Source organism: Camelus dromedarius, unplaced genomic scaffold (assembly GCF_036321535.1).
Source record: "Camelus dromedarius isolate mCamDro1 unplaced genomic scaffold, mCamDro1.pat HAP1_SCAFFOLD_114, whole genome shotgun sequence".
Taxonomy (NCBI): domain Eukaryota; kingdom Metazoa; phylum Chordata; class Mammalia; order Artiodactyla; family Camelidae; genus Camelus; species Camelus dromedarius.
In genome coordinates, this window is record NW_026989787.1 from 8,184,467 (window position 1) to 8,472,824 (window position 288,358).

Genomic DNA, 288,358 nt, shown 5'->3' on the forward strand with positions numbered 1-288,358 from the left:
GTTGTAAGGATGAAAGTTTTATAATTACTTCTAGCCATTCATTCCAATATCACATCCCTGTATTCTTTGTGAGGTTGGTAAATTTAAGATGTTCTGGGTTCCCTTATAAGTGAAGCTGCATATTCTTGCTTTCTAAGGGAAGGACTACATTTCTAAGGGTCTCTTTCATTTTGGCTGTGAGGGATCAGACAGCTTCATTGTTCAGATGATAGCTTCACATTCAGAGAAAAATAGGAAGGAAAAGAATAACTGGAAATCAAGCTATTTTCACAATATGGAAAATTTAGACACATTTCTAAAATCATGAAAAATCATACAGTAAAAAGTCATGACCATAAATCTTAAAAGAGCAATTCTAATGGGTTTCTAGACTGAATACATTATAATGCCTTTCTAGGAAATCATTAGTACATATCACTAAAAAATATTTCATATCTTAGGTTAACAGTTATAAGGGGGGAGACATATGGTACAATAAAAGAAAATGTCATGAGTGGTTTTTTTTTTTTTGAGAGTTTTAAATTTTATATCAGAAAAGAATATCTTATTGCCTCTCCAATTTTATCTCCTGCCATCAGACTTGGCCCAGGGAGGCCTCATTCAGACCATCCAGCAGCCCAGGATCCTTGGTACCTTGTGGTCCACATATTTGTCACCTGGGATACACTTTTCAGAATATCTCCTACATATCCTTGAGACATTAAGTCTCTTCTGGGATAACATAAATTAGGTTACCTTTGTAAAATCTATCACTTGGCATGTTGTTAAATAATTTAAAAAAAAAAAGTCCTGTGTTTGTGGTGAACATGAGGTTGTAATATTCTGCTGAATACAATCCTCACTGGTATATTTTTATAGTTGTATAATGGGTATATTTTTGCTGAATATCTTTCAGGTTAAGAAATATTATGTTGCTTTAATTTCCTTAAATCAAACCACTTGTATATTAACACCTCTTCCTTATGTGGTGAGAAATATTTATTCTATTCAGCCAAGTTACTCAATAGGGAGCAGTTTCCTCCTCACTGGCATTTTTACATTTGACCCTTGGGGACTTTCACTGGCTGGTAAGTTAGACAATGCTCTCCCCTACACACAGACTCCCTCCCTGACATGATCTATTCAGCACATCAATCTTAGGTATCTGCTATTTTTGAAAGCATCCAAACTAGTTGGCTAATGTCCTATCACTACTATCATTCACATAGACAGAATTGAGTTTGCCAGGCTCCAGGACAAAAGCCTATGCCTAATTTAAGTCCAACTATAGGCAATTGCAAAGGATTCACTTGAGGAAATTCACAGGGGAAAGCTGCTCAGCCCACCCAGACTCAGTGCCCAGCCAATGAATTGCAGTCTCAGAACCCAGGGACCCTAGTCATGCATGTCTTTATGCTAACCTCATTTCCTGGCCCAGGCCCTCCTCTTGGAGGCTTCATCATCAGTGTCTCACTGCAGAGGAGGCTCTCAGGCACCTCTGCCCTGATAACCTTATCAGGGACCCTTGAAAATATTTTTCTCTGTGGTATCCTAGCCCTTACCCTTTGGCTCCCCACAGACCTCAGATCCAACATGACAGGAGCATTTGGTTTGAGGGCTCCTTGGAAAGTAAGACAAATATTTTCATTGATCCACCTGACCATTGTCTTGGGCAATATCCTGGGGGAAAGTGAACCACCATGGGTGCTGGCACTTTCTCCTGTTTAACCTCTAACTGTGTCATATCAACAAGTGATAGAAGGCTTGACTGTTACATACATCTGGCCTTTTGTCTTGATCAACTACTTCAACATCTGACAGCTTATCTCTCTTTAGCTCAGCAGGCTCTGGGCAAGACCCAGAGATGGTGCACAGCAACAAATGCAGCATGTAGTAATAGAGCCAGAGCTTAGGAAAATACTCTATCAAAATCATCATTTGGGGCCATGCAGCTGTCTTTCAGTTATACTCTTTTTGCGTTTACACATTTTGGAATACTCTAATTCTAAAATTTGAATATTCAAATTAGTTTCTCACCATTGTCCGTTTAAGTCCAGAATAGCCACAATTCCCAGGACACAATGCTTCTCTGACTTTGAGGAGGAGGGTTACCTTGGTCTCTCACTCTTTGCTGTGTAGGATACAGTTGTAAGAATAAAACAGGAATTAACATGTATTAAACAATCCTGTCAAATCTGTGACAGGAAAATCTTCTTTCTGTGTTATCCTTCCAAGGCTTAATTTCTCCTGTATCTTAAGTCAATTGCTCTCTTTCTGGGTCACACCTGCTACATTGCTTCTGTTTCCTGTGTGTTAAATATTTATGCTAGTGGGTTTTTGACAGCATTCTCTCTTATGTTCTTCCCCTCCCCTCTACTCCTCTTCTCTTTCCTTATTTTTTGGGGTTTGTGTTTTACAATTGTACTTTGTTTGTTTGTTTGTTTGTTTGTTTATGCATGTATGCTTTCTGATGGAAAGGATAGTTCACCAACTTCTGGCCACTCTGCACTGTTACATAGTGTGAGAACTTAATGACAATACAATGGGGAAATGGAGAATGTGCACACAATCAGAAAAGTGAATCTTGTATCACTCTTGTTGTCATGCTTTATTCCTCTTGACACTATATTTTTTTATTCTGGAATTTGCCATACATCAGTGTTTCATGCAGATTGGGTGGGAGCGGTGCAGGGAAAAAGACACCATTTGTAACCTTGACTCATACAACATGGTTCCTTGACTCTGTTGAGAAATTCCAGATCCTGTTTTAAAATGTAAACATTTTTCCCTAAGGGAAAAACTAGATTTTGAAAGGAATAAAATCAGAAGAATATATGTCCTATGGAAAAACATGATTGGCAGCTTCAGGTTTAAAACAAGAAAGAAAAGAAAATAGTAGAACAAAATGTTTGGTTATCCATATTTTTTTCTAAAACTGAGTTTCATACTTGTTTCTATTTATTTACAATCCCCAAGTTTGAAATGGAGAATATAACTAGTCTCTTAATATATTAATTCTCAAACAGTATTTTAATATTTTAAAGAAGAAAATATTTTGAGTTTATTCCTTTAATAATCTTACAACAATTAATTTTTGAATGTCCTAAAAATAGCTTTAAATGCATCTGAAACTATATACATCAGATATGTTATTAGGATCTGATAGACAGCATAATATCAATAGATGAGAAAGATCATCTGCAACCCTTCTTGTCTTCCTTTATGAGTATGGAAATGAGATACTGTCAAATATCTCTTTTCAATTATCTATTTTCAAATATCCATTGTCAATTGCTCAAAGTTTTGACATTGTCTGGGGTTTTTTTGACTTGTAATAAATCACAATTGTCACAGATCCAAATTTTTTAAAAAGCAACTTCCTTAGAAAAAAGTGTTCCCAAATTTGTATTATAACCAAATAAACTGACTTTTTTATTTTCTTTGATGTAGGGCAGCTCTCAGAGGGTATTATGCCCCTTTGGAGAATTACTGAGGAACAACACTGATAGAAAGTGAATACTGTTTGGAAGAAATCTGTGAGAATCAGATTTGTAAGAGGACAATAAAACATGTTGTACTATTGCATTATTCAGTAACCGTTTGGTTAAAAGTGACATTGATTCAAACTAGTTTAAGCCATAAAAAATTACTTATCAGTCCATACTTTGAGAAGGATAGATACTGTGATAAGGGAAATAAGAATTATCATGGTTCTTAGTGAACTGAAAAAAAATTAATGAGAGATAGAAAGTGTGATATAAGCAAGGTTTTTATTAGTAAAGTAAAAAGGTACTAAAAGAGAGTACACTCCTGAGAATCGGGAGCAGGCCAACCGAGGGGAAAAATGCTTATTTCAGGTGAGAATGGATTCCAGGCTTCAAATATGTAACTAGCAACCTGTATCATTTTCTGCATCTCATTTCTGACTTCTTTCTGAGACACCCTCTCTTCATCATTATGAATGCTGCTCAGAGTTCCAGTTTAACAAACAACTTATTTTTCAGGACCTCACATGCAGAGATATCCTCCTTTCCAAATTCCACGTTGAAAACTCCACATATGTCTACTTCTACCACCCAGAAAAAAGAATCAATCAAGATAAATCAAATTAATCAAGCAATCAGGCAAGCAAGCAATCCCAATTCTGTCTTGCTTAGCTTAAACCACATAATCATCCTTAAACCAATTGCAATCTGTGGAAGATACATTCGAACTGAAATGTTGGTCTCTGTGTTTTGCAGTGACTGCTTCTTGACAAATTATCAAAACTTTTGTTGTGAAAATTCATTTTGCTGGTTGGTTCTGTGGGTCAGTGTTTCAGACAGGGAATGGAGGGGAAGCCTTGTCTGCTTCACTTGACATCTGCCAGGGCATCTCAGAGGCAGGGGTCTGAAGTAATCTGAAGTCTCTCTCATATGTCTGCAGGTTGAAGTTAGAGGGAGTTGGACAGCTTAGGGACAGAATAGACAGGAATCCTATGGCATCTCTTCCTTACTCCATGTGGTCTCATCACCTGACCTCAGTATGAAGCTTAGGGTAATCAGGCTTTTAATGTGTCAGCTCAGAAGTTCCAGAACAAGAGATCCAGGTGGAAGGAAGTTGTGTTTCCTTTTTCTTTGAGTCACAAGTTATACAATGTAACTTCTGACACATTATATTCATTAGAAATGAGTCAATAAACCAGTCCATATTCCAAAGACTCATATATCTTGTGAGAATTTGAGAACATGTTTGAAACAACCTCAATGTGCCTAATTTTGGGAATGGTAAATGACACATTTTGGTAGAAATTTCCACAAAGTAGAAGAATAGATAACCAAAAAAAGGGGGTGTATGTGTTTGTTACAACCATGTAAGAAATAAATACATAATAATCATAATCAGTTTTAGTTTTAAAGGTCCAATATGCTATAGATATTATCTTATTAATTATAATTTGCTGTTACAGTTGTAATAAAGTTAACAATTATTTATATCATCTCTGAATTATCATTAAGCCTTGTTCATTGTTAGACATTTTAATCAATCTTTCTATTTAAGAGTATTAATTTTCCTTTTTCTATCAATTGGTTAAAATAGATCTTTATTTATTTATTTTTTTTTAGGCAAAGTAAACAGGTTTAAATTATTCTTGATTCCTGTTTAATTTAAGTGGATTTTATCTTGAAAAGGAATATCTGATCATGAGCTTTTATTTTCAATATTAAACTATGGATGATGCTGTGAGTTTATTTTTTCTTCTATCATTTTGTGTTTCAAAAGAAAATGTGAGGAATATGAGTTTGTTTATTTGCTATTTTTAGTATGAAGCTAACCTTTATCTTTGACTTTTCTGTTATATATTTTATGGGATGAATTTCCTTCCTCTCTCCTCTGTGTTTACATGTAGGTGTCTTAAGAATTATATTACATGTAACATAGGGAGCATTTCATTGCACATGCAATGATTTTTAAACATTTTTATTTGTCTAGAAAACATATCCACACTACAATTTTGGCTACCACTTCTTCCCTTTTTGTTCTGTTCTATCAGTAATCACCAGTAATCTGCATTTTAGAATCACCAGTTTACAGCTTCTATAGATACTTGCATATTTTTTCTGTTAATTTTCATCTTGTCCTGTGAATTCAGGGAAACCTTTTCAAATTGTTCCCCATGTCACTTAATCAATAACATTCTTCTGAGAATTCAAAACAATTTCCCAAACATTTTCCAAATTATGGAACAGATCATTTTCAGAATTAATACCCTCCTTTAAGTGTTTTGTATTTTGTTCAATATATTTGATTCTGCACTATACTTTCATGGCTCACAAGTTGTTAGTAACTATGTTTTTCTTTTAATATCATTTGAATTGTAATCCCTCCAACATTGTTTATCAAGAGGTGGGTTATGTTAACTTGATCTCTATCCTTCTGACAGTGCCACACCATCTTGAATAATGTAATTTATAGAAAGTTTTGAAATTGGGAAATGTGAGTCTTCTACCTTTGTTTTTCTTTTCCATTTTTGTGGTATCCTGGACCCTTCAATTTCCATATAAATTTTACAGTCAGCTTATCAATTTCTGTGAAAAAGTTAGGTAGAATTTCAATAGGGAATTCACTGAATCTAAATCAGTCTGGGAACTACTGATCCCCCCAAAATATTCTTTGCCAATGTATGAATACAAGATTCCTTTCCACTTATGTAAGTTTATCTTAATTTCTTTAAAAGAGGTTTTACAGTTTTCAGTGTACAATTCTTATAGTTCTTTTGATAAATAGATTTTAAACATTTTATTCTTTTATATGCAAGATCATAAATGTATGAAATTTGTCCACTGCTATTGTATAGAATTACAACTAATATTTTATACTGATTTGATATCCAACAATCTTGCTAAACTCATTTGTTACTTGTAATTGTGTTTGAGTGTGTGTGAAATACTTTGTAATTTCTGTATCCACTCACATGTCATCTGTAAGTATATGGAAACATTTTTATATTTAGCAAGGCATAACTCTTATGTTTTCCTTTAGTTCATTAAAAATGATTTAATTTGATTCTTGGGAGATATTTGTAGAAGTTGATATAAAGTCTTTGTAAAGTGTATCCCACATCTAAGTTTTCTCATGGACAGTTTCTTTACTCTTTTTTCCCTATTGTGTAGCATAGTTTCGTGATTCTTTGCATGTCTCATAAATTTGTTTGTTTGTTTTTTTTTTTGAAAACTGAACATTTAAAGTAATATAATGTGGCAATTGTGGAAATAAGATTTTTGTTCTTACTGCTTTTTTTTTTTTTTTTGGTACATTTCCTGAACAAACCTGTAAAGTCTGTGTTCTATATCACTTGTCACCAAAACTACTTTTATTAGCTTAGCGGTCACCTAATAAGTGCACATATTTTACTTAAATGCGATGTTCCAATAAGTCTCCTGGATATTGCTGAGGGGTTTTATGTGCATGTTAGACACATCTTTAATGCTCCTTCAGTTTACACTATGCTTCATCTCTCACTTTGAAGTTTCAATATCAGCCAGAAGTGAGATATTAAGACCTTCTTAGTTCCTCCTGGGATTAAAAACTGCCCTATACATGACCTTCCACATTCTCAGGAATATATCAGAGCTATTTAAAACCCCCTATGGATGTCCTATTTTTCCAATTTTTCCTTTTAAGTCTTTTGGTCATCTTCCCATTTGCTCCAGGTGTTGTTATTGGCTCAAGCAGTTGTGGTACTAAACAATTATGGCTGATGGTTTTTAACACGTGTCCTGGGGTAAAAATTTCCACTCTACATGCTGACTCGTCATCAAATAGATAGCAGCTGTTGAATTTGTGTTTACAGGGGGCTGCCATGCCAAATAATAATAAAATATATCTGTAGGAATAAGGCTCTATGGGGTAGTCCAAATCTATTCTACCCATTGGACACCAACTTCAGAAGTGCTTTATATTTGTTTATATTTAAATAGATACATAAAAGTACTTAAAGAATATTATCCTATTAATGCAATGAACAGAGGGTAGCTATTTTAAGATTGTAAATGATATATAACTTTCTGTAAAAGTTAAATGTACTAGAAAATTTATATGGTTTTTTTGGTATTAGTTTCAGGTATGCAGCATAGTGATTCAGTATTTTTGCAGATTTTATTCCAGTATGTGTTATTATAAGATATTAGGTGTAATTCTCCATGTTATACAGTAAAACCTTATTGCTCATCTATTTTATATATTGTAATTTGCATTTGCTCATTCCATATTTTCTTAAGATTGACAATAAGACCAGGTCACCCACTATCACTACCCAAACCATCATAACTTCAGTGAAGTTTAAATTATAATTCCTGACAAATTATTTTTAGTAAATACTCAACATACATACACAAGAGCATCTATTTAATAATAGTTCAATCATTTCAAAAAAAAAAAAAAAAAGAACCTGGAAGACTTTTCCTACCTGAGAAGATGTCATATTTTAAAGAAACAAAACAATGTAGTATAAACATCACAGTAAACAAATCAGCTTCTTGGAATAAATTGGAAATTTTTAAAATAGAAATAAAACACATATGAATGAATCTATTCTGTGGTAAAAGTATCACAAAAATTGGACAAAGTGCAGCTTGTTTAAAGGAAGGTATTGGAAAAACTGAATCATGGAGAAAATTATAACTTTGGATCTCTACATATCAATATACACAAAGAACTATATGGGAATAGTAAAATTGTAAAGGTAATAGAATAAAACCAAGGAAACTATATTCACCATTGTGTTCAGTAAGGGATTTTAAAAAGCATTTGAAAGCACATATACAAGGCCAAAAATTAAAAATTCTGGTTCAGTATTGGTAAATTTAATATTGTTGTTCAATCAAAGGCACAACTGAAAAATAAGCTGAGATAATAGAGATATGAAGGTATTTGCAAAATTAGTATCTGAAAAATATTTCACATCTACACTATACATTTTATATCAACATAATAAAAAACAGTAGAGACCAAATGCGAAGAGGACAAAGCTCACTAATAAGCAAAGGAAAGAGGGGCCTCTGTACATGATAAGTCCTTTAGTGTATATTTTCAAGATGTTTATTACAGCATTCTATGTGGAAGCAAACAATTGGAACCATCCTTGTTACTGATTACTAAAAATAACAATGTAAATGTAGGATATGTGTAATACATACGATGCCATAATAGGTAGCAAATGTAGGATATGTGTAATACATATGATGCCATAATAGGTAGCAAAACAAATATGTATAAACTAGAGGCCCTCAGAGCATTTTGATGGATCTTAAAACATGAAGTTGAGCACAAACAAGAAGAAAAATAAAATGTCATTGTATTATCATTTCTCAATCACATTTATGCATGTAAACAATGAAGATATGCAAGAAAAATACATTATACTTAAAAGGATACATATATATTCAACATATGTGTGTAGACACATATATTCAATTATTCATGCCCAAAGCATTAGAATATCTCTGTTGGGGGAACTGGGGATATTGAAAGCATGTAGAAAGTAGAATGGGGAAATATGTACTTAATTCTTGTACTACAAGTCTGCAATAGTGAGAGGAAAAACAAAAATAGAGCTATTCTAACCTAATGGGTGAAACTTAAATCTTAACCTTTGATACACTGGTTTTATACTTTACCTCCTACAATCTCTTTTCACAATCAACCTATTATTTATATAATAAATAAATGTTAAGTTCCTGGATGCTGATGCCCAATATCTTGGATGTGTTTTCCTATAATATCAAGATAATACAGAAACCTAATTCATGGTGTTGTTTTAAAGATTACATGATTTAATATGTGAAAATATTTAGAACAATGTTTGAGACATATTAAATGCTCAGCAAAATTGCCTTCTTGAAATATTTGATTGTTTATATATATATAAAATAATTTAAAATAAATAAAAAAATGTATGCTATAATATGTACAATTTTTAGAATAAATGATATTGCAATGTTATTTCTTCATTATTAAGTGATTAGAAATCTGAATTCAGTATTGTTTCACTTACTTCTAAGGCTTATTGGTAGTCTCAATTTTGAACTTGGTCTTTGAAAAATTAAGAGATTTATAGTTAAATATAACTATATACATAATATATTTAATATATGAAATATTTGTAAATAAATGTATATATACTCATTTAAATAAAAAGGTAACTGTTTAGATCACAGAGCAGAAAACTTAAAAAGAGCCCTGGATTCTTTTGAATGTTAATTTCCACATTCACACATCCTCAGAAATTTTGCTTTCTGTGTATTCTGTGATGTTTTGGGCATTTTTTTCCTTTGTGAGTCACTTTCACCATTAGGACAGCTCATCTGATGAGTAAAATATATAATAGGAGTTCCTAAAATCCCTATGCTACTCCAACCAGTCCAATATTCTGTTGTTCTCAAGGAGTTAGACAAAGCTTCTTTCCTTACTGCCTTAGCTAAGTGTTCTCAATGTCACATGACACGGATTAGGTCCTGTGGTCATCTCAGAAACTGAATTCTGTGGCTAGGAGAATAGGAGTCCTTCACAGAGCTTAAGATTAATCATTCCCATCGAACTCAAGGAGAGAGTGGAATGGGAATGCCATTTCACAAAAGAAAAAACTGAGTGCTCTAGTTAGAATTCTAGGGAGTGAGTCTTAAGTAAAGAACCAACAAATAGAACCTTTAAAATGAATACACAGTAGTTCCATGCATTCCCTCTAGAGTCTTTTTTTTTTCTTTTTTTTTCTTATTATAAAGGATTATTCAAGATGTGTGTCTCCATTTAATCTGTTTTCCTCATGTTTTTAAAGACTTTCCCAATATATCTAAGTTCTTGGCTTCTCCTTATGACAACATTTCAGATATTAACAAAATCCATTGGTTTCATTTGTTCATATTGTTTGTGGAGTATTTAAAGGCTCTGCTGTAAAAGGCAAAAAAAGAAGAAGAAGCACATATATTTTCCTGAAAAAAAAATTGTCCTACAAAGGTATTCAATGTTGTATTTCTTTGTTATTCTTTAGCTTTAGTATGAACAAACCAAGTGCGTATATTTTGATGAAGTCTAACTGAAATTATCATGGTCAAGCTAAAGGATATAGGTTGGTTGCATCATCTAACTACATTTTCAGTTTTCCCTCAGTGCAAGCATAAAATCACAGATGCTGACAATCTGAAAAGGCCCATCAACATGATGCTGGAGATGTGCCTAGTGAGGGAGCCAGGAAAATTTCAGAGGATGTACTATGCTTTTCTTTAGAGACATGATATATATTTGAGAATGCTTCAGAGAATGTGTATAAAGAAAGAAATGAGTGTAGGGCTTTTCTCTCTCACCTATAGGTGTCAGATTGCAGAAAAAACACAAGCAAAAAACCTCACATTTGGGGGATTGAAAGATTGTTTAGATAAAATAAAACATAACAACATAAATAACCATAATAAATTTATCTCTGACCACTGAATGGCAAGGATTATATTTTATCCAAGGAAACTTGGATTTTTTTTCATGATTAGTCTAAGCTGCAAGTGAATATTTTACTTGATGTTGCAACGTGTAACATGAAAATCACTAACTCAGCTTGTTTTGCTCCTTTCACTAAGTATTTAATAAATAAAGAAGGTACAAAATTAGAGGAGCATTTCTCAGTACTGAAAATTTGCTGTTTGAAAATAAAAGTTAGAATATATTAAGGTACAGATTTTAAGCCTTAGGCCATAGTTTATAAAATTCAAGTGTTAGATACAAACCTTCTACATCCCAGAAACAACATTGTAAGGCAATAAAGTCCATCAGGAAATTTTCTAGAGAATCAAGCACAACAGGCTGGTACATATTGTTAGATTTCAAATAACAGAAGACTCCAAAACAACTTTCATTTAACTGCATGTATATTATTTGTATACAAGACATTTAGAGACAGGACATTATGAAACTGTATTTGTTGACATGCCAGTGACATCAACAAAGACCCAGTTCTTCTCATCTTTCTTCTCTGCCATTCTCAGAGTGTTTGATTTGTACAGCCCTCAGATGAGGCTAATGGCTGATGAACAGGAAGGAAGTTGCTGCATACTGATGTAGCCAAGGTGGGTAAATTCATCCTGCAGTAAGAATTTCTTTTTCTGAAGACAAAGTCAATGAATTTATCTAGAACAAAGTCCACAAGCTGGGATTAATAGCCCAGTGGCCTGCATTATCAAAAACTCATGAAAATGATCCCATAGTGCATTTCACAGCCAAATAAGCATATGAAAGACTGGGCTAGACTAAGAATTTCAATGAGATTTGTGTCCTGAATGGATGAATTTTTTTTTCCCCAGCATGGATTCCTACAGAATTGAGAATTTTCTTAACAAATCTGAATAAGAATATAAGCTTTCTCATCTAGTGTGATACTGGAGGCCATGAATTTGGTCATTCTTTGATTCTTATGTGTTCAATTCTGCTTTAACAGATATTTTGGTTGGCAAATTTTTGAAGCTGGCTTTACTTGTTTTTGTCTGGGAGTAATTTTTCAAATGTCAAATCTGTGAGTAAATTTTAATCTATTTTGCTGATAGAAAATTTTACTTATTTTATATGTCTTGATGATTTCATTAGAAATGTTGGAGACTAATCTTGTGGGGGGGGAAACACATCCGATTTCAATATGTTTAATCTTTACATGATACCATGTGAGCGTTTCTATTTTATGCATATGGACATTAATACATTAAAAATATTTTGCATCATTATGAACATTTTGATCAGCTGTTTTATCTTAAATTACTTTATAGAAAAAAATGAACTGTCATTGATGGCAGTACTATAGGATAGGTAATTATTGCTATTCATATAATTCATTAACAGGAAAAGATAACAAATTAGTTTAATGAGTCTCCCAGACATAAATTTGTTTCAATCTACAAACTCATTTATGGTTTTGTGGTATATCCAAATTAAATTGTCACTCTCTGATATTCTCAGAATTGTTCTTTCTTGTAAAGTAATAAACATAGAACATAGATCAAAATAATTTCTTTACTCAAGTGTTATAGCACTTCCAGGAAATTATTAACACTTCTGGCAAACCTTCTACTTATGATTTTAAAAAACAATATCATTTTCCATTCAATATGGTAAACTCAGACATCACTATATGATTATGTGCAGTAGAACCATGAACAGCCACTTATCTAAAGAATCTTATTTAAAATATTTCTAAATTATTTTATCCAAACAATTGCAGCTATCACTACATAAATGTACAAATGTTTAAAATAGTAAACTCTAGAGTAAACTGCGTGGATTGGAATTCTGGCTCAGGCATGTTCTAGATATAATCAAGTAACTTAAAGCCTTTATGCTTTAGTTTCTTATCTGTAAAACTAAGGATTAAATAGTACTTTCCAAATGAGTGATTGTGGCAATTGATACTACAATATAAGTAAAATGCTCATTGAAGGCATATTATTTTTAATTATTAAATATATTTTCTTATCTTGAATATATGAATATATGTGAAACATAGGATATATATTTGGTCTCTGCCACCAATTTCTGACACAGAGCTTCTAAATCTCTTGTAACTTCCTGGATGATGAGAATATCTTTTGTTCTAATGAGTAAATTCTTGGTGGGCTTTTGGATAGCTTCAGCATCAGAGCTGGTCACCAGACCAAGCCATTATCAGAAGTTTGGAACTTTCAGCCTCATCCCCTGTTCTCCAGGGAGGAGAGATAGGCCAAAAATTGAGTTAATAATCAGTGATTTCTACCTGTAACTCAGCACCTCCCTGTGTCTCAGGGCTGACAGCTTTTCCTTTTCTATGTGAAAAGAAGTGTTTCCTATGTTCTGTGCATTCTCTGAAAGGCAGAGAAGGGCTTCCTGTTTCCTTTTTTCTGGACCACTACTTATCATCTGCTTCTAAGCAAAGATAACTCATGCTATTTAAACTTGAAAAGATTCAGTTCTACTATCTTTAAGATGTTAATAAGAAAGAAAAAAAGAAAAAAGACAAAGATGGAGAGGACAAAAGAGAAATAAGCAAAGAGAAGAAAAGGAAGGAAAGGAAAGGAAAGGAAGGAAGGAAGAATGATATATGGAAAATGATAGGCAACAAAAATAACATTTAACATTTTTTCTTAGCTAAACTATAGAATATAGGATGCAACAGAAACATCAGAATTCTTTGATATGACCCTTTAACATCAGATGAGAAAACTGAAGAACTGCTGTGCTTGGTATCCTTGAGTTCATTCATCAGTGTTTATTTAGTGCTAATGAAAGTCAGGCTTTGGTCTAGATGCTAGAACACCGCAGTAAATAAAGAAAGTCTGGGGATTTTCTTAGCAGAATTAAGGTTCTTGTTCTGATTTCCCAATTCCTAATTACTCTGCCTACCTCATTTCACCCATGCCCTAATGAAAGTGACCTCACTGATGCCATGAGCCTGGTGTGTATTTTTGGAAGAAGTGGCTACATTTAGCATTTTAACATGCTAAGAATCTCTGGTCCTAAAAGTAATTATTTAAAACACCAAATTATTAATTAGAAAATTATTTCCATAACATGAATTCTACTGAATGTGTGCTGGCCTCACTAAAAAAAGAATAAATGACTTGTGGTTGGTAGATAAAAACAGCAAAGGGATCATTCTTAGAAAGTTACTTTATTCTTTGTTTATGTTTCCAGGCTTTTAGTGTGCCAGTTATTCTGGCAAACAAACAAGCAGCCCTTAAATATTGTTACAACACAGAAAACATGCTTAGGAAAAGATAAAGGCTATATTAGAGAGGATTTAAAAATACTTGGAAATATTGCATGTGCAAAACAGATAGAGGAGTTGCAGAAAATGCTACATTTTTACTTGTCTTGATTGGCATAGGTAGGGGAATGTAAATTGCTTGGGGTCCATCAAAACATGGCAGGTGACTCAAAATGCCCCATGTGACATTGTACAAGCTAGACAATTTGTCACTAGAAACCTCTTTTCATTTTTGGGTGTGTCTTTGGAATCATATTGTTGAGTTATCACATTTTATAGTGCATTCAGTATGCATTTATGTAAAAAATAAACATTATTCTGCAAAAAATGTTTTCTGAGAAGAGATAAAAAAAAGTTTAAGAGCTTTGTAGCAGGAAAGCATAAACTGAACAGTCCTATGTCAGGGAGGTCTACAACCTTCTCCTGGTTTTACCTTCTTTTCTTCTTTATCAAAGTCTCTGCCTTTTCTTTTCATTTTTACCCCCATGGGGAAATGTCTGTCTCTTTATCAAGGTCAAATTTAAATGTCAGCACATTGTGAGGCTGGTCTCACATCCAATTCTGTCTTTCTTTTATCAATCTCTTCCTTTTCTGCCATTCTGAATTCCTTCACATTTACTTCCTTTACAGTAGTTTAGAAAGATCAGTCCTGCATTGTTGATAGGATTAGAGTAATGAGATGAGGAGGCAGGAACACTAGTTAAAAATCTGACTGCGTAATCCAAGTAAGAATTGATGCTGACCTGATATAAAATAATGTGGTGGAGATGAATGGAAAACAATAAGACAGGTATTAGGAAATATAAAATAAAAATATGAAATTAAACAAAGTAAAGCACAAAACCAAAAAACAAAATAAAAGCAAAAACAGAAAACCAGATGAAATAAACTAATAAAAAAAAACCCTTGATTCATCAGACTAAAGAAAAACAGTAGAATAATTTGGGTGAATATATAATTTATCATCTGAATCAGGAAAGAGTTTAGGGTGAAAAGGAGCACTATTGATAATTAAATCAAACAAGAAACTTCTAACTAAAGCAGGCTGTGAAAACCTGGGCATCTGGTCACCCTGAGGATAATGGAATCATTGCTGAATTATACATTGAAATGTAATTAAATCCTAATCTTAATTAATCACTACTTTTCTGGGAAAATTTTTGAAAATTAGCTAAATGATTTGATGGTTAGTTTTATCTTGCCAAAATTGGTCTAGATGTACTGAAAATTGTGGGTGAAAAGGACTGAAATCTAAGCATCTAGCTATTTTTCTAAGATTGTATGAAAACAAAGAGGATAAAAGCTCCCCTTCCTCTCCCTTCCTTCCCCACCCATCCTCCAACTCCTGAACACAAATAAGCAAACCAGACCTCCTCTGAAGAAGCCAGGTGCTCACCATGGTCACATTGTCAACCCATAGGAAGATGTTACTCCTTGCTAACCAAACACACTCTTTAATCAAATCATTAATTTCCAAAGCTTCAACACCATGTTTTTACTGATGCTTTCAAAATGCGTATCTCCAATCTCAATATCTCTAATGAATGGAAGACAATATATTTAATGGGGTACTCACCTCAAATCTTTGAAAATTAGCATGTATTTTACACTTAAAAGATATCCCAATTCAGATACTAGATTTTCATCAATTACTTGATCTGTATTTGGATTTTATAAAATTTTCAATTCAGAAAGTAGAGTCACAAGCTAAGTTGATCCAAATACAAGGAAAATTTTTCAGTGAGTTGAGTAGCAGCTTTAAATTTAAGTTTAACTTCAGTAGATTAAATAAAATGTAAAATTTGGTCTCTGCTAAGTACCAGAGGCTACCATATAAAACAATGTAGGAAAAACAGGTGTCTCAAAGTTACAGATTCACAAATTGCATGTTTACCCTACCCTCAAATCTGCTTCTCTCCTAGGCTTCCTAACTACAGTACCTGACACTGTCATTTGCCTGTGGGCTAAGGTCAAAAAACTTGAAGTCAGACTTAACTCTAGGCTATTTCTACCCCTCATATCCAGAGTCCAGGAAATTGTGATACAAATGTAAAAAAAAAAAAAAAAAACAGACCACCATTCACCACCTCTGCTGTTAAAGCTCAAATATTTATTGATTCTTCTTCTTTCACTTTTAGTGCCTATATGGTATTTCCCAGGCTAACTAATCCTTTTCATCTGATTGTGCTACTTAGTTGCTCAGAGTTCCTCAAAATGTTTTCATTACTCATAAAAAACATACTGCAATCAAAAGTCTGACATGATCTGGTCATTTCTCACTCTGTTGACTCATCCGCCATCTGCAGATCATCCAAGGTGTTTTCTTGATTATGCCCTGACCACAGGAAGCACATCCCACAGTAAAGCTTTACCTTTGCAGACCCCTTTGAAGTTCCTTCTCATCTAGTTACTTGGCTAACTCCTTTATCTTCTCATTGAGGCTCTCCTATTATTTTTTTATTTCATTTCATTTTTTTAATTGAAGTATAGTCAGTTACAATGTATCAGTTTCTGGTGTACAGCATCATGTCCCAGTCATGCATATATACATACCTATATTCATTTTCATATTCTTTTCCATTAAAGGTTATTGCAAAATATTGACTATAGTTCCTTGTGCTATACAGAAGAAATTTGTTTTTAATCTATCTTTATATATAATTGTTAACATTTGCAAGTCTCAAACTTCCAAATATATCCCTTCCTAACCCATTTCCCCCAGTAATCATAAGATTGTTTACTATGTCTGAGAATCTGTTTCTGTTTTGTAGATGAGTCCATTAGTGCCCTCTTTTTCTTTTCTTTTCTTTTCTTTTTTTTTTTAGATTCCTCATATGAGTAATATTATATGGTATTTTTCTTTCTCTTTCTGGCTTACTTCAATTAGAATGACAACCTCCAGATCCATCCATGTTGCTGCAAATGGTATTAATTTATTCTTTTTTTTAATCACTGAGTAGCATTCCATTGTGTAAATATACCACAACTTCTTTATCTAGTCATCTATCAATGGACATTTAGGTTGCTTCCATGTCTTGGCTGTTGTATATATTGCTGCTATGTACATTGGGGTGCATGTATCTATTTCCTTAACTAAAAACTCTCTCATCTTTCACACATTCATGCTATTTTCTCTTAACAAGTTACACTCTAATTTGTTTTCAGAACTCTTCTTACATGGAGAACTGTCATAGCATAGTGATTAAGAGTACAGATTTTGGAGCCATATTTCCTCGGTTTTGCTTCTTAATAGTTATGTGACCTTGAGCAATTTTACCTACCACTCTGTGCTCTGGTTTCCATAACCCTAAAAATGAGGCTAATAATAGTACCTTGATAGTGATAATGTTACTTTATCTAAGGGGCTAAAAACAGTGCCTGGCACATGGAAAATACACAATGTTAGGTTATATATTTATTTGTTATTATTTATTTCTCACATTAGAGTGAAAGATACATGAGAAGGGGCAATTTGTCAGTTTATTTACACAATCTTCCTAGATCCTAGAAAAAATGCCTGGCCTATACATGAATAGAAAGACCAGAGTTAAAAAATATACATACAGATGCAAGAAGATATCAACAAATAATTATAATTAAATAAGATAGTGCCCAGAAGAAATATTCAAACTGGGGAATTGGGAGAAGAGAGGATTAAAAAGAAAATCTATCTGTACTGTTTTGAATTAAATTAAATTGTTCTTTTAGCTTCACTCTTGTTAGCTCATTTCTGCATCCATCCTTCATTTAATATTTTACATAGGTAAGGCTAACTTGCCTTGGCTTATCAACAGGGCAAATCATGTGATATCCAAGATGCTCCATTTGAATGCATGCCTTGTAATGCAATTAAGAGAGGACCATGTCAGTAAATAGGAACCTGGATTCATTTCTTGACTATACCACCACAAGAGATTGATACTGCTTTGTGTCTCTCATCTTAGTTTTATCATGAATGGAACTGGATTAAGTAGTTACTATTAACCTTCTAGCTTTCTAATTTGTTGCATTTTTGTGGTATGCTCTGACTTTTTCCTGAATGTTTTCTATCTTTGCCCTCTCTCTGTCCTCAATTGGATATCATGGTAAACAGAGCATAATTGCAAAGATAAAAATAAGGCACAAAATTATATGCTATACATGTGTACTCACTGATAGTTGAATGTTATGCTATTTGGATTAGCATGGGTAATAATTTCTTATCTTGCCCAACCAAATATGGTAATATGAATTGATGTCAATTGATAGGATAAAGCACATGAAAATGAAGCAGTAAAAGTAAGTGAAATAGAGAAAAGAAGGGTACCAGATAAAATTACAAGTGAACAAAATGAGGGCAAGCAGATTCTATAGCCATCATAATTTATATATTTCCTATGGCTTCAAATTCTTTCTGCTTTCACAAATTAACCAAAACTGCTTCCTAGTGGAATAAGAGAATGGAGAACATCAACAAATATGTGTAATCCTGAATCTGATTTCCAAGTGGGCATCTGATTCAGTGAAGATGTGTTGTCTTCAAGTTGCAGAAAATCTGAATAATTTTGGCTTCTACTGTAGGCACTTGTGTGTTTTCCTTTAATAGAAATTCTAGAAAAAGAGAATATCAAAAACGGTGTTCCAGTGATGGAATGATGGAATCCTTTTCAAGCATTCTGCTGAGTATTCGGGCTACTCCCCCATTCATCAGATGGTGCTGAGGTTTCAGTATCACATCCTCAGTTAACAACATCTGAAAGCAGCAAGGAAGGAGTGTGTAGAGGAGATCTTTCTTACTACTCTCCCTTTTCATCAGGAAGAAATAATGTTCCCTGAAACACCAAGTATTTTCTCTTATGTTCTCTTTGAAGACAATCCCTGACAAACTAAGCCAATTGGGCTGAATATTGGTCATTTCCTGAGTTTAAGGTGTCATCTGAAAACACTGATAACCTTATTAAGTTTATTTGTGGTTTTTAACAGAGAAGTGGGAAGGAAAGACAGGCTTTTGGGATCAAAGGGTGTTTGTTTATCTGTAGTTGTTCTTGCTTTTCACACGTCCTTTAATAGGTAATAGTTCTAAACAAGGTCTATATTATTTTTGGCCTTGTATAAAGTTGTGCTACATTTCTTTACCTTTTATTTTAATATGATTGGCCCCTCAGGCTGAATATCCCCACCGCCTTCCCAGGAGCAGGAGGTGAAAAGATGGAGTCCTTCTTTGGAGTTTTGCTGTAGGCTTTTGTATAAGTAAAGCTGATAAACACACATGGGAACATTCCTGGACCTACTATGTGGTGGTGCACTTAATGCTTTTTAGATTTGTAAGTATCATAACTGCTGACTTCCATTGATCTTCACAAAATGAAAAATAGAAATAAGTTGTGAACAAATCACTCATAAACTCTTTAGCCACAGTTGAATCAGTCATTTCCTTGTGATGGCATTTTGGGAAAAGAGGGTTACCAATAAAGCAAAGTCCCTACTGGGAGAGTTTCAACCACCAAAACAACAAAACAAGTGTTAGATATGACACTTTCTTCTTAAGAAGGTGCCCTTAACATTGGCCAGTATATGATTTTTGTGTGTTAGTGTCAGTGTATGTGTGTCTGCATGCGTGTGTATGGACTAAATTATTAAACACCAGGGCTGCTGTTAATTCTTAGAATTATTTGTATTACTAGGAATAAAGAAGTATTCCATAAGGGCAAAACATTTGCCATAATTTTTTGTGTCCTTTATTATAGTATTTTAATAATTTGTCAGAAAACTATATACCTATATATTTTTATTAATTATATAATTTATTGTAACTTCATAAACAGTAACTATATAATTTATTACAATAATATTTATAATAACATTAGAACAGTTTAAGGTGCTCAAATGTTTTATTATTTTGATATATAACAGAAATATATGAGAAATTATCATTTAATATATTAAAAAATCAAATAAGGATAAAAATTAAAATAAATTCTTAAATGCTAAGTAGTACAAACATTTCATGTTGTCATGGCAACCTAAATATCAGCGATCAACTGGAGCATCAGGCAGAATGGCAGACAGCTTTAATGCATTTGTTTTAGAATCTTTGCCTCCTGTAGTGATAGTTTATGCATTTAACTACAATTTCATTCATGTATTATCATCTAATGAGTAGTATAAATGACTGTCAATGAACCAGATATGTTACTGTAGAAAATATATTTTTAAAAGACATGAAATCAAAGTGAATATTGTACAAGTACCATAAATGCAGACTTCCTTCTCATCACACATTAATTACAATATTATTATTAAAATTCTCTCAGTACAATGATTTTCAAACAGAATAACATATATTCAGCTCTTAAAATCATCTTTATATGAGTGTCCTGTTTTCCTGTGGAGTTTCAAGTTAAGTGACCATTTCTTCCTCTTTTGCTGTTGTCAATCAGCCGCATATTCAAAACATAGAGCTTACACAGTCATTGTCAAATGAAGGGCCAATCCGAAGGAAAATAAAGAAAAATAATTATCATGGACATCCTTTGAAAGCAGAATCTAAATAGCCAAAACTAATGCCAAGTTAATGCAAGGGTTTTTTTTTATTTTTTCTCTCTCTCTCATTACTGCTGTGTTTCCTCTGAGAGTAAAATTCTTTTTAAAACTGCTATATAATTTTAGTTTTATTGAAAAGTCTCCAATTGATTCTAAATACATGAGAATTTACATCAACCTATCTGAGACTGGCCTTTGGGGGTAGGAAAATGGATATTTCTGCCTCTTGAGGTCTTCAGGGTTTTTACGAGTGACAAGATGACAAATGCTAATGTCATTGTCCTGGATGAGCATATTAGTGACTTGATATATGACATTCTGTTCTGAACCACTTGTTTGGGATATTGAGATTGAATGCTATTGCATCTATGTGATTGAAATTTTATTAAACTTTATTCTCCACCCCCCATATTCACAATCAAATAACAGGGGAAATATTAAATCCGTGGTTATAGACTATTTCATTATGTTTCATTGATGGATTTCAGACAAACACATAATCCTGATACTTATCACAATTAAGTCTCGATAAATGCTCTATCCTTGGTCACACTTTGGTGAAAAAATATCGAAGTATTTTGAGAGAATTCCTTAGTGTTTATGAATACTAGCTTTACAATTGGTAGCCTCCACTCCAGTGTTTGTGTTTTGGTGCCAGTCTAGCAGTTGTACATTCTTAAATAATGTCCTAGGATTTAAATTTCCTAATGTCCAAAATTACTAATTTTTTGGCTTCAATCACCAAATATGTACTGATGCATCTCTCATCTTTATTTCCAGATTAAAGAATCTTTGCATTCATCTTAATTTAATGTTAAAATAAATAGCAAGGTGAGTTTTTAGATTTACCAAATTCTCTGTAACTTACTTGTTACTATTTTAGTGGGTCATTTTAGGATAAAGAATAAGAGACTTTGTTCCATTCTAAAGAATGTGTTACTAACCCTTTAAAATAATAGAAAAAATTCAGTCTTTTCTCTTTAGAGCTTGAACTGAATGTAGGCATTAAGAAATAAAGAAATTGTGGTAACAATAGAAGTTACATATAGAAAAGTAAAGAAAATGATCACTTTTAATTCCTAATTTTAATGACTTTGATAATGATAATAACATAAAACTATAGTATAAAAGTCTAGATGTTCTAATAATTTAATGTATTTTATCCTTTAAAGCCTCCCCGATAATTCCATGAGCTAGGTTTCATTATTAAACCAATTTTACAATCAAGAAAACAGATATTAAGAATTTAAGTTACTTGTCCAAGATCACAGTACTTATAAATGACAAACTTAGTATTAGAGCCAAAGGAGACCCAGCTTTTTACACTAGGTTGATACTTCTTTCTCATAAATTTCAGACATCTTTGGTGTCCAAACATCACAAATTTCTCCCTGCTTCTTCTTAGTCTATACATTGCTTTTATCCTGCTAACTTTTGAATATATATGAACCAGAGTTTAGTTCTAAGATTTTATATTCTCACCTTGTACCTAGTTAACTTGTTAATGTAACTAGAGTAATTTACTTTACAAGGCAGCAATCTTTTGGAGATTAAGACATTTTTACTCCATATTATTCAGTGGCTGCTGGAGGCATATTGCCAATGATATTAAATCTTAAATGCGATTGAGCTCTGCAGTCATCACATAAGGTAATACAGGCAGACTTCCAAGTTTTCGTGCTGTTGGGTGTAAGCCTCCTGGGAACCATGTGATAGCTCTGCCCTGTTTGCCATCAGGTAGAATCTCATACAAATCAAACCCTTCTTGCATTTCATCCAAGAAAATTTGCAAAGACTTGTATACAAAAATTCTTCCCTTTAATGCATCAAGCTTGTAAATATCTTGTGAACTTGTTTGATGGCAAGTTGTTTTCCAAGGCAGGGCAAACTTCTTCAATGAGGAAAATTCATTTTTCAAAAAAAAAAAGCATAAAGCAATAAAAAAGATCAACTTATATCACCTTTAACAAATGGAAATATGGGACTTAAAGTTTTTCCTGAATGTTTTTCCTTTGATGAATGTGGTTAAATTGTATGTCACATATCTAAGGACAAAATGATGAGTTTTCATTCTTTGATTTACAAAGGCCTCTCATCTACTTCTGCTCTTCAACACACATGCCACTTTCCCCTTCATAGGACAGTAGGGAAGAGAGTTCTGGATTTAGAAATAAGAGATCATGGAGTAATAGTCTTATTTAAAAAAAAGATCAACAATCGCTTAGGTTCCTGCATATGGATATGTGTAATGCAGTCTTTCTTATACACATATATGTGTTTTAAAAATAAGATACCACGTGCATAGTTCACACATAAAAAAGGAAGTCCTCTATATAAGTTTACAAATATATATAATGGATATTTTGTATGTTTGCTTGTGGGTGTGTGGATGTGAAATTAAATAAATGTATTCATATACACATATATATATATACACATACATATATATACACATATACATATATATATTTATATACACACATATACATATATATATTCAGTGCTGTTCCAGAAGGTAGATTATTACCTACATTTTTCAGACATACTGGAGGTACAAATACACTAATAAACATTTTTAAAAGACATTAATCCATGCATAAAGTCTCTACCAGTTTAGCTATTTGCTTAGTTTCATCATTTATATTATAGTGGGCCTCATGATGTTAGATATGAATGCAATATGGTCTATTATGTCAGGCCCCAGGTTGTTAAACACTCCCAGTGAGCTGGTAACCTTTTCAGAAAATTGCATTGTCATAATACTTGTCAACCACAAGCAAATATTAAGAACTTACTTCTTCATTGTGCATTGCTAATTGCAGGACAATTAATTGAAGGGTTTTGTGACTTACGGAAGCAAAGTCCGTGATCTCTCTGGTATCATAGACACAGTTACATAACAGCCTTAGGAAATAGAGGTAGGAAATGTTAATTAAAAATGAATATTTGGATAAGTACTAGAACAATATAAAACAGACATCCAGGAAGCTTTTCATATAGAAACACCAGAGAAGAATGCCATTGAAGTTTGAAAGATTTGGAAAAAATTTGTACAGTGAGCTGGAAATTAGACATATGTTTTTAAAGGAGGAAGGGATATTGATTTGGAATTGGATCAAACATCTACCTTCTTTATGTGATTTAAAGGACTTTTCAAACATTTCTTCTTCAATGATTTGATGAACTTAACAACCACAAAACAAGTTTTCAGTAATTCCTGTTAATCCACTGAAGAACTTCATTCTAACTCAACTATCCACATATATATGAGTTTTATGTTGTTATTAGCTTGTACTAGCAACCATCACCCATAGCTGAATAAATAATTGTACAACTATTTTGATGTCACAATTTAAAATATTCTCACTCTTACATTTGAACCTCAATATAATGTGAGTTAAGGAGGACATGGTATATATTTTTTCAATTTTGCAGATGAGAAAAATGAGCATGGCATCTTGAATCAGATATACTTGATTTCAAATTCTGGCTTTATAACTTACCATCAATTTGCATTCCCATGCATTCTTCAGTATTTTTTAAATAAAATTGTTTTGAACAGTTAAATTAAATAGGGGAGGTAAAGCTGTTAGTACAGTCTAACAGATTAAGAAATGGTAGTTATTTTGTTTTAAATTTAAAACGAACATTTTCTCACTCTGTCAAGTTGAATGCTAAATCTCAATCATTGAGGTATTTTAGAATCTTTGTATACTAGACAGTGTATTCATAAATATTCATGCAATTTAACTTTTAAACCCTGAGCTGTATGTTTTGGCACATATTCTATTCCCTATGTAATGACAAAGACATGCGAGTCCCAGTCATTAAGTGGAGTTAGGTGAGGCAGAAAGGATAAATGACACTGATAAATAATTCCAGGCCATTTCTGTGAACCACAGATGTTTACATCAAGCTGATTAATATTTTCATAATTCACAATAGATTAATTTATTGTGGGTTGCCACCTCCAGCTCTTTTATAAATCAAATTATTAAAATTGTATTTAATAAATCATTTTCATTTTCTAAAAATATGTAAAAAATTTAGCTGTCATATTAACATATACTGTGAATCCACAAAGGAAGATTTTTTGAACTCTAACTCTCATAATACAGAAAGAGATTTAATATATTGAAATACAGACAGCCTTTGAAAACATTTGAACATCATTATTAGATAATAAGTTTAAGGCAGGTGTCATCTTTTCATCTTTATCAATCTGATCAAGTTTGTCCAAATATTGGTCAAAAGAAGAATCTGAGTCTATAATCTTATTCCTGTCTCCTGCCCTGACAAAGTTTTAGTTTAGTTTCTTTAGAGACCTCTGTTGGAGGTACATATTTCTTGTTAACAACCTTCTTTCATCTCTCTATACATTTTCTTCTCTCACATTTTATGATTATACTTTTCATATTATCTTTAAAATTATAAGCAGATTATTCAGAATGATTTTGTAATCAAGTAAGTTAATTATTCATACTTGACCCTAACTAGAAGCAAATCTATAAACTAAAAATGCTATTAAATAATTGATTTCCTGTCTTGTTTTAAGCGACCTGTTCAAACTGTGATTGTTAATTTTGCTGGAAATTTCAATTTAATCTCCTCTAAGATAGCATGAAGTTATTTTACTAGTTTCTTCTCTCCCCATCATGTTTTTAAAACAATTTTCTAAATGTATTATTGATGAACTTTACCTACCTATCTATCCATCTATCCCTTCCCTTCCTCAGGATTTAACTCATTTCTCATCTCCACCCTTCTGCTTATCTGTTGTGGACTGAATTGTGTCTTTCTAAAATTCATATGATGTCATATGATGTCCTAACCCCCAATGTGATTGTGTCCATACATAGGACACTTATGAGGTAATTAGTTAAATTAAGTCATTAGGGTAGGACCCTAATCCCACAGGACTTCTGTCTTTATCAAAAGAGGAAAAGATACAGGTTCTCTCTCCATGTACATACAAAAAAGGGGACATATGAAGACACAGAGAGCAGATCATCATCTACAAGGCAGAAAGAGAGGTCTCCCAGAGACCAACCTGTTGGCAACTATATATCAGACTGCCAGCCTCCAGAATGGTATGGAAATAAGTGTGCCTGTTGTTTAATCCACCCAGTCTGTGGTATCTTGTTATAACAGCCTGAGCAGTCTCAACCTAAGCAACCAATTTCTAACACCGTTTCAGATTTCTGTGTAAATATTACCTTTTCCAAAGCCCTTTCTATCACATCCATTTTCATCAACACCACATTACTAGACTTGCTGCATTTTTATATGTTCTAGCTAATACTGTTTTGGATTTCTGTCACCTGTGACTGATTTAGAAGCTTCTTCAGTTTAGAGACTGTTTCCCACCAATTAAATATCCTTAAGACCTATCACAGTGTGTGGTGAATGTTAGGCTACAAGAAATATTTGTTGAAGTGCATTTTTGGAGACATATCAGTACCTGGAAGGCTACCTATCATAAAGTTGTCAAACAATTGCACATGTTCAATTTAACTTGAATTGAAATTCTAAAGACCTTTTTTATGCGATAAAATCATGGGGTTCTTCCCTCCAGTGAAGTAAATTAGCTACCAACGAGAGTATTAATTATATTATGCTATATCAATTCAATATACATTCAAGTGGCCTCTAAAAATAATGATTATGAACTCTGTGTAGCATTGTGGAAACATTATAATAAAATGTATGTGAACTGCATGTAACATTATAGAAACATTATAATAAAATGGAAAAGACAGGAGGTGAAATTGCTCATGAACTATGATTCCAAGTGTTAACAGATTGAAACATGAGAATATTTAGAGAATAATAGTTATAACATGGTGTCAATATGAATATTTTCTCCATTTTCCAAATTTCTGTGTTGTTTTCTATTTTCACCATTAAAATATTAAATTTACTTAAAAACGCAAGGAAACATGTGAGTAGCATAGATAATACGTATTAGAAGAATATGTGTTAAAAAGTTGAATTAGCATGGCAGCTGGACTCGTGGGCATGGGCAAACTGGATGGGGTTAAATCTCATATTTAATGCTTACTAGCTTGATGATCTTGAAGACGTGATTTGCATGCTCTGAGACTTAATCTCCTTGTCCTTTGAATGAGAAATGATATTAACATAATGCCCACCAAAGAACTAAGACTGCTGGAGTATCAGGAGTGCTCTTAAACGCCAGCTAATAATTTCCAATATAGTGTAAACTCTGTGATTCTAGGGACCTGTGAATTCACTACTATAGATTAGTGCCTGGCATTTGGTAATTTTATAATACAACTTTATTTATAGATAAATGAATAAAAGGGTGAATGTAATGAAGCTAAAATATATAGAAAAGACTTCATAGAAAGTCTACTAATTTTGAAGAAAAGAAGAGCAGGACTTTATATACATATATGTGCATATATATCTATAATTTCATTATATGCCTGATGTCTAAGCAGATAACTATATAAACAAACACTTTTTGCTTCCTGAAGAGAATTAATCCAATTTTCCTTTAAGTTGTTTCCTGAGTAAGATAGTTTTTTTCATAAACTTCTTTAACCCATACCTTGTGATAATTTACTGTGTCTCTGTTCAGAATGATTTTCTTGTGATAGGTTAACTCAGGTTCTAGTAGAATCAGCCATGGTAAATATGTAAAATAAAATTACTGTAAGAAAGATGAATAACATTGGTAAGATCATTTAATATTGTTGGAAGAGAAAAAAAGCAGAAACTGCCTAAAACTTAGAATGCCCCTAGGAACAAGCTGCATTCCCTGCTTTCAAAATCCTTCTTGCTACTTCTGCTCAGTGATGGCACTGAAATTCACTGATGCCTCTGCACACAGTTTTCTTTTTTCAACCTCAGGTCATATCACATTTACAGTTTACTGTCTTAAAAACACATCTGGAATGCACCCAGTGTATTGATTATCTCTCATATTTAAATTGAAAAATATAATGGACTTGGAAGGGAATAAACCAAGTGGTGGCCAGCTTTCTCTATCACTTTTTCTGTGTGTAGCACAGCAGATATATCTAAACATTTTCAGGATAAAAGGAGATTCAAGTGAGCCACTCAGTGATGTCATAATAAACTTCCTCCCCACGCACACATAGGAGTGTAACACTGACTTACATGTGTTCCAGGAGATAAACCACTCACCCATTCTTTAGGAAATAATTATGAATGGAGTAAGTCAAAGTGTGTCTCCCTGTCCCCTCTCCAGCCCTTATTAATATATTCATACATCTATTGATTCAAAAGGTTAGTCATTCAAATATATATACTATGTATTCATCACACATTTTCTCTATACTAAAGGGCTGTGGAATTTTTGCATTCCAAGAACTTACATTCTAACTGGGAGAGAGACACTGTAAATGAAAAAAAATAAGTAAAGTAATTTCAGAATGCAAAAAATAAAAATGTAAAGAAGAAATAAGGGGGCAGAGGTATAGAGTGAGGATGTTTTCATGGCTATTTTAGAGCTAGTGTTCTGAATGTCTTCTCTTAGGGAGTTACATTTCAAGCTGGGGTGTGACAAATGGACACTCAGCCACAACAGGATATTGGGAGAAGAGAATGTCAGGCTTAATTTCCAAGGAGGATAGTGGCTTGAGGTTTCCAAAGAATTGAAGAAGAAAGGGAAGGAAGGAAGAGGGAGAGAGAGAGAGAAAGAGAGAAAAAGATGAGAAAATGTTAGTGGGATTGAAGAAAACCATGACAAGTTTTATGGGGTGGATGTGAAGGAATAATATGGGCTCAATTTGGCCATGAAAAAGTCTTAGGTATTCTTCTAATTTCAATTGATTTTCAGTGGAGCATTTTCTCTAAGGCAGTGATATTATCTATTAGATAATTTCTTAAAAAATTTACACACACACACACACACACACACACACACTACTCCAACAACTTTTGTCTTATGAAAAAGTTGTCTAGACACAGAGATAGGACACCATGTACTGAAAGATGTCCAAAGGAATCAATGTGAGAACTGAATTGTGAAAGCTTTGAGTTCCAGTCCAGATGAACAAGAGGAAAAAAGCACTTTTTAAGTATGTAAGTATTGGTGAATCAACTTTACACTAACATTTTTTAAACCCTTGATTTTGTCAAAAAACATAAATATCAGCAAGATGCAACTGAAGTTTTTTGACATCCCTAAAATTTTAAACAGTCTAGACGTGTTTGCTTAAAGGTTGAGCAAAAGTTGAGAGGTTGACTTCTCAAGTATCTGCATATATTTTATTTTCTACAAATATAAAAATTGTATAACAGAAACAGAATATGTTGGTGTATATTTGTAAAATATCTACCATTTATTGGACTATTACACTGTTCTGCACATATTTTAATTTTTCAAGAATTCAGATTTGAGGAGGAGGTTAGAGTTCAGTGGTAGAGTGCATGCCTAGCATGCACGAGGTCCTACGTTCAATCCCGGACCTCCATTATACAAACAAACAAACAGACCAAATTACCTTGGCCCCCACTCACCTCAAAAAAAGATTGTGTTAAAAAAAATTCAAAATTTACATTGACACTAACAGGGAACTATTATCATGTTCAATTTCCTGTTGAAGAAAATGAGTTTCAGGGAGGCTTCCCCAGCTCATTTCAGATGGCAAATGTCAGGGTAGGACTAGATCTGAGCTCAGGTCCACCGAATTATTCTGCTGTCCCACACAGTTTAAACCATGGCTTCTTTCAAAGCATGCTTGAGTATTCAGCAGTAGAATGTGGGTTTCTTTTACTGTGTGGCTTACTCTGAAAACAGTAAAAGCACATAAAATTATGAAAAAGAGGAAAGAAAACATATACATTGCTTTTTTGTAATTTTTTTAAACTACTCTATATCATTCTCCTCCTCATCCTCTTTTCTATTGTCCTTTCTTACTTAATGGCTTCAAACTTTCTTATGTCCCTTCTTCATGTCCTTTTTTGTACTGTGCTTTCTCTGTGGCATAAGCCTTTATTCTTAGATCTACAGTCTTATAGTACATTTGTGAATGTATCTTATCTTTTTAAGAGAAAAATATGTAATATATATATGATCATAGAATAGCAAACTTTATATGACTCCTAAATCTATAATTTTATACAAATATTTTTGTCATTTTTAAGCTTATAAGCAAAATCTCCATGTGAATAGTATGTTTGCAAATACACAGACACCAAATATAAAATGATATAATTTGGAATTTTTATATATTAAAAGCTATGGAAATAAGCCAGAAGCAAAGTGCTTATAATTGTTGTCATGGCAGAGAGAAATTTATGTAGTTTACATAGCCTCAGAGCATCTGTTATCTGAATATGAACCAAAAACACTCTTTAAAAATCCTGGGCACATTAATGGAATCATGATTTCCCCTAAAAGTAAATAAACCTATAGATTAATATTACAGGAAACTGTGTAAGAGGATATAGTAAAATATTTATTCAATGTTATTTAAAAAAATACTACTTCTGTTCTACCACGTGAAGACATCCAAGTATCAAGAATTTGAGTGGAAAGAACAAAGGAAGAAAAAGAAATAAGTAGAAAAAAGGCTTGCAGTCAATTTTCCTAGAAGCAGTACATTTTTCCTGGGCTTGGCACTTTATAAAATACAATTGTCTATGCCTGCTCTTCAAATAGAATCATTTATAAACATTGTGCAAATCTATATTATAAATTTCATAGCTCCTGCCAAAATTAAGGATATTTTCTTACTTTGAAAAACACCTCATTTAATTGTTTTAACTGCAAAATTAATGAAATTCAGAACATCTAAGAAAAATTACAAAACAAATGACTAACATATTTTATAGCACCTGCTATTCAAGAGATGGAATCTGCATCTCAGTTCTGTGAATCTGGGCCTGTCTATGACTTGCTTTGACCCAGAGAACCTGACAGAAGTAATGGTTATCTTTTTAAGTTGTTAAGTTTCCAGGTGTTTCTTTCATTCAACACAAAATAACTGATACAACACTGACCAACAGGAATTGGACAAAATTATTTCAATAAATTTTCCCTGACAAATTAAATATCATGTGATATCTAGATATTAAGTTCACTATTCATGCCCCCTGCCAGAATGTGGCTTTCTTCACCTGTCTAGAAATTCTAGAGACCCTGAGCTGCGGTTGCTTCTTTCTTAGAGAGGATGGATGAGAGTGGACTAGCCTGCTTATTGACCTTGTCCTCTGTCAGCCACATCTGAAGGTAGCTGCTCATCTAAAGGTGGGATTCTGCACTGTTCCTATTTATCATTTTCTCCAGAGCAGAAACAGTGGACCTATGGTTACATGTGATCACAGTCCATGGAAGGACACATCACCATGGTCTTTTAAATAGATATAAAATGTCAACAGGCCTGGCTTATTAACACATGCAGCTCCTTAATACAGGCTTAGGTAAAGATTGATCTTTGAGCTTCAAAAAAGAAACAAAGAGCTATTGGAGGTCATCAATGAGAGGATGTGACTTCAGCTGACTCATGAGCTGGACCCACCAATCAGAGCTCCTCAACCCCTCCACTGCCCTTTCCATGTACCTTCTGACCACCTTTCCCACAGCTGGAGCTGTTTTCAAGGACACAGCCTTGAGAGAGCAATGTATGATGGAGACCATCTGGAAAGTACATGTGACTGAATCCAGTAAAGGCCTCCAAATAAACTTTTAAGATTCTCGTGGGCAGGTTCAGAAGTCTATTTGTCTCACAGCCACCCAAGACAAACCTCATATGTAACTTCCCATGCTTATTAAACCTGCCACATACCAGTCTGGAGTGGTTTGCCTCTTTCTTCAGTCTCTCTTTGCACTCTATGTATGGGGTCCGTTTTTGAACCAACAAGAGCAGCTTAATTTCTCTAATGTGGCTATTGGCAGAAACCATAGATTGAATAAAGCACATCTGGTTACTACCTCCATCTACCTTAGAGGGTGGAGGAAGAGGGTAAAGGATAAAGGGCTCCTGAGTTGAGTCCATGATGTTTGTAGAGAGGAGATTGCTCACTGCTTGGTAGTGAGTTCTTGAGTGCAGTATCTCAGCTTTACTACTTCAGACAAAGGCAGTGATTTTCGTAGAGAATGGGTGACAGCTGCAGCACTGATTCCACCAGGTTTCCAAGGAAGAGAGGCTGAAGGATTATGCTTTTAAGTGGCTAGGTGTGTTGCTCAGAGTTTTTTATGTATTTATTTCTTTTTTTAAGCAGTAGGTCTCCACGTGGAGTAATTCTTCCCTGGGACATTTGGCAAGATCTGCAAAGATTTTTGATTGTCATTCTAGGAGTGCATTGCTATTGCAATCTCATCTAAGATGCTGCTAAATGTCATAAAATGTACAAGTCAGCATCCCTCCTCTCTCCCCCCACCACAGACACACACATAAGCACAATCCTGTCCAAAATGGCAATAATGCCAAAGTCCAGAAACCCTGGTCTGGAGGAGCCAGGCCTTCCTTCCCAGATCAGGAGCACGCAGGTAGTTTTTGCTCTCAGTCTTTCAAATTGTGTAATTAAATCCCAATGACACTACTATAATTGAAACAGAATGGTTGTGCTTAAATTTAAACTAATCTATTATAGCAAAATAATGTTATCCTATTTAAAATTTACAGGGAACAGATTTCAAATGATTTAGGGAAGAATCTGTTATTCAAAGGGAAACAATAGGCCCAGGTCCCCAGTGTGGGATTCCATGAAACAATTTACATAATACATTTACCATTTACTAAATGGTATTATTTATTATTATTATACAATTTTAGTTTTATAAAGAAGCTTTCATGTACCTTGTTATTAACAATAGCCCCAAATCACTGCTTAAAAAACTCACCTGTTACCCAAGTTGTAAATGAATCATTTCCTTGTGATGTCAGGGATCTTGGGGCCAATAAAAGGAATTTTTTTAGTGTATATCAGAGTACACTACAAAACAAATATCATTAAGCATATGAAAAGCTATATAATGCCCTTATTTTTTGAGAAGACTTAAAAGAAAACACTTATTTAATGAGATCCTCACACTGAACATTATACAAAGGTATGTGCAGCTTAATTAGGATTAAATTTAAGCCTTTTTTAAGTTTTAATTTAAATTATGCTTTTATGTTAACTTTTTAAAAATCTATTTACATGTATTTCTGAAATTTATTTGGATGGACATTTAGTTATATCATATTTACTCCTCTCAGTCTTTCTAAAATAGAATCTAAAATAGGTTGAAGGTTGTTTATCATCTGAAAGTTAAAACTCAAACTGTAGATGATTTTTAGCTCCTTACGCTGTTCATTATTTCCTCCATTGTGAACTGGCCAAATGCTGTAGTTATTTAGAAGTCTTTTCCATTGTCTCCTGGAGAGAGTGAAAAGAAAAAGAAATGGGATAGGAGAAATTAGCCTAATGCATTGACTTTAAGAAGAAATAAATGTGAAATCTGTTATTGTACACTTTTGCAGTTGGATAACTATTGTATGAAGTGACAGAAAACCAATTTTTATAAAAGTTTTATACCATTAAAAGTATACTTAATTTTTTTGAAATTCTTGTTTTTGCCTTTGTTACTTACAGATCAAAATTTAAAATGAGTGCTTTTTGTTATTTTTTCTTCTCCATGAAAGTCATTTTGATAATTAGTCCGTTTATTACTGTGTTCCTTGATTTTAAGTTATTTCTGCTTCTTCATTATCTTGATTACATTATCTTATACAGTGACCCAATAAACTGCTGTTAACCCTTTTATTTACTGATTGATAAGGCAGTGAATATAGTTAGCAGAAATTTTGTAAAAACTGAAGTGTCTCATATATGTGAAAAATTTAATTTTATTTTTCTTGAATCTATATCCTGACATTGATGTTGTCATTCAAAACTGCTTTAAGCATTACTTTCTAAATTCTTACATTTATTCAACAAATATTGAATACATATAACACATCAGAATATCCTTAGACAAAGGGATATAATGATTAAAACAAAATATGTTTGCCTCCACGAAGCTTGCATTATAGCATACTCAATCCTTCTGATTATGGTGTTTCTCTTGATTCTCAATATATACATTCATCTTTTTCACAAATATTTATGGTGTTCTTATGTGCTTGGCTTTGTTCTACATGTTTGGTACATAATGGTGAGATGATTACTATCTTCGTGGTTTTTAAATTAGAATGGGGAAATGAATATTATATAATAAAGGCAGACATGAATACAAAATAATGAGATTTTAAGTACTAAGAAAGAGACAAATGCTCTGTAAGAAAACAATCTGTGTAGCAGATTCTTGTATAGAATATGCAGCCCAGTATTGTCCTTAAAGAAGTAAGTCAACATGAGAGCTGAGTGAAGAGAAGGAAATAGCCATGCCCAAGAATTCAAATTCATGCTTTTCTGATAGAATATCATCACATTTAAGTACTGAGATGGGTAAAAGTCACAGTCTTCAGTACACCAGAGTCCAGTGCAACTGAAATTCAGTGAATAAAAGGAAAGAAAGATATTAGAAGATGCTGGGTGGTGGCCATGATGCTGAAGATCAAGAAGGTGTATTTTGGAAATAAAATTATCAGGAATTGGTGATATTTTTTATGTGAGGACTAAGGAATACAGAAGTATCAAGGATGACCCCTAAAATCTGAGCTTAAGCAGCAAAACAGGGGACATAGTTTATGGAAGGAGTGAGATGAGTTTGAAAAATGTGTTAGAGACACCTTTTCTGGCACTAAAGCAGAGATGTCAGGTGGAAAGCTGAGTATAGGTCAAACTTCAGAGGAGGTGATCAGATTGAAGTTAGAGGTACAATGAGAGGTGTCTTGGGCTGCAATTACAAGTCATAAAAACAGGTTCCCCAAAGAGTGTCTAGAGAAGATACTTCCAGTATAGATTCAATAGTAAGGTTTGAGTAGAGGAATAAAATCTTGGAGCATGCACTAGGAAATGGAGATACAGAAAAAATGGAACAAAGCTTTGACTTCCAGGGGATTAAGGTCAAGCTGAAGAGATATACATGTATCTGAATAGTTATATGATAAAGATATGTACTAGCTACTAATGGAGCACAATGGAGGAAACATTTAATTCTACTGAGGGTAGTTCAGAGGAGAGTTACAGAAGGATAATATGGAGCAATTCTGAAAAATCTTCAAAATAAATAACAAGCTAAAAGGACACAAGGAAGAACATTCTGAGCAAAGGATTTGAGATTAAAAAATTCAAAGCATTTGAACAATTGTAAATAGTTCAGCTTAATTACACGGTTATAGCTTGTTTCACAATTCAAGATTTAGGTTAACCTTCACTGATGTACCTTTCCACCTTTATTTTACATTCCTGTAGTAATTAACAAATCATATTGCTTTTGCCCTCTCATTGTCTGCATTAACATTTTCTCTCCTGACTTGTCTTTAATCTGCACACTAAAAAGAGGAGCATAATTCCTTTTTATAAGCAAATGCTCATGCAGTTCTATGCAAAGAGCAGATGGTCTACAAATGTATCATTTTCTAAACAACTTTATTCTTGTCCCTTTGTCCTTGGTGGAGATGGAGGTAAAACTTTTAAATAGTGTGAAAACCACAATAACAGTATCCAAAATATTACAACATATTCTATCCTATCTGTGATGCCCTGATGTAAGTAAAACAATTCTGTGATCTGAAATTAACCTGTAATTAAAGTGTTGAGAATCAATCAGTACAATTTAAGTTTCATTAAATTCAAACACTCTCAAAATTGAATCAATTTATTAAGCTTACTTATTTCCCAGTCCCCAAAAGACACAATAATACCAACATGTAACAAGTTCAGACATAAACAGCTTCACTGTTCCACTTACAGAATTGAGACTACAACTTCCCAATTAGAATAAGGTACACTCTAAATACACATTAAAAGCAAGACAAGACACTCTAAATTGAAGATCTGCTTGCTGTTGGTGAGAATGCCTTGAAGTATTGTTCTTGATCTATATGCAAAAGTATAGGGACACACACTTCTCAAAAGAGAATACAAAGTTCCATCTAACCAATCCATCTTGTGCAGATTTTCCCTTCATTCAGTGCAAGTTTAGAATGTATAAATTATTTTGATCAGAATTCAGCAATAAAATCTTAACTCAAAAACAAAAACAACAGAAGTGTCTTGTTCACACAATGCCTGTGTGTCTTTGAAAAAAGAAAACTACCTGGAAGCAGTCCTTTCTGTAGCTTTCTGTGAATTTTGATTAACAGATTCCCTCATCTAGACTTGGAGCAACTCTCTTAGAATCATAAATTGTGAAAATTAATTGCACATTAAAGGTTCTGGCACCCAAGAAACTTGAGTTTTCCAAATTATGTTTTTCAAGACATTTAACTAAATGCAACTATAGTGTAAGGAGAAGGTAGTTGTCAATATGAACACTTCAATAGAGTAGAAGTAGTCATGCTGAATTTTTTGCATTCAATTATTCATTCTATGTTATGTGATAACACATAATCTATCAATTATTTGTTAACTATCACAATTAAATTTGTCAGATTCTTTTGGTAAAACCACTACCAAAAATAGCAATGACTAAACATGCTTTTATAAGGATCAAGCAACCAATGCAGTTTAACACATGATCCATTAGAACCTCACATTTCAAAGCCTGGAGTTCTTTGACAGGTGGAAAAAATGTACACACTGTATACATTACAGAAGAGATCTTACAAACTTCTATCAATAAATATCCACAAAACTCTTGCATGTCACTGCTAAAATTCAATTTCACAATTCAGTTGAAAAAATTCCATTGGTTACATATCTCATTTAAGTGTTGGAACGAATACTCAGTGACTTCTAAGAAATGATGGACAATCTGAATTAAATAGCTAATTAAATTAAAATCAAAACTATAATAAGCTACATATTTGATAAAAGTAATCTATATGTGTGTTTATCACACTAATATAATGTAGAATAAGATGGCTATAATTGTGGATGACTAGATATACAGAGGTAGTAAAATGCTCCTGCTAGCTAGCAAATCTGATTATTAAAATCAGGACAGAATAAGAAGAAAGTAGGGAAGAGAGGGAGAGAGGAAGATGAGAGGGAGTGAAAGAGAAAAAGGAGGAAAGGAAGGAAGGATTTGTAGTCAAACTGTTACATGTCAGGCCCTAAAATAAATTATTTCCTTAATTCTCCAGCACTGGTTCTGTTATCCCCAGAATTTAGTTTAGCTTTTTTTTTTTTCCCAAGGTGAAAACATCAAGGTTTAGGAAGATTAAATAAACTTTCTGTGAACACATAAATAATGAAGGAAGAAACAGGATTTTAAACTATTGACTTTTTATTAAATCTGGACAACACAATTTACTTAAACATAGACTGATTAAACAAATATTTACTACTATTTGTTTTTATCATTTATGTACTTTCCTATAACTGATAATCACCAGCAAAAACTTTGGATGTAATGTCTCTTTATTTCACCATTGTAACAGGAGAAATAGAAAACATATTTTCTATACAAAACATTTGATTTTAAGATTTTTTTACTCAGCATGCTGAAGATAAATTCAATTAATGGTAGTTAAAATTAATCAGCAAGAAACTGAATGGGACAAAGGGCCTAATTGTTCCTTAAAACATTTATTTCACAGTCTGTTCTAGATGTCATTTTTTATGACATCTTGTTGGGACATCTCTTAATAATAAAAATAGTTACTTTTTTGAGATACACTTTTGAAAGGTTGTGATAATATAATACAAATAGAATAATACTGTTTTACTAAACTTGTGTAAATGCAAATTCCAAAACACAAGCATAAGTTCAGCTTTGTTTCTCAGTACAAAATTAAACTATACTAAATTAAACTATGCTAAAGGGAAGTGCTTGGCTAAGGGAGTTTGGCCATCTCAGTAAATAACCATCGTTTATGCAGTTTGCTCATTTCCCTGCAATGCTTTTGCATGTTAAATAAAAATTGATATGAGTGAAAGGATATGAAATCTCTACTAACAAAGTATAAAGAAAAAATAACACACTAACTTAAAATATACTTCAGCTACCTGTCATGAGCAAATTTTAAAAAGCCTTTAATGAAAAGAAGTGCAGTACTTGGCAATATCAGTACTTGCTTCTATAGATGATTCAGCTTATTTGAGTCTTAAAAAGGACTCAGATATATTCGTGTCTTCATATCTGAATGCTATGTGGTTTTCCTGTGGGATAAGGTGAATTATTTCCATTTAATAACTTTAGAAACAAAAGATAGGATATTTCCATATTAAATTTTAGATGTTGGTATTTAAAATAGCACCTTTGGCCATAGCTTGACCTCATATTTTGTTTCTTTATTTGATATTAATCTTGAGTCATCATTTGCAAAATTTTGTGCATCGTACTTCTTGTGAATAATTAAAATGGGTCAAATCAAGGAATTGTATTTGACTTCTTTAGGGCAGAAAACTGGGAGAAAAAAGTTAAGAAATTCTACCAATTTACCAGGGATTGCTCAGCAAGGCTGACTGCAGGAGACTTTCAACTGCTTACCCATGCAAGGGTTCATCAGTAAACTGGCAATTTCAACTGTCTGTATTTACAAGTTCCTGCTGTTCAACATCAATAAACTCACTGACTGAATTCATGCAATTCAGCCACACAGCCAAGCACTGACGGCAACTGCAAGGAATGCCTTTGAAAAATTGAGATCAAAGATTGAATACTTGCACTTTTAAGTGTAGATCCATTCACATTCTTTATGACTCTTTAGGGAAGCACAACAGTGGACAGTCATATAACTGCTATGCACTTACAGTTGGTGTTATTTGTTAAGAAAATGTATGGCAGTTTGAAGACCAGAAAAGGGATTGCCAAGATGACAGAGTAGAAGGACACATAGCTCACCCTGTCCCATGAACACAACAAAAATTATATACAAATACAGAACAATTCACACAGAATAACTCCTGAAATTTGACATAATTTCTCTTACTTTGGAAATACAAGGAAAGCCCCACAAAACCAGGTAGAGGAAAAAAAGAAAGAAAAAGGAAATTGGTGATTGATATGCTTCACAGAGAGAGAGCAGCATAGAAAGAAAAGTGCCCTCACCCCGGGAAGCTCCCTCTCCAGCAAAGAGATCCACAGGGACAGAACAGGAGCTTCAGAAGGTTAGAGGAGGCAGCAACAGCAGCTTAGCAGAAAGAACTAAGAGAAACCAGCAGTGAGAGTCACTGTGAACCCTAGCCTAAGATGCATGCCAGTGGGGACAGGCTGGGCTGAGCTGCTGGAACTCAGGCTTCCATGGATGAGCCTGGGGAGGGGACTGGGGTTGACTGCACACAGGCAGCCTCAGGAGCCTGGAGTGTGGTGCGGGCTGTGGCTAGAAGAGAGTGCAAATCAATCTGGGTCCCTCCATAGAAAGCACCATTGCATGTGGGATGAGGGGTGCATTGCAACCTTCATAGCTGCCATCTCCACTAGTGCACAGGGTATTGTTCTGCACCAATGTTGATGAGCATTCTTGTGAGAAGAGAGGTGGGGTTCAGTCACAGCCATCTTCTCAGCTTGCTCTGGAGGGGTACAACTGCTGGTGCTTGTCTTCTGGGCAAAGGAGGGGCTGAAACATGAACTGTTACCCAGGGACCCTGCAACATCACAGGCAAGACTGTCATTCTAGTCCCAGGCAGAGGTGGTTGATTTGCTCTCCTGGTGCATTTGTGGACCTGTGCCTCTAAGACAAATGAGTGGAGATTTGGTGCACATTGGGGATGGGTTTGGCATCAACCGTGGGTCTGTGTACCCTGCTTTTGATTTGTGGTTACCCTGTTTTTTAATTATGTTAGCCCATTAGTATATCTATTTCCTTTAGAATGGTAGTCATATAGGCTTTAACACATCCTATGACGAATGCAAAGAAAATTTACATTTGGTTTCACTGGGGAATTCTACCAAACATACAGAGAAGAACACATATTGATCCTTCTCAAACTCTTCCAAAAGATTGAAGAGGAGGAAATACTACCAAACTCATTCTACAAAGTCACCACCACCCCAATATCAAAACCAGGTAAATATACTACCAAAAAAGAAAACTATAGGCCAATATCATTGATAAACATAGATGCAAAAATCGCTCACAAAATATTAGCAAACAGACTCCAACAACACATAAAAAAGATCATACACAATGATCAATTTGGATTCATCCCAGGGATGGTTCAATATACACAAATCAAACAATGTGATACACCACATCAACAAAAGAAAGGACAAAAATCACATGATCATCTCAATAGATGCAGACAAAGCATTTGATAAAATTCAAAACTCATTTATGATAAAAATTCTTACCTAAGTGGGCATAGAAGGAACATATCTCAACATAATGAAAGCTATTTATAACGAACCCACAGCCAGCATATTACTCAACAGTGAAAAGGTGAAAACCTTCCCTCTAAAATCTGGAACAAGACAAAGATGCCCATTCTCATCACTTCTATTCAACAGAGTAGTGGAAGTCCTTGCCACAGCAATCAGACAAGGAAAAGAAATAAAAGGAATCTAAATTCAAAGAGAAGAAGTAAAATTGTCACTAAATGTGGATTACATGATACTATATATAGAAAACCTTAAAGGCTCCACACAAAACTAATAAATCTGATAAAAAAAATTTGGCAAGGTAGCAGGATACAAGATTAGCATTGACAATTCAGTTGCATTTCTTCACACTAACAATGAAATATCAGAAAAGGAAAATAAAGAAACAATCTCTTTTAAAATCTCATCCAATTAAAAAAAAATTCTTAGGAATAAATCTGACCAAGGAGGAGAAAGATTTGTATCAGGAGGACTACAAAACATTAATTAAGGAAATTAAAGATAACTCAAAGAAATAGAAAGATATACCATGGTCTTGGATTGGAGACATTAATATTGTTAAAATGACCACACTACCAAAAGCAATCATTAAAAAGTCCATGAATGATAAACGGAAGAGAGAGTGTGGAGAAAAGGGAGCCTTCACACACTGCTGGTGAGAATGTAGTTTGGTACAGCTATTATGGAAAACAATATAGAGATTCCTTAACAAAAACTAAAAATAAACTTACAATATTATGCAGCAATCCCACTCCTGGGCATATATCTGGAGATAACTCTACTTCAAAAAGATACATGCACCCCAATATTCATAGCAGCACTATATACAATAGCCAAGATATGGAAGCAGCCTAAGTGTCCATTGACAGATGGCTGGATAAAGAAACTGGAATATTTATACAATGGAATGCTACTCAGCCATAAAAAGAATAAAAGAATGTCATTTGCAGCAATATGGATGGACCTGGAGGTTATCATTCTAAGTGAAGTAAGCCAGAAAGAAAAAGAAAATTATATATGATATCACTCATATGTGGAATCTAAAACAAATTAAAAATAAAGACACAAATGAACTTCTTTACAAAGCAGAAATAGACTCACAGACATAGAAAAAAACTTATGGTTACTAGGGTGAAAGGAGGTGGGAATGAATAAATTAGGAGTTTGTAGATATATGTACTATTATATATTTAATATATAAGCAACAAGTTTCTTCTGTATAGCACAGGGAAGTATGTTCAGTATTTTGTAGTAACCTATAATGAAGAATAATATGAAAACAAATATATGTATGAATACATATATGACAGAAACATTATGCTGTGCACCAGAAATTGACACAACTTTGTAAACTGACTTTACTTCAATTGAAAGATAGAAAGAAAGAAAGAAAGAAAGAAAGAAAGAAAGAAAGAAAGAAAGAAAGAAAGAAAGAAACTAAAAAATTTAAAAAAGAAAAAGATGGCCAACAAAAATAATAAACAAAAAGAGGAAAATTGGATTGGATTGTTTCAAAGTACCCCTTTATCTTATTATTTATAATTTAGTCAGTCCTCTATTCAACCATATATCAGTTGGTTATTGCCCCTGACATTCACTGACCTACTTTCTGTCTCTATCATCCTACTTATTCTAAACATTTCATATAAATTGTATCCAATATGTGGCTTTTTGTGTATGACTCCTTTCACTTAGCATAATCAGAACTACATTCTTTTTATGGCCAAATAATATTGTATTCTATGGATGTACCATATTTTATTTACACAATTACTTGTTGATAGACTTTGGCTTGTTTCCATTTTGGGGCTATCATGAATACTGATGCTGTGAAAATTTGTGTACAAATTTTTGAATGTATTTTTAAAATTTTCTTGGGCATGACAGTGGAGTTGCTGGATCATATGATAATTCTTTCTTTAACTTTTTGAAGAACTAGTTGCCTTAAAAATTGGCTTCACCATTTTACATCTCCCCCGACTCCAAGCAATGTATGAATTTTCCAATTTCTTCACATTCTTTTCTGTTATTGCCTGTCTTTTTTTTTTTTAATGATAGCCATCCTGGTAGGTGTGAAGTGGTACCTCAAATTGTATTAACTTTCTTAGCATTTACAAACTAAGTGATATATGTGTAGATATGAAAGTAGATTCATAGGGACATAATTAGATACATGATAGAAAGAGGTATACAGGCATATCTCAAAGATATTGCATGTTCAATTCCAGACAACTATGATAAAGCACATATCACAGTAAAATGAGCCACATAATGTTTTTGGTTTCCAAGTGCATATAAAATTTATGTTATACTACAATGTAGTCTATTTAGCTTGCAATATTATTATATTTAAAAAAATACACATACCTCAATTAAAAATACTTTAAAAACTGTTAGCCATCATCTGAGCCTTCAGTGAGTCATAATTTTTTTACTTGTGAAGGGTCTTGCCTCGATGCTGACACATCAGGCTAACAGTTGCTGAAAGTCGAGATGTCTGGCAATTTCTTAAAATAACAATAAATAATAATTGATAGCAAAATATTGATTGATTCCTCTTTCACTTGAACACTTAGAGGCCATTGTAGGGTTATCAACTCATCTAATTTAAATATTATTGTGTCTCAGGGAATAGTGAGGCCCAAGGAAAGAAAGAGAGATGGGGGAACAGTCATGTCAATGGAGCAGTCAGAACACACACAGCATCTGTGAAGCTGGTTTTCATCTCATGTGAGTGGGGTTCATGGCACTCTGAAACAATTACAATAGTAACATCAAAGATCACAGGTCACCATAACAAATATAATAATAATGAAAAAGTTTGAAATACTGGGAAAATTACCAAAGTGTGACAGAGAGATACAATGTGCAAAAATGGCAGTGATAGACTTGCCAGAGACCAGGTTGCCACAAACTTTCAATTTGTAAAGAAAAACCTCAGTATCTGCAAAGTACAGTTAAGTGAAGCACAATAAAATAAGATATACCTGCATATAGAAACTGCCAAACAAATTATGCAAATTCATGATTTATTTTTCTGAGAAAAAGCATACTCACAAGGTCAGATACACTTTTGTGAGAGGAATGACCCTTTTGAAGTCACTGGCATTGACTGGTTTTTGAGGGATGAACACTATTCACACAGAGTGAGAAGAGAGAGAAAACTCTTCAAATAGAATATTTAAAGTAACATTTTGGGAAGGCAAAATGTACAGGGTATCATTGTGAAACATTGGGTAGATCTACTTTGCTTGAGCAGACAGTTTTACAAGAGAAGAAAATAAACCTGAAAAAATATATAACCATCACAACTAAAATAAGGCAACATAAATAATTAGAGTAATTACATACATTTAATATTTTGAAACAATGCAAGATGATGATAAGTTTAAGTGGCATCATGAGTGAAACATCATAATTAACATGATGTGCACTGAAATTTTCATAAGAGTTTCAGAAAGGGATAGTATTTGAATGGACATAGACACATCACAGGTTGGTCCAATACAGAAGGAACTATTGAGAATTAGATAAGAGATGGGCAAAGCTGTGCCTGCTATTCATTTCTCCCCACAAGCCTTGTGCTGTACCATGATATCCCACTGAATCTGGGCTTTCTGAGGACCCTAGAGCTAAGGTTGCTTCTGATCTCCATGTATTTCCATTCTTTTGAACCCAATTTGGCTACTAGTTACGTTATGTTTATATAAACGAAGTGTTTTATGTGAGGGTATTAATTAGCTATGTCAGCACTGGACTGCACCCTGCAGGTCTACAAGCCCTGTACTTGCCCAGCTTCAAGACCTGAGAAAGATCCCAGAGTCAGCAACAGAGATAATCAATAGTTTAATGATTAGGGTGATCTTACACATCTGAAGCAAAGTCCTGGAGCAACATCCTGCCATGTGTGGGAGCTGGAGGGCAGGACATGATGGCAGTCTTTGCTCCTGGTGGGGAAGAAGAGGTTACCAGTCATAGGGGAGTTGATGTCAGGTTGGCTCATTGGTTATGAGGCTAATCAGCACAGGGTCATGCCTCTCACCACCCCTTGGATAAGCATAGTGGTGAGTTCTGATCTAAATCTAGAACAGTCATTAGCTGGGGCCTGGGGTGAATATGAAGGAAGATCAGTCTTATGAGTTGTGTGTAGGTGAAGCAGGCACCAGTCAAGCAGGAGATGTATAGAGAGAAGCCATCTTGAGTTGCCTGACCATACAGCCATCATCAGAGGTACATGTTATTTATTGACTGAAAATAAAGAATCACGGAGTAGTGACATCAGAATTCCCATACTCTCTTAAGGTTATAATTGCTTGTTCTCACTGTATGGGCAGAACCCTTGCCCCCAGCTTTCTGTTGAAACTCAGGTTACAGGGAAGTGTCTTCCAGAATAATGTTCCTTGTATACAGGAGGTGGAACTGGAAATTAAGAGAATGGTTAGGATATCAGAAAACTAGACAAAATGATGACAAAGGGATGGATATCCATTCAGAGGAGAACATGAGAAAAGAGAGGGGAGAATGGCAATCTGATAGTGGACACTTAAAATAACCAACGTCAGAAAACAACCTTTGGGAGGACATTTTACTTTTCAACAGGAGGAGATCACCAAAAAGGAAATCATAAAGTTGGCTTGGAATGTGTGCCATCATCCTAAATAGTCTTAAGACGTGTGATGTGATATGTCGAGTTCTCTGGTGAGTGGAGTGATTAAGCTGTAATGACAGCTCCACAGGGCACAATGTCAGGAACCAGTCCCGATTGCTCTTCTGTTGAAGAAGGCAGTAGGGTGGAGGTGGTCTTCCATTTTCAAGTTCCTTCAATATGCTGGTCCTCAAGCCAGTGCATATGTATCTGGGGCAGCTGAAAAGAAGAAGGATGAAGAAGGACATTGAAACCCTTTAAAATTGTACTCAAAGAACAAGTGACACTTACTTTTATATGTGACTAACTACAATTTAGTCACTAAATCTAGCTACAAGTCATGCTGGGAAATGTTCCCAGATAAGTACAAGTATCATTTCTACCCAGGAAAGGAGCAGTGGACATTGAATTATAGATAACTGGCAGTCTGGCCCACATCTCCTTTAATAAAGAATCAGTGTAAATCCTCTTATAAACCTGTAGTTTTATGACTCTCAACCCTTGTCTCACAGAAAAGAAAAGTGAGTTTCAGAATCAAGAGTAGGAATTTGTGTCCTGCCTTCCTCTGCTCTAACGTCACTTGCTCTCTGTAAGTCAGCTGCTCATTCAGAGGAGAAAATATTTCTCAGATGCCAAAAGCAAAATTGATCTATTGTGAAAGAGTTGAAGTGTGTTCTAAAGAAACTTTAGACACTGCTCAGTCCTCGACACTGAAGGCCTTCAGGATGTTTTGTGATTGTTATAATTATTTTTGGTTCCTTTAAGTTTGTGCTTAGAGCATGGGACAGGTAGCTGTATTTCATTTTAAATATATTTGGATGATGCTATTCATTGAGTAAATGTTGGTCGGACTTAATGCATATCAAGATCTGTGCTAGTCCTGATAATTCCTTTAGAAGAGAACAAAATATAGATAAAATTGTGATGTGTTACAGAACCCCAGACACTCATAGTACAATGAGAAGATGACAAGTATTTCAACAACCAGCATGAACAACTTTACCACACATACACATGCCACATATAGAATATGTTATGTTATACATGCTACAACATGTATGCTACATATTATATTATACTATAGTGTATTATACTATACACTTTACTGTAGAGGTGAGTAATACATTCTTCCCATTTTCCAGGAGATATATCCTTAGTAATTTGCATTCAAAGAGAAAGTAGAAGAAGAAATGTTTCCACTTGTTTTGGGAAAGAGACAAGGTGTAAATATACTCAATCAATAGGACAAATTATTTGAGGGTACTTCCTTTTTTCATGTGTTCCTCAATACATGTACTTTCTTGCAGAAGTGTACTTGAGCATTTTGATCACTAACATATACATATCATGAAGATGCTGGGTGAAGATAAGTGTTTCAATAGGAAACTCCATAGCATACTCAACTGGAGAATTCTGCCACTGGCTAGAATGACAGATTCAGTGTAAATGTCTAAGCACAGCACTAAGACGATTTAAATTTCCCTTTTTGTATGTGAAACACTGAGGTCATGCTTCTTACATGCAGCATGCTTGTGGGGTAATTGGAGTAGGTGATCAGGGCAATCACACTACCTGTGGATGGCTGGAGGGGATGGTGGGCACAGAATGCTCTGGAATATGACACGATAGATTACTACTCCTCTTACAATGTGTACCCCCCCAAAATAAGCTACTTTTTAGTATTATATATATAATAGTATTATAGATATATATAATATATCTCCTTAGATATTTAGTTTAATTCAATTAAACTTTTGGACAAATTGTGCAGTGTTATAGTCTGTCAGAAAACCTGATGTTACAGGTAAATAGAATACAAATTTAACACATTTTAATTCCCTGTGTAGAAAAAATAGAACACTTTAACATGAGAAAATTCACAATTTCAAAATTTTCATATCAATCTTTAAAGGCCACTATCTGCTTTTAGCTTGGGGAAGCAAACAATGAGGGCTTTTGTGATTGAAACAACGTGGTTTCCCATTTTCTCTATGACATATTGTCATTACTCAAATCTAATTTAATCAATCCATCTTATTAGTGTTTTCTGATATTAAAAAGTATATAAAATTACATTTTATTGAATTATAAGTGTGAGTAAAATAGCTATTAATATTTCCTGTGGGTTGATGTCCATGCACCAGAATGCAATTGTACTATTTTATTAAATTCAAAAATGTTTCTGTTTTTGCTGCCATTTGGTTTGCACATTCTGTGTCTTGAGTGATGTTCATAAAGTTTTCTTAAGATTTGTTTCTGCCATTGCCACAATACAACACATTTTTATAGTAATACATTCCTTTCGTAATTTAAGACAAAAAGATGTAGTATTATGGAAATATGGTTATGTTTCTAACAATCCTTCCTATGCTCTGGCAATCAGAGGAAGTCAAATTCTGCATTTTCTAAATGTTTATAAAAGCTTTATAGCTACCACAAATAATTTTAATATGAGGGAACATAAGACAGAATAAAATGATGCTGACAATATAAAAAATAGTATACACATATAATATTTTGATAAAAAGTGCATTTAGACAACATAATAATATTTAATTTTCATAACATTCTGGTGCAGGAATGCTATTATCTACAATTGAAGAGAAGTGAGTCCGAGAGGTCAGTAAACATGTTCAAAGTTGCACAGTTTAGATTTCAGATTCAGAACCACACAGTGAATCTTGTGACTCCAAATCTCTTACTCGTTCTGCTAGACCATGTTACTTCCAGAAATAGATCCAGGCAGCCCAGATCTATCTCCACAGTTTACTTTCTCAAAAGAAATTTCAGGTAGGCCAAATTAAATAAAAAATTGAACATCTATTTTTTTTTCTCATATTTAATTCAAGATCAAACTCCCTCTTCTATATGTGTCTTTATATTTGACCTTCACTTCAAATCCAAGTGCCTTTTTAAATGAGTTTAAATTTATTGTCTCTAGCTTATCTTTTAAACTAAGTAAATAATTTTCAACATCAGCCTCTACTACCAATTGAAACTGGTTAGTAAAAATGACTTTCCTTGTGGTCATATTTATTAAATTTTGTTTTGATGGGGAGGTATTTATCTATCTATCTATCTATCTATCTATCTATCTATCTATCTATCTATCTTTATATCTATCTATTTATTATTTGTTTGTTTGTTTGTTTAAATGAAGATATTGGGGATTGAACCCAGGATCCTGTGTATACTAAGCATGCACTCTACCACTGAGCTAGAATTTTGTTATAGAATGAACTGTGTCCCTGTATAATTTGTATGCTGAAGTCTAAAACTTGGCTGCCTCAGAATGTGACCTTATATGGAATAGAGCTGTTGAAGGTGTGATTAGTGAAGATGAAATCATGGTGGGCTAGTGTGGGTCTGTAACCTAATACGAACGGAGTCCCTGTGAAAAGGGAATATTAGAGCATGGATACACATGGACACAGGGAGAATGCCACGTGGAAATGAAGGTAGAGATCAGGGCAATGCTTCTTCACACCAAGGAACGCTAAGGACTGCCAGAAAAGCACCAGAAACTAGGGGAGAAACCCTAAAAGGAATCAGCCCCACTAACACCTAGATCTCAGACTTTTAGCATCCTAATCAATAAATCGCTGCTTAAGCCATCTAGTTTGTGGTATTATACAGGCCTCATCGGTTAATACATAGCCTTTTCTTTTCTTTATCAAATCCAGTATTCTTGTCAGGCTCTTTCATCTTTATTATGTCTCTAAAAAATTTGGATTTATCATCCCCTATAATGCCTAAAATGCTGGTCTTCTTAAGGATCGTCCTTTATATACAGTTTTGGAATAATATCAAAAGCTGTGGTTTAAACTAGTACTCATTTATATACCAAAATTGCATATGTCTTCTAAAATCAGGCACAGACTACCCAACATATCTAAAACTGAATTCAGTACACTTGGTGCATTTCCCTATCTTCTTATCTCTTCCCCACTCTCTATTGCTGTAAGTAACTCCTTTGACTCAGTTACTCCAGCAAGAATCTTGAATGAAGGTCAATCTATATTTGCCAACTTCATGTCCTACTTTTAAATAGTACATAAGCCCATCAATTCTATATCCTTAATAATTCTTGAATAAATCCACCTTTTTATAACCCTTTACATTCTCTCCTGGTCAACTTCAGTACGTTCCTAACTAGCCTTTCTGACTTCTGCCTTGTGTACTTCCCCCAACTCATTGCTGTTCTGTTTAAAGACCCATTCTGTTCTGTAAGATATAATACAGTGTATTGTGACTTTTTAATTTTATTTTTCATTTAACTCAGGAATAATTGACAAATAAATTGAAATTGTGATTCTTTTTTTTATTTATTTATTTTTTATTTTTACCAGTGTTCAGCACAATTTTTCAGTTATTCATGGACATATACACACTCATTGTCACATTTTTTTCTCTGTGAGTTATCATAACATTTTGTGTATATTTCCCTGTGCTATACAGTGTTGTCTATTCTACAATTTTGAAATCCCAGTCTATCCCTTCCCACCCTCCACCCCCCTGGTAACCACAAGTCTGTATTCTCTGTCTGTGAGTCTATTTCTGTCCTTTACTTATGCTTTGTTTTTGTTTGTTTGTTTGTTTTTGTTTAAAGCATTACTGAAGAGAAAGAAAGAGGCTGGAGGAATAACTCTCCCAGACTTCAGACAATACTATAGAGCTACAGTCATCTAGACACATGATTTTGGTACCAAAACAGACATATAGACCAATGGAACAGAATAGAGAGCCCAGAAATGAACCCACAAACTTTTGGTCAACTCATCTTTGACAAAGGAGGCAAGAATATATATTGGAATAACGACAGTCTCTTCAGCAAATGGTGTTGGGAAAACTGGACAGCAGCATGTAAAACAATGAAGCTAGAACACTCCCTTACACCATATACAAAAATCAACTCAAAATGGATTAAAGACTTAAACATAAGACAAGATACAATAAACCTCCTAGAGGAAAACATAGGGAAATCATTATCTGACATACATTTAAAAAATTTTCTCCTAGAAGAAATAAAAGCAAGAATAAACAAATGGGACCTAATGAAACTTACAAGCTTCTGCACAGCAAAGGAAACCAAAAATAAAACAAGAAGAAAACCTATGGAATGGGAGAAAATTTTTGCAAGTGAAACCGACAAAGGCTTGATCTCCAGGATATATAAGCAGCTCACATGACTCAATAAGAAAAAAATAAACAACCCAATCCAAAAATGGGCAGAATACCTAGACAAGCAATTCTCGAAGGAAGACATACAAATGATCAATATGCACATGAAAAAATGCTCAATATCGGTAATTATCAGAGAAATGCAAATCAAAACTACAATGAGGTATCACCTCACACCAGTCAGAATGGCCGTCATTCAGAAATTGTGATTCTTAATACACATTAATGAGAATAACAGTTTTTAGATGTAGTTCATTTATGCAACACATCTTTCTATTTTTAGCATCTAGGTTTCTTTAACCTTAATGCATTTTGATTTCCATTCTTTGTAATGATGAAACATTGCAGATTTAAATAAATTTACATCAGTGTTTTTATTATCTGTTAAGTTTAAAACACCATAAACAAAGCCTCTTTTTTCCCTGTCTACTTCACCTTCAAACCTCCTGCCCCTCCCCGAAAACATGCATACACACACACACACACACACACACACACACACACACACAGATTCATCACTCTCTCTTTTTTTCTCAATTGTGTCAGCAACATGCCATGGATATAGCAAACATATTTCTTGGTTGGTCTTTTTGTGAGTCTGAATGAGGTTCTTATGCATCTGTAAGTGATTGATTAAAAAGAAATTTTTGATTTCATAGAAAAAGTGGTAAAATGCTTTGGAAAGTCTTTCAAAATAGCATTTCTAAACTTGAAGTGGAATTTTGACATTTTGGCATTTAACATTTTAAGTTTTATCCATTTATTAAGCAATTTAATGTGTTTTTGTCACCTGGCCTTTTCTGTCTTATTCATATATTTCCAGATGATACAAATTTCTTCCCCAAAGAAAGTTCATAATGGCAAGAATCTTAGTTATATTCTTGATTTTGTGTTCTGTAAGGTTTTATTGAACCATACAATTCTAATAGCATCTTTTTTCTTTTTTGGTGGAAATGGGAGAATAAAAAATCATTTGTATCAGTATAAGTCAAATACTACTTTCTTTCAATAATTAAATATTTTAAGTAAACTGACCTATTAACAGTTTAACTTTTTAATTTTTTCTTGTTCATTTCCCGCCATGAAAATCCCTAATTTTTAGCACAGTAAGCAAAATTTCCTTGGGTGACTAGATCTTAGAAATTGGAAAATGCATTTGCTCAGGCAATAAGGGCTTTATTATATCAACATATTTCTGCCATGCTTATAAAATCATTAAGCTGATACCTTTGGGAAGATTTTAATTAATTACAAAATGTCAATTAATTGATGGAGTAAAATGAACAAAGGTAACATGGAACAGATTTAGCAGTATACGAAAGAGTTGGATATCTTCAGTCTATGCTTGATAGAAAGTTCTAATTTCCCTATCTTGAGAACAAAGGACACTGGACTTAGACATCTGTTTCCAATTTTGCTGTTAAGGAGATTTGGGCCCAGGTAGGTCACTTAACTGATGGACATCTCTTTTCTCATAAATGAAAGGACAGGATCAGAGTAGGTAATTTCTAAAATTCTTTCCAGCTCTAATATTTTATTTTTTTGTCAAAATCTATCAGCCTTAGTGATACATGTTGTCAAAGACTAGAGATATAGAGAATGATGATGATGATAATGATGATTTTGATAATGTCTAATATTATTGAGTGTTATATGCCTGCATTTGATTCCCTAATTGTTCTAATAGGGGAATATTACTGCCTTCCATTTTATTAATGAGAAAATTGAGGAAAATATAATTTAACTAATATGACCAATATCATAAAGCCCTATGCGAAAGTCAATTATTTCAAATATTAAGCATTATGGAAAGAATATTATCAGTGTTCATCAGTATCCTTTCTGTGCACCAGCAAGACTACATTATTTATCCACTTGAAGATCATTAAGGTCATGTGATTAGCTTTGTCCAATGGCCATGAGTCAAATTTACATGTATAAGTTTTGGCAGAAAGCATGGAAAAACCAGCAATGGCTCTGCAGGTGCCTCTTTTTCTGAGATGCCCATCAGGAGGCAGTAAGCTCCATATGATGTTGCTTCAAGATGGTGGTACTTTCCTTGTATTCTGAATCACTGAGTTGCTGGTTGTGGGACAGTTCATCTTGCTTCTTATCTGGATACAGACTTTGCTAGAGTAAATTCTAAATCTTTGTTGTTTAATCCACTGAAATTTGGATTAAATCCACACACACACATATATGAGGACATTTAGCCTATATACAATTCAGGACATTTTCATCTTCAATGAAAGTTAAGGGCATGAAGCTTTGAAAGTTTTCCATGTTATCAATTATACCAGTATTTCCTGATATAATCAGCCACCTGGTAGTTAGCATTGGCTACCATGAAAACATTCTTAAGCATGAATCATTCTCTCCTGCTAGATTATCTCCTTTTTTCTCACTTCTATCTCTCTTGAAACCTCTTATTCCTTGCTCCCAACTTCATTTTTAGGAAATACATACCTTAACAACTCCTCTTTTTTTTTTTGGAAATATTCTTTCTTTCAAGATTGAGAAATAGTATGAAATATTTGATTTTCAATACTGACGTTTTATAGCAGTGTGATCTCATCGAAGTTATGTCTCAGTCAGATTCAATCTGAAAATGAAAACAAATATGAGTATTATGTGAAAAGGGGTTAGATATGTGATAGCACTTCCCCAAATTGTGTGTATTGCTGGGGTCATAAATTTCTAAAAGGGAGAATTGGAGGCTCATGGAAAAGACAATAACCAACCCTTTGAAGTAAAGCAGTTTGGGCTGCCCAAGTGGGTCTGCAAAGGAGACCTGGTGCAAAAGATTATGGAAAGCTGCTGTCTCCACATATCTGTTGGGTCTCAGTGGCTTCTGGTCAGCAAGATTTTCATTTGGGAAGATGATGTGGGTGTGGAGCCAAAGACAGCAAGAACTAGCTAGAATCCACATGTATCTCTTTGTTACTCGTACCTCTAAATTAACAGATTTCAGATGAGCTGCTTTATTTTCCCCTTCCAAAATTTGTAAAAAGAATTTCTTATTTGGGCCAGTTAACAAACTATCATACAGGATAGGGGATTCTTGTAAACTATTCTAGCCTAGCCAAGATGACAGTATAAAAAAATTGCTGCAAGTCAATTAATTTTCCTGTCCTTTAATTTCTTTATTTCTAAAATGTTTGATTTTGCTTCAGCAACTCAGTGTCATAGTTGTTGGAATCACATGTGAATATACACTGAAAATTACAATAATGATAAAAATTATTGTTGTTTCAAAGTAATTGTGACAACATATTTTAAAATGATTTGCCTAAACACATCAATCTGTGAAAATAAATATTTCATACATTTTAAAAATAGAAGCCTCTTGAAACAGTGTGGGCTTAACTTGTCTTGTGTATATCTGCTTGTTCTATAGTCTATGATTGTAGATTTCAAATTTTTACAGTGCAGTATGCACAATTTACATAAAAAATTCAATAATCATCTGTTAACTAAATCCTTACTTGTGACTTATAAGATAATACATTAATAATTTAATGTTCATGACACATACAGACAAAGAGGTGGATAGCTTACAAAATCTATTACATGGAATTCTGAAGTTCTTGTACTACCAAGAAAATTATAAATATAGATTTGAATTTTATGTAACTGCTGCTCTGATAAAATTAGTTGGAAGGAAATTCAGTGCTTTGAGTTTTAAATAGTTATGATTTTTAATACTTATTTACTTCAATTTTAGCTAATGAACAGTGGAGACCAACACACATTTAAGCTGGTAATTTCTACTTCTGGCCAGAAACACATAGGAACTGTGTATAAATAAATGCAAATTCCATTAATGTATAGATTTTTAAAGTTCTACTATATTTTTCTTGGAAATGAAGAGAACTTTCAAAATTATCTTTCTTAATCCTATCATTTGATAGATAAAAAAAGAAAATTACCCAGATAAAGTAAGAAAAATTATATAGATCATAAATAAACTTTTTGTATAAATTACTAAACTTTTCATGTGCCTGCTTTATTTTATTATTGCTTTTTGTAATACAACTGAATACTTACACCAACCACCAATTGGTATATATGTTACCAATTGTGCACATATTTCTATGATTCAGTCATATAAATGTTGATTATGGTTTGTTCCAAATTCATTTGGATTTGCAAACCTAATCATAACTAAAACAACTGAGGAATTAGAAATTCATTTTAAACAAAAATCAAAGGAGACCTTGCAAGATACTATCCCAATCAAACCTATGGCCCTATTGCAGAAAACAGATTTTAACAAATCTGGGCTAGGCCTTGTTATGTACATGGTATATAGACTGAGGTTCAAACCACAGTGCCTGATGTTGGGAGTATGTGGTCTTATTAAGATAGTGAAAGACATGTAGTCAGTAGTTACAGAGCAGTGCAAGTATTTGACAATGACTGTTTCATAGGAGAGGCAGTGAAGAATTCATTTCTGTGTTTTCATCAGAGACATAGAGTTCAAAACAATGACTTTGGTCCTAAACTTAGGAGATTTTATACTACAATAAATAGTAGTAAGGAGGATGTGTGGATACATTGTGTTGTGCATGTGGGGGCACACACACACATGCCTGTTGTGGGCAAAGGTATGTGTTATTGGCAGGGTTAGCTCGTTTAGCCAATACTAAAACAAGGGGTGGGACATAGATCCCAAGTGACTTTGTGATTTTTACTATTAATAATTCTAAAGAAAAACACTGGCAAAATAAGTAAAAATTACAGAGTTTTTCTAGTTTTTAAATCCAAAATCTGTTTATTTTTTCAAGCTACTGTTATTCTTAGTGAAGGGGAATAACAGTTCCTGCCTTTTACAGTGAAGGAATAAAGAGTATTCATGATGTGACTTTTCATTAAAATATGAAATTTTCCATCCTAAGGTCCTCAAAAATGAGTTATTCTACCCTGATCAGAAATGGTCCTCTGGGCATTGGCTCATATGGGATAATTTAATGGAATTTCACATTCTGTAATTGAGACTATATGTTCATCTAATGATGCCAAGCATATTTTTAAAACCCCTCAATGCTGAAGTTTCAGTCTCCTGCCATGATTGTTCATACCTCTCAGTTGATTAGTAATTCTAAATGACAATGCAAATCAAAGTGAATTTTCATATTGAGTTTACACCATTAGTGAAAATCTAATTAAATATCTAATAATTAATGCAACTCCTTCCAGGAGAGTTAATACATTAGAGAATGTCAATGGGGAATATCCAGTGGGAATATTACCTTCATTGTTGTGTTTCATATTGTGAATTGTGTGAATTATAGTGTATATTATATTTTATATGCATATTTTTTAAAAACTGTGTGGGCAAGACAATCCAGTTCTTGGTACAGTAATGTAACTTTCTTTTAGTTGGACATTATTATATTGATGTCTTACACCAGGTCACCCAGTCAGCTTAGCCAGTAAATATTTAGAGAGTGCCTAATACGTGACCAGCACTGTGTTAAATGTTAGTGATATAGAAAGTGTTAATATAGAGGCCTTTTTCTCAAAAGGCTCTTTTCTTAAATTACTAACCATTATAATTAACTTAAGCTTCTAATTTTCAGTGGGGAACTTTTGAGTGGAATTCAGAGAAGGTTATGGTGTGTATTAGAATATCCTTTGGCATTCTATTTCCACATGAGGAGTATTTATCTTCTCCTACTTTTGGGCTTGAACTTGTAACTTGCTTTGGTCCGTAGGCTATCAGCAGATATGATGTGATGCAAGCCAAGGCTTGAAATGTGCTTATGCACTGGGCTTTCTATCTTGTACTCTACCTCTACCATGAGGACATGCTGAGTAGACTGATTGGCCTCAAACAATTCAAAGGCACTTAAGATTAGACCTGAACTGAACCCATGTCCTGGAACTAAACCTAAGTGAGGGCATCAGAGTTCTCAGCAGAGCTGGCCCAGTGGGTCAGCAGTTTGAGGTAGAACCCCAGATGAACAATTAGTCAGTGCATAAGAATACTTAGCTTTATAAGCCTCTAAGCTTTGGGATGTTTTGTTGCAGACCCATAGCTGACAGACACAAATGAATCTGTGGTTTATAGTGATTGCAATAACAGATCTGTTTTTCTTTTTAGATCTTGTATTTAAAAATATTTACAAGAGTATAAATATGTGTTCTCTGTTTTAAGGAAACAGAGGCTTCGTCATTATTTAACTACAATTTAAGAACCAAGCAACAAAGGCAGAAACAGTGAAAACATCAATGGTATAAATGTAATAATATGAATGATTCTATTCTGCCAAATGTATCCATGACAATTTCTTAAGTGATCATCAATGTATAGGCAAATTATTCTCCTCAGAGGGCCCTGTAAGCTCCTTGTGTAGTTAACCAGCTTACATAAACATGGAAGACAGTGATGGAGTTGCTTCTTGATTTAAAAAAAAAGTTGTGTCAGCGTGTTTAGGTAATTTTTTAGAGTTGTGTTTGTGTTTCATCTGAGTTGGCTCAAAAAATGACAAATAGGCAACATAAATATAAAAACTCAAGGCCACTAAGAGAAAGAAATATGTGCTAGACTTAAAGCCATTAATATGCAATTGTTAACTCCTTAAAATAAAGCACACTCTTATTTTATATTATACACCTCTAGTCCTTAGAGCTATATCTTTCATGAAGTTGGTATATCATGTATGAGCAATAAATAGTATTATGTGACTCAATTATCACACATAAATATATTACTAATGAAAAGTTAAATGTTTAGGGACCTTTGTATTGTTAGTCCTTGTATAAGTTACTAAATTTACTAAAACAACCTTTTCATGTACATATGTACATTAATAATAGAAAGTCATCTGGCATAAATTAACTGTATTTTCAGTGATTATAGTCACACCTCAAAACTCTGGAAGCAGTTATTTGGTACACTTTGACATGGACCTTTTAAAAACTAGATTAAATTATTAGTAGCTGTAAAATCTCTGACAAGAAAATGCTTCTTTCAGCACATTATATATAAATATAAAATTGAAAGAAGGACGTACCCTCCTGTGAGAAAAGCAAATGTAAATATCCAGTTGTGTGGATTAGGTGAAGCAAGGCCCTAGCGTTCACTCTACATACTTTTATAGTGGGCGTTTTTTCACCGTGACTCTTTCACCTCAGGTTGACTAAATGTGACTTGTTCACAACTCAAAATTTAAATAGTTTGAGCTCATGTACGCCTTATGAAAAAAGCAAGATTCAGCATTGCATATTTAACTCTTAAAGTGTAAACTGTCTCATATTTACTATCACACAAAATAACAGAACAAAAATAGGTAAATACAGTAGAAAAATATAAATCTGTAGGCAAAATTGACCTGTAAAAATAAATGGGATTATTCCAACAATGCAAATTAGTTTGCCTGTATACAATAAATTAATGTAGTATGGCACATTAATAGATTACAAAACTACAAGGGGAAAAGCAATTGATCATTTCAGAAGATGCAGAGAAAATACGTGATTAAAGTCCAATACTGGTCCTAATAAAAAGCTCTTAGAAAACAAGAAATGAAAGAACTTCTTTATTCTGACAAAGAATACCTGAAAAAAAAAAAAAACAACAAAGTAAACTATTGTGATGAATACAAAAAAGGTAAAAACATTAACTTCAAAATTAGAAACAAGTTAACAATAACCTCTATGACCTCTTCCATTCATCATTGTAAGGGAGGTACTTAAGACCTTAGTAAGAAACAGAATCAAGTGTATTATTTACTAGAATCTGAATGAAGTAATCTAAACTGTTTATGTTAAAAAAACCAAAAAGATAGGTATAAAAAGAGTAGTTTTCAGAGACTAAGTATCAGGTGTATTTCTATGCGTAGAAACAAAATGTTTGAAATGCAATAAACACATACAATTTTAACCACAGAAAAATATGAAGAAAAGAAATTCACCAAATAAAAGTCTTGCATGCCATCCGAAAAAAAAATATGACTGTGTGGAAATGCATTAAAGATACAAAAGTAACTGGATAAATATAGCTTCTTCATGAATATGGAAAGCCAATATCTTAACCATATAAAATCTTACCAAAGTGATTCAGATTTAATCTCTATGATTAAATTCTGGCAGAGGTTTGAATGGTACTCAACAAACTTACTCTAAAATTTATATGGAAAAAGACACAGCCAATAATAGTCAAGTTATTCTTGAAGAAAATTAGGTGAGTGTAAATTCCAGCCATAAATATTAGCCAGTAACACTTAGCAGAAAAGATAGAAAAACACACAAATGTGAAACTTTAAGTTTAAACTTTAAACTTTAAGTACAAGAGATGTGGTGTTGGGGCAAGGAATAGCGACTTTATTTGGAAAGCTGGCAGACCGAGAGGATGGCTGACTAATGTCTTGGAGAACCATCCAGATCCAGTCACAATACAGGCTTCTTTTATACAAAACAAAAACAAAAACAAAAACAAAAAACAACAAAAACAAGGGAGGGTGTATGGTTGGTTGTTGCAAACTTCTTGCTGTAGAAATTCTTTGTTCTTACAGCTGTCCATGTGGGTCAGTTCATGGTGTCCCTGTAAACCTCCAACAAACAAGTGTTATTCTCTATTCTGCAGCTTCTTATCTTTATGTGAGGGCAGAGCTAGCAAGACTAAGCCTAGGAAACAGGGCACAGTGGTCAAAACAAAAGGAACAGATCTAATATAGAGTCAGATTTGTTCTCCTCTACTACATTAACTTCAGAAAATTATAATATCCTTATAAATTAAAGGTGTACACACACGAACTCCAGCAATTTTTTTCCTAAGTTACCTTCAACCTTCTGCATGTGTTCTGTGTTCACCAAGATAAATATACAAGTATGTTCATAACATCATTGCTTATAGTAATCAAACATTGTAAATAACTCAAATATCCACTTTTTGGAAAATGGATTAATGGAGTAATTTCTAAGTTGCATTCTAAAAATTTCAGTTTTATAAAAACTAATAATTCTAAATATAAAAATTGTAGTAAAGTGAATGTTTTGGGGGAAATTGAACAAAAATATAACATTTAATAAATATAAATGGCAACTTAAACTAAATGATATCATTTTATTGATATATATGTGTGTTCAAGAAATTATAAAGAAAAGCAGGAGAATGCATTTTAAAATCTCAGGATACCTCCATAGTGAAGAAAGAGAGGTAAATAGGATAAAAATAAAAGCACATTAGGGGCTTTAATAATAAAGTACATGCTTTAGTTAATTTCAAAAAGAAGGTTCATAAATTTCAGTTAGCCAGACAATTATCCACTTTTGTTGTTTAAATTTTATCTTATTTATTTTTGTGAAAATAGTACAACTTTAGCCTTATGAAATTTGTGGACACTTCCTTTCTGACTTACTACATAGTTACTTTTTGTCATTTTTATATGTACCTTTAAAAATATATATTCTGTGAGGTGTACAAATTGTTAGACAAAAGTTGGAAACTCTATAAGAAAATCCTCTCTATACTTTTTTTGTCTAATTAATCTAGAAAGTTTCAAGGGATTTCTTTGTTTTTATTACTGTAAATCCTCTCACTTTAATTTTGAGTTTCTCAATATCCCGACATTCTTTTTTATCAGTCTACCCTATATCTACATATATGAGAGGACCAAGACCCTGATGCCACAATCATTCTTCCCAGAGGAAGCCCATGTCCTGGGATCTGTAGGACCCAGCAGCATATATAAATATATATTTATCTACACTGGCACATTATAATCACTCATAATTACCTTTGGACTCACTTTTGGCGTTGAATACTCTATATGTCTGGACAAGTGTACAATGGTATTTATCCATTATTACAGTACCACACACAATTGTTTCACTGCCCTAAAAATCCTTTGTGCTTTACCTAATCAATCTTCCCTTTCTCATAACACTTAGCAATTTTTCATCTTTTTATTATCTCCATAGTATTGTTTTTTCCAGAATATCATGAGGTTGGAACCATATAATACATAGCCTTTGTAGATTGGCTTCTTTCACTTATCATTATACATTTAAGGATCTATATTATCTTTCTATGGCTTAATAGCTCATTTCTTTTCAGCACTGAATAATAATCCATTGTCTGATTGTACTATGGTTTATCCATTCTCCTACTGAAGGATATTTTTGTTGCTTCCATGTTTTGATAATTACAAACAAACCTGATGTAAATATCCTTGTGTAGGTTTTCATGTGGACATAGTTTTCAGCTCCTTTATGTAAACTGCAAAGAGTTGACTTGAAGGATTTTATGGTAAGAGCACATTTAGTTCTGTAAGAAACTGCCAAACTATCTTCCAAACTGTTTTAATCATTTTCTATTTCCATCAGCAATAAATAAGAGTTCCTGTTGCTCTACATCTTGGCAGGATGTTTGGTGTTGACAGTGTTCTAGATTTGGTTAGTCTAATAGGTATGTAGTAGTAACTTCTTGTTTTAATTTGTAGTTTCCTAATGACATATAATGCTGAACATATTTTCATATGTTTGCTTGCTATCTGTTATCTTCTTTGGTGAGGTGTCTGCTCAGGTAAATTGCTCATTTTTTAAATCAGGTTGTTTAATGTTCTATTGTTGAGCTTTTTAGAATTCTTTGTATATTTTGGCTAATAGTCTTTTATCAGATATATTTTTTGCAAATACATCCTCCCAATCTGTGGCATGTCTTATCATCCTTTTGACAATGTCTTTTGCAAAGAAAACAAATTGTGATTTTTTTAAAAGTTCAGCTTTGAAATTATTCCTTTCGTTGATCATGCCTTTGGTGCTTTATCAAAAAGAAAAGTGAACAAAGTCAAAATATGGACTAGATAATCCTTTAAATAACAGAACCAAATTTCCAAAGATGGAGCAAAATACCATAATGTACCTATAATATAAAAACCAGTTAAAATGACTAGTTTCTTGATATAAAGTAGAAAATACATAAAAATATATAATTAGAAAAAATTTAACTACAGAATAATAACTATCAGGAAAAAACAACAAACAGGTTGTTTTTTATATAATATTGGCAAAACTGGATTAAAGAAGACAGCTTCTTGAAATTTATGTTTTGTAGAAAAGTCATCCTGAATTTTATATTCTAGAAATAGCCAAAATATTATACAAGTATGAAATAAATGAAGTTATCTTCAGTGATATAAAGAATGAGGGGTTTAATGTCTGAAAAACACATCTGAAGGAAAAACAAAAGAAAGTCACACAAAAAAATGAAAATAAATGAACAAAGTTTTATGTGGAAAACAAAATAGACAGTCATAAATAAATTAGTCAGTAATACATATGGATAAGCCTAAATTGAGTCAATTTTCCTATTAAAAGACATTAAAATGCATAGATTCTCAGATATTTGGGGGGAATCTCTATGATATTTGCAAGAGGAACACTTAAACATGCTACAAAAATTATTGAAAATAAAATATGGAAAAAGAAACACCAGAAAGAAATACCTATTACTATAAAAATTAGTTATATCAGTTTTAGATTTAAGCAACATAAAAGAGCAAGGGTAAATATATTGGAAATGTCATGTTTTATTTCTCAGTTTGGGTGGTAGAGTAATGGATATATATTTTATAATCATAACCTGTATGTATCAAATGTTTCATAATTTAGAAATGCAAATAAAAAATATAATCAAATCTTACTGTAATGTAACAATTAAACATTTTTTTGCATGTAATTCCTGGGTATTAGTTATGTGTGTGTATGTTATATATATGAATGTTTTTGTCCTAGAATCAAATTATGCACACAATTTTGCTCTATGAACATTAGACATTCTATATTGAGAATCCCGTATGGTTTTAAAAGACTTTAAATATAATTAATAACAAAGTAAATTTTTATTTGTGAAAACCATAAGAAATATAATTACTCAGCTTTACTGATGCTGTTACATTGTTTTTAATGCTTCACACTGGCATTTTTCTATTAAAATAACCATTCTAATATCTCTTTATTTATGCATTTGAAACGACTTTAACTTTGTAATTAAATTCTCAAAAATCTTTAGTGAATAATATAGGTTATGAAATTTAGAGACAGAAAAAATATTACTCACAAGCCCATAATTAACTAAATTTAATCTTTGATATAGAGACTTCCAGAACGGAATCATTAAAAATATACTCAATATTGTAATCATAAATTTTGCACAGAAATTTTAAAATGTTTTACATATCCAAGAAGTCATTAACTTTGTTTTCCTTTTCTTCTTTTTCCCCACTACTTATACCTGATATGGATCAGTCTTGAAGGGATCATCAAGAGGACATGACTGCTGGAATGTGTTTCACTTGCCTTCTCTGAAGAAGCCCCACCAAGTACTCAGCCTTGTGACAGTAATGTGCTTGTTGCCAAGACTACCTGGACAGTATTTTAAGGCTTTTATATAAACTTTTAAGATTCTGGTGGGGTTGCGAGGAGACTCTTGTGGCTGCTCAAGACAAGTCTCATAAGTAAGTTATCTTGCTGAAAAGACCTGCCACCCACTAAACTGCAGTGCTCTGCTTCTTCCTATGGTCTCTCCTTCCCCTCTGTGTTGGACCAGTTCGTGGATCATCAAGCAGACTGGGCTGAAGTACATCCTCCAGCAATTCTCTCTGTGAAGATGTCTGGGTGTAAATTTTTTGGCATCCTTTTTATTTCTAGAAGTATATTTGGTTATCACTCTCACAACTGCTAATTTGTCCAGATGCATAGTTTTAAGCTTAGAGTGATTTATCTTCCATTCATCATGATGAAAATGTCTCTCCTTACGCAGATTCATTATCACGGTGGCCCAGTTTTTTTTTTTTTTATTTCAATTCGAAATTATATAGGCAGAGGTATCTTTTCATCAATTTTGACATCAATGTTTTGAACAATTTTAATATACATGCTGTTTACTGAAATAAAATTGTATAACGTAAGAGTTGTGGGTTAAGTTTTATTTGGGGCTAAATGAGGACTATAATCTAGGAGACAGCACCTCAGGTGGCTCTGAGGAACTTTTCTGAAGAGGCAGGGGGAAACTCAGTATTATATATGTAATTTTAGTAAAGGGGAGTATGTGCAGTCAAACACACATTGAGTTCTTTTGCCATTTATGAGGAGCAGACATCACTGTTAATGAATTTAGTGCTCTTCTAGATATAAGGAGATGCAAGAATTGGGGCTCATAAAATTTTCTCCTGAAAACATCTATCTGAATCTCTATTTTGTCAGTTTTCCCACAGCACAAAGTGCCCCATTCCTAATCTCCACCGTGAACTTTCAGGGAGTGTTGGAGGTCAGCGGCTACAGTGGCTCGTGATTGGTTACAGTACCAAGCAGAGGTAGATGGCAAATGGTATAAATGATTATTCTCCTTAACATTTTTATTTGAATTATTTTTGATTACTTTTTTCTCCATTATAATTTTATATTTTACTTGAAAATATAAAGACTTATGATTGATAAAAATTCACTGTTAAATCTTTTATTTGTAAATATTAGAAAAGAAAGTAATTTTTGCTATCTCAACTTTTTTATACATTTTCTTTTAATTGTATCTGTGTTATTAACAATATAATAATCAATAATGCAAATTGATATAAAGTAACATGCATTTACAAAATCAAACAAGTTAGACTGAAATACCATTTTAAGAATTATTTTTATTTATTGGCATTTATTTTGAAATATTTTCAAAATAGACGTGATCCTCACTTTGTCTACCTGTAGATTCAATACCCTTTAACATAGCATTTATATAATCTTGTCTTACTTCTTACATTTTAAAAAATGTATCCTTTTCTTAGTACTTACTATTATTTTTTTAGGATAAATATATAGTTACCATTCCTTCTGATTCTTTGAATGTCTTAGTATTACTTTGGCTTAACTACAAACATAACAACCTTAGTGGTAACACAATTATAGAATTATAATATTTTCCTCAAAGCTTTATAGCTATTTCCATAATATATTGTGGCTAGTCAGTCTTTAATAGAAGAAGACAAGGCTATTCTTTGTTTTCTCTAGAGAAGTAATTTTGTTTATATTTTTTTCTGGTCCACTTTTAAATTTAACATTTTGAAATAGATATAGATAAATATCTATTTTGCATTATAATTAAGCTTTAAACATGGTATATTCTTTTACTTATGTTGATATGCCTATTTCCCTGCCCTGGGAACAGATCTGGGTATCCAACAGTTTGGCACATTTTCTTGGTTGTTCTCTGATTGCTAAGAGTCAGGTCATACCCATACTTTAGCAACTGCACTGGATGACTGAATTTCTAATGTTATTTCCTTCTTTTGAGCTGCAGTTTCATTAAATTTATGTATTATTTATTGTAGAAGCAAATAAAAGCTTATATTTATAGGTAAATGGCATAAGTTTTAGTGGAATGTGGAGGTCACAATACACATGTTTAGTTGATATAGATCTTTACTCTAAATAATGATGAAATTTTTTGATGTTAAATTGCCTTCCTGCTTTCCTTCCCTCTTCTTTTCTTTCTTTTTGATTGGTATTTTTTGCTCTAAAGTTTATTTTTTTGGCAAAATCTTATTTGAATTGATACAGAGATGAAGGATACACACACACACATAAATGTCTATATAAACTCTACTAAATAAATAATCATAAAATCCCTGTTTCTCAAATCAATTCAAAATATTTTAAGAATGCTGCTTTCCTTGAATTAAACTTAATTCTTCTCCTCACTTATTTATTAAGCAGCATTCCTTTGTCATGCAGTGACTATAGCCTTGTTCTTCCTGTAAGTAATTGTGTTTTATAAATTTGTAAGCAACCAGAGTGATTTCAGAATTTGTTAAAGATTTACAAAAAATTGACATGATCTTAACCACATGCTGCTATTGCCAATATGCCCTTTAGAGTGATGTTTTTACTAAAAGCAATGTCTGACTCCTTCACATTCCTACAATAATGGCCTTATTATTATACTACAAAAGATGACATCTTCAAACAAAAAATGTCTAACTCTATAACAATATTCCATGAATTCACTTATTACACAATATTAACAAACTGCTTAAAGAATGAATCAAAACCATATAAGATATTATTTCTCATGTATTGGAAAAAAATTATACGATGAAGTAAATTAAATCTAGTAGTGTGAAAACATTCTAAGCCTTTCTAACGATAAAAACTTTAAACATAAAATATTCTACTTCAAAAATGCTTTCAGAGATGTTATAAATGGTGAGAGGATGTATATATCATATATAGTTTTCTGTTTATGAATTTGATTATATTATAGCAATGGAACAGTGTAATATTAAATTTTAATAAATGCATATCAATTGAAGATATAAATTAACCTCAAATTTGGTTTGTAAATAATTTTATATTTAGCTTTCAGTTTTTTTATGTGTTTTTATATAATTTCAGGAAAATAATTATCATATATAAATGTACACATCTGAGTCTTTATCTAATATGTCTCAATCTCAAGAGTTCTAAAACCCCTCAATTTCCTTCTTTCCTTCCTTCCTCTTTCCTTCTTTCCTTTCTTCTTTTCTCCCTTCTTTCCTATTCCTTTATTGGTAATTTGGGGTATAAAAGTTAATTGTTGGCAATATTTTATCAGAACTTTTAATGTGAATGAAGGATGAGAGATATATACATATATACACACACACATATAGTGATGATCCAACTTGGAATAAATATTCCCATATTTCTATGAAAAATTATGAATGCATTTAACTATAGTATGTTATTCCTTAACATTTTTCATAATATACAGTATATGTACTTACAACTTTATACTGTGAACTTAATTGTTTAATATCTACCTTCATGCATGGAAGAGTTTTTATGTTATTATAACGTATACTTTAATAATGTGATAAAGGAGAATGACATGGTGTTAAGAAATTATGTTAATGTAATGGGCTTTATGAATTCACAAATTAGCTGAGCACTGAGAGTGATTGGAATTAGATAGGCAAATCTCTTGAGGGGAGTAGGGCATTGATGTGTAAAAGATTATTTCTGAGAGTGAGAATAGCATGTGTATGGCCCTGTAGCATGAGGGAACATAGTAAGTACGAGGATTGTAAGACGTATATCTATGGTAATGATCATGAAGGTGAACAAGGAGTGATTTGAGGCAACTAACAAGGGTAAGGCCAAATATATAACAGTCAGCATATTACAGCAGGCTGTCCGGCGAGCCGGCCCTCCGCCCGCGCCGCGGGGTGGGCTTGCGCCCCGCGGGGGTCTCGGGCTCCCAGCCCACTGCCCCGCCTCCCCGCCACCCGCTAGGCGTCGTCCGGGGACGCCCCTTGCCGAGAGAGACCCTCAATCACAAGTCACCCCGCCCTCCCCACCCTCCTCGCCGTGCCACGCAACCCCGCCCCCGAACCGCCCTCCCGATCTCCGTGCAGTACCCCTCGCCCCTCGCCGGGAAGAAGTGACTCCAGCAGCCGTGGCGGCTCTTTGGGCCCAAGGGGCGGGCGCGGCAGCCATTGGCGGAGGCCGCTGCCTCCGGCTGTCAATCCCGCCGCCCGGCCCCGCCCCACCGGCGGAGCGTGGCAGGACGCAGGGCCGCGGGGGCTGTCGGGACGGCTCCAAGATGGCCGCGCGCTTGGGGTCCGCACCTGCTGGCGGCCTCGAGCCCCGTTAACTGCCACCGCTGCTGACCGGAGCCGCCAGTCGGCCTGGCGACTCCGTGGGCTGTCCCCGCGGGGCGGGAGGCCGCCATGGCGACCCTGGAAAAGCTGGCGAAGGCCTTCGAGTCCCTCAAGTCCTTCCAGCGGCCGCCGCCTCAGCCCCCTCAGCCGGCACCGCAGCCGCCGCCGCCTCACCCGGTGCCGCCGCCGCCTCAGCCCCCTCAGCCGGCACCGCAGCTGCCGCCGCCGCCGCCGCCTCAGCCCCCTCAGCCAGCACCGCAGCCGCCGCCGCCTCAGCCGGTACCGCCGCCGCCTCAGCCCCCTCAGCCGGCACCGCAGCCGCCGCCGCCTCAGCCCCCTCAGCCAGCACCGCAGCCGCCGTCGCCTCAGCCGGCACCGCAGCCGCCGCCGCCTGAGCCCCCTCAGCCGGCACCGCAGCCGCCGCCGCTTCAGCCGGTACCGCCGCCGCCGCCGCCTCAGCCGGCACCGCAGCCTCCACCGCCGCCGCCGCCGCCTCAGCCCCCTCAGCCGGCACCGCAGCTGCCGCCGCCTCAGCTCTCTCAGCCGGTACCGCCGCCGCCGCCGCCGCCTCAGCCGGCACCGCAGCCTCAACCGCCGCCGCCGCCTCAGCCCCCTAAGCCGGTACCACCGCCGCCGCCGCCGCCTCAGCCGGCACCGCAGCCTCAACCGCCGCCGCCGCCGCCTCAGCCCCCTCTGCCAGCACCGCAGCCGCCGCCGCTTCAGCCCCCTCAGCCGGCACCGCAGCTGCCGCCGTCTCAGCCCCCTCAGCCGGCACCGCAGCAGCCGCCGCCTCAGCCTGTACCGCCGCCGCCTCAGCCCCCTCAGCCGGCACCGCAGCCTCAACCGCCACCGCCGCCCGTCCACCGTGGGTCAGGAGCCGCTGCACAGACGGTGAGTCCCTGCGGGTCCCTCCCCAGCCCTGCGCGGGTCTCCGTCCCTCCCTCGGCCTCCCCCGAAGGCCCCGAGGCGGTCCGGGCCCCAGGCCTCTGCTTTCCCGGCTGCGAAACTCGGGAAGGAACGGGGCTGTGTTGTGATCCGAGGCCGCGCGTCCCGTTCGGCTTCCTCTGGGCCACTCCCCACCCCTCTCCTTCTCCGGGCCAGGTGTAACATTTTGTCTTCCCTTTTCAACTGAGGGTTTAAAACAGTGTTTCAGATAACTGTCAAAACGCTATGCATGCAAAACCCTAGGTTAACTTAAGGGAAGGAGTAGGAGAGAAGAGGGGAAGGAGCGAAGTTCACTGGTCACTTCTGTGGGGGTGGGTTAGATGGTCACAGTGGTGAACGCTTAACTGCTACATGGCCCCGTGCGCTTACCAGCATAGTCGTTACTGTTACTAACCCCGGACAGCACTGGTGTTAAGGAGGCATGACCACGGACCGTGTGCTCATTGAGCTTAATTTTACACAAACTAAGATTTCCACAGAATCAAGACAGGCAGTAAACGCCAGCTGCAGAGGACAGCTTGTGCAGGGTTGGGGAACAGCATGGCATGATCAGAACTTTAGTTTGACTGGCTTGAAATGTAGAGGGAAAGGGAAACTTCACACTGATGAATCAGAGAGGAGATAGCTGTTTTTATTAAACTAAAATGGTTAAATGAGCCTTGTTGGTTAATGATTTGCCTTAGCAATGTGAATTTGGATTCTGCAAGTATTGTATAAGTTCTGTAAGAAGCTTGTTTTAAAATTTCAAAACTCTTAAGATATTAGAAGTTCAGTTTTATTTTATAAGAATTTTTTAAAAAGTGTTTATTTAACTCAATTAGAACTGAGTTCCTTTAACATAGACTTTATTATCTCATGTATTAATACCCTCTAGAGGTACACAATGAAAAATGTGATTTATAAACAGACACATACAGACACAAGGAAAACAGAGTATGTAGCTTCAGTAACAGTTTAAGAGAAAAGTCAGAAACAGAAATTTTCCCTGGTCAAAATATCAAAAAAAGCATCTGGGGCTTATATCCTTTAATTGATTTGAGCTCTAAATGGACAAATACACAATTTTTTTTTTTTAAATTGCTAAGAACAAGATTCTTTTTCACGTTGAATAATGATTTTGGAGTTTAAATAAATACCAACAATAGAGCTATGAGGGAGGAAAAATATAAAATACTGATTTTTTTTTTTAATCTCACCGTAAGGTGCATTCTTAAATACATAGGAGAGAACTGTCATGATTTGCGCAACTCGCTTGCAAATAGTTCAACATTATTAACAATGATTGAATTTAGATGGTGGGCATATGGGAATTTATCATCCTATTAAACAGTTTTCTGTACTTCTGAGACTTAGAATAAAACATTGGAAGGAACCTGTTAGACATAATGCTCTATGTGAAGTAATTTGTTCCCTTTGTGAAATTCTAGGAAGGTTAAATTGCATGTTCATAACATCAAGAAAATCACAAGCATTTACGATGTAATCAGAACTACCTGAGGATCTGTGAAACTTGGTGAGTTGGTGGATTTTTTAAAATGTCTTAAAACATTTTGTTTTTACAAAGATTACAGGAGTAAGAGAAGATAAATTTTAATCAACTCAATATTTTTTTCCTGGTTGATGTGATATAATTAAATGTGGGGAAAAAAGGTAAATTCTAAAAGGAGATACTACCTTGATGGTTTTCTATGGAGGAAACTCAAGCAGGAGGAAGTTTAATTTAAAAACATAAATTACTGCTCTTTATAATACATTCTAAGTTGTCATTCTTTTGAATTCCTTCCTTTCCAAACAGGTGTGTTATTCTGGGAGATCATCAGGACTTCTGGGTATTTGGAGGTACTGACCTAACCAGTGGAACTGCTGATTTATAAGAAGTTGTCCAGAATTTTGGAAAACTGATTAGTAGAGGTAAATAATGTTTCCTTGGCAAGTGATGACAGAAAGTGACTTGAGTGAATTTTCCTTTGTTTTTAGGCAGATGTACCTAACCATGTATGTTAACAATGATTACAGGCTGGAGACCGAGAAGAACTACCATTTTTGCCAGCTGGGATGCAGAAAAATTTGGACTTCTGGGTTCCATAAATGGGCTGAGGTAACTAAGACAGAAAACGTATCTTCTTGGTCAACATGTATCTCAGGGTAATCACAGATGTGTTCCATTACCTGATATTGTTTTAATTTGGATAAATACTCAAGAAAATTTAAGAAATAGAGTTTGCTTTTGCTTTTACATCAGTTTGGTAAAACAGAACAACCTCTTAATTACTAAGTACAAACCAAGTTTTTCATTATTTTAAAAATATTTTAGTTTCTATTTGTATTTGTTTTGTGATAAGTAAGTAAAATCTGTAAGCTCAGAAAATAGTCAAACCTAGGAAGCTGCTTCTGACAAGTGAATTAGCTTATTGAAAATCTGATATGGATCCTTGGCATTAATTTTCAAGTTTTTACAGTTTCCTTGGATTTCTTCTACCTAGGAAAACAACATGCTCTTTTAAGATGACTATATTCTGATTATAGTCTCTCCTTTATGGATTCCGTACTAAATTGTAACCATAGGTATATTTTACCATTTACAAAAGTGCCTGATTGGGAAGTATAATACAATGATTTTGTAAATTGAATTACTCTAAAATTTCAAGGATTTATTTTTAATTCAATTATGATTAATTTTCATTTGTCACTGGCTCTTAATGCTTTATTTTAAAGTGTCTTTCATAGGCCCCCTTCTTTCGTCTTCTTCCCTTAGGCTCTCTGTCCAGTAACTCTAAGTACTTACATGTTCGTGGTAGGCTTGTGTGTTTTTTTTAAAGGCAGGTGCACCAAAAAGCACTTTCCTGTGACTATCCTCTGTTTTGTTCATCACTTATGAGTCCAAATTTTATAGAATTGATTTGAAGAATGTCATATCTTTCTTATCATTGTGTCTGGTTTTTAAAATGCTTTCCTTCTGACTCATTTCTGCATACTTTAAAATAATAATATGAATCAAATAAGTATGGGAATAAAATCACAGTTACTTGTATCACATTTGATTCCATTTATATTGCAAAGTCTTATTATTATGTTGGTGTTATGAACATGCATTTCATAATACACTTATTTAGATGAATCAGATCTTATTCATTAAGGTCATTTACTTTTAGAAATATGTAATTTCTTGTGAATACATGTATATAGAAATACATGTGTCTTTCTATAATTTAAGCAGCTTAGAATACAGATAAAATAAATCCAAGATACAAGATAATATGCCTTACATTAATTTAAATTCATGTGAGTTAAAAGACAATTTGAATATTGTTTCCCATTTTCTACTAGCTTCTTGATCATATTCAGCAGCACATTTACCTTTACATATATTTAAGGAATCTTTTTTATTTCTACTGTAGCTCTGTCATAATGGAAACTCTGCAGCAGAATCAGCTGTCATCTATCCCGTGTGGCCAAGTGCAGAGGTGAGAATTCTCATTTGTGGGATGACCACTCACAGCTTTAAATGTTTTTACTGTAACTGCTCTTATAAGGTAGCAAGCTAGAGAGAGAGAGAGAGAGAAACAGAGAGAAGAAAAGAGTTCTCTCTGCATATTCCCATGTGTGTGATGGCATTAGTCTTCTTCTGCTGTATTTTTCTAGAATGTGTGTGCGTGTGTGCATGTATGTGTGAGAGAGAAATGTCTTGTCTTTGTCCTAATAGCCACTCTTCTCTCCCTCTAGTTTTTTCTCTATCCTCCCCTCCTTTCTTTTTCTTTTTCATCAATATCTTCTCTTTCAAAAAATTCTTGATAAATCAAATTTCCAACTTCCTCACTTTTAATATGGTAAAGTTACTTGGATCCCCAACGTCAAGGGATCTCATACTTTAATGTCTGTAAGGATTACCAGGGACACCTTTTAAAAGTACAGATTTCCAGGCCTTACTTTGAGCAGTTCTCTTCCAGTAGATCCAGGGTGAGGCTGAGCATCTCTGAGCCTTCCCCCTTCATATTATGGTGCAGGGGATCAGGGGCAGTTTTCCTCTGGGTCTCCGTGCTGTTGCTATGAAAAGTGGCTACAGCATCACTAATATTTTTCTTGTTTTAATTGCATTAATATTATCAAGCAGTTAATAGCATTTTCTTAAAATTATGGTCAAAGGCATAGGCGTTTGATTTATAATGGTATCTGCAAACCACTCTTTTACTGAATTAATTTGTTTGTTTTGCTTGTATTTCCACAATTGTAAATGCTGTGAGTTAAGTGACTGCTTTGCTTCAACTACAGGAGAATGTGAAAACACTCCAGGAGAGAGAGGTTGCATATATCAATGCAGACTCATACACAAAAGGTAAATTTTATTTCAGATTGTCATTAAATAGTATACCAGTATTTAAGTCTATCAACTCCAACTCATAAACTAGGATTATCCTCTTTCTATGAGATGCCTCAATAATACCTCCATTTCTCCATTTTACCAGAGAGAACATTATTATGATTCAAATGAATCAATATGATTCATAACTAAGCTATTGATCCTAATTTCTTTAGAATATTTACCATTTGCCTATCTTGGATTACTACTTAAAACTTTAGTACTTTTGACATTCTTCCTGTGGAGCTATTTTTAAAAGTTGGGGTAAAATATTTCATACAGAAATAGTTCCTGTGTGTATTGGACCAACTCTGAAATAAGCACCCACTACAGACTTCCTTTTGACCCTGACATGTGGCATGTGCATCTGTAGGCTTTCATCATATTATGGTTATTTCTAGGTAAGTGTCACAGGACACATGTTAGTTACTGACATGCTCTAGTCTAAAGTCTTGATATTGAATTGAATGAATGAATAAAAACATGAGCATTATGGCCTTACCACTTCCTTTGCCAAAGACCCCTAGGTACTGCTGCCGTAATGAGCAATGGCCCTTACTGTTACTGCAGGAGCTGCGGCCTTAGCAGCAGAGTCCGCCTCTGCAGTCTCCTATCCCGAGTGTGTGCTGCAGCCTCTCTGGCTCCTGAAGAGTTATTTCCACCTTGTGTTTTAGTTTTAGCCAGACGGTTTGTCTGTCTGTCTATTTATTTACCTACCTATCTATCTATTCTAAAATCTTATTTATTTGTTTTTACTGAAGTACATTTGATTTATAATATTAGTTTCAGGTGTACAGCAAAGTTACACAGTTATATACATATACATATACATATACATATACATATACATTTTTAGATTCTTTTCCATTATAGGTTATAATAAGATACTGAATATAATTCCCTGTGCTATACAGTAGGTCCTTGTTGTTTATCTGTTTCATATATAATAGTGTATATCTGTTAGTCCTGAACTCCTAACATCTCTCTTCCCTTCCCCCTTTCCCCTTGGGTAACTATAGTTTCTTTTCTATGTCGTGAATGTATTTCTGGTTTGTAAATAAGTTCATTTGTATCATTTTTTTGTTTGTTTACATTCCACATATAAGTGATATAATTTGATATTTGCCTTTCTCTGTCTGACATACTTCACTGAATATGATAATCTGTAGGGTCCACCCTATTTTTAATTCTCCAGGAATGATGCCTTCAATTTGAAATCTGTTATATCTTGTTTATAATTAGAAAATAAAGTTAGAATTAAATACAGGTTTGAAGTCCATTTGGAGGTATTAAAATACTCTCATTTATTTTGCAGGCAATTATACTCTCCGAGTTGACTGTACACCCCTTCTTTTCCAGTTGGTATATAAACTGACAAAAGAGGTATGTAAGTAGATCTGTCATAATGTTTTTTGATGAGTGGATAAATCAATAACTTTTGTTTTCTAAATTACTAATATTTAAACTGGTGACAGACATAGCTGATTTGTATAAATAACAAATCAGAATGAGCTTTAATACACTACTTATGTGACATAACTATGAGAACAGTAGTGCTAGTCTCTGTTCTAATAATAGTTCCTAATAATTGTATACATTTGTTAAAATGTGCAGGGTCTATTGTTTCATGGGGCAGAGTCTCTTTGATATAACAGAAAGAATACTGAGCTGGGATGGGGAAGCCTTGGCTGTGAAGATTGCCTTGGCTATTCATTCATTCATTCATTCAGCAAGTATTTATTGTGTGGTTACTATGTATCAGGTCCTATGAAATGAATTCTAGCAGCTACAGTGATAAAAGCACAAGGTTTCTGAATCCAAATACTTTATAATCTAGAGAGGCCACAGACCTGTAAATGAGGACTCATACTTCACTTGAATATTGGATACTATATACAGTGGAGGACAGTTGTGGAAGAGAGAAGTTAAAACCCTGGGGTAGCTGGTGAGGTTGGAAAGCATTAGAAGGTGTTTACAGAAGGATTAGTGGTTAGGCTGTAAAATGGAAGGATGTGAAAGTGGGGAGAAGGTTTCTCCTCAGAGGACACAGGACCTAATAAAGACATGGATGTGTGAAAGAACATTTCCCGACCTCTGGGTAATGCAATATAACCTAAATGTAAGGTGTTGGTGAAAAAGCTGGTAAGAAACGGGGCCTGACACATAGGCCTAAATGTTCATAATTCTGGTGATGGAGAAATTAAAGAATCTTTAACAAGTTTGTACATTATCATTTTTATTCATTAGAAAAATTACTCTGTATCAGTGCAGTGAATAGGTTAAGCTGTAGTAAGTCTAAAAGCAAAATGTAAATAATTCCACATACTTATTTAGCACACAGGAATTTATAAATACTTGTTATTGATGTAAAAAGTACTCTGAAAATGCTAATGCACTCTAAATCTCTAAAAATTATGTGATCTACTCATTGAGAATATGTGTGCTTCATTTAAATAACCCCCCATTATAGAATTTAACTGTAGAAATGTTTCTTTCAAGTAGGTATCACTTAGATGACAGTGGGAAGTAGATGTCACATCTCTGTGGTCCTGTTTCCCAATCGCCCTTCATCTTGCCCTGTCCTTTTCACTGTTAGTGTCTTTAACATCTCATCCTCCCAAGTGAGCATCCTCCCATGCCCATCACAACTCCCACCATACTGGGAAGCTTAGGTCCTTGATCCTTTTATTGAAATGTCCCATAAAAACATCTTATCTAAAAACACGCTGTAAAGACAGCCCTTGTTGGGGAATCCTTCTCAGGAGATACATTTACACTCTGTCCTACAGAGGAGGCTCCTGCCTTTATAGGAGGGGTAGTAAGAATTTTAGGACCAAGAAGGAGAAGCTTAGGTCTATCCCCTTTGTACATTTATTTAATAAGTATTAAATGTGTAATTGGTTACCATAATGACAGGATAAATCAAACAGAGATTCTGCTATTAGTGTGTTACCTGTGTAGCCAGGAGAGACTATGATGAAGAATTTTCAAATCCAAGATAGAGATTAAAATCACCAAAGTGAATACAGATAAAAGTGTGGGAAGCAAAAAATAAATATCTTAGTTTATTATTTTACATGTTGGAATTAAACAGCCTGCTTAATGGGAAATTGCAAATTTTTTTCCAATTTTAAAGCCTCTTTTATGTTAATTTGAATTTAATTTGCATGCCACTTGTATTAGATACAATATATTTGTCTTTCAGAGTTTTTGTTTTAGGTAGTTTTTTAACAGTTTAACTGGGAAATTAAAATGTATCTTTAGAAGTTACATTATCAGGATGAACTAATTAATTGTCCAGAAGAGAAGAGTGAGATTTTATAATCTTTTTTGATTTGATTGTCAGTGGAGGAATCAGACATCATTCATCTGGAGAAATGCTGTTGGTTGCTGAGGGCTCAATCCCGAACTGGATGATTTGACTTAGAGACATTTGGCCCATTGGCTTCACCACCAATTTGTCCATCTCTAAGTGAAGGTGGGAATCCTTCTATTTTCTACAAATGTTCTTTGGTAAACACGTGAGCCTTGTTCCACCTTTGGAGCCTTGTGTAAGTCGGTTTACCTTTCTGCACCTGAATATTCTCATATATAAAATCAGTTTGACCAAGACAATCATTATGAAACTGTGCTCCAGTGCGGTGCCTCAGCATCTGGTGCAAGGTCAGGGTGGTGGACACTGAATAGGCAAAGCTCCAGCTTCCACACGTGACCTCACCTCTTCCTCAGCTGAGTAGTGTCTATTGTATTTCTTTTATATAGAAGAAGGTTCCACTGCTGTATCCTTCCCCCACCCTTAAAAAATTAAGAAACCACTGGACTAGACCATCTCTAAGGTCCCCACTTAGCTCTAAACTTTTCACTACTATATATATATATATATATATATATATATATATATATATATATATTAAATGAGGTTTACAAGGAGTAGTTGTGGCTGATAATCACAAAAACTGTATTTGAAATCTGAAAGCTTGGGTTCTGCTTCTGATTCAGACCTTTTTAAAAAAATTTCTTACTTTTAGCAAGTCATTTAACTACTTAGCTTCAATTTTCTGCTCTTTGAGGGCACAGAATTAGATTCTTGAAATAGACAGTCTGTATTCTTCAGGTTTCTAGTGTGTTTTAGTAATATTTGTTAGGGGAGCTAGAACAGACAGGGCTTCCACTTCAGCAGTGCAGTTATGTTTTTACCTTTTTAGAATTAGAGATTGAGAAATCATTTCATTTGAAAACAAAATGATTCCATTTATTTTTTATGAAAAGATTAAAAACCACAAGATTAGATTATAAATTGCCCTTTATTTCTGAAATTTAATATATTTATTTATACAGATTAAGTGGTACAATGAAGACTGCAGTACAGAATTTCTTTCTCTTATAATATAGTGTGTTAGTTTTCTTTGCTTCATGAAGGAGTTGTATGAAGCTTGTTAATAACAACACAGTATATCTTTGATAGAGTTCAACTTTTCTTCTTCTTTTTTCTTTTTTCTTCTTAGTCTTTCCAAATTAGGATAATTGTGGTCTCTGACTTTTTTCCAGTTAAATTTTTAAAATATATTTTAATTTTTTACATTCTACAATCACTTTTGACTTTTGGAATTAATATAAGATAGAGACAGGTAGGCAGACAAAACCAAACACTAAATGATAGTATTTTCTTCTAGGAAGTTAAATTTTGGTTATAATTATTCCAGGGGAAAAAAAAAACCTTCCTAAGACAGTGGAAACTACTGATAACTTTTAAAAACTAAGTCAGTTTATGCGAGTCATGCCTCCTTTCATAAGCATGTCATTATTAACAGGAAGTTTGTTGGCTGTGATTTATTCTGTGTTCCTATTTTACAGGTTTATTTAATGCTTTTGGTGAAAATCATGACAGCCACATAGATTTTAATGAGATATCCTGTGGGTTATCAGCTTGTTGCAGAGGACCTCTGGCTGAAAGACAGAAATGTAAGTGTGTTAAACATCACAAAATTTGGAAGCTATACAGAGAAAAAAATTAGCATCCATTCATGTAAAAAATCATCTGATTAAGGCTTGAATTTTCATCCCTTTGGCAAATAGCAATCTCTTGCTGAGGTTTTACTGAGGTCAGTGTAAAGGTTCAATCATCTATTCTTTTTTACTGTGGAGTAATTTAAGATCTTTGTTATTAATAATGGTTGATTTTCCAGATGAATGTACAATTCATGATAAATGAACTACATCATTCATGATGTGTTTGAAAATGTTAAGCATATAGAAAATACTTTCTGGTAGTCTATATAGAAAATTTGTCTTGCTTAACTTGAATTCCAACTTATTTTCTAGCACTGTGTATATTGATATTAGCAAAATTAAATTTATGATAAAACAATTTTATTAAATACTAAATTTATCTTTTAAACCTAGCTAAAATATTATAGTGTAATTTATAAGCATATTACATTAATAAATCTTAACCATTTTCGGTTAGGAAAATGCAGCAGTTTACATTTAATTGGAACCTAATTCTTATATATTCACTAGGGTCATTATCTCTGCATATTTCTAAAATACAGCTTCACAAATACTGCGTATTTTGGGTATGATACTTATTAGTTCAATATTCTTTAGTAATGTACTGTGATGTACTCAGTTAATTTAATAGCATAATTAATACATAATTATTACACACACGGGTGTGTGAAGTAGATAATTATTTAATCTTAAAAATTTAGATTTCTTTTATCTTCCCTGATAGTATACCATTACTCTAACCTGGCTTTGTGATAGATTATTTGTTCACATTAAAGTTCTGGTATTAAAGAGGCTGAAGTCTTTGTTTCTCAATTGAGGTTAATTATTGTCTTAAAATTTTTTTTAATTTATTTTTTGCCAGTGGACTAGTGGAAGTTAACCAACTAGACTAACTAGCAATTTTGCTGATATTGATGTTAATTAGCAAAGTGCTGATATTTCGGATTTTTAGCTTGTTGTATATAAACTTCATTGAAGATTTGAGATTGTTCTTAGGCAAAAATATTGGGTGCACATTAATTACACTGGAGAGGCAAAATCTTTATACAGTCATCTCTCATTATCTGCTGAGGATTGGTTCTGAGACCCCCTCAAATACCAAATCCATGGATGCTCAAGTCCTTATGTAAAATGGCATAGTGTTTGCATATAACCTATGCACATCCTCCTGTATACTTTCAATCATCTCTAGGTTACTTGTAATACCTAATACAATGTAATTATTTGTAAATACAATGTAAATGATATGTAAATAGTTGTCAGTGAATAGCAAATTCAAGTTTTGCTTTTGAGAACTTTCTGAGAAAATTTATATATATATATTTATATAATTTTTGACCTATTGTTTATACCTGTGAATGCAGAACCAATGGATACAGGGGGCTGACTGTACCAGCTTTTTGTTGATTCTTAATGTAGATGGAATATTTTCAACATTGTAAGAATCAACTCTGAAGTGATCAGTTTTAAATATTAGAAATTAATTTAAAAGCTTGAATTACCTTCTCAAAATCTGTGAGATATTGTATAGTAACTTGGCCCTTCTTTTTCAGTTTGCAAGAAATTTAACTTTAGATTTAGGTGAAGGATAGAGTTCTCTAAGCTGGCTAATGATATAAGGAGAGAGACTTGTGAAGTGTACAGGAATTCCTACAAGTTCAAAGGACTTTAATGACACAATCTCCTCCAAATAAGAACTTAATCCAGAATGTAATTGTTTGAGGAACTAAGTAATTTTACTAGGGCAGCTTGTAATAAAATGTATTATACTTCAGAATATGAAAGTAATTTCCCTCCATAAGAGTTTCTTTTCTTTAGTTTGCTTCAAGGTATTTGATGTTGACGGTGATGGAGTTCTCTCTAGGGTTGAACTGAGAGACACGTGGTTGCACATTTAGAGGTCTGGAAGGACAACTGCACCGATGATACCCTGGTAAAGTCTGATTGTATACATCTTCTTGAATGTAAACTTCCAACAGGAACATAGAGTGAAGAATTTTTTAAAACAGGTTGAGAAAAAGATTTCTTACTACTTCTAGGTTCTATATTATGCTACTCAAAATATTCATAGCCAAAGATGCAAAATTGGGAAGAGAATTTGCCTTAGAAAATTTAATAAGCTGAATGTATTATATTAAAAAAATGAAACCACTGGAAAATTGTCATAAATTTTTAAGGCAAACAAGCAATCTATTTCTGTAATTAAAAAAAGAAAAAAAAAGTTGACCGAAAATACTTTATACTTCAGCTACTGGCTAATAAAAATGATACCTTCTCTATCCTAACTACTGATTTGGGTTTCTGGTTTTAAAGAATTACATGTGGATGTATCCAACATTGTAGAAGACACATAGAATGCACATGACACCACAAAGGTGAGTCTAGCAGAGACTAATTTATTCTTTTCTAAAAATACATTATATTCTGAATTGCTATACATACCTTACGTATACATACTTGAATCTCTTCTACATCATCCCTGCTAAATGCTTATTTGGACCTGTGGTTACAATACCTCCAAGTTGTCCCTAAGGAAAGCCCATTCCACCTTTAAACAACTCCATTAAGTGTTATTTACATAAAAATATTATATTTTATAACCTAGGCATTTTATAAAAATTAAGTAGAGACAGCCCTTGACACCTGTAGTTTATAATCTTTACTTCTCCCATTTTAATACATTATAGTAAGACAAAGCTTATATTGAGCAAAAGAAGCCACAGAATAAAAGAAAACATTGTACAATTCAATTTATATGAAGTTCTAGAACAGAGACAACTCATGTTAATAATTGTTACAATAGTGATTTTGGAGATGGGTCATTTAACTGGGAAGGACCATAGGATATCTGGGATGATGGAAATTATTTTTTAATCTCAATCTGGGTGGTGTATATAGTTTTAAAAATTTTTTTTTCAATAATATTGGTGAGGGTCTGTTCTAAGTTTTTTAATAGCAGCCAGAATAAGTGTATAATAGCAGAAACAAGCATGTACTTTACAAAGAATAAAGCCTTGAATTTTTTTTAGTTTCACAACATTTATTAAAGATATTATAATAGGTTTGCCTTAATGTCTATGTATCCCTGTGAAACTGAAGATAATCCATATATGTGAGACACATATGAGTTAATTTGACCCTTTCTATTCAAATGTTGACATGTACCAAGTAGCAGATGGTAGGATGTAGACCATAGTGGTCTTATACAGGCTTAAAAAAATAAGTAACTTTTTTTTTCAATCACAAATCCAGAAGAAATCATCATAGTCTTATTAACTGACACTCAACAGAAATAAATAATAGAAATGAATTTTTCAGGGCTTGATCTTTGTTTGGCAACTCAGATAACCGTCTTCATTTACTTTTCTGCCCAAAACTAAGGTAGCCATTTCTATTTGGTATATATGAAAACAGAAACATAGGAAAGTTTCTGTTAGGAAATACCTTATGTAGAGATACAATTTCCATTGCCTTTTTTCTGGGTGTTTGATAAGTATGGAGGTTATCATCGCTGTCTATTTTTATGTAAGACCGTGTTTCTTCTTATGGCTGTACTTTTGAACATTAAAAAAAAAGATCATTTAGCTGCTCCATCTCCGTGTAACCATAATAATGAAATGGTAAAAATTTAGAATAGAATTTGGACCTTTCAACCAAACCTATTACCCATATTCACTGGTGAATAGACTGTGACAATATTACCCATTATTTTGTACCATTACATTGGTATTAATATACTTTTATGGAAGTTGCATCATGAAAGCCAATAATTACCATCATAGTGCTTTAAAATCTTTATTAAAATACATGGTATTATATATTGAATGAATACATGAATATCATTAATAATAAATATTAAATATCATTAAATAATAAATCATTAGATAATAAAAATATAATTAAGTAATAAAAGCTAAGGACATTATTATTCATCTAGGATTGTTAAGGTGATTGTTCAAAACATGAAGTAAGAAGCATTTGGTTATATTTTTGCCTGCCAAGAAATATTGTCTACTGTATATAAATGTAATTTTTGGTACACTTTGACACCAAAAAAAAAAAAAATACTGCTTTATTCAACTTGTGAAAGTAATGTTAAATTTTATTTTGAGGAAATGTTACTATAGATACTCATTTATTATATATATTTAGTTTTTTTAAATCTCTTAAGAAGTCTAATAATATTGCCAGATGTTTTAAAGAAGATCTTAGAAAATTGTTAGGGTCAAAGGGCATAATCCAGAGAGTTTGGAAAGATGCTTTCAAAGTTAGTAAATAGTCCTTTTTCTCTAACCAGAACCTTTTGTGGGTTCTGTTAGTAAACTTCACCTTGAACCAGAAGATACTGTGAGTTATTTCCCAGGTCTTACTGGAGGAAGAAGATTTTTGGTGATAAATTGCCCACGTTGTGACTGACTACTTCAGAGTTTGGTTACTTTTGAACTTATTCTTGCTGGCCTACTTTCAGATGAACACATAGCATCTACGTTAAATCATTAGTTTTCTTTCAGACAAATGACCATTGCAAGTTTAATAAAACAGATTTTATTCAAATAATATAAGAAGATGAAGACTTAAGATATTCTTAAATATTGTTTCTCTTTCAGAATGGCCATCTTAACTCTAGAGGAATATCATATCTGGAGTGTGAAAAATGTTCTTGCCAATGAGTTTTTGAATCTACTTTTCCAGGTATGTTTAAGGTAAATGACAGAGACCGAGGGCAGTGGTACCAGTAGTTCTACATCTTTTCCATTATGTAGTAGTTAGACAACTAGACTACAAAACCATATATTGTCAAAAGAACTGCATTAACCTGTACACCACCTGCAGATGGTAAGTTAGAGCGTGCATGCTTCTCAGAGTCACAATGTGCATGATAGGAAAGTAGAGTATAGCTGATAATGTTTATCTTAATAACTCATGATAGAGCAGATTGTAGACACATAGAAAAGAATTTAAAATGTAAAAGCCATTATAATTTGCTATTTTTCTTTACTTTTTTTTTTTTTTTTAAGACCCTTCCTAACAAGTAAGGCAGTGTGGACAGAGACATAGATCATAAGTCGGCAGCTGTAAATTTTTCACAAAGTATACAATCTTTCCAGTTAGGAGGTTATTTTAGATGCAAATCTGTTTCTTAATTTTCTTTTATTCTTTCTTTCTTTCTTTTTTTTTTTTTCTTTTATTTAATTTAATTCTTTAGAAGGTCCAAAAAAGATTGAAGGAGAAAGGAGGAAAAAAAGCTGTCAGGGGTGAACATGAAATCATAAAACTTGCCAGATTTTAACTATTTTCCAGTTAAAGTAGTTCTCTTTGCTCCAATTTAAAGAAACAACTTATAGTTTCCCATTTTTCATAGTTCTTCATAAATATATGTTGATTTAATAGTATTTTACAGGGTGTGAGTAGGGACAGACTGGAAGTTCAAGATTTGTAAATACTGACAGGTATATATAGAATAGATAAACAAGTTTATACTGTATAGCACAGGGAAATATATTCAAAATTTTGTAGTAGCTCATGGGGAAAAAATATGAAAACAAATACACGTATATTCGTAAAGTACTGAAAAATTGTGCTGTACACCAGAAATTGACACAACATTGTAAACAGACTATAACTCAGTAAAAAAATAAAAACAAGATAAAACTGTTAGAACACTATAAAAAAGTAGTATTTTAGATTTTTCTTATTTTATTCTCCTTTTCTTATAAAAGCACCCCTATGAAGATCAATAAGGCTTGATATCTTTATATCTATCATGATCCTCCATTGTAAATACAGAGTAACCTGCCTGTGACACAGCTATGTTAGAATAAATGAAAACTGAACTCTTCCTGACAGCTAATAATTAATGTATATTTAAAGCATATGAAATCTGATAAGTCTATGATACCCATTTAAATCAATCAGTTGCTCCACTGTCAGTTATCAGCCAGGATCTAAGTTGATGTCTTTATAAAATATAAATACATATAAAAATAATATAAACCTACTATAAACAGAAATGACTTGCTTAGTAATATGAAAATTGAGCAGCTATTTTTATCTCATTTAAAATGATGTCCTCAATTACTTTGTTATCATTAATTATATAAACATTTTGACCACTTAAGTTTGTGTCTGAGTCACCTTGCAGCTCTTACATAGCAAAGCATTTTGAACTTTTATATTGCCTTTCCTATTTTCTCATGTTTATCAGGGACTTGCATAGGCACTATTTTTTCTAGGACTCTATAAACAGATGTATGCCTGAGATTTTCTTTTGTGTCTGTGTTTCTAGCATTATATTACTGACAGATTTTTTTGTTGGTTATCAATCTAATTTTTTTTCTTGGTATATATAGTCCTTTCAGCCCTTTCAAATATATATGTAGTCAGTTTACAATGTGTCAATTTCTGGTGTACAGCACAATGCTTCAGTCATACATGAACATATATATATTAATTTTCATACTCTTTTTCACCATAAGTTACTACAAAACAGTATTGGATATAGTTCCTTGTGCTATACAGTATGAACTTGTTTATAAATTGGGAGTTTGAGATTTGCAGGTACTAAATATTAACATTACATTTTATGATGCTTACTTTATCCCATATTCAGACATGCTTTTAAAACTTAATTTTCACTTAATATATAAGTAATCAGACTTACTCTAAATTGTTTTATTTTCTGTCTGTTTCTAAAATAGAATTAGCTAGTAAATTCAGTGATAAAAGCTTGAATTATACTTTTATTTTATTTGCCAAGATCCCACTCCTGGCTGACCATTTTGGGTATTTAAGTATAAAGTAAGTAGATGTCAGTAGAATTAGGAAACCATTCCTGTGGTAATATTATTTTCAGTCCTTTCAAATAAACTCAGTGCCCAATATTTTGCAGAGGAAGCATTCTAAACATGATCAGGATCTTCTATCTTGTATGTTTGTCAGAAAGCGTCAAATGTTAAACAGTTTGATAAACAGAATAGTGCACCACACTGACCCCTACCTATATCCATGCTCTAATCCTGAAATCTGTGAATATGTTATTTTACATGGCAAAGGGGATTTTGCAGATGTATCAGGTTAAGGACTCTGAGACAGGGAGATTAGCCTGGATTATCTACATGGGCCTAGTCTAACAACAGGAGTCCTTAAAAATTGAAAATCTTTCCCAGCTGTGGTCAGAAAGATATGACTTTGGAAGAAGGATTAGAAAGCTGTAAAGCTGTTAGCTTTGAAGATAGAGGAAGGGCCATGGGTAAAGAAATGTGGGTGAACTCTAGAAGCTGGAAAAGACAAGGAAATATATTCTTCCTTTGACCTACAGAAGGGCATACAGCCCTGCTGACATCTTGATTTTTAGCCAAATGATACCTGTTCCTGACTTGACCTACAGAACCATAAAATAATAAGTTTGTGTTGCTTTAAGCTGCAAAATTTGTGATAATTTGTTACAGCAGTGATAAGAATAAATATAGGGGAGGTAATCCAACTTTATGGATTGGAGGGCTCAGCATTTTAAAGATGTCAGTTCCCCTTCAACTGATTCAAAGATTTATATGTGCACATCAAAATCCCCAACAGTTAATTGTTGTTACTGTTTTTTTGTAGAACTTGACAAGCTGATTCTAAATACATAGAGAAGCGTGAAGGGCCAACAATAGCCAAGATGATATTAAAGAACAATGTTAAAGGACTTATAAAACAATATTAAGTCTATGTGATAACTACCTAAAGTTAGACATATAGACAAATGGAACAGCATTGAATTAAACCCTGTACCATACATGAACAGTAACTTTAGATAGGTTATAAATCTAATATATTTGAAACATAAAGCAAAGCATCTGGGGGAGGGTAAAGCTCAGGTGGAATGTGTGCTTAGCATGCATAAGGTCTTGGGTTCAACTCCCAGTACCTCCATTAAAATAAATAACCTAATCCCCCACCAAAATAAAGCATCTAGAAAATAGTGTAGGAGATATTTTAATGACTTTGAAGTGGCAAAGAGTTCTTAAACCGGACAAAGCATGAAACATAAAAGAAGAGTTTTAAGTTGGACTTCAGTAAAATTAAGAATTATTTTTATCAAGAGATACCATTAAGAAAGTGAAAAGCTAAGCCACACGGTGGGAAAATATATTTGCTATACCTATATCCAACAAAAGACTTGTATCTAGGGCATATAAAGAACAAAAACCAGTGGAGAAAAAGGCAGAACCTCAATATTAAAATATGCAAAATAATTGAACAGGTGCTTCACACACACACAAAAAAATCCACATAAGCTATGAAAAGGGGCTGACCTCTTTAGTAATAATGGAAATACGTACTAAAACCACACTTGGAACACCATTAGACATCCACTAGAATAGTTAGTTGTTAAGTGATATGAAGCATTGGTGAGGGCAACAAGCAATGGGGACTCTTACACATGGCCAGTGGGAATATAAATTCTTACAAATACTTTGGAAATAGGCTTTTTGAATGAAAGTTATATATGTGTGTGTGTGTGTGTATATATGTACACACACACACATACACATACACACAGACCCACACCCTATTACCAAGGGTAAGCCATGTGTGTACCCTTCAGAAACTTCTACATCTGAGCACCAAAGGACATCCAGAAAATTCTCATAATCACTATTTGTTATACCCCCAAATAGAAAATGACCCAAACACTTGTCAACAATAAATACATAACCATAAGTGGTGGCACATGCATACAAGTTGTATACTTTAAAGCAATAAAAAATATACTAGTTTACAGAAAACACTAGTGGATGAATCTTACATAATGTTGAGTGGAAAGTACGGGACCAAAAATTTCAAAAGCAAAAAAACCAATCCATGGTGGCTGAATTTAGGATGGTGAGTCCATCAAAGGGGTGCCGTAGTAACTGGGAAGAAACCCAAAGTGGAACAGCAATGTCCTGTTTCTTGACTGGATGAAGGTTACATAGATGTGTTTACTTTGTGAAAAATCACTGAGCTGTATACTTAAGATGTGTTCACATTTAAGCATGTATACTATATTTGCATTTTTTAAAAAAAAGTTTGCTTCCAAAAAAAGATATCCAAAGCCCAAGTATTTATCAGTAGGAGAATGGATAAAACAAATGATAGTATATTCAAACAATGAAATACTACTCAACAATAAACAAGAACCAACTACTGATTGAAGGATGAACCTCAAAAGGCTAATTTATACATTTCATTGTTAGGTAAATTTTAACTCAAAAGGTAAACAAAACTGTAAACAGGCATGTGCCCTGGGGGGAGGGGTGCTGTAGCCTTTGTCTCCTCAGACCTGTGCCATTACTGGCACATCTCGCAAGAAGAGAGGCAGGGCTCAGCCACAGCTACCATCTCCTCCTGTGCATAGTGCCTGGGCGGGGGCGGGGCTGAGGCCTGAATCTGCACGTGGGGGCTCCACAACCTCCTAGGCAGGACTGAGACTTGTTTATAGCCCGAGGCAGAGAGGATCTTTCTACCCTGACACCTCAGAGAACTTGTGCTGCCAAGAGAAACAAGGAGCTCAGATTTGGCACAGAGCATAGGTGGGGCTGTTCCGCAGTCTTCCCCGAGCCCACCTACAGACCGCCTACCCGAGGCAGAGCAGGCAGCTGCACAGAGCAGCAGAGTGACCAGCACGAGGAGAGAGCAGGTGGGCAGCCACCCACCTTCCTGGCAGGAACACAGCACCTGACCACGGTGCTGGGACGGGGTGTGATCTGCCCACCTGCCTCCCCCTGATCACAGCATCTGACTGTGGCATCAGGAGGGGGAGTGACCTGCCCGCCCACCGGGTAAGAGCTCAGCTCCTGACCTAGTGTTAGGAGGGGACACAATCTGCTAGCCAACAGCCACTGAGAACAGCACAGATGAGGGCGCCAACAGAAGGCCTATGAAACAGCAAGCTGAGTTCGCGAAGCAGGGTGACGATACAAAGACCTGTCGATCAAATCATTAAGGGCACACCATCTCCAGGATAAGTAGGTAACTGATACTCCTTAAGCCACGGTGCCAGAGAGATATGAGCAATGTGAAGAAGCAGAGAAACCACTCCCAATTAAAAGATCATGAGAAATCCCCTGAAAGCATGATCAAGGAAATAGACATTGATGGCCTACTAGATCAAGGTTTCAAAAAAAGAGTGATCAAAGTACTGAAGGAACTAAAAAAAATAGTGTTTAGGGATATAAAATATGTCAAAAATGAAATAGAAACTATAGAGAAGAACCAAGTAGAATTAGTAAACTCATTGTCTGAGATGAGAGCTGACCTAAAGGCTGTGCAAAGCAGACTAGAAAATACAGAAGAACAAGTATGTGATCTAGAAGACAGGACAACAGGAAGCACCCAATCAGAACAGCTGAGAGAAAAACAAATAAAAAACAATGAAAACAATATACGGGACCTATGGGGTAATATAAAGTGTGCCAATCTATGCATAATAGGAGTTCCAGAAGGGGAAAAAGAACAAAGGGGATTGAAAAGGTATGGGAAGGACTCATGACTGAAAACTTCCCAAACCTAAAGAAGGAATCATATCCAAGCACAGGAGGCTCAGAGGGTCCCAAACAGGAAGAACCCAAACAGACCCACACCAAGGCACATCCTAATCAAGATAGCCAGAGTCAAGGATAAAGAAATGATCCTAAAGGAAACAAGAGAAAAACAGAGTGAGTTACAAGGGAACCCCCATAAGGTTTTCAGCTGATTTCTCTACACTATTTACAACAGCTAAGACATGGAAACGACCTAAAATGTCCATAAACAGATGACTGGATAAAGATGTGGGATATTTATATGATGGGATAGTATTCAGCCACGAAAACTGACAACATAACGCCATTTGCAGAGACATGGATGCTCCTGGAGAATGTTATTCTAGGTGGAGCAGAACAGAAAGAGAAAGAGGAATACCATATGAGATCACTCATGTGTGGAATCTTAAATATATGCAATGTCTTGTGGTAACTCACAGCAAAAAAAAAAGTGACAATGAATGTATGTACGTTCATGTATAAATGAAAAATTGTGCTCTACACTGGAATTTGTCATAACATTGTAAAATGACTATTACTCAATAAAAAATGTTTAAAAATAAGTAAAATAAAATATAACCTTTAAAATACTGTATAATGAGAGGTGTGATGTTCTAGTATCTGTTCTAAGAAGTACGTTAGACACACATAAGAATAACCAATGGTCAGAAAGATCACATGTTACCAGCTACCACCCCATGCAAATTAATGGCATTTAGGAGATATTCATATATGTGTGTACATATGTAAAATATGTATTAGTATATATGTAAATCAAATAAAATATAATCTAATATAAAATCATATCAGCAAAAGCACTGTGCTGACATAAGTATCTTGGTGTAAATAGATTACAATTTTTTATTGAGTTGTCATAATGGGAATATTGTGAACCAAGTGGCAGTTGTAAAAAAAAAGTCATCCAAAAAAAAAAAAATCCTGACTACATGAAAAGATGCACAGTTACTATAAGGCCTCTCCCCTTATTTACTATCAATGTGAGAAAGTCTCTTGGAATAAGTTAGGAGAATTAAAACTCTTAACAAGACACAAAAATGCACTCTCTGTTAAAGAAAATAAACCAAAAGAAAAAACAAATGAATGGACAATTAAGATCCTACAGATAAAAATACCAATTTTTATGGGAAATATAGCCTTAAAATAAAAAATGAGATTATATTCTAATTTCACCTTTTGAATAAAGATATACAAAATTTAGCTGAATACCTTCGTATTTTGCACTTACGAAGAAAAAATGTATTTGCAATGAAAAAACAGCCATTATCCTGCCTTTTGAGTATTCTAAAGTTTTAGGTTTGAATATATTTCATCTTAAATGGTCTTAAGCACTATGCAGTGGTTGGTGTTTTAAAAATACCACTGTGTGTGGAACTTCTAAAAGTGATTAAAAAAATTTATATTTTTGTAATAATTTAGTAACGGCCCGGATATTATTTTTAACAAGACTACTCACCATGGAATGGTGCAAGATTTTTTCGATGAGTTTATATTCACACATGTTGAAGATTGTCACTATATTATGAGAAAATGTCAACCATGGCAGTATTTTGACTTGAAAACGAGATAAGCTGAGAAGCATATTTTAAGTATAAAATAAATGATTGCATGCCTTTAAAGACAAGAAAGTAAAAGCACGATAAAGTCTGACTTTGACACACTTAAAATGTAAAAATTAACATAATGTGATTTACACACTTCTCTTTAACTCTTTCAGTACTTTCTCAGCCCCTTTCCCATTACACCTGCGTCCCCGCTCCTGACCCGCGGTGTACACACCCCCGATCACACGGGGGAGCGGGGACACTCACACCTGCATCCCCGCTCCTGACCCGCGGTGTACACACCCCTGATCACACTGGGGAGGTGGACCCGGGCGGTGAGGACCAGGGGCGCGGACACTCACCGGCTCCCTGCGGGCGAGGAGAATAGTCGAAGCGGGCCCGCCAGCGCACCCGTCCCCTCCTGCCCAGCCGGCCGCGGCCCCAGCTCGGTCAGGTCCACACACACCCCGGCAGGGAGCGGGCGCAGGCAGTGGGAAACCGGCGTAACTTCAGATAGCGGGCGGGGAGCGTCCTCCTCCCGCGGACACGCAGGCAGCGCTGTCCTGGAGCCTCCATGGCGCCGCCCGCTCAGTCCTGAGGAAAACAAGCTCCGCCCCCAGGGAAGATGCTGGCTGCTGACGCGGACTGCGTATGCGCACCGCCACCTAAGACACGCTGGCTTCGCGCGCCCCCTGCAGGTCCTCGAGGGCGGTGCAGTATACTCAGAACTCACTGTAGAACACATGACCCCTCCCAACCAGGATGCTAAATCCCTGGAAATCTCAGTGCCCTGGCCTCTTTGTTGATGGCACTGGCGATGCGCTCATCCAGCCATGCCTGCTCTCTTGCCTGGCACATGCCTCAGTCTTTGCAATCCCGCCTGAATCAGATTCTGTTCTGGAGGAAGGACAGGTGCAGAAGAATCTCAAAATTCCAGACTTAGAAGGTGATCAGGAACACAAACTCAACTCTGTCAACTCCCTGGGGTCCCCTGAGGAGTCTGATTTTCTCAGAACCATCTGCCCTGTGTCAGGAGCAGACCAAGCCTCAGGTAGCTTAGAGAGGCTATCATGCAGCACATGCTTTGGACGGTTCTCAGTTCTGACCTGCATGATTTTGAGACCCTTTTGTAGCTCCTAACACTGTTTTCTCATACCTATAGTGATGGTTATTGACGACTGAGTTAATCCTCTTAAAATGCTGAGGTGCTGTTGTTCCTTGGAAAACAGAATATTTTGAAGGGATCAACTTTTTATCACTTCCCCCTAATTAAGTATGTTTTTAAAATTAGAAATGTTTCAGGGAGCACTCAGGTCCTCCTCTTGCACCAGTTCCTGGTGTTGGCAGTTTCTGCTCTGAGCTCCAGATCCTGATCCTTCCGGTGGTCTATGGTGATGCCAGTGTGTGCATGCTCTTCCTTGTGCACCGGTGTGGAAAGGAGACAGCCCTTCCCCTACATGAGGCTGCAACATTCTGACACTCAAAGCAGGCACAATGAAGAATCAGCTAGAGCCCCCGGTACCAGCTGTCCCAGGTAGAAACATCACCTTCACCACAGTGTTCCTGTGCTCCTATCAGGCCTTCACTACTCCCAGCAGGCCATGCATGAGCAGTGTGACAGGTGACTGCCTGTCCCAGCACAGCATGGTGGTGATGATCCCACCTTATCTGTTTGTCTTTGGAGTGTCCCCACACCTCTCTGAGCTTCACTTTGCTCTTCTCACAGGCAGGGTTGTACAGGCATGAACCTCACAGTGTTATGATAGGTAGTCATGGTAGCTGCTCACCCAGTGGCAGGCTCTGCCGAGAAGGCTGCTGGGAGTGCTGTGTGTCTTCACACTTGTCCTTCACTCTCCCCAATGAAAACACTCTTGGCCTTATCCTTCCCTGGCCTGTGGCCTTTCTGTGTTTGCAAAAGAACATGGAAACAATCTGTTTGCAAAGAAGTTTTGAGGTTCTGTCCATCTGGTCCAGGAAATGCTGACTCTGCTAGATGTGCTGTTGGGTGGGCTCTCATGGGAGAGGCTTGGGCAGGACTTCCCTTAGCAATAAGCTGCCCCACCCAAGCCTTTCCATGATCCAGACTCCTGGGACCAGGGTGCAAATCCCCAGCTCCCCACTTGTCAACAATGTGACCTGGGCAACTTTCTCAAACCCAAGCTTTGTCCACCCAAGGTCATCAGAGATGGGGGATAACAGGATGTCCTGCACAGAGTGTCTGTGCAGATTAAGTGAGGTAGAACAGACAGAACAGTGGTGGGGCCTGGCCCATTGGTTGGCAGAAGGGAGCTCACCATGTGCAGCAATTTCCTCGGGTCACCCAGCAATCTGCCCAGAGGCTTAGCCACTCCATCACTATCATGTGTCTGAAGTCCACTTAACCACATGGGAGAGAAACAAACATATTCTGAGTGTAGCTGCCACAGGGAAAAGTGTATCTGAGCGGGGAGTAATACCAGAGGGTGATCAGGATGGTGGAAGATGCCCCCTGAGGTTGAGCAGACTGGAGCTGCCCTCCAGAGCCTGGGGTTAGTGAGGATGGGCTTGTAGAAATGCCTCTCTCCTTTAACCATCAATGCTAGGTCCTGTGGGTACTGAGTCCCACAATCGGTGTGCTGCTAGTGCCCTCAGCACAGAGAAAAACCCAGGGGTTCCCACAAGGCTTCGGCCATGTCCTCTGCTTCCTGAACTCCCATTCTGGTGACCCCACCTGGGATGCAGAGATGAGGTGAGGCAGGGGCTTTTGCTGTCAACACCACTGCTCTACCCTGGGAATCTGACACACAGTAGGTGCTCGGTAAGTCATTGTTGAATGAACAGCAATACTGGGCCAAGTTTCTGTGGGTGTCTGTGCCCCCAGATCAGGGACCCCTCAGGGCCAACCTCACAAGTGACATGAAAATAATAATGCCACCAGGAGCAATAACAGTTCCTCAGAATAAGTGGGCTTTTCCAAGCACTCTCCACCTGTTGCAAAGGCCTCCCTGCAGGGAAGTGGGCTGTCAGGGGCAACACTGCACTCTCCACTGTAACAAGAAGAAAGCCAAGGGCCACAGAGAGGAGTGCCTTTCCAGTGTCACTGCTCACTTTCCCACCTTTTGGGAGACTGGGAGGCTTTTCTACTACATTCTGGCTCTGAAGCCCCAATACTGTTTGGACATGCCTCCCTCCCTGGAGCAGGGAACCACTAAGTGACCTGTCACTTGTCACCAAGCAGACAGGCTCATTTCAGCTCATTGTGCCACCTGCAGGTTGTACTAGTAGCAGGATCCTCTGGGAGACATCACACTCTCCCAACCTGAAAACAGGTGAACAGCTCACAGGTTTCCTGGAGAGGATGGTCACATGGCCTTGATCTGGCCAATCAGCATTTTCCATCCTCCCTGGCCACTGTGATTGGCTCAGGGCTGGGCACCAGCCCAATCAGGCTCCACAGAGGTCAGGCCTAGTTACTGGAATCCTGGGAGCAGAGAAGTTCTATTTCAGTTGGGAGTTGAGGGGTGATGATGTCAGCCTGTGGCAGTTGGTGACTATCTTGCTCTCATAAAGGCAGAGCCATGTGAAGATGACACCAGTGGCAGAGCCCAGAGGTGGGGAAGGATGACTTCTGCTGATGTCACTGAGCACCAGGTACAGCCCTGCCTGAAGCAATCTCCCTGTGGATGTCTCAGTTAGGTAAGTCATTCTCTCCTGCCCTGTTTGCTTCTTTAAGCCACTTTGGTTTTCTGTCACTGGTTTTAAGAAAAAGTTTGACTATTCCTTCAAGCTGGCTAAATGGAGACCCTGGAACTGCAACAGTGTGGTGACAGGCAACAATGTGGCTAATAGACTCCAGAGGCCTCTGTTCAAACAGGGGATTGTAAATGACAAGGGAGAGTACACATGGCCTCAGTGAACAGATTTGCTAGTGGTAGCTCGCAGTTCCTGGATATTAGAGTGCATGCACTCAGCCAAGTCTCAGCTCTGCTCTCACACCTGCTAACTCATACATCTCCTCTCCCACCTGCCCGGCCTAGGGGGGCTGGACACCCCCGGGCACCTGAAACAGCCCAGGGCTTTGTGTTTTAATTTACACAGGTTGCCCCCACTTCTGAGGGTGAGGGTGACTGGGTTCCAGTTTACAGAGAAAACAGACTAGACGGTCTCACTGGTGAGCTGTGGGGGTGGGATCCCAATCTACCATCTGACCTATGACTTCAGAGTGGACAGCCTCCCCACAGCCAGGATGCTTGCTAAGCCTAGGGGCTCAGGAGTCCTGCTCCCTCCAGCACCCCTCCTGGAGGTGAGAGTGGGGGGTGGCTCTTCCCTATACAACATTCACCCCTGCAGGGGCACACGTGTGACCTCACAGTCTGTCATCCCTTCCTTATGACCTGGACCTCCTTGGCAGGGCATGAGAGGTGCCTTGATGTGTGAGAACTGCAGTTCATGGGTGCATACGTGGGCAGGTGCACCATGACTGAGAGGACAGCACCCCAATTTAAGCCCTCTCCATGCTCAGATGATTACATCCTGGAATTGAGGGGTTCCCAGGGGTCAGGTGGCCAATTCTGGCCTTAGGGGCAAATTCTTATCACACAGGGGGCTAATTTTTAAATTAAATTACACATTTACAATTCAATAGTCAAGCCCCCTTCTCAGCAGCCTTGTAGCCTCTCAGCTTTTACCCCTCGTTGTGACCATGTTCTTAGCTTCAAATTGAGTGCCATTATGGACATGAACATGTCCCTGTCATGTGTCACCTTCAGAGTAAGGGGCCACCCAAAACTCCCATCCCTTCCCCTTGTCGATACCTCCACACAGGGAGTAGGGCCCTTTCGATGCAGTTGTGCAAATGTGTGAGCTAAGGGTTTAGAATGACCAGGCTAGGAGGGGTCTGCCCCACATAGCAGGGCAGGTGGGTTGGCAGGGGGTGATGGTTCACTTGTAAAACTCAGCTGGTGTCAGGCAGCGACAACAGACTGGCAGCCAAGGGCTCAGCTGGTGCAGAGTAAGCGGATTAAATGTGTTCACCCAGACGCCTCGGGGATGGCAGCCCTAGAGTAAGACTACAAGTGAGGAAGGTGGAGGGTCCCCAGTGCCTGGACCTCCACCTTCTAAAAATCAGGACTGAGATGTGGCTTTGAAATCAGAACACTGGGGTTCAAAGCTTCCCCCACCACTTGGTCAATAATTCAAAGCAAATGAGCCTCAGTTTTCTCATGTGTAAAATCGGAACATTGAAGCCTCTCCCTCTGAGGGTGTGGAGGGAAGTAAATGCGGTGACAGCAGAGCACAGGAGATGTCTGGGCTGAGCCTGCACACAGGCAGGCCGTTGTTGCTGCCATGGCCACTGTCTTCCAGGGCAGGGTCTGCACACTCTCCCTGTGAAGGTCCAGACAGTAAACATTCTAGGCTTTGAGGGACCTACAGTCCCTGTCACAACTACCACCCTCTGCTGTTGGAGGACAAAGGCAGCTCCTGCAGTATGTAATCCAGGCTCGCACCCCCGCTTCCTGGGATAAGTATTCCTGAGATACAATTGTCACATAACTTTGTTGGCTTTAGGTGTGCAGCATAATGACTTGTTACATGTGCATATTGTGAAATGATCACTGCATTAAGTTTACTTGACGTCTGTCTTCAGTCTTCACCCATACTCACACACTATTTTCCTTGTGATCAGAAATTTTAAGAGGTACTCTCTTAACAACTATCAAATGCACAGCGCAGTATTGTTAACTACAGTCACCTTGCAGTACATTATGTCCCCAGGACTTGTTTATCTTCTAACTGGAAGTTTGTACATTTTGATTATCTTCCCGAATTTCAATCACCCCCTGACTCACCTCTGGCAACCACCAACCTGATCTCTGTTTCTATGGGTTTCGGTTTATTTTGTAGATTCCACATATAAATGAGATCATAGGTATTTGTCTTTCTCTGTCTTATTTATTTCACTTAGCATAATACCCTGAAGGTCCATCCAAGTTGTCACAAATCGCAGGATTTCATTTTTTTAATGTCTGAATAAGATTCCATTATATATACATATATATGTGTCACGTTTTCTGTATCCATTCATCTGTTGATGGACACTTAGGTTGTTTACATATCTTGGTTATTGTAAATAAAGATACAGTGAACGTGAGGGTGCAGTTGTCTCATTGACATAGTAATTTCATTTCCTTTGGATATATTCCCAGCAGTGGACTTGCTGGATCATACGGAAGTTCTAATTTTAAATTTTGGGGGAGTCTTCTTACTCTTTTCCAGAGTGATGGCACCAATTTACATTCCCACCAACATTGCAGAAGTTTCCCTTTTCTTCACACCACCACCATCACTTGTTATCTCTTGTATTTTGATGACACCCTCCCTGACACGTGGGAGGGGATATCTCATTGTGGTTTTGATTTGCATTTCCCTGATGGTGAGTGATGTTGAGCACCTTTTCATGTACCTGTTAGACATCTGTGTGCCTTCTTTGGAAAAATGTCTATTCAGTTCCTCTGCCCACTTTTTAAATCAGATTGCTTGTTTTTTTGCTGTTGAATTGTAAGAGTTATTTATATGTTTTTGGTGTTAACCCCTTATCAGATACATAGTATGAAAGTACTTTCTCCCCTTCTGTCTGTTACCCTAACCTCTGCTTTCTGGATGACAGGGGTCCAGGCACTTGGGAATCTCTGCTTCTCACATGTTTCCAATGTTGGGTGGGTGAGGGCTGTGTTGTGATAAAACTGTGCACAACCGTGGGTCACTACCCCTTCTTTTAGAAGCTGGGCTCTGAAGAGTGCAGTGTGGGCAGGGATGTTTCCCTGAAGTCATCATTTGGATGGTCATGTGCCCTGGAACTCACATCTTCTAGCCCGGATGTGATGGGGGAATTTGCAAAGGGAGGACCTTGCAGCTAAGAGACTGACCAGGTGTTCTTGTGTCTTGTTGGAAGCACCTGGAAAAAAAGTTGTGTGGAACAGGGACTCCTCCAGGTCACAAGGCTCAGTTCAGGCTTCTGGGATGCAGAGACCTGCTCTGAGCCACTCACTGAGGAGGGAAGGGCCTCAGGCAGGAGGGAGGGGTTGCTGGATTTCACTTGCCCTGTTTGTCAAGTATCAGCTCTGGTGATGTGTGGCACATGGGCTTAGCTTTGGGCATGTAAGAGGAGAGGTTCCTGCGGAAGGGCTGGCTTTTTCCTCTGATTGAGGTCCTACTGTGTGCCAAGCACAGCAGTCCTCTGAGTCAGAGCTGGAAAGCCAGGCACAGAGAGGTCAGGGAGTTTCCAGTTCACACAACATTAGGGGCATCATTAGGGTCTGATGCAGACCTGACGCCCAGCCTACATTCTCTCTCCTTTCCCAGGACCATCATGATCCCACATGTCAGCATCACCCAGAGAGGCCCAGGTATGGGCGCTGGGACCTTTCCTGCCTAACATGCCAAGAGCCTTAAGAGGGAGGACAAGACACTTCCTGAGTCCATGATGCCCAGAGGCTGCTCTCAGCGAGAGGCCCAGCACACACTCTTGGATGAATCCTAGCTCTGTCCTGAGTCACTCTGTCCTCCCTGCCTCAGTCCTTCTGCCCACATGGGGCTGGAAACAGCAGCCACTTCACAAAGGTCTAAGGAAACTCCAGGATCCTGGAAGCAGCGCCTTCACACAGGGAGCACGGTGGGGTCAGCCTCCATTGTCTCCTTAACTTTTCCTCACCTCTTTGCTGGATGAGGAGTCCTAGCGGGGCCCTGGCTTGTCCCAATTCTCACCCCAGATCAGGGTCCAGCAGGGGGTGGTGTCCAGGCTGGACTCTGTCCTCTGCCCCTTCTGGGCACCCTCATTCCTCACACCTTGGCTGCCTGGACACTGTCTTCCAGGGGCCACTCTGTGCCTCCCACACCTACCTAGCATCCACCCACCCTGGGTTACTCCATCGCCCTCTGGCCCTTGGACACACACCTCCGTGTTGAGTGGAAATCAGGTGACGGACATGCTGGGCCTCCTGGACAGTCTGGGGGAGCCCGATATCCCCATCCTGCCCACCGCCCCAAGAGCCCAAGTTGGGGAGAGGGTGTGTCTCCATTCATACTCTGATTTGCTCAGATTCTTAGCACCTACTTTGCTGGGTGGATATGGGGGCAGAGGGATGATGTAAAAGCAGGAGACCTGGACAGCAGAGCATGAGAAGGGGGCTAGCCCAGGCTGGTCTCATAACCCCCTTAGCCTTGGCTTTCTCATCTTTAAAGTGGGACAGACTATTGTGAGGTGAGCAGGATCCTGACCCATAGCCAGGCACTGACCTACACGCCTAAGAGATCACTGACTCCTCATGAAAATCTGTGGGGCAGGGACAGGCGTTATCACCCATTTCTGCAGAAGTAACTGAGGCACAGAGAGAACAGGGGAGGTGACCACCCCAGATTACAGAGCCCAGGCCATCTGTTTCCAGTGTCCAGGCTCATGGTCAGTGCCCACTCTGGGTTTCCTTCCTCCCTTCACCCTCCACTGGGACCCATGGCTGCAGCCTCATCTCAGTGTGATTGTTCATGGGGAGCAAGATGGGGGCTCTGAGGGCCCGTTTCTCTGAGCACTGCTTTCCCAGAAGGCTCAAGGGGTTGACTGTATTCACTACAGGACACCCAGGCCTGGGCCCAGGCCAGCCACACTGCAAGGCCTGAATCAATGATTGTTGAGTGAATACCTGAACCTCTGCATGTACCTGCATGTTGCTCCCATTTCCTCATCTCCACAGCTGGCTACCCGACCAACACCTCGTGTCATCAGGCCTCTGCCAGGGACAGTCAAGGGGACCAGAGCTGCTCATCTGGGGACAGGGAGCCTCAGGGGCCCTGTGTCTGTCCCAAGCATCTCCTGGGCCAATTCACAGGGAAGCCCAGCCAGCTTCCAGGAACAGCAATCAGGTCCCAATCCCAGGGGTGTAGAGTAGGTCTTGAGGGGTGTTTCCTGAGACTGACTTTGTGTATGAAGGGGTCCTGGGGGTCAGGCTGCTTTCAACCTCCATTCCAGGCCCACACCCCTGCTGGCAGCATTGAGCTAGTAATAAAGGACACAGGCCGTGGGGCCAAGGCTATAGCAGGGCTCTGCTCCCTCTCTGTGGCTCAGTGTCCTCATCTGTAACAGAGAACAAGTAACAGGGCCAAGGGAGGGCTCACTGAGACCCTCCTCTGTAGCTTTGGTTAGACACTGCCCTCTCTCTGCTCAGTGCCCTTCTCTGTAATAGAGAACTAGTAACATTTTTCTTAGCCCCTTTTGGCCCCATTTTTCTGAGTCTCTTTCCACATTGGGCCCAGGGCTTTCACAGAGATCACAGACTTGGGAGGTAATCAGAGTGTGGTCTCAGCCCTAGTGGTCCGAACTGAGGCCAGAGGAACTTCAGGAGGGGTGGGAATCCAGAAGTGCTTCATGGAGGAGGTGAGATCTGAGCTGTGTCCCCAAGGATGAGCTGTCATCCAGCTGAGGCCTGGCACTGAGCAGGACCCATGTACATGGTGAATGAGGGTGTGAATGAATGAATGGGCACCCCTCTAACAGAGAGTGAGGGGGGAAGTCCCCCAGGCCAAAGCAGGAAACACAGGGCACCCTGGGGGAGCAGAGGGCGGGGCTGCAGTGTGATGCCTGCCTCACCCTTTATGGGTGTCTTGCCCCCACTTTAGCCTGTGTTCTGGTGGATTGGGAGCCCTTGCCTCTCCTCTGCTACAGTATCCTGCTCTTCATTCCCAGCAACATCCGCCAGTGTCACCTCAGTGTCCCCAAGTGGACCTGGACCTGTCTTGTGGGAGATTGTGAAGAGGGATTTGGTGTGCAGCCCAAGACTGAAGTGGGAGGGAGAGGATAATAGGGACCTCCAGAGGGGATCATGGGCTGGGGGAAATCGGAGGGGTGGGGAAGGCAGAGACTCAGGGCTGAAGGATCCTGCTAGTGGTGGCTCCTTCTCAAGGGGCTTCACAGGGAGGAAGCATTCATGGGGTAAAGGCAGAGCTCAGTTTGGGGCTCGCTGACATGGAACAGCTCATCACAGAGACGTCCAGAGGAGCTGGATATAGGGAACAAAGGTGCCACTGATATCAGGGTCAGAGCCTGAGACCCAGATGAGGTGGGGTGGTGGTGCAGGGGAAGGGGGTGTGGATGTCAAGATGTTCATTCATTGGGGTCCTCAGGGTGGGGACCTTCATGTTCATTTCACAGCCACCTGATGCCTGACAGAGCTAGGCTTAGGGAGGTCACTGAGTAGACACGTGCTGACAACCTAGATTCTCCTGTTTTCACATAAAGTCCCTGGTGTGAAGCCAGGTGGCACTCTTTAGAGTCATACACCCTCAACCCTGGGCTCTCTGTGTGCCTAGAGCCCAGTGGCACCTTACCTCCCACTCCCCACTGCAGGACCCTTTGCACACCTGCATTTCCACAAGCTATAAAACATCTTCTCTTGCTGTGTGTTTACCCTATGAAAACTCATTGCCCCAGGAAGAGAGGCCTCACATCCTGCCCTTATTAAAGTGGTAAAGCCTGTTGTTCAGAGAAGCCCCTGACAGATCTCACAACCAACCAGGTACCTGTGCATGAATTGATCATGCAGCCCCCTCCTCCTTGTGTGAACAGCACCCCCCCAATAACAGACCCCACACACTCAACCTTGGCGCTCGTGTAGGCACCTCTTGCCTGTGTGGCCTGATGTTGCCTATAGCAGTGTCCCTATTAAACTTTCCTAGACCCTTCTCAGACGCTGGTAATTCTTTACCAACCGAAGTAACTAGCCCGCCATTGTGCCCACAACACCTGAAACAGAAATGGCTAAATTATGCAGATTGATGATGCAGTTTAATTTGCTTTAAAGGTGAAATCAAGGTTTACAAATAAAAGCAACATACGTACTCAAGGCAGGACTAAGAACTCACACGGATAACTAAGACCCTCCACGCGCATCCAACTGTGGCCTCAGGGCCTTTGCACTGGCTGCTCTTTCAGCCAGGATCTCTCTCCGCCTGCTTCTTGAACACCTCCAGGAATCTGCTCAAATGTCCTCCCTGACCTTATTTTTCTCCATGGAACATATCACCTCCGGACATTGTGTATATTATACTTAATTTTCTCTGTGTCCCCCACCAGGCTGTCTGCTGCATGAGAATGGACACCTGCCTGCTTCACTACCTGCTGTGCCCGGTATATGGAACCCGCCCAACACACAGTAGGACCTCAGCGAATGTGTGACGGGTGTGTGATCACTGTAGGCCACAGACAAAGGTCTTCCCAGCAGTGATGGTAAGAGTCATTCATTCTCTACTTACTGAGCCCTACTGTGCACTGGATACTGACCTGGGTGGGAGGCATGCAGTGGATGAGACACAGTGAGCACACACAGCATGTTAGGAGAGACACGTGCTCTGGAGAGCACACAGGGCTGGGGGAGTGCAGGAGTGGAGGAGAAGAGGGCCAGGTGGAGACAGTGGTGGCAGAAGAGACAGAGAGGTGGGGCCCAGGTCGTGCAGGGCTTGATGGCTCCTGTGAGGGCTTTTCCTCAGGGCAGCGGAACCATGGCTGGGCGTGGAGCAGGGGCCCGGTTCCTGAATGCTAAGCAGGAGATGGAGCAGGTGTCTGCTTTGGAGATGTGCGTGGAGGAGGCTGTCCCTGTAGACTGTGCAGGCAAGGAAGGCTCCTCTGAGGGGGTGACATCTGAGCTGAGCCCTTGTATGGACCATGTTTCCACCTTCTGTAGACTGGATGCTTTCGTCTGCCCTGCAGGCCTATGCAGGACACACCCTGTTCTCAGTCACCTGGGCTTGGCCTCCTGCCTCCATTATGGGCCTTCCCACCCCAGAATGAGTCCTTCTAGATCTAACGCACTACCCCTTCACTGGACTTGGACTCACACTGAGCCACTGTCCACCTGCCCAACTCACCCAGAGTCAAGTCCAGACACTTGGGGGAGCCCCTCCACCCCAGAGCCCATGAACTTACTCAAATGGCCAGTCCTCAGCCTGCTCACATGCCTCACCCTCCCCTCCTGCAGAAACCCTGTGACAGATCCTGTCCACAGCACCCTGCTCCTCCGATCCTGACCCCAGGCTTTCCCATGGGGTGTGACCCCGCATGGGTGCAGTCCCCTCCTCCAGTCTGGTGAGTAGAAACTACCTTTTCTTTTTTCTTTTGTTAATATATTTATTTTTTAATTTTTATTTTATTGAGTTATAGTCAGTTTGCATTGTTGTGTCAATTTCCAGCATAGAGCATAATTTTGTCAATTGTGTTTAATCTTTCAAGAAACCATCTCTTGGCTTGATTTTTTCAAATGTTTCTAATATCTCTATTTTATTTATTTCCTCCCTGATCTTTATTATTTCCTTCCTTCTGCTTACTTTTGTTATTTTTTGCTCTTCTTTTTCTAATTCTTTTAGGTGGTAAGTTTGATTGTTTATTGCAGTTTTTCCTCTTTTTTGAGGTAGACCTGATTCTCTCGCTATAAACTTCCCTCTAAGCACTGCCTTTTCTGGATCCCATAGGTTCTGTGTGGTTGTGTTTTCATCATCTTTTGTCTCACTGTGTTTTTTTATTTCTTCTTTGATTTCATCATCCACCCATTTTTTTTTAAGTTGTATGTTGTTTAATCTCCATGCTGTCATTTATTTCTCATTTATTTTTCTGTAGTTAATTTCTACTTTTATGGTATTGTGTTCAGAAAAAGTTGCTTCAAATATTTTCTATCTTCTTCAAATTGTTAATGCTTCTTTTGTGCCAAAGTATATGATCTATCCTAGAAAATGTGGTACGTGCGCTTGGGAAGAATGTATAATCTATTTTAGGGAAATATAATGTTCTGAAAATATTAACCAAGACAAATTGTTCTATTTTATCATTTAATTTCTATGTTGTCTTATTAATTTTATGTAAGGAAGATCTGTCCAGTGATGTTAATGGATAGTTAAAGTCTTCTACCATGACTGTATTCCGATCAAATTTTCCCTTTTTATCTGTTATGTATTTAGGTGCTCCTATGTTGGGTTCATATATGTTAATGAGTGTAATATCTTCATCTATGACTCCTTTAATCATTATAAAATGTCCTTCTTAATCTTTCTTTATAATCTTTGTTTTAAAGTCTGTTTTATTTGAAATCACTGTTGATATTCCTGCTTTCTTGTCATTTCCATTTTTGTGGAATATCTTTTTCAATCCTCTCACTTTCAATCTATGTGTGTCCTTCTCCCTAACGTGGGTCTCTTGTATACAGTGTATTGTAGATACTTGCTTTATTATCCACTCTGCACTCTATATCCTTTGATTAAAGCATTTAGTCCATTGACATTTATAATAATTATTGATAGATATGTGTTTATTATATTTTGAACTTTGTTTTGCAGTTGATTTTGTATTTCCTCTTTGTTCCTTTCATTTTCTTTTTGTGGTTTGATAATTTTCCTTTTTATTATCTTGGTGTCTTCTTAGTTTTGTGACTCTATTGTAACTTTTTGGCTTGTGGTTACCCTACTTTGTACATATATTAACCCATTACTGTATCTGTTTGTTTTAAACAGATAGTAATATAAGCTCAAACTCATCCTACCAAGAACAAAAGAGAGAGAGAGAGAGAGAGAGAGAGAAACCTGTATATTTTCTTGTTCGCCTCCCCCACCCTTAATGATTTAGATGTCCTCTTTTATGATTTCATGTTTATTCTGTTGTAATTCATTGTAGCAATCACCTTTCCAATCATGGTTTTCTCCTTTTTGTAGCATCCTGCTTCTTTTCTGTTTAGAGTAGGTCTTTCAATATTTCCTTTAGCATAGGTTTAGTGTTGCTAAATTCTTTTAGTTTTTGCTTGTCTGTGAAGTTCTTTATCTCTCCTTCTATTCTAAAGGATAGCCTTGCTGGATAAAGTATCGTAGGCTGCATCATTTTTTCATTCAGGACTTTGAATATTCCTTGCCCCTCCCTTCTGGCCTGTACTGTTTGTGTAGAGAAATCAGCTGAAAATCTTATGGGGGTTCCCTTGTATCTCATTCTTTGTTTTTCTCTTGCTGCCTTTAGAATCATTTCCTATTCTCAACCCTGGTCATCCTAATTGTAATATGTCTTGGTGTGGGTCTGTTTGGGACCTCCTTGTTTGGGACGCTCTGTGCTTCCTGTACTTGGATATCTGATTCCTTCTTTAGGTTTGGAAGTTTTCAGTCATGATTTCTTCAAATACCTTTTCAATCCCCTTTGTTCTTTCTTCTCCTTCTGGGACCCCCATTATGAGTAGGTTGGCATGCTTTATGTTATTCCATAGGTCCCTTATATTGCTTTCATTGGTTTTTATTTGTTTTCTCTCAGCTGTTCTGTTGTCCTGTCTTCTAAGTCACATATTCATTCCTCTCAATTATCTAGCCTACATTTTACAGCCTTTAGCTCAACTCTCATCTCAGCAAATGAGTTTTCCAATTTTCACTGGCTCCTCTTTAGAGTTTCAATTTCGTTTTTTGACATATTCTCTGTCTCTATAGACAATCTCTTTTAGTTTCTTCAGTACTTTGATCACTCCTTTCTTGAAATCATCTAGTAGACTATCAATGTCTATTTCATTGATTGTTCTTTCAGGGGATTTATCTTGTTCTTTTAATTGAGAGAGGTGGCTCTGCTTCTTCATCTTGCTTATATCTCTCTGGCACTATGGCTTATGGAGTATCAGTTATCTACTGTCGTCCTTTAGGAGTTTATTTATTTATATAAAGTGGATGCAGAAATAAAACTAAGCACAAAGAAATTAGTTTTAAAAGCAGTATAATCAATAACAGAAGAACATATTGAAACAAGATAACAATTGAGTTGGGATGAATTTTTAAAACATTAAAGGAAGAAAAATATTTGAGAACAGAGTATCATCATAACAGAAGAACAAAACAAAGATAAAAATGAAATTGGACAAATTGAAAGATAATAATATTAGTATTTTAAAAGAAAATTTTAAAAGGGATTAAAAATAGAAATATAAAAATTATTTAAGAATTAACATTTAAAAAGTAAAAGAAAATATAACAGAAAAAGAAGAGAGGATGTTCCCGTGGAGATTGTGTGCCCTTAATAATTTTATCAAGAGGTCTTTCTTAAATAAGTGTGGTTGCCAAGTCTTACTTCTGTGCCTTTTGTCTGTTATCCCTTTGGTTACGGATGTGGCTGTTAACCTGTTAACCAGAGCCTACCCTGGCTATTGAATGGGGACTCCTATTTGTTTTGTGGTTGTCACAGCTCCTGCCTCTGCCTTGTTTCATGAACTCAGCTCATTGGTTCCAGAGACCCTCTGGTCACACCCTTGGTCTGTGCTGCTCCCAGTGCCTGTAGGTAGACATGTCACATCTCCTCCCAATGCTGCATCTTGGTGCTGCTCTCCTGCATGATAGGTGGGCAGGGTGTGCCCCTTCCCAATGCGGTGTCCAGGTGCAGCAGTCCTGCACAGTAGTTGGGTTGGTTGCTCCCCTGTTCAGTGCTACTCCCCACTCCACATCTGTTCCACACTCTGTAGGTGGGCTTGAGGCAAATGGCCACACCAGCCCTAGTCCCTGCTCTTTGCCAGAACTCTGCTCCTTGTTCATTTGTCTTAGAGGTGCGAGTTCATAGACGCACCAGGACAGAACCTTCCTATATGTCTGGGGATGTAAACAAGTCTCAGTCCCACCTATGAGGCTGCAGAACTGCCAGGTACATATTCAGGTTTCAACCCTGCCTCTGCCTGGGTGGGTATGATGGCTGTGGCTGAGCCTCATCTCTCTTCTTCTGAGAAATCACCAGTTATGTTGCTGTGGGTCAGCAGAGACAAAGGACAATACTCCCCTTCCCTCAGGCAAGCCAGCAATGTTGCTTTGCTTTATTTTTTTCTTATTTTATGGGGGGCCCAGGCTGTTCTGATCTGTATACAATCCAAGCAGTTGTCCACAGCACACTGTAGTCCCCCAGGGTTACCTCTGTACAGTCAACCAGAGTCTGCCTGGATCCAGCAGCCTGTCCCTTCCCATCCCTGATTCACTTCTAGGTTTGGGGGTTGTTGACACACTTTGTGCCCATATAACTTAATTCTGTCAGTCAAGGGCGGTTCTGTACACATCTGAGCCTCAGAGGTTCCCTGTCCATCCTGCTGACCTCTCCATTGGAAAGGGGGATACCCAGTCAACCAGCACTATCCCTCCTTTGCTGCTCCCTCTTCAAAGGACCACCCCCAAGCCATTTTGCATTTTCTTCCTTCTTTTTTCCATTTCTCCTACCAGATTGGTGGCACATTTTGTCTTTTGAAGATGGCAATGTTTTATCAAAGTTCAGCAGATGTTCTGAGTGGATGGGTGTGTCTGTGAATGTCAGTCTTGGTGTATTTATTAGAGAGGATAAGATACAAGTATCCTTCTACTCAACTATCTTGGCCTTTCTCCAAGAATATGCACTCTTAATAATTTTGTCATAAGGTTGTTTTTAATTATGGGTGGTTGCCAAGTCTTCCTTCCATGCCTTTTGCCTGTTATCCCCTTTGTTGGTGGTGTAGCTGGTGTTCTGGTGGCCTGAGTCTGCCCTGGCTATTGAGCAGGAGCTCCTTTTTTTCCTGTGGTTGTCACACTCCTGCCCATATCCTGCTGTGAAAACTCCATTTGCTGGTTCCAGAGGCCCTCCAGTCGTGCTCCTGTTCTGTGTCCCAGCATCAGTTTGTGGGTGGTCTGCACCCCCACCAGATGCCTGGTCCCAGCACCACACTTGTGCAAGGTAGTTGGCAGGTAGCTCCCCTGCCGCATTAGGTCCATGCTTCATAGGTGGACTCAGAGAAAACAGCTGCACTAGCCGTCACCCCTGCTCTGTTCCAGAACACTGCTTCTTGTCCATTTGTCTTAGAAAAGCCAATTCAGAGAGGCATCGGTGTGTAATGGTCCCCTCTGCTTGGGACTGTAAACAAATCTCAGTCCCACCTATGAGGTTGTGGAGCCCCTAGGTAGGGATTCGGCTTTTGACCCCTCCTTCACCTGGGAACCATGAACCAGAAAATATGGTGGCTATGGCTGAGCCTTGACTCTCTTCTCCCAAGAAGTCTCCAATAATGGCACTGTGGGTCTGTGGACACAAAGGCTACGGATCCCCTTCCCCCCAGGGCACACCAGCAGTGTTGCTTTGCCTTTTTTTTTTTTTTGGATTTTATGGGGGACCCAGGCTGTTCTAATCTTTATACTCTCCCAGCCATGGAACACAGAACATTGTAGTCCCCCAAGGTTTCCTCTGTACAGTCAGCCCGAATCCTCTGCTCTACTCAGACAGCCTGTCCCATCCCACCTCTGCTGGTTCACGTCTAGGGCTGGGGATCATTGGGACTCTTTGTGCCCAATTAACTTAGTTCTGTCAGTCAAAGACTATTCTGTACAGATACGAGCCGCAGATGTTCCCTCTCCATCTTGCTGAAATCGCCATTGGAGTTGGGTAGACCCAGTGTATTAATGCTATTACTCCTTTGCAGCTCCCTCCTCATTGGAATGGTCCTGAACTATGTTCCTTTTTCTTCTTTTCTCCTACCAGATTTTATCTTTTGAAGAAGGCGATATTCTGTCAAAGTTCAGCAGGTGTTCTGGGTGGTGGGTGTGTCTGTGGATGTCACTCTTGGTGAATTTGTGGGAGAGGGTGAGCTCTGAGCATCTTTTTTACTCCACCATATTTCCTCCTCTTTCACTTTTTCTTTTGATTGGAACACTTAGTCCATTGACATTTATAGTAGTTATTTTATAGATGTGGTTTTATTGCCATTTTGAAATTTGTTTTCCAGTTGATTTGGTATTTCTTATTTGTTTCTTTCTTTTAATTTTTTTTTCATTTTTGTCATATGATAAATTTCTTTTCTATAAGCTTGGTTTCTTTTTGGGTTTTATGACTCTTTATATACTTCTGATTTGTGGTTATCTTGTCTTTCAAGTCTGGTAACCCCTTACTTCATCTGTTTGGTTTTAGTTGATAGTCATGTAGGCTCAAGTGCATTCTAAAAAGAAAGAAGACAAAAAGAAAGAAGAAAAAAAAAAAAAGAAACGGAACAAAATCTATATTCTCTTGCTCTCCTCTTTCACCTTTTATGATTTTGCTATTCTCTCTTTCTTTCTTGCTTTCTTTATTGACTTACTGACTTATTTATATCTTCATGTTTTCCCTTGCAATTCACTGTATTTATTGCATTTCCAATTATGGTTTCCTAATTTCTATAGCTTCCTGTTTATGTTTTATTTAGATTAGAACTTTCAATTTTTTTTTTTAGCATACATTTAGTACTGCTGACTTGTTTTAGTTTTGCTTGTCTGTGAAATTCTTTCTCTCTCTTTCTGTTCTAAAGGAGAGTCTTTCTAGATAGAATATCCTAGTTTGCAGCCTTTTCTCATTCAGGACTTTGAAAATATCTTGCCACTCCCTTCTGGCCAGAAGTTTTTATGTAGAGAAATCTGCTGAATGCTTATGGGGCTCCCTTGTAACTAACATTTTGTTTTTCTCTCACTGCCTTTAGAATATTTTCTTTATCTTTAACTTTAACCATTTCAATTATAATATGTCTTGGTGTAGGTCTGTTTGGTTTCTTCTTGTTTGGGACCCTCTGTGCCTCCTGTACTTGGATAATTCTTTCCTTCTTAAGGTTTGGAAAGTTTTCAGTCATGATTTCTTTAACTATATTTTCAATCCCCTTTTCTCTTTCTTCTCCTTCTGGGACCCACTATTATGCATAGGCTGGCGCACTTTATATTATCTTGCTTTAATTGGTTTTTATTGGCTTTTATATCTGCTGTATTGGGTTATTTCTTTTATCTTGTCTCCTAAGTCATTTATTCATTCCTCTGCATTATCTAGTCTGTTTTTGATTGCCTGTAGTTGAATTTTCTATTTTTAACTAGCTCTTCTTTATAGTTTAAATTTTCTTTTCAAAGTTTTCTGTCTCTATTGATAGTCTCTTTTAGTTCTTTCAGTGTGTTGATCATTCCCTTTTTGAAGTCTAGTAGACTATCAGTCTATTTTACTGTTTGTTCTTTCAGGGGATTTCTCTTGTTCTTTTAATTGAAAGTGGTTCCTCGGCTTCTTTATTTACTTATATTTCTCTGGCTCTATGTATTTCTTCTAGACCCGTTTCTGAGCTGTGGTGTGTAGTAGGCAGGGTGGGAGCACTTCAGTTTTGAAGAAAAATAAGCAGGAGATTTCCACTGGGGAGTTCCCTCTGTGGTGTTTTCTGTCACTTGTTATGCAGACTTACAAAGTACTATTTGTTGATGTTGGCTTTATCCCTGCTTTAGCTATGGGAATGTCAGCCACCTACTCTGGTGCCCCTCAGGTTCTGAGCCCCAGGAAACATCAGTGCAGATCCAGCAGTGTCAGTCCCTTGGACCTGCCTTAGCAAGTGTGTAGTCACACACATGAATTTGTGGTCCACTACAGGTTCAGCTCAAACCCCAATCCCGCATCCACATATGGAACCATACACCACCCCGTTGTAAATACCCTCACTGGCCACCCTTCTTGAGTCAGAACTCCACTCACTGCCTGTAAGTCCCAGAGGTGTGGATCCACAAAGTGACCAGAGGGAGCAAATCCACCCTCTCTGCCTGGGGCTGTAAACAAATCTCAGTCCCGCCTGTGAGATGTTGCAATGGCACAGGATATGGATTCAACATTCAGCTCTGCCTTTGTGCAGCAGTGTTGGCTATGACCAAGCCCCATTTCTCTTCTCATGAGAACACACCAACAATGGAGCCAAGTGGAGAAAGTGACTTTGGCCCAGCCATGCATCATTCCTCCCCCATTATACCAACATTGGTGCTTTTTTATGAGAGTTTCAGTCTGTTCTGTTCCACACACACACACACACACAGCCAGAGCTCACACTGCCCTCTAGTTTCCAGATGCTGCCTCTCTGCAGTGTGACCCAGCCCTCTCCCTGGGCTCTTCACTGACTCCAGTAGCCAGTCCTGGCTCATCCCTGCTAGTTCATGTCTAGGGCTGGTCATCACAGGGTCCCTCTGTGTCAGTATTCCCCAGTTCTGCCTGCCATGCAGTTGCCACTGTCTCCTCCAAACCTTGGAAGCTCTGCTTCTTTCCTAGCTGATCTCCCAGCTAGAGAGGTTGTGTCGAAGTGTGAGGGTGCCTTTCTTCCTATGCTACTTTTTCCCTGCAGGATCAGTACTGCACTGAATTTGTCTTTTTTCTTTTTATTCCTTACCATATTTTGTGAGAATCTTCCTGTATTTCAAAATGAGAGACACTGTGCCAGAGTTCAGGAGGTTTCTGTGCAATTCAATGTTTTTGTAGATGTAATTCTTTGTGTATTTGTGGGAGAGGTCAAGCTGTGAGTCTGTCTACTCTGTCACTTTGGCTCCTTCAAATTTTAAAATAGGGCTAGGTCTTTCTTAATTACTCTCAACAAGCTGTTGTAGTTTCCAGCGTACATGTCTTGTAATTTTTCCTTGCCTCTATTGGATGCTGATTCAGAACATACACAACCTTCTAGAGAAACCTGTCCCACCCTGCCATTTGCTGCCAACTAGCTGGCCTGTGTCTGAGTCACCAAAAGGTTTTGTTCTTTATCTGATTCTTCATTCTTTAGAATTTATCATTTTACTCTCATAAATGCTGATTGTACTTGTAACAAATACTTTAAAATAAAAATAATAAACTTTATGCTGTGGATTCAATATGAATGAATCTCAAGTAACATATGCTTTAAATACCTTAGAATTAGTAAAGCAATATAGATACATTATGAACACTTGAAATGTTGCCTAAAGGAAAAGTGCAGAGATTTGCAAATCCCACCCCCAGAAGTGACCGTCATGAATGGCTTGGTGAACATCTCTCAGTCTCTATCTCTCTTATTCTCTCTGCCTCTGTCTCTCACACACCACAAGATTCATTTAAGTCTATGATGATTTGACACATATGTAGTCATAGATGGCATCTGGGATGTAGATGATGGATTAACAAGCATCCAAGCTGAGGGCTTCCTTGACATCAGGTAAAGACCTAGCACTCATTTTTCCAGCTGCACAACAATCATTCCTCCATGTGAACCAGAACTGATGAATCCCACCCCCTCTCCATGAACATTAGTGTTGCTTCCAATCTCCTACTAGTTAAACCAGAACTGTGATGAACATCCTTGAAAAGACATCTTTGAAAAATTGTGCAAGAATTTTAGTATGATCAACACTAAGCATCAGCACTACTCGGAAAGGGGTGAACTTGTGGAACTGTAATTCACCCTGCATACTGTTCTCCCAGAGAGGAGTGTCTGCTCACTCTTCCCTCCAGGGGATCTACTGTGGCCTCTGCCTCCTTATGTTGTCACTAGAGCTGGTTGTCACCAGGCTAAAGTCCTGCCAGTGTGATGGTGACCAATGCTGTCTCCAAAGTGTGTACATCTGTGTGCATCCTCACTTGAGAGGTCAAGCACCTCTAATATACACTGGCCACCTGCATTTCCTCTTGTTGGAATTGCATGTGTTTGTTCTGTTTCTGTTTAGAACACAGTGTTTCAAGAAGTTTTTGGACCACAGTGATGTGAAACATTTCTCTGACTTTAGGTTATGAAAAATGATTATTCCAGGTTGTGGTTTGACTTTCATGGCTTTTGAATATTATTATTTTTTATTTTGTAGGTTATGTTTTGCCACAGGAAGAGCTAAGCATCTCCCTTCTGGCTCTGGTTTCACACATAGAATAGCAGTGCCTATCTTGAGATTATGCACATAGTTACTAAAATTTTTCATTTTGTACATCTCATGTTTAATCCACCTGGGTTTCCCTTTCAAATAACCAAAATGCTACTTCAAGTAAAAAAAAAAAAAAAACACCAGTCCCTTGTTAAAATATGAGAGCAGACACAAACAGCCACCTTTTGTATGATTTCATTGATAGGGAACATCCAGGGTAGGGAAAGACACACAGAGAGAAAGAGGATTAGGGCTTGTCAGGGGCTAGGGGAGGGAGAAAAGAGAATGTGTGGTTTGGATACAGGGTTTTATTATGAGGAAAGAAACAGTCTGAAACTAGACAGTGATGATGGTTACACAGCATTGTGAATGCACTTAATACTCCTGAATTGCACAATTTAAAATGGAAAAACATCTAAATTTTATTATTGTAAACTTAAAACATAAAAATAGATGATACTCTAAATGACATGAAAGAAAACAAGGAAATTACAGAAAAAAACAAACAAAAATGATTCCAGGAGAAGGGAAGTAAAGTTCGAGTCTGGGAGTGGGTTGATTCTGAGAATTAGATGACAGTGTTGGTGTTTGCAGAGGCATCTCAGCCCGTAGGGGTGGTGATGCCTGAATTGGCTCTGGGTCTCATAGAAGTGTGTGTGTAGGTGCAGGAGGAGCTACAAGATCAGGCTCAGGGTCTCCCTGCAGGACTGGTAATGTAACCTGGCTCTAGGTCTCCTGTAGGGCTAGTCTTACAGTCTCCCTGCAGAGCTGGTGGGATGTGACACGGTTCTGTGTTTTTTGCAGGTGCAGGTTCGGGTTCCCCTGCAGAGTTGGTAGAATGGGACCCAGTCCTGTGTCTCCTGCAGGATCCAGCTCAGGATCTCATGCAAGACCAGGCTCAGGGTCTCCTTGTAAGGCTTGTGGAATGGGACCGCATCCTTTTTCTCCTGCAGCAGCAGATTCATGGTGTCCCTGCAAGGTTTTGCAATTTCACCCTACTCTGTATCACCTGCAGGAGCAGGCTCAAACTGTCCCTGCTGGGTTATTGGAATATGACCCATCTCTGATTCTCTTGCAGAAGCAGGCTCAGGGTCCCTCTACAGGGCTAGTCAATTTTGTTCCAGTCCTAGGTCCCTTGCAGGTGCAGGATTGGGGTCTTCTTTCAGGGCTGGTGAAATGTGACTCAGCTGTTGGTCTCCTGCAGAAACAGGCAGAGTTTCTCCCTGCAAGCCTTGTGGAATGAGACCCAGTGCTGGGTCTCCTACAGGAGCATGCTCGGGGTCTCTAGGCAGGGCTAGTGGAATTGGACCTGGCTAATGGTCTCCCTGCAGTGCTGTTGGAATTGGTCCAATTCTTGGGTGTCTTGAAGGTGCAGGCTCTAAGTCTCCCTGCATTGCTGGTGAAATGTGAGCCAGTTGTGGTTCTCCTGAAGGAACAGTCTCAGGGTTTCCCTGCAGGGCTGGTGGATGGGACATAGTCCTGTGTCTCCTGGAGGAGCAGGCTCTGGGTCATTCTAGAGCTGTTGCAATATGACCAATCTCAGGTTCTCCTGTAGGAGTAGGCTCGGGGCCTTCCTGCAGGGCTAGTGGAATTGGACACGGCTCATGGTCTCCGTGCAGTGCCATTGGAATTGGTCCAAATCTTGGATCATTTGAAGGTGTAGGTTCTAAGTTTCCCTGCATTGCTCATGGAATGTGACCTGGCTCTGGGTCTTCTGCAGGAGCAGGCTGATAAATTACCTGTAGGGCTGGTGGAATGTGACATGGCTCTTAGTCTCCTGCCAGAGCTGATTCAGGGTCTTTCCACAGGGCTGGTAGAATTGGTCCAAGGCCTGGGTCTCCTGCATGTGAAGGCTCAGGTATCCCTGCAGGGCTTGTGGAATGTGACTGGGTTTCTGTTTCCTGCAGGGGCAGGTTCAGAGTCTCCTTGCAGTGTTGCTGGAATGGCACATGGCTCTGAATTTCCTGTAACAGCAGTCTTATGTTCTTCCTACAGGGCTAGTGGAATATGACTCAGACCTTGGTCACTTGCAGGAGCAGGCTAGTTTTCTCCCTGCTGGGATGGTGGAATCAGACCCTGTCCTGGGTCTTCTGCAGAAGCAGGCTCCAGGTCTTCCTGCAGGGCTGTTGGAACATGACCCCATCACTTGTTCTGCTTCAGGAATAGGCACATGGTCTCCTTGCAAGGATAGTGTAATTGGACCCAGCTCAGGGGTCACTACAGGGCTGATGGAATGTGACCTGGCTCTGTGGTTCCTGCAAGTGTAGGTTCTGTGTCTCCCTTCAGGGTTGGTTTAATGGGACCCATTCCTGGATCTCCTGTAGAAGTAGGCTCAGAGTCTCCCTGCAGGGCTGGTGTAATGGGACCCATCTCTGGGTCACCTGCCAGAACAGATTTGGACTCTACCTTCAGGCTGGAGGAATTGGGCCTGTTCTTGAATTTCCTGCAGGAACAGGCCTTGGGTCTTCCTGGAAGAATACTGTAATATGACCCATCTCTGGTTCTCTTGCAGGAGAGGCTCATGGTCTCCCTAGAAGGTTAGCAGAATTTGTCCCATTCCTTGTTCCAAGGCTCAGGGTATCCCTGCAAGTTTGGTGGAATGGGACCTAGTCCTGTGTCTCCTGCAGCAGCAGGTTCTGTTCTCTTTGCAGGGCTGGTGGAATGTGACTCCACTCTGTAGTATTTTTTGCAGATGCAGGCTTAGGGACCCCACCAGAACTGATGGCTCTTAGTCTCCTATGGGAGCAGGTGAGGGATTCCCTGCAGAGCTGGTGGAATTCGTCCCAGTCCTCGGTCTCTTGCAATTGCAGACTCAGTGTCTCCCTGCAGGGTTTGTGGAATATGACTTGGCTGTGGGTATCCTGCAGGAGCAAGCTCAGTTTTTCCTTGCAGGGTTGGTGGAATGAGATCTAGTTCTGGCTCTCCTACAAGAGGAAGCTGGGATTCTCCCTGGAAAGGCTGATGGAATTGGACTGGGATGTCTGTCTCCTGCAGGAGCAAGCCTAGGGATTACCTGCAGAGCTGGTAGAATGTCACACAACTCTTGTTCTTCTGCAGGAGCTGGCTCATGTTCTCTGTGAAGGGCTTGGTCTCCCCCAGGAGCAGGTTTGTAGTCTCACTACAGGGCTGGTGTTTTATGACCCACTCTGTTTTCTGCAGATGCAGTCTCAGTGTTTGCAGGTTTGGTGGAATGGGACGAAGTCCTGGGTTTCCTGGAGTAGCAGGCTTACAGTCTCCCTTCTGGGATATTGGAATGTGACCCAGTCATGTGTTTCCTGCTGAAGTGGCCTCAGGATATCCCTGCAGGGCTGTTGGAATTGTACCTCGCTCTGTATCACCTGCAGGATCAGGTTTGTGCTCTCCCAGCAAGGCTGGTGGATTTGGACCTATTCCTGGGTCTCCTGCAGGAGCAGGTTTTCAGTCTTCCTGCAGGGCTTCTGGAATATGACATATCTCTAATTTTCCTGCAGGATCAGGCTTGTGGGTCACCCAGCAAGGCTAGTGGAATTGGACCCACTTCAAGGTCTTAGTGCAGGGTTGATGGAATGGGACCCAGTCCTGGGTCTCCTGCAGGAATTGGCTTAGAGTCTCCCTGCAGGACTGGTGAAATTGGACCCATTCCTGAGTCTCCTGCAGGAGGAGGCCCTGCATCTTCCTGGAGGGATGGTGGAATATGACAGAGATCTGGTTCTCCTGCAGGAATAGGCTCAAGGTCTCCCTACAATTCTTGTGGAATTGGACACATTCCTGGATCCATTGCAAGTGATGGCTTGGGGTTCTTCCTACACAGCTGGTGGAATGTGATTTGGTTCTGAGTCTCCTGCAGGAGTAGGCTCAGGGCCTCCTTGAAAGATTGGTGAAATGGGACACAGTGCTGTGTCTCCTGCAGTAGCAGGCTCAGGTTCTCCCTACAGTGTTGGTAAAATTGGACCTGGCTCCAATTCAACTGCAGTAGCAGACTGAAGGTATACCTGCATGGCTGGTTTAGTGTGAAGGAACAGCAAGTCTTAATACATTGGCCCACTCCTGGGAAAAGTATAAACAGGGCTTGGTGCATGGTCTCTTGTATTGTCTGAAAAAGCCCCTTGAGATGTGTTGATTCTGATGACCTCTTCCAAGAACTTGAACACTTATAGAATCTCTGCCAACTCATCTTGTTTAGACTGAAGGAATCTGCCTTTCATCAGTTCTTGGAATAGAGATCAACACAAAATGAAAGAGGGAAGAAAAAATTACCAATCTATCTATTAAGAAATCAGCTGAAGACATTAGAAAGTTCTCTTGCAATGCACTTGTTTCTATTTTGGTGCATTTAGAATCATTTCTTTATTATCAACTTTGGCCATTTAAATTAGAATATATATTGTTGTAGGCCTACTAGGGTTCATTATGCTTGGACCCTCTGTGCTTCCTGTGTTAAGATAGCTGGTTCTATCTTTGGTTTAAGAAAATTTCAGTCTGATTTCTTCAAATATCTCTTCAAACCATTTGTCTTTCTTCTTTTCCATGTGGGATCCCTATGAGTCATAGACTGGTATGTTTTCTCTTATTCCAGGTTTCAGTTGCATTGCTTGTATTGGTTTTCACTTGCTTTTCTATGTCGTGTTCTGACTGAGTGATTGCGGTTATCCTGCTTTCGAAGTCACTTATTTGTTCCTCTGCATTATCTAGTCCGATTTGGACTGTCTTTAGCTTAGCTATTCTCACCGTTGAGTTTTCTGATTATATTTGGCTCATCTAAAGTGTTTCTCTTTCCATTTATACTAGCCTGCATTTGTATTCATTGACTCAAGATTTCCTTCAGTGTTTTTATGTCCTCCCTTTTCAAGTCATGTTCTAGTAAATTTTGGTGGTCTAATACATTGGATGTTCTTTCAGGAGACTCCTGTCTTTTGAAAATTTGGAATGGTTCTTTTAATTTTATTATATCTCTCTATCGCTATGGGTTAAGGATTATCAGTTATCTATTATAGACTTGAACAGCTTTTGTAAGTGAAATCATTTCTGTGCACATTTAGTATTAATGCTGTGAGGATTGTTTTTGGTATGTAATGATGCCATGCATTCCTTCTGTGTCTGTTGCCTGTTATATCTATGATTGCTAGTGTGGTTTTTGTTGTGGTGAATCAACCTATTCTAGTAAAGTTAGCAGAGTGTCATTTTGCTTAAATGCTTATCATAGCTCTGACAGTGCTGGGACTAGTAATTTTTGCTGGAATAGAGGCTTCCAAATGGTTTCTGGGCTGCCGGCTGGATATGTGGATAGGGAATTGTTCCAATACACTCTCATGAAAGTGCATTCATCCTTACTATTGCCACGGAAAAGTCAAAATTTTATAATGGGTTCCCTCAGGTTCTCTGCAAACAAAAACAAAAGTGGAAACAAATCTAATGACGTCACACATTAGAACCTGTTGAAGCGTGCAGTGCCACAGTTGGGTCCTTAGTGTAGTACTGGGTCAGCACCACAACTATTGTTGCATTAGCATGTGGTAGTCAAGTCTTATGGAAAGGCTTCAAATTCACATATTGTTCAGCAGATCTCTGCTCCAAGAACTCTTGCAATAAGGCATTGGAACTCAAAGGCAAGCATGGGGCATTTCAAAAACCTCTGCTTTGGACAATAAGAAATTTCAATCCTGCCTATGAAAGTTGCAGATCCTTGGGCTATAGAATCTGATTTCAACAATAAATTGCCCTGGATTCTAGAAACTAGATGAAGATGGCTCTGAATGAGACCCATTTCTCCTTTATGGAGAAAATGAGCAATTATACCGTGGATGTGGAAAGACTGTGACTAAGGCCCTGGGTTACTAAGCTAATCCACAACACATATGCCAGCAGATTTAATATTAAGAGAGGAACCAGGCAGATCTGTTCTCTAGATAGTACCAACCACAGCCCAAAACAATCTCCAAACCCCTGGGAATAAATTTGTGACATCAGCCACAGCCCTAACACACAGATTCCACAGGCACTCCTAGCTCAAAATTAACAGGTGGAGTATTGGTCTGGGAATGAATTGCAGAGAAATTTTGTGATTATTGCTTTCAGATATGTCAACCAAACGTCCACTATGCACTCTTTTAACCCTCAGCACATTTTCTTCCATCTCAAATGACCTGTCCACTTTAGAGTGTGCATTCCAGTAAAACACAGTTTCCCCTTTACTGCTCCCTCACCAAAGGTCAGGTCCTGCACTGATTTCCATTCTCTAATTTGCCTTCTACTCTTTCCAGGTTATGTGAGAATTCTTTCTGACTTTTGAAGTAAGAGATGTTTGGGCATTATTCAGGGTTCCTGAGCCAAGGGCTGGGAGAGTGTATGTTTATTTTGCTGTATACATGGGAGAGAGTGAGCAAAGTTTGCACTGGTACTCTGCCAGTTTGGCATGGATAAATTAACACAATTTAGTCATAACTCACAGACACTTGATTCTTGTTTAGCTATTTTTCTGTCTATCAATTGTGGGAGGATGTGTCCGAAAACTCCAGGTCTGACAATGTGTTCATACCTCATTGCAGACTTTCAAATAATAAACAGAATTAAATTACATATATGGGAAATGTATCAAAATAAATACAGTTTTAGAAACATACTATATCTAACTATAAGACAGAGTTGCCAAATTTAGGTACCAGCTTGAAATATCCAAATAAGAAAAATGCACAGAAAATATAAATTAGCAGCCAAAAGTCATGAAGGAGGCAGGTCAACAGTTTTCTCTTGGTGCCTCCAGCACTAACAGAAACAATGAAATAATTCTTAGAACCATTAACAACCACAACCCTAGGTTTCCATTGTGCATGTGGTGCCCTTTCCTAATAATGACACATACTGGTCAATGTTGGCGATTCAAGGGGAAAAATTATTATTTAGGAAACCACAAAGAAACCCAAACAATGTATTTTTACATAGGCTTGGTTTCAATAGCACTTAGAGATATTATAGATATGAGAACACTGCCGCAGCTTTGCTAGGCTATTGACAATCATGTGCTCTTCTATCAAAGATGAGAATGTTTAATCGACTAATTATGTTGAGAAAAGCAATTTAACCCAAAAAATACAGCAATCACATTATATCCTGCTCCTGGGACTTGACAAAAGGGAAAAGACGGTCCACAAAAGAAGTGTCACTACATATCTATCCCAACAATTACACTTCATTTCAATAACTGAATTATAATAGTTACAAATACTGTTTTGAAAAAATGAGGATAAATAAATATCCAAATTCAGGCAAAAAATTCACTCACTTACAAAACTCCCTTCACACCAAAGTAGATATAAGCCCAGCATTTGCTGAATCTAGGGGAAGATCATCATTTCAAGGTGTGAGCGTAGAATTCAATACCAATCTATTTTAGTCGAGAGTAGTTGACAATGGAGGAGTTCACTGTTGTGCACAGAATGTGAAGGAAGAGGAACTCTGATACAAGGAGGGGCTTGCTCAGCTCCTACTGGCTTCATTGCAACTCAAGTGCTGATTCTTTGAAATGGATACATGAGGGGAGGGGAGGGAAGAGCAAGTGCTTGGTACCAAGGGCCAACCCTGGGAAAAGGCTTACCTGTGCTTCGTGCTTGGTCGTCTGAGTGGTTTACAAATGCCCCTTGGGACGTGTGGATTCTCACGACCTCTTCCAAGAACATGAGCGCTTTTATCATCTCTGCCATCTCTTCTCTTTTAGACGTCAGTAATCTTGGACCCGTTCTTGGAGCAGAGAATTGAGTACCTTCCTAAAGTGCACGTTGACACTCCATATGTTTCTGCCAGTATCAGCGAGGTTCAATATGTCTCATGAATGTCTTTTGAGCCTGGTATTCTCTAGAGATGCCTCCATGCCAGTATTCTCCATTGTAGCAGAACAACTCTCATCAATCTGTTCGCATCTCACCTCAATTCGTGCAGCCAGCTTTTCTGCCAACTTCCTTCATGTCTCCTATAAAGTCAAATTCTAAAGGACAGGGCAAGTCTGAAAGTACCTCGGAGCCTCACCTGTAAGCTGATGACAGGCAGATCTTCCACTATCTGCCCTTTCAGATTCTGGAAACTGACCCGTGAACTCAGGCCATTGCGCAGCACGAGTATCTCGAACTTACACAGATTCCAGAAAAAGAGACTTAAGCCAAGCTCCATAGAGGGCGGTACCGCCTCCATGACACTGATCCACACACAGAATTCTGCCCAGTTACATTGGATCCACCAGCCACAACAATCCTGGTGGAACACACCAAGATTCCACCTGGAATCCAACCGGTAACTGTCATCCCCAATGGTTGCTGCATCTTGTCAGTGTTGGGGGAGGGGCTGCATCAGACGAGAGGTTCCAAAGGTAAATGTGATTCTCTCCATTAGCGTCCCATGATCAGTTTTTTCTTCCCTCTATCCTTTTGTATAGATCTGTATACACAGTACAAACGGAGGGAATTCTGTCCATGTTAAGTTTATGGATTCACACCTATTTAAACTTTCTAACAGTTCACAGTACACAGAGACCCACTATAAGAATCTTTTGTTTCTGTAATATCCATTCACCCACAATGCATATCCGTCTGTTGCTTTTCTGCTGAAATACACACTCTCTCAGAACATGGATCCATTTGTTTCATGGGGGCTGAAATTCCTAGAAGTGAAACCAATCCCAATGTGCACTTTCCTGTCTGTCTCTTTTGCTCTTAGTACAGTTTTGCAGAGCTACTTGTCTTTGTTATAGGTGTATGCCATTTATTCTCTAAGTAGGGTTGAATATGCCATTCATTGATCCTGTTGGAAGACTTGTAATCCTATATCACGGACTATGACTCCATCTTATTCAAATTCGGCATTTGGGTTAGGTCACGATATGCTCTTTTGAATCAATATTTATGAATATTAATGCACGCGTCTGTGTTCTGAATACATGTGTGTTGATTACATGCAAGCCTCGATACTGGGTCAATGCAGGCTGAATTATCCTTGACATCACTTTGAGTAATTTATTTTGAATTATCATGTTTCCTTTGGATAGATGTCAGCCAACCATACACTTTTTGTGTTTATTTGTTTGATTGTTTGCTTGTTGTTTGTTTTGCAAACACATTACGCCATGAATCTCTCCGTTTGCTTCAGAGTTATGTAAGCTGATTTACTTAGTATAGTGCTGAAAATCACCTATGATTTCCTGCTCCCCACTTCCAACTTCAGGATTTTGATTTCCTCATTGCCTTCTTGTTTATTCTTTGCAACTCATTGCTCTTCTTGCATTTCCAATAATGGTTTTCTTATTTACATTTCTACTTGCTACTTTTTGATTCAGGGTGGAATTCTCAATCTTCCTTTAAGGATAAGTTCCTAACTGCTGAATTCTTCTAAGTTTTGCCGGTCTGTGAAATGATCTAGATCTGCCTTTAATAGGAATGGCAGTCTTGTAGCATAGGCTACCATAGATTGCAGCTTTTTCTTATTCAGGATTTGGTCTATGTCCTGTCACTCCTTCTATCCTGCAATATTCCTCTCGAAATATAAGCTGAAACCCCTCTGGAGGTAGTGTTGTGACTAAGTTGTTTTCCTCTAGATGCATTTAAAATCACTCGGTTGATCATGAACTTTGTTGATTTGAATAATACTGCTGAATGTAGGTGTATTGGGTTTCCAACTACTTTGGTATGTGTACTTTCTGATTTCGTATACCTCATTCTTTCTTGTGTTTCAGCAAGTTACAGTCTGATTTTTCTACAAATATCTTTTCAGACTTTTTTTGTTAATCTTGCTTTTCCATCTGGGACTCTTAAGAATCTTACTCTTTCATGCTTTGTCTTACCCCAGGCTTCAACAGCAATGTTTGCATTGGGTTGCACTTCTTTTTCTATGTCTTCTTCTGATCGAAGGATTTCTGTTCCCCTGTCTTCACAGTCTTTCACGAGTCCGTCTGCATTATCAAGTCTGCTTTGGACTGACTTTAGCACTGATATTATCTCATCCTTGAGTTTCCTGATATTATTTGGCTCTTTTTTAGAGTTTCTCTTCCCCTTTCCTGGATAACTACCTTTTGTGATTCTGAGACACTGTTGTACTTCATGTTTTCCTCACCTCCATTTTCAATACATGCTCTGGTAGCGTTTTGCAGTCTAGATGTTTGAAAGCTTATTTTTTGGGCCTTCAAACTCTTTGGAACTGAAAATGGTACTTCCTGTTTCTTTTACTATACTTCTTTATCTCTACTGGTCAAGTAATATCAGGTATTTAATATAGATTTATAGGGCTTTGTTAAGTGAAAATTTTAGACCATTCGGTGTACAAAGTTCCATGATATTTCTGTGAGGACAATTTTCCCTAGGCATTGATGCCATGTCCTGTTCCTGTGTGTGTTGTCTGGTATACCTCTAATTGCTGCTGTTGCCTTTGTTGTGATGAACACACAATATTTTTTCAATTAGTAAAACTTCGTTTTATTGCACTTACCTCACAATTCTGAAAGTGCAGAGTACACTTCCTGTTCTGGAAATGAAGCTTAAAGGTTTTCAGCTCGGCATTCTGCTGTATGTCATATTGGAGTCTTTCCAAAACAGCAAACTGAGAGTGCGCTTGTGCTTTCTATTGCCATGGGAATGTTCTAACGTTACCAGTTCTTCCCAGAGCTCCTCTGTCTACAGAAACACCAGTGGAAACATATGTATGGATGTCATACATCAGGGCCTGCTGGAATGATCCCACAGACCGATCTTTGTGTCTTCTGGGCAGTACCATGTCAGTGCCATCCAAAATGTAGCATCTGCATTTGGGAGATAATGCTGAAGGAAATGCTTCAAATTCTCACGTTGTGGACTTTGACCACTCTTCCTTGATCCCTCATCCTTGGGTCATGGGTGCACAAATGCAACCACAGAGCTGTACCGAATTCTCTTCCTCAAACCAATCCATAATCCCTGTCCATGTTATGACTGTAGCAGATCCTAAAGCTTTTAATACTGATTTCAAACCCAAGGGCCACTGAATCCCTCAGACCAGATGCACGACATCTCTGATTGAGCCCCACATGTGCTCTATTGGCAAAATGCCAAATTGATCCTGGGCCTGCAAGATGTAGTGGATGTGGCCATGGCACATATCGAAAAACTCAACCTCACACGCCAAAGTGGTTGCTTTCTTAATGGGGTAACAGGTCGGTTTGCTCTCTTGATAGAACCCACCACAACCCACAATGCACTCCAGATCCCTGAGACTCAGCGTGTGCCATTATCTGTAGCTCTATACCTTATTTTCCGCTGCCTCTGCTGGCTCAAATTTGGCAGATCGGATCTTTGTCTCAGAATCAATTGTGGGGATATTTTGTGCTGATTTCTAGGAGTTATGTCAGCCAAGCATCTGCTGTGCACTCTTCTAACACTCAGCGCATTATCTACAATCCTATGTGTGCTGTCCGCTTGAGAGTGTGCATCCAAGTAAAACAGAGTTTCACCTTTGCTGCTCCATCAGCAGAGGTCAGATCCTGCACAGATTTCCATTCTCTACTTTGCCTTCTCCTGCTTCCAGGTTTTCTGAGGCCTCATCCTGTCTTTGGAAGTAACAGACCACACTTCGGAAAGTGTCCTGTGCCAAGGGCTGGGTGAGTGGATGTTTACATTGCTGTGTACATGGGTGGGAGTGAGCGCAGGTTGCACTGGTTCTCTGCCAACTGGGCATCGATAAAACAACACTTTACAGATATAATTCACAGAATTATGATGTTTGTTTAGCTCTGTTTAATATGCAGCCATGGTGGGAGGGTTTGTCCTTAGCCTCCAATTTTCACATTGTGTTGATAACTCAGTTGCAGTTTTTAAGAAGGTTAATAGAATTGATTTACATGTTTTGGGATTTATAAGAAAATGAAGGTAGATTTTGAAACATACCAAATCCACCTAGATGCCAGACCTGTCAATTTTGTAACATTATGTCAACTATAAGAAAAATATAGACGGTTATAAAGTAAAATCGCTGTCCAATATGTTGAAGGTGATATGTCAACTCTTTACTGTTGAAGCCTCCAACACCAACCAGAACCATGAAGTACCTATTGGAATCACGAAATAACCGAGAACCTGGGTTTCCCTTGTGCATGTGGTTCCCTTTACTCACAATGACACATACTGGCCAATGTTGGCATTTCAATGTGTAACATTCCTCTTTAGGAAAATACAAGAAAAACCAAACAAAATTATACATTTAGGCTTGATTCCAAAGCACCTAGAGGCATTTTAGCTATGAGAACCCTGCTGCAGCTATGCTAGGCAATTGAGAACCAGGTGTTCTTCTATCATTGATGAGAACGCTTAATCATCTGATCATATTGGGTAAATAAATTTCACACAACCAAGTGTGCACCACCATGATATCGTGCACCCGGGGCTTGTCTGAAGGGAAAGACGCCCCACATAACCTGTGTCTTTAATGTCTTTCACGACTTTTACAGTTCAGTTCACTATCTGACATAATATTTGACTATACTGCCTTGAAATACTGAGGCCTAATACATATTCAAGTTCAGTCAAAGATTCCCCTCACCTACCACACTCCCTTCACCCGAAAAAGACTTAACCACAGCATTTGCTGAATCTACGGGAAGGTCATCATTTCTTTGTGTGAGCTGAGTATTAAATTCCTATCTATTTTAGTTGAGAGTATTTGACCTTTAAGGAATTCACCATTCTTCACAGAGTGTGAAGTTGGAGGAACTCTGATTCTAGGAGGGGCTTGCTCTTCTCCTACTGGCTTCATTGCAGCTCAGGATCTGATTCTTTAAAATAGATGACTGAGTGGAGGGGTGGGAATTGCAAGTGCCTGATATCTATGCCCAAACCTGGGAAAAGGCTTACCTGGGCTTGGTGCATTTTGGTCTGAATGGTTTGTAAATGCCCCTTGGGACCTGTGGATTCTCATGACCTCTTCCAAGAACATGAGCGCTTTTATCATCTCTGCCATCTCTTCTCTTATAGACGTCAGGAATCTTGGACCCGTTCTTGAAGCAGGGAATTGAGTAACTTTCTCAAGTGCACGTTGACACTCCTTATATTTCTACCAGTATCACCGAGGTTCAGTAGGTCTCATGAAAGAATTTCAAGCCTGGAATTCTCTAGAGAAGCCTCCATGCCGGTATTCTCCATTGTAGCAGAACAACTCTCATCAATATGTTCGCATCTCAGCTCAATCCGTCCAGCCAGCTTTTCTGCCAGCTTCTCTTCGTGTCTCCCATAAAGTCGACGTCAACAGGACTGGGCAAGTCTGGAAGTAACTCTGAGCCTCACCAGTAAGCTGATGACAGGCAGATCTTCCACTGTCTGCCTTTCAGATTCTGGAAACTGACCCGTGAACTCAGGTCTTTGTGCAGAAGCAGTAACTCGAACTTGCACAGCTTCCCGAGCAAAAGACCAAAGCCAAGCTCCACAGAGGGCGGCAGACCCTCCATCACACTGATCCACCCATAGAATTCTGCCCAGGTACCTTGGTTCCACCAGCCACAACAAGCCTCGCGGTACACAGCAACATTCCATCTGGAATTCCATCCGGTAACTGCCATCCCCAATGGTTGCTGCATTTTTTCAGTGTTGGGGGAGGGGCTGCATTAGACTAGAGGTTCCTAAGGGAAATGTGATTCAATCCACTGGCGTCCAATCGTCCTTTTTTCTTCCCGCTTTCCTTTGGTCCAGACTGTATACACAGTACAAACGGAGGGAAGTGTGTCCATTTTTAGTTTATGTTTTCACACGTCTTGATACTTTCTAACAGTTCACAGTACACGGAGACCCACTAAATAAAGTCATGTTTGTGTAATGTCCATTCACCCAGAATACATATCCGTCTGTTGCTTTCTGCTGAAACATCCACACTCTCAGAACATGGATCCATTTGTTTCATGGGGGCTGAAATTCCTCGAAGTGAAACCAATCCCAATATGCCCTTTCAAGTCTTTCTCTATTGCTCTTAGTACAGCTTGGCAGAGCTACTTTTCTTTGCTATAGGCTTATGCCATTTCTTCTCTACGTAGGGTAGAATATGACATTCGTTCATTCTGTTGGAAGACTTGTAAGTCTATATCACGTTCTATGAACCAATCATATTCAAAACCGTCATTTGGTTTGGGTCACGATATGCAATTATGAATCAAATTTTATGAATATGAATGCACGCATCTGTTTTCTGAATACAAGTGTGTTGAGTACATGATAGCCACCATACTGGGTCGATGCGTGCTGAATGATCCTTGACATCACTTTGTGTAATTTGTATCGAATAATCATGGTTCTTTGGTATATGTCAGCCAACTGTAACCTTTTGGTGTTTGTTTGTTTGTTTGATTGTTTGTTTGTTTTGCAAACACATTAGGCCATGCATCTCTCCTTTTGCTTCAGACAGACAACCATATAAGCTGATTCATTTAAGATAGTGCTTAAAATCAACTTTGATTTCCAGCTACCGTCTCCCATCTTTAGGATTTTGATGTCCTCCTTGCATTCTTCTTGTTTCTTCATTGCAACTCATGCTCTTCTTGCATTTCCAATAGTGGTTTTCTTATTTCCATTTCATCTTGCTACTTTTCTACTCAGGGAAGGATTCTCAACTGGTGTTTTAGGATCAGATTCAAACTGCTGAATTCTTTTAAGATTTGCTGGTCAGTGAAATTCCCTAGATCTGCCGTTCTTAGAAACGGCAGTCATTTGGCATTGGCTACCCTAGATTGCAGCTTTTTCTCATTGAAGGTACGGCCTATGTCCTGGCACTCCTCCCTGTCCTGCAAAATTTCTGCCGAGATATGAGCTGAAACCCCACTGGAGGTTCTATTGTGAATAAGTTGCTTTCCTCGGGGTGCATTTTAGATCACTGGGATGATCATGAACTTTGTTTATTTGAATTCTACAGCTGCTTGTTGGTGTATTGGGATTTCACCTCCTTTGGACGCTGTGTACTTCCTGAATTCGTATAGATGATCCTTTCTTGGCTTTCACCATGTTTCATTGTGATTCTTCTACATACACCTTTTCAGAATTTTTTATTGTATTTCTTGCTTTTCATTTTGGGACACTTATGAATCCTATTCTTTCATGCTTTGTCTTACACCAGGTTTCAACAGTGATGTTTGCGTTTGTTTGCACTTGCTTTTCCATGTCTTTTTCTGATCGAGGGATTTCTTTTCCCGTGTTTTCACAGTCATTCACGAGTCACTCTGCATTATCTAGTCTGCTTAGGACTGACTTAAGCACAGTTATTATCTCATCCATTGAGTTTTCTGATATTATTTGGGTCTTCTCTAGAGTTTCCCTTCCCCTTTTCTGGTATTCTGCCTTTTGTGATTCTGAGACTCTGTTGTTCTACAGTGTTTTTCTCACCTCCGTTTTCAATGCTTGCTCTGGTAGAGTTTTGCATCTAGTTGCTTGAAAGCTTATAGTTTGGGACTTCAATATCTTTGGAACTGAAATGGTACTTCCTTTTTCTTTTACTATACTTCTTTTTCTCTATTGGTCAAGTAAAATCAGGTATCTAATATAGACTTATAAGGCTTGGTTAAGTGAAAACTTTAGAATCTTTGCTGTACGCAATTCCATGATATTTCTGTGAGGACAATTTTCCCAAGACATTGACGCCATGTCCTGTTCCTGTATGTGTTTTCTTGTATATCTCTAATTGATGGTGTTGCATTTGTTGGGATGAACACACCATACTGTTTCAGTTAGTAGAACCTCATTTTATTACACTTATCTCACAATTCTGAAAGGGCACAGGGCACTTCCTCTAGTGGAAATGAAGCTTCTATAGGTTTTCAGCTCTGCATTCTTCTGTATGTCATTTTGAAGTGTCTCCAAAACAGCCAACATAGAGTGCGCTTGTACTTTCTACTGCCATGGGAATGTCCCAATGTTACCAGTTCTTCCCAGAGCTTCTCTGTCTAGAGAAACACCAGTGGAAGCATATGTATGGATGTCATACTTCAGGGCCTGCTGGGATGATCCCGCAGACCGACTTATGTGTCCTCGGTGCAGTACCCTGTCAGTGCCATCCAAAATGTAGCATCTGCATTTGGGTGATAATGCTGTAAGAAATGCTTCATCTTCTCATGCTGTGGACTTTGACCACTATTCCTAGTTTTCTCATTCTTGAGTAATGGGTTCACGAAGGCAACCACAAAGCTGTTCCGCATCCTCTGCCTCAAACCAGACTGTAATCCAAATCCAGGTTATGAATATAGAAGATCCTAAATCTTTTAATACTGATTTCAAACCCAACGCCCCCTGGAACACACAGTCCAGATGCATGATACCTCTGATTGAGCCCCACACGTGCTCTATTGTCAAAATGTCAAATTGGACCCTGGTCCTGCAGATGCAGTGGATGTGGCCATAGGACATATCGATCAACTCAACCTCATGCGCCAGTGCGTTTGCTGTCTCACTGAGGTCACAGTTCTCTTTGCTCTCTAGAAAGTACCCACCAAAACCCACAACGCACTCTAGAACCCTGAGTTCTGCGAGAGCCATCATCCGTAGCCCTACCCCTCTTTTTCCGCTGCCTCTGCTAGCTCAGATTTGGCAGCTCGGATCTTGGTCTCAGATTCAATTGTGGGGATATTTTGAGCTGATTTTTTGAGGTCTGTCAGCCAAGAATCTGCTGTGCACTCTGCTAACACTCAGCGCATCACCTTCAATCCCATGCCTGCTGCCGGCTTGAGAGTGTGCTTCCAAGTAAAACAGAGTTTCTCCTTTGATGCTCCATTACCAGAGGTCAGATCCTGCACTGGTTTCCATTGTCTACTTTGCCTTTTCCTGCTTCCGGTTTTTCTGAGGCCTCATCCTGTCTTTGGAAGTAACAGACCACTCTTAGGCATGTGTCTTGTGCCAAGGGCTGGGTGAGTGTGTGTTTACAATTTTTTGTGTATGGTAGCTAGTGAGAGCAGTTTTCACTGGTTCTCTTCCTACTGGGCACCGACAAATCAACACTTTTCACAAATAATTCACAGAAATTTGATATTTGTTTCGCTCCATTTTCTTTACAGCCATGGTCGGAGGGATTGTCCGAAGACCCCAGCTTTGACATTATGTTGATAAAGCAGTTGCAGTCTTTAAGAAGGTTAATAGTATCGTTTTACGTGTTTTGGGATTTATATGAAAGTGAAGTTAGTTTTTGAAAATTACTAAATCAACCTAGAAGCCAGACTTGACAATTTCTGTAAGATTTTGTCAGCTCTAAGGAAAAACCAGACAGTCTCAATGTAAAATAGCAGTCCAAAAGTTTGAATGGGACATGCCAACTCTTTTCTCTTGAAGCCTCCAACAACAAAAGGAACCATGAAATACCTATTGGAACCATGATATAACCCCCAACCTGGGTTTTCCCTTGTGAACCTGGTGCCCTATACTCCCAATGACACATACTAGGCAATGTTGGCAATTCAAGGGGTAACATTCCTCTCTAGGTATATACAAGAAAATCTAAACAGAATATATAAATTTAGGCTTGATTCCAAAAGCACCTAGAGACATTTAACTATGAGAAACCTGCTGCAGCTATGCTAGGCTATTGAGAACAAGGTGCTCTTCTATCAGTGCTGAGAAGTCTTAATCATCCGATCATGTTGGGGAAAGCAATTTAACACAACCAAGACTGCACATCCAAGATATAGTGCACCCGGGGCTTGACGGAAGTGAATGACTGTCCACATAACCTGTGTCTTTAATGTGTTTGGCGAATTTTACAGTTCAGTTCAGTATCTGACTTCTAATATTTTCCTGTACTGTCTTGAATATCTGAGGCCTAATACATATTCAAGTTCATTCAAAGATTCCCCTCACTTCCCACACTACTTACAGCCAAAGAATACATAACCCCAACATTTCCTGAATCTAGGGGAAGGTCATCATTTCTTTGTGTGAGCTAAGTATTCAATTCCTATATATTATAGTCGAGAGAATTTGACCTTTTAGGTTTTCACTGTTGTTCACCAGGTGTGAAGGAGGAGGAACTCTGATTCTAGTAGGGGCTTGTTCTCCTCCTTCTGGATTCATTGCAGCTCAGGTTCTGATGATTTGAAATGGATGCCTGAGTGGAGTGGAGGGAAGAGCATGTGATTGATAGCTAGGCACAAACCTGGGAATAGGCTTACCTGGGCTTGGTGCATTTTGTTCTGAATGATTCGTAAATGCCCCTTGGGATGTGTGGATTCTCACGACCTCTTCCAAGAACATGAGCGCTTTTATCATCTCTGCCATTTCTTCTCTTTTAGACGTCAGGAATTTTGGACCCGTTCTTGGAGCAGAGAATCGAGTAACTTTCTCAAGGGCACGTTGATTCTCCGTATGTTTCTGCCAGTATCACCGAGGTTAAGTAGGTCTCATGAATGTCTTTCGAGCCTGGTATGCTCTAGAGATGTCTCCATGCCGATATTCTCCACTGTAGCAGAACAACTCTCATCAATGTGTTCGCACATCTCCTCAATCTATGTAGCCATTTTTTCTGCCAGCTTCTCTTCGTGTCTCCCATAAAGTCGACGTCAACAGGACTGGGCAAGTCTGAAAATACATCGGAGCCTCAACAGTAAGCTGATGACAGGCAGATCTTCCACTGTCTGCCCTTTCAGATTCTGGAAACTGACCCATGAACTCAGGTCTTTGGGCAGCAAGAGTTTCTCGAACTTACTCAGCTTCCCGAACAAAAACCTAAGCCAATCTCCACATAGGGCAGCAGAACCACCATCAAACTGATCCACCCACAGAATTCTGCCCAGTTACCTTTAATCCACCAGCCGCAACAAGCTTCGTGGTACACACCAACATTCCACTTGGAATCCATCCGGTAACTGCCATCCCCAGTGGTTGATGCATCAAGTCATTGTTGGGGGTGATGCTGCATTAGACGAGAGTTTCCTAAGGGAAATGTGATTCTATCCACAAGGGTCCCATGGTCCTTTTCTCTTCCCACTTTTGTTTCGTTCAGTTCTGTATAAACAGTGCAAACGGAGGGAAGAGTGTCCATGATCAGTTTATGGATTCACACCTATTTATAGTTTCTAACAATTCACAGTACACAGAAACCCACTCAAGGAAACTCATGTTTGTGTAATATCCATTCACCCAGATTACATATCCATCTGTTCCTATCTGCTGAAACACCCACACTATCAGAATATGGATCCATTTGTTTCATGGGTGCTGAAATTCCTAGAAAAGAAACGAATCCCAACGTGCACTTTCCTGTCTGTCTCTTTTGCTCTTAGTACAGTTTTGCAGAGCTACTTGTCTTTGTTATAGGCTTATGCCATTTCTTCTATACGTAGGGTAGAATAAGGCATTTGTTCATTCTGTTGGAAGACTTGTAAGTCTATATACCGTTCTATGACACACTCTTATTCAAAACCGTCATTTGTGTTGGCTCACGATATGCACTTCTGGATCAGTATCTATGAATAGTAATGCACGCGTCTGTTTTCTGAATACAAGTGTGTTGAGTACATGCTAACAGCGATAATAGGTCGATGCGTGCTGAATGATCCTAGACATCACTTTGAGTATTTTGTCTTGAATAATCATGGTTGTTTGGTATATGTCAGCCAACTGTAACCTATTGGTGTTTGTTTGTTTGTCTGATTGTTTGTTTTGCAAACACATTAAGCCATGCATCTCTCCTTTTGCTTCAGATAGTCATGTAAGCTGATTCACTTAAGACACTGCTTAAAATCACCTATGTTTTCCTGCTACCCTCTCCCATCTTTAGGATTTTGATGTCCTCCTTGCCTTTTTCTTCTTACTTCTTTGCAACTCAGGCTCTTCTTGCATTTGCAATAATGGTTTTGTTATTTCCGTTTCATCTTGCTACTTTTCTTTTCAGGGTAGGATTCTCAATTTTTGTTTTAGGATCAGTCTCAAACTGCTGAATTCTTTTAATGTTGGCCTGTCAGTGAATTTGCCTAGCTCTACCGTTGTTATAAACGGCGGTCATTTGGCATAGGCTACCCTAGATTGCAGCTTTTTCTCATTCAGGTTATGGTCTATGTCCTGGCACTCCTCCCCGTGCTGCAAAATTTCTGCCGAGATATCAGCTGAAACCCATCTGGAGGTTCTGTTGTGACTAAGTTGCTTTCCTCAAGGTGCATTTTACATCACTGGGATGATCATGAACTTTGTTTACTTGAATTCTACAGCAGCTTGTTGGTCTATTTGTATTCCACCTCTTTTGGACATTGTGTGCTTCCTGAATTCGTATAGATGATACTTTCTTGGCTCTCAGCAAGTTTCATTCTGATTTTTCTACAAATTCCTTTTCAGAATTTATAATTTATCTTTTTCTTTTCCATTTGGGAATCCTATGAGTCCTATTCTTACCTGCTTTTTCTTAACCCAGGATTCAACAGTGATGTTAGCGTTGGTTTGCCCTTGCTTTTCTCTGTCTTTTTTTGATGGAGGGATTTCTGTTCCCCTGTCCTCACAGTCATTCACGAGTCACTCTGCATTATCTAGTCTGCTTAGGACTGACTTAAGCACAGTTATTATCTCATCCATTGAGTTTTCTGATATTATTTGGGTCTTCTCTAGAGTTTCCCTTCCCCTTTTCTGGTATTCTGCCTTTTGTGATTCTGAGACTCTGTTGTTCTACAGTGTTTTTCTCACCTCCGTTTTCAATGCTTGCTCTGGTAGAGTTTTGCATCTAGTTGCTTGAAAGCTTATAGTTTGGGACTTCAATATCTTTGGAACTGAAATGGTACTTCCTTTTCTTTTACTATACTTCTTTTTCTCTATTGGTCAAGTAAAATCAGGTATCTAATATAGACTTATAAGGCTTGGTTAAGTGAAAACTTTAGAATCTTTGCTGTACGCAATTCCATGATATTTCTGTGAGGACAATTTTCCCAAGACATTGACGCCATGTCCTGTTCCTGTATGTGTTTTCTTGTATATCTCTAATTGATGGTGTTGCATTTGTTGGGATGAACACACCATACTGTTTCAGTTAGTTGAACCTCATTTTATTACACTTATCTCACAATTCTGAAAGGGCACAGGGCACTTCCTCTAGTGGAAATGAAGCTTCTATAGGTTTTCAGCTCTGCATTCTTCTGTATGTCATTTTGAAGTGTCTCCAAAACAGCCAACATAGAGTGCGCTTGTACTTTCTACTGCCATGGGAATGTCCCAATGTTACCAGTTCTTCCCAGAGCTTCTCTGTCTAGAGAAACACCAGTGGAAGCATATGTATGGATGTCATATTTCAGGGCCTGCTGGGATGATCCCGCAGACCGACCTATGTGTCCTCGGTGCAGTACTCTGTCAGTGCCGTCCAATATGTAGCATCTGCATTTGGGTGATAATGCTGTAAGAAATGCTTCATCTTCTCATGCTGTGGACTTTGACCACTCTTCCTAGTTCTCTCATTCTTGAGTAATGGGTACACGAAGGCAACCACAGAGCTGTTCCGCATCCTCTGCCTCAAACCAGACTGTAATCCCAATCCAGGTTATGAATGTAGCAGATCCTAAATCTTTTAATACTGATTTCAAACCGAAAGCCCCCAGGAACCCTCAGTCCAGATGCATGATAACTCTGATTGAGCCCCACACGTGCTCTAATGGCAAAACGTCAAATTGGACCCTGGTCCTGAAGATGCAGTTGATGTGGCCATAGGACATATCAATAAACTCAACCTCACGCGCCAGTGCGGTTGCTGTCTCACTGAGGTCACAGTTCTCTTTGCTCTCTTGAAAGTACCCACCAAAACCCACAACGCACTCTAGAACCCTGAGTACTGCGAGAGCCATCATCCGTAGCCCTACCCCTGTTTTTCCGCTGCCTCTGCTAGCTCAGATTTGGCAGCTCGGATCTTGGTCTCAGATTCAATTGTGGGGATATTTTGAGCTGATTTCTTTGAGTTCTCTCAGCCAAGCATCTGCTGTTCTCTCTGCTAACACTCAGCGCATCACCTTCAATCCCATGCCTGCTGCCCGCTTGAGAGTGTGCTTCCAAGTAAAATAGAGTTTCACCTTTGATGCTCCATTACCAGAGGTCTGATCCTGCACTGGTTTCCATTCTCTACTTTGCCTTTTCCTGCTACCAGGTTTTCTGAGGCCTCATACTGTCTTTGGAAGTAACAGACCACTCTTAGGAAAGTGCCCTTTCCAAGGGCTGGGTGAGTGGTTGTTTACAATATTTTGTGTATGGTAGCTAGTGAGAGCAGTTTGCACTGGTTCTCTTCCTACTGGGCATTGATAAATCAACACATTCCACATAAAATTCACAGAAATTGGATATTTGTTTCACTCTGTTTTTTTACAGCCATCGTCGGAGTGTTTGTCCGAAGACTCCAGCTTTGACCTTATGTTGACAAGGCAGTTGCAGCCTTTAGGAAAGTTAACAGTATCGATTTACATGTTTTGGGATTTATATGAAAGTGAAGTTAGTTTTTGAAAATTACCAAATCAACCTAGAAGCAAGAGTTGTCAATTTCAATAAGATTTTGTCAGCTCTAAGAAAAAAACAGACAGTCTCAATAAAAAATAGCAGTCCAAAACTTTGAAGGGGACATGCCAACAGTTTTCTCTTGAAGCCTCCAACATCAAAAGGAACAATGAAATACTTATTGAACCATGAATTAACCCCCATCCTGGGTTTCCCTTGTGAAACTGGTGCCCTTTAATCCCAATGACACATACTAGGCAATGTTGGCATTTCAAGGTGTAACATTCCTCTCTAGGAATATACAAGAAAATCTAAGCAGAATATATACTTTTAGGCTTGATTCCAAAAGCACCTAGAGGCATTTAACTATGAGAAACCTGTTGCAGCTATGCTAGGCTATTGACAACCAGGTGCTCTTCTATCAGTGCTGAGAAGGCTTAATCATCCGATCATGTTGGGTAAAGCAATTTCACACAACCAAGTCTGCACCTCCAAGATATAATGCACCCGGGGCTTGATGTAAGTGAATGACTGTCCAGATAACTTGTGTCTTTAATGTGTTTGGCGAATTTTACAGTTCAGTTCACTATCTGACTTCTAATATTTTCCTGTATTGTCTTGAAAAACTGAGGCCTAATACAAATTCAATTTCATTCAAAGTTTCCCCTCACTTCCCACACTCCTTTCAGCCCAAAGAATACATAACCCCAGGATTTCCTGAATCTAGGGGAAGGTCATCATTTGTTTGTGTGAGCTAAGTATTCAATTCCTATCTATTTTATTCGAGAGTATTTGACCTTTAAGGAGTTCACAGTTGTTCACCGAGTGTGAAGGAGGAGGAACTCTGATTCTAGTAGGGGCTTGTTCTCCTCCTACTGGATTCATTGCAGCTCAGGTTCTGATCCTTTGAAATGGATGCCTGAGTGGAGTGGAGGGAAGAGCATGTGATTGATAGCTAGGCACAAACCTGGGAATAGGCTTACCTGGGCTTGGTGCATTTCGGTCTGAATGATTCGTAAATGCCCCTTGGGATGTGTGGATTCTCACGACCCCTTCCAAGAACATGAGCGCTTTTATCATCTCTGCCATCTCTTCTCTTTTAGACGTCAGGAATCTTGGACCCGTTCTTGGAACAGAGAATTGAGTAACTTTCTCAAGTGCACGTTGACTCTCCATATGTTTCTGCCAGTATCAGCGAGGTTCAGAAGGTCTCATGAATGTCTTTAGAGCCTGGTATGCTCTAGAGATGTCTCCATGCCGATATTCTCCACTGTAGCAGAACAACTCTCATCAATGTGTTCGCACATCTCCTCAATCCATGCAGCCAGGTTTTCTGCCAGCTTCTCTTCGTGTCTCCCATAAAGTCGACGTCAACATGATTTGGGAAGTCTGAAAATACCTCGGAGCCTCACCAGTAAGCTGATGACAGGCAGATCTTCCACTGTCTGCCCTTTCAGATTCTGGAAACTGACCCATGAACTCAGGTCTTTGGGCAGCAGCAGTATCTCGAACTTACTCAGGTTCCCGAACAAAAGACCTAAGCCAATCCCCACATAGGGAAGCAGACCCACCATCAAACTGATCCACCCACAGAATTCTGCCCAGTTACCTTGGATCCACCAGCCACAACAAGCCTCGTGGTGCACAGCAACATTCCACCTGGAATCCAACCGGTAACTGCCATCCCCAGTGGTTGATGCATCAAGTCCGTGTTGGGGGTGATGCTGCATTAGACGAGAGTTTCCTAAGGGAAATGTGATTCTATCCACAAGGGTCCCATGGTGCTTTTCTCTTCCCTCTTTCCTTTTGTTCAGATCTGTATACACAGTACAAACGGAGGGAAGAGTGTCCATGTTCAGTTTATGGATTCACACCTATTTAAACTTTATAACAGTTCACACTTCACAGAGACCCACTCAAGGAAACTCATGCTTGTGTAATATCCATTCACCCAGATTACATATCCGTCTGTTGCTTTCTGCTGAATCACCCACACTCTCAGAATATGGATCCATTTGTTTCATGGGGGCTGAAATTCCTAGAAATGAAACCAATCCCAACGTGCACTTTCCTGTCTGTCTCTTTTGCTCTTAGTACAGTTTTGCAGAGCTAATTGTCTTTGTTATAGGCTTATGCCATTTCTTCTCTACATAGGGTAGAATTAGGCATTCGTTCTTCCTGTTGGAAGACTTGTGAGCCTATATCCATTTCTATGAACCACTCTTATTCAAAACCGTCATTTGCGTTGGCTCACGATATGCACTTCTGAATTAGTATCTATGAATAGTAATGCACGCGTCTGTTTTCTGAATACAAGTGTGTTGAGTACATGCTAACAGCGATAATAGGTCGATGCGTGCTGAATGATCCTTGACATCACTTTGAGTATTTTGTCTTGAATAATCATGGTTGTTTGGTATATGTCAGCCAACTGTAACCTTTTGGTGTTTGTTTGTCTGATTGTTTGTTTTGCAAACACATTAGTCCATGCATCTCTCCTTTTGCTTCATATAGTCATGTAAGCTGATTCACTTAAGACACTGCTTATAATCACCTATGATTTCCTGCTACCCTCTCCCATCTTTAGGATTATGATGTCCTCCTTGCCTTCTTCTTCTTACTTTTTTGCAACTCAGGCTCTTCTTGCATTTGCAATAATGGTTTTGTTATTTCCATTTCATCGTTCTACTTTTCTTCTCAGGGTAGGATTTTCAATTTTTGTTTTAGGATCAGTCTCAAACTGCTGAAATCTTTTCAGGTTTGCAGGTCAGTGAAATTCCCTAGCTCTGCCGTTGTTATAAACGGCGGTCATTTGGCATAGGCTACCCTAGATTGCAGCTTTTTCTCATTCAGGATATGGTCTATGTCCTGGCACTCCTTCCCGTGCTGAAAATTTCTGCCGAGATATCAGCTGAATCCCCTCTGGAGGTTCTGTTGTGACTAAGTTGCTTTCCTCGAGGTGCATTTTACATCACTGGGATGATCATGAACTTTGTATATTTGAATTCTACAGCTGCTTGTTGGTCTATTGGTATTCCACCTCTTTTGGACGCTGTGTACTTGCTGAATTCGTATAGATGATACTTTCTAGGCTCTCAGCAAGTTTCATTCTGACTTTTCTACAAATTCCTTTTCAGAATTTATTATTTTATCTCTTTCTTTTCCATTTGGGAATCCTATGAGTCCTATTCTTACCTGCTTTTTCTTAACCCAGGATTCAACAGTGATGTTAGCGTTGGTTTGCACTTGCTTTTCTGTGTCTTCTTCTGATGGAGGGATTTCTGTTCCCCTGTCCTCACAGTCATTCACGAGTCCCTCTTCATTATGTAGTCTGCTTAGGATTGACTTTAGCCCAGTTTTTATCTCATCCATTGAGTTTTCTGATACTATTGGGTTCTTCTTTAGAGTTTCTCTTCCCCTTTTCTGGTGTTCTGCCTTTTGTGATTCTGAGGCACTGTGGTTCATCATTGTTTTCCTCACCTCCATTTTCAGAGCTTGCTCTGGTATCGTTTTTCTGTCTAGTTGTTTGAAAGCTTATTTTTTGGGCATTCCATCTCTTTGAAACTGAAAATGGTACTTCCTGTTTCTTTTACTATACTTCTTTTACTCTACAGTTCAGGTACTATCATGTATCTAATATAGATTTATAGGGCTTGGTTAAGTGCAAACTTTAGACTCTTTTGTGTATGCAATTCCATGGTATTTCTGTGAGGACAATTTTCCCTAGACCTTGATGCCATACCCTGTTCCTGTGTTTGTTGTCTGGTATAACTCTAAATCCTGGTGTTGCCTTTGTTGGGATGAACACACCTTACTGTTTCAGTTAGTAGAACCTCATTTTTATTGCACTAATCTCACAATTCTGAAAGGGCACAGGGCACTTCCTCTAGTGGAAATGAAGCTTCTATAGGTTTTCAGCTCTGCATTCTTCTTTATGTCATTTTGAAGTGTCTCCAAAACAGACAACATAGAGTGCGCTTGTACTTTCTCCTGCCATGGGAATATCCCAATGTTACCAGTTCTTCCCAGAGCTTCTCTGTATACAGAAACACCAGTGGAAGCATATGTATGGATGTCATATTTCAGGGCCTGCTGGGATGATCCCGCAGACCGACCTATGTGTCCTCGGTGCAGTACCCTTTCAGTGCCGTCCAAAATGTAGCATCTGCATTTGGGTGATAATGCTGTAAGAAATGCTTCATCTTCTCATGCTGTGGACTTTGACCACTCTTCCTAGTTCTTTCATTCTTGAGTAATGGGTTCACGAAGGCAACCACAGAGCTGTTCCGCATCCTCTTCCTCAAACCAGACTGTAATCCCAATCCAGGTTATGAATGTAGCAGATCCTAAATCTTTTAATACAGATTTCAAACCCAACGCCCCCTGGAACCCTCAGTCCATATGCATGATACCTCTGATTGAGCCCCATAAGTGCTCTAATGGCAAAATGTCAAATTGGGCCCTGGTCCTGCAGATGAAATGGATGTGGCCATAGGACATATCGATAAACTCAACCTCATGCGCCAGTGCGCTTGCTGTCTCACTGAGGTCACATTTCTCTTTGCTCTGTTGAAAGTACCCACCAAAACCCACAACGCACTCTAGAACCCTGAGTACTGTGAGAGCCATCATCCGTAGCCCTACCACTCTTTTTCCGCTGCCACTGCTAGCTCAGATTTGGCAGCTCGGATCTTGGTCTCAGATTCAATTGTGGGGATATTTTGAGCCGATTTCTTTGATGTTTGTCAGCCAAGCATCTGCTGTGCACTCTGCTAACACTCAGCGCATCACCTTCAATCCCATGCCTGCTGCCGGCTTGAGAGTGTGCTTCCAAGTTAAACAGAGTTTCACCTTTGATGCTCCATTACCAGAGGTCAGATCCTGCACTGGTTTCCATTCTCTACTTTGCCTTTTCCTGCTACCAGGTTTTCTGAGGCCTCATCCTGTCTTTGGAAGTAACAGACCACTCTTAGGAAAGTGTCCTTGCCAAGGGCTGGGTGAGTGGGTGTTTACAATACTTTGTGTATGGTAGATAGTGAGAGCAGTTTGCACTGGTTCTCTTCATACTGGGCATTGATAAATCAACACTTTCCACATAAAATTCACAGTAATTGGATATTTGTTTCGCTCTGTTTTTTTACACCCATCGTCGGAGTGTTTATCCGAAGACTCCAGCTTTGACCTTATGTTGACAAGGCATTTGCAGACTTTAGGAAAGTTAACAGTATCGATTTACGTGTTTTGGGATTTATATGAAAGTGAAGTTAGTTTTTGAAAATTACCAAATCAACCTAGAAGCAAGAGTTGTCAATTTCAGTAAGATTTTGTCAGCTCTAAGAAAAAAACAGACAGTCTCAATGTAAAATATCCATCCAAAACTTTGAAGGGGACATGCCATCACTTTTCTCTTAAAGCCTCCAACAACAAAAGGAACAATGAAATACTTATTGAACCATGAATTAACCCCCATCCTGGGTTTCCCTTGTGAAACTGGTGCCCTTTAATCCCAATGACACATACTAGGCAATGTTGGCATTTCAAGGTGTAACATTCCTCTCTAGGAATATACAAGAAAATCTAAGCAGAATATATACTTTTAGGCTTGATTCCAAAAGCACCTAACTATGAGAAACCTGCTGCAGCTATGCTAGGCTATTGACAACCAGGTGCTCTTCTATCAGTGCTGAGAAGTCTTAATCATTCGATCATGTTGGGTAATGGAATTTAACACAACCAAGTCTGAACCTCAAGATATAATGCACCCGGGGCTTGATGTAAGTGAATGACTGTCCAGATAACTTGTGTCTTTAATGTGTTTGGCGAATTTTACAGTTCAGTTCACTATCTGACTTCTAATATTTTCCTGTATTGTCTTGAAAAACTGAGGCCTATTACAAATTCAATTTCATTCAAAGTTTCCCCTCACTTCCCACACTCCTTTCAGCCCAAAGAATACATAACCCAAGATTTCCTGAATCTAGGGGAAGGTCATCATTTCTTTGTGTGAGCTAAGTATTCAATTCCTATCTATTTTATTCGAGAGTATTTGACCTTTAAGGAGTTCACAGTTGTTCACCGAGTGTGAAGGAGGAGGAACTCTGATTCTAGTAGGGGCTTGTTCTCCTCCTACTGGATTCATTGCAGCTCAGGTCCTGATCCTTTGAAATGGATGCCTGAGTGGAGTGGAGGGAAGAGCATGTGATTGATAGCTAGGCACAAACCTGGGAATAGGCTTACCTGGGCTTGGTGCATTTCGGTCTGAATGATTCGTAAATGCCCCTTGGGATGTGTGGATTCCCAAGATCTCTTCCAAGAATATGAGCACTTTTATCATCTCTGTCATCTCTTCTCTTTAGACGTCAGGAATCTTGGACCCGTTCTTGGAGCAGAGAATTGAGTAACTTTCTCAAGGGCACGTTGATTCTCCGTATGTTTCTGCCAGTATCAGCGAGGTTCAGAAGGTCTCATGAATGTCTTTCGAGCCTGGTACTCTCTAGAGATGTCTCCATGCCGATATTCTCCACTGTAGCAGAACAACTCTCCTCAATGTGTTCGCACATCTCCTCAATCCATGCAGCCAGGTTTTCTGCCAGCTTCTCTTCGTGTCTCCCATAAAGTCGACGTCAACATGACTGGGCAAGTCTGAAAATACCTCGGAGCCTCACCAGTAAGCTGATGACAGGCAGATCTTCCACTGTCTGCCCTTTCAGATTCTGGAAACTGACCCATGAACTCAGGTCTTTGGGCAGCAGCAGTATCTCGAACTTACTCAGGTTCCCGAACAAAAGACCTAAGCCAATCCCCACATAGGGAAGCAGACCCACCATCAAACTGATCCACCCACAGAATTCTGCCCAGTTACCTTGGATCCACCAGCCGCAACAAGCCTCGTGGTGCACAGCATCTTTCCACCTGGAATCCAACCGGTAACTGCCATCCCCAGTGGTTGATGCATCAAGTCCGTGTTGGGTGTGATGCTGCATTAGACGAGAGTTTCCTAAGGGAAATGTGATTCTATCCACAAGGGTCCCATGGTCCTTTTCTCTTCCCTCTTTCCTATTGTTCAGATCTGTATACACAGTACAAACGGAGGGAAGAGTGTCCATGTTCAGTTTATGGATTCACATCTACTTAAACTTTCTAACAGTTCACAGTACACAGAGACCCACTCAAGGAAACTCATGTTTGTGTAATATCCATTCACCCAGATTACATATCCGTCTGTTGATTTCTGCTGAAACAACCACACTCTCATAATATGGATCCATTTGTTTCATGGGGGCTGAAATTCCTAGAAATGAAACCAATCCCAACGTGCACTTTCCTGTCTGTCTCTTTTGCTCTTAGTACAGTTTTGCAGAGCTAATTGTCTTTGTTATAGGCTTATGCCATTTCTTCTCTACATAGGGTAGAATTTGGCATTCGTTCATCCTGTTGGAAGACTTGTGAGTCTATATCCAGTTCTATGAACCACTCTTATTCAAAACCGTCATTTGGGTTGGCTCACGATATGCACTTCTGGATCAGTATCTGAATAGTAATGCACGCGTCTGTTTTCTGAATACAAGTGTGTAGAGTACATGCTAACAGCGATAATAGGTCGATGCGTGCTGAATGAACCTTGACATCACTTTCAGTATTTTGTCTTGAATATTCATGGTTTTTTGGTATATGTCAGCCAACTGTAACCTTTTGGTGTTTGTTTGTTTGTCTGATTGTTTGTTTTGCCAACACATTAGGCCATGCATCTCTCCTTTTGCTTCAGATAGTCATGTAAGCTGATTCACTTAAGACACTGCTTAAAATCACCTATGATTTCCTGCTAACCTCTCCCATCTTTAGGATTTTGATGTCCTCCTTGCCTTCTTCTTCTTACTTCTTTGCAACTCAGGCTCTTCTTGCATTTGCAATAATGGTTTTGTTATTTCCATTTTATCTTGCTACTTTTCTTCTCAGGGTAGGATTCTAAATTTTTGTTTTAGGATCAGTCACAAACTGCTGAATTCTTTTAAGATTGGCCTGTCAGTGAAATTCCCTAGCTCTACCGTTGTTATAAACGGCGGTCATTTGGCATAGGCTACCCTAGATTGCAGCTTTTTCTCATTCAGGATATGGTCTATGTCCTGGCACTCCTCCCCGTGCTGCAAAATTTCTGCCGTGATATCAGCTGAAACCCGTCTGGAGGTTCTGTTGTGTCTAAGTTGCTTTCCTCGAGGTGCATTTTACATCACTTGGATGATCATGAACTTTGTTTATTTGAATTCTACAGCTGCTTGTTGTTCTATTGGTATTCCACCTCTTTTGGACATTGTGTACTTCCTGAATTTGTATAGATGATACTTTCTTGGCTCTCAGCAAGTTTCATTCTGATTTTTCTACAAATTCCTTTTCAGAATTTATTATTTTATCTCTTTCTTTTCCATTTGGGAATCCTATGAGTCCTATTCTTACCTGATTTTTCTTAACCCAGGATTCAACAGTGATGTTAGCGTTGGTTTGCCCTTGCTTTTCTGTGTCTTCTTCTGATGGAGGGATTTCTGTTCCCCTGTCCTCACAGTCATTCACGAGTCCCTCTGCATTATGTAGTCTGCTTAGGATTGACTTTAGCCCAGTTTTTATCTCATCCATTGAGTTTTCTGATACTATTGGGTTCTTCTTTAGAGTTTCTCTTCCCCTTTTCTGGTGTTCTGCCTTTTGTGATTCTGAGGCATTGTGGTTCATCAGTGTTTTCCTCACCTCCATTTTCAGAGCTTGCTCTGTTATGGTTTTGCCGTCTAGTTGTTTGAAAGCTTATTTTTTGGGCCTTCAATCTCTTTGGAACTGAAAATGGTACTTCCTGTTTCTTTTACTATAATTCTTTTACTCTACAGTTCAGGTACTATCATGTATCTAATATAGACTTATAGGGCTTGGTTAAGTGCAAACTTTAGACTCTTTGGTGTACGCAATTCCAAGTTATTTCTGTGAAGACAATTTTCCCTATACCTTGATGCCATGCCCTGTTCCTGTGTGTGTTGTCTGGTATATCTCTAAATCCTGGTGTTGCCTTTGTTGGGATGAACACGCCATACTGTTTCAGTTATTAGAACTTCATTTTTATTACACTAATCTCACAATTCTGAAAGGGCACAGGGCACTTCCTCTAGTGGAAATGAAGCTTCTATAGGTTTTCAGCTCTGCATTCTTCTTTATGTCATTTTGAAGTGTCTCCAAAACTGCCAACATAGAGTGCGCTTATACTTTTTCCTGCCATGGGAATGTCCCAATGTTACCAGTTCTTCCCAGAGCTTCTCTGTCTACAGAAACACCAGTGGAAGCATATGTATTGATGTCATATTTCAGCGCCTGTTGGGATGATCCCGCCGACCGGCCTATGTGTCCTCGGTGCAGTACCCTGTCAGTGACGTCCAATATGTAGCATCTGCATTTGGGTGATAATGCTGTAAGAAATGCTTCATCTTCTCATGCTGTGGACTTTGACCATTCTTCCTAGTTCTATCATTCTTGAGTAATGGGTTCACGAAGGCAACAACAGAGCTCTTCCGCATCCTCTGCCTCAAACCAGACTGTAATCCCAATCCAGGTTATGAATGTAGCAGATCCTAAATCTTTTAATAATGATTTCAAACCCAACGCCCCCTGGAACACTCAGTCCATATGCATGATACCTCTGATTGAGCCCCATAAGTGCTCTAATGGCAAAATGTCAAATTGGACCCTGGTCCTGAAGATGCAGTGGATGTGGACATAGGACATATCGATAAACGCAACCTCACACGCCAGTGCGGTTGCTGTCTCACTGAGGTCACAGTTCTCTTTGCTCTCTTGAAAGTACCCACCAAAACCCACAACGCACTCTAGAACCCTGAGTACTGCGAGAGCCATCATCTGTAGCCCTACCCCTTTTTTTCTGCTGCCTCTGCTAGCTCAGATTTGGCAGCTCGGATCTTGGTCTCAGATTCAATTGTGGGGATATTTTGAGCTGATTTCTTTGAGTTCTGTCAGCCAAGCATCTGCTGTGCACTCTGCTAACACTCAGCACATCACCTACTATCCCATGCCTGCTGCCCGCTTTAGAGTGTGCTTCCAAGTAAAACAGAGTTTCACCTTTGATGCTCCATTACCAGAGGTCAGATCCTGCACTGGTTTCCATTCTCTACTTTGCCTTTTCCTGCTACCAGGTTTTCTGAGGCCTCATCCTGTCTTTGGAAGTAACAGACCACTCTTAGGAAAGTGCCCTTTCCAAGGGCTGGGTGAGTGGGTGTTTACAATATTTTGTGTATGGTAGCTAGTGAGAGCAGTTTGCACTGGTTCTCTTCCTACTGGGCATTGATAAATCAACACTTTCCACATAAAATTCACAGAAATTGGATATTTGTTTCGCTCCTTTTTTTACAGCCATCGTCGGTGTGTTTGTCCAAAGACTCCAGCTTTGACCTTATGTTGACAAGGCAGTTGCAGCCTTTAGGAAAGTTAACAGTATCGATTTACATGTTTTGGGATTTATATGAAAGTGAAGTTAGTTTTTGAAAATTACCAAATCAACCTAGAAGCAAGAGTTGTCAATTTCAGTAAGATTTTGTCAGCTCTAAGAATTAAACAGACAGTCTCAATGTAAAATAGCCGTCCAAAACTTTGAAGGGGACATGCCAAAGCTTTTCTCTTGAAGCCTCCAAAAACAAAAGGAACAATGAAATACTTATTGAACCATGAATTAACCCCCATCCTGGGTTTCCCTTGTGAACCTGGTGCCCATTAATCCCAATGACACATACTAGGCAATGTTGGCATTTCAAGGTGTAACATTCCTCTCTAGGAATATACAAGAAAATCTAAACAAAATATATAATTTTAGGCTTGATTCCAAAAGCACCTAGAGGCATTTAACTATGAGAAACCTGCTGCAGCTATGCTAGGCTATTGAGAACCAGGTGCTCTTCTATCAGTGCTGAGAAGGCTTAATCATCCGATCATGTTGGGTAAAGCAATTTAACACAACCAAGTCTGCACCTCCAAGATATAGTGCACCCGGGGCTCGATATAAGTGAATGAATGTCCAGATAAACTGTGTCTTTAATGTGTTTGGCGAATTTTACAGTTCAGTTCACTATCTGACTTCTAATATTTTCCTGTATTGTCTTGAAAAACTGAGGCCTAATACAAATTCAATTTCATTCAATGTTTCTCCTCACTTCCCACACTCCATTCAGCCCAAAGAATACATAAACACAGGATTTCCTGAATCTAGGGGAAGGTCATCATTTCTTTGTGTGAGCTAAGTATTCAATTCCTATCTATTTTATTCGAGAGTATTTGACTTTTAAGGAGTTCACAGTTGTTCACCGAGTGTGAAGGAGGAGGAACTCTGATTCTAGTAGGGGCTTGTTCTCCTCCTACTGGATTCATTGCAGCTCAGGTTCTGATCCTTTGAAATGGATGCCTGAGTGGAGTGGAGGGAAGAGCATGTGATTGATAGCTAGGCACAAACCTGGGAATAGGCTTACCTGGGCTTGGTGCATTTCGGTCTGAATGATTCGTAAATGCCCCTTGGGATGTGTGGATACTCACGACCTCTTCCAAGAACATGAGCGCTTTTATCATCTCTGCCATCTCTTCTCTTTTAGACGTCAGGAATCTTGGACCCGTTCTTGGAGCAGAGAATCGAGTAACTTTCTCAAGGGCACGTTGAATCTCCGTATGTTTCTGCCAGTATCAGCGAGGTTCAGAAAGTCTCATGAATGTCTTTCGAGCCTGGTATGCTCGAGAGATGTCTCCATGCCAATATTCTCCACTGTAGCAGAACAACTCTCATCAATGTGTTCGCACATCTCCTCAATCCATGCAGCCAGGTTTTCTGCCAGCTTCTCTTCGTGTCTCCCATAAAGTCGACGTCAACATGATTTGGGAAGTCTGAAAATACCTTGGAGCCTCACCAGTAACCTGATGACAGGCAGATATTCCACTGTCTGCCCGTTCAGATTCTGGAAACTGACCCGTGTACTCAGGTCTTTGGGCAGCAACAGTATCTCGAACTTACTCAGGTTTCCGAACAAAAGACCTAAGCCAATCCCCACATAGGGAAGCAGACCCACCATCAAACTGATCCACCCATAGAATTCTGCCCACTTACCTTGGATCCACCAGCCGCAACAAGCCTCGTGGTGCATAGCAACTTTCAACCTGGAATCCAACCGTTAACTGCCATCCCCAGTGGTTGATGCATCAAGTCCGTGTTGGGGGTGATGCTGCATTAGACGAGAGTTTCCTAAGGGAAATGTGATTCTATCCACAAGGGTCCCATGGTCCTTTTCTCTTCCCTCTTTCCTATTGTTCAGATCTGTATACACAGTACAAACGGAGGGAAGAGTGTCCATGTTCAGTTTATGTATTCACACCTATTTAAACTTTCTAACAGTTCACAGTGCACAGAGACCCACTCAAGGAAACTCATGTTTGTGTAATATCCATTCACCCAGATTACATATCCGTCTGTTGCTTTCTGCTGAAACACCCACACTCTCAGAATATGGATCCATTTGTTTCATGGGGGCTGAAATTCCTAGAAATGAAACCAATCCCAACGTGCACTTTCCTGTCTGTCTATTTTGCTCCTAGTACAGTTTTGCAGAGCTAATTGTCTTTGTTATAGGCTTATGCCATTTCTTCTCTACATAGGGTAAAATTAGGCATTCGTTCATCCTGTTGGAAGACTTGTGAGTCTATATCCAGTTCTATGAACCACTCTTATTCAAAACCGTCATTTGGGTTGGCTCACGATATGCACTTCTGGATTAGTATCTATGAATAGAAATGCACGCGTCTGTTTTCTGAATACAAGTGTGTTCAGTACATGCTAACAGCGATAATAGTTCGATGCGTGCTGAATGATCCTTGACATCACTTTGAGTATTTTGTCTTGAATATTCATGGTTGTTTGGTATATGTCAGCCAACTGTAACCTTTTGGTGTTTGTTTGTTTGTCTGATTGTTTGTTTTGCAAACACATTAGGCCATGAATCTCTCCTTATGCTTCAGATAGTCATGTAAGCTGATTCACTTAAGACACTGCTTAAAATCACCTATGTTTTCCTGCTACCCTCTCCCATCTTTAGGATTTTGATGTCCTCCTTGCCTTCTTCTTCTTACTTCTTTGCAACTCAGGCTCTTCTTGCATTTGCAATAATGGTTTTGTTATTTCCTTTTCATCTTGCTACTTTTCTTCTCAGGTTAGGATTCTCAATTTTTGTTTTAGGATCAGTCTCAAACTGCTGAATTCTTTTCAGGTTGCCAGTCAGTGAAATTCCCTAGCTCTGCCGTTGTTATAAACGGCGGTCATTTGGCATAGGCTACCCTAGATTGCAGCTTTTGCTCATTCAGGATATGGTCTATGTCCTGGCACTCCACCCCGTGCTGAAAATTTCTGCCGAGATATCAGCTGAAACCCCTCTGGAGGTTCTGTTGTGACTAAGTTGCTTTCCTCGAGGTGCATTTTACATCACTGGGATGATCATGAACTTTGTTTATTTGAATTCTACAGCTGCTTGTACGTCTATTTGTATTCCACCTCTTTTGGACGCTGTGTACTTGCTGAATTCGTATAGATGATACTTTCTTGGCTCTCAGCAAGTTTCATTCTGATTTTTCTACAAATTCCTTTTCAGAATTTATTATTTTATCTCTTTCTTTTCCATTTGGGAATCCTATGAGTCCTATTCTTACCTGCTTTTTCTTAACCCAGGATTCAACAGTGATGTTAGCGTTGGTTTGCACTTGCTTTTCTGTGTCTTCTTCTGATGGAGGGATTTCTGTTCCCCTGTCCTCACAGTCATTCACGAGTCCCTCTTCATTATGTAGTCTGCTTAGGATTGACTTTAGCCCAGTTTTTATCTCATCCATTGAGTTTTCTGATACTATTGGGTTCTTCTTTAGAGTTTCTCTTCCCCTTTTCTGGTGTTCTGCCTTTTGTGATTCTGAGGCACTGTGGTTCATCATTGTTTTCCTCACCTCCATTTTCAGAGCTTGCTCTGTTATGGTTTTGCCGTCTAGTTGTTTGAAAGCTTATTTTTTAGGCCTTCAATCTCTTTGGAACTGAAAATGGTACTTCCTGTTTCTTTTACTATACTTCATTTACTCTAAATTTCAGGTACTATCATGTATCTAATATAGACTTATAGGGCTTGGTTAAGTGCAAACTTTAGACTCTTTGGTGTACGCAATTCCATGGTATTTCTGTGAGGACAATTTTCCCTATACCTTGATGCCATGCCCTGTTCCTGTGTGTGTTGTCTGGTATATCTCTAAATCCTGGTGTTGCCTTTGTTGGGATGAACACACCATACTGTTTCAGTTAGTAGAACCTCATTTTTATTGCACTAATCTCACAATTCTGAAAGGGCACAGGGCACTTCCTCTAGTGGAAATGAAGCTTCTATAGGTTTTCAGCTCTGCATTCTTCTGTATGTCATTTTGAAGTGTCTCCAAAACAGACAACATAGAGTGCGCTTGTACTTTCTACTGCCATGGGAATGTCCCAATGTTACCAGTTCTTCCCAGAGCTTCTCTGTCTACAGAAACACCAGTGGAAGCATATGTATGGATGTCATACTTCAGGGCCTGCTGGGATGATCCCGCAGACCCACCTATGTGTCCTCGTTGCAGTACTTTTTCAGTGCCGTCCAAAATGTAGCATCTGCATTTGGGTGATAATGCTGTAAGAAATGCTTCATCTTCTCATGCTGTGGACTTTGACCACTCTTCCTAGTTCTCTCATTCTTGAGTTATAGGTTCACAAAGGCAACCACAGAGCTGTTGCGCATCCTCTGCCTCAAACCAGACTGTAATCCCAATCCAGGTTATGAATGTAGCAGATCCTAAATCTTTTAATACTGATTTCAAACCCAACTGCCCCTGGAACACTCAGTCCAGATGCATGATACCTCTGATTGAGCCCCACACGTGCTCTAATGGCAAAATGTCAAATTGGACCCTGGTCCTGAAGATGCAGTGGATGTGGACATAGGAAATATCGATAAACTCAACCTCACGCGCCAGTGCGGTTGCTGTCTCACTGAGGTCACACTTCTCTTTGCTCTCTTGAAAGTACCCACCAAAACCCACAACGCACTCTAGATCCCTGAGTTCTGCGAGAGATATCATCCATAGCCCTACCCCTCTTTTTCCGCTGCCTCTGCTAGCTCAGATTTGGCAGCTCGGATCTTGGTCTCAGATTCAATTGTGGGGATATTTTGAGCTGATTTCTTTGAGTTCTGTCAGCCAAGCATCTGCTGTGCACTCTGCTAACACTCAGCGCTTCACCTTCAATCCCATGCCTGCTGCCGGCTTGAGAGTGTGCTTCCAAGAAAAACAGAGTTTCACCTTTGATGCTCCATTACCAGAGGTCAGATCCTGCACTGGTTTCCATTCTCTACTTTGCCTTTTCCTGCTACCAATTTTTTTGAGGCCTCATCCTGTCTTTGGAAATAACAGACCACTCTTAGGAAAGTGTCCTTGCCAAGGGCTGGGTGAGTGGTTGTTTACAATATTTTGTGTATGGTAGCTAGTGAGAGCAGTTTTCACTGGTTCTCTTCCTACTGGGCATTGATAAATCAACACTTTCCACATAAAATTCACAGAAATTGGATATTTGTTTCGCTCCGTATTTTACAGCCATTGTCGGAGTGTTTGTCCAAAGACTCCAGCTTTGACCTTATGTTGACAAGTCAGTTGCAGCCTTTGGGAAAGTTAACAGTATCGATTTACGTGTTTTGGGATTTATATGAAAGTGAAGTTAGTTTTTGAATATTACCAAATCAACCTAGAAGCAAGAGTTGTCAATTTCAGTAAGATTTTGTCAGCTCTAAGAAATAAACAGTCAGTCTCAATGTAAAATAGCAGTCCAAAACTTTGAAGGGGACATGCCAACACTTTTCTCTTGAAGCCTCCAACAACAAAAGGAACAATGAAGTACTTATTGAACCATGAATTAACCCCCATCCTGGGTTTCCCTTGTGAACATGGTGCCCTTTAATCCCAATGACACATACTAGGCAATGTTGGCATTTCAAGGTGTAACATTCCTCTCTAGGAATATAAAAGATAATCTAAACAGAATATATAACTTTAGGCTTGATTCCAAAAGCACATAGAGGCATTTAACTATGAGAAACCTGCTGCAGATATACTAGGCTATTGAAAATCAGGTGCTCTTTTATCAGTGCTGAGAAGGCTTAATAATCCAATCATGTTGGGTAAAGCAATTTAACACAACCAAGTCTGCACATCCAAGATATAGTGCACCCGGGGCTTGATGTAAGTGAATGACTGTCCAGATAACTTGTGTCTTTAATGTGTTTGGCGAATTTTACAGTTCAGTTCACTATCTGACTTCTAATATTTTCCTGTATTGTCTTGAAAAACTGAGGCCTAATACAAATTCAATTTCATTCAAAGTTTCCCCTCACTTCCTACACTCCATTCAGCCCAAAGAATACATAAACCCAGGATTTCCTGAATCTAGGGGAAGGTCATCAGTTCTTTGTGTGAGCTAAGTATTCATTTCCTATCTATTTTATTCGAGAGTATTTGACTTTTAAGGAGTTCACAGTTGTTCACCGAGTGTGAAGGAGGAGGAACTCTGATCCTAGTAGGGGCTTGTTCTCCTCCTACTGGATTCATTGCAGCTCAGGTTCTGATCCTTTGAAATGGATGCCTGAGTGGAGTGGAGGGAAGAGCATGTGATTGATAGCTAGGCACAAACCTGGGAATAGGCTTACCTGGGCTTGGTGCATTTCGGTCTGAATGATTCGTAAATGCCCCTTGGGATGTGTGGATTCTCACGACCTCTTCCAAGAACATGAGTGCTTTTATCATCTCTGCCATCTCTTCTCTTTTAGACGTCAGGAATCTTGGACCCGTTCTTGGAGCAGAGAATCGAGTAACTTTCTCAAGGGCACGTTGAATCTCTGTATGTTTCTGCCAGTATCAGCGAGGTTCAGAAAGTCTCATGAATGTCTTTCGAGCCTGGTATGCTCTAGAGATGTCTCCATGCCGATATTCTCCACTGTAGCAGAACAACTCTCATCAATGTGTTCGCACATCTCCTCAATCCATGCAGCCAGGTTTTCTGCCAGCTTCTCTTCGTGTCTCCCATAAATTCGACGTCAACATGACTGGGCAAATCTGAAAATACCTCGGAGCCTCACCAGTAAGCTGATGACAGGCAGATCTTCCACTGTCTGCCCTTTCAGATTCTGGAAACTGACCCGTGAACTCAGGTCTTTGGGCAGCAGCAGTATCTCGAACTTAGGTTCCCGAACAATAGACTTAAGCCAATCCCCACATAGGGAAGCAGACCCAACATCAAACTGATCCACCCACAGAATTCTGCCCAGTTACCTTGGATCCACCAGCCACAACAAGCCTCGTGGTTCACAGTAACATTCCACCTGGAATCCAACCGGTAACTGCCATCCCCAGTGGTTGATGCATCAATTCCGTGTTGGGGGTGATGCTGCATTAGACGAGAGTTTCCTAAGGGAAATGTGATTCTATCCACAAGGGTCCCATGGTCCTTTTCTCTTCCCTCTTTCCTTTTGTTCAGATCTGTATACACAGTAAAAAACGGAGGGAAGAGTGGCCATGTTCAGTTTATGGTTTCACACCTATTTAAACTTTCTAACAGTTCACACTACACAGAGACCCACTCAAGGAAACTCATGTTTGTGTAATATCCATTCACCCAGATTACATATCCGTCTGTTGCTTTCTGCTGAAACAGCCACACTCTAAGAATATGGATCCATTTGTTTCATGGGGGCTGAAATTCCTAGAAATGAAACCAATCCCAACGTGCACTTTCCTGTCTGAATCTTTTGCTCTTAGTACAGTTTTGCAGAGCTAATTGTCTTTGTTATAGGCTTATGCCATTTCTTCTCTACATAGGGTAGAATTAGGCATTCGTTCATCCTGTTGGAAAACTTGTGAGTCTATATCCAGTTCTATGAACCAGTCTTATTCAAAACCGTCATTTGGGTTTGCTCACGATATGCACTTCTGGATCTGTATCTATGAATAGTAATGCACGCGTCTGTTTTCTGAATACAATTGTGTTGAGTACATGCTAACAGCGATAATAGGTCGATGCGTGCTGAATGATCCTTGACATCATTTTGAGTATTTTGTCTTGAATAATCATGGTTGTTTGGTATATGTCAGCCAACTGTAACCTTTTGGTGTTTGTTTGTTTGTCTGATTGTTTGTTTTGCAAACACATTAGGCCATGCATCTCTCCATTTGCTTCAGATAGTCATGTAAGCTGATTCACTTAAGACACTGCTTAAAATCACCTATGAATTCCTGCTACCCTCTCCCATCTTTAGGATTTTGATGTCCTCCTTGCCTTCTTCTTCTTACTTCTTTGCAACTCAGGCTCTTCTTGCATTTGCAATAATGGTTTTGTTATTTCCATTTCATGTTGCTACTTTTCTTCTCAGGGTAGGATTCTCAATTTTTGTTTTATTATCAGTCTCAAACTGCTGAATTCTTTTCAGGTTTGCCGGTCAGTGAAATTCCCTAGCTCTGCCGTTTTTATAAACGGTGGTCATTTGGCATAGGCTACCCTAGATTGCAGCTTTTTCTCATTCAGGATATGGTCTATGTCCTGGCACTCCTCCCCGTGCTGAAATTTTCTGCCGAGATATCAGCTGAAACCCCTCTGGAGGTTCTGTTGTGACTAAGTTGCTTTCCTCGAGGTGCATTTTACATCACTGGGATGATCATGAACTTTGTTTATTTGAATTCTACAGCTGCTTGTTGGTCTATTGGTATTCCACCTCTTTTGGACGCTGTGTACTTGCTGAATTCGTATAGATGATACTTTCTTGGCTCTCAGCAAGTTTCATTCTGATTTTTCTACAAATTCCTTTTCAGAATTTATTATTTTATCTCTTGGTTTTCCATTTGGGAATCCTATGAGTCCTATTCTTACCTGCTTTTTCTTAACCCAGGATTCAACAGTGATGTTAGCGTTGGTTTGCACTTGCTTTTCTGTGTCTTCTTCTGATGGAGGGATTTCTGTTCCCCTGTCCTCACAGTCATTCACGAGTCCCTCTGCATTATGTAGTCTGCTTAGGATTGACTTTAGCCCAGTTTTTATCTCATCCATTGAGTTGTCTTATACTATTGGGTTCTTCTTTAGAGTTTCTCTTCCCCTTTTCTGGTGTTCTGCCTTTTGTGATTCTGAGGCACTGTGGTTCATCATTGTTTTCCTCACCTCCATTTTCAGAGCTTGCTCTGTTATGGTTTTGCCGTCTAGTTGTTTGAAAGCTTATTTTTTGGGCCTTCAATCTCTTTGGAACTGAAAATGGTACTTCCTGTTTCTTTTACTATACTTCATTTACTCTAAAGTTCAGGTACTATCATGTATCTAATATAGACTTATAGGGCTTGGTTAAGTGCAAACTTTAGACTCTTTGGTGTACGCAATTCCATGGTATTTCTGTGAGGACAATTTTCCCTATACCTTGATGCCATGCCCTGTTCCTGTGTGTGTTGTCTGGTATATCTCTAAATCCTGGTGTTGCCTTTGTTGGGATGAACACACCATACTGTTTCAGTTAGTAGAACCTCATTTTTATTGCACTAATCTCACAATTCTGAAAGGGCACAGGGCACTTCCTCTAGTGGAAATGAAGCTTCTATAGGTTTTCAGCTCTGCATTCTTCTGTATGTCATTTTGAAGTGTCTCCAAAACAGCCAACATAGAGTGCGCTTGTACTTTCTACTGCCATGGGAATGTCCCAATGTTACCAGTTCTTCCCAGAGCTTCTCTGTCTACAGAAACACCAGTGGAAGCATATGTATGGATGTCATACTTCAGGGCCTGCTGGGATGATCCCGCAGACCCACCTATGTGTCCTCGTTGCAGTACTTTTTCAGTGCCGTCCAAAATGTAGCATTTGCATTTCGGTGATAATGCTGTAAGAAATGCTTCATCTTCTCATGCTGTGGACTTTGACCACTCTTCCTAGTTCTCTCATTCTTGAGTTATAGGTTCACAAAGGCAACCACAGAGCTGTTGCGCATCCTCTGCCTCAAACCAGACTGTAATCCCAATCCAGGTTATGAATGTAGCAGATCCTAAATCTTTTAATACTGATTTCAAACCCAACTGCCCCTGGAACACTCAGTCCAGATGCATGATACCTCTGATTGAGCCCCACACGTGCTCTAATGGCAAAATGTCAAATTGGACCCTGGTCCTGAAGATGCAGTGGATGTGGACATAGGAAATATCGATAAACTCAACCTCACGCGCCAGTGCGGTTGCTGTCTCACTGAGGTCACACTTCTCTTTGCTCTCTTGAAAGTACCCACCAAAACCCACAATGCACTCTAGATCCCTGAGTTCTGCGAGAGATATCATCCATAGCCCTACCCCTCTTTTTCCGCTGCCTCTGCTAGCTCAGATTTGGCAGCTCGGATCTTGGTCTCAGATTCAATTGTGGGGATATTTTGAGCTGATTTCTTTGAGTTCTGTCAGCCAAGCATCTGCTGTGCACTCTGCTAACACTCAGCGCATCACCTTCAATCCCATGCCTGCTGCCAGCTTGAGAGTGTGCTTCCAAGGAAAACAGAGTTTCACCTTTGATGCTCCATTACCAGAGGTCAGATCCTGCACTGGTTTCCATTCTCTACTTTGCCTTTTCCTGCTTCCGGTTTTTCTGAGGCCTCATCCTATCTTTGGAATTAACAGACCACTCTTAGGAAAGTGTCCTTGCCAAGGGCTGGGTGAGTGGTTGTTTACAATATTTTGTGTATGGTAGCTAGTGAGAGCAGTTTGCACTGGTTCTCTTCCTACTGGGCATCGACAAATCAACACTTTTCACAAATAATTCACAGAAATTGGATATTTGTTTCGCTCCGTTTTTTAAAGCCCTCGTCGTAGGGTTTGTCCGAAGAATCCAGCTTTGACCTTATGTTGATAAGTCAGTTGCAGTCTTTAGAAAGTTAACAGTATCGATTTACATGTTTTGGGATTTACATGTAAGTGAAGTTAGCTTTTGAAAATTACCAAATCAATCTAGTAACCAGACTTGACAATTTCAGTAAGATTTTGTCAACTCTAAGGAAAAAAACTGACACTCTCAATGTAAAATATCCGTCCAAAAGTTTGAAGTGGTCATGCCATCTCTTTTCTCTTAAAGCCTTCAACAACAAAAGGAACAATGAAATACTTATTGGAACCATGAAATAACACCCATCCTGGGTTTCCCTTGTGCACCTGGTGCCCTTTACTCCCAATGACACATACTAGGCATTGTTGGCATTTCAAGGGTTAACATTCCTCTCTAGGAATGTACAAGAAAATCTAAACAGAATATACAAATTTAGGCATGATTACAAAGCACCTAGAGGCATGTAACTATGAGAAACCTGCTGAAGCTATGCTAGGCTATTGACAACCAGGTGCTCTTCTATCAGTGCTGAGAAGGCTTAATCATCCGATCATGTTGGGGAAAGCAATTCAACACAACCAAGTCTGCACCTCCAAGAAATATTGCACCTGGCGCTTGACGGAAGTGAATGTCCACATAACCTGTGTTTAAATGTTTTGGCGACTTTTACAGTTCAGTTCACTATCTGACTTGTAATATTTTCCTGTACTGTCTTGTAAAACTGAGGCCTATTACATATTCAATTTCCTTCTAATATTTCCCTCACTTCCCACAATCTTTTCAGCCCAAAGAATACATAACCCCAGAATTTCCTGGATCTAGGGGAAAGTCATCATTTCATTAAATGAGCTAGGTATTCAATCCCTATCTATTTTAGTCGAGAGTATTTGAACTTTAAGGAGTTCACAGTTGTTCACCGTTTGTCAAGGTGTAGGAACTCTGATTCTAGTAGGGGCTTGCTCTCCTCCTACTGGATTCATTGCAGCTCAGGTTCTGATACTTTGTAATGGATGACTGAGTGGAGTGGCGGGAAGAGCATGTGATTGATAGCTAGGCACAAACCTGGGAATAGGCTTACCAGGGCTTGGTGCATTTCGGTCTGAATGATTCGTAAATGCCCCTTGGGATGTGTGGATTCTCACGACCTCTTCCAAGAACATGAGCGCTTTTATCATCTCTGCCATCTCTTCTCTTTTAGACGTCATGAATCTTGGACCCGTTCTTGGAGCAGAGAATCGAGTAACTTTCTCAAGGGCACGATGACCCTCCGTATGTTTCTGCCAGTATCAGCGAGGTTCAGAAGGTCTCATGAATGTCTTTCGAGCCTGGTATGCTCTAGAGATGTCTCCATGCCGATATTCTCCACTGTAGCAAAACAACTCTCATCAATGTGTTCGCACATCTCCTCAATCCATGCAGCCAGTTTTCTGCCAGCTTCTCTTCGTGTCTCCCATAAAGTCGACGTCAACATGACTGGGCAAGTCTGAAAATACCTCGGAGCCTCACCAGTAAGCTGATGACAGGCCGATGTTCCACTGTCTGCCCGTTCAGATTCTGGAAACTGACCCATGAACTCAGGTCTTTGGGCAGCAGCAATATCTCGAACTTACTCAGCTATCAGAAAGAAAGTCCTAAGCCAATCCCCACATAGGGAAGCAGACCCACCATCAAACAGATCAACCCACAGAATTCTGCCCAGTTACCTTGTATCTACCAGCCGCAACAAGCTTCATGGTACACACCAACATTCCACCTGGAATCCAACCTGTAACTGCCATCCCCAGTGGTTGATGCATCAAGTCCTTGTTGGGGGTGATGCTGCATTAGACGAGAGTTTCCTACGGGAAATGTGATTCTATCCACAAGGGTCCCATGGTCCTTTACTCTTCCCTCTTTCTTTTGTTCAGATCTGTATACATAGTACAAACGGAGAGAAGAATGTCCATGATCAGTTTATGGATTCACACCTATTTATACTTTCTAACAGTTAACAGTACACAGAGACCCACTCAAGGAAACTCATGTTTGTGTAATATCCATTCACCCAGATTACATATCCGTCTTTTGCTTTCTGCTGAAACACCCACTCTCTCAGAACATGGATCCATTTGTTTCATGAGGTCAGAAATTCCTAGAAATGAAACCAAACCCAACGTGCACTTTCCTGTCTGTCTCTTTTGCTCTTAGTACAGTTTTGCAGAGCTACATGTCTTTGTTATAGGCTTATGCCATTTCTTCCCTACGTAGGGTATAATAAGGCATTCGTTCATTCTGTTGGAAGACTTGTAAGACTATATCAAGTTCTATGACCCACTCTTATTAAAAATTATCATTTGGGTTGGCTCACGATGTGCACTTCTGGATCAGTATACATGAATAGTAATGCACGCGTCTGTTTTCTGAATACAAGTGTGTTGAGTACATGCTAACAGCGATAAAAGGTCGATGCGTGCTGAATGATCCTTGACATCACTTTGAGTATTTTGTCTTGAATAATCATGGTTGTTTGGTATATGTCAGCCAACTGTAACCTTTTGGTATTTGTTTGTTTGTCTGATTGTTTGTTTTGCAAACACATTAGGACATGCATCTCTCCATTTGCTTCAGATAGTCATGTAAGCTGATTCATTTAAGACACTGCTAAAAATCACCTATGAATTCCTGCTATCCTCTCCCATCTTTAGGATTTTGATGTCCTCCTTGCCTTCTTCTTCTTACTTCTTTGCAACTCAGGCTCTTCTTGCATTTGCAATAATGGTTTTGTTATTTCCATTTCATCATGCTACTTTCCTTCTCAGGGTAGGATTCTCAATTTTTGTTTTAGGATCAGTCTCAAACTGCTGAATTCTTTTCAGGTTTGCCAGTAGGTGAAATTCCCTAGCTCTGCTGTTTTTATAAACGGCGGTCATTTGGCATAGGGTACACTAGATTGCAGCTTTTTCTCATTCAGGATATGGTCTATGTCCTGGCACTCCTCCCCGTGCTGAAAATTTCTGCCAAGATATCAGCTGAAACCCCTCTGGAGGTTCTGTTGTGACTAAGTTGCTTTCCTCGAGGTGCATTTTACATCATTGGGATGATCATGAAATTTGTTTATTTGAATTCTGCAGCTGCTTGTTTGTCTATTGGTATTCCACCACTTTTGGACACTGTGTACTTACTGAATTCATATAGATGATACTTTCTTGGCTCTCAGCAAGTTTCATTCTGATTTTTCTACAAATTCCTTTTCAGAATTTATTATCTTATCTCTTGCTTTTCCATTTGGGAATCCTATGAGTCCTATTCTTACCTGCTTTTTCTTAACCCAGGATTCAACAGTGATGTTAGCGTTGGTTTGCACTTGCTTTTCTGTGTCTCTTCTGATGGAGGGATTACTGTTCCCCTGTCCTCACAGTCATTCACGTGTCCCACTGCATTATGTAGTCTGCTTAGGATTGACTTTAGCCCAGTTTTTATCTCATCCATTGTGTTTTCTGATATAATTGGATTCTTCTTTAGAGTTTCTCTTCCCCTTTCCTGGTTTTCTGCCTTCTGTGATTCTGAGGCACTGTGGTTCATCATTGTTTTCCTCACTTCAATTTTCAGAGCTTGCTCTGTTATCGTTTTGCCTTCTAGTTGTTTGAAAGCTTATTTTTTGGACCTTCAATCTCTTTGGGACTGAAAATGGTACTTCCTGTTTCTTTTACTATACTTCTTTTACTCTACAGGTCAGGTACTGTCATGTATCTAATATAGACTTATAGGGCTTGGATAAGTGCAAACTTTAGACTCTTTGGTGTACGCAATTCCATGGTATTTCTGTGATGCAATTTTCCCTAGACCTTGATGCCATGCCCGGTTCCTGTGTGTGTTGTCTGGTATTTCTCTAAATCCTGGTGTTGCCTTTGATGGAATGAACACACCATACTGTTTCAGTTAGTAGAACCTCATTTTTATTACACTAATCTCACAATTCTGAAAGGGCACAGGGCACTTCCTCTAGTGGAAATGAGGCTTCTATAGGTTTTCAGTTCTGCATTCTTCTGTATGTCATTTTGAAGTGTCTCCAAAACATCCAACATAGATTGCGCTTGTACTTTCTACTGCCATGTGAAAGTCCCAATGTTACCAGTTCTTCCCAGAGCTTCTCTGTCTACAGAAACACCAGTGGAAGCATATGTATGGATGTCATACTTCAGGGCCTGCTGGGATGATCCCGCAGACCGACCTATGTGTCCTCGGTGCAGTAACCTGTCAGTGCCGTCCAAAATGTAGCATCTGCATTTGTGTGATAATGCTGTAAGAAATGCTTCTTCTCATTCTGTGGACTTTGACCACTCTTCCTAATTCTCTCATTCTTGAGTTTTGGGTTCACGAATGCAACCACAGAGCTGTTGCGCATCCTCTGCCTCAAACCATACAGTTATCACTATCCAGGTTATGAATATAGCAGATCCTAAATCTTTTAATACTGATTTCAAAATCAACGACCCCAGGATCACTCAGTCCAGATGCATGATACCTCTGATTGAGCCCCACATGTGCTCTATTGGCAAAATGTCGAATTGGACCCTGGTCCTGCAGATGCAGTGGATGTGGCCATAGGACATATCGATAAACTGAAACTCACGCGCCAGTGCGTTTGCTGTCTCACTGAGGTCACAGTTCTCTTTGCTCTCTTGAAAGTACCCACCAATACCCACAACGAACTCTAGATCCCTGAGTTGTGCGAGAGCCATCATCCCTAGCCCTACCCCTCTTTTTCCGCTGCCTCTGCTAGCTCAGATTTGGCAGCTCGGATCTTGGTCTCAGATTCAATTGTGGGGATATTTTGAGCTGATTTCTTTGAGTTCTCTCAGCCAAGCATCTGCTGTGCACTCTTCTAACACTCAGCGCATTACCTTCAATCCCATGCCTGCTCCGGGCTTGAGAGTGTGCTTCCAAGGAAAACAGAGTTTCACCTTTGATGCTCCATTACCAGAGGTCAGATCCTGCACTGGTATCCATTCTCTACTTTGCCTTTTCCTGCCTTCGGTTTTTCTGAGGCCTCATCCTGTCTTAGGGAGTAACAGACCACTCTTAGGAAAGTGTCCTTGTGAAGGGCGTGTTGAGTGGTTGTTTACAATATTTTCTGAATGGTAGCTAGTGAGAGCAGTTTGCACTTGTTCTCTTCCTACTGGGCATCGACAAATCAACACTTTTCACAAATAATTCACAGAAATTGGATATTAGTTTCGCTTCATTTTCTTTATGGACATTGTCGGAGGGTTTTTTCCAAAGACTCCAGCTTTGACATTAAGTTGATAAGGCAGTTGCAGTCTTTAAGAAAGTTAACAGTATCGATTTACATGTTTTGGGATTTATATGTAAGTGAAGTTAGTTTTTGAAAATTACCAAATCAACCTAGTAGCCAGACTTGACAATTTCAGTAAGATTTTTTCATCTCTAAGGAAAAAACTGACACTCTCAATATAAAATGGCCGTCCAAAAGTTTGAAGGGGTCATGCCAACTCTTTTCTCTTAAAGCATCCAACAACAAAAGGAACAATGAAATACTTATTGGAACCATGAAATAACACCCATCCTGGGTTTCCCTTGTGCACCTGGTGCCCTTTACTCCCAATGACACATACTAGGCATTGTTGGCATTTAAAGGGGTAACATTCCTCTCTAGGAATGTACAAGAAAATCTAAACAGAATGTACACATTTAGGCATGATTACAAAAGCACCTAGAGGCATGTAACTATGAGAAACCTGCTGAAGCTACGCTAGGCTATTGACAAACAGGTGCTCTTCTATCAGTGCTGAGAAGGCTTAATCATCCGATCATGTTGGGGAAAGCAATTCAACACAACCAAGTCTGCACCTCCAAGATATATTGCACCCGGCGCTTGACGGAAGTGAATGTCCACATAACATGTGTTTTAAATGTTTTGGCGAATTTTACAGTTCAGTTCACTATCTGACTTGTAATATTTTCCTGTACTGTTTTGTAAAACTGAGGCCTATTACATACTCAATTTCCTTCAAATATTTCCCTCACTTCCCACACTCCTTTCAGCCCAAAGAATACATAACCCCAGAATTTCCTGGATCTAGGGGAAAGTCATCATTTCATTAAATGAGCTAGGTATTCAATCCCTATCTATTTTAGTCGAGAGTATTTGAACTTTAAGGAGTTCACAGTTGTTCACCGATTGTCAAGGTGTAGGAACTCTGATTCTAGTAGGGGCTTGCTCTCCTCCTACTGGATTCATTGCAGCTCAGGTTCTGATCCTTTGTAATGGATGACTGAGTGGAGTGGCGGGAAGAGCATGTGATTGATAACTAGGCACAAACCTGGGAATAGGCTTACCTGGGCTTGGTGCATTTCGGTCTGAATGATTCGTAAATGCCCCTTGGGATGTGTGGATTCTCACGACCTCTTCCAAGAACATGAGCGCTTTTATCATCTCTGCCATCTCTTCTCTTTTAGACGTCAGGAATCTTGGACCCGTTCTTGGAGCAGAGAATCGAGTAACTTTCTCAAGGGCACAATGACTCTCCGTATGTTTCTGCCAGTATCAGCGAGGTTCAGAAGGTCTCATGAATGTCTTTCGAGCCTGGTATGCTCTAGAGATGTCTCCATGCCGATATTCTCCACTGTAGCAGAACAACTCTCATCAATGTGTTCGCACATCTCCTCAATCCATGCAGCCAGTTTTCTGCCAGCTTCTCTTCGTGTCTCCCATAAAGTCGACGTCAACAGGAATGGGCAAGTCTGAAAATACTTCGGAGCCTCACCAGTAAGCTGATGACAGGCCGATGTTCCACTGTCTGCCCGTTCAGATTCTGGAAACTGACCTGTGAACTCAGGTCTTTGGTCAGCAGCAATATCTCGAACTTACTCAGCTACCAGAAAGAAAGTCCTAAGCCAATCCCCACATAGGGCAGGAGACCCACCATCAAACAGATCCTCCCACAGAATTCTGCCCAGTTACCTTGTATCTACCAGCCGCAAGAAGCTTCATGGTACACACCAACATTCCACCTGGAATCCAACCGGTAACTGCCATCCACAGTGGTTGATGCATCAAGACCGTGTTGGGGGTGATGCTGCATTAGACGAGAGTTTCCTAAGGGAAATGTGATTCTATCCACCAGGGTCCCATGGTCCTTTTCTCTTCCCTCTTTCCTTTTGTTCAGATCTGTATACATAGTACAAAAGGAGAGAAGAGTGTCCATGATCAGTTTATGGATCACACGTATTTAAACTTTCTAACAGTTCACAGTACACAGAGACCCACTGAAGGAAACTCATGTTTGTGTAATATCCATTCACCCAGATTACATATCCGTCTGTTGCTTTCTGCTGAAACACCCACACTCCAATTACATGGATCCATTTGTTTCATGAGGTCAGAAATTCCTAGAAATGAAACCAATCCCAACGTGCACTTTCCTGTCTGTCTCTTTTGCTCTTAGTACAGTTTTGCAGAGCTACATGTCTTTGTTATAGGCTTATGACATTTCTTCCCTACGTAGGGTATAATAAGGCATTCGTTCATTCTTTTGGAAGACTTGTAAGTCTATATCAAGTCCTATGACCCACTCTTATTGAAAACTATCATTTGGGTTGGCTCAGGATGTGCACTTCTGGATCAGTATACATGAATAGTAATGCACGCGTCTGTTTTCTGAATACAAGTGTGTTGAGTACATGCTAACAGCGATAATAGGTCGATGCGTGCTGAATGATCCTTGACATCACTTTGAGTATTTTGTCTTGAATAATCATGGTTGTTTGGTATATGTCAGCCAACTCTAACCTTTTTGTGTTTGTTTGTTTGTCTGATTGTTTGTTTTGCAAACACATTAGGCCATGCATCTCTCCTTTTGCTTCAGACAGACAGTCATGTAAGCTTTTTCCCTTAAGATAGTGCTTAAAAACACCTATGATTTCCTGCTATCCTCTCCCTTCTTTAGGATTTTGATGTCCTCCTTGCCTTCTTCTTCTTACTTCTTTGCAACTCAGGCTCTTCTTGCATTTGCAATAATGGTTTTGTTATTTCCATTTCATCATGCTACTTTCCTTCTCAGGGTAGGATTCTCAATTTTTGTTTTAGGATCAGTCTCAAACTGCTGAATTCTTTTCAGGTTTGCCAGTAGGTGAAATTCCCTAGCTCTGCTGTTTTTATAAACGGCGGTCATTTGGCATAGGGTACACTAGATTGCAGCTTTTTCTCATTCAGGATATGGTCTATGTCCTGGCACTCCTCCCCGTGCTGAAAATTTCTGCCAAGATATCAGCTGAAACCCCTCTGGAGGTTCTGTTGTGACTAAGTTGCTTTCCTCGAGGTGCATTTTACATCATTGGGATGATCATGAAATTTGTTTATTTGAATTCTGCAGCTGCTTGTTTGTCTATTGGTATTCCACCACTTTTGGACACTGTGTACTTACTGAATTCATATAGATGATACTTTCTTGGCTCTCAGCAAGTTTCATTCTGATTTTTCTACAAATTCCTTTTCAGAATTTATTATCTTATCTCTTGCTTTTCCATTTGGGAATCCTATGAGTCCTATTCTTACCTGCTTTTTCTTAACCCAGGATTCAACAGTGATGTTAGCGTTGGTTTGCACTTGCTTTTCTGTGTCTCTTCTGATGGAGGGATTACTGTTCCCCTGTCCTCACAGTCATTCACGTGTCCCACTGCATTATGTAGTCTGCTTAGGATTGACTTTAGCCCAGTTTTTATCTCATCCATTGTGTTTTCTGATATAATTGGATTCTTCTTTAGAGTTTCTCTTCCCCTTTCCTGGTTTTCTGCCTTCTGTGATTCTGAGGCACTGTGGTTCATCATTGTTTTCCTCACTTCAATTTTCAGAGCTTGCTCTGTTATCGTTTTGCCTTCTAGTTGTTTGAAAGCTTATTTTTTGGACCTTCAATCTCTTTGGGACTGAAAATGGTACTTCCTGTTTCTTTTACTATACTTCTTTTACTCTACAGGTCAGGTACTGTCATGTATCTAATATAGACTTATAGGGCTTGGATAAGTGCAAACTTTAGACTCTTTGGTGTACGCAATTCCATGGTATTTCTGTGAGGCAATTTTCCCTAGACTTTGATGCCATGAACGCTTCCTGTGTGTGTTGTCTGGTATGTCTCTAAATCCTGGTGTTGCCTTTGATGGGATGAACTCACCAAACTGTTTCAGTTAGTAGATCCTCATTTTTATTACACTAATCTCACAATTCTAAAGGGCACAGGGCACTTCCTCTAGTGGAAATGAAGCTTGTATAGTTTTTCAGCTCTGCATTCTTCTGTATGACATTTAGAAATGTCTCCAAATCAGCCAACATAGAGTGCGCTTGCACTTTCTACTGCCATGGGAATGTCCCAAAGTTACCAGTTCTTCCCAGAGCTTCTCTGTCTACAGAAACACCAGTGGAAGCATATGTATGGATGTCATACTTCAGGGCCTGCTGGGATGATCCCGCAGACCGACCTATGTGTCCTCGGTGCAGTAACCTGTCAGTGCCGTCCAAAATGTAGCATCTGCATTTGTGTGATAATGCTGTAAGAAATGCTTCTTCTCATTCTGTGGACTTTGACCACTCTTCCTAGTCCTCTCATTCTTGAGTTTTGGGTTCACGAAGGCAACCACAGAGCTGTTGCACATCTCTGCCTCAAACCATACAGTTATCACAATCCAGGTTATGAATGTAGCAGATCCTAAATCTTTTAATACTGATTTCATTACCAACGACCCCAGGAACCCTCAGTCCAGATGCATGATACCTCTGATTGAGCCCCACATGTGCTCTATTGGCAAAATGTCGAATTGGACCCTGGTCCTGCAGATGCAGTGGATGTGGCCATAGGACATATCGATAAACTGAAACTCACGCGCCAGTGCGTTTGCTGTCTCACTGAGGTCACAGTTCTCTTTGCTCTCTTGAAAGTACCCACCAATACCCACAACGAACTCTAGATCCCTGAGTTGTGCGAGAGCCATCATCCCTAGCCCTACCCCTCTTTTTCCGCTGCCTCTGCTAGCTCAGATTTGGCAGCTCGGATCTTGGTCTCAGATTCAATTTTGGGGATATTTTGAGCTGATTTCTTTGAGTTCTCTCAGCCAAGCATCTGCTGTGCACTCTTCTAACACTCAGCGGATTACCTTCAATCCCATGCCTGCTCCGGGCTTGAGAGTGTGCTTCCAAGGAAAACAGAGTTTCACCTTTGATGCTCCATTACCAGAGGTCGGATCCTGCACTGGTATCCATTCTCTACTTTGCCTTTTCCTGCCTTCGGTTTTTCTGAGGCCTCATCCTGTCTTTGGAAATAATAGACCACTCTTAATAAAGTGTCCTTGCGAAGGGCGTGTTGAGTGGGTGTTTACAATATTTTATGTATGGTAGCTAGTGAGAGCAGTTTGCACTTGTTCTCTTCCTACTGGGCATCGACAAATCAACACTTTTCACAAATAATTCACAGAAATTGGATATTAGTTTCGCTTCATTTTCTTTATGGACATTGTCGGAGGGTTTTTTCCAAAGACTGCAGCTTTGACATTAAGTTGATAAGGCAGATGCAGTTTTTAAGAATGCTAATAGTATCTATTTACGTGTTTTGGTATTTATATCAAAGTGAAGTTAGTTTTTGTATATTACCAAATCAACCTAGAAGCCAGACTTGACAATTTCTGTAAGATTTTGTCAGCTCTAAGAAAAAAACAGACAGTCTCAATGTAAAATAGCTGTCCAAAAGTTTGATGGGGACATGCCAACTCTTTTCTCTTGAAGCCTCCAACAACAAAAGGAACCATGAAATATCTATTGGAACAAAGATATAACCCCCAACCTTGGTTTCCTTTGTGCACCTGGTGCCCTTTACTCCCAATGAAACATACTAGGCAATGTTGGCATTTTAAGGTGTAACATTCCTCTCTAGGAATATACAAGAAAATCTAAACAGAATTTATATATTCAGGCTTGATTCCAAAAGCACCTAGAGGCATTTAACTATGAGAAACCTGCTGTAGCTATGCTAGGCTATTGAGAACCAGGTGCTTTTCTATCAGTGCTGAGAAGTCTTAATCATCCGATCATGTTGGGTAAAGCAATTTAACACAACCAAGTCTGCACCTCCAAGATATAGTGCACCCGGGGCTTAACGGAAGTGAATGACTGTTCACATAAACTGTGTCTTTAATGTGTTTGGCGACTTTTACACTTAAGTTCACTATCTAACTTCTAATATTTTCCTGTTCTGTCTTGAAAAACTGAGGCCTAATGCATATTCAAGTTCATTCAAATATACCCCTCACTTCCCACACTCCTTTCAGCCCAAAGAATACATAACCTAAGCATTTCCTGAATCTAGGGGAAGGTCATCATTTCTTGGTTTGAGCTAATTATTGAATTCCTATCTATTTTAGTCGAGAGTATTGGACCTTTAAGGAGTTCACTGTTGTTCACCGAGTGTGAATTAGGAAGAACTCTGATTCTAGTAGGGACTTGATCTGCTCCTACTGGATTCATTGCAGCTCAGGTTCTGATCCTTTGAAATGGATGCCTGAGTGGAGTGGAGGGAAGAGCATGTGATTGATAGCTAGGCACAAACCTGGGAATAGGCTTACCTGGGCTTGGTGCATTTCGGTCTGAATGATTTGTAAATGCCCCTTGGGATGTGTGGATTCTCACGACCTCTTTCAAGAACATGAGAGCTTTTATCATCTCTGCCATCTCTTCTCTTTTAGACGTCATGAATCTTGGACCCGTTCTTGGAGCAGAGAATCGAGTAACTTTCTCAAGGGCACTTTGATTCTCCGTATGTTTCTACCAGTATCAGCGAGGTTCAGTAGGTCTCATGAATGACTTTCGAGCCTGGTATTCTTTAGAGATGTCTCCATGCCGATATTCTCCACTGTAGCAGAACAACACTCATCAATGTGTTCGCACATCTCCTCAATCCATGCAGCCAGGTTTTCTGCCAGCTTCTCTTCGTGTCTCCCATTTAGTCGACATCAAAAGACTGGGCAAGTCTGAAAATAACTCGGAGCCTCACCAGTAAGCTGATGACAGGCAGATCTTACACTGTCTGCCCTTTCAGATTCTGGAAACTGACCCGTGAACTCAGGTCTTTGGGCAGCAGCAGTATCTCGAACTTAGGATCCCGAACAATAGACCTAAACCAATCCACACATAGGGAAGCAGACCCAACATCAAACTGATCCACCCACAGAATTCTGCCCAGTTACCTTGGATCCACCAGCCGCAACAAGCCTCGTGGTGCACAGCAACATTCCACCTGGAATCCAACCGGTAACTGCCATCCCCAGTGGTTGATGCATCAAGTCCGTGTTGGGGGTGATGCTGCATTAGACGAGAGTTTCCTAAGGGAAATGTGATTCTATCCACAAGGGTCCCATGGTCCTTTTCTCTTCCCTCTTTCCTCTTGTTCAGATCTGTATACACAATACAAATGGAATGAAGAGTGTCCATGATCAGTTTATTGATTCACACCTATTTAATATTTCTAACATTTCACGGTACACAGAGACCCACTCAAGGAAACTCATGTTTGTGTAATATCCATTCACCCAGATTACATATCCGTCTGTTGCTTTCTGCTGAAAAACCCACACTCTAAGACTATGGATCCATTTGTTTCATGGGGGCTGAAATTCCTATAAATGAAACCAATCCCAACGTGCACATTCCTGTCTGTCTCTTTTTCCCTTAGTACAATTTTGCAGACCTACTTGTCTTTGTTATAGTCTTATGCCATTTTTTCTATACGTAGGGTATAGTTAGGCATTCGTTCATCCTGTTGGTAGACTTGTCAGTCTATATCCCGTTCTATGACCCACTCTTATTCCAAACCGTCATTTGTGTTGGCTCACGATATGCACTTCTGGATCAGTATCTATGAATAGTAATGCACGCGTCTGTTTTCTGAATACAAGTGTGTTGAGTACATGCTAACAGCGATAATAGGTCGATGCGTGCTGAATGATCCTTGACATCACTTTGAGTATTTTGTCTTGAATAATCATGGTTGTTTGGTATATGTCAGCCAACTGTAACCTTTTGGTGTTTGTTTGTTTGTCTGATTGTTTGTTTTGCAAACACATTAGGCCATGCATCTCTCCTTTTGCTTCAGACTGACAGTCAAGTAAGCTGATTCACTTAAGATAGTGCTTAAAATCACCTATGATTTCCGGCTACCCCCTCCCATCTTTTAGGATTTTCATGTCCTCCTTGCCTTCTTCTTCTTACTTTTTTGCAACTCAGGCTCTTCTTGCATTTGCAATAATGGTTTTGTTAATTCCACTTCATCTTGTTACTTTTCTACTCAGGGTAGGATTCTCAATTTTTGTTTTAGGATCAGTCTAATACTGATGAATTCTTTTAAGTTTTGCCGGTCAGTTAAATTCCCTAGCGCTGCCGTTGTTATAAACGGCGGTCATTTGGCATAGGCTACCCTAGATTGCAGCTTTTTCTCATTCAGGATATGGTGTATGTCCTGGCAATCCTCCCCGTGCTGCAAAATTTCTGCCGATATATCAGCTGAAACCCCTCTGGAGGTTCTGTTGTGAGTTAGTTGCTTTCCTCGAGGTGCATTTTACATCACTGGGATGATCATGAAATTTGTTTATTTGAATTCTACAGCTTCTTGATGGTCTATTGGTATTCCACCTCTTTTGGACGCTGTGTAATTCCCGAATTTGTATAGACGATACTTTCTTGGCTTTCAGCAAGTTTCATTGTGATTATTCTACAAATTCCTTTTCAGAATTTTTTATTTTATCTCTTGCTTTTCCATTTGGGAATCCTATGAGTCCTATTCTTACCTGCTTTTTCTTAACCCAGGATTCAACAGTGATGTTAGCGTTGGTTTGCACTTGCTTTTCTGTGTCTTCTTCTGATGGAGGGATTTCTGTTCCCCTGTCCTCACAGTCATTCACGAGTCCCTCTGCATTATGTAGTCTGCTTAGGATTGACTTTAGCCCAGTTTTTATCTCATCCTTTGAGTTTTCTGATACTATTGGTTTCTTCTTTAGAGTTTCTCTTTCCCTTTCCTGGTATTCTGCCTTTTGTGATTCTGAAGCACTGTGGTTCATCAGTGTTTTCCTCACCTCCATTTTCAGAGCTTGCTCTGTTGTGGTTTTGCCGTCTAGTTGTTTTAAAGCTTATTTTTTGGGCCTTCAATCTCTTTGGAACTGAAATGTTTCTTCCTGTTTCTTTTACTATACTTGTTTTTCTCTATTGGTGAAGTACAATCAGGTATCTAATATAGACTTATAAGGATTCGTTAAGTGAAAGCTTTAGACTCTTTGGTGTACGCAATTCCATGATATTTCTGTGAGGACAATTTTCCCTAGACCTTGATGCCATGCCCTGTTCCTGTGTGTGTTGTCTGGTATGTATCTAAATCCTGGTGTTGCCTTTGATGGGATGAACTCACCATACTGTTTCAGTTAGTAGAACCTCATTTTTATTACACTAATCTCACAATTCTGAAAGGGCACAGGGCACTTCCTCTAGTGGAAATGAGGCTTCTATAGGTTTTCAGCTCTGCATTCTTCTGTATGTCATTTTGAAGTGTCTCCAAAACAGCCAAAATAGAGTGCGCTTGTACTTTCTACTGCCATGGGAATGTCCCAATGTTACCAGTTCTTCCCAGAGATTCTCTGTCTAGAGAAACACCAGTGGAAGCATATGTATGGATGCCATACTTCAGGGCCTGCTGGGATGATCCCGCAGACCGACCAATGTTTCCTCATTGCAGTACCATGTCAGTGCCGTCCAAAATGTAGCATCTGCATTTGGGTGATAATGCTGTAATATATGCTTCATCTTCTCAGGCTGTGGACTTTGACCACTCTTCCTAGTTCTCTCATTCTTGAGTAATGGGTTCACGAATGCAACAACAGAGGTGTTCCTCATTCTCTGCCTCAAACCAGACTGTAATCCCAATCCAGGTTATGAATGTAGCAGATCCTAAATCTTTTAACACTGATTTCAAATCCAACGACCCCAGGAACCCTCAGTCCAGATGCATGATACCTCTGATTGAGCCCCACACGAGCTCTATTGGCAAAATGTCAAATTGGACCCTGGTCCTGCAGATTCAGTGCATGTGGCCATAGGACATATCGATAAACTCAACCTCATGCGCCAGTGCGTTTGCTATCTCACTGAGATCACAGTTCTCTTTGCTCTCTTGAAAGTACCCACCAAAACCCACAACGCACTCTAGATCCCTGAGTTCTGCGAGAGCCATCACCCATAGCCATACCCCTCTTTTTCTGCTGCCTCTGCTAGCTCAGATTTGGCAGCTTGGATCTTGGTCTCAGATTCAATTGTGGGGATATTTTGAGCTGATTTCTTTGAGTTCTCTCAGGCAAGCATCTGCTCTGCACTCTTCTAACACTCAGTGCATCACCTTCAAACCCGTGCCTGCTGCCCGCTTGAGATTGTGCTTCCAAGGGAAACAGAGTTTCACATTTGATTCTCCATTACCAGAGGTCAGGTCCTGCACTGGTTTCCATTCTCTACTTTGCCTTTTCCTGCTTCCGGTTTTTCTGAGGCCTCATCCTGTCTTTGGAATTCACAGACCACTCTTAGTCAAGTGTCCTGTGCCAAATGCTGGGTGAGTTGGTTTTTACTATATTTTGTGTATGGTAGCTAGTGAAAGCAGTTTGCACTGGTTCTCTACCTACTGGGCAATGATAAATCAACACTATTCACAAATAATTCACAGAAATTGGATATTTGTTTCACTCCTTATTCTTTACAGCCATGGTCGGAAGGATTTTCTGAAGACTCCAGGTTTGACATTACGTTGAAAAGAGCAGTTGTATTCTTTAAGAAGGTTAATAGTATCAATTTACGTGTTTTGGGATTTATATGAAAGTGAAGTTAGATTTTGAATATTACCAAATCAACCTAGAAGCCAGAATTGACAATTTGTGTAAGATTTTGTCAGATCTAAGGAAAAACCGAGTCTCAATGTAAAATAGCAGTCCAAAAGTTTGAAGGGGACATGCCAACTCTTTTCTCTTAATGCCTCCTACAAAAAAGGAACAATGAAATACCTATTGGAAAAAAGATATAACCCCCAACCTGGGTTTCCCTTGTGCACCTGGTCCTCTTTATTCCCAATGACACATACTAGGCAATGTTGGCATTTCAAGGGGTAACATTCCCCTCTAGGAATATACAAGAAAATCTAAACAGAATATATACATTTTGGCTTGAATCCAAAAGCACCTAGAGTCATTAAACTATGAGAAACCTGCTGCAGTTATGCTAGTCTTTTGAGAACCAGGTGCTCTTCTATCAGTGCTGAGAAGGCTTAATCATCCGATCATGTTGGGGAAAGCAATTTAACACAACCAAGTCTGCACTTGCAAGATATACTGAACCCAGGGCTTGACGGAAGTGAATGACTGTCCACATAAACTGTGTCTTTAACGTGTTTGGCGAATTTTACAGTTCAGTTCACTATCTGACTTCTAATATTTTCCTGTACTGTCTTGAAAATCTGAGGGCTAATACATAAAGTTCATTCAAGGAAACCCCTCACATCCCACATTCTTTTCATCCCAAAGAATACATAACCCCAGCATTTCCTGAATCTAGGGGAAGGTCATCATTTCTTTGTGTGAGCTAATTATTCAAATCCTATCTATTTTAGTCGAGAGTATTGGACCTTTAAGGAGTTCACTGTTAACCGATTGTGAAGGAGGAGGAACTCTGATTCTAGTAGGGGCTTGCTCTCCTCCTACTGGATACATTGCAGCTCAGGTTCTGATCCTTTGTAATGGATGCCTGAGTGGAGTGGCGGGAAGAGCATGTGATTGATAGCTAGGCACAAACTTGGGAATAGGCTTACCAGGGCTTGGTGCATTTTGGTCTGAATGATTCGTAAATGCCCCTTGGGATGTGTGGATTCTCATGACCTCTTCCAATAACATGAGCGCTTTTATCATCTCTGCCATCTCTTCTCTTTTAGATGTCAGGAATCTTGGACCCGTTCTTGGAGCAGAGAATCGAGTATTTTTCTAAAGGGCACGTTGACCCTCCGTATGTAACTACCAGTATCAGCCAGGTTCAGTAGCTCTCATGACTGTCTTTCGAGCCTGGTATGCTCTAGAGATGTCTCCATGCCGATATTCTCCACTGTAGCAGAACAACTTTCATCAATGTGTTCGCACATCTCCTCAATCCATGCAGCCAGCTTTTCTGCCAGCTTCTCTTCGTGTCTCCCATAAAGTCGATGTCAACAGGACTGGGCATGTTTAAAAATACCTCGAAGCCTCAACAGTAAGCTGATGACAGGCAGATCTTCCACTGTCTGCCCGTTCAGATTCTGGAAACTGACCCGTGAACTCAGGTCTTTGGGCAGCAGCAGTATCTCGAACTTACTCAGCTTCCCGAACAAAAGACCTAAGCCAATTTCCACATAGGGCAGCAGACCAACCATCAAACTGATCCACCCACAGAATTCTGCCCAGTTACCTTGGATCCACCAGCCGCAACAAGCCTTGTGGTGCACAGCAACATTCCACCTGGAATCCAACTGGTAACTGCCATCCTCAGTGGTTGATGCATCAAGTCCGTGTTGAGGGTGATGCTGCATTAGACGAGAGTTTCCTAAGGGAAATGTGATTCTATCCACAAGGGTCCCATGGTCCTTTTCTCTTCCCTCTTTCCTTTTGTTCAGATCTGTATACACAGTACAAACAGAGGGAATAGTGTCCATGATCAGTTTATGGATTCACACCTAGTTAAACTTTCTAACAGTTCACAGTACACAGAGACACACTCAAGGAAACTCATGTTTGTGTAATATCCATTCACCCAGATTACATATCCATCTGTTGCTTTCTGCTGAAACACCCATAATCTCAGAACATGGATCCATTTGTTTCATGGGGGCTGAAATTCCTAGAAATGAAACCAATCCCAACGTGCACTTTCCTGTCTGTCTCTTTTACACTTAGTACAGTTATGCAGAGCTACTTTTCTTTGTTATAGGCTTATGCCATTTCTTCACTACGTAGCGTAGTATAAGGCATTCGTTCATCCTGTTGGAAGACTTGTGAGTCTATATCCAGTTCTATGAACCACTCTTATTCAAAACCGTCATTTTGTTTGGCTCACGATATGCACTTCTGTATCAGTATCTATGAATAGTAATGCACGCTTCTGTTTTCTGAATACAAGTGTGTTGAGTACATGCTAACAGCGATAATAGGTCGATGCGTGCTGAATGATCCTTTACATCGCTTTGAGTATTTTGTCTTGAATAATCATGGTTGTTTGGTAGAAGTCAGCGAACTGTAATGTTTTGGTGTTTGTTTGTCTGTTTTGCAAACACATTAGGCCATGCATCTCTCCTTTTGTTCAGACAGTCATGTAAGCTGATTCACAAAATATAGTGCTTAAAATCACCTATGATTTCCTGCTACCCTCTCACATCCTTAGGATTTTGATGTCCTCCTTGCCTTCTTCTTCTTGCTTCTTTGCAACTCAGGCTCTTATTTCATTTGCAATAATGTTTTTGTTATTTCAATTTCATCTTGCTACTTTTCTACTCAGGGTAGGATTCTCAATTTTTGTTTTAGGATCAGTCTCAAACTGCTGAATTTTTTCAGGTTTGCCGGTCAGTGAAATTCCCTTCCCTGCCGTTGTTATAAACGGCGGACATTTGGCATAGGCTACCCTAGATTGCAGCTTTTTCTCATTTAAGTTATGGTCTATGTCCTGGCACTCCTCCCTGTGCTGCAAAATTTCAGCCGAGATATCAGCTGAAACCCCTCTGGAGGTTCTGTTGTGAGTTAGTTGCTTTCCTCGAGGTGCATTTTACATCACTGGGATGATAATGAAATTTGTTTATTTGAATTCTACAGCTGCTTGTTGGTCTATTTGTATTCCACCTCTTTTGGACGCTGTGTACTTCCTGAATACGTATAGATGATATTTTCTTGGCTTTCAGCAAGTTTCATTCTGATTTTTCTACAAATTCCTTTTCAGAATTTATTATCTTATCTCTTGCTTTTCCATTTGGAAATCCTATGAGTCCTATTCTTACCTGCATTTTCTTAACCCAGGATTCAAAATGAAGTTAGCGTTGGTTTGCACTTGCTTTTCTGTGTCTTCTTCTGATGGAGGGATTTCTGTTCCCCTGTCCTCACAGACATTCACGAGTCCCTCTGCATTATTTAGTCTGCTTAGGATTGACTTTAGCCCAGTTTTTATCTCATCCATTGAGTTTTCTGATACTATTTGGTTCTTCTTTAGAGTTTCGCTTCCCCTTTTCTGGTATTCTGCCTTTTGTGATTCTGAGGCACTGTGGTTCATCAGTGTTTTCCTCACCTCCATTTTCAGAGCTTGCTCTGGTATCGTTCTGCCGTCTAGTTGTTTGAAAGCTTATTTTTTGGGCCTTCAATCTCTTTGGAACTGAAAATGGTACTTCCTGTTTCTTTTACTATACTTCTTTTACTCTACATTTCAGGTACTATCATGTATGTAATATACACTTATTGGGCTTGGTTAATTACAAATTTTAGACTCTTTGGTGTACGCAATTCCATGGTATTTCTGTGAGGACATTTATCCCTAGACTTGATGCAATGCCCTGTTCCTGTGTGTGTTGTCTGGTATATCTCTAAATCCTGGTGTTGCCTTTGTTTTGATGAACACACCATACTGTTTCAGTTAGTAGAAACTCATTTTTATTACACTAATCTCACAATTCTGAAAGGGCAGAGGGCACTTCCACTAGTGTAAATGAAGCTTCTATAGGTTTTCAGCTCTGCATTCTTCTGTATGACATTTTGAAATGTCTCCAAATCAGCCAACATAGAGTGCGCTTGTACTTTCTACTGCCATGGGCATGTCCCAATGTTACCGGTTCTTCCCAGAGCTTCTCTGTCTACAGGAACAACAGTGGAACTATATGTATGGATGTCATACTTCAGGGCCTGCTCGGATGATCCCGAAGCCCGACCTATGTGTCCTCGCTGCAGTACGCTGTCAGTGCCGTCCAAAATGTAGCATCTGCATTTGGGTGATAATGCTGTAAGAAATGCTTCATCTTCTCATGCTGTGGACTATGACCACTCTTCCTAGTTCTCTCATTCTTGATTTATGGGTTCACGAAGGCAACCACAAAGCAGTTCCGCATCGTCTGCCTCAAGATAGACTGTATTCCAAATCCACGTTATGAATGTAGCAGATCCTAAAACTTTTAATACTGATTTCAAACCCAACTGCCAAAGGAACCCTCAGTCCAGATGCATGATACCTCTGATTGAGCCCCACATGTGCTCTATTGGCGAAATGTCAAATTGGACCCTGGTCCTGCAGATGCAGTGGATGTGGCCATAGGACATATCGATAAACTCAATCTAACGCGCCAGTGCTTTTGATGTCTCCCTGAGGTCACATTTCACTTTGCTCTCTTGAAAGTACCCACCAAAACCCACAACGAACTCTAGATACCTGAGTTCTGCTAGGGCCATCATCCGTAGCCATATCCCACTTTTTCCGCTGCCTCTGCTAGCTCAGATTTGGCAGCTCGGATCTTGGTCTCAGATTCAATTTTGGGGATATTTTGAGCTGATTTCTTTGAGTTCTGTCAGCCAAGCATCTTCTGTGCACTCTGCTAATACTCAGCACATCACCTTCAATCCCATGCATGCTGCCCGCTTGAGAGTGTGCTTCCAAGGAAAACAGAGTTTCACCTTTGATGCTCCATTACCAGAGGTCAGATCCTGCACTGGTTTCCAGTCTCTACTTTTCCTTTTCCTTCTTCCAGTTTTTCTGAGGCCTCATCCTGTCTTTGGAAGTAACAGACCACTCTTAGAAAAGTGTCCTTGCCGAGGGCTGGGTGAGTGTGTGTTTACAATGTTTTGTGTATGGTAGCTTGTGAGAGCAGTTTGCACTTGTTCTCTTCCTACTGGGCATTGACAAATCAACACTTTTCACAAATAATTCACAGAAATTGGATATTTGTTTTGCTCCGTTTTTTTACAACCATGGTCGGGTGATTTTCCGAAGACTCCAGCATTGAATTTATGTTGACAAGGCATTTGCAGTCTTTAAGAAAGTTAACAGTATCGATTTACATGTTTTGGGAAATATATGAAAGTGAAGTTAGTTTTTGAAAATTACCAAGTCAACCTTGAAGCCAGACTTGACAAATTCTGTAAGATTTTGTCAGCTCTATGGAAAAAACAGACAGACTCAATGTAAAATAGCAGTCCAAAAATTTGAAGGGACATGCCAACCCTTTTCTCTTGAAGCCTCCAACAACAAAAGGAACAATGAAATAACTATTGGAACCATGAAATAACCCCCAACCTCGGTTTCCCTTGTGCACCTGGTGCCCTTTATTCCCAATGACACATACTAGGCAATGTTGGCATTTCAAGGGGTAACATTCCTCTCTAGGAATGTACAAGAAAATCTAAACAGAATATAAACATTTAGGCATGATTCCAAAAGCAACTAGAGGCATTTAGCTATGAGAAACCTGCTGCAGCTATGCTAGGCTATTGAGAACCAGGTGCTCTTCTATCAGTGCTGAGAAGGCTTAATCATCCGACATGTTGGGTAAAGCAATTCAACACAACTCTGTCTGCACCTCCAAGACATAGTGCACCCGGGGCTTCACGGAAGTGAATGACTGTCCACATAAAATGTGTCTTTAATGTGTCTGGCGACTTTTACAGTTCAGTGCACTATCTGACTTCTAATATTTTCCTGTACTGTCTTGAAAATCTGAGGCCTAATACATATTCAATTTCATTCAAGATTCCCCTCACTTTCCACAGTCCTTTCAGCCCAAAGAATATATAAGAACAGCATTTCCTGAATCTAGGGGTAGGTCATCATTTCTTTGTGTGAGCTAAGTATTCAATTCCTATCTATTTCAGTCGAGAGAATTTGATCTTTAAGGACTTCACTGTTGTTCACCGAGTGTGAAGGAGGAGGAACTCTGATTCTAGTAGGGGCTTGCTCTTCTCTTACTGCATTCATTGCAGCTCAGGTTCTGATCATTTGAAATGGATACCTGAGTGGAGTGGAGGGAAGAGCATGTGATTGATAGCTAGGCACAAACGTGGGAATAGGCTTACCTGGGCTTGGTTCATTTCGGTCTGAATGATTCGTATATGCAACTTGGGATGTGTGGATTCTCACGACCACTTCCAACACCATGAGCGCTTGTATCATCTCTGCCATCTCTTCTCTTTTAGACGTCAGGAATCTTGGACCCGTTCTTTGAGCTGAGAATCGTGTAACTTTCTCAAGGGCAGGTTGACTCTTCGTAAGTTTCTTCCAGTATCAGCGTGGTCCAGTAGGTCTCATGAATGTCTTTCTAGCCTGGTATGCTCTAGAGATGACTCCATGCCGATATTCTCCACTTTAGCAGAACAACTTTCATCAATGTGTTGGCACATCTCCTCAATACTTGCAGCCAGTTTTTCTGCCAGCTTATATTCGTGTCTCCCATAAAGTCGACGTCAACATCACTGGGCAAGTCTGAAAATACCTCGGAGCCTCACCAGTAAGCTGAAGACAGGCAGTTCCTCCACTGTCTGCCCTTTCAGATTCTGGAAACTGACCCTTGAACACAGGTCTTGGGGCAGCAGCAGTATCTCGAACTTACTCAGCTTCCCGAACAAAAGACCTAAGCCAATATCCACATAGGGCAGCAGACCCACCATCAAACTGATCCACCCACAGAATTCTACCCAGTTACCTTGGATCCACCAGCCACAACAAGCCTCGTGCTACAGAGCAACATTCCACCAGGAATCCAACTGGTAACTGCCATCCCCAGTGGTTGATGCATCAAGTCCATTTTGTGGGTGATGCTGCATTAGACGAGAGTTTCCTAAGGGAAATGTGATTCTATCCACAAGGGTCCAATGGTCCTTTTCTCTTACCTCTTTCCTTTTGTTCAGATCTGTATACACAGTACAAACGGAGGGAAGAGTGTCCATGATCAGTTTATGGATTCACACCTTTTTAAACTTTCTAACAGTTCACAGTACACAGAGACCCACTCAAGGAAACTCATGTTTGTGTAATATCCATTCACCCAGATTACATATCCGTCTGTTGCTTTCTGCTGAAACACCCACACTCTCAGAACATGGATCCATTTGTTTCATGGGGCTGAAATTCCTAGAAATGGAACCAATCCCAACGTGCACTTTCCTGTCTGTCTCCTTTGCACTTAGTTCAGTTTTGCAGAGCTACTTGTCTTTGTTATAGGCTTATGCCACTTCTTCTCTACGTAGGGTAGAATTAGGCATTCGTTCATCCTGTTGGAAGACTTGTAATTTTATATCACGTTCTATGACCCACAATTTTTCAAAACCGTCATTAGGGTTGGCTCATGATATGCACTTCTGTATCAGTATCTATGAATAGTAATGTGCGCGTCTGTTTTCTGAATATAAGTTTGTTGAGTACATGCTAACTGCGATAATATTTCGATGCGTGCTGAATGATCCTTGACATCACTTTAAGTATTTTGTATTGAATAATCATGGTTTTTTGGTATATGTCAGTCAACTGTAACCTTTTGGTGTTTGTTTGTTTGTCTGATTGTTTTGCAAACACATTAGGCCATGCATCACTCCTTTTGTTTCAGGCAGACAGTCATGTAAGCTGATTCACATAAGATAGTGCTTAAAATCACCTATGATTTCCGGCTACCCTCTCCCGTCTTTAGGATTTTGATGTGCTCCTTGCCTTCTTCTTCTTACTTATTTGCAAATCAGGCTCTTCTTGCATTTGCAATAATGGTTTTGTTATTTCCATTTCATCTTGCTACTTTTCTACTCAGGGTAGGATTCTCAATTTTTGTTTTAGGATCAGTCTCAAACTGCTGAATTCTTTTCAAGTTTGCCGGTCAGTGAAATTCCCTATCTCTGACGTTGTTATTAACGGCGGTCATTTGGCATAGGCTACCCTAGATTGCAGCTTTTTCTCATTCAGGATATGGTCTATGTCCTCGCAATTCTCCCCTTGCTGCAAAATTTCTGCCGAGATATCATCTGAAACCCCTCTGGAAGTTCTTTGGTGACTAAGTTGCTTTCCTCAAGGTGCATTTTACATCACTGGGATGATCATGAAATTTTTTTATTTGAATTCTAAAGCTGCTTGATGGTCTATTGGTATTCCACCTCTTTTGGACATTGTGTACTTCCTGAATTCGTATAGATGATACTTTTTTGGCTCTCAGCAAGTTTCATTCTGATTTTTCTACAAATTCCTTTTCAGAATTTATTCTTTTATCTCTTGCTTTTCCATTTGGGAATCCTATGAGTCCTATTCTTACCTGCTTTTCCTTAACCCAGGATTTAACAGTGATGTTATCATTGGTTTGCACTTGCTTTTCTGTGTCTTCTTCTGATGGAGGGATTTCAGTTCCCCTGTCCTCACAGTCATTCACGAGTCCCTCTGCATTATTTAGTCTGCTTAGGATTGACTTTAGCCCAGTTTTTATCTCATCCATTGAGTTTTCTGATACTATTGGTTTCTTCTTTACGGTTTCTCTTCCCCTTTTCTGGTATTCTTCCTTTTGTGATTCTGAGGCACTGTGGTTCATCAGTGTTTTCCTCACCTCCATTTTCAGAGCTTGCTCTGTTATGGTTTTGCAGTCTAGTTGTTTGAAAGCTTATTTTTTGGGCCTTCAATCTCTTTGGAACTGAAAATGGTACTTCCTGTTTCTTTTACTATACTTCATTTACTCTACATTTCAGGTACTATCATGTATCTAGTATACACTTATAGGGCTTGGTTAAGTGCAAACTTTAGAGTCTTTGGTGTACGCAATTCCAAGTTATTTCTGTGAAGACAATTTTCCCTAGACCTTGATGCCATGCCCTGTTCCTGTGTGTGTTGTCTGGTATATCTCTAAATCCTGGTGTTGCCTTTGTTGTGATGAACACACCATACTCATTCAGTTAGTAGAACCTCATTTTTATTACAATAATCTCACAATTCTGAAAGGGCACAGGGCACTTCCTCTAGTGGAAATGAAGCTTCTATAGGTTTTCAGCTCTGCATTCTTCTGTATGACATTTTGAAATGTCTCCAAATCAGCCAACATAGAGTGCGCTTGCACTTTCTACTGCCATGGGAATGTCCCAAAGTTACCAGTTCTTCCCAGAGCTTCTCTGTCTACAGAAACACCAGGTGAAGCATATGTATAAATGTCATACTTCAGGGCCTGCTGGGATGATCCCGAAAACCGACCTATGTTTACTTGGTGCAGTACACTGTCAGTGCCGTCCAAAATGTAGCATCTGCATTTGGGTGATAATGCTGTAAGAAATGCTTCATCTTCTCATGCTGTGGACTTTGACCACTCTTCCTTGTTCTCTCATTCTTGATTAATGGGTTCACGAAGGCAACCACAGAGCTGTTCCGCATCCTCTGCCTCAAACCAGACTGTAATCCCAATCCAGGTTTTGATTATATCAGATTCTAAATCTTCTAATACAGATTTCAAACCCAATACCCCCTGGAACACTCAGTCTAGATGCATGATACCTCTGATTGAGCCCCACGTGTGCTCTATTGGCAAAATGTCAAATTGGTCTCTGGTCCTGCAGATGCAGTGGATGTGGCCATAGGAAATATCAATAAACTCAACCTAATGCGCCAGTGCTGTTGCTGTCTCCCTGAGGTAACAGTTCTCTTTGCTCTCTTGAAAGTACCCACCAAAACCCACAACGCACTCTAGATCCCTGAGTTCTGTGAGGGCCATCATCCGTAGCCCTATCCCACTTTTTCCGCTGTCTTTGCTAGATCAGATTTGGCATCTCGGATCTTGGTCTCAGATTCAATTGTGGGTATATTTTGAGCTGATTTCTTTGAGTTCTGTCAGCCAAGCATCTGCTGTGCACTCTTCTAACACTCAGCGCATCACCTTCAATCCCATGCCTGCTGCCCACTTGAGAGGTTGCTTCCAAGGAAAACAGAGTTTCACCTTTGATGCTCCATTACCAGAGGTCAGATCCTGCACTGGTTTCCATTCTCTACTTTGCCTTTTCCTGCTTCCAGGATTTCTGTCGCCTCATCCTGTCTTTGGAAGTAACAGAACACTTTTCCGCAAGTGTCCTTTGCCAAGGGACGGTTGATTGGATGTTTACATTGTTTTGTATATGGTAGCTAGTGAGAACAGTTTGCAGTGGTTCTCTGCCTAATGGGCACCGATAAATCAACACTTTTCACAAATAATTCACAGAAATTGGATATTTGTATTGCACCGTTTTCTTTACAGCCATGGTCGGAAAGTTTGTCAGAAGACACCAGCTGTGACATTATGTTGATAAGGCAGTTGCAGGCTTTAAGAAGATTAATAGTATCGATTTACGTGTTTTGGGATTTATATGAAATTGAAGTTAGTTTTTGAAAATTACCAAATCAACGTAGAAGCCAGACTTGAAAATATCTGTTATATTTTGTCAGCTCTAAGGGAAAAACAGACAGATTCAATGAAAATAGCAGTCCAAAATTTTGAAGGGGACATGCCAACCCTTTTCTCTTGAAGCCTCCAACAACAAAAGGATCAATGAAATAACTATTGGAACCATGAAATAACCCCCAACCTGGGTTTCCCTTGTGCATGTGGTGCCCTTTATTCCCAATGACACATACTAAGCAATGTTGGCATTTCAAATTGTAACATTATTCTCTAGGAATATAAAAGAATATCTAAATAGAATATACAAATTTAGGCTTGATTCCAAAAGCACCTAGAGGCATTTAACTATGAGAAACCTGCTGCAGCTATGCTAGGCTATTGAGAAACAGGTGTTCTCCTATCAGTGCTGAGAAGGCTTAATCATCCGATCATGTTGGGTAAAGCAATTTAACACAACCATGTCTGCACCTCCAAGTTATATTGAACACGAGGCTTGAAGGAAGGGAAAGACGGTCCACAAAACTTGTGTCTTTAATGTGTTTGGCGACTTTTACAGTTCAGTTCACTATCTGACTTCTAATATTTTCATGTACTGTCTTGAGAAACTGAGGCCTAATTCATATACAACTTCAGTCAAAGATTCCTCAAACTTCCCACACTCCTTTCAGCCCAAAGAATACATAAAACCAGCATTTGCTGAATCTAGGGGAAGGTAATCATTTCATTGTGTGAGCTAAGTATTCAATTCCTATCTATTTTAGTCGAGAGTATTTGACCTTTAAGGATTTCACTGTTGTTCACCGAGTGTGAAGTAGGAGGAACTCTGATTCTAGAATGGGCTTGCTCTACTCCTACTGGATTCATTGCAGCTCAGGTTCTGATCCTTTGTAATGGATGACTGAGTGGAGTGGCGGGGAGAGCATGTGATTGATAGCTAGGCACAAACGTGGGAATTGGCTTACCTGGGCTTGGTGCATTTCGGTCTGAATGATTCGTAAATGCCCCTTGGGATGTGTGGATTCTCACGACCTCTTCCAAGAACATGAGCGCTTTTATCATCTCTGCCATCTCTTCTCTTTTAGATGTCAGGAATCTTGGACCCGTTCTTGGAGCTGAGAATCGAGCAAATTTCTCAAGGGCACGTTGACACTCCGTATGTTTCTGCCAGTATCACCGAGGTTCAGTAGCTCTCATGAAGGTCTTTCGAGCCTGGTATGCTCTAGAGATGTCTGCATGCCGATATTCTCCACTGTAGCAGAACAACTCTCATCAATGTGTTCGCACATCTCCTCAATCCATGCTGCCAGCTTTTCTGCCAGCTTCTCTTACTGTCTCCCATAAAGTCGACGTCAACATGACTGGGCAAGTCTGAAAACACCTCGGAGCCTCACAAGTAAGCTGATGACAGGCAGATCTTCCACTGTCTGCCAGTTCAAATTCTGGAAACTGACCCGTGAACTCAGGTATTTGGGCAGCAGCAGTGTCTCGAAATTACTCAGCTACCCGAACAAAAGACCTAAGCCAATCTCCACATAGGGCAGCAGACCCACCATCAAAGTGATCCACCCACAGAATTCTGCCCAGTTACATTGGATCCACCAGCCGCAAGAAGCCTCGTGGTTCACACCAACATTCCACCTGGAATCCAACAGGTAACTGCCATCCCCAGGGGTTGATGCATCAAGTCCGTGTTGGGGGTGATGCTGCATTAGACGAGAGTTTCCTAAGTGAAATGTGATTCTATCCAGAAGTGTCCCATGGTCCTTTACTCTTCCCTCTTTCCTTTTGTTCAGATCTGTATACACAGTGCAAACGGAGGGAAGTGTGTCCATGTTCATTTTATGGATTGAAACCTCTTTAAACTTTCTACAGTTCACAGTACACTGAGACCCACTCAAGGAAACTCATGTTTGTGTAATATCCATTCACCCAGATTACATATCCGTATGGTGCTTTCTGCTGAAACACCCACACTCTCAGAACATGGATCCATTTGTTTCATGGGGGCTGAAATTCCTAGAAATGTAACCAATCCCAACGTTCACTTTCCTGTCTGTCTTTTTTGCACTTAGTACAATTTCGCAGAGCTACTTGTCTTTGTTAAAGGCTTATGCCATTTCTTCCCTACGAAGCTTAGAATATGGCATTCATTCAGCTTCTTGGAAGACTTATAATACTATATCCCGTTTTATGACCCACATTTATTCAAAACCGTCATTTTTGTTGGGTCACGATATGCGCTTCTGGATCAGTATCAATGAATAGTAATGCATGCATCTGTTTTCTGAATACAAATGTTTTGAGTACATGCTAGCCGCGATACTGGGTCGATGCGTGCTGAATGATCCTTGACATCACTTTGAGTATATTGTTTTCAATATTCATGGTTTTTTGGTATATGTCAGCCAACTGTAACCTTTTGGTTTTTGTTTGTTTGTCTGATTGTTTGTATGTTTTGCAAACACATGAGGCCATGCATCTCTCCTTTTGCTTCAGACAGTCATGTAAGCTGATTCACTAAAGATAGTGCATAAAATCACCTATGATTTCCTGCTACCTTCTCCCATCTTTAGGATTTTGATGTCCTCCTTGCCTTCTTCTTCTTAGTGCTTTGCAACTCAGGCTCTTCTTGCATTTGCAATAATGGTTTCGATATTTCCATTTCATCTTGCTACTTTTCTACTCAGGGTAGAATTCTAAATTTTTGTTTTAGGATCAGTCTCAAACTGCTGAATTCTTTTCAGGTTTGCTGGTCAGTGAAATTCCCTAGCTCTGCCGTTGTAATAAACGGCGGTCATTTGGCATAGGCTACCCTAGATTGCAGCTTTTTCTCATTCAGGATATGGTCTATGTCCTGGCACTCCTCCCAGTGCTGCAAAATTTCTGCCGTGATATCAGCTGAAACCCCTCTGGAGGTTCTGTTGTGACTAAGTTGCTTTCCTCAAGGTGCATTTTACATCACTGGGATGATCATATACTTTTTTTATTTGAATTCTACAGCTGCTTGTTGGTCTATTGGTATTCCACCTCTTTTGGACGCTGTGTACTTCCTGAATTCGTATAGACGATACTTTCTTGGCTTTCAGCAAGTTTCATTCTGATTTTTCTACATATTCCTTTTCAGAATTTTTTATTTTATCTCTTGCTTTTCCATTTGGGAATCCTATGAGTCCTATTCTAATCCTGCTTTCTCTTTACCCAGGATTCAAGAGTGATGTTAGCTTTGGTTTGCACTTTCTGTTCTGTTCCTTTTTCTGATCGAGGGTTTTCTGTTCCCCTGTCCTCACAGACATTCACGAGTCCCTCTGCATTATGTAGTCTGCTTAGGATTGAACTTAGCCCAGTTTTTATCGCATCCATTGTCTTTTCTGTTTTTATTATTTTCTTCTTTACACTTTCTCTTCCCCTTTTATGGTATTCTGCCTTTTGTGATTCTGAGGCACAGTTGTTCATCAGAGTTTTCCTCACCTCTATTTTCAGAGCATGCTCTGGTAACGTTTTGCAGTCTAGTTGTGTGAAAGCTTATTTTTTGGGCCTTCAATCTCCTTGGAACTGAAAATTGTACATCCTGTTTATTTTACTATACTTGTTTTACTCTACATTTCAAGTAATTTCATGTATCAAATATAGACTTATAGGGCTTGGTTAAGTGCAATCTTTAGACTCTTTGGTGTATGCAATTCCATGGTATTTCTGAGAGGAAAATTTTCCCTAGACCTTGATGCCATACCCTGTTCCTGTGTGTGTTGTCTGGTATATCTCTAAATCCTGGTGTTGCCTTTGTTGTGATGAACACACCATACTCTTTCAGTTAGTAGAACCTCATTTTTATTACACTAATCTCACAATTCTGAAAGGGCACAGTCCACTTCCTCTAGTGGGAATGAAGCTTCTATAGGTTTTCAGCTCTGAATTCTTCTGTATGTCATTTTGAAATATCTCCAAAACAGCCAACAGAGAGTGCACTTGTACTTTCTAATGCCATGGGAATGTCCCAATGTTACCAGTTCTTCCCAGAGCTTCTCTGTCTACCGAAACACCAGTGGAAGCATATGTATGGATGTCACACTTCAGGGCCTGCTGGGATTATCCCGCAGACCGACCTATGTGTCCTCGGTGCAGTACTCTGTCAGTGCCGTCCAAAATGTAGCTTCCGCATTTGGGTGATAATGCTGTAAGCAATGCTTCATCTTCTCATGCTGTGGACTTTGACCACTCTTCCTTGTTCTCTCATTCTTGAGTCATGGGTTCACGATGGCAACCACAGAGCTGTTCCGTATCCTCTGCCTCAAACCAGACAGTATTCCCAATCCAGGTTATGAATGTAGCAGATCCTAAATCTTTTAATACTGATTTCAAACCCAACGACCCCTGGAACCCTCAGTCCAGATGCATGATTCCTCTGATTGAGCCCCACACGTTCTCTATTGGCAAAATGTCAAATTGGACCCTTGTCCTGCAGATGCAGCGGATGTGGCCATAGGACATATCGATAAACTCAACCTCACGCACCAGTGCGGTTGCTGTCTCACTGAGATCACAGTTATGTTTGCTCTCTTGAAAGTACCCAACAATACCCACAACGCACTCTAAATCCCTGAGTTCTGCGTGTGCCATCATCCGTAGCCCTATCCCTCTTTTACCGCTGCCTCTGCTAGCTCAGATTTGGCAGCTCGGATCTTGGTCTCAGATTCAATTGTGGGGATATTTTGAGCTGATTTCTTTGAGTTCTGTCAGCCAAGCATCTTCTGTGCACTCTGCTAATACTCAGCGCATCACCTTCAATCCCATGCCTGCTGCTCGCTTGAGAATGTGCTTCCAAGGAAAACAGAGTTTCACCTTTGATGCTACAATACCAGAGGTCAGATCCTGCACCGGTTTCCTTTCTCAAATGTGCCATTTCCTGCTTCCTTTTTTTTGAGGCCTCATCCTGTCTTTGGAATTAACAGACCACTCTTAGGCAATTGTCCTATGCCAAGGCCTGGGTGAGTGGATGTTTACAAAGTTTTGTGTATGGGAGCTAGTGAGAGCAGTTTGCACTGGTTCTCTGCCTACTGGACATCGATAAATCAACACTTTTCACAAATAATTCACAGGAATTGGATATTTGTTTAGCTCCGTTTTCTTTACAGCCATGGTCGGAGGGATTGTCCGATGACTCCAGCTTTGACATTATGTTGACAAGGCAGTTGCAGTCTTTAAGAAGTTTAATAGTATTAATTTACGTGTTTTGGGATTTATATGAAAGTGAAGTTAGTTTTTGAAAATTACCTCATCAACCTAGAAGCCAGACTTTTCAATTTTTGTAACATTTTGTCAGCTCTAAGGAAAAACCAGGCAGACTCAATGTAAAATAGCAGTCCAAAAGTTTGAAGGGGACATGCCAACTCTTTTCTCTTTAAGCATCCAACAACAATAGGAACCATTAAATACCTATTGGAACCATGAAATAACCCCCAACCTGTGTTTCCCTTGTGCACCTGGTGCCCTTTACTCCCAATGACACATACTAGGCAATGTTAGCATTTCAAGGGGTAACATTCCTCTCTAGGAATATACAAGAAAATCTGCACAGAATATATATATTTAGGCTTGATTCCAAAAGCACCTAGAGGCATTTAACTTTGAGAAACCTGCTGTAGCTATGCTAGGCTATAGAGAACCAGGTGTTCTTCTATCAGTGCTGAGAACGCTTAATCATCTGATCATGTTGGATAAAGCAATTTAACACAACCAAGTCTGCACATCCAAGATATAGTGCACCCGGGGCTTGACGGAAGTGAAAGACGGTCCACATAACCTGTGTCTTTAATGTGTTTGGCGACTTTTACAGTTCAGTTCACTATCTGACTTCTAATATTTTCCTGTACTGTCTTGAAAAACTGAGGCCAAATACATGTTCAAGTTCAGTCAAATATTCCACTCACTTACCACACTCCTTTCAGCCCAGAGAATACATAATCCCAGCATTTCCTGAATCTACGGCAAGGTCATCATTCCTTTGTGTGAGCTAAGTGTTCAATTCTTATCTATTTTAGTCGAGAGTATTTGACCTTTAAGGAGTTCACTTTTAACCGAGTGTGAAAGAGGAGGTACTCTGATTCTAGGAGGGGATTGCTCTCCTAATACTGGATTCATTGCAGCTCAGGTTCTGATCCTTTGAAATGGATGTCTGAGTGGTGTGGAAGGAAGAGCATGTGATTGATAGCTATGCACAAACCTGGGAATCGGCTTACTTGGGCTTGGTGCATTTTGGTATGAATGATTCATAACTGCCCCTTGGGATGTGTGGATTCTCATGAACTCTTCCAATAACATGAGCGCTTTTATCATCTCTGCCATCTCTTCTCTTTTAGACATCAGTAATCATGGACCCATTCTTGGAGCAGAGAATCGAGTAAATTTCTCAAGTACAAGTTCACACTCAGTATGTTTCTGCCAGTATCAGCGTGGTTCATTAGCTCTCATGAATTTCTTTCGACCCTGGTATGCTCTAGAGATGTCTCCATGACTATATTCTTCACTGTAGCAGAACAACTCTCATCAATGTGTTCGCACGTCTCCTCAGTCCATGCAGCCAGCTTTTCTTCCAACTTCTCTTCTTGTCTCCAATAAAGTCGACGTCAACAAGAATGGGCAAGTCTGAACGTACCTCGGAGCCTCAGCATTAATCTGATGACAGGTAGTTCTTCCACTGTATGCCCTTTCAGATTCTGGAAACTGACCCGTGAACTCAGGTCTTTGGGCAGCAACAGTATCTCCAACTTACACAGCTTCCCGAACCAAAGACTTAAGCCAATCTCCACATAGGGCGGCAGCCCCTCCATCATACTGATCCACCAACAGAATTCTGCCCAGTTACATTGGATCCACCAGCCGCAACAAGCCTCATGGTACACACCAGCATTCTACCTGGATTCCAACCGGTAAGTGAGATTCACAGTGGTTGATGCATTAAGTCAGTGTTGGGGGAGAGGCTGCTTTAGACGAGAGGTTCCTAAGTGAAATGTGATTATATCAACAAGGGTCCCATGGTCTTTTCTCTTCCCTCTCCTTTTTTTCAGATCTGTATACACAGTAAAAACGGAGGGAAGTGTGTCCATGTTCAGTTTATCGATTGACAGCTCTATAAACTTTCTAACAGTTCACAGTACATAGAGACCCACTCCAGGAAACTCATGTTTGTGTAATATCCATTCATCCAGATTACATATCCGTATGTTGCTTTCTGCTGAAACACCCACACTCTCAGGATATGGATCCATTTGATTCATGGGGGCTGAAATTCCTAGAAATGTAACCAATCCCAACGTGCACTTTCCTGTCTGTCTCTTTTGCACATAGTACAATTTCGCAGAGCTACTTGTCTTTGTTAAAGGCTTATGCCATTTCTTCCCTACGAAGCGTAGTATATGGCATTCATTCATCCTGTTGGAAGACTTATAATACTATATCCCATTCTATGACCCACACATATTCAAAACCGTCATTTTTTTGGGTCACGATATGCACTTCTGGATCAGTATCTATGAATAGTAATGCACGCATCTGTTTTCTGAATACAAATGTTTTGAGTACATGCTAGCCGCGATACTGGGTCGATGCGTGCTGAATGATCCTTGACATCACTTTGAGTATATTGTTTTCAATATTCATGGTTTTTTGGTATATGTCAGCCAACTGTAACCTTTTGGTTTTTGTTTGTTTGCCTGATTGTTTGTATGTTTTGCAAACACATGAGGCCATGCATCTCTCCTTTTGCTTCAGACAGTCATGTAAGCTGATTCACTAAAGATAGTGCTTAAAATCACCTATGATTTCCTGCTACCTTCTCCCATCTTTAGGCTTTTGATGTCCTCCTTGCCTTCTTCTTCTTACTGCTTTGCAACTCAGGCTCTTCTTGCATTTGCAATAATGGTTTCGATATTTCCATTTCATCTTGCTACTTTTCTACTCAGGGTAGGATTCTAAATTTTTGTTTTAGGATCAGTCTCAAACTGCTGAATTCTTTTCAGGTTTGCTGGTCAGTGAAATTCCCTAGCTCTGCCGTTGTAATAAACGGCGGTCATTTGGCATAGGCTACCCTAGATTGCAGCTTTTTCTCATTCAGGATATGGTCTATGTCCTGGCACTCCTCCCAGTGCTGCAAAATTTCTGCCGTGATATCAGCTGAAACCCCTCTGGAGGTTCTGTTGTGACTAAGTTGCTTTCCTCAAGGTGCATTTTACATCACTGGGATGATCATATACTTTTTTTATTTGAATTCTACAGCTGCTTGTTGGTCTATTGGTATTCCACCTCTTTTGGACGCTGTGTACTTCCTGAATTCGTATAGAAGATACTTTCTTGGCTTTCAGCAAGTTTCATTCTGATTTTTCTACATATTCCTTTTCAGAATTTTTTATTTTATCTCTTGCTTTTCCATTTGGGAATCCTATGAGTCCTATTCTAATCCTGCTTTCTCTTAACCCAGGATTCAACAGTGATGTTACCTTTGGTTTGCACTTGCTGTCCTGTTCCTTCTTCTGATCGAGGGATTTCTGTTCCCCTGTCCTCACAGTCATTCACGAGTCACTCTGCATTATGTAGTCTGCTTAGGATTGACTTAGCCCAGTTTTTATCGCATCCATTGTCTTTTCTGTTTTTATTATTTTCTTCTTTAGACTTTCACTTCCCCTTTTATGGTATTCTGCCTTTTGTGATTCTGAGGCACAGTTGTTCATCAGTGTTTTCCTCACATCTATTTTCAGAGCATGCTCTGGTAACGTTTTGCAGTCTAGTTGTGTGAAAGCTTATTTTTTGGGCCTTCAATCTCCTTGGAACTGAAAATGGTACATCCTGTTGATTTTACTATACTTTTTTACTCTACATTTCAAGTAATTTCATGTATCAAATATAGACTTATAGGGCTTGGTTAAGTGCAATCTTTAGACTCTTTGGTGTATGCAATTCCATGGTATTTCTGTGAGGAAAATTTTCCCTAGACCTTGATGCCCTACCATGTTCCTGTGTGTGTTGTCTGGTATATCTCTAAATCCTGGTGTTGCCTTTGTTGTGATGAACACACCATACTCTTTCAGTTAGTAGAACCTCATTTTTATTACACTAATCTCACAATTCTGAAAGGGCACAGTGCTCTTCCTCTAGTGGGAATGAAGCTTCTATAGGTTTTCAGCTCTGAATTCTTCTGTATGTCATTTTGAAATATCTCCAAAACAGCCAACAGAGAGTGCACTTGTACTTTCTAATGCCATGGGAATGTCCCAATGTTACCAGTTCTTCCCAGAGCTTCTCTGTCTACCGAAACACCAGTGGAAGCATATGTATGGATGTCACACTTCAGGGCCTGCTGGGATTATCCCGCAGACCGACCTATGTGTCCTCGGTGCAGTACTCTGTCAGTGCCGTCCAAAATGTAGCTTCCGCATTTGGGTGATAATGCTGTAAGTAATGCTTCATCTTCTCATGCTGTGGACTTTGACCACTCTTCCTTGCTCTCTCATTCTTGAGTCATGGGTTCACGATGGCAACCACAGAGCTGTTCCGTATCCTCTGCCTCAAACCAGACAGTATTCCCAATCCAGGTTATGAATGTACCAGATCCTAAATCTTTTAATACTGATTTCAAACCCAACGACCCCTGGAACCCTCAGTCCAGATGCATGATTCCTCTGATTGAGCCCCACACGTTCTCTATTGGCAAAATGTCAAATTGGACCCTTGTCCTGCAGATGCAGTGGATGTGGCCATAGGACATATCGATAAACTCAACCTCACGCACCAGTGCGGTTGCTGTCTCACTGAGGTCACAGTTATGTTTGCTCTCTTGAAAGTACCCAACAATACCCACAACGCACTCTAAATCCCTGAGTTCTGCGTGTGCCATCATCCGTAGCCCTATCCCTCTTTTACCGCTGCCTCTGCTAGCTCAGATTTGGCAGCTCGGATCTTGGTCTCAGATTCAATTGTGGGGATATTTTGAGCTGATTTCTTTGAGTTCTGTCAGCCAAGCATCTTCTGTGCACTCTGCTAATACTCAGCGCATCACCTTCAATCCCATGCCTGCTGCCCGCTTGAGAATGTGCTTCCAAGGAAAACAGAGTTTCACCTTTGATGCTACAATACCAGAGGTCAGATCCTGCACCGGTTTCCTTTCTCAAATGTGCCATTTCCTGCTTCCTTTTTTTTGAGGCCTCATCCTGTCTTTGGAATTAACAGACCACTCTTAGGCAATTGTCCTATGCCAAGGCCTGGGTGAGTGGATGTTTACAAAGTTTTGTGTATGGGAGCTAGTGAGAGCAGTTTGCACTGGTTCTCTGCCTACTGGACATCGATAAATCAACACTTTTCACAAATAATTCACAGGAATTGGATATTTGTTTAGCTCCGTTTTCTTTACAGCCATGGTCGGAGGGATTGTCCGATGACTCCAGCTTTGACATTATGTTGACAAGGCAGTTGCAGTCTTTAAGAAGTTTAATAGTATTAATTTACGTGTTTTGGGATTTATATGAAAGTGAAGTTAGTTTTTGAAAATTACCTCATCAACCTAGAAGCCAGACTTTTCAATTTTTGTAACATTTTGTCAGCTCTAAGGAAAAACCAGGCAGACTCAATGTAAAATAGCAGTCCAAAAGTTTGAAGGGGACATGCCAACTCTTTTCTCTTTAAGCATCCAACAACAATAGGAACCATTAAATACCTATTGGAACCATGAAATAACCCCCAACCTGTGTTTCCCTTGTGCACCTGGTGCCCTTTACTCCCAATGACACATACTAGGCAATGTTAGCATTTCAAGGGGTAACATTCCTCTCTAGGAATATACAAGAAAATCTGCACAGAATATATATATTTAGGCTTGATTCCAAAAGCACCTAGAGGCATTTAACTTTGAGAAACCTGCTGTAGCTATGCTAGGCTATAGAGAACCAGGTGTTCTTCTATCAGTGCTGAGAACGCTTAATCATCTGATCATGTTGGATAAAGCAATTTAACACAACCAAGTCTGCACATCCAAGATATAGTGCACCCGGGGCTTGACGGAAGTGAAAGACGGTCCACATAACCTGTGTCTTTAATGTGTTTGGCGACTTTTACAGTTCAGTTCACTATCTGACTTCTAATATTTTCCTGTACTGTCTTGAAAAACTGAGGCCAAATACATGTTCAAGTTCAGTCAAATATTCCACTCACTTACCACACTCCTTTCAGCCCAGAGAATACATAATCCCAGCATTTCCTGAATCTACGGCAAGGTCATCATTCCTTTGTGTGAGCTAAGTGTTCAATTCTTATCTATTTTAGTCGAGAGTATTTGACCTTTAAGGAGTTCACTTTTAACCGAGTGTGAAAGAGGAGGTACTCTGATTCTAGGAGGGGATTGCTCTCCTAATACTGGATTCATTGCAGCTCAGGTTCTGATCCTTTGAAATGGATGTCTGAGTGGTGTGGAAGGAAGAGCATGTGATTGATAGCTATGCACAAACCTGGGAATCGGCTTACTTGGGCTTGGTGCATTTTGGTATGAATGATTCATAACTGCCCCTTGGGATGTGTGGATTCTCATGAACTCTTCCAATAACATGAGCGCTTTTATCATCTCTGCCATCTCTTCTCTTTTAGACATCAGTAATCATGGACCCATTCTTGGAGCAGAGAATCGAGTAAATTTCTCAAGTACAAGTTCACACTCAGTATGTTTCTGCCAGTATCAGCGTGGTTCATTAGCTCTCATGAATTTCTTTCGACCCTGGTATGCTCTAGAGATGTCTCCATGACTATATTCTTCACTGTAGCAGAACAACTCTCATCAATGTGTTCGCACATCTCCTCAGTCCATGCAGCCAGCTTTTCTTCCAACTTCTCTTCTTGTCTCCAATAAAGTCGACGTCAACAAGAATGGGCAAGTCTGAACGTACCTCGGAGCCTCAGCATTAATCTGATGACAGGTAGTTCTTCCACTGTATGCCCTTTCAGATTCTGGAAACTGACCCGTGAACTCAGGTCTTTGGGCAGCAACAGTATCTCCAACTTACACAGCTTCCCGAACCAAAGACTTAAGCCAATCTCCACATAGGGCGGCAGCCCCTCCATCATACTGATCCACCAACAGAATTCTGCCCAGTTACATTGGATCCACCAGCCGCAACAAGCCTCATGGTACACACCAGCATTCTACCTGGAATCCAACCGGTAAGTGAGATTCACAGTGGTTGATGCATTAAGTCAGTGTTGGGGGAGAGGCTGCTTTAGACGAGAGGTTCCTAAGTGAAATGTGATTATATCAACAAGGGTCCCATGGTCTTTTCTCTTCCCTCTTTCCTTTTTTTCAGATCTGTATACACAGTAAAAACGGAGGGAAGTGTGTCCATGTTCAGTTTATCGATTGACAGCTCTATAAACTTTCTAACAGTTCACAGTACATAGAGACCCACTCCAGGAAACTCATGTTTGTGTAATATCCATTCATCCAGATTACATATCCGTATGTTGCTTTCTGCTGAAACACCCACACTCTCAGGATATGGATCCATTTGATTCATGGGGGCTGAAATTCCTAGAAATGTAACCAATCCCAACGTGCACTTTCCTGTCTGTCTCTTTTGCACATAGTACAATTTCGCAGAGCTACTTGTCTTTGTTAAAGGCTTATGCCATTTCTTCCCTATGAAGCGTAGTATATGGCATTCATTCATCCTGTTGGAAGACTTATAATACTATATCCCGTTCTATGACCCACACATATTCAAAACCGTCATTTTTTTGGGTCACGATATGCACTTCTGGATCAGTATCTATGAATAGTAATGCACGCATCTGTTTTCTGAATACAAATGTTTTGAGTACATGCTAGCCACGATACTGGGTCGATGCGTGCTGAATGATCCTTGACATCACTTTGAGTATATTGTTTTCAATATTCATGGTTTTTTGGTATATGTCAGCCAACTGTAACCTTTTGGTTTTTGTTTGTTTGCCTGATTGTTTGTATGTTTTGCAAACACATGAGGCCATGCATCTCTCCTTTTGCTTCAGACAGTCATGTAAGCTGATTCACTAAAGATAGTGCTTAAAATCACCTATGATTTCCTGCTACCTTCTCCCATCTTTAGGCTTTTGATGTCCTCCTTGCCTTCTTCTTCTTACTGCTTTGCAACTCAGGCTCTTCTTGCATTTGCAATAATGGTTTCGATATTTCCATTTCATCTTGCTACTTTTCTACTCAGGGTAGGATTCTAAATTTTTGTTTTAGGATCAGTCTCAAACTGCTGAATTCTTTTCAGGTTTGCTGGTCAGTGAAATTCCCTAGCTCTGCCGTTGTAATAAACGGCGGTCATTTGGCATAGGCTACCCTAGATTGCAGCTTTTTCTCATTCAGGATATGGTCTATGTCCTGGCACTCCTCCCAGTGCTGCAAAATTTCTGCCGTGATATCAGCTGAAACCCCTCTGGAGGTTCTGTTGTGACTAAGTTGCTTTCCTCAAGGTGCATTTTACATCACTGGGATGATCATATACTTTTTTTATTTGAATTCTACAGCTGCTTGTTGGTCTATTGGTATTCCACCTCTTTTGGACGCTGTGTACTTCCTGAATTCGTATAGACGATACTTTCTTGGCTTTCAGCAAGTTTCATTCTGATTTTTCTACATATTCCTTTTCAGAATTTTTTATTTTATCTCTTGCTTTTCCATTTGGGAATCCTATGAGTCCTATTCTAATCCTGCTTTCTCTTAACCCAGGATTCAACAGTGATGTTACCTTTGGTTTGCACTTGCTGTTCTGTTCCTTCTTCTGATCGAGGGATTTCTGTTCCCCTGTCCTCACAGTCATTCACGAGTCCCTCTGCATTATGTAGTCTGCTTAGGATTGACTTAGCCCAGTTTTTATCGCATCCATTGTCTTTTCTGTTTTTATTATTTTCTTCTTTAGACTTTCACTTCCCCTTTTATGGTATTCTGTCTTTTGTGATTCTGAGGCACAGTTGTTCATCAGTGTTTTCCTCACATCTATTTTCAGAGCATTCTCTGGTAACGTTTTGCAGTCTAGTTGTGTGAAAGCTTATTTTTTGGGCCTTCAATCTCCTTGGAACTGAAAATGGTACATCCTGTTGATTTTACTATACTTTTTTACTCTACATTTCAAGTAATTTCATGTATCAAATATAGACTTATAGGGCTTGGTTAAGTGCAATCTTTAGACTCTTTGGTGTATGCAATTCCAGGTATTTCTGTGAGGAAAATTTTCCTTAGACCTTGATGCCCTACCATGTTCCTGTGTGTGTTGTCTGGTATATCTCTAAATCCTGGTGTTGCCTTTGTTGTGATGAACACACCATACTCTTTCAGTTAGTAGAACCTCATTTTTATTACACTAATCTCACAATTCTGAAAGGGCACAGTGCTCTTCCTCTAGTGGGAATGAAGCTTCTATAGGTTTTCAGCTCTGAATTCTTCTGTATGTCATTTTGAAATATCTCCAAAACAGCCAACAGAGAGTGCACTTGTACTTTCTAATGCCATGGGAATGTCCCAATGTTACCAGTTCTTCCCAGAGCTTCTCTGTCTACCGAAACACCAGTGGAAGCATATGTATGGATGTCACACTTCAGGGCCTGCTGGGATTATCCCGCAGACCGACCTATGTGTCCTCGGTGCAGTACTCTGTCAGTGCCGTCCAAAATGTAGCTTCCGCATTTGGGTGATAATGCTGTAAGTAATGCTTCATCTTCTCATGCTGTGGACTTTGACCACTCTTCCTTGCTCTCTCATTCTTGAGTCATGGGTTCACGATGGCAACCACAGAGCTGTTCCGTATCCTCTGCCTCAAACCAGACAGTATTCCCAATCCAGGTTATGAATGTAGCAGATCCTAAATCTTTTAATACTGATTTCAAACCCAACGACCCCTGGAACCCTCAGTCCAGATGCATGATTCCTCTGATTGAGCCCCACACGTTCTCTATTGGCAAAATGTCAAATTGGACCCTTGTCCTGCAGATGCAGTGGATGTGGCCATAGGACATATCGATAAACTCAACCTCACGCACCAGTGCGGTTGCTGTCTCACTGAGATCACAGTTATGTTTGCTCTCTTGAAAGTACCCAACAATACCCACAACGCACTCTAAATCCCTGAGTTCTGCGTGTGCCATCATCCGTAGCCCTATCCCTCTTTTACCGCTGCCTCTGCTAGCTCAGATTTGGCAGCTCGGATCTTGGTCTCAGATTCAATTGTGGGGATATTTTGAGCTGATTTCTTTGAGTTCTGTCAGCCAAGCATCTTCTGTGCACTCTGCTAATACTCAGCGCATCACCTTCAATCCCATGCCTGCTGCCCGCTTGAGAATGTGCTTCCAAGGAAAACAGAGTTTCACCTTTGATGCTACAATACCAGAGGTCAGATCCTGCACCGGTTTCCTTTCTCAAATGTGCCATTTCCTGCTTCCTTTTTTTTGAGGCCTCATCCTGTCTTTGGAATTAACAGACCACTCTTAGGCAATTGTCCTATGCCAAGGCCTGGGTGAGTGGATGTTTACAAAGTTTTGTGTATGGGAGCTAGTGAGAGCAGTTTGCACTGGTTCTCTGCCTACTGGACATCGATAAATCAACACTCTTCACAAATAATTCACAGGAATTGGATATTTGTTTAGCTCCGTTTTCTTTACAGCCATGGTCGGAGGGATTGTCCGATGACTCCAGCTTTGACATTATGTTGACAAGGCAGTTGCAGTCTTTAAGAAGTTTAATAGTATTAATTTACGTGTTTTGGGATTTATATGAAAGTGAAGTTAGTTTTTGAAAATTACCTCATCAACCTAGAAGCCAGACTTTTCAATTTTTGTAACATTTTGTCAGCTCTAAGGAAAAACCAGGCAGACTCAATGTAAAATAGCAGTCCAAAAGTTTGAAGGGGACATGCCAACTCTTTTCTCTTTAAGCATCCAACAACAATAGGAACCATTAAATACCTATTGGAACCATGAAATAACCCCCAACCTGTGTTTCCCTTGTGCACCTGGTGCCCTTTACTCCCAATGACACATACTAGGCAATGTTAGCATTTCAAGGGGTAACATTCCTCTCTAGGAATATACAAGAAAATCTGCACAGAATATATATATTTAGGCTTGATTCCAAAAGCACCTAGAGGCATTTAACTTTGAGAAACCTGCTGTAGCTATGCTAGGCTATAGAGAACCAGGTGTTCTTCTATCAGTGCTGAGAACGCTTAATCATCTGATCATGTTGGATAAAGCAATTTAACACAACCAAGTCTGCACATCCAAGATATAGTGCACCCGGGGCTTGACGGAAGTGAAAGACGGTCCACATAACCTGTGTCTTTAATGTGTTTGGCGACTTTTACAGTTCAGTTCACTATCTGACTTCTAATATTTTCCTGTACTGTCTTGAAAAACTGAGGCCAAATACATGTTCAAGTTCAGTCAAATATTCCACTCACTTACCACACTCCTTTCAGCCCAGAGAATACATAATCCCAGCATTTCCTGAATCTACGGCAAGGTCATCATTCCTTTGTGTGAGCTAAGTGTTCAATTCTTATCTATTTTAGTCGAGAGTATTTGACCTTTAAGGAGTTCACTTTTAACCGAGTGTGAAAGAGGAGGTACTCTGATTCTAGGAGGGGATTGCTCTCCTAATACTGGATTCATTGCAGCTCAGGTTCTGATCCTTTGAAATGGATGTCTGAGTGGTGTGGAAGGAAGAGCATGTGATTGATAGCTATGCACAAACCTGGGAATCGGCTTACTTGGGCTTGGTGCATTTTGGTATGAATGATTCATAACTGCCCCTTGGGATGTGTGGATTCTCATGAACTCTTCCAATAACATGAGCGCTTTTATCATCTCTGCCATCTCTTCTCTTTTAGACATCAGTAATCATGGACCCATTCTTGGAGCAGAGAATCGAGTAAATTTCTCAAGTACAAGTTCACACTCAGTATGTTTCTGCCAGTATCAGCGTGGTTCATTAGCTCTCATGAATTTCTTTCGACCCTGGTATGCTCTAGAGATGTCTCCATGACTATATTCTTCACTGTAGCAGAACAACTCTCATCAATGTGTTCGCACGTCTCCTCAGTCCATGCAGCCAGCTTTTCTTCCAACTTCTCTTCTTGTCTCCAATAAAGTCGACGTCAACAAGAATGGGCAAGTCTGAACGTACCTCGGAGCCTCAGCATTAATCTGATGACAGGTAGTTCTTCCACTGTATGCCCTTTCAGATTCTGGAAACTGACCCGTGAACTCAGGTCTTTGGGCAGCAACAGTATCTCCAACTTACACAGCTTCCCGAACCAAAGACTTAAGCCAATCTCCACATAGGGCGGCAGCCCCTCCATCATACTGATCCACCAACAGAATTCTGCCCAGTTACATTGGATCCACCAGCCGCAACAAGCCTCATGGTACACACCAGCATTCTACCTGGAATCCAACCGGTAAGTGAGATTCACAGTGGTTGATGCATTAAGTCAGTGTTGGGGGAGAGGCTGCTTTAGACGAGAGGTTCCTAAGTGAAATGTGATTATATCAACAAGGGTCCCATGGTCTTTTCTCTTCCCTCTTTCCTTTTTTTCAGATCTGTATACACAGTAAAAACGGAGGGAAGTGTGTCCATGTTCAGTTTATCGATTGACAGCTCTATAAACTTTCTAACAGTTCACAGTACATAGAGACCCACTCCAGGAAACTCATGTTTGTGTAATATCCATTCATCCAGATTACATATCCGTATGTTGCTTTCTGCTGAAACACCCACACTCTCAGGATATGGATCCATTTGATTCATGGGGGCTGAAATTCCTAGAAATGTAACCAATCCCAACGTGCACTTTCCTGTCTGTCTCTTTTGCACATAGTACAATTTCGCAGAGCTACTTGTCTTTGTTAAAGGCTTATGCCATTTCTTCCCTATGAAGCGTAGTATATGGCATTCATTCATCCTGTTGGAAGACTTATAATACTATATCCCGTTCTATGACCCACACATATTCAAAACCGTCATTTTTTTGGGTCACGATATGCACTTCTGGATCAGTATCTATGAATAGTAATGCACGCATCTGTTTTCTGAATACAAATGTTTTGAGTACATGCTAGCCGCGATACTGGGTCGATGCGTGCTGAATGATCCTTGACATCACTTTGAGTATATTGTTTTCAATATTCATGGTTTTTTGGTATATGTCAGCCAACTGTAACCTTTTGGTTTTTGTTTGTTTGCCTGATTGTTTGTATGTTTTGCAAACACATGAGGCCATGCATCTCTCCTTTTGCTTCAGACAGTCATGTAAGCTGATTCACTAAAGATAGTGCTTAAAATCACCTATGATTTCCTGCTACCTTCTCCCATCTTTAGGCTTTTGATGTCCTCCTTGCCTTCTTCTTCTTACTGCTTTGCAACTCAGGCTCTTCTTGCATTTGCAATAATGGTTTCGATATTTCCATTTCATCTTGCTACTTTTCTACTCAGGGTAGGATTCTAAATTTTTGTTTTAGGATCAGTCTCAAACTGCTGAATTCTTTTCAGGTTTGCTGGTCAGTGAAATTCCCTAGCTCTGCCGTTGTAATAAACGGCGGTCATTTGGCATAGGCTACCCTAGATTGCAGCTTTTTCTCATTCAGGATATGGTCTATGTCCTGGCACTCCTCCCAGTGCTGCAAAATTTCTGCCGTGATATCAGCTGAAACCCCTCTGGAGGTTCTGTTGTGACTAAGTTGCTTTCCTCAAGGTGCATTTTACATCACTGGGATGATCATATACTTTTTTTATTTGAATTCTACAGCTGCTTGTTGGTCTATTGGTATTCCACCTCTTTTGGACGCTGTGTACTTCCTGAATTCGTATAGACGATACTTTCTTGGCTTTCAGCAAGTTTCATTCTGATTTTTCTACATATTCCTTTTCAGAATTTTTTATTTTATCTCTTGCTTTTCCATTTGGGAATCCTATGAGTCCTATTCTAATCCTGCTTTCTCTTAACCCAGGATTCAACAGTGATGTTACCTTTGGTTTGCACTTGCTGTTCTGTTCCTTCTTCTGATCGAGGGATTTCTGTTCCCCTGTCCTCACAGTCATTCACGAGTCCCTCTGCATTATGTAGTCTGCTTAGGATTGACTTAGCCCAGTTTTTATCGCACCATTGTCTTTTCTGTTTTTATTATTTTCTTCTTTAGACTTTCACTTCCCCTTTTATGGTATTCTGCCTTTTGTGATTCTGAGGCACAGTTGTTCATCAGTGTTTTCCTCACATCTATTTTCAGAGCATTCTCTGGTAACGTTTTGCAGTCTAGTTGTGTGAAAGCTTATTTTTTGGGCCTTCAATCTCCTTAGAACTGAAAATGTTACATCCTGTTGATTTTACTATACTTTTTTACTCTACATTTCAAGTAATTTCATGTATCAAATATAGACTTATAGGGCTTGGTTAAGTGCAATCTTTAGACTCTTTGGTGTATGCAATTCCAGGTATTTCTGTGAGGAAAATTTTCCTTAGACCTTGATGCCCTACCATGTTCCTGTGTGTGTTGTCTGGTATATCTCTAAATCCTGGTGTTGCCTTTGTTGTGATGAACACACCATACTCTTTCAGTTAGTAGAACCTCATTTTTATTACACTAATCTCACAATTCTGAAAGGGCACAGTGCTCTTCCTCTAGTGGGAATGAAGCTTCTATAGGTTTTCAGCTCTGAATTCTTCTGTATGTCATTTTGAAATATCTCCAAAACAGCCAACAGAGAGTGCACTTGTACTTTCTAATGCCATGGGAATGTCCCAATGTTACCAGTTCTTCCCAGAGCTTCTCTGTCTACCGAAACACCATTGGAAGCATATGTATGGATGTCACACTTCAGGGCCTGCTGGGATTATCCCGCAGACCGACCTATGTGTCCTCGGTGCAGTACTCTGTCAGTGCCATCTAAAATGTAGCTTCCGCATTTGGGTGATAATGCTGTAAGTAATTCTTCATCTTCTCATGCTGTGGACTTTGACCACTCTTCCTTGTTCTCTCATTCTTGAGTCATGGGTTCACGATGGCAACCACAGAGCTGTTCCGTATCCTCTGCCTCAAACCAGACAGTATTCCCAATCCAGGTTATGAATGTAGCAGATCCTAAATCTTTTAATACTGATTTCAAACCCAACGACCCCTGGAACCCTCAGTCCAGATGCATGATTCCTCTGATTGAGCCCCACACGTTCTCTATTGGCAAAATGTCAAATTGGACCCTTGTCCTGCAGATGCAGTGGATGTGGCCATAGGACATATCGATAAACTCAACCTCACGCACCAGTGCGGTTGCTGTCTCACTGAGATCACAGTTATGTTTGCTCTCTTGAAAGTACCCAACAATACCCACAACGCACTCTAAATCCCTGAGTTCTGCGTGTGCCATCATCCGTAGCCCTATCCCTCTTTTACCGCTGCCTCTGCTAGCTCAGATTTGGCAGCTCGGATCTTGGTCTCAGATTCAATTGTGGGGATATTTTGAGCTGATTTCTTTGAGTTCTGTCAGCCAAGCATCTTCTGTGCACTCTGCTAATACTCAGCGCATCACCTTCAATCCCATGCCTGCTGCCCGCTTGAGAATGTGCTTCCAAGGAAAACAGAGTTTCACCTTTGATGCTACAATACCAGAGGTCAGATCCTGCACCGGTTTCCTTTCTCAAATGTGCCATTTCCTGCTTCCTTTTTTTTGAGGCCTCATCCTGTCTTTGGAATTAACAGACCACTCTTAGGCAATTGTCCTATGCCAAGGCCTGGGTGAGTGGATGTTTACAAAGTTTTGTGTATGGGAGCTAGTGAGAGCAGTTTGCACTGGTTCTCTGCCTACTGGACATCGATAAATCAACACTTTTCACAAATAATTCACAGGAATTGGATATTTGTTTAGCTCCGTTTTCTTTACAGCCATGGTCGGAGGGATTGTCCGATGACTCCAGCTTTGACATTATGTTGACAAGGCAGTTGCAGTCTTTAAGAAGTTTAATAGTATTAATTTACGTGTTTTGGGATTTATATGAAAGTGAAGTTAGTTTTTGAAAATTACCTCATCAACCTAGAAGCCAGACTTTTCAATTTTTGTAACATTTTGTCAGCTCTAAGGAAAAACCAGGCAGACTCAATGTAAAATAGCAGTCCAAAAGTTTGAAGGGGACATGCCAACTCTTTTCTCTTTAAGAATCCAACAACAATAGGAACCATTAAATACCTATTGGAACCATGAAATAACCCCCAACCTGTGTTTCCCTTGTGCACCTGGTGCCCTTTACTCCCAATGACACATACTAGGCAATGTTAGCATTTCAAGGGGTAACATTCCTCTCTAGGAATATACAAGAAAATCTGCACAGAATATATATATTTAGGCTTGATTCCAAAAGCACCTAGAGGCATTTAACTTTGAGAAACCTGCTGTAGCTATGCTAGGCTATAGAGAACCAGGTGTTCTTCTATCAGTGCTGAGAACGCTTAATCATCTGATCATGTTGGATAAAGCAATTTAACACAACCAAGTCTGCACATCCAAGATATAGTGCACCCGGGGCTTGACGGAAGTGAAAGACGGTCCACATAACCTGTGTCTTTAATGTGTTTGGCGACTTTTACAGTTCAGTTCACTATCTGACTTCTAATATTTTCCTGTACTGTCTTGAAAAACTGAGGCCAAATACATGTTCAAGTTCAGTCAAATATTCCACTCACTTACCACACTCCTTTCAGCCCAGAGAATACATAATCCCAGCATTTCCTGAATCTACGGCAAGGTCATCATTCCTTTGTGTGAGCTAAGTGTTCAATTCTTATCTATTTTAGTCGAGAGTATTTGACCTTTAAGGAGTTCACTTTTAACCGAGTGTGAAAGAGGAGGTACTCTGATTCTAGGAGGGGATTGCTCTCCTAATACTGGATTCATTGCAGCTCAGGTTCTGATCCTTTGAAATGGATGTCTGAGTGGTGTGGAAGGAAGAGCATGTGATTGATAGCTATGCACAAACCTGGGAATCGGCTTACTTGGGCTTGGTGCATTTTGGTATGAATGATTCATAACTGCCCCTTGGGATGTGTGGATTCTCATGAACTCTTCCAATAACATGAGCGCTTTTATCATCTCTGCCATCTCTTCTCTTTTAGACATCAGTAATCATGGACCCATTCTTGGAGCAGAGAATCGAGTAAATTTCTCAAGTACAAGTTCACACTCAGTATGTTTCTGCCAGTATCAGCGTGGTTCATTAGCTCTCATGAATTTCTTTCGACCCTGGTATGCTCTAGAGATGTCTCCATGACTATATTCTTCACTGTAGCAGAACAACTCTCATCAATGTGTTCGCACGTCTCCTCAGTCCATGCAGCCAGCTTTTCTTCCAACTTCTCTTCTTGTCTCCAATAAAGTCGACGTCAACAAGAATGGGCAAGTCTGAACGTACCTCGGAGCCTCAGCATTAATCTGATGACAGGTAGTTCTTCCACTGTATGCCCTTTCAGATTCTGGAAACTGACCCGTGAACTCAGGTCTTTGGGCAGCAACAGTATCTCCAACTTACACAGCTTCCCGAACCAAAGACTTAAGCCAATCTCCACATAGGGCGGCAGCCCCTCCATCACACAGATCCACCAACAGAATTCTGCCCAGTTACATTGGATCCACCAGCCGCAACAAGCCTCATGGTACACACCAGCATTCTACCTGGAATCCAACCGGTAAGTGAGATTCACAGTGGTTGATGCATTAAGTCAGTGTTGGGGGAGAGGCTGCTTGAGACGAAAGGTTCCTAAGTGAAATGTGATTATATCAACAAGGGTCCCATGGTCTTTTCTCTTCCCTCTTTCCTTTTTTTCAGATCTGTATACACAGTAAAAACGGAGGGAAGTGTGTCCATGTTCAGTTTATCGATTGACAGCTCTATAAACTTTCTAACAGTTCACAGTACAAAGAGACCCACTCCAGGTAACTCATGTTTGTGTAATATCCATTCACCCAGATTACATATCCGTATGTTGCTTTCTGCTGAAACACCCACACTCTCAGGATATGGATCCATTTGATTCATGGGGGCTGAAATTCCTAGAAATGTAACCAATCCCAACGTGCAATTTCCTGTCTGTCTCTTTTGCTCTTAGTACAGTTTTGTAGAGCTACTTGTCTTTGTTTTAGTCTTATGCCATTTCTTCTCTTCCTAGGTTAGAATATGGCAGTCATTCATCCTGTTGGAATTCTTGTAAGTCTATATCCTTTTCTATGACCCCTGTTGTTGAAAACCGTCATTTGGTTTGGGTCAAGATATGCACTTCTGGATCAGTATCTATGAATAGTAATGCACGCGTCTGTGTTCTGAATAGAATAGTTTTGAGTACATGCTAGCCGCGATACTGGGTCGATGCGTACTGAATGATCCTTGACATCACTTTGAGTATTTTGTTTTTAATAATCATGGTTGTTTGGTATATGCCAGCCAACTGTAACCTTTTGGTGTTTGTTTGTTTGTCTGATTGTTTATTTTGCAAACACATTAGGCCATGCATCTCTCCTTTTGCTTCAGATTGTCATGTAAGCTGATTCACTTAAGACACTGCTTAAAATCTCCTATGATTTCCTGCTACCCTCTCCCATCTTTAGGATTTTGGTGTCCTCCTTGCCTTCTTCTTCTTACTTCTTTGCAACTCAGGCTCTTCTTGCATTTGCAATAATGGTTTTGTTATTTCCATTTCATCATGCTACTTTCCTACTCGGGGAAGGATTCTCATTTTTTGTTTTAGGATCAGTCTCAAACTGCTGAATTCTTTTAAGGTTTGATGGTCAGTGAAATTCCCTAGCTCTGCCGTTGTTATAAACGGCGGTCATTTGGCATAGGGTACCCTATATTGTAGCTTTTTCTCATTCAGGATATGGTCTATGTCCTCGCAATTCTCCCCGTGCAGCAAAATTTCTGCCCAGATATCAGCTGAAACCCCTCTGGAGGTTCTGTTGTGACTAATTTGCTTTCCTCAAGGTGCATTTTACATCACTGGGATGATCATGAAATTTGTTTATTTGGATTCTTCAGCTCCTTGTTGGTCTATTGGTATTCCACCTCTTTTGGACACTGTGTACTTCCTGAATTCGTATAGATGATCCTTTCTTGGCTTTCAGCAACTTTCATTCTGATTTTTGTACAAATTCCTTTTCAGAATTTTTATTTTTTCTCTTGCTTTTCCATTTGGGACTTCTATGAGTCCTATTCTTTCCTGCTTTGTCTTAACCCATGATTCAACAGCGATGTTTGCCTTGGTTTGTACTTGCTTTTCTGTGTCTTCTTCTGATCGGTTGATTTCTGTTCCCCTGTCAGCACAGTCATTCACGAGTCCCTCTGCATTTTGTAGTCTGCTTAGGACTGACTTTAGCCCAGTTATTATCTCACCCATTGTGTTTTCTCTCATTATTGTGTTCTTCTTTAGACTTTCTCTTCCCCTTTTCTGGTATTCTGCCTTTTGTTATTCAGAGGCCCTGCTGTTCATCAGTGTTTTCCTCACTTCCATTTTCAGTGCTTTCTCTGGTAGCGTTTTGCCGTCTATTTGTTTGAAACTTATTTTTTGGTCCTTCAATCACTTTGGAACAGAAAATGGCACTTCCTGTTGTTTTTTAATATACTTCTTTTTCTCTACTCTTCAAGTACTAGCAGGTATGTAGTATAGACTTATAGGGATTGGATTTATGAAAACTTTAGAGTATTTCGTGTAAGCAATTCCATGGCATTTCTGAGAGGACAATTTTCCCTAGACCTTGATGCCATGCCCTGTTCCTGTGTGTGTTGTCTTTTATATCTCAAATTGCTGGTGTTCCCTTTGTTGTAATGAACACACCATACTATTTCAGTTAGTAGAACCTCATTTTTATTACGCTAATCTCACAGTTCTGAAAGGGCACAAGGCACTTCCTCTACTGGAAATGAAGCTTCTATATGTTTTCAGGTCTGCATTCCTCTCTATGTCATTTTGGAGTGTCTCCAAAAGTGCCTACAGAGAGTGCGCTTGTACTTTCTACTGCCATGGGAATGTCCCAATGTTACCAGTTCTTCCCAGAGCTTCTCTGTCTAGAGAAACACCAGTGGAAGCATATGTATGGATGTCATACTTCTGGGCCTGCTGGGATGATCCCGAAGACCGACCTATGTGTCCTCGGTGCAGTACCCTCTCAGTGCAGTCCAAAATGTAGCATCTGCATTTGGGAGATAATGCTGTAAGATATGCTTCATCTTCTCATGCTGTGGATTTGACCACTCTTCCTTGTTCTCTCATCCTTGGGTCATGGGTTCACGAAAGCAAACACAGAGCTGTTCCGTATCCTCTGCCTCAAACCAGATCGTTATCCAAGTCTAGGTTACGAATATAGCAGATCCTAAATCTTTTAATACTGATTTCAAACCCAACGCCCCCTGGAACCCTAAGACCAGATGCATTATATCTCTGATTGATCCCCACACGTTCTGTATTGGCAAAATATCAAATTGGTCCCTGGTCCTGCAGATGCAGTGGATGTGGCCATAGGACATATCGATAAACTCAACCACACGCACCAGTTCGTTTGCTGTCTCACTGAGGTCACAATTCTCTTTGCTCTCTTGAATGTACCCACCAATACCCACAACGCACTCTAGATCCCTGAGTTCTGCGTGGGCCATCATCCGTAGCCCTATCCCTATTTTTCCACTGCCTCTGCTAGCTCAGATTTTGCAGCTCAGATCTTGGTCTCAGATTCAATTGTGGGGATATTTTGAGCTGATTTCTTTGAGTTCTGTCAGCCAAGCATCTGCGGTGCACTCTTCTAACACTCAACACATCACCTTCATTCCCATGCTTGCTGCCTTCTTGAGAGTGTGCTTCCAAGATAAACAGTGTTTCACCTTTGATTCTCCATTACCAGAGGTCAGATCCTGCACTGGTTTCCATTCTCTACTTTGCCTTCTCCTTCTCCCAGGTTTTCTGAGGCCTCATCCTGTCTTTGGAATAACAGACCACTCTTCGTCAAGTGTCCTGTGCCAAGGGCTGGGTGAGTGGATGTTTACAATGCTGTGTGTATGAGAGCGAGTGAGAGCAGTTTGCACTGGTTCTCTGCCTACTGGGCATCGATAAATCAACACTTTCCGCATATAATTCACAGAAATTGGATGTTTGTTTAGCTCCGTTTTCTATACAGCCATGGTCCGAGGTTTTGTCCGAAGACTCCTGCTTTGAGGCTAAGGGAGGCTGGGTCACACTTTTCCCTCCATTCCCAGCTCAGCTGGAAGCCTGAAAGATGCCCAGGTCAGCCTGTGGACCATTTTCAGCCCTGCTCCACCCTGGCCTGTCCAAATGCCACATGGCCCTGTCATACATCTGGCTGGCAATCGTTCCTTGGGGTAGAGCATCTATCCCCTCTTCTCCGCTTTTGCCCCCTGCCTGGTGCCCCTCTATATCTGCCCTCCCGCTCTCCCGGCCTCTCAGCGCCATCTCCCCTCCTCCTCCCCATAGTGTCTCAGCGTTTTCCTTCCTTTGGTGAGATGGGGCCATTTCTGTCAAGGGTCGTTTTAAATATTCAGATTTTTAAATTTTTATTTTATTGAATTATAGTCAGTTTACAATTTTTGTCAATTTCTGGTGTACAGCTCAATGCTTCAGTCATACAATAACATTCGTATATTCATTTTCATGTCCTTTCTCAACATGAGCTACTACAAGATTTTGACTATGGTTCCCTGTGCTTTGTGGTATAAACTTGTTGCTTTATTTTATATTTATCACTCACTGTCTGCAAATCTTGAACTCCCAGTCTATCCTTTCCCACCCTGTTTCCCTCTGATAACCATGAGTTTGTTTTCTAAGCCTGTTTAATTTTAGATTCCACATGAGTGTTGTCATATGGTGTTTTTCTTTCTTTCTGGCTTACTTCACTTAGAATGATGTTTTCCAGGGCCATCCATGTTGCTCCAAATGGCATGATATTATTTTTTATGGCTGAGTAGTATTCCATTGTATACATGACACGGCTTCTGTATCCAGTCATCTGTTGCTGGACATTTAAGCTGTCTCCATGTCTTGGCTATTGTAAATAGTGCTATGAACATTAGGGTGCTGGTATCTTTCTGTATTAATGCTTCCTTTGGATATATGCCCAGGAGTGGGATTATTGTATCATATAGTAAGTGTATTTTTAGTTTTTTGAGGACTCTCCATACCATTTTCCATAACTGCTGTACCAAACTACATTCCCACTGACAGTGTACAAGGGTTCACTGTTTTCCACACCCTCTCTAGCATTTACCATTTGAATATTCATGCTTTAATTATTTTATTGCAGCAGCAACATGTAAGAATGAAAAAGTGGCATCCTGGTGGCTGGGGGATGAGCCTGTGTGTGTGTCCCTGTGCATGTGTGTATGTTCCTGTATGTGTGTACATGTCCCTCTGTGTACATGTGTGCCCTCCATGCGCCTGCATGGGGGTGGGGAGTGGGGCTGGAGCCTGTGTGTGTGACTGACATCTCAGGCACGTGGGCCTGGAGGGGTGTGCGAGGCTGTGATGCTGGGCTGAGAGGCTGTGACCTGACCAAGGCCACACAGCCCATCTTGGGGCCCAGGGCCCCACCCTTGCTTCCAGGCCTGTCACCAATCAGCTGGGGTGTCCCTTGCCATGACACAGGGCTTGGAGTCCTGACCCTAAGGGCCCCACAACTTCCCTCAGGAGGAGGGGTCTCTGGGGCAGGAGGAGGTGGCTGGGCTTGGCATTGGGAGGGGGGAGCAGGGAATCCAAGGGGGTGAGCATGGCTCTGGAGTTTGTGGGTGACCATCAGCAGTGAGGTGAGGGGAGTAAGAAGGGCCTCCTCACCAGGACTGAGTTTGTCACCCCGGCCAAGGGAGCCACTCTTCTGCACGAGGGCCAATTTAGAAAAATGTGGAAAACCAAGTTTCAGGCTCCATGGTAGATAAGTCCCATTCCAGACGGAAATAGCAGGATGTGACCCCGTAAAAAGTGGTGAGCGCACATGAGCCATCGCCTCGCCCAGAAAGGAATTCCCCCGAGAGCCAGAGCTCACCCCACACCCACCCAGGGGCCTGGGAGGCCTGGAGTGATGGCCCTGCTGGGGTCCCACTACCCAGGAAGATGGGGAGAAGGGCCGCTGGTCATACAGTCGAGGCCCAAGGAGGGGAAGAGACCTGCCCAGGTCACCCAGCACAGGAGGGCAGTCGGGTGGGACCCAGGACTTCGGGCTTGTCACAGGCCCCCTTCTTAGGAAAGGGGCACAGGCCTGCCTGGGAAAGAAGCATCGGGTAAGTGAATAACCCTGCAGACAGGGGCAAGTTGGCTGGCTGGCCGAGCCTCAGTTTCCCCTCTGTGGAACAGGGGACGGGACGGCGCCTGCTCACAGGGTCTCTGTGAAGCTAGAGATGGTGCTGCTGTGGTGCTGGGGAGAGCCCTCCTGGTCCTCCTTAACTTGGAAGTGGCCGGAGGGCCCTTCCTGAGGGCCGATGGTGCCTGTCTAGCTGGGCGGGCTGCTGGTCCCTGTGGCCCTGACAGTGGCAGCTACACGGCTTATTGAAGGATGGGCCAACTCCCCTTCCCAGGCACCCTGGCCCATCGTCCCCCACCATGCACCCTGGGCTGGCTCCCTCTTTCCTTCCTGCCTCCTCTTGTCTCTGCTTCCCCCCACCTGGTGTCCCTCTCTTGTCACCTCCTGTCCCTCTCTAGGACTTGACCCCCACCTTTCTCTCTCTCACTCACACACTGTCTCTCCCTGCGTGTGTCTTTCTCTGCCTCTCCCCCAGGCCCTCAGGCCCTGAGCTCAGGTCTAGCCCTGTCCAGGGCCACAGAGCCACAGGGCCACATCTCTCCCAGCACTCCCACCCTCACAGCGATGTTCCAGCTCCAGCTCTGCTCACAGTGGAGGAGCCCGGTTACAGAGCTGCTCCTGCTGGCATTTGCTGCTGCATCGCTGATCCCCCCCACTTCCCGGGCAGCGCAGCAGTCTCACCTTGACCTGTTTGTGGCCCAGCCTGGACCCCAGAGCTGCTGCAGGGCTGGCTGCCTCCCCCACCTGGAAGGAGGGAGGGCCCCGTGGGCTCCAGGGACAGCTGGTGCAGAATGGAGTGGGCTCTTTTTATGCCCAACACCTTCTCCCTGGCAGTGGTGGCACCCCAACCACTTACCCTGCCCCGCCCACCTCAGAGTCGGGAGGCTGTGGGAGGATGAAGGGCTCTCATGGGGCCCACTGAGAGCACTACCGCCCTCAGCCCCCCTCAGGGTCTGCCTGGAGCCGGGGCTGCTGTGCAGCTGATGCAGGGCGGGGGTACGGGCCTGGTCAGTGCAGGGCCTCTCGCTGGATGCCCATGGCCTCCCTGCACCTCATCCGTTCCTCACCATGAGACACGGCCACTTCATTCTGGTCATCTAGCTCATGACCGGACACCCCTGTGACTGACAGGCCCCACATGCCCAGTGAGTGTTTACGGACTGAAGCAGCACAGCCATCACTAGATCTAGACACAGGCTGTACCCACCACCCAGGAGGAGCCCCGGGGCCCCTGTGGTCACTGCTGCCCTGAAGGGGTAACCTTGCATCTGCCTTGTCATCTTAGTTCCTGCTGGTTTGTGAGTTGTGTGCCCGTGAATCACTGCGTGCCCTCAAGAGGGTGTGACCACTAGTCCTCAAGGAAGCAGACACTGACACAGAGAGAACTGTGACAATTTCATTAGGGGTGACAATAGGAGAGAACAGCAGAGGGGGCAGGTTGGAGCAGGGAAACATTCGGGCTGTAATGCACCTCTGACATCTTCTCTAAACACATAATTGCCACAGCTGAGGGGCCCCTTCAGTTGGCAAATGGACTGTGCTGTAAGGCAAAAGGAGTTATTTATTTTAATAGGATCTTATTTTTTCCTGATTTTGTCTTCTCTAATGTATGTATGGCCTCTGACAGACACTGTAGTCTGTGTGTGCATCTCCGTGTCTATACAGAATGAAAATAATTATTTTCACATCTCAGACACAGATCTCAAAATGTGCACATTCTCATTATTATATTTCCTTCTTTAACTAGTAAGACCTAATATTTAATAGAAGAAAGGGACCTTTTGCCTTATGTTTAAAGCAGAGAATGGTAAGCTCTGGGCCTGAGCTCTTATATCTTCAGTTTAATTTAATGTACTTCCTAAGGTCTCTTTTGATAATTCTGTGTGCAGACACTTTCTTTTAAACTATGAGAATGCTGAGTGAGAAATATGTCCCAGTCATTTTGCAAAACAATGTGTGTGCTTGACCCAACCCTCCTCACAATGATGTCAGGGACCAGCGTTACCCCCCGGCTCACAGAGAACAACACTGAGACCCTGTGGGGGCCACACTGAGTCTTGGTGTTAGGGGATGAACTGCAAGAACTCAAAGAATCAGAAATTGGATCTTGTGACATAAATGTGGAGATGCCAAGCTGACAGTGGGCATGGTGACAGGAGGGAGCAGGGGTGTAGGGACAGGGGTCCTACATGGTGTCTCCTGATCACCCCTGACTTCCCCCAAAGAACCTGCCTCATGCTGAAGGGCAAGGCACCTGCTCAGCTGATCTAAATCCTGCCTGCACTTTTCAAATCACTGGGGCAAAAGAAAACTTCAGCCACACAAATTACCCTGAAAAAAACAAGCTAAATTTCAGTTTCTCTGATATCCAGAGATTTCATCCAGACCCAGAACTTTCAGAAACCCAAGAGAACAATCATCTTTATATGAGGTTGTGAACTGAGGGCTTTCTGAAGGCACTGGGTTCTGAAGGGGATACGTGCATGGCTGCACTGAGTCCCCTGCACACACAAGTGGCTCTGAGTGGACCTCACGCCGCATTCACACGGCCCACCTGAGCTGCCCGCACTGCCAGGAGTGACCTTCCAGCTCCATCTGAGTGAACCCAACAAACGCCCACTGGGCAGCCCTTCAATTTCTTTCTTCCCCTCCACACCATCTTATTCACTCCTGTGTGGCTCACGTGTCCCTCTTCTGCACTCTGAGGCCCTGCACGGGCACATCTGCTATGGTGACAAGCTGTCTGCTGTGAATGTCTCTCTCCCTCACTCGATCCCTTACCCCTCAAGGCAACCTCATGAGCCCCTGAAGTTAGGGGTGTGCTTCACCCCTCACAGAGCACATCACATGGTCCATGCAAGAGGAACATCTGCCAAACTGGGACTTCAAATTCATTTGATATTCTGTCAAAAGTCTATTCTGTTCTATACAAGAGACATCTGCTTCCCAGGTCAGGATGGGGAAATGACACAGTCCATCAGATGTGTGTGCTGCGAAGCTAGACAGACGTCACAATGTCCCAAGTCAGATTTCCTCAGGCATCGCAAGGCCCTGGAGTGCCATCTCCCCTTCTGCAAAGACTCGAAAAGGGAGCAGAAGCACATGCTCTCATCTTAACGAGTGCTGTAACCGGTGGTGGTGGGGGTGGCAGAGGGTGAGACCGCATAGGCAACAACAGAGGTGGGGGTGGTGGTGATGAATAGCCTCTGAGAAGTGACGCTGGGTGTCCCATCGGGTGAGGCACACCAAGTGGTCCTGCACAAGTACCGGGACATCGGGAATCCACAGTGACCTGCAGAACAGAAGAGAGAGCTGTGTTGGATGACAGACAAAAGGAACAACACCTACAGAACCTGAAACAAAATGCAGCAGCTGTCAGCATCGGGCACCCTCCCCTTTACCGGGTGCCCAGACAGCAGCACAGGGCCACACACTCGACCTTGGGGATAAAAAAATGTTGCCACATGACACCGCCGGTGTCTGTAAGTGGAGGAAGGTGAGAGTCCTGCCTGAGATGATGTAAAGAGGTTCCAGCAAATTGATAAAGTAGGACCTCCCAAACAGGAAGAAACTCTATGCAGGACAACACACACTGACATATCCCCAGCTCCACAGAAGCATGGTCTGCAAGAACCAGAAACACAGAGAAAGAAAGGAAGTGAAGGCCAGGTTTTCCACATTGAATCAGAGCCGCACCTGGGTACTTGCTCTATCTGCAGGACCCTGCCAGGTCCTCTCAGCCCCTCTTCACAAAGGGCCTTCCTCCGCCCCGCAGGGGCTGCCCCTGGGCGCAAAGAGCCCTGGGGAGCTGGGCATCCCGGAGTTCTGCGGCGGAGCTGGCCAAGGGCTCCTGAGGGGACAAGGCTGTCCTCAGAAGGGACTCAGGCTCCGCTACAATCATCCCTATCCTCAGGGACGTCTGGATTTTACGTTCGCTACGGAACGCACCCTACCTGCGTGGTACGGGAGAGTGACGTGTGGAGTCTCAACCCCACAACTGACACCAAAGGGACTGTACAAGCTCGTGCGTAAAACCCCACGGAGTGCCATGAGACCGACGAGCAGCTCTGACAGCTTCCAGGGCAGGCCGTACCCGGCGCAGGGTGGGGGACAAACACAAGGTATGCACTCTGGTACGCATCGGAATTCCCCCGTAGGGAAGGAGGCATTTTCACGGCGGGCTCTTTCCCTTCCAGCCTCTATTCCTTACTACAAACGCACCATCTCCGAGAGCCAGGCTTTTCTGCCCAGAGTACAACTGGAGGCAGCGGCCAAGGCACACTTACCTCCCGAGAAAAGACAGTGATGGGCTGTGACGTTTACCACACCCAGGAAGACTCAAAGTTGCAGAAAGCACACCGTACAAAGCTGGAGGGAGGGCTTTGCCCCTTTTCCAGTTACCAGGATCTGAATGGACATTCTAAACAGGAGAATCACCTGGCCTGAGCCGGGAAACCAGTCAAAAGAACGACGACACAGAAATCCGTCTCAGTGACCCAGGAGCAACCCCAGGTGCAAGAGGTCAGGAAGGAGTCAGCCGAGCCAGGAGAAGTCAGTGTGGAGCGAGGGCTCACCCTCCTAACGCTGTTTCGAGAAACCCACAGTCAAAGTCTGCGGGCCCCGGATCCTAAGCACTCCCTCATGGCTCCGGCAGGCACCAGCCAAGGCGACGGGCTCCCAGGAGAAGCAGCCCACTGGCTCCTGGGCAAGAGTTTTGAGTCTGAAAAAGGCAGCGACACGCCACGCCAGACCCGTCACAGGACACACAGGCTGCAGACGAGGCCAGGAACGGCTGCCGGGAGAACGGGAAGATCACCTTTCTCAGGACGAGGTCCAACAGAGCATGACCACCCCACTTACCTGGGCCTCCGGGGCCGCCGCAGGTGGGCGGGCGCTGCCAGGACACACCGGAGCCGCGCCAGGTACCGCGTCGGCTAAAAACCACAGAAAAGAATGGAGGATTAGGCTTTCCTGCGAAGACACTGATGAAGCGAAACAAAACCTTTGCGCCTTCCTTCCTTCCTTCCTTCCAAGTATCACACTCGTTTCTTGGAGGAACTGGATACTGACCCCAGGAACTCCTGCATGCTAAGCCCGCATTCTCTCTACTGCTGAGCTACATATACCCTTTCCCACAGAGCACACTAGTTTCTAGGCACGGAGAACAAGAAATGCCAGCCACGTTCACTAACTTACACAGTGTATAATAAGCTCCGTGTGCTCCACCAACAGAGGTCAGTGTTTTATGATCCGTCAGCTCCTGCGGAGCCACTTCTACAGTCACAGTAGCATACTACGGTTTTGTAATTTTGGGCTTAGTCGCCCCTTCCTAGAAACACAAAACAAGATAAATCAGGAACCGAACTTCAGAAAATGTGCATACGCTTAGTCAGTCAGGTAGACAACAGTTATTTACCGAAGCTATTAGAACATAAGCCCTATCCTGGGAGAAGCTGGCGGTACAAGTAAAAGGCAGATTCTCCTCTCTGTTCTGCCAGAGGCACAGGATCCATGAAAACAAATCAGCACAGAAAAGTTTCAACAGCTCTACAACTGAGGTGAACGGGTACAGTAACGCCACAAAGGACAGGAGAGTCCGCTGAACGTGGATAACTCAGGGAATGCTTGGAAGACCGCACTGTTTCTTAAAAGAGAGATCCAGCGCAGAGTGGGGATGTGGAGGGGTTTTGGGGAAGGGCAGCCTGAGTAAAAGGAGCAGGTGGGAAACAGCATAAAGCATTAAGGGAACTAGACCACTGTTACTGGCGGTGGAATGGGAAGACAAAACATGCTGCCTTGAAAATGATACATCACTTAATTAATTTCAAGTGAGGACGGCTAAAACAAGAACCAACTCCAACATACACCTAACTTTCGCAGGGATGAATTTCTTTTCAATATCCTCTAATAAACTGTAAGGGAAAGACCCTGAAAAAAAGAATGCCCACACAGACTCTGGTTTCACTAGGTGAGTCTGGAAATTGGACACAAGTGCATTATCCAGTCCTACGGCATTAAGCACAGAATCACATCCTAAACTGTAAGTTAAAAGCATAAGTCAAAAATTCCCATCAGCAGATGCAAACGTGAAATGCACACTCACACCAACCCCCGGTTTATGTCTCAGAATCCCCTGGTACTTATATAGTCACACAAGGTCATTAACAACAAGAGACTGTACCTCATCCCAGGAAGATTCTCTTCCTCTCTCTTCTGTAAAGTGGCGCACTGACACACCATCTGTAAAATGTAGTTACAGGTACATTAATAAGAATATTCACGAATGTATATTAAAACCACCATTTGCATCTATCTCCGTTCGTGGATGTGTCAAAACAAAAGTGGCAGAAAAGACTTTCAAAGAATTAGAGCATTTTCTGAAAAAAATGCTTAAGTCACGGTTGGGATATATTTCAAACCAAGTAGTAAGAGGAAAACACGTAAAAAGAATGGATATGGAAGTTGGGTTTGCGCAATATGTATTTCTAACATTTGAAGTTTGCTCTTGTTTTTGTTTTTCCTTTTCTTCTGTTTTTAATTGGAGGTACTGGGAATGAGCACACGGAATTCGGCATGCTAAGCAAGCATTCTATTTACCACTAACATATGTCCTTCCCCGAGTCAACTGGCTTCTCGGCATAGATAAAATAAAAGACAAAACACTCTTTCACGGTTCACTGCCTTACAAACATGTTAGTTTGCTGAAGCGCAAAAGATCTTTGAGGCCTTCTTCCCCGTATCACACTAAGTCTCACATCAGACCGAGTGGGAGACAGGTCTCAGGACCCTTGACTGAAGAGACCACAGGCCCCGTGTTCGGGTGTTTCTTCCATAACCGATCATCGGCTGTGGAAGGTCAGGGCTCCACTCGCTGCAGACAGTGACAGGGACGGGCTTGTCCTACAGGGAGCCCGGAACGTGGTGTCTGTTGAAGGCCCGTGTGCAGAATCGACACGTCTGCCCTCCGTCAGAGGACCCTCTTTCCCTCTAAAACAGACACCTCCCTCCCCAGGGCAGGACGGGGAAGACGCGGTCCATCAAGTGCATCTGCTAAGGGACCAGAGGGACACGGCCATGAGCCTAGTCACGGCCGCCCGTACACGGGGAAGCCCCGGAGAGTGATCTGCCCTTCTTCTTCAGTGACTCAAGGAAGAAACAGAGGACACTGCTTTCCTCTCTCCGAGCGGAGCAGATGGCTGTGGGGGGCGAGGTTGCACAGGGCACCAAGGTGGACCAGGTGCAGTTGCCCAGCTGGGCGACGACGGGCCGCACCCGGGGCAGTCCACGCAGGCTGGTCCTCGGAAAGGTTGGGGCCCTCCGGCCCACGGGGTGACCTGCAGGACAGAAGGGAGGGCTGAGTTGGATGACAGACAAAATCCCCAACACAGACAAGAGCTGCAACCCAACGCATCATCCGTCGGCCCCGGGCACCCTCCCCTCCACCGGGTGCCCAGAGAGCAGCACGGTGCAACAAGCTCCGCCCAGCCCTCTGGGGCCTGCCTGCAGCCTGGGCCGCACAGGGGGACACGGGGATAAGACCCTGAAGCCGCACGTCGCCGCCGCAGCTGTCTCCAAGTGGAGGAAGCCAAGGGTCCTCCTGCCCGAGAGACTGCACACAGAGCTTCCAGCACACGGGCAAACTAGCGCCTTACCAACTGCCAGCCGCTCTGGGCGGGACGGCCCTCCCCGCCATCTACACCAGCTCCACAAAAGTTTGCCTGGCGCGGTCCAGGAACATGGAAACGGGACGGACGTGAAGAGCTCATTCTCCACACGAGCAAGCAGAGCCGCACCAGGGTCACCGCTCTGCCTGCAGGGCTCTGCCTGCAGGACCCTGCCAGGCCCTCTCTGCCCCTCCTCACAAAGGGCCCTCCTCCGCCCCGCAGGGGCTGCCGCTGGGCGCAAAGAGCCCTGGGGAGCTGGGCATCACGGAGTCCTGCGGTGGAGCTGGCCAAGGGCTCCTGAGGGGACAAGGCTGTCTTCAGAAGGGACTCAGGCTCCGCTACAATCATCCCTATCCTCAGGGACGTCTGGATTTACGTTCGCTAAGGAAAGCACCCTACCTGCGTGCTACGGGAGAGTGACGTGGGGAGTCTCAACCCCACACCTGACACCAAAGGGACTGTACCAGCTCGTGCGCAAAACCCCACGGTGTGCCATGATACCGACGAGCAGCTCTGACAGCTTCCAGGGCAGGCCGGACCCGGCGCAGGGTGGGGGACAAACACAAGGTATGCACTCTGGTGCGCATCGGAATTCCCCCGCAGGGAAGGAGGCATTTTCATGGTGGGCTCTTTCCCTTCCAGCCTCTATTCCCTACTACAAACGCACAATCTCCGAGAGACAGGCTTTTCTGCCCAGAGTACAACAGGAGGCAGCGGCCAAGTCACACATAGCCCCCGAGAAAAGACAGTGGCTGGCTGTGACGTTTACCACACCCAGGAAGACTCAAAGTTGCACAAAGCACACCGTACAAAGCTGGAGGGAGGGCTTTGCCCCTTTTCCAGTTACCAGGATCTGAATGGACATTCTAAACAGCAGAATCACCTGGCCTGAGCCGGGAAACCAGTCAAAAGAACGACGACACAGAAATCCGTCTCAGTGACCCAGGAGCAACCCCAGGTGCAGGAGGTCAGGAAGGAGTCAGCCGAGCCAGGAGAAGTCAGTGTGGAGTGAGGGCTCACCCTCCTCACGCTGTTTCGAGAAACCCACAGTCAAAGTCTGCGGGCCCCGGCTCCTAAGCACTCCCTCATGGCTCCTGCAGGCACCAGCCAAGGCGACGGGCTCCCAGGAGAAGCAGCCCACTGGCTCCTGGGCAAGAGTTTTGAGTCTGAAAAAGGCAGCGACACGCCACGCCAGACCCGTCACAGGACACACAGGCTGCAGACGAGGCCAGGAACGGCTGCCGGGAGAACGGGAAGATCACCTTTCCCAGGACGAGGTCCAACAGAGCATGACCACCCCACTTACCTGGGCCTCCGGGACCGCCGCAGGTGGGCGAGCGCTGCCGGGACACACCGGAGCCACGCCAGATCCCGCGTCGGCTAAAAACCACAGAAAAGAATGGAGGATTAGGCTTTCCTGCGAAGACACTGCTGAAGCGAAACAAAACCTTTGCGCCTTCCTTCCTTCCTTCCTTCCACGTATCACACTCGTTTCTTGGAGGAACTGGATACTGACCCCAGGAACTCCTGCATGCTAAGCCCGCATTCTCTCTACTGCAGAGCTACATATACCCTTTCCCCAAGAGCACACTAGTTTCTAGGCACGGAGAACAAGAAATGCCAGCCACGTTCACTAACTTACCCAGTGTATAATAAGCTCCGTGTGCTCCACCAACAGAGGTCAGTGTTTTATGATCCGTCAGCTCCTGCGGAGCCACTTCTACAGTCCCAGTAGCATACTACGGTTTTGTAATTTTGGGCTTAGTCGCCCCTTCCTAGTAACACAAAACAAGATAAATCAGGAACCGAACTTCAGAAAATGTGCTTACGCTTAGTCAGTCAGGTAGACAACAGTTATTTACCGAAGCTATTAAAACATAAGCCCTATTCTGGGAGAAGCTGGTGGTACAAGTAAAAGGCAGATTCTCCTCTCTGTTCTGCCAGAGGCACAGGATCCATGAAAACAAATCAGCACAGAAAAGTTTCAACAGCTATACAACTGAGGTGAACGGGTACAGTAACGCCACAAAGGACAGGAGATTCCGCTGCACGTGGATAGCTCAGGGAATGCTGGGAAGACCGCAATGTTTCTTAAAAGAGAGATCCAGCGGAGAGGGGGGATGTGGAGGGGCTTTGGGGAAGGGCAGCCTGAGTAAAAGGAGCAGGTGGGAAACAGCATAAGGCATTAAGGGAACTAGACCACTGTTACTGGCGGTGGAATGGGAAGACAAAACATGCTGCCTTGAAAATGAAACATCACTTAATTAATTTCAAGTGAGGACGGCTAAAACAAGAACCAACTCCAACATACACCTAACTTTCGCAGGGATGAATTTCTTTTCAATATCCTCTAATAAACTGTAAGGGAAAGACCCTGAAAAAAAGAATGCCCACACAGACACTGGTTTCACTAGGTGAGTCTGGAAATTGAACACAAGTTCATTATCCAGTCCTAAGGCATTAAGCACAGAATCACATCCTAAACTTCAAGTTAAAAGCATAAGTCAAAAATTCACATCAGCAGATGCAAACCTGAAATGCACACTCACACCAACCCCCGGTTTATGTCTCAGAATCCCCTGGTACTAATATAGTCACACAAGGTCATTAACAACAAGAGACTGTACCTCATCCCAGGAAGATTCTCTTCCTCTCTCTTCTGTAAAGTGGCGCACTGACACACCATCTGTAAAATGTAGTTACAGGTACATTAATGAGAATAAACACGAATGTATATTAAAACCACCATGTGCGTCTATCTCCGTTCGTGGATGTGTCAAAACAACAGTGGCAGAAAAGACTTTCAAAGAGTTAGAGCATTTTCTGAAAAAAATGCTTAAGTCACGGTTGGGATTTATTTCAAACCAAGTAGTAAGAGGAAAACACGTAAAAAGAATGGATATGGAAGTTGGGTTTGCGCAATATGTATTTCTAACATTTGAAGTTTGCTCTTGTTTTTGTTTTTCCTTTTCTTCTGTTTTTAAATGGAGGTACTGGGAATGAGCACACCGAATTCGGCATGCTAAGCAAGCATTCTAATTACCACTAACATATGTCCTTCCCCGAGTCAACTGGCTTCTCGGCATAGATAAAATAAAAGACAAAACACTCTTTCACGGTTCACTGCCTTACAAACATGTTAGTTTGCTGAAGCGCAAAAGATCTTTGAGGCCTTCTTCCCCGTATCACACTAAGTCTCACATCAGACCGAGTGGGAGACAGGTCTCAGGACCCTTGACTGAAGAGACCACAGGCCCCGTGTTCGGGTGTTTCTTCCATAACCGATCATCGGCTGTGGAAGTTCAGGGCTCCACTCGCTGCAGACTGTGACAGGGGCGGGCTTGTCCTCCAGGGAGCCCGGAACGTGGTGTCTGTTGAAGGCCTGTGTGCAGAACCGACACGTCTGCCCTCCGTCAGAGGACCCTCTTTCCCTCTAAAACAGACACCTCCCTCCCCAGGGCAGGACGGGGAAGACGCGTTCCATCAAGTGCGTCTGCTAAGGGACCAGAGGGACACGGCCATGAGCCTAGTCACAGCCGCCCGTACACGGGGAATCCCCGGAGAGCGATATGCCCTTCTTCTTCAGTGACTCAAGGAAGGAACAGAGGACACAGCTTTCCTCTTTCCGAGCGGAGCAGATGGCGGTGGGGGGCGAGGTTGCACAAGGCACCAAGGGGGACAAGGTGCAGGTGCCCAGCTGGGCGACGACGGGCCGCACCCGGGGCAGTCCACGCAGGCTGGTCCTCGGAAAGGTTGGGGCCCTCCGGCCCACGGGGTGACCTGCAGGACAGAAGGGAGGGCTGAGTTGGATGACAGACAAAATCCCCAACACAGACAAGAGCTGAAACCCAACGCAGCATCCGTCGGCCCCGGGCACCCTCCCCTCCACCGGGTGCCCAGAGAGCAGCACGGTGCCACACGCTCCGCCCAGCCCTCTGGGGCCTGCCTGCAGCCTGGGCCGCACAGTGGGACACGGGGATACGACCCTGACGCCGCACGTCGCCGCCGCAGCTGTCTCCAAGTGGAGGAAGCCAAGGGTCCTCCTGCCCGAGAGACTGCACACAGAGCTTCCAGCACACGGGCAAACTAGCGCCTTCCCAACTGCCAGCCGCTCTGGGCGGGATGGCCTTCCCCGCCATCTACCCCAGCTCCACGAAAGTTTGCCCGGCGCGGTCCAGGAACACGGAAACGGGACGGAAGTGAAGAGCTCATTCTCCACACGAGCAAGCAGAGCCGCACCAGGGTCACCGCTCTGCCTGCAGGGCTCTGCCTGCAGGACCCTGCCAGGCCCTCTCTGCCCCCTCCTCACAAAGGGCCCTCCTCCGCCCCGCAGGGGCTGCCCCTGGGCGCAAAGAGCCCTGGGGAGCTGGGCATCACGGAGTCCTGCGGTGGAGCTGGCCAAGGGCTCCTGAGGGGACAAGGCTGTCCTCAGAAGGGACTCAGGCTCCGCTACAATCATCCCTATCCTCAGGGACGTCTGGACTTTACGTTCGCTACCGAACGCACTCTACCTGCGTGCTACGGGAGAGTGACGTGTGGAGTCTCAACCCCACACCTGACACCAAAGGTACTGTACCAGCTCGTGCGCAAAACCCCACGGTGTGCCATGAGACCGACGAGCAGCTCTGACAGCTTCCAGGGCAGGCCCGCCCCGGCGCAGGGTGGGGGACAAACACAACGTATGCACTCTGGTGCGCATCAGTATTCCCCCGCAGGGAAGGAGGCATTTTCACGGCGGGCTTTTTCCCTTCCAGCCTCTATTCCCTACTACAAATGCACCATCTCCGAGAGCCAGGCTTTTCTGCCCAGAGTACAACTGGAGGCAGCGGCCAAGGCACACTTACCTCCCGAGAAAAGACAGTGACGGGCTGTGAGGTTTACCACACCCAGGAAGACTCAAAGTTGCAGAAAGCACACCGTACAAAGCTGGAGGGAGGGCTTTGCCCCTTTTCCAGTTACCAGGATTTGAATGGACATTCTAAACAGCAGAATCACCTGGCCTGAGCCGGGAAACCAGTCAAAAGAACGACGACACAGAAATCCGTCTCAGTGACCCAGGAGCAACCCCAGGTTCAAGAGGTCAGGAAGGAGTCAGCCGAGCCAGGAGAAGTCAGTGTGGAGCGAGGGCTCACCCTCCTCACGCAGTTTCAAGGAACCCACAGTCAAAGTCTGCGGGCCCCGGCTCCTAAGCACTCCCTCATGGCTCCGGCAGGCACCAGCCAAGGCGACGGGCTCCCAGGAGAAGCAGCCCACTGGCTCCTGGGCAAGAGTTTTGAGTCTGAAAAAGGCAGCGACACGCCACGCCAGACCCGTCACAGGACACACAGGCTGCAGACGAGGCCAGGAACGGCTGCCGGGAGAACGGGAAGATCACCTTTCTCAGGACGAGGTCCAACAGAGCATGACCACCCCACTTACCTGGGCCTCCGGGGCCGCCGCAGGTGGGCGGGCGCTGCCGGGCCACACCGGAGCCGCTCCAGGTACCGCGTCGCCTAAAAACCACAGAAAAGGATGGAGGATTAGGCTTTCCTGCGAAGATACTGCTGAAGTGAAAAAAAAACTTTGCACCTTCCTTCTTTCCTTCCTACCCAATATCACACTCGTTTCTTGGAGTAACTGGATACTGACCCCAGGAACTCCTGCATGCTACGCCCGCATTCTCTCTACTGCTGAGCTACATATACCCTTCCCCCAAGAGCACGCTAGTTTCTAGGCACAGAGAACAAGAAATGCCAGCCACGTTCACTAACTTACCCAGTGTATAATAAGCTCCGTGTGCTCCACCAACAGTGGTCAGTGTTCTATGATCCGTCAGCTCCTGTGGAGCCACTTCTACAGTCCCAGTAGCATACTCCGGTTTTGTAATTTTGGGCTTAGTTGCCCCTTCCTAAGAACACAAAACAAGATAAATCAGGAACCGAACTTCAGATCATGTGCATACGCTTAGTCAGTCAGGTAGACAAGAGTTATTTACCGAAGCTTTCAGAACATAAGCCCTATCCTGTGAGAAGCTGGCGGTACAAGTAAAATGCAGATTCTCCTCTCTGTTCTGCCAGAGGCACAGGATCCATGAAAACAAATCAGCACAGAAAAGTTTCAACAGCTCTACAACTGAGGTGAACGGGTACAGTAATGCCACAAAGGACAGGAGAGCCCGCTGCACGTGGATAGCTCAGGGAATGCTGGGAAGACCGCACTGTTTCGTAAAAGAGAGATCCAGCACAGAGGGGGGATTTGGAGGTGATTTGGGGAAGGGCAGCCTGAGTAAAAATAGCAGGTGGGAAACAGCGTAAGGCATTAAGGGAACTAGACCACTGTTACTGGCGGTGGAATGGGAAGACAAATCATGCTGCCTTGAAAATGAAACATCACTTAATTAATTTCAAGTGAGGACGGCTAAAACAAGAACCAACTCCAACATACACCTAACTTTCCCAGGGATGAATTTCTTTTCAATATCCTCTAATAAACTGTAAGGGAAAGACCCTGAAAAATAGAATGCCCACACAGACACTGGTTTCACAATGTGAGTCTGGAAAATGAACACAAGTGCATTATCCAGTACTACGGCATTAAGCACAGAATCACATCCTAAACTTTAAGTTAAAAGCATAAGTCAAAAATTCTCATCAGCAGATGCAATCGTGAAAATGCACACTCACACCAACCCTCGGTTTATGTCTCAGAATCCCCTGGTACTTATATAGTCACACAAGGACATTAACAACAAGAGACTGTACCTCATCCCAGGAAGATTCTCTTCCTCTCTCTTCTGTAAAGTGGCGCACTGACACACCATCTGTAAAATGTAGTTACAGGTACATTAATGAGAATATTCACTAATGTATATTAAAACCACCATGTGCGTCTATCTCCGTTCGTGGATGTGTCAAAACAACAGTGGCAGAAAAGACTTTCAAAGAGTTAGAGCATTTTCTGAAAAAAATGCTTAAGTCACGGTTGGGATTTATTTCAAACCAAGTAGTAAGAGGAAAACACGTAAAAAGAATGGACATGGAATTTGGGTTTGCGCACTATGTATTTCTAACATTTGAAGTTTGCTCTTGTTTTTGTTTTTTTTTTCTTCTGTTTTTAAATGGAGGTACCGGGAATGAGCACACAGAATTCGGCATGCTAAGCAAGAATTCTATTTACCACTAACCTATGTCCTTCCCCGAGTAAACTAGATTCTCGGCATAGATAAAATAAAAGACAAAACACTCTTTCACGGTTCACTGCCTTACAAAACATGTTAGTTTGCTGAAGCGTAAAAGATCTTTGAGGCCTTCTTCCCCGTATCACACTAAGTCTCACATCAGACCGAGTGGGAGACAGGTCTCAGGACCCTTGACTGAAGAGACCACAGGCCCCGTGTTCGGGTGTTTCTTCCATAACCGATCATCGGCTGTGGAAGTTCAGGGCTCCACTCGCTGCAGACAGTGACAGGGGCGGGCTTGTCCTCCAGGGAGCCAGGAACGTGGTGTCTGTTGAAGGCCTGTGTGCAGAACCGACACGTCTGCCCTCCGTCAGAGGACCCTCTTTCCCTCTACAACAGACACCTCCCTCCCCAGGGCAGGACGGGGAAGACGCGGTCCATCAAGTGCGTCTGCTAAGGGCCAGAGGGACACAACCGTGAGCAAAGTCACGGCCGCCCGTGCACGGGAAAGCCCCGGAAAGTGATCTGCACTTCTTCTGCAGTGACTCAAGGAAGAAACAGAGGACTCTGCTTTCCTCTTTCCGAGCGGAGCAGCTGGCGGTGGGGGGCGAGGTTGCACAAGGCACCAAGGGGAACAAGGTGCAGGTGCCCATCTTGGCGACGACGGGCCGCACCCGGGGCAGTCCATGCAGGCTGGTCCTCGGAAAGGTTGGGGCACTCCGGCCCACGGGGTGACCTGCAGGACAGAAGGGAGTGCTGGGTTGGATGACAGACAAAAGCGCCAACACAGACAAGAGCCGAAACCCAACGCAGCAGCCGTCGGCACCGGGCACCCTCCCCTCAACCGGGTGCCCAGAGAGCAGCACGGTGCCACACGCTCCGCCCAGCCCTCTGGGGCCTGACTGCAGCCTGGGCCGAACAGGGGGACATGGGGCTACGACCCTGAAGCCTCACGTCGCCGACGCCGCTGTCTCCAAGTGGAGGAAGCCAAGGGCCCTCCTGCCAGAGAGGCTGCACACAGAGCTTCCAGCACACGGGCAAACTAGCGCCTTCCCAACAGCCAGCCGCCCTGGGCGGGACGGCCCTCCTCACCACCTTAATCAGCTCCAGGCAAGTTTGCCCGGTGCGGTCCATGAACACGGAGACGGGACGGAAGTGAAGAGCTCATTCTCCACACGAGCAAGCAGAGCCGCAACAGGGTCACCGCTCTGCCTGCAGGGCTATGCCTGCAGGACCCTGCCAGGCTCTCTATGCCCCCTCCTCACAAAGGGCCTTCCTCCCCTCCGCAGGGGCTCAACCTGGGCGCAAAGAGAACTGGGGAGCTGGGCATTCCGGAGTCCTGCAGCGGAGCTGGCCAAGGGCTCCTGAGGGGACAAGGCTTTCCTCAGAAGGGACTCAGGCTCCGCTACAATCATCCCTATACTCAGGGACGTCCGGATTTTACGTTCGATATGGAAAGCACCCTACATGCGTTCTATAGGAGAGTGACGTGTGGAGCCTCAAACCCACACCTGACACCAAAGGGACTGTACCAGCTCGTGCGCAAAACCCCACGGTGTGACATGAGTCCGACGAGCAGCTCTGACAGCTTCCAGGGCAGGCCCGACCCGGCGCAGGGTGGGGGACAAACACAACATACGCACTCTGGTGCGCATCGGAATTCCCCCGCAGGTAAGGAGGCATTTTCACGGCGGGCTCTTTCCCTTCCAGCCTCTATTCCCTACTACAAACGCACCATCTCCGAGAGACAGGCTTTTCTGCCCAGAGTACAACAGGAGGCAGCGGCCAAGTCACACATAGCCCCCGAGAAAAGACAGTGGCTGGCTGTGACGTTTACCACACCCAGGAAGACTCAAAGTTGCACAAAGCACACCGTACAAAGCTGGAGGGAGGGCTTTGCCCCTTTTCCAGTTACCAGGATCTGAATGGACATTCTAAACAGCAGAATCACCTGGCCTGAGCCGGGAAACCAGTCAAAAGAACGACGACACAGAAATCCGTCTCAGTGACCCAGGAGCAACCCCAGGTGCAGGAGGTCAGGAAGGAGTCAGCCGAGCCAGGAGAAGTCAGTGTGGAGTGAGGGCTCACCCTCCTCACGCTGTTTCGAGAAACCCACAGTCAAAGTCTGCGGGCCCCGGCTCCTAAGCACTCCCTCATGGCTCCTGCAGGCACCAGCCAAGGCGACGGGCTCCCAGGAGAAGCAGCCCACTGGCTCCTGGGCAAGAGTTTTGAGTCTGAAAAAGGCAGCGACACGCCACGCCAGACCCGTCACAGGACACACAGGCTGCAGACGAGGCCAGGAACGGCTGCCGGGAGAACGGGAAGATCACCTTTCCCAGGACGAGGTCCAACAGAGCATGACCACCCCACTTACCTGGGCCTCCGGGACCGCCGCAGGTGGGCGAGCGCTGCCGGGACACACCGGAGCCGCGCCAGGTCCCGCGTCGGCTAAAAACCACAGAAAAGAATGGAGGATTAGGCTTTCCTGCGAAGACACTGCTGAAGCGAAACAAAACCTTTGCGCCTTCCTTCCTTCCTTCCTTCCACGTATCACACTCGTTTCTTGGAGGAACTGGATACTGACCCCAGGAACTCCTGCATGCTAAGCCCGCATTCTCTCTACTGCAGAGCTACATATACCCTTTCCCCAAGAGCACACTAGTTTCTAGGCACGGAGAACAAGAAATGCCAGCCACGTTCACTAACTTACCCAGTGTATAATAAGCTCCGTGTGCTCCACCAACAGAGGTCAGTGTTTTATGATCCGTCAGCTCCTGCGGAGCCACTTCTACAGTCCCAGTAGCATACTACGGTTTTGTAATTTTGGGCTTAGTCGCCCCTTCCTAGTAACACAAAACAAGATAAATCAGGAACCGAACTTCAGAAAATGTGCTTACGCTTAGTCAGTCAGGTAGACAACAGTTATTTACCGAAGCTATTAAAACATAAGCCCTATTCTGGGAGAAGCTGGTGGTACAAGTAAAAGGCAGATTCTCCTCTCTGTTCTGCCAGAGGCACAGGATCCATGAAAACAAATCAGCACAGAAAAGTTTCAACAGCTCTACAACTGAGGTGAACGGGTACAGTAACGCCACAAAGGACAGGAGATTCCGCTGCACGTGGATAGCTCAGGGAATGCTGGGAAGACCGCAATGTTTCTTAAAAGAGAGATCCAGCGGAGAGGGGGGATGTGGAGGGGCTTTGGGGAAGGGCAGCCTGAGTAAAAGGAGCAGGTGGGAAACAGCATAAGGCATTAAGGGAACTAGACCACTGTTACTGGCGGTGGAATGGGAAGACAAAACATGCTGCCTTGAAAATGAAACATCACTTAATTAATTTCAAGTGAGGACGGCTAAAACAAGAACCAACTCCAACATACACCTAACTTTCGCAGGGATGAATTTCTTTTCAATATCCTCTAATAAACTGTAAGGGAAAGACCCTGAAAAAAAGAATGCCCACACAGACACTGGTTTCACTAGGTGAGTCTGGAAATTGAACACAAGTTCATTATCCAGTCCTAAGGCATTAAGCACAGAATCACATCCTAAACTTCAAGTTAAAAGCATAAGTCAAAAATTCACATCAGCAGATGCAAACCTGAAATGCACACTCACACCAACCCCCGGTTTATGTCTCAGAATCCCCTGGTACTAATATAGTCACACAAGGTCATTAACAACAAGAGACTGTACCTCATCCCAGGAAGATTCTCTTCCTCTCTCTTCTGTAAAGTGGCGCACTGACACACCATCTGTAAAATGTAGTTACAGGTACATTAATGAGAATAAACACGAATGTATATTAAAACCACCATGTGCGTCTATCTCCGTTCGTGGATGTGTCAAAACAACAGTGGCAGAAAAGACTTTCAAAGAGTTAGAGCATTTTCTGAAAAAAATGCTTAAGTCACGGTTGGGATATATTTCAAACCAAGTAGTAAGAGGAAAACACGTAAAAAGAATGGATATGGAAGTTGGGTTTGCGCACTATGTATTTCTAACATTTGAAGTTTGCTCTTGTTTTTGTTTTTCCTTTTCTTCTGTTTTTAAATGGAGGTACTGGGAATGAGCACACGGAATTCGGCATGCTAAGCAAGCATTCTAATTACCACTAACATATGTCCTTCCCCGAGTCAACTGGCTTCTCGGCATAGATAAAATAAAAGACAAAACACTCTTTCACGGTTCACTGCCTTACAAACATGTTAGTTTGCTGAAGCGCAAAAGATCTTTGAGGCCTTCTTCCCCGTATCACACTAAGTCTCACATCAGACCGAGTGGGAGACAGGTCTCAGGACCCTTGACTGAAGAGACCACAGGCCCCGTGTTCGGGTGTTTCTTCCATAACCGATCATCGGCTGTGGAAGGTCAGGGCTCCACTCGCTGCAGACAGTGACAGGGGCGGGCTTGTCCTCCAGGGAGCCCGGAACGTGGTGTCTGTTGAAGGCCTGTGTGCAGAACCGACACGTCTGCCCTCCGTCAGAGGACCCTCTTTCCCTCTAAAACAGACACCTCCCTCCCCAGGGCAGGACGGGGAAGACGCGTTCCATCAAGTGCGTCTGCTAAGGGACCAGAGGGACACGGCCATGAGCCTAGTCACGGCCGCCCGTACACGGGGAATCCCCGGAGAGCGATATGCCCTTCTTCTTCAGTGACTCAAGGAAGAAACAGAGGACACAGCTTTCCTCTTTCCGAGCGGAGCAGATGGCGGTGGGGGGCGAGGTTGCACAAGGCACCAAGGGGGACCAGGTTCAGGTGCCCAGCTGGGCGACGACGGGCCGCACCCGGGGCAGTCCACGCAGGCTGGTCCTCGGAAAGGTTGGGGCCCTCCGGCCCACGGGGTGACCTGCAGGACAGAAGGGATGGCTGAGTTGGATGACAGACAAAATCCCCAACACAGACAAGAGCTGCAACCCAATGCAGCATCCGTCGGCCCCGGGCACCCTCCCATCCACCGGGTGCCCAGAGAGCAGCACGGTGCCACACGCTCCGCCCAGCCCTCTGGGGCCTGCCTGCAGCCTGGGCCGCACAGTGGGACACGGGGATACGACCCTGACGCCGCACGTCGCCGCCGCAGCTGTCTCCAAGTGGAGGAAGCCAAGGGTCCTCCTGCCCGAGAGACTGCACACAGAGCTTCCAGCACACGGGCAAACTAGCGCCTTCCCAACTGCCAGCCGCTCTGGGCGGGATGGCCTTCCCCGCCATCTACCCCAGCTCCATGAAAGTTTGCCCGGCGCGGTCCAGGAACACGGAAACGGGACGGAAGTGAAGAGCTCATTCTCCACACGAGCAAGCAGAGCCGCACCAGGGTCACCGCTCTGCCTGCAGGGCTCTGCCTGCAGGACCCTGCCAGGCCCTCTTTGCCCCCTCCTCACAAAGGGCCCTCCTCCGCCCCGCAGGGGCTGCCCCTGGGCGCAAAGAGCCCTGGGGAGCTGGGCATCACGGAGTCCTGCGGTGGAGCTGGCCAAGGGCTCCTGAGGGGAAAAGGCTGTCCCCAGAAGGGACTCAGGCTCCGCTAAAATCATCCCTATCCTCAGGGACGTCTGGACTTTACGTTCGCTACCGAACGCACTCTACCTGCGTGCTACGGGAGAGTGACGTGTGGAGTCTCAACCCCACACCTGACACCAAAGGTACTGTACCAGCTCGTGCGCAAAACCCCACGGTGTGCCATGAGACCGACGAGCAGCTCTGACAGCTTCCAGGGCAGGCCCGCCCCGGCGCAGGGTGGGGGACAAACACAACGTATGCACTCTGGTGCGCATCAGTATTCCCCCGCAGGGAAGGAGGCATTTTCACGGCGGGCTTTTTCCCTTCCAGCCTCTATTCCCTACTACAAACGCACCATCTCCGAGAGCCAGGCTTTTCTGCCCAGAGTACAACTGGAGGCAGCGGCCAAGGCACACTTACCTCCCGAGAAAAGACAGTGACGGGCTGTGACGTTTACCACACCCAGGAAGACTCAAAGTTGCAGAAAGCACACCGTACAAAGCTGGAGGGAGGGCTTTGCCCCTTTTCCAGTTACCAGGATTTGAATGGACATTCTAAACAGCAGAATCACCTGGCCTGAGCCGGGAAACCAGTCAAAAGAACGACGACACAGAAATCCGTCTCAGTGACCCAGGAGCAACCCCAGGTTCAAGAGGTCAGGAAGGAGTCAGCCGAGCCAGGAGAAGTCAGTGTGGAGCGAGGGCTCACCCTCCTCACGCAGTTTCAAGGAACCCACAGTCAAAGTCTGCGGGCCCCGGCTCCTAAGCACTCCCTCATGGCTCCGGCAGGCACCAGCCAAGGCGACGGGCTCCCAGGAGAAGCAGCCCACTGGCTCCTGGGCAAGAGTTTTGAGTCTGAAAAAGGCAGCGACACGCCACGCCAGACCCGTCACAGGACACACAGGCTGCAGACGAGGCCAGGAACGGCTGCCGGGAGAACGGGAAGATCACCTTTCCCAGGACGAGGTCCAACAGAGCATGACCACCCCACTTACCTGGGCCTCCGGGGCCGCCGCAGGTGGGCGGGCGCTGCCGGGCCACACCGGAGCCGCTCCAGGTACCGCGTCGCCTAAAAACCACAGAAAAGGATGGAGGATTAGGCTTTCCTGCGAAGATACTGCTGAAGCGAAAAAAAAACTTTGCACCTTCCTTCTTTCCTTCCTACCCAATATCACACTCGTTTCTTGGAGTAACTGGATACTGACCCCAGGAACTCCTGCATGCTACGCCCGCATTCTCTCTACTGCTGAGCTACATATACCCTTCCCCCAAGAGCACGCTAGTTTCTAGGCACAGAGAACAAGAAATGCCAGCCACGTTCACTAACTTACCCAGTGTATAATAAGCTCCGTGTGCTCCACCAACAGTGGTCAGTGTTCTATGATCCGTCAGCTCCTGTGGAGCCACTTCTACAGTCCCAGTAGCATACTCCGGTTTTGTAATTTTGGGCTTAGTTGCCCCTTCCTAAGAACACAAAACAAGATAAATCAGGAACCGAACTTCAGATCATGTGCATACGCTTAGTCAGTCAGGTAGACAAGAGTTATTTACCGAAGCTTTCAGAACATAAGCCCTATCCTGTGAGAAGCTGGCGGTACAAGTAAAATGCAGATTCTCCTCTCTGTTCTGCCAGAGGCACAGGATCCATGAAAACAAATCAGCACAGAAAAGTTTCAACAGCTCTACAACTGAGGTGAACGGGTACAGTAATGCCACAAAGGACAGGAGAGCCCGCTGCACGTGGATAGCTCAGGGAATGCTGGGAAGACCGCACTGTTTCGTAAAAGAGAGATCCAGCACAGAGGGGGGATTTGGAGGTGATTTGGGGAAGGGCAGCCTGAGTAAAAATAGCAGGTGGGAAACAGCGTAAGGCATTAAGGGAACTAGACCACTGTTACTGGCGGTGGAATGGGAAGACAAATCATGCTGCCTTGAAAATGAAACATCACTTAATTAATTTCAAGTGAGGACGGCTAAAACAAGAACCAACTCCAACATACACCTAACTTTCCCAGGGATGAATTTCTTTTCAATATCCTCTAATAAACTGTAAGGGAAAGACCCTGAAAAATAGAATGCCCACACAGACACTGGTTTCACAATGTGAGTCTGGAAAATGAACACAAGTGCATTATCCAGTACTACGGCATTAAGCACAGAATCACATCCTAAACTTTAAGTTAAAAGCATAAGTCAAAAATTCTCATCAGCAGATGCAATCGTGAAAATGCACACTCACAACAACCCTCGGTTTATGTCTCAGAATCCCCTGGTACTTATATAGTCACACAAGGACATTAACAACAAGAGACTGTACCTCATCCCAGGAAGATTCTCTTCCTCTCTCTTCTGTAAAGTGGCGCACTGACACACCATCTGTAAAATGTAGTTACAGGTACATTAATGAGAATATTCACTAATGTATATTAAAACCACCATGTGCGTCTATCTCCGTTCGTGGATGTGTCAAAACAAAAGTGGCAGAAAAGACTTTCAAAGAGTTAGAGCATGGTCTGAAAAAAATGCTTAAGTCACGGTTGGGATTTATTTCAAACCAAGTAGTAAGAGGAAAACACGTAAAAAGAATGGATATGGAAGTTGGGTTTGCGCACTATGTATTTCTAACATTTGAAGTTTGCTCTTGTTTTTGTTTTTCCTTTTCTTCTGTTTTTAAATGGAGGTACTGGGAATGAGCACACGGAATTCGGCATGCTAAGCAAGCATTCTAATTACCACTAACATATGTCCTTCCCCGAGTCAACTGGCTTCTCGGCATAGATAAAATAAAAGACAAAACACTCTTTCACGGTTCACTGCCTTACAAACATGTTAGTTTGCTGAAGCGCAAAAGATCTTTGAGGCCTTCTTCCCCGTATCACACTAAGTCTCACATCAGACCGAGTGGGAGACAGGTCTCAGGACCCTTGACTGAAGAGACCACAGGCCCCGTGTTCGGGTGTTTCTTCCATAACCGATCATCGGCTGTGGAAGGTCAGGGCTCCACTCGCTGCAGACAGTGACAGGGGCGGGCTTGTCCTCCAGGGAGCCCGGAACGTGGTGTCTGTTGAAGGCCTGTGTGCAGAACCGACACGTCTGCCCTCCGTCAGAGGACCCTCTTTCCCTCTAAAACAGACACCTCCCTCCCCAGGGCAGGACGGGGGAGACGCGTTCCATCAAGTGCGTCTGCTAAGAGACCAGAGGGACACGGCCATGAGCCTAGTCACGGCCGCCCGTACACGGGGAATCCCCGGAGAGCGATATGCCCTTCTTCTTCAGTGACTCAAGGAAGAAACAGAGGACACAGCTTTCCTCTTTCCGAGCGGAGCAGATGGCGGTGGGGGGCGAGGTTGCACAAGGCACCAAGTGGGACCAGGTGCAGGTGCCCAGCTGGGCGACGACGGGCCGCACCCGGGGCAGTCCACGCAGGCTGGTCCTCGGAAAGGTTGGGGCCCTCCGGCCCACGGGGTGACCTGCAGGACAGAAGGGAGGGCTGAGTTGGATGACAGACAAAATCCCCAACACAGACAAGAGCTGAAACCCAACGCAGCATCCGTCGGCCCCGGGCACCCTCCCCTCCACCGGGTGCCCAGAGAGCAGCACGGTGCCACACGCTCCGCCCAGCCCTCTGGGGCCTGCCTGCAGCCTGGGCCGCACAGTGGGACACGGGGATACGACCCTGACGCCGCACGTCGCCGCCGCAGCTGTCTCCAAGTGGAGGAAGCCAAGGGTCCTCCTGCCCGAGAGACTGCACACAGAGCTTCCAGCACACGGGCAAACTAGCGCCTTCCCAACTGCCAGCCGCTCTGGGCGGGATGGCCTTCCCCGCCATCTACCCCAGCTCCACGAAAGTTTGCCCGGCGCGGTCCAGGAACACGGAAACGGGACGGAAGTGAAGAGCTCATTCTCCACACGAGCAAGCAGAGCCGCACCAGGGTCACCGCTCTGCCTGCAGGGCTCTGCCTGCAGGACCCTGCCAGGCCCTCTCTGCCCCCTCCTCACAAAGGGCCCTCCTCCGCCCCGCAGGGGCTGCCCCTGGGCGCAAAGAGCCCTGGGGAGCTGGGCATCACGGAGTCCTGCGGTGGAGCTGGCCAAGGGCTCCTGAGGGGACAAGGCTGTCCTCAGAAGGGACTCAGGCTCCGCTACAATCATCCCTATCCTCAGGGACGTCTGGACTTTACGTTCGCTACCGAACGCACTCTACCTGCGTGCTACGGGAGAGTGACGTGTGGAGTCTCAACCCCACACCTGACACCAAAGGTACTGTACCAGCTCGTGCGCAAAACCCCACGGTGTGCCATGAGACTGACGAGCAGCTCTGACAGCTTCCAGGGCAGGCCCGCCCCGGCGCAGGGTGGGGGACAAACACAACGTATGCACTCTGGTGCGCATCAGTATTCCCCCGCAGGGAAGGAGGCATTTTCACGGCGGGCTTTTTCCCTTCCAGCCTCTATTCCCTACTACAAATGCACCATCTCCGAGAGCCAGGCTTTTCTGCCCAGAGTACAACTGGAGGCAGCGGCCAAGGCACACTTACCTCCCGAGAAAAGACAGTGACGGGCTGTGACGTTTACCACACCCAGGAAGACTCAAAGTTGCAGAAAGCACACCGTACAAAGCTGGAGGGAGGGCTTTGCCCCTTTTCCAGTTACCAGGATTTGAATGGACATTCTAAACAGCAGAATCACCTGGCCTGAGCCGGGAAACCAGTCAAAAGAACGACGACACAGAAATCCGTCTCAGTGACCCAGGAGCAACCCCAGGTTCAAGAGGTCAGGAAGGAGTCAGCCGAGCCAGGAGAAGTCAGTGTGGAGCGAGGGCTCACCCTCCTCACGCAGTTTCAAGGAACCCACAGTCAAAGTCTGCGGGCCCCGGCTCCTAAGCACTCCCTCATGGCTCCGGCAGGCACCAGCCAAGGCGACGGGCTCCCAGGAGAAGCAGCCCACTGGCTCCTGGGCAAGAGTTTTGAGTCTGAAAAAGGCAGCGACACGCCACGCCAGACCCGTCACAGGACACACAGGCTGCAGACGAGGCCAGGAACGGCTGCCGGGAGAACGGGAAGATCACCTTTCCCAGGACGAGGTCCAACAGAGCATGACCACCCCACTTACCTGGGCCTCCGGGGCCGCCGCAGGTGGGCGGGCGCTGCCGGGCCACACCGGAGCCGCTCCAGGTACCGCGTCGCCTAAAAACCACAGAAAAGGATGGAGGATTAGGCTTTCCTGCGAAGATACTGCTGAAGCGAAAAAAAAACTTTGCACCTTCCTTCTTTCCTTCCTACCCAATATCACACTCGTTTCTTGGAGTAACTGGATACTGACCCCAGGAACTCCTGCATGCTACGCCCGCATTCTCTCTACTGCTGAGCTACATATACCCTTCCCCCAAGAGCACGCTAGTTTCTAGGCACAGAGAACAAGAAATGCCAGCCACGTTCACTAACTTACCCAGTGTATAATAAGCTCCGTGTGCTCCACCAACAGTGGTCAGTGTTCTATGATCCGTCAGCTCCTGTGGAGCCACTTCTACAGTCCCAGTAGCATACTCCGGTTTTGTAATTTTGGGCTTAGTTGCCCCTTCCTAAGAACACAAAACAAGATAAATCAGGAACCGAACTTCAGATCATGTGCATACGCTTAGTCAGTCAGGTAGACAAGAGTTATTTACCGAAGCTTTCAGAACATAAGCCCTATCCTGTGAGAAGCTGGCGGTACAAGTAAAATGCAGATTCTCCTCTCTGTTCTGCCAGAGGCACAGGATCCATGAAAACAAATCAGCACAGAAAAGTTTCAACAGCTCTACAACTGAGGTGAACGGGTACAGTAATGCCACAAAGGACAGGAGAGCCCGCTGCACGTGGATAGCTCAGGGAATGCTGGGAAGACCGCACTGTTTCGTAAAAGAGAGATCCAGCACAGAGGGGGGATTTGGAGGTGATTTGGGGAAGGGCAGCCTGAGTAAAAATAGCAGGTGGGAAACAGCGTAAGGCATTAAGGGAACTAGACCACTGTTACTGGCGGTGGAATGGGAAGACAAATCATGCTGCCTTGAAAATGAAACATCACTTAATTAATTTCAAGTGAGGACGGCTAAAACAAGAACCAACTCCAACATACACCTAACTTTCCCAGGGATGAATTTCTTTTCAATATCCTCTAATAAACTGTAAGGGAAAGACCCTGAAAAATAGAATGCCCACACAGACACTGGTTTCACAATGTGAGTCTGGAAAATGAACACAAGTGCATTATCCAGTACTACGGCATTAAGCACAGAATCACATCCTAAACTTTAAGTTAAAAGCATAAGTCAAAAATTCTCATCAGCAGATGCAATCGTGAAAATGCACACTCACAACAACCCTCGGTTTATGTCTCAGAATCCCCTGGTACTTATATAGTCACACAAGGACATTAACAACAAGAGACTGTACCTCATCCCAGGAAGATTCTCTTCCTCTCTCTTCTGTAAAGTGGCGCACTGACACACCATCTGTAAAATGTAGTTACAGGTACATTAATGAGAATATTCACTAATGTATATTAAAACCACCATGTGCGTCTATCTCCGTTCGTGGATGTGTCAAAACAAAAGTGGCAGAAAAGACTTTCAAAGAGTTAGAGCATGGTCTGAAAAAAATGCTTAAGTCACGGTTGGGATTTATTTCAAACCAAGTAGTAAGAGGAAAACACGTAAAAAGAATGGATATGGAAGTTGGGTTTGCGCACTATGTATTTCTAACATTTGAAGTTTGCTCTTGTTTTTGTTTTTCCTTTTCTTCTGTTTTTAAATGGAGGTACTGGGAATGAGCACACGGAATTCGGCATGCTAAGCAAGCATTCTAATTACCACTAACATATGTCCTTCCCCGAGTCAACTGGCTTCTCGGCATAGATAAAATAAAAGACAAAACACTCTTTCACGGTTCACTGCCTTACAAACATGTTAGTTTGCTGAAGCGCAAAAGATCTTTGAGGCCTTCTTCCCCGTATCACACTAAGTCTCACATCAGACCGAGTGGGAGACAGGTCTCAGGACCCTTGACTGAAGAGACCACAGGCCCCGTGTTCGGGTGTTTCTTCCATAACCGATCATCGGCTGTGGAAGGTCAGGGCTCCACTCGCTGCAGACAGTGACAGGGGCGGGCTTGTCCTCCAGGGAGCCCGGAACGTGGTGTCTGTTGAAGGCCTGTGTGCAGAACCGACACGTCTGCCCTCCGTCAGAGGACCCTCTTTCCCTCTAAAACAGACACCTCCCTCCCCAGGGCAGGACGGGGGAGACGCGTTCCATCAAGTGCGTCTGCTAAGAGACCAGAGGGACACGGCCATGAGCCTAGTCACGGCCGCCCGTACACGGGGAATCCCCGGAGAGCGATATGCCCTTCTTCTTCAGTGACTCAAGGAAGAAACAGAGGACACAGCTTTCCTCTTTCCGAGCGGAGCAGATGGCGGTGGGGGGCGAGGTTGCACAAGGCACCAAGTGGGACCAGGTGCAGGTGCCCAGCTGGGCGACGACGGGCCGCACCCGGGGCAGTCCACGCAGGCTGGTCCTCGGAAAGGTTGGGGCCCTCCGGCCCACGGGGTGACCTGCAGGACAGAAGGGAGGGCTGAGTTGGATGACAGACAAAATCCCCAACACAGACAAGAGCTGAAACCCAACGCAGCATCCGTCGGCCCCGGGCACCCTCCCCTCCACCGGGTGCCCAGAGAGCAGCACGGTGCCACACGCTCCGCCCAGCCCTCTGGGGCCTGCCTGCAGCCTGGGCCGCACAGTGGGACACGGGGATACGACCCTGACGCCGCACGTCGCCGCCGCAGCTGTCTCCAAGTGGAGGAAGCCAAGGGTCCTCCTGCCCGAGAGACTGCACACAGAGCTTCCAGCACACGGGCAAACTAGCGCCTTCCCAACTGCCAGCCGCTCTGGGCGGGATGGCCTTCCCCGCCATCTACCCCAGCTCCACGAAAGTTTGCCCGGCGCGGTCCAGGAACACGGAAACGGGACGGAAGTGAAGAGCTCATTCTCCACACGAGCAAGCAGAGCCGCACCAGGGTCACCGCTCTGCCTGCAGGGCTCTGCCTGCAGGACCCTGCCAGGCCCTCTCTGCCCCCTCCTCACAAAGGGCCCTCCTCCGCCCCGCAGGGGCTGCCCCTGGGCGCAAAGAGCCCTGGGGAGCTGGGCATCACGGAGTCCTGCGGTGGAGCTGGCCAAGGGCTCCTGAGGGGACAAGGCTGTCCTCAGAAGGGACTCAGGCTCCGCTACAATCATCCCTATCCTCAGGGACGTCTGGACTTTACGTTCGCTACCGAACGCACTCTACCTGCGTGCTACGGGAGAGTGACGTGTGGAGTCTCAACCCCACACCTGACACCAAAGGTACTGTACCAGCTCGTGCGCAAAACCCCACGGTGTGCCATGAGACTGACGAGCAGCTCTGACAGCTTCCAGGGCAGGCCCGCCCCGGCGCAGGGTGGGGGACAAACACAACGTATGCACTCTGGTGCGCATCAGTATTCCCCCGCAGGGAAGGAGGCATTTTCACGGCGGGCTTTTTCCCTTCCAGCCTCTATTCCCTACTACAAATGCACCATCTCCGAGAGCCAGGCTTTTCTGCCCAGAGTACAACTGGAGGCAGCGGCCAAGGCACACTTACCTCCCGAGAAAAGACAGTGACGGGCTGTGACGTTTACCACACCCAGGAAGACTCAAAGTTGCAGAAAGCACACCGTACAAAGCTGGAGGGAGGGCTTTGCCCCTTTTCCAGTTACCAGGATTTGAATGGACATTCTAAACAGCAGAATCACCTGGCCTGAGCCGGGAAACCAGTCAAAAGAACGACGACACAGAAATCCGTCTCAGTGACCCAGGAGCAACCCCAGGTTCAAGAGGTCAGGAAGGAGTCAGCCGAGCCAGGAGAAGTCAGTGTGGAGCGAGGGCTCACCCTCCTCACGCAGTTTCAAGGAACCCACAGTCAAAGTCTGCGGGCCCCGGCTCCTAAGCACTCCCTCATGGCTCCGGCAGGCACCAGCCAAGGCGACGGGCTCCCAGGAGAAGCAGCCCACTGGCTCCTGGGCAAGAGTTTTGAGTCTGAAAAAGGCAGCGACACGCCACGCCAGACCCGTCACAGGACACACAGGCTGCAGACGAGGCCAGGAACGGCTGCCGGGAGAACGGGAAGATCACCTTTCCCAGGACGAGGTCCAACAGAGCATGACCACCCCACTTACCTGGGCCTCCGGGGCCGCCGCAGGTGGGCGGGCGCTGCCGGGCCACACCGGAGCCGCTCCAGGTACCGCGTCGCCTAAAAACCACAGAAAAGGATGGAGGATTAGGCTTTCCTGCGAAGATACTGCTGAAGCGAAAAAAAAACTTTGCACCTTCCTTCTTTCCTTCCTACCCAATATCACACTCGTTTCTTGGAGTAACTGGATACTGACCCCAGGAACTCCTGCATGCTACGCCCGCATTCTCTCTACTGCTGAGCTACATATACCCTTCCCCCAAGAGCACGCTAGTTTCTAGGCACAGAGAACAAGAAATGCCAGCCACGTTCACTAACTTACCCAGTGTATAATAAGCTCCGTGTGCTCCACCAACAGTGGTCAGTGTTCTATGATCCGTCAGCTCCTGTGGAGCCACTTCTACAGTCCCAGTAGCATACTCCGGTTTTGTAATTTTGGGCTTAGTTGCCCCTTCCTAAGAACACAAAACAAGATAAATCAGGAACCGAACTTCAGATCATGTGCATACGCTTAGTCAGTCAGGTAGACAAGAGTTATTTACCGAAGCTTTCAGAACATAAGCCCTATCCTGTGAGAAGCTGGCGGTACAAGTAAAATGCAGATTCTCCTCTCTGTTCTGCCAGAGGCACAGGATCCATGAAAACAAATCAGCACAGAAAAGTTTCAACAGCTCTACAACTGAGGTGAACGGGTACAGTAATGCCACAAAGGACAGGAGAGCCCGCTGCACGTGGATAGCTCAGGGAATGCTGGGAAGACCGCACTGTTTCGTAAAAGAGAGATCCAGCACAGAGGGGGGATTTGGAGGTGATTTGGGGAAGGGCAGCCTGAGTAAAAATAGCAGGTGGGAAACAGCGTAAGGCATTAAGGGAACTAGACCACTGTTACTGGCGGTGGAATGGGAAGACAAATCATGCTGCCTTGAAAATGAAACATCACTTAATTAATTTCAAGTGAGGACGGCTAAAACAAGAACCAACTCCAACATACACCTAACTTTCCCAGGGATGAATTTCTTTTCAATATCCTCTAATAAACTGTAAGGGAAAGACCCTGAAAAATAGAATGCCCACACAGACACTGGTTTCACAATGTGAGTCTGGAAAATGAACACAAGTGCATTATCCAGTACTACGGCATTAAGCACAGAATCACATCCTAAACTTTAAGTTAAAAGCATAAGTCAAAAATTCTCATCAGCAGATGCAATCGTGAAAATGCACACTCACACCAACCCTCGGTTTATGTCTCAGAATCCCCTGGTACTTATATAGTCACACAAGGACATTAACAACAAGAGACTGTACCTCATCCCAGGAAGATTCTCTTCCTCTCTCTTCTGTAAAGTGGCGCACTGACACACCATCTGTAAAATGTAGTTACAGGTACATTAATGAGAATATTCACTAATGTATATTAAAACCACCATGTGCGTCTATCTCCGTTCGTGGATGTGTCAAAACAAAAGTGGCAGAAAAGACTTTCAAAGAGTTAGAGCATGGTCTGAAAAAAATGCTTAAGTCACGGTTGGGATATATTTCAAACCAAGTATTAAGATGAAAACACGTAAAAAGAATGGACATGGAATTTGGGTTTGCGCACTATGTATTTCTAACATTTGAAGTTTGCTCTTGTTTTTGTTTTTTTTTTCTTCTGTTTTTAAATGGAGGTACCGGGAATGAGCACACAGAATTCGGCATGCTAAGCAAGAATTCTATTTACCACTAACCTATGTCCTTCCCCGAGTAAACTAGATTCTCGGCATAGATAAAATAAAAGACAAAACACTCTTTCACGGTTCACTGCCTTACAAAACATGTTAGTTTGCTGAAGCGTAAAAGATCTTTGAGGCCTTCTTCCCCATATCACACTAAGTCTCACATCAGACCGAGTGGGAGACAGGTCTCAGGACCCTTGAATGAAGAGACCACAGGCCCCGGGTTCGGGTGTTTCTTCCATAACCGATCATCGGCTGTGGTAGGTCAGGGCTCCACTCGCTGCAGACAGTGACAGGGGCGGTCTTGTCCTCCAGGGAGCCCGGAACTTGGTGTCTGTTGAAGGCCCGTGTGCAGAACCGACACGTCTGCCCTCCGTCAGAGGACCCTCTTTCCCTCTACAACAGACACCTCCCTCCCCAGGGCAGGACGGGGAAGAAGCGGTCCATCAAGTGCGTCTGCTAAGGGCCAGAGGGACACAGCCGTGAGCAAAGTCACGGCCGCCCGTGCACGGGAAAGCCCCGGAGAGTGATCTGCACTTCTTCTGCAGTGACTCAAGGAAGAAACAGAGGACTCTGCTTTCCTCTTTCCGAGCGGAGCAGCTGGCGGTGGGGGGCGAGGTTGCACAAGGCACCAAGGGGAACAAGGTGCAGGTGCCCATCTTGGCGACGACGGGCCGCACCCGGGGCAGTCCATGCAGGCTGGTCCTCGGAAAGTTTGGGGCACTCCGGCCCACGGGGTGACCTGCAGGACAGAAGGGAGTGCTGGGTTGGATGACAGACAAAAGCGCCAACACAGACAAGAGCCGAAACCCAACGCAGCAGCCGTCGGCACCGGGCACCCTCCCCTCAACCGGGTGCCCAGAGAGCAGCACGGTGCCACACGCTCCGCCCAGCCCTCTGGGGCCTGCCTGCAGCCTGGGCCGAACAGGGGTACATGGGGCTACGACCCTGACGCCTCACGTCGCCGACGCCGCTGTCTCCAAGTGGAGGAAGCCAAGGGCCCTCCTGCCAGAGAGGCTGCACACAGAGCTTCCAGCACACGGGCAAACTAGCGCCTTCCCAACAGCCAGCCGCCCTGGGTGGGACGGCCCTCCTCACCACCTTAATCAGCTCCAGGCAAGTTTGCCCGGCGCGGTCCATGAACACGGAGACGGGACGGAAGTGAAGAGCTCATTCTCCACACGAGCAAGCAGAGCCGCAACAGGGTCACCGCTCTGCCTGCAGGGCTATGCCTGCAGGACCCTGCCAGGCTCTCTATGCCCCCTCCTCACAAAGGGCCTTCCTCCCCTCCGCAGGGGCTGAACCTGGGCGCAAAGAGAACTGGGGAGCTGGGCATCCCGGAGTCCTGCAGCGGAGCTGGCCAAGGGCTCCTGAGGGGACAAGGCTTTCCTCAGAAGGGACTCAGGCTCCGCTACAATCATCCCTATACTCAGGGACGTCCGGATTTTACGTTCGATATGGAAAGCACCCTACATGCGTTCTATAGGAGAGTGACGTGTGGAGCCTCAAACCCACACCTGACACCAAAGGGACTGTACCAGCTCGTGCGCAAAACCCCACGGTGTGACATGAGTCCGACGAGCAGCTCTGACAGCTTCCAGGGCAGGCCCGACCCGGCGCAGGGTGGGGGACAAACACAACATACGCACTCTGGTGCGCATCGGAATTCCCCCGCAGGTAAGGAGGCATTTTCACGGCGGGCTCTTTCCCTTCCAGCCTCTATTCCCTACTACAAACGCACCATCTCCGAGAGACAGGCTTTTCTGCCCAGAGTACAACAGGAGGCAGCGGCCAAGTCACACATAGCCCCCGAGAAAAGACAGTGGCTGGCTGTGACGTTTACCACACCCAGGAAGACTCAAAGTTGCACAAAGCACACCGTACAAAGCTGGAGGGAGGGCTTTGCCCCTTTTCCAGTTACCAGGATCTGAATGGACATTCTAAACAGCAGAATCACCTGGCCTGAGCCGGGAAACCAGTCAAAAGAACGACGACACAGAAATCCGTCTCAGTGACCCAGGAGCAACCCCAGGTGCAGGAGGTCAGGAAGGAGTCAGCCGAGCCAGGAGAAGTCAGTGTGGAGTGAGGGCTCACCCTCCTCACGCTGTTTCGAGAAACCCACAGTCAAAGTCTGCGGGCCCCGGCTCCTAAGCACTCCCTCATGGCTCCTGCAGGCACCAGCCAAGGCGTCGGGCTCCCAGGAGAAGCAGCCCACTGGCTCCTGGGCAAGAGTTTTGAGTCTGAAAAAGGCAGCGACACGCCACGCCAGACCCGTCACAGGACACACAGGCTGCAGACGAGGCCAGGAACGGCTGCCGGGAGAACGGGAAGATCACCTTTCCCAGGACGAGGTCCAACAGAGCATGACCACCCCACTTACCTGGGCCTCCGGGACCGCCGCAGGTGGGCGAGCGCTGCCGGGACACACCGGAGCCGCGCCAGGTCCCGCGTCGGCTAAAAACCACAGAAAAGAATGGAGGATTAGGCTTTCCTGCGAAGACACTGCTGAAGCGAAACAAAACCTTTGCGCCTTCCTTCCTTCCTTCCTTCCACGTATCACACTCGTTTCTTGGAGGAACTGGATACTGACCCCAGGAACTCCTGCATGCTAAGCCCGCATTCTCTCTACTGCAGAGCTACATATACCCTTTCCCCAAGAGCACACTAGTTTCTAGGCACGGAGAACAAGAAATGCCAGCCACGTTCACTAACTTACCCAGTGTATAATAAGCTCCGTGTGCTCCACCAACAGAGGTCAGTGTTTTATGATCCGTCAGCTCCTGCGGAGCCACTTCTACAGTCCCAGTAGCATACTACGGTTTTGTAATTTTGGGCTTAGTCGCCCCTTCCTAGTAACACAAAACAAGATAAATCAGGAACCGAACTTCAGAAAATGTGCATACGCTTAGTCAGTCAGGTAGACAACAGTTATTTACCGAAGCTATTAAAACATAAGCCCTATTCTGGGAGAAGCTGGTGGTACAAGTAAAAGGCAGATTCTCCTCTCTGTTCTGCCAGAGGCACAGGATCCATGAAAACAAATCAGCACAGAAAAGTTTCAACAGCTCTACAACTGAGGTGAACGGGTACAGTAACGCCACAAAGGACAGGAGATTCCGCTGCACGTGGATAGCTCAGGGAATGCTGGGAAGACCGCAATGTTTCTTAAAAGAGAGATCCAGCGGAGAGGGGGGATGTGGAGGGGCTTTGGGGAAGGGCAGCCTGAGTAAAAGGAGCAGGTGGGAAACAGCATAAGGCATTAAGGGAACTAGACCACTGTTACTGGCGGTGGAATGGGAAGACAAAACATGCTGCCTTGAAAATGAAACATCACTTAATTAATTTCAAGTGAGGACGGCTAAAACAAGAACCAACTCCAACATACACCTAACTTTCGCAGGGATGAATTTCTTTTCAATATCCTCTAATAAACTGTAAGGGAAAGACCCTGAAAAAAAGAATGCCCACACAGACACTGGTTTCACTAGGTGAGTCTGGAAATTGAACACAAGTTCATTATCCAGTCCTAAGGCATTAAGCACAGAATCACATCCTAAACTGCAAGTTAAAAGCATAAGTCAAAAATTCACATCAGCAGATGCAAACCTGAAATGCACACTCACACCAACCCCCGGTTTATGTCTCAGAATCCCCTGGTACTTATATAGTCACACAAGGTCATTAACAATAAGAGACTGTACCTCATCCCAGGAAGATTCTCTTCCTCTCTCTTCTGTAAAGTGGCGCACTGACACACCATCTGTAAAATGTAGTTACAGGTACATTAATGAGAATAAACACGAATGTATATTAAAACCACCATGTGCGTCTATCTCCGTTCGTGGATGTGTCAAAACAACAGTGGCAGAAAAGACTTTCAAAGAGTTAGAGCATTTTCTGAAAAAAATGCTTAAGTCACGGTTGGGATTTATTTCAAACCAAGTAGTAAGAGGAAAACACGTAAAAAGAATGGATATGGAAGTTGGGTTTGCGCACTATGTATTTCTAACATTTGAAGTTTGCTCTTGTTTTTGTTTTTCCTTTTCTTCTGTTTTTAAATGGAGGTACTGGGAATGAGCACACGGAATTCGGCATGCTAAGCAAGCATTATAATTACCACTAACATATGTCCTTCCCCGAGTCAACTGGCTTCTCGGCATAGATAAAATAAAAGACAAAACACTCTTTCACGGTTCACTGCCTTACAAACATGTTAGTTTGCTGAAGCGCAAAAGATCTTTGAGGCCTTCTTCCCCGTATCACACTAAGTCTCACATCAGACCGAGTGGGAGACAGGTCTCAGGACCCTTGACTGAAGAGACCACAGGCCCCGTGTTCGGGTGTTTCTTCCATAACCGATCATCGGCTGTGGAAGGTCAGGGCTCCACTCGCTGCAGACAGTGACAGGGGCGGGCTTGTCCTCCAGGGAGCCCGGAACGTGGTGTCTGTTGAAGGCCTGTGTGCAGAACCGACACGTCTGCCCTCCGTCAGAGGACCCTCTTTCCCTCTAAAACAGACACCTCCCTCCCCAGGGCAGGACGGGGGAGACGCGTTCCATCAAGTGCGTCTGCTAAGGGACCAGAGGGACACGGCCATGAGCCTAGTCACGGCCGCCCGTACACGGGGAATCCCTGGAGAGCGATATGCCCTTCTTCTTCAGTGACTCAAGGAAGAAACAGAGGACACAGCTTTCCTCTTTCCGAGCGGAGCAGATGGCGGTGGGGGGCGAGGTTGCACAAGGCACCAAGGGGGACCAGGTGCAGGTGCCCAGCTGGGCGACGACGGGCCGCACCCGGGGCAGTCCACGCAGGCTGGTCCTCGGAAAGGTTGGGGCCCTCCGGCCCACGGGGTGACCTGCAGGACAGAAGGGAGGGCTGAGTTGGATGACAGACAAAATCCCCAACACAGACAAGAGCTGCAACCCAACGCAGCATCCGTCGGCCCCGGGCACCCTCCCCTCCACCGGGTGCCCAGAGAGCAGCACGGTGCCACACGCTCCGCCCAGCCCTCTGGGGCCTGCCTGCAGCCTGGGCCGCACAGTGGGACACGGGGATACGACCCTGACGCCGCACGTCGCCGCCGCAGCTGTCTCCAAGTGGAGGAAGCCAAGGGTCCTCCTGCCCGAGAGACTGCACACAGAGCTTCCAGCACACGGGCAAACTAGCGCCTTCCCAACTGCCAGCCGCTCTGGGCGGGATGGCCTTCCCCGCCATCTACCCCAGCTCCACGAAAGTTTGCCCGGCGCGGTCCAGGAACACGGAAACGGGACGGAAGTGAAGAGCTCATTCTCCACACGAGCAAGCAGAGCCGCACCAGGGTCACCGCTCTGCCTGCAGGGCTCTGCCTGCAGGACCCTGCCAGGCCCTCTCTGCCCCCTCCTCACAAAGGGCCCTCCTCCGCCCCGCAGGGGCTGCCCCTGGGCGCAAAGAGCCCTGGGGAGCTGGGCATCACGGAGTCCTGCGGTGGAGCTGGCCAAGGGCTCCTGAGGGGACAAGGCTGTCCTCAGAAGGGACTCAGGCTCCGCTACAATCATCCCTATCCTCAGGGACGTCTGGACTTTACGTTCGCTACCGAACGCACTCTACCTGCGTGCTACGGGAGAGTGACGTGTGGAGTCTCAACCCCACACCTGACACCAAAGGTACTGTACCAGCTCGTGCGCAAAACCCCACGGTGTGCCATGAGACCGACGAGCAGCTCTGACAGCTTCCAGGGCAGGCCCGCCCCGGCGCAGGGTGGGGGACAAACACAACGTATGCACTCTGGTGCGCATCAGTATTCCCCCGCAGGGAAGGAGGCATTTTCACGGCGGGCTTTTTCCCTTCCAGCCTCTATTCCCTACTACAAATGCACCATCTCCGAGAGCCAGGCTTTTCTGCCCAGAGTACAACTGGAGGCAGCGGCCAAGGCACACTTACCTCCCGAGAAAAGACAGTGACGGGCTGTGACGTTTACCACACCCAGGAAGACTCAAAGTTGCAGAAAGCACACCGTACAAAGCTGGAGGGAGGGCTTTGCCCCTTTTCCAGTTACCAGGATTTGAATGGACATTCTAAACAGCAGAATCACCTGGCCTGAGCCGGGAAACCAGTCAAAAGAACGACGACACAGAAATCCGTCTCAGTGACCCAGGAGCAACCCCAGGTTCAAGAGGTCAGGAAGGAGTCAGCCGAGCCAGGAGAAGTCAGTGTGGAGCGAGGGCTCACCCTCCTCACGCAGTTTCAAGGAACCCACAGTCAAAGTCTGCGGGCCCCGGCTCCTAAGCACTCCCTCATGGCTCCGGCAGGCACCAGCCAAGGCGACGGGCTCCCAGGAGAAGCAGCCCACTGGCTCCTGGGCAAGAGTTTTGAGTCTGAAAAAGGCAGCGACACGCCACGCCAGACCCGTCACAGGACACACAGGCTGCAGACGAGGCCAGGAACGGCTGCCGGGAGAACGGGAAGATCACCTTTCCCAGGACGAGGTCCAACAGAGCATGACCACCCCACTTACCTGGGCCTCCGGGGCCGCCGCAGGTGGGCGGGCGCTGCCGGGCCACACCGGAGCCGCTCCAGGTACCGCGTCGCCTAAAAACCACAGAAAAGGATGGAGGATTAGGCTTTCCTGCGAAGATACTGCTGAAGCGAAAAAAAAACTTTGCACCTTCCTTCTTTCCTTCCTACCCAATATCACACTCGTTTCTTGGAGTAACTGGATACTGACCCCAGGAACTCCTGCATGCTACGCCCGCATTCTCTCTACTGCTGAGCTACATATACCCTTCCCCCAAGAGCACGCTAGTTTCTAGGCACAGAGAACAAGAAATGCCAGCCACGTTCACTAACTTACCCAGTGTATAATAAGCTCCGTGTGCTCCACCAACAGTGGTCAGTGTTCTATGATCCGTCAGCTCCTGTGGAGCCACTTCTACAGTCCCAGTAGCATACTCCGGTTTTGTAATTTTGGGCTTAGTTGCCCCTTCCTAAGAACACAAAACAAGATAAATCAGGAACCGAACTTCAGATCATGTGCATACGCTTAGTCAGTCAGGTAGACAAGAGTTATTTACCGAAGCTTTCAGAACATAAGCCCTATCCTGTGAGAAGCTGGCGGTACAAGTAAAATGCAGATTCTCCTCTCTGTTCTGCCAGAGGCACAGGATCCATGAAAACAAATCAGCACAGAAAAGTTTCAACAGCTCTACAACTGAGGTGAACGGGTACAGTAATGCCACAAAGGACAGGAGAGCCCGCTGCACGTGGATAGCTCAGGGAATGCTGGGAAGACCGCACTGTTTCGTAAAAGAGAGATCCAGCACAGAGGGGGGATTTGGAGGTGATTTGGGGAAGGGCAGCCTGAGTAAAAATAGCAGGTGGGAAACAGCGTAAGGCATTAAGGGAACTAGACCACTGTTACTGGCGGTGGAATGGGAAGACAAATCATGCTGCCTTGAAAATGAAACATCACTTAATTAATTTCAAGTGAGGACGGCTAAAACAAGAACCAACTCCAACATACACCTAACTTTCCCAGGGATGAATTTCTTTTCAATATCCTCTAATAAACTGTAAGGGAAAGACCCTGAAAAATAGAATGCCCACACAGACACTGGTTTCACAATGTGAGTCTGGAAAATGAACACAAGTGCATTATCCAGTACTACGGCATTAAGCACAGAATCACATCCTAAACTTTAAGTTAAAAGCATAAGTCAAAAATTCTCATCAGCAGATGCAATCGTGAAAATGCACACTCACACCAACCCTCGGTTTATGTCTCAGAATCCCCTGGTACTTATATAGTCACACAAGGACATTAACAACAAGAGACTGTACCTCATCCCAGGAAGATTCTCTTCCTCTCTCTTCTGTAAAGTGGCGCACTGACACACCATCTGTAAAATGTAGTTACAGGTACATTAATGAGAATATTCACTAATGTATATTAAAACAACCATGTGCGTCTATCTCCGTTCGTGGATGTGTCAAAACAAAAGTGGCAGAAAAGACTTTCAAAGAGTTAGAGCATGGTCTGAAAAAAATGCTTAAGTCACGGTTGGGATATATTTCAAACCAAGTATTAAGATGAAAACACGTAAAAAGAATGGACATGGAATTTGGGTTTGCGCACTATGTATTTCTAACATTTGAAGTTTGCTCTTGTTTTTGTTTTTTTTTTCTTCTGTTTTTAAATGGAGGTACCGGGAATGAGCACACAGAATTCGGCATGCTAAGCAAGAATTCTATTTACCACTAACCTATGTCCTTCCCCGAGTAAACTAGATTCTCGGCATAGATAAAATAAAAGACAAAACACTCTTTCACGGTTCACTGCCTTACAAAACGTTAGTTTGCTGAAGCGTAAAAGATCTTTGAGGCCTTCTTCCCCATATCACACTAAGTCTCACATCAGACCGAGTGGGAGACAGGTCTCAGGACCCTTGAATGAAGAGACCACAGGCCCCGGGTTCGGGTGTTTCTTCCATAACCGATCATCGGCTGTGGTAGGTCAGGGCTCCACTCGCTGCAGACAGTGACAGGGGCGGTCTTGTCCTCCAGGGAGCCCGGAACTTGGTGTCTGTTGAAGGCCCGTGTGCAGAACCGACACGTCTGCCCTCCGTCAGAGGACCCTCTTTCCCTCTACAACAGACACCTCCCTCCCCAGGGCAGGACGGGGAAGAAGCGGTCCATCAAGTGCGTCTGCTAAGGGCCAGAGGGACACAGCCGTGAGCAAAGTCACGGCCGCCCGTGCACGGGAAAGCCCCGGAGAGTGATCTGCACTTCTTCTGCAGTGACTCAAGGAAGAAACAGAGGACTCTGCTTTCCTCTTTCCGAGCGGAGCAGCTGGCGGTGGGGGGCGAGGTTGCACAAGGCACCAAGGGGAACAAGGTGCAGGTGCCCATCTTGGCGACGACGGGCCGCACCCGGGGCAGTCCATGCAGGCTGGTCCTCGGAAAGTTTGGGGCACTCCGGCCCACGGGGTGACCTGCAGGACAGAAGGGAGTGCTGGGTTGGATGACAGACAAAAGCGCCAACACAGACAAGAGCCGAAACCCAACGCAGCAGCCGTCGGCACCGGGCACCCTCCCCTCAACCGGGTGCCCAGAGAGCAGCACGGTGCCACACGCTCCGCCCAGCCCTCTGGGGCCTGCCTGCAGCCTGGGCCGAACAGGGGGACATGGGGCTACGACCCTGACGCCTCACGTCGCCGACGCCGCTGTCTCCAAGTGGAGGAAGCCAAGGGCCCTCCTGCCAGAGAGGCTGCACACAGAGCTTCCAGCACACGGGCAAACTAGCGCCTTCCCAACAGCCAGCCGCCCTGGGTGGGACGGCCCTCCTCACCACCTTAATCAGCTCCAGGCAAGTTTGCCCGGCGCGGTCCATGAACACGGAGACGGGACGGAAGTGAAGAGCTCATTCTCCACACGAGCAAGCAGAGCCGCAACAGGGTCACCGCTCTGCCTGCAGGGCTATGCCTGCAGGACCCTGCCAGGCTCTCTATGCCCCCTCCTCACAAAGGGCCTTCCTCCCCTCCGCAGGGGCTGAACCTGGGCGCAAAGAGAACTGGGGAGCTGGGCATCCCGGAGTCCTGCAGCGGAGCTGGCCAAGGGCTCCTGAGGGGACAAGGCTTTCCTCAGAAGGGACTCAGGCTCCGCTACAATCATCCCTATACTCAGGGACGTCCGGATTTTACGTTCGATATGGAAAGCACCCTACATGCGTTCTATAGGAGAGTGACGTATGGAGCCTCAAACCCACACCTGACACCAAAGGGACTGTACCAGCTCGTGCGCAAAACCCCACGGTGTGACATGAGTCCGACGAGCAGCTCTGACAGCTTCCAGGGCAGGCCCGACCCGGCGCAGGGTGGGGGACAAACACAACATACGCACTCTGGTGCGCATCGGAATTCCCCCGCAGGTAAGGAGGCATTTTCACGGCGGGCTCTTTCCCTTCCAGCCTCTATTCCCTACTACAAACGCACCATCTCCGAGAGACAGGCTTTTCTGCCCAGAGTACAACAGGAGGCAGCGGCCAAGTTACACATAGCCCCCGAGAAAAGACAGTGGCTGGCTGTGACGTTTACCACACCCAGGAAGACTCAAAGTTGCACAAAGCACACCGTACAAAGCTGGAGGGAGGGCTTTGCCCCTTTTCCAGTTACCAGGATCTGAATGGACATTCTAAACAGCAGAATCACCTGGCCTGAGCCGGGAAACCAGTCAAAAGAACGACGACACAGAAATCCGTCTCAGTGACCCAGGAGCAACCCCAGGTGCAGGAGGTCAGGAAGGAGTCAGCCGAGCCAGGAGAAGTCAGTGTGGAGTGAGGGCTCACCCTCCTCACGCTGTTTCGAGAAACCCACAGTCAAAGTCTGCGGGCCCCGGCTCCTAAGCACTCCCTCATGGCTCCTGCAGGCACCAGCCAAGGCGACGGGCTCCCAGGAGAAGCAGCCCACTGGCTCCTGGGCAAGAGTTTTGAGTCTGAAAAAGGCAGCGACACGCCACGCCAGACCCGTCACAGGACACACAGGCTGCAGACGAGGCCAGGAACGGCTGCCGGGAGAACGGGAAGATCACCTTTCCCAGGACGAGGTCCAACAGAGCATGACCACCCCACTTACCTGGGCCTCCGGGACCGCCGCAGGTGGGCGAGCGCTGCCGGGACACACCGGAGCCGCGCCAGGTCCCGCGTCGGCTAAAAACCACAGAAAAGAATGGAGGATTAGGCTTTCCTGCGAAGACACTGCTGAAGCGAAACAAAACCTTTGCGCCTTCCTTCCTTCCTTCCTTCCACGTATCACACTCGTTTCTTGGAGGAACTGGATACTGACCCCAGGAACTCCTGCATGCTAAGCCCGCATTCTCTCTACTGCAGAGCTACATATACCCTTTCCCCAAGAGCACACTAGTTTCTAGGCACGGAGAACAAGAAATGCCAGCCACGTTCACTAACTTACCCAGTGTATAATAAGCTCCGTGTGCTCCACCAACAGAGGTCAGTGTTTTATGATCCGTCAGCTCCTGCGGAGCCACTTCTACAGTCCCAGTAGCATACTACGGTTTTGTAATTTTGGGCTTAGTCGCCCCTTCCTAGTAACACAAAACAAGATAAATCAGGAACCGAACTTCAGAAAATGTGCATACGCTTAGTCAGTCAGGTAGACAACAGTTATTTACCGAAGCTATTAAAACATAAGCCCTATTCTGGGAGAAGCTGGTGGTACAAGTAAAAGGCAGATTCTCCTCTCTGTTCTGCCAGAGGCACAGGATCCATGAAAACAAATCAGCACAGAAAAGTTTCAACAGCTCTACAACTGAGGTGAACGGGTACAGTAACGCCACAAAGGACAGGAGATTCCGCTGCACGTGGATAGCTCAGGGAATGCTGGGAAGACCGCAATGTTTCTTAAAAGAGAGATCCAGCGGAGAGGGGGGATGTGGAGGGGCTTTGGGGAAGGGCAGCCTGAGTAAAAGGAGCAGGTGGGAAACAGCATAAGGCATTAAGGGAACTAGACCACTGTTACTGGCGGTGGAATGGGAAGACAAAACATGCTGCCTTGAAAATGAAACATCACTTAATTAATTTCAAGTGAGGACGGCTAAAACAAGAACCAACTCCAACATACACCTAACTTTCGCAGGGATGAATTTCTTTTCAATATCCTCTAATAAACTGTAAGGGAAAGACCCTGAAAAAAAGAATGCCCACACAGACACTGGTTTCACTAGGTGAGTCTGGAAATTGAACACAAGTTCATTATCCAGTCCTAAGGCATTAAGCACAGAATCACATCCTAAACTGCAAGTTAAAAGCATAAGTCAAAAATTCACATCAGCAGATGCAAACCTGAAATGCACACTCACACCAACCCCCGGTTTATGTCTCAGAATCCCCTGGTACTAATATAGTCACACAAGGTCATTAACAACAAGAGACTGTACCTCATCCCAGGAAGATTCTCTTCCTCTCTCTTCTGTAAAGTGGCGCACTGACACACCATCTGTAAAATGTAGTTACAGGTACATTAATGAGAATAAACACGAATGTATATTAAAACCACCATGTGCGTCTATCTCCGTTCGTGGATGTGTCAAAACAACAGTGGCAGAAAAGACTTTCAAAGAGTTAGAGCATTTTCTGAAAAAAATGCTTAAGTCACGGTTGGGATTTATTTCAAACCAAGTAGTAAGAGGAAAACACGTAAAAAGAATGGATATGGAAGTTGGGTTTGCGCACTATGTATTTCTAACATTTGAAGTTTGCTCTTGTTTTTGTTTTTCCTTTTCTTCTGTTTTTAAATGGAGGTACTGGGAATGAGCACACGGAATTCGGCATGCTAAGCAAGCATTCTAATTACCACTAACATATGTCCTAACCCGAGTCAACTGGCTTCTCGGCATAGATAAAAAAAAAGACAAAACACTCTTTCACGGTTCACTGCCTTACAAACATGTTAGTTTGCTGAAGCGCAAAAGATCTTTGAGGCCTTCTTCCCCGTATCACACTAAGTCTCACATCAGACCGAGTGGGAGACAGGTCTCAGGACCCTTGACTGAAGAGACCACAGGCCCCGTGTTCGGGTGTTTCTTCCATAACCGATCATCGGCTGTGGAAGGTCAGGGCTCCACTCGCTGCAGACAGTGACAGGGGCGGGCTTGTCCTCCAGGGAGCCCGGAACGTGGTGTCTGTTGAAGGCCTGTGTGCAGAACCGACACGTCTGCCCTCCGTCAGAGGACCCTCTTTCCCTCTAAAACAGACACCTCCCTCCCCAGGGCAGGACGGGGAAGACGCGTTCCATCAAGTGCGTCTGCTAAGGGACCAGAGGGACACGGCCATGAGCCTACTCACGGCCGCCCGTACACGGGGAATCCCCGGAGAGCGATATGCCCTTCTTCTTCAGTGACTCAAGGAAGAAACAGAGGACACAGCTTTCCTCTTTCCGAGCGGAGCAGATGGCGGTGGGGGGCGAGGTTGCACAAGGCACCAAGGGGGACCAGGTGCAGGTGCCCAGCTGGGCGACGACGGGCCGCACCCGGGGCAGTCCACGCAGGCTGGTCCTCGGAAAGGTTGGGGCCCTCCGGCCCACGGGGTGACCTGCAGGACAGAAGGGATGGCTGAGTTGGATGACAGACAAAATCCCCAACACAGACAAGAGCTGCAACCCAACGCAGCATCCGTCGGCCCCGGGCACCCTCCCATCCACCGGGTGCCCAGAGAGCAGCACGGTGCCACACGCTCCGCCCAGCCCTCTGGGGCCTGCCTGCAGCCTGGGCCGCACAGTGGGACACGGGGATACGACCCTGACGCCGCACGTCGCCGCCGCAGCTGTCTCCAAGTGGAGGAAGCCAAGGGTCCTCCTGCCCGAGAGACTGCACACAGAGCTTCCAGCACACGGGCAAACTAGCGCCTTCCCAACTGCCAGCCGCTCTGGGCGGGATGGCCTTCCCCGCCATCTACCCCAGCTCCACGAAAGTTTGCCCGGCGCGGTCCAGGAACACGGAAACGGGACGGAAGTGAAGAGCTCATTCTCCACACGAGCAAGCAGAGCCGCACCAGGGTCACCGCTCTGCCTGCAGGGCTCTGCCTGCAGGACCCTGCCAGGCCCTCTTTGCCCCCTCCTCACAAAGGGCCCTCCTCCGCCCCGCAGGGGCTGCCCCTGGGCGCAAAGAGCCCTGGGGAGCTGGGCATCACGGAGTCCTGCGGTGGAGCTGGCCAAGGGCTCCTGAGAGGAAAAGGCTGTCCCCAGAAGGGACTCAGGCTCCGCTAAAATCATCCCTATCCTCAGGGACGTCTGGACTTTACGTTCGCTACCGAACGCACTCTACCTGCGTGCTACGGGAGAGTGACGTGTGGAGTCTCAACCCCACACCTGACACCAAAGGTACTGTACCAGCTCGTGCGCAAAACCCCACGGTGTGCCATGAGACCGACGAGCAGCTCTGACAGCTTCCAGGGCAGGCCCGCCCCGGCGCAGGGTGGGGGACAAACACAACGTATGCACTCTGGTGCGCATCAGTATTCCCCCGCAGGGAAGGAGGCATTTTCACCGCGGGCTTTTTCCCTTCCAGCCTCTATTGCCTACTACAAACGCACCATCTCCGAGAGCCAGGCTTTTCTGCCCAGAGTACAACTGGAGGCAGCGGCCAAGGCACACTTACCTCCCGAGAATAGACAGTGACGGGCTGTGACGTTTACCACACCCAGGAAGACTCAAAGTTGCAGAAAGCACACCTTACAAAGCTGGAGGGAGGGCTTTGCTCCTTTTCCAGTTACCAGGATTTGAATGGACATTCTAAACAGCAGAATCACCTGGCCTGAGCCGGGAAACCAGTCAAAAGAACGACGACACAGAAATCCGTCTCAGTGACCCAGGAGCAACCCCAGGTTCAAGAGGTCAGGAAGGAGTCAGCCGAGCCAGGAGAAGTCAGTGTGGAGCGAGGGCTCACCCTCCTCACGCAGTTTCAAGGAACCCACAGTCAAAGTCTGCGGGCCCCGGCTCCTAAGCACTCCCTCATGGCTCCGGCAGGCACCAGCCAAGGCGACGGGCTCCCAGGAGAAGCAGCCCACTGGCTCCTGGGCAAGAGTTTTGAGTCTGAAAAAGGCAGCGACACGCCATGCCAGACACGTCACAGGACACACAGGCTGCAGACGAGGCCAGGAACGGCTGCCGGGAGAACGGGAAGATCACCTTTCCCAGGACGAGGTCTAACAGAGCATGACCACCCCACTTACCTGGGCCTCCGGGGCCGCCGCAGGTGGGCGGGCGCTGCCGGGCCACACCGGAGCCGCTCCAGGTACCGCGTCGCCTAAAAACCACAGAAAAGGATGGAGGATTAGGCTTTCCTGCGAAGATACTGCTGAAGCGAAAAAAAAACTTTGCACCTTCCTTCTTTCCTTCCTACCCAATATCACACTCGTTTCTTGGAGTAACTGGATACTGACCCCAGGAACTCCTGCATGCTACGCCCGCATTCTCTCTACTGCTGAGCTACATATACCCTTCCTCCAAGAGCACGCTAGTTTCTAGGCACAGAGAACAAGAAATGCCAGCCACGTTCACTAACTTACCCAGTGTATAATAAGCTCCGTGTGCTCCACCAACAGTGGTCAGTGTTCTATGATCCGTCAGCTCCTGTGGAGCCACTTCTACAGTCCCAGTAGCATACTCCGGTTTTGTAATTTTGGGCTTAGTTGCCCCTTCCTAAGAACACAAAACAAGATAAATCAGGAACCGAACTTCAGATCATGTGCATACGCTTAGTCAGTCAGGTAGACAAGAGTTATTTACCGAAGCTTTCAGAACATAAGCCCTATCCTGTGAGAAGCTGGCGGTACAAGTAAAATGCAGATTCTCCTCTCTGTTCTGCCAGAGGCACAGGATCCATGAAAACAAATCAGCACAGAAAAGTTTCAACAGCTCTACAACTGAGGTGAACGGGTACAGTAATGCCACAAAGGACAGGAGAGCCCGCTGCACGTGGATAGCTCAGGGAATGCTGGGAAGACCGCACTGTTTCGTAAAAGAGAGATCCAGCACAGAGGGGGGATTTGGAGGTGATTTGGGGAAGGGCAGCCTGAGTAAAAATAGTAGGTGGGAAACAGCGTAAGGCATTAAGGGAACTAGACCACTGTTACTGGCGGTGGAATGGGAAGACAAATCATGCTGCCTTGAAAATGAAACATCACTTAATTAATTTCAAGTGAGGACGGCTAAAACAAGAACCAACTCCAACATACACCTAACTTTCCCAGGGATGAATTTCTTTTCAATATCCTCTAATAAACTGTAAGGGAAAGACCCTGAAAAATAGAATGCCCACACAGACACTGGTTTCACAATGTGAGTCTGGAAAATGAACACAAGTGCATTATCCAGTACTACGGCATTAAGCACAGAATCACATCCTAAACTTTAAGTTAAAAGCATAAGTCAAAAATTCTCATCAGCAGATGCAATCGTGAAAATGCACACTCACACCAACCCTCGGTTTATGTCTCAGAATCCCCTGGTACTTATATAGTCACACAAGGACATTAACAACAAGAGACTGTACCTCATCCCAGGAAGATTCTCTTCCTCTCTCTTCTGTAAAGTGGCGCACTGACACACCATCTGTAAAATGTAGTTACAGGTACATTAATGAGAATATTCACTAATGTATATTAAAACCACCATGTGCGTCTATCTCCGTTCGTGGATGTGTCAAAACAAAAGTGGCAGAAAAGACTTTCAAAGAGTTAGAGCATGGTCTGAAAAAAATGCTTAAGTCACGGTTGGGATATATTTCAAACCAAGTATTAAGATGAAAACACGTAAAAAGAATGGACATGGAATTTGGGTTTGTGCACTATGTATTTCTAACATTTGAAGTTTGCTCTTGTTTTTGTTTTTTTTTTCTTCTGTTTTTAAATGGAGGTACCGGGAATGAGCACACAGAATTCGGCATGCTAAGCAAGCATTCTATTTACCACTAACCTATGTCCTTCCCCGAGTAAACTAGATTCTCGGCATAGATAAAATAAAAGACAAAACACTCTTTCACGGTTCACTGCCTTACAAAACATGTTAGTTTGCTGAAGCGTAAAAGATCTTTGAGGCCTTCTTCCCCGTATCACACTAAGTCTCACATCAGACCGAGTGGGAGACAGGTCTCAGCACCCTTGAATGAAGAGACCACAGGCCCCGGGTTCGGGTGTTTCTTCCATAACCGATCATCGGCTGTGGTAGGTCAGGGCTCCACTCGCTGCAGACAGTGACAGGGGCGGGCTTGTCCTCCAGGGAGCCCGGAACGTGGTGTATTTTGAAGGGCCGTGTGCAGAACCGACAGGTTTGCCCTCCGTCAGAGGACCCTCTTTCCCTCTATAACAGACACCTCCCTCTCCAGGGCAGGACGTTGAAGACGCGGTCCATCAAGTGCGTCTGCTAAGGGACAATAGGGACACGGCCGTGAGCCCAGTCACGGCCACCCGTGCACGGGGAAGCCCCAGAGAGGGATCTGCCCTTCTTCTGCAGTGACTCAAGGAAGAAACAGAGGACTCTGCTTTCCTCTTACCGAGCGGAGCAGCTGGCGGTGGAGGGCGAGGTTGCACAGGGCACCAACGGGGACCAGGAACAATTTCCCAGCTGGGCGATGAAGGGCCGCACCCGGGGCAGGCCATGCAGGCTGGTCCTCGGAAAGTTTGGGGCCCTCCGGCCCACGGGGTGACCTGAAGGACAGAAGGGAAGGCTGGGTTGGATGACAGACAAAAGCGCCATCACCGACAAGAGCCGAAACCCAACGCAGCAGCCGTCGGCACCGGGCACCCTCCCCTCCACCGGGTGCCCAGACAGCAGCACGGTGCCACACGCTCCGCCCAGCCCTCTGGGGCCTGCCTGCAGCCTGGGCCACACAGGGGGACACGGGGCTACGACCCTGAAGCCGCACGTCGCCGCCGCCGCTGTCTCCAAGTGGAGGAAGCCAAGGGTCCTCCTGCCCGAGAGGCTGCACACAGAGCTTCCAGCACACGGGCAAACTAGCGCCTTCCCTACAGCCAGACGCTCTGGGCGGGACAGCCCTCCCCGCCACCTTCCCCAGCTCCACGCAAGCTTGCCCGGCGCGGACCAGTAACACGGAGACTGGACGGAAGTGAAGAGCTCATCCTCCACACGAGCAAGCAGAGCCGCACCAGGGTCACCGCTCTGCCTGCAGGGCTCTGCCTGCATGACACTGCCAGGCCCTCTCTGCCCCCTCCTCACAAACGGCCCTCCTCCACCCCGCAGGAGCTGCCCCAGGGCGCAAAGATATCTGGGGTGCTGTGCATCCAAGAGTCCTGCGGCGGAGCTGGCCAAGGGCTCCTGAGGGGACAAGGCTGTCCTCAGAAGGGACTCAGGCTCCGCTACAATCATCCCTATCCTCAGGGACGTCTGGATTTTACGTTCGCTACGTAACGCACCCTACCTGCGTGCTACGGGAGAGTGACGTGGGGAGTCTCAACCCCACACCTGACACGAAAGTGACTGTACCAGCTCGTGCGCAAAACCCCACGGTGTGCCATGAGACCGACGAGCAGCTCTGACAGCTTCCAGGGCAGGCCCGACCCGGCGCAGGGTGGGGGACAAACACAACTTACGCACTCTGGTGCGCATTGGAATTCCCGCGCAGGGAAGGAGGCATTTTCACGGCGGGCTCTTTCCCTTCCAGCCTCTATTCCCTACTACAAACGCACCATCTCCGAGAGCCAGGCTTTTCTGCCCAGAGTACAACTGGAGGCAGCGGCCAAGACACACTTACCTCCCGAGAAAAGACAGTGACGGGCTGTGACGTTTACCACACCCAGGAAGACTCAAAGTTGCACAAAGCACACCGTACAAAGCTGGAGGGAGGGCTTTGCCCCTTTTCCAGTTACCAGGATCTGAATAGACATTCTAAACAGGAGAATCACCTGGCCTGAGCCGGGAAACCAGTCAAAAGAACGACGACACAGAAATCCGTCTCTGTGACCCAGGAGCAACCCCAGGTGCAGGAGGTCAGGAAGGAGTCAGCCGAGCCAGGATAAGTCAGTGTGGAGCGAGTGCTCACACTCCTCACGCTGTTTCGAGAAACCCACAGTCAAAGTCTGCGGGCCCCGGCTCCTAAGCACTCCCTCATGGCTCCTGCAGGCACCAGCCAAGTCGACGGGCTCCCGGGAGAAGCAGCCCACTGGCTCCTGGGCAAGAGTTTTCAGTCTGAAAAAGGCAGCAACACGCCACGCCAGTCCCGTCACATGACACACAGGCTGCAGACGAGGCCAGGAACGGCAGCCGGGAGAACGGGAAGATCACCTTTCCCAGGACGAGGTCCAACAGAGCATGACCACCCCACTTACCTGGGCCTCCGGGGCCGCCGCAGGTGGCCGTGCGCTGCCGGGCCACACCGGAGCTGCGCCAGGTCCCGCGTCGGCTAAAAACCACAGAAAAGGATGGAGGATTAGGCTTTCCTGCGAAGACACTGCTGAAGCCAAACAAAACCTTTGCACCTTCCTTCCTTCCTTCCTTCCTTCCCCGTATCACACTCGTTTCTTGGAGGAACTGGATACTGACCCCAGGAACTCCTGCATGCTAAGCCCGCATTCTCTCTACTGCTGAGCTACATATACCCATCCCACCAGAGCACATTAATTTCTAGGCACAGAGAACACGAAATTCCAGCCACGTTCACTAACTTACCCAGTGTATAATAAGCTCCGTGGGCTCCACCAACAGAGGTCAGTGATTTATGATCCGTCAGCTCCTGCGGAGCCACTTCTACAGTCCCAGTAGCATACTCCGGTTTTGTAATTTCGGGCTTAGTCGCCCCTTCCTAGGAACACAAAACAAGATAAATCAGGAACCGAACTTTAGATCATGTGCATACGCTTAGTCAGTCAGGTAGACAAGAGTTATTTACCGAAGCTATCAGAACATAAGCCCTATCCTGGGAGAAGCTGGTGGTACAAGTAAAAGTCACATTCTCCTCTCTGTTCTGTCAGAGGCACAGGATCCATGAAAACAAATCAGCACAGAAAAGTTTCAACAGCTCTACAACTGAGGTGAAAGGGTACAATAACGCCACAAAGGACAGGAGAGTCCGCTGCACGTGGATAGCTCAGGGAATGCTGGGAAGACCGCACTGTTTCATAAAAGACAGATCCAGCGCAGAGGGTTGATGTGGAGGGGCTTTGGGGAAGGGCAGCCTAAGTAAAAGGAGCAGGTGGGAAACAGCGTAAGGCATTAAGGGAACTAGACCACTGTTACTGGCGGTGGAATGGGAAGACAAAACATGCTGCCTTGAAAATGAAACATCACTTAATTAATTTCAAGTGAGGACGGCTAAAACAAGAACCAATGCCAACATACACCTAACTTTCCCAGGGATGAATTTCTTTTCAATATCCTCTAATAAACTGTAAGGGAAAGACTCTGAAAAAAAGAATGCCCACACAGACACTGGTTTCAATAGGTGAGTCTGGAAAATGAACACAAGTTCATTATCCAGACATACGGCATTAAGCACATAATCACATCCTAAACTGTAAGTTAAAAGCATAAGTCAAAAATTCTCATCAACAGATGCAAACGTGAAAATGCACACTCACACCAACCCCCGGTTTATGTCTCAGAATCCCCTGGTACTTATATAGTCACACAAGGACATTAACAAAAAGAGACTTTACCTCATCCCAGGAAGATTCTCTTCCTCTCTCTTCTGTAAAGTGTCGCACTAACACACCATCTTTAAAATGTAGTTACAGGTGCATTAATGAGAATATACACGTATGTATATTAAAACAACCAAGTGCGTCTATCTTCATTCGTGGATATGTCAAAACAAAAGTGGCAGAAAACACTTTCAAAGAGTTAGAGCATTGTCAGAAAAAAATCCTTCAGTCACGGTTGGGATATATTTTAAACCAAGTAGTAAGAGGAAAACACGTAAAATGAGTGGATATGGAAGTTGGGTTTGCGCACTATGTATTTCTAACATTTGAAGTTTGCTTTTGTTTTTGTTTTTTCTTTTCTTCTGTTTTTAAATGGAGGTACCGGGGATGAGCACACGGAATTCGGCATGCTAAGCAAGCATTCTATTTACCACTAACCTATGTCCTTCCCCGAGGCAACTAGTTTCTCGGCATAGATAAAATAAAAGACAAAACACTCTTTCACGGTTCATTGCCTTACAAAACATGTTAGTTTGCTGAAGCGCAAAAGAACTTTGAGGCCTTCTTCCCCGTATCACACTAAGTCTCACATCAGACCGAGTGGGAGACAGGTCTCAGGACCCTTGACTGAAGAGACCACAGGCCCCGGGTTCGGGTGTTTCTTCCATAACCGATCATCGGCTGTGGAAGGCCAGGGCTCCACTCGCTGCAGACAGTGACAAGGTCAGGCTTGTCCTCCAGGGAGCCCGGAACGTGGTGTCTGTTGAAGGCCCGTGTGCAGAACCGACACGTCTGCCCTCCGTCATAGGACCCTCTTTCCCTCTACAACAGACACCTCCCTCCCCAGGGCAGGACGGGGAAGATGTGGTCCATCAAGTGCGTCTGCTAAGGGACCAGAGGGAAACGGCCGTGAGCCCAGTCACGGCCGCCCGTGCAAGGGGAAGGCCCGGAGAGCGATCTGCCCTTCTTCTGCAGTGACTCAAAGAAGAAACAGAGGACTCGGCTTTCCTCTTACTGAGCGGAGCAGCTTGCGGTGTGGGGCGAGGTTGCACAGGGCACCAAGGGGGACCAGGTGCAGGTTCCCAGGTGGGCGATGAAGGGCCGAACCCGGGGCAGGAAACGCAGGCTACTCCTCGGAAAGGTTGGGGCCCTCCGGCCCACGGGGTGACCTGCAGGACAGAAGGGAGGGCTGGGTTGGATGACAGACAAAAGTGCCAACACCGACAAGAGCCGAAACCCAAAGCAGCAGCCGTCGGCACCGGGCAACCTCCCCTCCACCGGGTGTCCAGAGAGCAGCACGGTGCCACACGCTCCGCCCAGCCCTCTGGGGCCTGCCTGCAGCCTGGGCCGCACAGGGGGACATGGGGATACGACCCTGACGCCGCACGTCGCCGCCGCCGCTGTCTCCAAGTGGAGGAAGCCAAGGGTCCCCCTGCCCGAGAGGCTGCACACAGAGCTTCCAGCACACGGGCAAACTAGCGCCTTCCCAACAGCCAGCCGCTCTGGGTGGGACGGCCCTCCCCGCCACCTTCCCCAGCTCCACGCAAGCTTGCCCGGCGTGGACCAGGAACACGGAGACGGGACGGAGGTGAAGAGCTCATTCTCCACACGAGCAAGCAGAGCCGCACCAGGGTCACCGCTCTGCCTGCAGGGCTCTGCCTGCAGGACACTGCCAGGCCCTCTCTGACCCCTCCTCACAAAGGGCCCTCCTCCGCCCCGCAGGGGCTGCCCCTGGTCGCAAAGAGCCCTGGGGAGCAGGGCATCCCGGATTCCTCTGGCGGAGCTGGCCAAGGGCTCCTGAGGAGACAAGGCTGTCCTCAGAAGGGACTCAGGCTCTGCTACAATCATCCCTATCTTCAGGGACGTCTGGATTTTACTTTCGCTACGGAACGATCCCTACCTGCGTGCTACGGGAGAGTGACGTGTGGAGTCTCAACCCCACACCTGACACCAAAGGGACTGTACCAGCTCGTGCGCAAAACCCCACGGTGTGCCATGAGACCGACGAGCAGCTCTGACAGCTTCCAGGGCAGGCCCGACCCGGCGCACGGTGGGGGACAAACACAACGTACGCACTCTGGTGCGCATCGGAATTCCCCCGCAGGGAAGGAGGCATTTTCACGGCGGGCTCTTTCCCTTCCAGCCTCTATTCCCTACTACAAACGCACCATCTCCGAGAGCCAGGCTTTTCTGCCCAGAGTACAACTGGAGGCAGCGGCCAAGACACACTTACCTCCAGAGAAAAGACAGTGACAGGCTGTGACGTTTACCACACCCAGGAAGACTCAAAGTTGCACAAAGCACACCGTACAAAGCTGGAGGGAGGGCTTTGCCCCTTTTCCAGTTACCAGGATCTGAATGGACATTCTAAACAGGAGAATCACCTGGCCTGAGCCGGGAAACCAGTCAAAAGAACGCCGACACAGAAATCCGTCTCAGTGACCCAGGAGCAACCCGAGGTGCAGGAGGACAGGAAGGAGTCAGCCGAGCCAGGAGAAGTCAGTGTGGAGCGAGGGCTCACCCTCTTCACGCTGTTTCAAGAAACCCAAAGTCAAAGTCTGCGGGCCCCGGCCCCTAAGCACTCCCTCATGGCTCCTGCAGGCACCAGCCAAGGCGACAGGCTCCCTGGAGAAGCAGCCCACTGGCTCCTGGGCAAGAGTTTTGAGTCTGAAAAAGGCAGCGACACGCCACGCCAGACCTGTCACAGGAAACACAGGCTGCAGACGAGGCCAGGAACGGCTGCCGGGAGAACGGGAAGATCACCTTTCCCAGGACGAGGTCCAACAGAGCAAGACCACCCCACTTACCTGGGCCTCCGGGCCGCCGAAGGTGGGCGGGCGTTGCTGGGACACACGGGAGCCGCGCCAGGTCCCGCGTCGGCTAAAAACCACAGAAAAGGATGGAGGATTAGGCTTTCCTGCGAAGACACTGCTGAAGCGAAACAAAACCTTTGCGCCTTCCTTCCTTCCTTCCTTCCTTCCCCGTATCACACTCGTTTCTTGGAGGAACTGGATACTGACCACAGAAAGTCCTGCATGCTAAGCCCGCATTTTCTCTACTGCTGAGCTACATATACCCATCCCCCCAGAGCACACTAGTTTCTAGGCACAGAGAACAAGAAATGCCAGCCACGTTCACAAACTTACCCAGTGTATAATAAGCTCCGTGTGCTCCACCAACAGAGGTCAGTGTTTTATGATCCGTCAGCTCCTGCGGAGCCACTTCTACAGTCCCAGTAGCATACTCCGGTTTTGTAATTTCGGGCTTAGTCGCCACTTCCTAGGAACACAAAACAAGATAAATCAGGAACCGAACTTCAGATCATGTGCATACGCTTAGTCAGTCAGGTAGACAAGAGTTATTTACCGAAGCTATCAAAACATAAGCCCTATCCTGGGAGAAGCTGGCGGTACAAGTAAAAGGCAGATTCTCCTCTCTGTTCTGCCAGAGGCACAGGATCCATGAAAACAAATCAGCACAGAAAAGTTTCAACAGCTCTACAACTGAGGTGAAAGGGTACAGTAACGCCACAAAGGACAGGAGAGTCCGCTGCACGTGGATAGCTCAGGGAATGCTGGGAAGACCGCACTGTTTCGTAAAAGACAGATCCAGCGCAGAGGGGGGATGTGGAGGGGCTTTGGGGAAGGGCAGCCTGAGTAAAATGAGCAGGTGGGAAACAGCGTAAGGCATTAAGGGAACTAGACCACTGTTACTGGCGGTGGAATGGGAAGACAAAACATGCTGCCTTGATAATGAAACATCACTTAATTAATTTCAAGTGAGGACGGCTAAAACAGGAACCAACACCAAGATACACCTAACTTTCCCAGGGAGGATTTTCTTTTCAATATCCTCTAATAAACTCTAAGGGAAAGACCCTGAAAAAAAGAATGCCCACACAGACACTGGTTTCACTAGGTGAGTCTGGAAAATGAACACAAGTGCATTATCAAGTCCTACGGCATTAAGCAAAGAATCACATCCTAAACTGTAAGTTAAAAGCATAAGTCAAAAATTCTCATCAGCAGATGCAATCGTGAAAATGCACACTCACACCAACCCCCGGTTTATGTCTCAGAATCCCCTGATACATATATAGTCACACAAGGACATTAACAATAAGAGACTGTACCTCATCCCATGAAGATTCTCTTCCTCTCTCTTCTGTAAAGTGGCGCACTGACACACCATCTGTAAAATGTAGTTACATGTACATTAATGGGAATATTCACGAATGTATATTAAAACAACCATGTGCGTCTATATCCGTTAGTGAATGTGTCAAAACAAAAGTGGCAGAAAAGTCTTTCATAGAGTTAGAGCATTGTTTGAAAAAAATGCTTAAGTCACGGTTGAGATATATTTCAAACCAAGTTGTAAGAGGAAAACACGTAAATAGAATGGATATGGAAGTTGGGTTTGCGCACTATGTATTTCTAACATTTGAAGTTTGCTCTTCTTTTTGTTTTTTCTTTTCTTCTGTTTTTAAATGGAGGTACCGGGAATCAGCAAACGGAATTCGGCATGCTAAGCAAGCATTCTATTTACCACTAACCATGTCCTTCCCCGAGTCAACTAGCTTCTCGGCATAGATAAAATAAAAGACAAAACACTGTTTCACGGTTCACTGCCTTACAAAACATGTTAGTTTGTTGAAGCGCAAAAGAACTTTGAGGCCTTCTTCCCCGTATCACACTAAGTCTCACATCAGACCGAGTGGAAGACAGGTCTCAAGACTCTTGGCTGAAGAGACCACAGGACCTGGGTTCTTCCATAACCGATCATCAGCTGTGGAAGGTCATGGCTCCACTCGCTGCAGACAGTGACAGGGGCGGGCTTGTCCTCCAGGGAGCCCGGAACGTGGTGTCTGTTGAAGGCCCGTTTGCAGAACCGACAGGTCTGCCCTCCGTCAGAGGACCCTCTTTCCCTCTACAACAGACACCTCCCTCCCCAGGGCAGGACAGGGAAGACGCGGTCCATCAATTGCGTCTGCTAAGGGACCAGAGGGACACGGCCGTGAGCACAGTCACGGCCGCCCGTGCACGGGGTAGCCCCGGAGAGCGATCTGCCCTTCTTCTGCAGTGACTCAAGGAAGAAAGAGAGGACTCTGCTTTCCTCTTACCGAGCGGAGCAGCTGGCGGTGGGGGGCGAGGTTGCACAGGGCACCAACGGGGACCAGGTACAGGTTCCCAGCTGGGCGATGAAGGGCCGCACCGGGGCAGGAAATGCAGGCTGGTCCTCGGAAAGTTTGGGGCCCTCCGGCCCTCGGGGTGACGTGCAGGACAGAAGGGAGGGATGGGTTGGATGACAGACAAAAGCGCCAACAGCGACAAGAACCGAAACCTAACGCAGCAGCCGTCGGCACTGGGCACCCTCCCCTCTACCGGGTGCCCAGAGAGCAGCACGGTGCCACACGCTCCGCCCAGCCCTCTGGGGCCTGCCTGCAGCCTGGGCCGCACATGGGGACACGGGTCTACGACCCTGACGCCGCACGTCGCCGCCGCCGCTGTCTCCAATTGGAGGAAGCCAAGGGTCCTCCTGCCCGAGAGGATGCACACAGAGCTTCCAGGACACGGGCAAACTAGCGCCTTCCCAACAGCCAGCCGCTCTGGCGGGACAGCCCTCCCCGCCACCTTCCCCAGCTCCACGCAAGCTTGCCCGGCGCGGACCAGTAACACGGAGACGGGACGGAAGTGAAGAGCTCATTCTCCACACGAGCAAGCAGAGCCGCACCAGGGCCACCGCTTTGCCTGCAGGGCTCTGCCTGCAGGACACTGCCAGGCCCTCTCTGCCCCCTCCTCACAAAGGGCCCTCCTCCACCCCGCAGGGGCTGCCCCAGGGCGCAAAGAGCACTGGGGTGCTGGGCATCCTGGAGTCCTGCGGCGGAGCTGGCCAAGGGCACCTGAGGGGACAAGGCTGTCCCCAGAAGTGACTCAGGCTCCGCTACAATCATCCCTATCCTCAGGGATGTCTGGATTTTACGTTCGCTACGGAACGCACCCTACCTGCGTGCTACGGGAGAGTGACGTGGGGAGTCTCAACCCCACACCTGACACCAAAGGGACTGTACCAGCTCGTGCGCAAAACCCCACGGTGTGCCATGAGACCGACGAGCAGCTCTGACAGCTTCCAGGGCAGGCCCGATCTGGCGCACGGTGGGGGACAAACACAACGTACGCACTCTGCTGCGCATCGGAATTCCCCCGCAGGGAAGGAGGCATTTTCACGGTGGGCTCTTTCCCTTCCAGCCTCTATTCCCTACTACAAACGCACCATCTACGCGAGCCAGGCTTTTCTGCCCAGAGTACAACTGGAGGCAGCGACCAAGACACACTTACCTCCCGAGAAAAGACAGTGACAGGCTGTGACGTTTACCACACCCAGGAAGACTCAAAGTTGCACAAAGCACACCGTACAAAGCTGGAGGGAGGGCTTTGCCCCTTTTCCAGTTACCAGGATCTGAATGGACATTCTAAACCGGAGAAACACCTGGCCTGAGCCGGGAAACCAGTCAAAAGAACGCCGACACAGAAATCCGTCTCAGTGACCCAGGAGCAACCCCAGGTGCAAGAGGTCAGGAAGGAGTCAGCCGAGCCAGGAGAAGTCAGTGTGGAGCGAGGGCTCACCCTCCTCACGCTGTTTCAAGAAACCCACAGTCAAAGTCTGCGGGCCCCTGCTCCTAAGCACTCCCTCATGGCTCCTGCAGGCACAAGCCAAGGCGACGGGCTCCCGGGAGAAGCAACCCACTGGCTCCTGGGCAAGAGTTTTGAGTCTGAATAAGGCAGCGACACGCCACGCCAGACCCGTCACAGGACACACAGGCTGCAGACGAGGCCAGGAACGGCAGCCGGGAGAACGGGAAGATCACCTTTCCCAGGACGAGGTCCAACAGAGCATGACCACCCCACTTACCTGGGCCTACGGGGCCGCCGCAGGTGGGCGGGCGCTGCCGGGCCACACCGGAGCCGCGGCAGGTCCCGCGTCGGCTAAAAACCACAGAAAAGGATGGAGGATTAGGCTTTCCTACGAAGACACTGCTGAAGCGAAACAAAACCTTTGCGCCTTCCTTCCTTCCTTCCTTCCTTCCCCGTATCACACTCGTTTCTTGGAGGAACTGGATACTGACCCCAGGAACTCCTGCATGCTAAGCCCGCATTCTCTCTACTGCTGAGCTACATATACCCATCCCACCAGAGCACACTAGTTTCTAGGCACAGAGAACAAGAATTTCCAGCCACGTTCACTAACTTACCCAGTGTATAATAAGCTCCGTGTGCTCCACCAACAGAGGTCAGTGTTTTATGATCCGTCAGCTCCTGCGGAGCCACTTCTACAGTCCCAGTAGCATACTCCGGTTTTGTAATTTCGGGCTTAGTCGCCCCTTCCTAGGAACACAAAACAAGATAAGTCAGGAACCGAACTTCAGATCATGTGCATACGCTTAGTCAGTCAGGTAGACAACAGTTATTTACCGAAGCTATCAGAACATAAGCCCTATCCTGGGAGAAGCTGGCGGTACAAGTAAAAGGCAGATTCTCCTGTCTGTTCTGCCAGAGGCACAGGATCCATGAAAACAAATCAGCACAGAAAAGTTTCAACAGCTCTTCAACTGAGGTGAACGTGTACAGTAACGTCACAAAGGACAGGAGAGTCCGCTGCACGTGGATAGCTCAGGGAATGCTGGGAAGACCGCACTGTTTCATAAAAGACAGATCCAGCGCAGAGGGGGGATGTGGAGGGGCTTTGGGGAAGGGCAGCCTGAGTAAAATGAGCAGGTGGGAAACAGCGTAAGGCATTAAGGGAACTGGACCACTGTTACTGGCGGTGGAATGGGAAGACAAAACATGCTGCCTTGAAAATGAAACATCACTTAATTAATTTCAAGTGAGGACGGCTAAAAGAAGAACCAACTCCAAGATACACCTAACTTTCCCAGGGATGAATTTCTTTTCAATATCCTCTAATAAACTGTAAGGGAAAGACCCTGAAAAAAAGAATGCCCACACAGACACTGGTTTCACTAAGTGAGTCTGGAAATTGGACAGAAGTGCATTATCCAGTCCTACGGCATTAAGCACATAATCACATCCTAAACTGTAAGTTAAAAGCATAAGTCAAAAATTCTCATCAGCAGATGCAAACGTGAAAATGCACACTCACACCAACCCCCGGTTTATGTCTCAGAATCCCCTGGTACTTATATAGTCACACAAGGACATTAACAAAAAGAGACTTTACCTCATCCCAGGAAGATTCTCTTCCTCTCTCTTTTGTAAAGTGGCGCACTGACACACCATCTGTAAAATGTAGTTACAGATACATTAATGAGAATATACACGAATGTATATTAAAACAACCAAGTGCGTCTACCTTCGTTCGTGGATATGTCAAAACAAAAGTGGCAGAAAAGACTTTCAAAGAGTTAGAGCATTGTCAGAAAAAAATGCTTCAGTCACGGTTGGGATATATTTCAAACCAAGTAGTAAGAGGAAAACACGTAAAATGAATGGATATGGAAGTTGGGTTTGCGCACTATGTATTTCTAACATTTGAAGTTTGCTTTTGTTTTTGTTTTTTCTTTTCTTCTGTTTTTAAATGGAGGTACCGGGGATGAGCACACGGAATTCGGCATGCTAACCAAGCATTCTCTTTACCACTAACTTATGTCCTTCCCCGAGACAACTAGTTTCTCGGCATAGATAAAATAAAAGACAAAACACTCTTTCACGGTTCACTGCCTTACAAAACATGTTAGTTTGTTGAAGCGCAAAAGAACTTTGAGGCCTTCTTTCCCGTATCACACTAAGTCTCACATCAGACCGAATGGGAGACAGGACTCAGGACACTTGACTGAAGAGACCACAGGCCCCGGGTTCGGGTGTTTCTTCCATAACCGATCATCGGCTGTGGAAGGCCAGGGCTCCACTCGCTGCAGACAGTGACAGGGGCAGGCTTGTCCTCCAGGGAGCCCGGAACGTGGTGTCTGTTGAAGGCCCGTTAGCAGAACCGACAAGTTTGCCCTCCGTCATAGGACCCTCTTTCCCTCTACAACAGACACCTCCCTCCCCAGGGCAGGACGGGGAAGACGTGGTCCATCAAGTGCGTCTGCTAAAGGACAAGAGGGACACGGCCGTGAGCCCAGTCACAGACGCCCGTTCACGGGGTAGCCCCGAGAGCGATTTGCCCTTCTTCTGCAGTGACTCAAGGAAGAAACAGAGGAATCTGCTTTCCTATTACTGAGCGGAGCACCTGGTGGTGGGGGGCGAGTTTGCACAGAGCACCAAGGGGGACCAGGTGCATGTGACCAGCTGGGCGATGACGGGCCGCACCCGGGGCAGGCCACGCAGTCTGGTCCTCGGAAAGTTTGTGGCCCTCCGGCCCACGGGGTGACCTGCAGGACAGAAGGGATGGATGGGTTGGATGACAGACAAAAGCGCCAAAACCGACAAGAGCCGAAACCCAACGCAGCAGCCGTCGGCCCCGGGCACCCTCCCCTCCACCGGGTGCCCAGAGAGCAGCACGGTGCCACACGCTCCGCCCAGCCCTCTGGGGCCTGCCTGCAGCCTGGGCCGCACAGGGTCACGGGGATACGACCCTGACGCCGCACGTCGCCGCCGCCGCTGTCTCCAAGTGGAGGAAGCCAAGGGTCCTCCTGCCAGAGAGGCTGCACACAGAGATTCCAGCACACGGGCAAACTAGCGCCTTCCCAACAGCCAGCCGCTCTGGGCGGGGCGGCCCTCCCCGCCACCTACCCCAGCTCCACGCAAGCTTGCCCGGCGTGGACCAGGAATACGGAGTCGGGACGGATGTGAAGAGCTCATTCTCCACACGAGCAAGCAGAGCCGCACCAGGGTCACCGCTCTGCCTGCAGGGCTCTGCCTGCAGGACACTGCCAGGCCCTCTCTGACCCCTCCTCACAAAGGGCCCTCCTCCGCCCCGCAGGGGTTGCCCCTGGGCGCAAAGAGCCCTGGGGAGCTGGGCATCCCAGAGTCCTGCGGCGGAGCTGGCCAAGGGCTCCTGAGGAGACAAGGCTGTCCTCAGAAGGGACTCAGGCTCCGCTACAATCATCCCTATCCTCAGGGACGTCTGGATTTTACGTTCGCTACGGAACGCACCCTAACTGCGTGCTACGGGAGAGTGACGTGGGGAGTCTCAACCCCACAGCTGACACCAAAGGGACTGTACCAGCTCGTGCGCAAAACCCCACGGTGTGCCATGAGACCGACGAGCAGCCCTGACAGCTTCCAGGGCAGGCCCGACCCGGTGCAGGGTGGGGGACAAACACAAGGTATGCACTCTGGTGTGCATCGGAATTCCCCCGCAGTGAAGGAGGCATTTTCACGGCGGGCTCTTTCCCTTCCAGCCTCTATTCCCTACTACAAACACACCATCTCCGAGAGCCAGGCTTTTCTGCCCAGAGTACAACTGGAGGCAGTGGCCAAGACACACTTACCTCCCGAGAAAAGACAGTGATGGGCTGTGATGTTTACCACACCCAGAAAGACTCTAAGTTTCAAAAAGCACACCGTACAAAGCTGGAGGGAGGGCTTTGCCCTTTTCCACTTACCAGGATCTAAATGGACATTCTAAACAGGAGAATCACCTGGCCTGAGCCGGGAAACCAGTCAAAAGAACGACGACACAGAAATCCGTCTCAGTGACCCAGGAGCAACCCCAGGTGCAAGAGGTCAGGAAGGAGTCAGCCGAGCCAGGAGAAGTCAGTGTGGAGCGAGGGCTCACACTCCTCACGCTGTTTCAGGAAACCAACAGTCAAAGTCTGCATGCCCCAGCTCCTAAGCACTCCCTCATGGCTCCTGCAGGCACCAGCCAAAGCGAAGGGCTCCCGGGAGAAACAGCCCCCTGGCTCCTGGGCAAGAGTTTTGAGTCTGAAAAAGGCAGCGACACGCCACGCCAGACCCGTCACAGGACACACAGCCTGCAGACGAGGCCAGTAACAGCTGCCGGGAGAACGGGAAGATCACCTTTCCCAGGACGAGGTCCAACAGAGCATGACCACCCCACTTACCTGGGCCTACGTGGCCGCCGCTGGTGGGCGGGCGCTACCGGGCCACACAGGAGACGCGCCAGATCCCGCGTCAGCTAAAAACCACAGAGAAGGATGGAGGATTAGGCTTTCTTGCGAAGACACTGCTGAAGCGTAACAAAACCTTTGCGCCTTCCTTCCTTCCTTCCTTCCTTCCCCGTATCACACTCGTTTCTTCGAGGACCTGGATACTGACCCCAGGAACTCCTGCATGCTAAGCCCACATTCTCTGTACTGCTGAGCTACATATACCCTTTCCCCCAGAGCACACTATTTTCTAGGCACAGAGAACAAGAAATGCCAGCCACGTTCACTAACTTACCCAGTGTATAATAAGCTCCGTGTGCTCCACCAACAGAGGTCAGTGTTTTATGATCCAACAGCTCCTGCGGAGCCACTTCTACAGTCCCAGTACCATACTCCGGTTTTGTAATTTCGGGCTTAGTCGCCCCTTCCTAGGAACAAAAAACAAGATAAATCAGGAACCGAACTTCAGATCATGTGCATACGCTTAGTCAGTCAGGTAGACAACAGTTATTTACCGAAGCTATCATAACATAAGCCCTATCCTGGGAGAAGATGGCGGTACAAGTAAAAGGCAGATTCTCCTTCTGTTCTGCCAGAGGCACAGGATCCATGAAGACAAATCAGCACAGAAATGTTTCAACAGCTCTACAACGGAGGTGAACGGGTACAGTAACGCCACAAAGGACAGGAGAGCCCGCTGCACGTGGATAGCTCAGGGAATGCTTGGAAGACCGCACTGTTTTGTAAAAGAGAGATCCAGCGCAGAGAGGGGATGTGGAGGGGATTTGGGGATGGGCAGCCTGAGTAAAAGGAGCAGGTGGGAAACAGCGTAAGGCATTAAGGGAACTAGACCACTGTTACTGGTGGTGGAATGGGAAGACAAAACATCATGCCTTGAAAATGAACATCACTTTATTAATTTCAATTGAGGACGGCTAAAACAAGAACCAACTCCAAGATACACCTAACTTTCCCAGGGATGAATTTCTTTTCAATATAATCTAATAAACTGTAAGGGAAAGATCCTGAAAAATAGAATGCCCACACAGATACGGGTTTCACTATGTGAGTCTGGAAAACGAACACAACTGCATTATCAAGTGCTACGGCATTAAGCACAGAATCACATCCTAAAATGTAAGTTAAAAGCATAAGTCAAAAATTCTCATCAGCTGATGCAAACGTGAAAATGCACACTCACACCAAACCCCGGTTTATGTCTCAGAATAACCTGGTACTTATATAGTCACACAAGGACATTAACAACAAGAGACTGTACCTCATCCCAGGAAGATTCTCTTCCTCTCTCTTCTGTAAAGTGGCGCACTGACACACCATCTGTAAAATGTAGTTACAGGTACATTAATCAGAATATACACGAATGTATATTAAAACCACCATGTGCGTCTATCTCCGTTCTTGGATGTGTGAAAACAAAAGTGGCAGAAAAGACTTTCAAAGATTTAGAGCATTTTCTGAAAAAATGCTTAAGTCACGGTTGGGATATATTTGAAACCAAGTAGTAAGAGGAAATCACGTAAAAAGAATGGATATTGTAGTTGGGTTTGCGCACTATGTATTTCTAACATTTGAAGATTGCTTTTGTTTTTGTTTTTCCATTCCTTATGTTTTTAAATGGAGGTACCGAGAATGAGCACACGGAATTCGGCATGCTAATCAAGCATTCTATTTACTAGTAACCTATGTCCTTCCCCGAGTCAACTAGCTTCTCGTCATAGATAAAATAAAAGACAAAACACTCTTTCACGGTTCACTTCATTACAAAACATGTTAGTTTGCTGAAGCGCAAAAGATCTTTGAGGCCTTCTTCCCCATATCACACTAAGTCTCACATCAGACCGAGTGGGAGACAGGCCTCAGGACACATGACTGAAGAGACCACAGGCCCCGGGTCCGGGTGTTTCTTCCATAACCGATCATCGGCTTTGGAAGGTCACGGCTCCACTCGCTGCAGACAGTGACAGGGGCGGGCTTGTCCTCCAGGGAGCCCGGAACGTGGTGTCTGTTGAAGGCCCGTGTGCAGAACCGACACGTCTTCCCTCCGACAGAGGACCCTCTTTCCCTCTACAACAGACACCTCCCTCCCTAGGGCAGGACGGAGAAGTCGCGGTCCATCAAGTGCGTCTGCTAAGGGACCAGAGGGACAAGGCCGTGAGCCCAGTCACGGCTGCCCGTGCACGGGGAAGCCCCGGAGAGCGATCTGCCCTTCTTCTGCAGTGACTCAAGGAAGAAACAGAGGACTCGGCTTTCCTCTTACCGAACAGAGCAGCTGGGGGTGGGGGCGAGGTTGCACAGGGCACCAAGGGGGACCAGGTGCAGGTGCCCAGCTGGGCGACGACGTGCCGCACCCGGGGCAGGCCACGCAGGCTGGTCCTCGGAAAGTTTTTGGCCCTCCGGCCCACGGGGTGACCTGCAGGACAGAAGGGAGGGCTGCGTTGGATGACAGACAAAAGCGTCAACACCGACAAGAGCCGAAACCCAACGCAACTGCTGTCGGCAACGGGCACCCTCCCCTCCACCGGGTGCCCAGAGAGCAGCACGGTGCCACACGCTCCGCCCAGCAATCTGGGGCCTGCCTGCAGCCTCGGCCGCACAGGGGGACACGGGGATATGACCCTGACGCCGCACGTCGCCGCCGCCGCTGTCTCCAAGTGGAGGAAGCCAAGGGTCCTCCTGCCCGAGTGGCTGCACACAGAGCTTGCAGCACACGGGCAAACAAGCGCCTTCCCAACAGCCAGCCGCTCTGGGCGGGAAAGCCCTCCCCGCCACCTTCCCCAGCTCCACGCAAGCTTGCCCGGCGCGGACCAGTAACACGGAGACGGGACGGACGTAAAGAACTCATTCTCCACACGAGCAAGCAGAGCCGCACTAGGGTCACCGCTCTGCCTGCAGGGCTCTGCCTGCAGGACCCTGCCAGGCCCTCTCTGACCCCTCCTCACAAAGGGCCCTCCTCCGCCCCGCAGGGGCTGCCCCTGGCCTCAAAGAGCACTGGGGAGCTGGGTATCCCGGAGTCCTGCGGCGGAGCTGGCCAAGGGCTCCTGAGGGGACAAGGCTGTCCTCAGAAGGGACTCAGGCTCCGCTACAATCATCCCTATCCCCAGGGACGTCTGGACTTTACGTTCGCTACAGAACGCACCCTACATGCGTGCTACGGGAGAGTGACGTGGGGAGTCTCAACCCCCTACCTGACAACAAAGGGACTGTAGAAGCTCGTGCGTAAAAACCCACAGTGTGCCATGAGACCGACGAGCAGCTCTGACAGCTTCCAGGGCAGGCCCGACCCGGCGCAGGTTGGGGGACAAACACAAAGTACGCACTCTGGTGCGCAACGGAATTCCCCCGCAGGGAAGGAGACATTTTCACGGCGGGCTCTTTCCCTTCCAGCCTCTATTCCCTACTACAAACGCACCATCTACGCGAGCCAGGCTTTTCTGCCCAGAGTACAACTGGAGGCAGCGGCCAAGACACACTTACCTCCCGATAAAAGACAGTGACGTTCTGTGAAGTTTACCACAACCAGGAAGACTCAATGTTGCACAAAGCACACCGTACAAAGCTGGAGGGAGGGCTTTGCCCCTTTTCCAATTACCAGGATCTGAATGGACATTCTAAACAGGAGAATCACCTGGCCTGAGCCGGGAGACCAGTCAAAATAACGACGACACAGAAATCCGTCTCAGTGACCCAGGAGCAACCCCAGGTGCAGGAGGTCAGGAAGGAGTCAGCCGAGCCAGGAGAAGTCAGTGTGGAGCGAGGGCTCATTCTCCTCACGCTGTTTCGAGAAACCCACAGTCAAAGTCGGCGGGCCCCGGCTCCTAAGCACTCCCTCATGGCTCCTGCAGGCACCAGCCAAGGCGACGGGCTCCCGGTGGAAGCAGCCCACTGGTTCCTGGGCAAGAGTTTTGAGTCTGAAAAAGGCAGTGACACGCCACGCCAGACCCGTCACAGGACACACAGCCTGCAGACGAGGCCAGGAACGGCTGCCGGGAGAACGGGAAGATCACCTTTCCCAGGACGAGGTCCAACAGAGCATGACCACCCCACTTACCTGGGCCTCCGGGGCCACCACTGGTGGGCGGGCGCTGCCGGGCCACACCGGAGCCGCGCCAGGTCCCGCGTCGGCTAAAAACCACAGAAAAGGATGGAGGATTAGGCTTTCCTGCGAAGACAGTGCTGAAGCGAAACAAAACCTTTGCGCCTTCCTTCCTTCCTTCCTTCCTTCCCCGTATCACACTCGTTTCTTGGAGGAACTGGATACTGACCCCAGGAACTCCTGCATGCTAAGCCCGCATTCTCTGTACTGCTGAGCTACATATACCCTTCCCCCAAGAGCACACTATTTTCTAGGCACAGAGAACAAGAAATGCCAGCCACGTTCACTAACTTACCCAGTGTATAATAAGCTCCGTGTGCTCCACCAACAGAGGTCAGTGTTTTATGATCCGTCAGCTCCTGCGGAGCCACTTCTACAGTCCCAGTACCATACTCCAGTTTTGTAATTTCGGGCTTAGTCGCCCCTTCCTAGGAACAAAAAACAAGATAAATCAGGAACCGAACTTTAGATCATGTGCATACGCTTAGTCAGTCAGGTAGACAACAGTTAGTTACCGAATCTATCAGAACATAAGCCCTATCCTGGGAGAAGCTGGCGGTACAAATAAAAGGCAGATTCTCCTCTCTGTTCTGCCAGAGGCACAGGATCCATGAAAACAATTAAGCACAGAAAAGTTTCAACAGCTCTACAACTGAGGTGAATGGGTACAATAACGCCACAAAGGACAGGAGTGTCCGCTGCACGTGGATAGCTCAGGGAATGCTGGGAAGACCGCACTGTTTCATAGAAGAGAGATCCAGCGCAGAGGGGGGATGTGGAGGGGCTTTGGGGAAGGGCAGCCTGAGTAAAAGGAGCAGGTGGGAAACAGCGTAAGGCATTAAGGGAACTGGACCACTGTTACTGGCGGTGGAATGGGAAGAAAAACATGCTGCCTTGAAAATGAACATCACTTAATTAATTTCAAGTGAGGACGGCTAAAACAAGAACCAACTCCAACATACACCTAAATTTCCCAGGGATGAATTTCTTTTCAATATCCTCAAATAAACTGTAAGGGAAAGACTCTGAAAAAAAGAATGCCCACACAGACACTGGTTTCACTAGGTGAGTCTGGAAAATGAACACAAGTGCATTATCCAGTCAAACGGCATTAAGCACAGAATCACATCCTAAAATTTAAGTAAAAAGCATAAGTCAAAAATTCTCATCAGCAGATGCATACGTGAAAATGCACACTCACACCACCCCCCGGTTTATGTCTCAGAATCCCCTGGTACTTATATAGTCCCAAAAGGACATTAACAATAAGAGACTGTACCTCATCCCAGGAAGATTCTCTTCCTCTCTCTTCTGTAAAGTGGCGCACTGACACACCATCTGTAAAATTTATTTACAGGTACATTAATGAGAATATTCACAAATGTATATTAAAACCAACATGTGCGTCTATCTCCGTTCGTGGATGTGTCAAAACAAAAGTGGCAGAATGTACTTTCAAAGAGTTAGAGCATTTTCTGAAAAAAATGCTTAAGTCAAGGTTGGGATAAATTTCAAACCAATTAGTAAGAGGAAAACACGTAAAAAGAATGGATATTGGAGTTGGGTTTGCACACTATGTATTTCTAACATTTGAAATTTGCTATTGTTTTTGTTTTTCCTTTCCTTATGTTTTTAAATGGAGGTACCGAGAATGAGCACACGGAATTCGGCATGCTAATCAAGCATTCTATTTACCAGTAACTTATGTCCTTCCCCGAGTCAACTAGCTTCTCGTCATAGATAAAATAAAAGACAAAACACTCTTTCACGTTTCACTGCCTTACAAAACATGTTAGTTTGCTGAAGCGCAAAAGATCTTTGAGGCCTTCTTCCCCGTATCACACTAAATCTCACATGAGACCGAGTGGGAGACAGCTCTCAGGACCCTTGACTGAAGAGACCACAGGCCCCGGGTTCGACTGTTTCTTCCATAACCGATCATCGGCTGTGAAAGGTCAGGGCTCCACTCGCTGCAGACAGTGACAGGGGCGGGTTTGTCCTCCAGGGAGCCCGGAACGTGGTGTCTGTTGTAGGCCCGTGTGCAGAACCGACACGTCTGCCCTCCGTCAGAGGACCCTCTTTCCCTCTACAACAGACACCTCCCTCCCCAGGGCAGGATGGGGAAGATGCGGTCCATCAAGTGCGTCTGCTAAGGGACCAGAGGGACACGGCCGTGAGCCCAGTCACGGCCGCCTGTGCACGGGGGAGCCCCGGAGAGCCATCTGCCCTTCTTCTGCAGTGACTCAAGGAATAAACAGAGGACTCTGCTTTCCTCTTACCGAGCGGACAGCTGGCGGTGTGGGGCGAGTTTGCACAGGGCACCAAGGGGGACCAGGTGCAGGTGCCCAGCTGGGCGACGACGTGCCGCACCCGGGGCAGGCCACGCAGGCTGGTCCTCGGAAAGTTTTTGGCCCTCCGGCCCACGGGGTGACCTGCAGGACAGAAGGGAGGGCTGCGTTGGATGACAGACAAAAGCGTCAACACCGACAAGAGCCGAAACCCAACGCAACTGCTGTCGGCAACGGGCACCCTCCCCTCCACCGGGTGCCCAGAGAGCAGCACGGTGCCACACGCTCCGCCCAGCAATCTGGGGCCTGCCTGCAGCCTCGGCCGCACAGGGGGACACGGGGATATGACCCTGACGCCGCACGTCGCCGCCGCCGCTGTCTCCAAGTGGAGGAAGCCAAGGGTCCTCCTGCCCGAGTGGCTGCACACAGAGCTTGCAGCACACGGGCAAACAAGCGCCTTCCCAACAGCCAGCCGCTCTGGGCGGGAAAGCCCTCCCCGCCACCTTCCCCAGCTCCACGCAAGCTTGCCCGGCGCGGACCAGTAACACGGAGACGGGACGGACGTAAAGAACTCATTCTCCACACGAGCAAGCAGAGCCGCACTAGGGTCACCGCTCTGCCTGCAGGGCTCTGCCTGCAGGACCCTGCCAGGCCCTCTCTGACCCCTCCTCACAAAGGGCCCTCCTCCGCCCCGCAGGGGCTGCCCCTGGCCTCAAAGAGCACTGGGGAGCTGGGTATCCCGGAGTCCTGCGGCGGAGCTGGCCAAGGGCTCCTGAGGGGACAAGGCTGTCCTCAGAAGGGACTCAGGCTCCGCTACAATCATCCCTATCCCCAGGGACGTCTGGACTTTACGTTCGCTACAGAACGCACCCTACATGCGTGCTACAGGAGAGTGACGTGGGGAGTCTCAACCCCCTACCTGACAACAAAGGGACTGTAGAAGCTCGTGCGTAAAAACCCACAGTGTGCCATGAGACCGACGAGCAGCTCTGACAGCTTCCAGGGCAGGCCCGACCCGGCGCAGGTTGGGGGACAAACACAAAGTACGCACTCTGGTGCGCAACGGAATTCCCCCGCAGGGAAGGAGACATTTTCACGGCGGGCTCTTTCCCTTCCAGCCTCTATTCCCTACTACAAACGCACCATCTACGCGAGCCAGGCTTTTCTGCCCAGAGTACAACTGGAGGCAGCGGCCAAGACACACTTACCTCCCGATAAAAGACAGTGACGTTCTGTGAAGTTTACCACAACCAGGAAGACTCAATGTTGCACAAAGCACACCGTACAAAGCTGGAGGGAGGGCTTTGCCCCTTTTCCAATTACCAGGATCTGAATGGACATTCTAAACAGGAGAATCACCTGGCCTGAGCCGGGAGACCAGTCAAAATAACGACGACACAGAAATCCGTCTCAGTGACCCAGGAGCAACCCCAGGTGCAGGAGGTCAGGAAGGAGTCAGCCGAGCCAGGAGAAGTCAGTGTGGAGCGAGGGCTCATTCTCCTCACGCTGTTTCGAGAAACCCACAGTCAAAGTCGGCGGGCCCCGGCTCCTAAGCACTCCCTCATGGCTCCTGCAGGCACCAGCCAAGGCGACGGGCTCCCGGTGGAAGCAGCCCACTGGTTCCTGGGCAAGAGTTTTGAGTCTGAAAAAGGCAGTGACACGCCACGCCAGACCCGTCACAGGACACACAGCCTGCAGACGAGGCCAGGAACGGCTGCCGGGAGAACGGGAAGATCACCTTTCCCAGGACGAGGTCCAACAGAGCATGACCACCCCACTTACCTGGGCCTCCGGGGCCACCACTGGTGGGCGGGCGCTGCCGGGCCACACCGGAGCCGCGCCAGGTCCCGCGTCGGCTAAAAACCACAGAAAAGGATGGAGGATTAGGCTTTCCTGCGAAGACAGTGCTGAAGCGAAACAAAACCTTTGCGCCTTCCTTCCTTCCTTCCTTCCTTCCCCGTATCACACTCGTTTCTTGGAGGAACTGGATACTGACCCCAGGAACTCCTGCATGCTAAGCCCGCATTCTCTGTACTGCTGAGCTACATATACCCTTCCCCCAAGAGCACACTATTTTCTAGGCACAGAGAACAAGAAATGCCAGCCACGTTCACTAACTTACCCAGTGTATAATAAGCTCCGTGTGCTCCACCAACAGAGGTCAGTGTTTTATGATCCGTCAGCTCCTGCGGAGCCACTTCTACACTCCCAGTACCATACTCCGGTTTTGTAATTTCGGGCTTAGTCGCCCCTTCCTAGGAACAAAAAACAAGATAAATCAGGAACCGAACTTTAGATCATGTGCATACGCTTAGTCAGTCAGGTAGACAACAGTTAGTTACCGAATCTATCAGAACATAAGCCCTATCCTGGGAGAAGCTGGCGGTACAAATAAAAGGCAGATTCTCCTCTCTGTTCTGCCAGAGGCACAGGATCCATGAAAACAATTAAGCACAGAAAAGTTTCAACAGCTCTACAACTGAGGTGAATGGGTACAATAACGCCACAAAGGACAGGAGAGTCCGCTGCACGTGGATAGCTCAGGGAATGCTGGGAAGACCGCACTGTTTCATAGAAGAGAGATCCAGCGCAGAGGGGGGATGTGGAGGGGCTTTGGGGAAGGGCAGCCTGAGTAAAAGGAGCAGGTGGGAAACAGCGTAAGGCATTAAGGGAACTGGACCACTGTTACTGGCGGTGGAATGGGAAGAAAAACATGCTGCCTTGAAAATGAACATCACTTAATTAATTTCAAGTGAGGACGGCTAAAACAAGAACCAACTCCAACATACACCTAAATTTCCCAGGGATGAATTTCTTTTCAATATCCTCAAATAAACTGTAAGGGAAAGACTCTGAAAAAAAGAATGCCCACACAGACACTGGTTTCACTAGGTGAGTCTGGAAAATGAACACAAGTGCATTATCCAGTCAAACGGCATTAAGCACAGAATCACATCCTAAAATTTAAGTAAAAAGCATAAGTCAAAAATTCTCATCAGCAGATGCATACGTGAAAATGCACACTCACACCACCCCCCGGTTTATGTCTCAGAATCCCCTGGTACTTATATAGTCCCAAAAGGACATTAACAATAAGAGACTGTACCTCATCCCAGGAAGATTCTCTTCCTCTCTCTTCTGTAAAGTGGCGCACTGACACACCATCTGTAAAATTTATTTACAGGTACATTAATGAGAATATTCACAAATGTATATTAAAACCAACATGTGCGTCTATCTCCGTTCGTGGATGTGTCAAAACAAAAGTGGCAGAATGTACTTTCAAAGAGTTAGAGCATTTTCTGAAAAAAATGCTTAAGTCAAGGTTGGGATAAATTTCAAACCAATTAGTAAGAGGAAAACACGTAAAAAGAATGGATATTGGAGTTGGGTTTGCACACTATGTATTTCTAACATTTGAAATTTGCTATTGTTTTTGTTTTTCCTTTCCTTATGTTTTTAAATGGAGGTACCGAGAATGAGCACACGGAATTCGGCATGCTAATCAAGCATTCTATTTACCAGTAACTTATGTCCTTCCCCGAGTCAACTAGCTTCTCGTCATAGATAAAATAAAAGACAAAACACTCTTTCACGTTTCACTGCCTTACAAAACATGTTAGTTTGCTGAAGCGCAAAAGATCTTTGAGGCCTTCTTCCCCGTATCACACTAAATCTCACATGAGACCGAGTGGGAGACAGCTCTCAGGACCCTTGACTGAAGAGACCACAGGCCCCGGGTTCGACTGTTTCTTCCATAACCGATCATCGGCTGTGAAAGGTCAGGGCTCCACTCGCTGCAGACAGTGACAGGGGCGGGTTTGTCCTCCAGGGAGCCCGGAACGTGGTGTCTGTTGTAGGCCCGTGTGCAGAACCGACACGTCTGCCCTCCGTCAGAGGACCCTCTTTCCCTCTACAACAGACACCTCCCTCCCCAGGGCAGGATGGGGAAGATGCGGTCCATCAAGTGCGTCTGCTAAGGGACCAGAGGGACACGGCCGTGAGCCCAGTCACGGCCGCCTGTGCACGGGGGAGCCCCGGAGAGCCATCTGCCCTTCTTCTGCAGTGACTCAAGGAATAAACAGAGGACTCTGCTTTCCTCTTACCGAGCGGACAGCTGGCGGTGTGGGGCGAGTTTGCACAGGGCACCAAGGGGGACCAGGTGCAGGTGCCCAGCTGGGCGACGACGGGCCGCACCCGGGGCAGGCCACGCAGGCTGGTCCTCGGAAAGGTTGGGGCCCTCCGGCCCACGGGGTGACCTGCAGGACAGAAGGGAGGGCTGGGTTGGATGACAGACAAAAGCGCCAAAACCGACAAGAGCCGAAACCCAACTCAGCAGCCGTCGGCACCGGGCACCCTCCACTCCACCGGGTGCCCAGAGAGCAGCACGGTGCCACACGATCCGCCCAGCCCTCTGGGGCCTGCCTACAGCCTGGGCCGCACAGGGGGACACGGGGATACGACCCTGATGCCGCACGTCACCGCCGCTGCTGTCTCCAAGTGGAGGAAGCCAAGGGTCCTCCTGCACGAAAGGCTGCACACAGAGCTTCCAGCACACGGGCAAACTAGCGTCTTCCAAACAGCCATCCGCTCTGGGCGGGACGGACCTCCCCGCCACCTTCCCCAGCTACACGCAAGCTTCCCCGGCGCGGACATTTAACACGGAGGCGGGACGGACGTGAAGAGCTCATGCTCCACAGGTGCAAGCTGAGCCGCACCAGGGTCACCGCTCTGCCTACAGGGCTCTGCCTGCAGGACCCTGCCAGGCCCTCTCTGCCCCCTCCTCACAAAGGGCCCTCCTCCGCCCCGCAGGGGCTGCCCCTGGGCTCAAATAGCCCTGGGGAGCTGGGCATCCAGGAGTCCTGCGGCGGAGCTGGCCAAGGGCTCCTGAGGGGACAGGCTGTCCTCAGAAGGGACTCAGGCTCCGCTAAAATCATCCCTATCCTCAGGGACGTCAGGATTTTACGTCCGCTACGGAACGCACCCTACCTGCGTGTTACGGGAGAGTGACGTGGGGAGTCTAAACCAACAACTGACACCAAAGGGACTGTACAAGCTCGTGCGCAAAACCCCACAGTGTGCCATGAGACCGACGAGCAGCTCTGACAGCTTCCAGGGCAGGCCCGACCCGGCGCAGGGTGGGGACAAACACAACGTACGCGCTCTGGTGCGCATCGGAATTCCCCCGCCGGGAAGGAGGCATTTTCACGGCGGGCTCTTTCCCTTCCAGCCTCTATTCCCTACTACAAACGCACCATCTCCGAGAGCCAGGCTTTTCTGCCCAGAGTACAACTGGAGGCAGCGGCCAAGACACACTTACCCCCCGAGAAAAGACAGTGACGGGCTGTGACGTTTACAACACCCAGGAAGTCTCAAAGTTGCACAAAGCACACCGTACAAAGCTGGAGGGAGGGCTTTGCCCCTTTTCCAGTTACCAGTATCTGAATGGACATTCTAAATAGGAGAATAACCTGGCCTGAGCCGGGAAACCAGTAAAAAGAACGACGACACAGAAATCCGTCTCAGTGACAAAGGAGCAACCCCAGGTGCAGGAGGTCAGGAAGGAGTCAGCCGAGCCAGGAGAAGTCAGTGTGGAGCGAGGGCTCACACTCCTCATGCTGTTTCGAGAAACCCACAGTCAAAGTCTGTGGGCCCCGGCTCCTAAGCACTCCCTCATGGCTCCTGCAGGCACCAGCCAAGGCGACGGGCTCCCTGTGGAAGCAGCCCACTGGCTCCTGGGCAAGAGTTTTGAGTCTGCAAAAGGCAGCGACACGCCACGCCAGACCCGTCACAGGACACACAGCCTGCAGACGAGGCCAGGAACGGCTGCTGGGAGAACGGGAAAATCACCATTCCCAGGACGAGGTCCAACAGAGCATGACCACCCCACTTACCTGGGCCTCCGGGGCCACCACTGGTGGGCGGGCGCTGCCGGGCCACACCGGATCCGCGCCAGGGCTCGCGTCGGCTAAAAACCACAGAAAATGATGGAGGATTAGGCTTTCCTGCGAAGAAAATGCTGAAGCGAAACACAACCTTTGTGCCTTCCTTCCTTCCTTCCTTCCTTCCCCGTATCACACTCGTTTCTTGGAGGAACTGGATACTGACCCCAGGAACTCCTGCATGCTAAGCCCGCATTCTCTCTACTGCTGAGCTACATATACCCTTCCCCCCAGAGCACAAAAGTTTCTAGGCACAGAGAACAAGAAATGCCAGCCACGTTCACTAACTTACCCAGTGTATAATAAGCTCCGTGTGCTCTAACAACAGAGGTCAGTGTTTTATGATCCGTCAGCTCCTGCGGAGCCACTTCTACAGTCCCAGTACCATACTCCGGTTTTGTAATTTCGGGCTTAGTCGCCCCTTCCTAAGAACACAAAACAAGATAAATCAGGAACCGAACTTCAGATCATGTGCATACGCTTAGTCAGTCAGGTAGACAACAGTTATTTACCGAAGCTATCAGAACATAAGCCCTATCCTGGGAGAAGCTGGCGGTACAAGTAAAAGGCAGATCCTCCTCTCTGTTCTGCCAGAGGCACAGGATCCATGAAAACAATTAAGCACAGAAATGTTTCAACAGCTCTACAACTGAGGTGAACGGGTACAGTAACGCCACAAAGGACAGGAGAGCCCGCTGCACGTGGATAGCTCAGGGAATGCTGGGAAGACCGCACTGTTTCTTAAAAGAGAAATCCAGCGCAGAGGGGGGATGTGGAGGGGCTTTGGGGAAGGGCAGCCTGAGTAAAAGGAGCAGGTGTTAAACAGCATAAGGCATTAAGGGAATTAGACCACTGTTACTGGCGATGGAATGGGAAGACAAAACATGCTGCCTTAAAAATTAAACATCACTTAATTAATTTCAAGTGAGGACGGCTAAAACAAGAACCAACTCCAACATACACCTAACTTTCCCAGGGAGGAATTTCTTTTCAATATCCTCAAATAAACTGTAAGGGAAAGACCCTGAAATAAAGAATGCCCACACAGACACTGGTTTCACTAGGTGAGTCTGGAAAATGAACTCAAGTGCATTATCAAGTCCTACGGCATTAAGCACAGAATCACATCCTAAACTGTAAGTTAAAAGCATAAGTCAAAAATTCTCATCAGCAGATGCAAACGTGAAAATGCACACTCACACCAACCCCCGGTTTATGTCTCAGGATCCCCTGGTACTTATATAGTCACACAAGGACATTAACAACAAGAGACTGTACCTCATCCCAGGAAGATTCTCTTCCTCTCTCTTCTGTAAAGTGGCGCACTGACACACCATCTGTAAAATGTAGTTACATGTACATTAATGAGAATATTCACGAATGTATATTAAAACCACCATGTGCGTGTATCTCCGTTCGTGGATGTGTCAAAACAAAAGTGCCAGAAAAGACTTTCAAAGAGTTAGAGCCTTTTCTGAAAAAAATGCTTAAGTCACGTTTGGGATATAATTCAAACCAAGTAGTAAGTGGAAAACACGTAAAAAGAATGGATATGGGATTTGGGTTTGCGCACTATGTATTTCTAACATTTGAAGTTTGCTCTTGTTTTTGTTTTTTCTTTTCTTCTGTTTTTAAATGGAGGTACCGGCAATGAGCACACGGAATTCGGCATGCTAAGCAAGCATTGTATTTACCACTAACCTATGTCCTTCCCCGAGTCAACTATCTTCTCGGCATAGATAAAGTAAAAGACAAAACACTCTTTCAAGTTTCACTGCCCTACAAAACATGTTAGTTTGCTGAAGCGCAAAAGATCTTTGAGGCCTTCTTCCCCGTATCACACTAAGTCTCACATCAGACCGAGTGGAAGACAGGTCTCAGGACCCTTGACTGAAGAGACCACAGGCCCCGGGTTCGGGTGTTTCTTCCATAACCGATCACCTGCTGTGGAAGTTCAGGGCTCCACTCGCTGCAGACAGTGACAGGGGCGGGCTTGTCCTCCAGGGAGCCCGGAACTTGGTGTCTGTTGTAGGCCCGTGTGCAGAACCGACACGTCTGCCCTCCGTCAGAGGACCCTCTTTCCCTCTACAACAGACACCTCCCTCCCCAGGGCAGGACGGGGAAGACGCGGTCCATCAAGTGCGTCTGCTAAGGGACCAGAGGGACACGGCCGTGAGCCCAGTCACGGCCGCCCGTGCACGGGGAAGCCCCGGAGAGCGATCTGCCTTTCTTCTTCAGTGACTCAAGGAAGAAACAGAGGACTCTGCTTTCCTCTTACCGAGTGGAGCAGCTGGCGGTTGGGGGCGAGGTTGCACAGGGCACCAAGGGGGACCAGGTGCAAGTACCCAGCTGGGCGATGACGGGCCGCACCCTGGGCAGGCCACGCATTCTTGTCCTCGGAAAGTTTGGGGCCCTCCGGCACACGGGGTGAACTGCAGGACAGAAGGGAGGGCTTGTTTGAATGACAGACAAAAGCGCCAACACCGACAAGAGCCAAAACCCAACGCAGCAGTCGTCGGCACCTTGCACCCTCCCCTGCACTGTGTGCCCAATTGGCAGCTACGCTGCATTGTCTCCTTCATCCCTGGGCCTGCCTGCATCGTGGGCTTCTCAGTAATCTTTGGCGATAAAATACTTTTACCAAACTTCACTCTGATGACTGGCATACGTTTCCCCTAATTCCCAATCCACAGGCAAAGCTAGGAATTGTTTGTTCAAAAAGGAAATTCTAGTTCCAGAGATTATTCAATACAAAATGACCACCACAACACAACTGAGTAAAATTACTTACTTTGGTTTCCTCTGCCTCCTGAGCCGGAAAGGCGGTTCCATTCCTAACAGGGTTGCCATCCCTCTGTGAAGCTGTAAAGGGAGAACAGCGCTGAAGGCGGATTCTATCTGACAGATGCCGTGCGGTGGAAGCACGAGCCGAGCCCTCCGTGCCCTCCTCCAAGAGCTCTCACTTCTGCCCACGCTCTTGTCTCTTCACAGAGGCCGCAGGTCTCCTCACCTCAGTTGTCCACGAGGACGAGGGGAGACTGGACCCCTGTCCCATGACTAGGACACCACAGGGCCTTGATTCAGGTGTTTTCATAGCTAATCCCGCTGGATGTGGTCTCAGGGCTCAGATCCCTGTCAACCAACACTTACACAGTGGACTCACATCACACTTCATGGCAAATCAGTCTGTATACAGATTATACATTAAAGTAAGAAGGGTCTTTCATAGGAAGAGTATCAACAACCCCTGACTGTGAGCTCCACCTCTTCCTCCTCAGCCTGTTGTTAAACTGTTAAAAGACTTCTATCTGACAGCGCATGTCTTGTATAAGTGACCAGATGTCACGTAAACATTTATGAAAGAAGCCTCAATGACTCATGTTGTAATAATTGGCAAAAGAATGGTGAGTTACATGGAGTAGCTGGTGGGAGACTTTAGAGTTACACGTTAACTCTGGGAGAGGGAGGATACGTAGTCATGTCACTTACTAACTGGCCTCTCTAGGTCGCTGTGCAACCTTTTTTATAAGAACGAAGGGACCTGCAAAATTAGTGAAGAAATGCCTGCTGCCTTAAAGCAGATCTTGAATAGAATATTTATCCTCCAAGGCAAATGAAGAAAAATATTTTTCTCGTTATGACATACTGCCTTCATTCTAAAACGTCATCCATGTTATTTTCCTGAAATAAGAAGAAAATTCAGCCTTCAAAACCGTGTCCAGGCGGGAAGAGAGGGCTGACGCTCATGTCTTCTAGTGCATAGAAACCAGCCATGCCAGCCACGCCAGGCAACCAAGAGACTGGGGGGCAGCCTGCAGTCCATGGAGGGGCATGAGCTCCACCGCTCACAGAGAACAGAGCCCTGCTGGCTGATGGCATGTAAAGAAAACAGCATCTTGTCACCCAGCTGTGAAACTGTTCCCCACAGTGAGTGTGTGGTGTGGTGTCCAGGAAACCCGACAACTACCCATGGGGAAAAGCAGCCCACTGGGCAGCTCCTGCTGCAGAAATGGAACTGCCGCACTTCACAGTGCGCTCCTTACCTCTCAGGGGAGGTTGCAGCCTGTACGGTCCTCCTGGGGTGGGCTCCTGCCTCATGTATTCCTCTGCCTGCCTCCATCTGCAGATTGCATCCAATCTTAAAGATAAAGAATGGCTTCAATACAAATTACACCACCAATTCCTCTACTAGGCACAAAACAACCAGTCCTTAAAAATCTCAAAACACCCGTAAAAATGTGTCAAAATTCTGTACCTCTGTTTCAGGTGGGCAACTTCCCTTCTCAGCTCAGAGGATTTTTCCCTTCTCAGGTCAGAGTTTTCCCTTCTCAGGTCAGAGTTTTCCCTTCTCAATTCAGAGATTTCCCTCTCCAGCTCCTGAGCCCTGAGCTGTGGGAGAAAAACACATCCACGTTCAGTTGTGGCCGACTGTGCACAAAGGGAAGGAAGGAAACAAATTCTTACCGAGCTGTCTTGGGCCTTCTCGGCAAGAGTGACCTGAAAAAGTCAACACATCAAGAAACACCCCATGGCTAGGGGTTCTCAGGGCCACAATAACTGTCTGCATCAGGTGCTGAGGACTCGGTGTGTCAGGAGGAAGGCAGGTTACCTGGTGTCTCCAAATGATCTCTGCTTCCCGCATTTGCCCGTGACATTCTTCAAGTCTTATCCTATGAGTTACAAATTGTTCCATCAGAGAAGACACAATGCTGGGTATGCTGTTAAATAATCTGCCCCAGTCCATGTTATCTGCATTGCACACTCACACA

At 43.2% G+C, this 288,358-nt stretch overlaps 1 protein-coding gene and 7 long non-coding RNA genes across 12 annotated transcripts in view; 4 read left to right on the forward strand and 4 right to left on the reverse strand.

Moving 5' to 3' along the window:
- Positions 1 to 42,478: 42,478 nt before the first annotated feature.
- LOC135320721 (uncharacterized) lies at positions 42,479 to 89,735 on the reverse strand. The gene is made up of 3 exons (XR_010379985.1): positions 89,356 to 89,735; positions 52,399 to 52,534; positions 42,479 to 44,970 (listed from the first exon to the last, which is right to left on the reverse strand). It is a non-coding gene; the product is annotated as an uncharacterized LOC135320721 (long non-coding RNA).
- A 2,680-nt stretch (positions 89,736 to 92,415) lies between these two features.
- Positions 92,416 to 118,841, forward strand: LOC135320727 (uncharacterized). The gene is made up of 4 exons (XR_010379997.1): positions 92,416 to 92,668; positions 100,095 to 100,247; positions 100,996 to 101,102; positions 118,347 to 118,841. It is a non-coding gene; the product is annotated as an uncharacterized LOC135320727 (long non-coding RNA).
- Positions 118,842 to 123,589: 4,748 nt separating this feature from the next.
- LOC135320720 (uncharacterized) lies at positions 123,590 to 134,222 on the forward strand. The gene is made up of 3 exons (XR_010379984.1): positions 123,590 to 124,182; positions 128,889 to 129,457; positions 134,154 to 134,222. It is a non-coding gene; the product is annotated as an uncharacterized LOC135320720 (long non-coding RNA).
- Positions 134,223 to 139,737: 5,515 nt separating this feature from the next.
- Positions 139,738 to 176,785, forward strand: LOC135320719 (uncharacterized). Of its 4 annotated transcripts, XR_010379981.1 has the most exons (5): positions 139,738 to 139,976; positions 155,203 to 155,512; positions 160,464 to 161,032; positions 165,732 to 166,296; positions 170,996 to 171,083. It is a non-coding gene; the product is annotated as an uncharacterized LOC135320719 (long non-coding RNA). The 4 variants fall into 4 exon arrangements; XR_010379983.1 differs by lacking the exons at positions 139,738 to 139,976; positions 170,996 to 171,083 and adding an exon at positions 176,247 to 176,785 and having other exon boundaries at positions 155,082 to 155,512; XR_010379980.1 differs by lacking the exon at positions 139,738 to 139,976 and having other exon boundaries at positions 155,082 to 155,512.
- A 9,880-nt stretch (positions 176,786 to 186,665) lies between these two features.
- LOC135320746 (uncharacterized) lies at positions 186,666 to 203,690 on the forward strand. 2 transcript variants are annotated; one of them, XR_010380024.1, is made up of 6 exons: positions 186,666 to 187,362; positions 192,062 to 192,631; positions 197,332 to 197,901; positions 202,601 to 203,170; positions 203,311 to 203,417; positions 203,651 to 203,690. It is a non-coding gene; the product is annotated as an uncharacterized LOC135320746 (long non-coding RNA). The 2 variants fall into 2 exon arrangements; XR_010380023.1 differs by lacking the exon at positions 186,666 to 187,362 and having other exon boundaries at positions 191,935 to 192,631.
- Positions 203,691 to 210,154: 6,464 nt separating this feature from the next.
- Positions 210,155 to 213,706, reverse strand: LOC135320742 (uncharacterized). Its single transcript, XR_010380019.1, has 2 exons — positions 213,633 to 213,706; positions 210,155 to 212,064 (listed from the first exon to the last, which is right to left on the reverse strand). It is a non-coding gene; the product is annotated as an uncharacterized LOC135320742 (long non-coding RNA).
- Positions 213,707 to 250,636: 36,930 nt separating this feature from the next.
- On the reverse strand, positions 250,637 to 252,018 carry LOC135320667 (uncharacterized). Its single transcript, XR_010379920.1, has 3 exons — positions 251,960 to 252,018; positions 250,975 to 251,107; positions 250,637 to 250,712 (listed from the first exon to the last, which is right to left on the reverse strand). It is a non-coding gene; the product is annotated as an uncharacterized LOC135320667 (long non-coding RNA).
- Positions 252,019 to 283,214: 31,196 nt separating this feature from the next.
- LOC135320675 (coiled-coil domain-containing protein 6-like) overlaps positions 283,215 to 288,358 on the reverse strand; it is a 9,567-nt gene continuing 4,423 nt past the window's right edge. Inside the window, exons 4-11 of the mRNA XM_064483798.1 lie at positions 288,199 to 288,259; positions 288,054 to 288,086; positions 287,845 to 287,978; positions 287,633 to 287,727; positions 286,381 to 286,451; positions 285,868 to 286,021; positions 283,542 to 283,615; positions 283,215 to 283,265 (exon numbers count right to left, since the gene is read on the reverse strand). Of these exons, the coding sequence (XP_064339868.1) occupies positions 283,215 to 283,265; positions 283,542 to 283,615; positions 285,868 to 286,021; positions 286,381 to 286,451; positions 287,633 to 287,727; positions 287,845 to 287,978; positions 288,054 to 288,086; positions 288,199 to 288,259 (673 nt within the window). The remainder of the gene's footprint in view (positions 283,266 to 283,541; positions 283,616 to 285,867; positions 286,022 to 286,380; positions 286,452 to 287,632; positions 287,728 to 287,844; positions 287,979 to 288,053; positions 288,087 to 288,198; positions 288,260 to 288,358) is intronic.